We start from the raw sequence: 241,398 nt of genomic DNA, 5'->3' as shown, positions 1-241,398 counted from the left end.
GTAAGCACTTGGCAAATACTCCAATTATTATTATTATTCTTATCATGGAGCAGGGCAAGATCCCCAATCCCAGAGCACACTGAAATGCAGGCAGCTCAAAAGCACTGAACAGACACGCATCAACAGCTCTGACATAGGGTAGTCGGGACAGTTGGTCCAAAGAGCAGTTTTACTAACTCTGTCCACCTTAAAAGCATTTGTTTACTTTGAATTACCGTCCAGTGTCAGTCCCTTGTCTCCACACTATGGGCCTCGGAGATCTAGTGGGCCCCTATATCCCCCAAGAGGTGGCCCAAAGTAAAGTGGAAAAAAGTCGAGCAAGATCCCTGGGAAGCACAGGCTCCCCACTCTCCACGTGGCCGGCAAGGGCATCAGGAGAGCAGCGGGCTCTTCTCCGGGCTTGGGGGCTTCTCCCCGTGCTTTGACTCCTGACCAGGACTCGTGTCTGGGCAGAGGAGGATGCCAGGAGGGTCACTGGGTCAGTTTTGTGGGGGGGAGGAGGGAGAGGGAGGGGAATTCTCCAGTAATCTTTTCCCTTTGGTCCGTAGGTGAGCTAGAACGAGGGGTGGGCAGCTGGGGATCCTGACCTCTGGACCTCACAATAGAGAGGGAGGGAAGTACTCTATTCCCCGCTTCCGCCCCTCGTAGGGTCTCCCCCCGTACTTTTCTCCCCTTGGAAAAAATTCGGTAGCCATTTGTCTCAGAAAAGACCACAGAACTGAATCACTTATATTCTCGTATCAGACTCTAAGGAAGAAGTCTTCCTCTCCAGGTTCCTGTGGAGACAACAAACCTCAAATACATCTGGCCCAATTCAAAGTGTCTGGAAAAATATGGTTCTCAGCCTACATTCCTGCCCTCTCTCTTAACTGTGAGCGTCTATCATCATCATCATCACTGGTATTTATTGGGCACTTCCTTTGGCCTGAGCTTCTGCGGGCAGGGACTTTGTTCATTCGCTTCTCTTGGTACAAAGCCTTGTCCGTCACCCCATGCAGATGGTGCATTTAATCCAAATTCGTATTTGCCCGGGCCACACCTAACCTATGGCTTTTACTTTCCACCCGTTGAAAGTGCAGACTCGAGGAGGCGGGGGTGAGGTTCGGGACCGGTCTCGCTACGGAGCCTCGGGCTGCAGATGCCCGGAGCACACTGCCCGTGCTGTGGCAGCACAGCGGTATTCTGCATAAAATTGTTCTGGTTCTCAAGCCCCACACGACGAGACTGTTGGATCATCTGCCAAGTGGTCACTACAGCCTCTCACTTCTGCATCCCAGTTGACAGTTTTGATCTTCAACTCAGCACCTCATCAGCCACCCTAGGATGAAGGCCTACACTAGATTTCATAATTTCCAGATGGTGCCCCTCTCCTGATGTCACCGGTTCCAGCTGCTCTCTGAACCCATCTCTGCTTAACACCCTGAAATCTGGATTAGATGATGGTATTTTTAAGCGCTCACTATGTGCCAAGCACTGTTCTAAGTGCTGCGATAGATGCAGGGTAATGAGGATGTCCCACGTGGGGCTCACAGTCTTGACCCCCATTTTACAGATGAGGTAGCTGAGGCCCAGAGAAGTGAAGTGATTTACCCAACGTCACACAGCAGACAAGTAACAGAGCCAAGATTAGAACCCAAGCCCGTGCTCTTTCCACTAAGCCACACTGCTTCTCTTCCCCCTGTTGATCCAAAATTTCCTCCAGATTCGACTCTGCCCTAATCCTCTTGACCCTTTGAGTGGGAAAGGGGCTGAGGGGGAGGGAGAGGGATGGCTGGGCCTGGGCCGAAGCTGGGGGGTTTCCCCTTGCCCGTGCCAGATGGCAGAAGGAGCTGGGGCTGCCCTCTCCCTCCCTGACAGCCAGTGCCCACGCGAGCCACGGCACCAGCGATCTGGAACCAGATCTGCTAGGCTGGGCAGGGCAGGGGAAAGCTCACCATCCCCAGAAACTGGGGGCAAGAGCAACCCCTGTGCTGGACTCCGGGGGTGGGTGTCGCCATCTGCTTGGGGCAGCTGCGGGATGCCCGCCGAGCAGGGCAGGCCAGGCCAGGGTAGGGGCTGGGAGCAGCCCTCGTGGCTCAATCTCATCGCTGGAGAAAAAAGACGCATCCCGACCCCAGCCGGGGCCAGAGTAGCAAAGGCGGGTCGGAGGTGGCAGTTTAGACAACTCTAGTACCCATCCTCCTCTCCCCAAATGTAAACAGAAACACACACGAGTTCATTCCTTCTCTCTCTTTCTCCTCCCCTTCCCTGCCTCACCCTCTATTTACATTGCACAACCATGGCTTCGTTTTGTGTAGGGAAAGGTTGTCCATCTGTCCACTCTACTGATTTATCTCCAGGAACACGTTTGCTCACATGGTTTCGCCCACGGCATCGTTGCTCCTGACTCCCAAAGTTGTACCTCCAGCCCTCATAATTCATATGTGAACTGTATGCATATTTATAATTTGTAATCTCTTATCTCCCCATCCTGTCTCGAGTCATCACCACCTGGGTGACCTGCTTGACACACCTTCAACTCAAAATGTCAAAAAAACCCAAATTCCTCACCAACACTCCTAAATTGCTCCTCCTAACTTCTGACTCACTACTCATGCTTTTCCCGTCTGCATGAAACGTCCCTCCCACCTCAAGTTGCGATCAATTGATGGTATCTGTTGAGTGCTTACTGTGTACGGAACACTGTATTAAGCATGTGGGAGAGGACGATATAACAGAGTTGGAAGATACGTTCCCTGCCCACGACAAGCTTAGAGTCTAGAGGGGGAAACAGGCATTTATATAAATACAGAAATTACAGATTCGTGCTTAAGTGCTGTGGGACTGAGGAGGGGGTGAATAAAGGATGCAAATCCAAGCGTGAGGGTAATGCAGACAGGAGTGGGAGAAGAAGAAATGAGGGCCTAGTCAAGGAAGGCCTCTTGGAGGAGATGTGCCTTCAACAGGCTTTGAAGATAGGGAGAGTAAATGTCAGAAATGAAGAGAGAAGGTATTCCAGGCCAGAGGCAGCACATGGGTGAGAGGTCAGCGGCGAGACAGACGAGATCGAGGTACCATGGGTAATTTGGCATTAGAGGAGCGAAGGGAGCGGGCTGGGTTGTGGCAGGAAAGAAGCAAGATAAGGTAGGAGGGGGCAGAGTGATTGAGGACTTTAAAGCTCCCTGCCTCTCGGAAGGCCTTCTGAACAGCCACCTCCTTAAGAGGTTTCCCTCGCTTAATCGCCCCCCTAATCCTGGCCAGGCCACCAACAACATCAGTGGCTCTAGCATCACTCAGTACATCAGTTTCTCTTCTTTACCATTTGCATCTACTTACTCTTTCCCTAATTTTCTCTTCAGCGATTTGTGTTCACTCGATTCATCCGTTAGATTGGAAACGCCTCGAGGGCCGGGTTCACGTTTCTTGTTTCCACTGTATTCTCCCAAGAGCCAAACACCGTGCTTGGCACACACTGTAGGAGCTCAAGAAATGCTGTCAAAGATAGGACTTGGTGAACTGGACTTTCTTGGAGCAATCATTCATTCAGTTGCACTTATCGAGTGCTTACTGTGTGCAGAGCACTGTGCTGAGCATTTGGGAGAGAACAGTACAACAATAAAGAGAAAGACTCCCTGCCCACAATCAGGCCACATGACAACGATTGGATATTTAATGCTTGGAACATTTCCTTGTGAGATCTCTATGAACCTCAGCTTCAGGTGGGCCAGCTTCTGGATGAATCATATTTGACTTTCTTATCTCTTTCTGAAGAAATTCAGAAACCCAGAGGTCCAAGAGTCCACCCCAAGCTCTTGGGGTTCAGGTGATACCAGGGCCCGGGGAAGGCTGACCAAACCAGCACAGAGTCCAATTCCTCTACATTCTTGCGCCTGGAAATGATTTCTCCAAAATACCCAGTCCAGATCATTCTTCTTCCAGCTTTCCTAAGTAGAATGATCACGTTTGTTTTTAAGGCCAAGGGCATTTGATGATCGCAAAATGGTCAGAAGAAAGCCTAAGAAGTGACCAGTTGAATTTATTTACCCAATTGATTTTTAGTTTCTCATGCTAGTCTTAGAGAACACAGAGAAGTGTTTTGTATCATCAGATCCCCACTGAGCCTCTGGGACTGTGACTGGCTAAAAAACTGACCCGCCAGACAGTCTGTCAGAGGGGCCAACTTGCGGCAGGCCAGGATTCATCCAGCACATGGACATTCCTGGCACTGGGGAAGGCGCTGCCAACCTCCACACAAATGCCAGTTGTTTAATGCCTGTTTCCTGCTTTGGACCCTCATTAAACCAGGCTCCTTGTAAAAATATTGGAAAAAAACCCCTAACCACTATGAGCAAGAACTGTATTTAATTGAAATACACATTATTAGCAGTCTTCACCCTGGCTTGACTAACCCAAATTTGCTTTATTCCTAAATAGCGAGTGAAAAGATTTAAGGCAAAATGATGAGAGCAAGTGTAAATTGAAGTCCTTAAAACGAGGAGGCTATTTGGAATAAACCTTTCAGTTTGCAAATTGGATGGGGGACTGCTTTTATTAATTCCCACACACAGTGTTCTCATCAGTGCCAATGGGGTGGAAATCACAGCCATCACCGTGAAACTTGTTTAGTCAAACCTGAAAATAAACAAGGCAAAGGAACCCAGTGGGGCAGTGGCCTGTTCCAGGGAGAAAGAGAGAAACAGAGGGAGAGAGTGTGTGAAAGAGATGAGAGGGGAGCGGGGGGAAAGATATGGAATCACTATCAGGAGCCCCAAACTAACTCGTTTTGGGGATTATTTATGATGTTTGTGAACTCCCTCTCCCTTCATATCTGACAGACCATCACCATCTTCAAAGCCCTATTAAAATCACATCTCCTCCAAGTGGCCTTCCCTGACTAAAACCTCATTTCTTTCCCAACTCCCTTCCGCATCACCCTTGGATTTGCACTCTTGATTCACCCCACCCTCAGCCCCAAAGCGCGTTCGTGTACATATCTATCGTCTATTGATATCAATGACTGTCTCCCTCTCCGGACTGTAAGCTCCTTATGGGAAGGGGATGTGTTTACTAATTCTGTGAAAGTGTGCTGTTCCCAAGCACTTAGTATGGTGGTCTGTGTACAGTACACCCTCAAAAGATAGGACTGATGGATTGATAACTCCTTACATTATGCAAAGCACTCTACTAAGCAGGGGGAAAAGATACAAAGATTTTATAACAGACATGATCCTGAGGGGCTCACAACTGAAAGAGAAGAAAGACCTGGAAAGACACTTTACAACCAGGGGAAAATATACCAGATCAACGGAGCGAAGACAATAAGCCAACAGCGAAAACTAAAGCCATAGAATGTGTTTGTGCCCCAACCGTTCCATGGACTCTGTGCCGGGAACCACTTCAACTGCGCGATAATCCACGGCCTAAGGAGCGTCCCGGCACGGCTTGCAGCGGCCACACTGTTTGGGCTCCGCCACCCTGTCCCCTCTTGGGGAAACGGCTGAGATGCCCCTTGCGTGAAGACGCCTCGGGGTCATTTTGCCATCCTCCCTGCGGGTCGTCTACCACTTTCCCACTCTCCCCGGCCGCCCGACCCTGGACCTGGGACAACGCAGCCGGTCTCGGGACTTCCCTGCTGTACTAAGTGCTGCGGTACAGACATGTGCTAATCAGGTTAGACCATCTTAAGTCCCATTTTACAGAGGAGGGAGCTGAGGCCCAGAGAAGTGAAGCGGCTGGCCCTAGGTCACACAGCAAAGAAGTGGCGGAGTTAGAACCCAGATCCTCTGACTCCCAGGCCCATGCTCTATCCACTAGGCCAAGCTGCTTCTCGTAGATGACTTGCCCAAGATCGCACAGCAGGCAAGTGGCAGCATATCCAGAATTTTTTTTTAGAGGACCTGTGGATCGGAGGCGTTAAGCCCATCTGGGTCCCAGGGCTTCGCCTGGGGGTTGAGAGAAACTGAAAGGATGGGATCCACAGGACCTGCCCCCTCTCCCAGGGTGGGACCCAGGGCCCAGGCTGACCTCCCAGTTCAGGGGCCGGCCCAGTCTCCAGGGAGAGTCCGTCGGTGAGGGAGAGGATCTCTCTTTGTAAAGAAAACGGAGACATTTTGAAATTGACTTTGCCAGCTTTGACAAGTTTCCTAAGGTCCGTACCGGAGAGGCTCGTTGTAAAGCCCGTACACAGCTACCGACTTCGTTGTGCTGCGCTTTCCCAAGGTCTTAGTACAGGCCCTGCATACGGTAAGCGCTCAATAGATACCCTTGATGGACTGAATGATAGGATCTGGGTTCCAAGCCCGGCACTGTCATTTGCCAGCCAGGTGACGTGGGGCAAGTCATTTGACTTCTCTCGGCCTCAATTTTCTCATCTGTAAAACAGAGGTTCAATTCCTGTTCTCTCTCCCCTATAAACTGTGAATCCCTGGTGGGACTGTGACCCATCTGATTCTGTTGTCCTTTGCACAAAGTAATCATTTAACAAATGCCACTATTGCTATTATTATAATTATTATTTTAATTACTCTTAAGGCCCAGAGGCCCGGGTTCTCTAGCTCGGAGGCTGATCCCACATGGCATTTTACTTTGCGGCCCTCTCTAGCTACCACCCCACAGGGACTCAGTTAAGAGGTATGACTTTTATTTTCGCATTCCCTAAATAGGAATTTTTTATTAGGTCTTTTATCTTGAGACACAGCATCCCCCCTAGGGATGTTTGTCCAAGGCAGCTCATAGCTTGGATCAAAGGTCAACTGAGAAATGCCATTCCCTGCTAGCTTGAACTGTCGCCAAAAACAACCTCTCCTCCTCTCCCTCTCACCCTCATTCCACCTCTGCAAGTGTAGTTCCGACAGATCGAGGGGCACAGACCGAGGGAAAAGCCAGCTTCCTCTCCCCTGCTGGTCCCCTAGTCGAGACAATCCTATACCCGATTCCATTCTGAGGCTCACCAGAGGCTGCACGGTATTTTGGGGACAGACGCTCCCTCCGTCTCCCTGTAAGTCTGGAAGCCACCACTCTCCCGTGCCTCCCGCCTGCCTCTGAACGACGAGGGGTCTCGGCTTGCCCCGTCCCGCCCCGCTGAGCTCCCGCGGCATTTAGGGTCCCACGGAATCCATCGTGGCGGCCTCAGTAACAGTACGGGATGCCCTCTGTGTCACAGCCGTCTGCGGCTCCACTGCTCCAATGCGAGCTCTAGGGAGTTACGCGTACACCAGGTTGCCCACTCCCATCCACCAGCATTCGAATGATACTTCCCCACAAAGCTAAGAGGCTGGAGAGTGGTTTAGACTCCCCGTGCCTTATTGCAGCAGTTTACAAGAGATGTTTGGGTCAAACTTGGGCGTTCTGACTCAAAAGGTCACTTTGAGGCCTTTTGCTTGCTTATTTTTAAAGAACGCTTTGAAACACCATCTCGACTTCTTCTGGACTGTAAGTTAGATGTGTTTGAGATCAGCGCTGATTCTGCACGCTCCCCTACTTCAGATACCCCGTGGGATGGGACACGCGAGGAGAACGCTGAAATGGAGACCACGGAAAGGCTGGGCCGAAGAAGTGCTCTGAAGACGCAATGAAGCCGACCTCCCCCTCCCCGGCCCACCCCCGCCATGCACGGTGGGCTGGTGGTGGGTGGCTTTCTGGCCTGAGATGAGGTCTGACGCAGCAGGGCCACAACAAGCTGCCTCTACACACATACACACACATGTACTCATGTACACACACATGTACACATATGTACACATGAGAAGCAGCGTGGCTCAGTGGAAAGAGCACGGGCTTTGGAGTCAGGGCTCATGAGTTCGAATCCCAGCTCTGCCACTTGTCGGCTGTGTGACTGTGGGCGAGTCACTTAACTTCTCTGTGCCTCAGTTCCCTCATCTGTAAAATGGGGATTAAGACTGTGAGCCCCACGTGGGACAACCTTATTCCCCTATGTCTACCCCAGCGCTTAGAACAGTGCTCAGCACATAGTAAGCGCTTAACAAATACCAACATTATTATTATGTACTCATGGGCACACATACAGATTTATGCGTAGGAGTTGTCGGTCACACTGCATGGCCTCCAGCCATGATCTCTCCATCGGACTCATATCCAGGTTAAAGGGATTGAACCAGCCTCCTTGGTTGGGGTCTCATCTGTGCATTCTCCTATTATTATTATTGCAATAGTATTATAATAATAATAACTGTATTTCTTAAGAGCTTACTATGTGCCAAGCACTTTTCTAAGCACTCGATGAGGAAACAGAGGCACAGAAAAGATAAGTGATTTTCCCAAAGTAAGCAGAAGGGTTGGGATTAGAACCCAAGTCCTCTGACTCCCAGGCCTGTGCTGTTTCCACGAGGCCATGCTGCTTCTCACTAATGATAGTAATGATACTCATAATAATAATTGTATTCGATGAGCACACAAATGACTAACTTAGGTACTTGAAGATGCTGTTGTAAAAGTCGGCCATTTTAATGCAGTCACATTCAAGTCCCAGTCAGGTTAGACTCCCTTTTCCTATTGTTCATCATCATTTTTAAAAACTGGGCTATTCATTGAGCACTTACAATGTGCCGGGCACACAGCTAAGCACTGGGCTAGATACGATAGAGTCGAATTGGACTCAGTCCCTGCCCGATATGACACTCACAGCCTTAAAAGGGGAGGGAGAACAGGACTCTTACCCCCAGTTTACAGCGAGGAAACTGAGACTCAGTGAAGTTAAGTGACTTGTCCAAGGCCCCACAGAAACAAGTTGGCAGAGCCAGGGTTAGAACCTAGGTTTCCTGACTCCCGGTTCTGTGTTCTTTCCACTAGACCACACCGCTCCCCTGGATAGGAGAGGTTCATTTTACCATATTTTTGTTATAAGCCCCCACACGCGCTTAGCTCTCGATTTGTGCCGAGGGCATGATTTATTCTCTGGACACTGAAAACAACAATTTTCAGTTTGTGATACTAGAATTGATTAGCAACTAAAAAAATGCACATGGAATGCTCACCGCCCACCTCTTGAAGCAGCTCGAACACAGACTCGATCGATCAATTAAGCGCCACCGGGGCAGGGGTTGAGTCTACGAACGCTACTCTACTTTCCCGAGAGCTTAGCAGAGTGCTCTGGCCAGGGAAGGTGCTCAGTAAATACTATGGGTTGATAGTCATTGAGCACCTACTGTCTGCACAGCACAGGGCTAAGAGGTTGGAATGGTACAACAGAAACAAATGGTACAAACGAAACAAACCTAATGACCTCTGCCCTCAAGGAGTTTTCAATCAAGCGGGGAAAACAGCCCCTCCGGTCAGGTACAGATAGGAAGAATTAATAGAAGATATAATCCCAAAGCAGTCTGGAATTGTTCAGTGTTTTGGGAGGCGTTATCACAACTTTTAGGGTTGCTCAGTTTACAGTCAGGAGGAGAACCTTCCCCCTCAGCTCCTTGGCCACGCACACCTTCCCGAGGCATTCCAATTCATACCCTTAAGTTTGGGATGACAGTCAGGTTGGCAACAATCTGAAACAAAGGCTGGAGGACCGGCTCTCCACAGGCTACATCTCTTATACCGCACTCCTTAGTCACGCCGGGAGGTTTAGTCGCTGGCTGTTATGAGAGGCGCCTGCACCGCTTCCTCTCAATGGAATACTGACCCTATCCATGGGTCAAAACTTCTTTGCGCACTTGGACAATCCTCTTCCCTGCAGCATCCTCACGGGTGGAAACAAACCCACAGTCCACTATTTCTGCAGCTTGTGCCGAGACGGCTCTTTCTCCCTCAACTTTGAAAATTGTCTCGGTTCGGGGAGACGTGATTTGGAACAATCTAATTCTTTTTTCTATCTCTCTTCTTTCCCTGTCACTTTTCCAAGAATGCTAATTCGGACGGTACTATAGGCCTGCATATACAAATAGTGATAATGCTATCTTTATTTGTACATTATTCAACAAAGCTGGATCATCTATGGACTGTCCCTTCTTTCATAACCTAAAAACCCAATACCACAAGGGAGAGAAAACCCCAATAAAACCGGAATATGGACAAGAAAGAAAGTAATAATCTTATCCTGATGTGTTGACCAGAGCGCACACATCTATGAAAATGTCACTATTTGACTCACTGAAGATAAAATGGAAAGTTTTCCTCTAAAGCTCTCCAGTCATGCTATTCTTCATCTGGAAATAGGGTTCACTTCTAGTCCTTCGATTTCAGAAACTTCCCACTTCCAAGGGACCCTTTGGAAGTCTCCCCGATGACCCTGAATATTACAAACACAGACTCTCAGCCATGAGCCTGTTTGCCCTGACCAAGCAATATGTATTTCCCAGGTTGGATTTACATACATTCCAGCTTATAAAGAAGCTGGAAATACACGCCTCCCCCCCCCCCAGAAATCAAAAGTGGTGGGACAACCGATTCCCTAATAAAGGAGGAGGATGAGAAGAAAATGGATTGCTATTACTGGGATAAAAAAATCCAAGTGGGAATTCAGCTTTCCAAGAAGCTCAACTTGGGCTGGATTTCACCAAATACTGAAACGGGAGCAATTCAGTGCACTGGGGCTCCTACATCAAGTCCAAATCGAGCTGTTTGTGTGTTGTCTGCTATACAAAGCTGAAAGCACCGGTGAGAATCCGGGACAAGCCCGACTCCCTTCTGGAAGCCTACGTTCTGATTGCAACCCTCTCTTCAAAGAGGGATTTTGCTAAAATGTTTGGCACTCCCCTTCCCTTGGCAGTAAATAAATTCACTGGGGAGAAGGGGTGGGAAAGACATTCTACTCCATCGGCTCATCCCTGGAAATGTACCTGACTCTCCAGAGTGTCACTCAGGAAGTCGGAGTCTGTACCTGAATGAATGCCTTCTCCCTTTCAATAAGTTCCAGAAACATTAGCAACTTTCCTAGCGTTAAGGGCCCGAAAAATCAAGTAAACCCCCCGGCCTCTCATGGAATCATTCTCCATTAAAGATCCCTGTCTGATTGACACTCAGTTGAGCTCAAGAGGAAGAGGGTCCTGAGGTGCACAGGTCTACGGAGAAGGTATTTGATTTCCGGCGGGATACTCACCGATCTGCGGAGAGAGCCGTGAGCGTGAAGACTGACACGCCGACCGAAGTGAGTTGTATAAAGGGAATAAGTTTACACCCGATCCTGCCAAACAGCCACTCGTCAGCCAGATACCTGCTAGCATCCACAGGGGCACAGGTCACGAGGAGAAGCAAGTCTCCCAGGGCCAAGCTGGAGATGAACAGGTTGGGCACGTTTCTCATAGATTTCACGGTGCAGAAGATCTTGATCAGGGTGATGTTGCCAATGAGTCCCACCAAAATGATGAGTCCATAAATAGTTGGGATGGCGTACAGAAATCCTGGGAGGGGGAGATTTGTGCTTTGATTGACAGATACGTTGCAAAGAATAAAGCTGTCCACCTCCGAGTCCAAAAAAAAGCACTCTGCTGGAGCCATTGTTCGGTTCTTGCCTCCCGATGAGCTCATTAGAGTCCTTAAAAATACAGAGATCCCTAGAGTTCAAAATGTTGTCGCGGTTTGTCGCCGGGTGACTTGCTACAGCTGGCTGGGAGGACCAAGTTTCAGGGCCGGGCACCTTTCTTCTTTGGCAAGGCGGTCACCGGTCAGGCACAGTTCCATAAATGTGAACACTGCACGGTGCGTGTCTCTACGGTTTTGAGCCCGAAGCCGCTCTATTTGTGATTCATTGCCCGGGTAACCCACCTCCCGACTGGGCAAGCTAATCACCCTGGGCGGAGAGGGATGCGACCCCACTCACCAGAAACATCTTTCCGGGGGCAGGTGAGTTTTCCTCCCACCTCCGTCAGCTAGCCCGGCTCGGAGCCTTAGCCCGGCTCTGCCGGCTGGCAGTGTGTCAGAACTTTGGGCCGTTCTTGTCATGCTGCACTCACCGCTCTCTTCCTGCACTCGGGACCCGCAGGTGGAAAGTGAGAAAGAAACTGCTCTCTCGAAGACTTCGATCCTATAGGCAGGCTCCTCTGCGCGTCATCCTTCCCTGCCTCTCAAGCTGCTAGCCGGGCTGCTGTCTGCTCGGCTGAGCGGCCCTGTGAGGGAGCGAGCCTGTCTGCCTGCCTGTTGACGGGGAACGCCAGCCCCCCACTGGACGGTTTCATCACTGCCTGAGCCCTGACTCTCCCCTCGCCTCCCCACCCCAGCCTGAGAGAGGGCACACCCCATCTGCTCTCTTCCTATCTGGTCCGGGGGTAAGAACGAAAAGCCAAATGCCACGATAGAGTAAATGCACTTCCTTCCAACCTCTGCATCGCAAACCACTCTGCAGGGGCCAAGATACCATACTTACTTCGAAGGAAAGCTGGAGGTGGGGGTGAGTTCTCGGGGGGCACTCAAATCTACCCCGGCACCGTGAAGAATGAAACTTCAAGACAACTACGGAGCGCCGTCCGGGTCGCGGTCAGCGGGAAAGTCGCATCTGTTTCGGGCTTATCGCTTTCAACTTTGCCAACCACGGCTTTTCTGGTGCTGCTTTTTGTCCTTCCAGTCTAGCCCTTGTAGGCGAGTCGATGTAGAGCGCTACCAAAGTTTAACGGCTCAACCGCTTCCATTCACAAAAACTGGGGAATGATCCAGGTCAGGTCAAATTCCCCAGGAGGCCTTTTCCGGAGAATCACCGTGTAATCACGCCCGTTCCTTTAAAACGGAATTAGGGACAAGGTGTCCTCTTAACTGCCTGGAATCTTGTATTCTCGGAAGAAAAATGGACCCAATCTAGTCTCACCTGACACATCTGAAACGCCAAGCGACGCTGTCAATTGGTTGACGTGCCAGAAACTCATGGGCGGGGTACACTCTTGCCCAAATCAGCATGTCAAATAGTGGCGACAGCCCCCCTTAGCACTGATACAGTTTACTCCCACATTCAGCACATAGGTACGTGAACACAAACACTTGGAGAATGTGCTATCGATTCAGCTGACATTTGAACTGCTAACTCGTATGTCCTTGTTCTTCCTCCCGCTTCTGCTGCATGCAAATATTTTTTGTCCACCCATCCCATTAGATTCCCATTAGATATATATTCCACCGATAATTAAAAGACATGGAATAACTAAGTGGAATAAAAGTACGATGCTGCACATTGAAAGACATCTGTCTTTATTCATCCATCAAGTGGAAAAGTATTTCCTGGGTAATGACCTCTCTGTATTCCCCCCTTCCCCGCCCGGGAATTCTTTTTCCACCCCCTCCCCTAAACGTTCCTGCTCCCCTCTCCCCCACAAAGAACTTCATCAATTCTAGGCCCCAAAGAACCAAGGTGCCTCTCTGACAAGAACACACCCGTTTCCTGCCCTAGACAGAGCTCGTGATCTAACTGAAGAGAGGTGTTCTGGAAGGCCAGGGTAAAGGGAACGTCAAGGAGTTGTCGAGTCAAGGGGGCCGCCTGGGGAAAGTGGAAATTCTCATCTGAGCCGAACCCTGCAGCACTTACGTACCTATCTATAATTTATTTATTTCTATTAATGTCTGTCTCCCCCTCTAGACTGTAAGCTCGTAGTGGGCAGAGAATGTGCCATCTATAGCATTTACATCCATACCCTGCTACTTCAGCACCCTTAAGCACCCGCCTCCACATCCCCTTACCTTCTTCCACGTCTCTGCAAATTATTTTCGGGTCTGTCTCTCCCGACGGGGATATTGTCCACTACCTCTTCTGTACGCTCCCAAGTGCTTAGCATAGTGCTTTGCCCAAAGTAGGTGCTCCACAAATCCAATTGCCTGACTGATGGATAGGAAATGACCTTAGACCCAAGGCTAGTACACAGAAGGAGCCATGCTCCCCTGGCCAAAAGGGGATCAAGGACTCAACCACAATATCACGAAACGAAGTCTACCGAAAGTCCTTCCTATTCATCTTTAGCTGGATGGAGGAGGGGACTGGACGCGCTTGTGGAGAGCCTGGTTGGGGTGTGTGGGTGTGTGCGGAAGGACAGAGGGAAAGGAAGATGAACATATTTATGGGTCCCAAAGGTCTCTCTGTTCTGCACACAGTAAACGCTCAATAAATACAACCGACTGAAGAGCAGGAAGGGGAGGGAAGGCAGTGGGTGGGATCATTTCTTTCCTTCTATTAGTATCTGTCTCCCCACTTAGACTGTCAGCTCGTTGTGGGGAGGGAATGTGTCTACCAACTTGTGCTCTCCCAAGCACTTAGTACAGTGTTCTACATGCAGGAGGCACCAATAAATACCATTGATTGATTGACTCTGAGGTCTAGAGAGGGAAAGCTTCTTTCGCTCAAGATAGGAGAAGATGAAGGGGCTCAGGTGGAGAGCTGAGGAGTAATTAATGCCGGGAAAAAAGCCAAGAGATGGGGTTAGCCGAGGGAGGTGACCACGGAGGGGGTGTCCCTCTGCTACGCCTTCTGACTCCTCGCCCGGGGAGCCCGGCGAGATGCTCTGTTTCCCTCTCGTGTTTCCAGCCACGAACACGTCTTTAATAAAAAATTAATTTGAATTGGAAGAACGGGAGCAGATCGCCATCGGTTCCCAATGGCAACAGGGCACGGACCTGGTTTCCCTTTCCTCATTAACTGGGAGAGACAAACCTCAAAAAGCCTCACAGAGATTTCAAAGAACTTGGAGCAAATGATGCAGCTTGCCCTTTGTTGCTGAAAATATTGATGGGTTTCAGGTTGCCTACTTCCTGGCAACAGCGAACGTGTTCCTCTTCACACTCCCCTGCTGATCTTGTGCGGGGGAAGGTGGCAGAGCAACGTGTGCCGATATACCGGAGCTTGTCTTATTTTTCCCCTTCGCTCCCTCTAACCCCCCCATTACATCCTCCACTTCACTGCTTCCCTTCAATGAGTCTGCTAAGTTATTCTTTTGTGCTCAGGAATATTTCTTCCTTTTCTTCCAAAGATATCCAGGCCTCCCCCTTCCCTTCTCAACTCTTCTGCTATTAATTAAGAGCTGTTCCTACAAGATCTTTGCCCTTAAAGTTTCATCACTGAAGGGTGGCTTTATCAACGGCTACTCCCAGCATTTTCCATTCATCCATTGAGCTGGCTGAGTGGGGAAGCTGCCTGTCTGGGAAGAGAAGGAAGGGCCATCAAGGACCCAGCCTGCGCAAGGGACGTTCACCAATTTTTGTGCCGTTTTCAGGGTCCTGAACTGGGATCGGTACAGATATGGAACCATATTCCTTTATGTCCAACAATTGTAATTATTCCTATCATGCATAATTATTACCTATCACCTACAAATCGCCACGTACTTTGCAAAGTATGGGGCAGATACAACCATTTGGACACAGTCTCTGTCTCACAAGGGACTCGCAGACTAAGTAGGAGGGAGAAGAGGCACTGTATCCCCATTTTCCAGATGAAGAAACTGAGAAACGGAGAAGTTACGTGACTTGCCCAAGGTCACAGCAGGCAAGTGACAGAGCCGGGACTACAGGACAGATCTCTTGACTTCCGGGCCCGTGTTCCTTCCAGAAGAGCCCAGTCTCCTTCTTTGCCACAGCTCCTCCCACCGAGCCCTGTGACTTGGAGAGGTGCCTTGGAGGGGAATGCAATAGCTCTGGAATGAATGTGTGTGCGGGGGGGTGGGGGTGAGTGCGGTTGTCAGCCGCCCACCCAGAGAATTATTTTAAATTCATTCGGACCTAGCCAAAATTGTGCAAAATACTGCCTACGACGTCATTAACTTGAAACTCTGCACCGAGCACAATGGCTGCGAGGCCTCGTCTATGTCCGTGGCTAGTATCCGTGAGGGCCGGTAGTGGTCACCCGCCCCAGGTCGGGCTGGGGGAGAGGCTGACAGATGCAAAACGAAGGGCTAAACTGGAGAAATACCGAGTAAAAAAGCAAGCAAGCCGGGAGCAGGAACCACATCACATGAATAGTCAGACGCGACGCGGTCAATAGGGCACGTATCAGTGAAGCACTAACAAGCCCTCCCCAAAATGGATGAATCAAAGATGGAACCACTTTGCTGCTGCTTAAGATTTCTTTTTGTTTTTGGTTTTTTTTATTGGTATTCGTTAAGCACATACTATGTGCCAGGCACTGTAATAATAATAATGATGTTGGTATTTGTTAAGCGCTTACTATGTGCAGAGTACTGTTCTAAGCGCTGGGTAATAATAATGTTAGTATTTGTTAAGCGCTTACTATGTGCAGAGCATTGTTCTAAGCGCTGGGTAGATACAGGGTAATCAGGTTATCCCATGTGGGGCTCACAGTCTTCATCCCCATTTTACAGATGAGGTAACTGAGGCCCAGAGAAGTTAAGTGACTTGCCCACAGTCACACAGCTGAAAAGTGGCAGAGCCAGGATTCGAATTCATGACCTCCGACTCCCAAGCCCGGGCTCTTTCCACTGAGCCACGCTGTACTACGCTCTAGGTTATATACAAGCTCATCAGGTGGGCACAGTCCATGTCCCACATGGGACTCACAGTCTTAATCCCCATTTTACCGAAGAGGTAACTGAGGCATAGAGAAGTGAAGTGACTTGCTCAAGGAGTCCTAGCAGACAAGTGGCAGAGCTGGAATTAGAACCAAGCAGCGTGGCTCAGTGGAAAGAGCACAGGCTTAGGAGTCAGGGGTGACGGGTTCTAATTCCGGCTCCGCCACCTGTCAGCTGTGTGACTTTGGGCAAGTCACTTCACTTCTCTGGGCCTCAGTGACCTCATCTGTAAAATGGGGATGAAGACTGTGAGCCTCACCTGGGACAACCTGATTACCCTGTATCTACCCCAGCGCTTAGAAGAGTGCTCTGCACATAGTAAGCGCTTAATAAATACCAACATTATTTCTTACTCCCTGGCCTGTGCTCTATCCAGTAGACCGTGCTGCTTCTTGGGGGTTTGTTAACTATTCAGAGGAAATGGATTCAAACAGCGTGGCTTAGTGGAAAGACCACGGGCTTGGGAGTCAGAGGTCGTGGGTTCTAATCCCAGCTCTGCCACTTATCAGCTGTGTGACTTTGGCCAAGTCACTTAGCTTCTCTGTGCCTCAGTTTCCTCATGTGTAAAATGGGGATTAAGACTGTGAGCCCCACGTGGGACAACCTGCTGACCTTGTATCTAGCCCAGCGCTTAGAACAGTGCTTGGCACATATTAAGTCCTTAACAAATACCATCAGCATTATGATTATTATTCCTGTTCCCTTTGCTTAAGCTACCTGGGGCTTGGAGAATAAGACAGTGGCACCCACCCAACCCCCACCCACTCCGAGGGGCTCCCCAGACTAGACCGTGTAGGCCTGGGGGTGAAAGCAATCCAACCAGCAGAGATCTGGCTAACTTGGAGTCTTTCTTGAAGGATGGGAATCATCCTCCTTCCTTTCAAATCTCACTGCTCTTGCAAGCTGGGGTCTCAGCTGCTCCACCATAGAGCGCTGGGTCATCCCATGACCTCCAGTCCGAGTTGTCCTGGGTCACCCTTTTTTTTTTTCTTCCTTTACAGAACATTTCTCAGAGCGGCCTCTTTGGAGAATTTAACTGATAACATTTAGGTTTCTGGGAAAAAGCTATCTGGAACAAATCATGGGAAGTTGAGGGTTGGAAAAGAAATGCTGTTTACTTGAAGCTAGAGGGAAAAAATAAATACCCAAACACCCCAAACCTTTAGGCTTGTGCTCAGATTGTCTCCAGACATGATATCTGGCCTTCAAGATGATGGCCAGTCTCCTCTCAAATCCCGATTAAGATTTCTCCAAAAGAAAGACGGGGAATAAGTAGAATGGGGGTGGTTAAAAGAGGACTTATGTCCTCTTCCTGTGCCTCTCTAGCTCCCTGCCTCCCTGTCCTCCACCAGCCATATCCCAAACCTGACAACCCCATCCACTCTGAGGTGGGCAGAAATCAGTAAAAATGGAATTTAAATTCCTAATTTAGACTTAAACTTTCTTTGTCCTCAGAGTCGATTAGACAGACAAAATCTTCAAAGAACTATAGAGGTGCATGACAAAAATGTGACTAAAAGGCAACCCCGGATTCCTAAAATACTCTTTATTTGGTCTAGTCAGGATTAAAAACGAGAAGAAAATTACTGTTTTGGATCCACTTGTTGGTAGGAAAACATCAGGTACGTGAAGATTCTAAACTCATGTTCAGTAGAATGGATCTCGCTGGCAATTTTCCAATTCACCTCATGGTTATTTTGTAACTCTGAACAGTTTTCCATAAATTAGGTTTTTAAATACCCTGCAACTTGCCCAAAAATGTGCAATTTTAGAAAGGAAAATATGATTATAAAACAAATCTCTGGAAGTCAGCACCTCACCATTAATCTTCCTTTCTCTACTGAAGAACCTGAATCGCTTCTCTGTTAAATCCTTAAGTTTGACATATTTTTGGTGATGGGCTCCAATTACAAATGCCTGGGTCTGGGAATAGGAAACCATAGAGAAAAACACTCTAGGGGAGGAATAAGCAAGATGGGGACAAATTGGCTTCTTAGACCAAGATAGAAAAACCATTCCCGTGATTTGTGGATGGCTGATATAAAGTTGTTTACCGTGGACACGGTAAACAAGAATAAGAAATGGTTGCTAAAGACACTGCCACCAGGCCCAAAGCAATGTGTCATCCAGATGTAATACATTACAGCCCTTACGGATGCGGGAAATATTGTGCGAGAAGCTCGGGTGAGGCACCACTACAGACATTTCCCCATTCATCTGGCCTGGCACATACCCGCTTCATTTTATTCTCTCCCACTCAAAAGACAAACATTGGCAATTAAAAGAGAAATCATCGTGACTGATAAGTGAAGATCCCTCTCTTGCTCGACCCTAGTTTGGCTATTAACATGACTCAGAAGAGTGGTGAGTGCACTTCTGTTTCAAGTGGGGATGGAGAGGGAATATGTGGGCTTCCCAACGCTTGGGCAAATGGAAATGGAAGGAGCAATGAGTGCCAGGACTGCTCCCTTGGGGCGAATTGAGCACCTGTTTGCTTATTCGTTACTGATTGACCTGAGTTTGTAGTTCATCTAGAGTCTCCTGCTCTTTTATCAACTGTATTTTTCTCCGTTTTGGTCTCCTTTCTTTCCCCATTAGATTGTCTGCTTCTGGAGGGCAGAGACGACATTTTACCTATCTTCTGAATTTTCCAAGTGGCTGCGAGCCTGCCAGCAGACACCTAGATGCTATTGATGCTGCAAACACTTGAGAACACACTTTACTCGCTCCTGCAGGGCAATCCAACATGCCTGACTTCATTTTTTTTTCTTCCTTTTTATGGCATTTGTCAAGTGCTTGCTATGTGCCAGACACTACATTAAGCGCTGGGGCAGATACGAGCTAAGCAGGTGGGGACTAGTCTATATCCTACATGGGGCTCACGGTCTTCCTCCTCATTTTAAAGATGAGGTAACAGAAGCCCAGATAAGTGAAGTGACTTGCCCAAGGTCACTTAGACAAGCGGTGGAGCTAGGTCTAGAACCCAGGTCTTTCTGACTCGCAGGCCCGATCTCTATCCACTAGACCACGCTGCCCAATCCTTTTATGATGGCCCTTTTAAGTTATGAGAAAGAGGCAAACACCTGTCCCCCCTCCTCATTAGACTGTGAGTCCAATGTGAGACGGTGTCCAACCCGATTAACTTAATAGTAATTAATTATGATATTTGATAAGAGGATAACTATGTGCCAGGCAATGTACTAGGCGCTGGGATGGTTACAAGTAAATTGCGATGGACAGAGTCCGTCCCCTGTGGGGCTCACAGTGTCAATCCCGATTTTACAGATGAGGTAACTGAGGCCCAGAGAAGTGACTTGCCCAGGGTCACACAGGAGACAAATAGAAGAGGCGGGATTAGAACCCATGACCTTCTGATTCTCAGGTCCATGCTCTATCCACTACCCCATGCTGCTTCTCTTAACTTGTACTTACTCCAGCAGTTCAAATAGTGCTTGACACATAGTAAGTAATTGATATATAAAATAATAATGTTGATGAAGATAGCGATAATGATAATAATAATAAGTAGTACTATAAATGGGGATGGGAATTAAGACTGTGAGCCTCACAGGGGAACAGGGACTGTATCGAACCTGATTAACTTGTATTTACCCTAGTGCTCAGAACAGTGCTAGGCACATAATAAGCACTTAACAAGTACCCCAATTATTATTATTGAATGTATTAAATCCTGGGACAGTTGGAGTTCTGTCTTAGACTATTTCGGGACAAAAAAACTCTAGCCGGGTTCCAGAGCTGGACTGTCTTGCAAGGCTCTTCTTCCTGCCTGCTTACAGCACAGAACACCCCTGAAATTGCACCCCCTCAAACACATATACACACACACAATCTCCCCCAAAACACACACACCACCTCCAGAGGTCCGGGAGGAGAGCCTAAGCACATCTCTGAGGTGGGACAGCAAGGGGAGGCCCCCTTAGCCGGGGTCCTGAGGCTCCACCCCCAAAATCCCCAGTGTTGATCAGGTACCGGTAATAGACACAAAGAGGGACCAAGCTCCATTCAGGTTGGAGGTTGAGAAAAAGCTATGTGGTGTCTGTCTGACTTTCCATTTGTCTGAGAGATCTGGCCCTACTACAGAAAATGCATCCCTCATGAGCCAGATCAACATCAGAGGATGGTGCTGGGTTACCGACGATGCGGTCCTGGGAATCCAGGCAGCTCAGGAGCGTAACAAAAGGCCCACGGGGACACACAGCTGCCCTTTGAGTTGACTGCTGAATAATGAACTCTAAGTTGAACACCAGCGAGCCAGGAAGGCAGAAGAGATGATTTCGAGAGAGTGAAGCGCCGTCTCAAACAGTGCGACAAAGCAGTGGAGGGCTGGTAGAGCCAGGCCACAGGCGGACCAGGCTGGCAGGCAGCCATCTAGAGAAGGGGAATCTCCCATCTAGCAGATGCCTGGCCAAGATCAGAAAAAAGAGCCAGGACCTGTAAGGGGCAAGTACATACATAAAAATACAAGTCTGAGACCTCACGCTTTGATAGAGTTATATCTCCTGGCCTTCTATCCTCTTCACTATCACATTCTCATTCTCATATTCTCTTTCTCTCTCTCTCTTTCTCTCTCTCTCTCTCTCTCCCCTCCTCTTCTTCCCCCCAACCCCTCTTCTCTCCATTTCCTTCACTAAGCCACAGCCCAGTCAAAACAAGCTTCCTTTGCAGACCCCAAGCAATATTGTCAAAAGCTTGTCCTTACAAGGGAGCAGCCAGTTATTTCAACCCATTTTTGATTTTGAGCCAAAGCAGACCAAACACAATAATAATAATAATAATAATGGCATTTGTTAAGCTCTTACTATGTGCCAAGCACTGCTCTAAGTACTGGGGTAGATACAAGGTAATCAGGTTGTCCCACATGAGGCTCACAGTCTTAATCCCCATTTTACAGATGAGGTAACTGAGGCACAGAGAAGTGAAGTGACTTACCCATAGTCACACAGCTGACACGTTGCAGAGCCAGGATTTGAACCCATGACCTCTGACTCCCAAGCCCATGCTCTTTCCGTAGATACAAGGTAATCAGGTTGTCCCACGTGGGGCTCACAGTCTTATTCCCCATTTTACAGCTGAGGGCATGGAGGCACAGAGAAGTTAAGTGACTTGCCCAAAGTCACACAGCCAATAAGTGGCAGAGCCAGGATTAATAATAATAATAATGTTGGTATTTGTTAAGCGCTTACTATGTGCCGAGCACTGTTCTAAGCGCTGGGGTAGACACAGGGGAATCAGGTTGTCCCACGTGGGGCTCACAGTCTTAATCCCCATTTTACAGATGAGGTAACTGAGGCACCGAGAAGTTAAGTGACTTGCCCAAAGTCACACAGCTGACAAGTGGTAGAGCCGGGGTTCGAACCCACGACCTCTGACTCCCAAGTCCGTGATCTTTCCACCAAGCCACCCTGCTCCTCAAAATAATGAGGGGATAGTCAAATGAGCTATTGTTCGGGTCACTAGTGTATGGTGTTTTTACCCTGATTTTAGAAAAATTAGTTATTTATATTATTGATTTTTTAAATCAGAATAGTCCTTCTGGGAGTAATGAAGAGTTCTAGAATTCTGGTACGCAAAGTGATCAAAATAATTTTGCCACAGATGTCACTTTAAGAGTTCCAACATCACCACTTCACCTATCTGCAGAGCCTCCCGAACTCATTATCTTTAGGTGAATGGCAGAGGGGAATAGAAGAATTATACTATCGTAGAGTGGGCCACTGACTACCATTTAAGCCAAAATGTACTTTATTACGTGTACCACTGTACAATTTCCAGAAGAAATATTTACTTGGAAGTGAGAGGTCCAATTAGCCATGCGCCGTGCTTAAAATAATTGAATCTTCCAAAACTAACTTTTCACCTTTGGATGTGGGTTTCAGATCTCTTTGACTTGTCTGGTTTAAAGTGTTGGCAAAATAACGATACGAAGAGGGTGAGAAAATCACCGAGGCACTTTGCAGAATCATATGAAAACTAGTGTTCCGCAGCCTGGCCTAGAAGAAAGAGCATGAGCTTTGGAGTCAAAGGAGCTGGGTTCTACTCCCAGCTCTACCACTTGCCTGCTGGGTGACCTCGGACCTCAGTTACCTCATCTGTGAAATGAGGATTAAGAGTGGGAGCCTCATGTGGGACGGGGACTGGGTCCAACCTGTTAAAATTGTATCTACCCCAGCACTTAGAACACTGCTTGGCTAGGAGTAAGTGCTTAACAAGTACCAAAATTATTGTTGTTCTTATTATTACTGTTAATAATAATAATTATAGCAAGTGCTTAACAAATACCCTTTTAAGAAATGAGAGTGTGAGCCTGATGAGGGACAGGTCCTGTGCCCACCTGATGATCTTGTATCTGTCCGAAGGCTTAGTAAGGTGCTTGACACATAGTTGGAGCTTAACCAACACCACTTTTGTGATTATTCCCAAGGGCCTTGAGCAGTCCGGAATGCTTGGGCTAAAAGAAGGCCTGGCGCCCTGTTTCAGGATCAAGAGGAATTCCAGTTACTCCAGTTACACGCATTTTCTGAGAGGTTGGAGAGGGAGGATGAACTCGAAACGACCTCGTCCCTTGGAGGCTGCCGCTCTGAGAAAAGGGTTTCCAGCGGTCCAGTTGGTGATGGAGAGGGGGCCTTTGGGCACAACTGATCTTTGGTGTACGTCCAAGGGGAGCGCCATCGCTCACGCTTTCAGCCACTTATGAGTTTGGCCCTCACACGGTTTACCCTGCAGCTACTCTAGTAGCTTGTCTATAGGTTGCCGCCAGGTCATTACTTGGGGAGATTTTGGCCTTTTCGGCTCATTCGCCGGTGACTTCTCTAAAGAGCCACTGACCCAGGACTGTGGGCTGACTATTTTGAGAAGCAGCAGAGCCTAGTGGAAGGATTACAAGACAGGGATTCAGGCAGGGGACTTGGGATCTATGTCCATATCCGTCTCTTGCCCGCTCTGTGATCCGAGGCAAGTCGCGCAGAGAACCTCGATTTCCGCAACTGCAGAATGAGGATTCAGTGCCTGTTCTCCTTCCTCCTCAGTCCGAGCCCCGTGTGGGACAGGGATCGTGCCTGCTCTGATTATCTGTTATCCACCGCAGCTCTTAGGACCGGTCTTACCGAGGCACGTGGGAAGCACTTAATTCACAAATACCGCAATTATTATCATTACTGGGGGAAACCCAGACAGGCCCAGAGGGGACTGAGTCCTGCAGAGGTGAGTGGAAAGTGAGGAACAGTGTTTCCTGTGGTAGAAATCAAGCAGGGGATGGAATGACTAGCCCTGACCAGACTTTCTCTAAGCCTGAGCAGCCCCTCAGTAGGCCTGGGGAGCACCTTCTCAACATGCTCACTTAAGCAGCTCTGAAAATAGGTTGCTCTGACTAACAAGAAACCCTCAGAGAAGTCACTTAAATTTGCTTGACAGACTCGTCTCTCATAAATGTTCTGCAAATACCCATCAGATCTGTACAGGAGTTCCTTCTCCAACAGAAGACATACCACTAGGGCGTGCGTGGCCCAAGATGGGGGCAGTTATCCTGCTTGCCTGCGGTGGTAATGTGCGATAACTTGCTCTTCAGGCATCACACTTAACCTTACCAGGACCGGAGACACGGTTTGGGTCGGACACAAGTACCTGCCTAAGGTTGGGCTGTGTTACAATCCAAGTTAAATGCCAACCGGTGCCGTGCATGCGGAGGGAGTTTTTGGCAGATGCGAGGCTGCCCCTAGAAGGGCAAATCTTTGCCATTCTCAGTTCTCAGTGAGACATGCAGAAGCTTGATCCGCTCCAAACTTGGAGCGTTCCTGCAGGAGGAAACCCTTGATTCATACCCTCTTGCTCCAGAAATGGAAGAACTAGAGCTCAGAGATTTGCACTTAATGCCACTAATAACTTCCAAAAGTATATTCTGCCTTTTTTCCAGCTGTAGTTGAGATCTGTGGATTATGAATTTCCTGGGGGGGCAGGGATTGTATCTTTTACTTTTGTTATTACTGTCCAAGCAATTAATATTGTACTTTGCACACACCAAGTGCTCAAGAAATACTATCGCTTGAATGATTAGAGAGATTCACAAATGCTAAGAACTGTGAGCTGCCAAAAAAGCCTGACAGAAAAAGGTGGAAACTTTTGTAGTCCAATGATGGGGTTAGGATTCATTTCAGAGGGAAACCAAACTGAGCTGAGGCTTGCAAACCAAACTCAAGGACACTGAACAACTGAAAAACAATGCAGTAAATTGCTTAATTAGACAACCTTATCCAAAATGCCATTAAGTGCCAACAACCAAACAAAACACGGAAATCGGTCTTAGTTAGAACATTTAAATGGGAATAGATAAGCCGGCAATCAAATCCACAGTAAGATCACTTCATTGATTTACAGATGGAGAAATGAGCTGCTTTACCACCCCCTAGCCTTTACAGAGTGCTCGGAAAGTCTTTTCCCTTAGAGCGCGGTCCATTCCAGCACACTGGGCCTCCTCTCTGCTCTCTTCTACCCTGGCTGCAGCAGGAGGTGGGGGTCAGCTATCCGATGGTCCTCAGGCTCCGCTTTAGGTTTTCCCAGGGATTCGCTTGCACCGAGCTAAATTTAGATGGCCCGGTTCGGGAGCATATCGACAAATTGGTCCAACTCAGATCACTTCCATCTTCCCTTCTGGAAAAGGAGATTACCGCTCGCTCCTTGTTTGCTACCAATCCATCGTATTTACTGAACACTTATTGTGTGTAGGAGACTATATTAAGTGCTTGGAAGACTAGAAACTCAACAATATAACAGGCGCATTCCCTGTCCACAACGAGCTTATAGTCAAGAGGGGAGAGACAGACACTGAGGCTTGCAAACCAAACTCAAGGACACTGAACAACTGAAAAACAATGCAGTAAATTGCTTAATTAGACAACCTTATCCAAAATGCCATTAAGTGCCAACAACCAAACAAAACACGGAAATCCTTGAATGCCTAGAATTCCTTAACTCCCATTCTCTCCTAGACCCCCTCCAATCTGGCTTCCGTCCCCTCCACTCTACCGAGACTGCTCTCTCTAAGGTCACCCATGACCTCCTTCTTGCCAAATCCAATGGCTCCTACTCCATTCTGATCCTCCTTGACCTCTCTGCTGCCTTTGACACTGTTGACCATCCCCTCCTCCTCCATACCTTATCTCACCTTGGCTTCACGGACTCTGTCCTCTCCTGGTTCTCCTCTTACCTCTCTGGCCGATCATTCTCGGTCTCCTACGCTGGAGCCTCCTCCCCCTCCCATCCTTTAACTGTTGGAGTTCCTCGAGGGTCAGTTCTTGGCCCTCTTCTGTTCTCCATTTACACTCACTCCCTCGGTGAACTCATCCGCTCTCACGGCTTTGACTACCATCTCTACGCAGATGACACGCAGATCTACATCTCCGCCCCGTCCTCTCCCCCTCCCTTTGGGCTCGCATCTCCTCCTGCCTCCGGGACGTCTCCACCTGGATGTCGGCCCGCCACCTAAAACTCAACATGAGCAAGACTGAGCTCCTCATCTTCCCTCCCAAGCCCGGTCCGCTCCCAGACTTCTCCGTCACCGTGGATGGCACGACCATCCTTCCCGTCCCGCGGGCCCGCAATCTCGGTGTCATCCTTGACTCGTCCCTCTCGTTCACCCCACACATCCTATCCGTTACCAAGACCTGCCGGTTTCACCTCTACAATATCGCCAAGATCCGCCCTTTCCTCTCCACCCAAACGGCTACCTTACTATTACGGGCTCTCGTTATATCCCGGCTAGACTACTGTGTCAGCCTTCTCTCTGACCTCCCTTCCTCCTCTCTCGCCCCGCTCCGGTCTATTGTTCACTCCGCTGCCCGGCTCATCTTCCCGCAGAAACGATCTGGGCATGTCACTCCCCTTCTTAAACAACTCCAGTGGTTGCCTATCGACCTCCGCTCCAAACAAAAACTCCTCACTCTAGGCTTCAAGGCTCTCCATCACCTTGCCCCTTCCTACCTCTCCTCCCTTCTCTCTCTCTACCGCCCACCCCGCACGCTCCGCTCCTCTGCCGCCCACCTCCTCGCCGTCCCTCGGTCTCGCCTATCCCGCCGTCGACCCCTGGGTCGCGTCCTCCCGCGGTCCCGGAACGCCCTCCCTCCTCACCTCCGCCAAACTGATTCTCTTTCCCTCTTCAAAACCTTACTTAAAAATCACCTCCTCCAAGAGGCCTTCCCAGACTGAGCTCCTCTTCCCCCTCTACTCCCTCTGCCATCCCCCCTTTACCTCTCCGCAGCTAAAGCCTCATTTCCCCTTTTCCCTCTGCTCCTCCACCTCTCCCTTCCCATCCCCACAGCACTGTACTCGTCCGCTCAACTGTATATATTTTCGTTACCCTATTTATTTTGTTAATGAATTGTACATCGCCTTGATTCTATTTAGTTGCCATTGTTTTTACGAGATGTTCTTCCCCTTGACGCTGTTTAGTGCCATTGTTCTTGTCTGTCCGTCTCCCCCGATTAGACTGTAAGCCCGTCAAACGGCAGGGACTGTCTCTATCTGTTGCCGACTTGTTCATCCCAAGCGCTTAGTACAGTGCTCTGCACATAGTAAGCGCTCAATAAATACTATTGAATGAATGAATGAACACTGATATAAATAAATAAATTACGGGTATGGACAGAAGTGGTGTGGGGTTGGGAGGGGGGATGAATAGAAGGAACGAGTCAAGGCAGTGCAGAAGGAACTGGGAGAAGAGCAAAGGAGGGCTTAGTCAGGGATGTGCCTTCAGTGACCTCATCTGTAAAATGGGGATTAATAATAATAATTATGGTATTTGTTAAGCGCTTACTATGTGCAGAGCACTGTTCTAAGCGCTGGGGTAGATACAGGGTAATCAGGTTGTCCCACGCGGGGCTCACAGTCTTAATCCCCATTTTACAGATGAGGTAACTGAGGCAAAGAGAAGTTAAGTGACTTGCTCACAGTCACACAGCTGACAAGTGGCAGAGCTGGGATTCGAACCCATGACCTCTGACTCCCAAACCCGTGATTAAGACTGTGCGCCTCACATGGGACAACCTGATTAGCCGGTGTCTACCTCAGCGCTTAGAACAGTGCTCTGCACATAGTAAGCGCTTAACCAATACCAACATTATTATTATTATCATTAGGTTTTGAAGCAGGGCAGAGTAATCGTCTGCCGGCTATGAAGAGGGAGGTCATTCCAGGCCAGAAGCAGGACGTAGGCAAAAGGTCAGCGTTGAGATAGGCGAGATCGAGGTACAGTGAGAAGATGGGCATTAGAGGAATGAAATTTGCGGGAAGTGTGGTAGTAGGAGACTGCATTAAAGCTGATGGTAAAGAATTTCTGTTTGATGCAGAGGTGGATGGGCAACCGCTAGAGGTTCATGGGGAGTGGAGAAACATGGCCTGAACATTTCTGTAGAAAAATGGTCTGGGCAGCAGAGTGAAGTAATAATAATAATAATGTTGGTACTTGTTAAGCGCTTACTATGTGCAGAGCACTGTTCTAAGTGCTGGGGTAGATACAGAGTAATCAGGTTGTCCCACGTGAGGCTCACAGTTAATCCCCATTTTACAGATGAGGTAACCGAGGCACAGAGAAGTGAAGTGAGTCGCCCACAGTCACACAGCTGACAAGTGGCAGAGTCGGGAGTCGAGCCCATGACCTCTGACTCCGAAGCCCACGCTCTTTCCACTGAGCCATGCTGCTTCCCCAGTAATGTCGGTACTTGTTAAGCGCTTACTACGTGCAGAGCTCTGTTCTAAGCGCTGGGGTAGATACAGGGGAATGAGGGTGTTCCACGTGAGGCTCACAGTCCTTATCCCCATTTTCCAGATGAAGGAACTGAGGCACAGAGAAGTGAAGTGACTTGCCCACAGTCACAGAGCTGACAAGGGGCAGAGTCGGGATTGGAACCCATGACCTCTGACTCCCAAGCCCGGGCTCTTTCCAAGTAGGAGACAGGAGGCAAGGTGACTGTTACGGTAGGGTTGCTCCGTACTTGGATTAAGGTGGTAGCAGTTCGGATGGAGAGGAAAGGGCAGATTTTAGCAATTTCGTTTAGGCTGACCAGCCAGGATTTAGTGACAGATTAAATGAGTAGTTTGAATGAGAGAGGGGAGTCAAGGTTAATGTCAAAGTTATAGGCTTGGGCCACCTCCCTCCCTCCCTTCCTCCCTCTCTCCCTCCCAAGGGACACTTTGAAGATTAAGGATAAATTATAGTAACTTGCAATGTACAGACAAAAGCTAAAAATACTTCTCTCCAGGGCAGGCTGTGGCAATCTGTTTTCATTGCACAAATGCTAAACAGCCCCAGTAAGACTGTGCCCGCTTCACGTGCTCAGAGCTCTGGACAGAGACTTGCAGGCCCGTTATCAAAGCGCAGGACTTGTGTGAAAGAAAGGAAATAACCATTATGGCTCCCGAAACCGCGGTGCGGTTCTGATTGCCACGTAATCAAGCGGCGGGCTCATCCTAATCGTATTCTTGAAAAAACTGACAATCACTCCCTCAAATCAAGTCCTCGGCAGAAGCGCACTCTATCTGGTGACCCCAACAACTCTGAAGACTATACGGCCTTGGTATGGGCCTGAAGTGCAAATGAAACTGCCTAAGGACAGCCGAAATGGCCCAGGAAGATTTCTGAATGCAGCTGGCCTCCTGGGACTACCTGGGCTAGTCGTGTGCCAGGTTTCACCATGAGGCATAGGGTGACCTACGGAAGCGGCTGTAACTTCTGCTGGTGGGAGAGGAGGCAAGGCAGGGAGGAAACTGATGGGTAACAATAATAACAACTGTGATCATCGTTAAGAGCTTTCTAGGTGCCAAGCACCGTACTAAGCGCTTGGGTGGATGCAAGCCAAATGAGTTGGACACAGTCCCTGTCCCACATGGGGTTCACAGTCTTAATCCCTATTTTGCAGATGAGGGAACTGAGGCCCAGGGAAGTGAAGTGACTTGCCCAAGGTCACACAGCAGACAAGTGATTGAGGCAGGAAGAGAACCCAAATCCTTCTGACTCCCAGGCCCACGCTCTATCCACTAAGCCCAGCTGTTCTTTATACAATAAAACCACTAATTCATTGGTAATACAGAAAATAATATTTGGGATCACATATTTTCTGGGATTTAAAAATAATCTAGAAAGTACTGGACGGGAAGGTCCATGATTATAATTTCTCTTTTAGATCCGCTCTATCCTACTTTTATGCTCCTACGTATATTTTGGTACTGTTGCCAATTTAAAGAATTTAATGGGGATTGTGCTCTGAAGCTTGAAGGTAAGGGCACAATTTTTAAAACCTTATAAATAATACAGATGGCATTTCATACATTACAGAGGAGGTATGAAAAGCTAAAGAAAACAGAGCAGAGATATTTAACCACTGGGAATACTGAATAGTGAATGAACTTGGAAACTACAACTGACATAAATAGAAAAGGATAGAAGAAATGCCATTAGCTAGTCAGACTGATGATCCATCCAGCCCAGTATTCTGTCTTTGGAAGTGATAAGAGGATGCTGAGAGGAACTGTATGATGGCGGCCATCCTAACAGCCCCATTTCAAAAGGCAGTGTAGCCTAGTGGATAAAGCATGGCCCAGGAGTCAGAAGGACCTGGACTCTAATCCCAGCTCTGCCACTTTGTCTGTTGTGTGACTGCAGTCAAGTCACTTCACTTTTCTGGGCCTCAGTTACCTCATCTCTAAAACGGGTGATTATCCTAGATCTACCCCAATGCCTAGTACCATACCTGGCACATAGCAAGCACTTAATAAATACCATTACAAAAAAATTAAAACCCTCCTCTTGGGCAGGGGGCATGGCACTTCTTTGTTCTGTACTTCTCAAGCGTTTAGTTCGGCAAACTGAGGCAAGCAGGCACTCAATAAATACTTATAATGAAAATGTGTGCATCTTTCTCTGAGAAGTAGTGTTGCCTAGTGGATACAGCACAGGCCTGGGAGTCAGAAGGTCATGGGTTCTAATCTCGGCTCTTGCACTTGTCTGCTGTGTGACCCTGGGCAAGTCACTTCACTTCTCCGTGCCTCAGTTACTTTAACGGTAAAATAGGGATTAAGACTGTGAGCCCCCCATGGGACAGGGACTGTGTCCTACCCAATTTGCTTGTATCCACCCCAGCTCTTAGTCATTGCCTCGCACATAGTAAGTACTTTACAAATGCTACAATTATTACTATTATTATTAATATTTCAATCGAACCATCAAACATCTTACACTTGCTACTTCAGATCCATAACTTTCTCACAGTAATCCGCTGTGGATTTCGACTTTGACTCTAATTTATCTAAGCCTCTTTTGAACCTACTGGTATTTGCTGTTTGCACAACTTCTTGGGATAATGAACTCCATTGATTGGCCACCCTCTGGCCTTCCCTGTAAAATATTCATTTATTAATATTAACTGGTGGGGGCCCTTTGTGTTATTGGGGGTAGGATCTGAGGAGCAGCAATTCTGTGTCTGCCTTGTCCGCACCCTTCATCACTATGTCGATTTCAATCCCGTTTCCTCTCAACCTGTCTCATTGCAGACGGACCAGTTCTGATATTTTCAGTCTGTCCTCAGGCAGAAACTGCTCTGAAGCTCTTTGAGCTGCTCTGCACCTTCTCCAGCGCCATATTATGTCCTGCCCAGGAGGCATCAACCAAAACTCCACCAGCACACCAGGGCTGGGCAGACCATGGCTTTTACCTCTATTTTATGTGCCCAAATGCCTACTACATCCAGTAGGCACTCAATAAATGATGATCGCCAATCCAATTAAGCTTAATATGATCCCAGAAAAAGTCCACTCAATTCCAAAAGGAAGGTATTAGGCTGGGTCCACCTTCCCTGCCAAGTTGGAGAGGCGATAGTGAATGAAGGAGCTTGGAGACTATCTCCTGCCGATCGGCTGGAGACCCAAATCTTGTTTCCACTCTTCTTTTTCTGCTGTCCCAAGTGGAAAAATCATGAAAATAAAACGTATTGGCCGTGGTGGGTTTGACATTGCTCCATTGTCCACAAAGACATTGTCCACTGCGCAGCTCAACAGTGGAGCCGTGTTTGGCCCATAGTAAGCGCTTAACAAATACCATCATTATTGTTACTATTAGGAGGCAACAGGAGTGCTGGGCCCTCAGTAAGTACTTCACAAATCAAACTATGGCTTTTATTATTAATGATAATATCAAGCAGATCTTAACCAGCCCTCGGTGAGAGTTTTAGTAGGGGACAGCCCCTCGAAAAAAGCAGCTGGCTTCTCTTCCCTCACCAAAAGCATTTATTTGCCTGAGCGGTGGGATGCTGATGTGAAAGGGCTATTTCCAGATGACTTCAGAGCAAGGCTGTGGAAGTCTGAGGAGGTCTACCTGGGCAGGACTAAGCCATATCCCATTCCAACAGATGCAGACGCTGGCAATTTGGGTGTGGCGGCAGGCTTCTTGGCCCAAAGCCGAAGCACTGAATTTCATCTAGGAGGTCAGAGTGATCTTTTCCTGGAGGAAAAAATCAGGGTTCTAGGGGGACTGGGCCTCAATTCACGATACAAATAATTTCAACCCATGTGAACTATACCATTAAAATCGAACATTTCCGGTATTGAAACTGCACAAGCATTCGAAGCTGAAGGTTTGGATGTGTCTTAAGCCCACTTCATGGCACTCTATGCCCAGGCCAGTCACTCCCTAGGGGATGGGGATAATAATAGTAATAATGTTGGTATTTGTTAAGCGCTTATTATGTGCAGAGCACTGTTCTAAGCGCTGGGGTAGACACAGGGGAATCAGGTGGTCCCACGTGGGGCTCACAGTCTTAATCTCCATTTTCCAGATGAGGTAACTGAGGCACAGAGAAGTGAAGTGACTTGCCCACAGTCACACAGCTGACAAGTGGCAGAGCTGAGATTCGAACTCATGACCTCTGACTCCAAAGCCCGTGCTCTTTCCACTGAGCCACGCCGCTTCTCTAATAGTAATACAGATGGTATTTGTTTAGACTTTGCTATGTGCCAAGCACTGTTTTAAGCCCTGGGGTAGATACAAGGTCATCAGGTTGTCCCATGTGGGACTGAAAGTCTTAATCCCCATTTTACAGATGTGGTAACCAAGGCACAGAGAAGGTGTGACTTGCCTGAAGTCACATAGCTGATAAGTGGAGGAGCCAGGATCAGAACCCAGAACCTCTGACTCTGACTCCCAAGCCCGGGCTCTTTCCACTAAGCCATGCTGCCGGGGTGCTAGAGGCTATGTGTTCTCTGGCAGGAGCATCCTCATTCCACTGGGGAGACATCTCTCCTGGGTTCAGAATGGGGGTGACCTCTTTCACAAGCTCATCCTATGGTCTGCAGACCCACATCATGGCACCCCCAGAACATAGCAGGACAAGCATCTCTAAGGGGAGCCTGCAGGCATAAAAAGCCTAAAGGGACAGTGGAGAAGAGGCTGCTTGGCCTGATAGAAAGAGCACAGGATTGGGAATCAAGACACCAGGTTTCTAATCCCAGCTCTGCCACTTGCCTGTTGCGTGACCTTGGACAGTTAATTTAATTTTTCTGTGTCTTAGTTTCCTCATATGTAAAATAGGGATAAAATACCCAGGATCCCTCTCCCCCCTTTTTTAATGGTATTTGTTAAGTGCTTATTATGTGTCAGGCACTGTTCTAAGCACTGGGGTAGATATCAGCTCATCAGGTTGGACACAGTCCATGTCCCACATGGGTCTCACTGTCTTAATCCCCATTTTACAGATGAGGAAACTGAAGCATAGAGAAGTAAAGTGATTTGCCCAAGGTCACAGAGCAAGCAAATGGTGGAGCTGAGATTAGAACTCGGGTCCTCTGACTCCCAGGCCGTATCCTTTCCACTAGGCCTCGCTGCTTCTCTAGAAACCACTTCTCTTCTCCCTCTCTCCCTCTTAGACTGGGAGATCAATGTGAGACAAGGACTATGCCTCATCTTATATCCACCCAGGAATAACACAGAAATAGTAAGCTCTTAATAAATATCATTCCTGTCTATAGCTTCTATCAATCTATTAGCTATACTTGAAGAGTTAAATTTCCCAACACCCTGAACACTTCTTAGTGCAGCCTCCTTCTTAAACCACATCAAAATCGAGAAAGGACAAGAAGTCTTAAAAAACAAAAGATAGCTAAGCCTCTCTTAGCATAAACCTATCAGATTAAAAAAAACAGCTTTCCATATACAGTCGGTGAGATAAAATGATAAACTATCTTTCTGTTCAGGAATCAATCTTTGGCAAAACACCTAAACAATCATCAAATGATGCATCTAAAAGACATAAATTGCATACATTCTTTTTGGAAATCAACTGTGTGCCTGTCTATACTAAGAAAAGACATAGGTGGCCATGCCTAATAAAAGTGTAATTTGGCAAGTCAGTGAATCATATCATACAGTGCTCAAATTAATCACAATCTCTTTGGAAACCATCTGGCTGGTGAAAATCAATGCCAATTTGTGGAATGGGTGAGGCTTGTGCCATCTGATATGCGCTGTTACCCATTTCCCTACCTTCTGACCCTGGTTAATTACAAAGCTTTCCAAACTGCTAAATTAATGGAAATTGCATAGTCATTAGGCTCAATCTCAAGCACAAAGACATATATTTCACCAAACGGTTTTTAACTTTATCTCGTTATCCCAACTTTCATCTGGCTTGCCAAGTATTTTCTATTTTTGTTGTACTACTCCATGTGGCTCATGAGCTTTTTACGGATTGTTTTCTTCCCCCTCAGATTTCTGCCCTGCCTGTCAAAGCAGCTACTGATGTTCTTTGGTTTACTGAGTTTCTTATGCGTTTGACTTTTTTGGGATCCCGATCTTGATAGTTCTCAATATCTCTGACTCAAGATTTCGCTAAAGTTCATTAACCAACTTCCATCTTGTGGTGTTCTTGGATCAGCTCTATTTCTATGCTTTGAATGGCCTCTCACATACAGTAGAATGGAAAAGATTTTTGTTGTTGTTATTTTACATTTTCAGCTCTGTATCATTACTCCTTTCCTTGTGAAAGGTTGACCTTTTGCTGTCTCTGTCTGAATTATTCCTGGATCGTTCATTTTAAGACTCACTTAGATGCTAGCTTCCATTACCCTTGAACCTGAACCTTGCTTGGGTTAGGGGAAGTGTTTCCTCCCCCGAGGAGCGGACTTTAAAAGGCCACAAAAAAACTTGATAGAAATGTGAGCCGCTACTCGCCTAACTTCGGAAGGACAAGGTAACATCACGAAGGCTACTCGGAGAGTAGCGGAGTTTCTTGATGGGAAGTTTCACCCATGACCAAAACGGGAATCAGGCACAATGCCAGCCTCCTCTTGAGGTTTGGCAGAGCTGGGCCCCTGCCTCCTTCTTTGGGAGGTAGGCCCGACGAACACCAGAAGACTAATTTTTCCTTCCCGCTGCAGAAACAAATGGGTCCTGGTACCTAACTGGGTTTTTTTCTCTGCTTTCCTCTTGAAAACGCTAACTCTGTAAGATTAACCAGAGGGTTGTTGATCCTTAGCATTCTAATGTAAACCAAGAAGGGCTCAACAGAATCAGCCTGCAGTAAAGGTGACAGTTTTCCACAATTTGTTAACCTGAGTTGCCTAAGTTTGTAACAGTCCTGCTCCAGGCCCTAACGCTAGCACTCTCTCTGCACTTTATTCAACAGTTTACGTTAAAATGTAATTAATTTGGGGGCCAATTTATACAAGGTGTCGGGATATTTAAAGGTTACTTTCCAAATCTCTGAAACAAACCGAGAACGGATCCCTAAAGCCGGGTGTTTTAGGCAGAAAAATGAAATTGGTCTGGGAAATTTAAAGCCTCCAGAATTTTTTATCTTCACAGCATATGCACCCAAACAAGTAAACGCTGAATGATTCTGGCAGGGGGGCTTGATAGAAGCTCTCAAAGTTTCCTCCACCTATGATATCATCTGCTATATCTCCTGGTATAATTTCTGTAAATGAGTGGCTCATTTAGCCACAGATTTCTAGTGTGGATAACTTGGGAGCTGCAATACACTTCTCTTTCAAGAATACTCTAATGGCTTCTCGTTTTGATTACCATATACTAAACATGGCATTAGTATGCCAGTTACTCCTTAACATATGCTTCCAATGTCCCTTGGTTGCATATTCACTCAGAAAACTGAATCAAAGAGGTCCAGACTGATCTGCAGATTCCCCGAGGAGACATTACTACTCAACCTTCTAGATAACCATGAGTCTCCCTCCCAAACACTTATTACAGCACTCTCCACAGAGTAAGCGCTCAATACATACTATCGTTTGACTGATTTGGATGTAACGCAAAAGGGCAAATGTGGCTTATTGAGCAGCTCCATCATTGTCACATATAGGCTACACTCAACACATTAACCGACCGAAGCAGACTTAATGCGATCACGGGAAGTGACCGGTCCATTACAATTGACGTGATATCGGTCAGACGAGGTTGGAGAGGGGAGTCCTGGAAACTTTTGATTTCTCAGCTGCCGGGATCTCATTTCTACAGAACTGGGAAGTTTCGGGGCAATGATGAGGTCCTCTGAGGCACACAGATTTAGGAGCAAGCAGGGTTACTTGCTGGTTCCTCAGACCTTGATTGGAAGGAAGGAACTAGAGAGAGGAGGTACCATAAGATTCTCCTTACGGATCTCTAGCAGTGGCATTTATGGACCACTTCTGGGCAGAGCACTGTACTGAGCACTTGGGAGAAGAGAATACAGTTAGGAGAACAATCCTTGCCATCAAGGTTCCTACCTCCTGCTCAGGAAGGCAGACACAAAAGTAATTTACAGATAAGAGGAAGGAGGAAAGGTCAAGATTTCAGTCCAGTGAAATGGATTGGCGAGGGCCAGAGGAGGGTCTCTGAATGCAAGGAGGTGAGATGTTAGCTCTGTATTTCTAAAGCAGAGTTAGGTCTGGCCTTTAGCACCCTGATACAGACAGGTTAAGTCATTGGGGAGCTAAGGAGGCTTGGGCTCTTCACTGGGAATCTGAGGCAAACGGGCTGAAAATCCAAGGTCCAGGGTTGGGTGGGGCACTCACGTGAATAAGCGAATGATGTGAAGATGGCTGGGCTGTGGTTCAGGCCTAGGCTTGCTTTGCCATTGTGAACAAGGGTTAGGATCTTGTGGATCTTGTTGCCAGGCCCTGGGAGCCTCTCTGTCAGTCACAACTCTCTCAGTAACAACATAACTCTCACAGTCATTCTCATCCAGCTCTCCACCTTTCTCTTATCCCACTAAACATCAAGTTCTGTTCTGAAAATGGCAATTTAGGAAGGTTAACTCAGGAGGAGTGAGTGAAGAGTGTAAGCTGGCACTTTGAAAACACCACACAATCTTTCTAACGCTAAAAAACACAGCTACCCATGTCCCACTCTTTCAGAAGCTTTGGCCACTTTGAATCCAGATATCAACTGTCCTTAGGTTTCCCTTCTCCTCACCCCATTCTCTTAGATATGATTTTTCTATTGCTTTGTACATGTTAGTGCTCAATAAATACTATTCCACTGAATGATTGATTATTAATAACAATGATAATAACAAATGATGGCATTTGTTAAGTGTTTACTATGTGCCAAGCACTGTTCTAAGCACTGGGGTAGGTATAAGATAATCAGCTTGTCTCATGTGGGGCTCACAGTCCTAATCCCCATTTTACAGATGAGGTAACTGAGGCACAGAGAAGTGAAGTAGCTTGCCAAAGGTCACACAGCAGATAAGTGACAGAGCCTAGAATTAGAATCCACACCCTTTAACTCCCAAGCCCAGGATTTTCCCAATAAGCCATGCCCTTGAAGGCAGGGAATGTGTCTAACAACTCTACTGTATTGTACTGTCCTAACTGCTCTGCACACATTTAGCCCTTAATAAACTCCATTAATTGATGGATTTTTCCCCCTGGCATTTTTACCTTCAGTTTCCCACACTTCGGGAACCATATGCTACCTCTGCTTTTCTCTCCCAGGATCATTTTATTTGAATCAACAAACATTTCTAAGGTTTCACCCTCCCAAATAGTCCCAATATCTCTACACCTGATAAATTGCTTTACATGAAAGTCCTTAAACTAGAGATTAATTCTCCACTATTTCTAACATCCCCTCCACCCCTTCTCTTTCAGCAGCAAATCACTTTCCCATTTTTTAGAGGTTTTAAAACTCCGCCTCGCTCAAGAAATAAATCCCGGCTGACCATTCCCAACCTCTCGCCACATCCCATATCACAATCTCTCATTATAAGACATCAATTCCACCACACTGCCAAAGGGCATAAAAGGAAGTCTTAGCCACAACAACAACAAGAGGTGAAAAGAGTCATTCTTTTGAGAAAGAGACACGAAACATAGACATTCAAGCAAAATGAGAGCCTTGGTATGATGTTAAATCCTCCCTTAGCAATAAATTGATGGATTTTATTAAGCACCTTCTGTGTGTGGAGAACTCTACCAAGTGCTGGAGAGTGTACAATAAGCGGAAAGAGTTCTTTTTCTACCCGCAAGGACCTTACAGTCTAATATCACCTCAGGATAGGATCTTTCAGTCAGCAGGCAAGTCTTTGAGGGATTAGAGGACACTTAAGTTTTTCTCTATGGGCCTAAAACACATATCACAGACCAGAATGGAGACAGATTAATGAAGAGATGTGATGAAGAAAAAGAGTTAATCAGGTGAAAATTAGACACAGTGTGCAATGACAGTACTTCTTCATTGGCTGACCAAGAAAGGCTCTCAAAACAAAGCATTCAACCAACACTGACTGTTTCTAAGAAATTTTTCACTGTGCCAAAGACAGGAACCTTTTGCCTTTCTTGGTCCCATGGCTCCCTCTAAGAACAAAACTCACACAATTATCTTTCTTCCAGCTGTAGAACCTGAAGCTTAGTTGAGAATGATACTGGGAAGGCTAAAACATGGCTTCTTTATTGCCATGTGGTTGGTTGATTTAGACAACTCAGAACTAAGACTCATCATGTTTTTGACAGTTTTCTGGGGTTAACTTCCCGGATAAGGAACGTCTCAGTGACCCTTCCTCAGAGATACTACATGACATCTTAAAAACTGTGCCCTAAGTTGACCTGGGAAAGGAAGCCTCCCCCCAGCACTATTTAATTCTAGTGAACCATTCAAAGCAAAATAGGAAGTGCTTTTGGCAGAGAATGATGCTGGTACATATGGAGCTCGGGCTGGGGAGAGAGAGATCATGGGTTCAAATCCCGGCTCCGCCACTCATCAGCTGTGTGACTTAGGGCAAGTCACATAACTTCTCTGTGCCTCACTTACCTCTGCCACTCATCAGCTGTGTGACTTAGGGCAAGTCACATAACTTCTCTGTGCCTCACTTACCTCTGCCACTCATCAGCTGTGTGACTTAGGGCAAGTCACATAACTTCTCTGTGCCTCACAGGCATTAAGACTGTGAGCCCCACATGGGACAACCTGATCACCTTGTATCCTCCCCAGCACTGAGAACAGTGCTTTGCACATAGCAAGCACTTCACAAATGCCATCATAATTATTATTATTATTTATTGAGCACCCACTTGGTGAAGAGCACCGTACAAGGGGCTTGGGAACCAATCAACACTACGGATGGAACACTTACTTTATGGTAACCATTGTACTAAGCACTTGAAGAATGACTTATTACCTGCCCACGAGGAGCTTATACCCTAACAGGGAAGACAGAACTAAAAATACACACCAATAGAGTTGTCAAAACAAATAACTGAATGCACAAATGATTAAACATATATACCTATTTATAATAGGCCTATCACTCTTGGGCATCTTGAATTAACAAGCTTTTACTGTACCAAAAACAAACAAGGACATTTTATGTAAGGGTTTTTGTTGGTTTTTTAAACAAAAAAATTCTCATGTCCTTGAAGAGTTGATTTAAGTATTGAACTTTGACGGACTTTCACTATATTTGCTTAAAAGTCACGGCAGGGTTAGTGCTAAATTGGGAGCTGTACCAAAATGTGTCTGACAAATACAACTCTGAAGGCTCAGAAGTGCCTTCCGCTCTGGTGGGCAGTCACTTCGGAAAACGAAATCCAACAACACCTGAGTTCACTGCCAGAAAACAAAACTCGCATAATCTCAGACAGAGGCACTGCGTGACTTTGTGAAAAGCGGCATTATTTTTCTAGAGCAGTTTAACCCTCCGAGCCTTTTCACAAACCCAATGGCAAATGCTTGGGCCAAAAGCAAAAAAGAAAAGATCCGGAATATTAGAGTGAAACTGTGGGCTTCCAGATGATACTCTGCTTTAACTTTACCTTCCTTTTTTTTATCCCCAAGGGACTCTGCCGGGATAAAATACTATTTCAGAAAATCAGAATACCCTGAAGGAATCTTATTAATCAATCAATCAACACAGCACAGTACTAAGCATTGGTCACCTCTACACTTCAAACTCATACTGGGCAAGAAATAATGTCTACCAACTCCGTACTGTCCCAAGCACTTAGTACAGTGCTCTGCACACAGTAAGTGCTCAATAAATGATTGGTCGAAGGGACCAGCAACACGATATTTTAACAATGCTTGAACAACAAGGTGGGTTAGATAATGGACGATTGACAGCACAGTGTACTAATTGAAGCCACGATTTTAGTGATTTCCAAATGGCGATGGGTATGATGGAGAGGTGTTTCAACACCTGATGTTAATTTCAAAAAAAGCATTTATGCAAATATTTGCATGAAGACATCGCCAGGCCAACATTTAATACTGGATTAGTACAACGAGAAAAGTGCATCCCATTATCTTGACTAGAAAAGGAAGACTTTTGCACAGCTGTCCTGTAATTTTTCTCTGATTAAAACTAAGATAATCGGGGAAGACACTGAGTTGAAGATGCTGTTTTCCCCTTGGAAACCGAGCTGCTGTTTTACACAGGCCCCTAAGACTCTGTCCAGTTATGCTGCTAAACCTTACATTGCTTACATGGAGGAATGTGCCAAGGGGCCAACTGCTGTTTTGTAGGTCTAGCAGCTAAATTTAGTTCCTTCTACATTTAAAGTCACCTCAGGATCACCTCATGCAAAGCGCAAGAGATCACGAGTCAGGACACCGGGTTCTCATTCCAGCTCCGCTCTGCACCCGTGGCACGATCATGGCCTGCCACTAACTGCTTCCGCTTCCTTGTCTGAAAGATGGGGATAAGATAGCTGTCCTCCCTGACACTTATATCTCGAACGCTGGATGGAACAAAGATGATCTGATTTGATTAACTTGTATCCACTCCGGGGTTTGGCATATAACTATCACATTTATCAATTTCTTATTAACATAAAATGCCTGGAGAAAATATACACTATTTATCATGTTGATCTCAGAATAGGAGTTCTGGAGTGCATCAAGATAAGTGGGCCAGCAACAATATGTAGACTGAAAGATCCTCCCTTTATGTGGACTGTAAAGCTCCTTGTAGACAGGGATCATATCTACCAACTCTGTTCTACTGTATTTTCCTAAGCACTCTGCTTTAAAGGAAGTGTTCAATAAATACCACTGATTGATTGTTAATACCAAACTCAATTTTTCACAATCCTCTCATGCCTATTATTCATAATTTGAATGTACTTTTAAATTTAGAGAAGCAGCATGGCACTTGCCTGCTGTCTGAACTTGGGGAAGTCACTTCTCTGTGCCTCAGTTGCCTCATTTGAAAAATGGGGATTAAGACTGTGAGCCTCATGTGGGACAAGAACCGTGTCCAACCTGATTAGCTTGTATCTTCCCCAGCACTTAATGCAGTGACTGGCACACAGTAAGTGCTTAGGTACCATTAAAAAAAATTGTTCTGAAGCATACTGCTCTGTAGACACTGAGGCTACCCCGTGGGAGGCTCCATAAACGCCACCGATGGTAACTTTTAAACCTGCGTCTTCCACAGTTAGCTCAATTTGGCCATTTACACCAGCACCGTGTGCAAGTAATGCTGAAAATACAGTGTCTGGAAAAAAAACTGCAGTGAGCTCCTGAAACATACTCATTCTGCAGCAGTCACAACACAGTTTCACTGAGAGAGCTCCTTAGCCTTCCGGGCGGTCCCACTCTTCAGGATCCTGAGAGCGGCTAGTCCCCAATCTATCTACCACTCACTACCTGGGTAAAGCCTGTACCTGAGGTTGTGGGATGGGACAGACATGGGAACAGGGGTGCAGAACTGGGAAAAATGAACTCCCTTTAGTTTCTTCCCTCTTGCTCTCCCACCTGTTTTTTTTCCTCTTAAACATCATGATTTCCTGTGGACCAGGATCTTTTTCCATAGTGTCATCCTTGTATATTGCTCTGCACAAAGCATGTACTCAGCAAAGGAAATGCATAATGATAATCAAGACTTGACTTTCAATTTGGTTTTGGTTTGCTCTTCTAATCTGATCCTTTATTATTATTAATAATAATGATGATGGTATTTGTTAAGTGCTTACTATGTGACAGGCACTACACTAAGCGCTGGGGCGGATACAAGCAGGTCGAGTTGAACGCGGTCCCTGTCCCATGCGGGGCTCACAGTCTTAATCCCCATTTTACAGATGAGGTAACTGAGCCACAGAGAAGTGAAGTGACTTGCCCAAGGTCACAGGGCAGGTAAGTGGAAGAGTTGGGATTAGAACCCATGACCTTCTGACTCCCAGGCCTGTGCTCTATCCACTACACCATGCTGCTTTACTTCCTCCTCCTACTCACAGTTCTAATTCTATGTCTCTTTGTAGGTAAGTGACTTGTATTTGATTTATGTTGTACTTCCTCTGGTCCTTAGTGCCACTGCACTCAGGGAATGCTCAAAAGAATGACATTAATATTATTAGTACTTCTCCCTCAATAAGTGGTTTGATTAGATAATTTTATTTTTTGGAATAAATTTCCCAAACTGCATCCCCATCTCACTGCACAGTCAACATTACGGAAGAGGATTAACTAGAAGCTGCCCTCCTGAAGCAATAGCTTGGGCCACTTTCCTCCAATTCATTTCCTGGCTTGGAAAAGTTTCTTGGGGCTCAAAGCTAATATAGGATTTCCCAAGATGGAACTGGGAGCCTCTAAGTTTCTAAGGAGACTGACTCCAAGAGCATTTTGAGTCCTAAAACTAGTAAACAGAGTACTTAGCAGGGACAAGCCCACAGCAACAGCCCCAAGGCCACTCTGTTCTCCGCAGGGGTCTAAGTTTCAATCAGCATCCTCACAGAATGCGAACAATGGAGCTGAGCTTTTTGCAATCACTTTTCTTCCCTCACATTCAGCTCCTGTCTCAGGTTTATTTATTTTTTTTTTTATGGTATTTGCTAAACACTTACCACGTGCCAGGCACTTCACCATTTCCCTGTGAGGGACCAAGGAATGGGTGCTATATCTTCACTTTGGAGATGAGGAAATAGAGATATTTTTAGTTTGTACACCCCCACAAGGGATGGGGACTGTACCTAATTCCGACCTATGTATTCCTTCCCAAGGTCTAGGACAGTGGTCTGCACACAGAAAGCGTTTAATGCTATTACTTCTGAAAAACAGAACTCCTTTCACTTGCAGCTGAATTCGTACAATCAGCTACTTAACTAGCCTTCTCATTTGTAAGTGTAGTAATAAGGCAAAGCATTAGACAATCTTTGAGGAGCTAAACAATCAGCTAGTTAAGTAGCTGATTGTAGGAATTCAGCGGCAATCGAAAGAAGGCATGAAGGAGGTAAAATGTGCTGGGCCAAAGCTATATGTGTGTATTTGTTTAATTTACTCTGCACATGTCCTATTCTTTCTCACAGGGAAGAGGTAGGTAATACAGTACTTGAGTTTCAATGTCTCAAAACTATGAATCATAAGCCATTCTTAATATGTGCTTTCAGTAATGTCCGTTTGGGACCTACTGATCTCATGCCGTAACATATTAGTGATGAAATGGGTTCACAAAACTGGCCCAAAACTTAAGCGGGATGTTCTGACTTCTTCATGAAATATTTGGGGAGGACCCCTAACATTTCATAAAAAAAAATCCCCTAACTCCTTTACTGTTGGGGAGGAAGGATTCTCTGCTTAAGAAATCTCTCACAAGAATTCTGACTCAGGCGCTACAGACTGGTAGAATCTGCAGGGAGAAAAGATTGATTCGGAGGGGAAAATTTTCTGGGAAATGTCCTCTTGGGAGATATTTGCCCAGGGGGGAAAGAAAAAAATCATTCATTCATTCATTCTTTAAAATCTCACGAATGATTTTAGTTCAAGGTTTGGGAGAGAAAACCTGAGACAGAAATGCAGAGTGCCCCCTGCCCCAAGGACCACACCCATTCTATTGTCAATGCCCTGGCCCAGTCTTTAGGTGTGCCCATTTAGGGAGGAGGAAGATCATTTATTTGGGGGTCTTTTGGTCCTGTTTGGTCTTGTTTCCTGTTGCCCTGACCCTGGACCTTCCTTCCCCACTGCCCCCTCACCACCACACACACACCAAAAAAAATCAAACAACCGGTGGAGTCTTTACACTTCTTGTTTAAAGTTACTTCAAAGGATTTGCCCAGGTTCCTTCTCACATGTTCTGCTGGTTAAATTCCAGAGGATCTGGGGCTGGCTGCCCCAGAGAGACATCTGGGGCATTTAGTGTTGGCAAGTCCTCCAATTGCCAACTGGGGATTCATTTCTGCTGCATAGGCCAAAAAGACTCTGGTGGCAGCAACTGAGGAGTTTATTTTTTAAAACAATCAATGTATTTATTGAGCTCTTACTGTGTGCAGACCCCTGTACTAAGCATTTGAGTATACAGTACAGAGTTGGTAGGCACGTTCCCTGACCACACTGAGCTTACTAAGGACAAGCTTTCAGTCTAAAGATTGAAACTTTAGCCTGCAGACCTGGGAGTAGGCTTTTCCATCACTTTGTCCTTCCCTCCTCCTAGATGCTCCATCAGAAAGGGAAGAAGGAGAGAAGACTTAAAAGGTTTGGTAGTGCAGGCACCTGTGTTTTCTGCTGCCTTCTTTTAAAAGCTAAAAAAAATGCTAAATACATTCAGTGAGGGAAAAAAAACCACTAACAACATCGGGGGAACTTTGGGCAAATAAAGATAGGCAAGTTTTACGAATAACACCTTAAACTCAGCAGTGTAACCGATAGAACGCTGGAATGTGTCTAAAGAAGTAGGTTACGTAGGTCCGTGGCAAGGGGGGAGTATTCTTCCCTCAAAACTCTGTTCTGACCAAGCGTTTTGTAGAATACCACTAAAGACAGACAAGGAGGATGGGGAGGGCTCAGGGAAGAGCTAAAAAGAACCTTTAAAAGTCTGGTAAATGGAAATGACAAAGAGAGGTTAAAAGAAGATAAAATGGAGGGGCAACTTGGTAGCCTTGAATTTAATGAATTGTCACAGGGAGGAGAGTAATATATCTCATCTAAGTCTGCAGCAAAACAAAGGGGAATGTGTGGCTTGGGCAGTGGCAGGCTGCTACTTGCCTAGGGAGGGGGTAGAGCTCCCTGTCAAAAAGGAGCTCCTTTTGGGGCAGATATTTCAACTCAAAGATCAGACTTCTGACTGGGATGGTTTAAGAGAAATCAACTTTAAATATTGAGCTCTTACTATATGCAGAACAATATACTAAGTGCTTGGGAGAGTACAGTATAGTAGACTTGATAGACCCTGATCCCTGCCCACAAGATCTAACAGTCTAGCCACTCCTTATTCATGGACTAATCTCATCTGAAGGACCCCCAAAATCCCTCTAGCTCTAAAGCTCAGAGAACATACACAGAGAGTTGGGAGAAAACTACGAACTACAAGTTCAAACTGGAAAAGATTCTGCTGATATGTATTTGCTAGAGGAAGTGAAATGGCTTCCTACTCTATAGTGTAAAATCCCAGCCAGTTAAATATGGCTGGCCCAGCCCCACCAGAGTCTTTGCCATAAAAAAGAGAATGTAGAGTAGGAGCAGTCATATTTATGAAGCATCCACTTGGAGCAATACACTGTTATAAGCATACACAACAAAGCAGTGTCACAATCCCTGACCACAAGGAGTTTACACTAACCAAGAGCTTACATTTTCACAAACCATAATGTCCTCAAACTAAGCAGCTCATATGTTAAAAAAACCAAAACCAAACATGAAAAAAACTCACAAATATTTTATCGGCTTCTCTAGTGACCCTTTTCCACAACTTGGCTAGTTTCACAACATTGACCTACAAGCAGATTTTCTAACTCTGAAATGTTCTATTCCAGAGGCTTATCTTTTCCGATCGCTCCGAACCCCATTTCATTGGCCTTGGAAAAATTCTCCATAAAATTCTTCATTCAGCCACAGGGTTCTTTTCATTCCTTCAAGGTTCCCTCTTATGGATAATTTTTGTATTGAGTTAAAATGCCAGCCTAATTAAAATTTCCAGACTTCAAATCAATTTCACATCTAAGGGAAAAGAAATTACAAGTCTTAATTTAGTCTGGCAACAGAAACTGAGACAAGATCCAATTGACTTTGGCCTTACAAGATTGTGCCTAGCCCGAGAACGTGGGATGTAAAAATTCACTTACTAGGTCTGTGCTTCTCCCCACAATAACAGATGCTCAGTGATCTGCAGCTATTGCAACTCTATAACTGCCCTTTGGGTTCAAAGATCATGCTGAGGATGGTGAACTTCTCCATGCTCTTCACGTGTACTGCACTGTGAAATTGGGTTTGGAATAAGCATCGCTTCAGTGCTGGCAGGGTGGTTGTGGTCTGCTGCCGAATTGTATATTCCAAGTGCTTAGTACAGTGCTCTGCACATAGTGAGTGCTCAATAAATACTATTGAATGAATGAACTTTCCAAAAAACACAAAACACCTTCTACCACCAGGTTTCCTCTTGCTACATTGCATGGCTGCAAAGACTAGGTTAAATACAAGATAACCTATTAAACCTAACCCGCTTTACCAAAATTGTTGAATGAGAAAATGTTAAAAATGGCACTTTCAAGTTTAACATGAACAGCCATAACACAGCCAAGAGCCGTGGAATCCTAGTGAACTAAGGAGAATGGGCCAATTTGGGTACTAGTTGCCATGGTTGATTATTTGATGATAGTGTTAAAGATCAGTTAACATTGATGTAGAACAGAATTCATTGCCTTTAAAACACATCAGTGTAAGTCTGTAGGGCAATTTTGGGAGATGGCTAACCATGTTTTTCAGAAATCATTTCAGACTGAGTTGGATTTTGCCAAAAAAAATCAAGGGAAATCAGGAAAAACATTAGAAAAAAATGGCAAAAAAAATAACACTGTGGACCTTAGAAGGGCTCAAAAAACTTCAAAAGATGACCTAGTCCAGTGAAATCTCATTAAAATGCATTTGCAATTCTCAAACACAGCTTGCCTGAATGAATGTCTGTTGTAACCAGGGATAAATAGAGTCATCTATTACAATGGTGTCTTCAATACTTCTCACTAGCCTGTGGCTCTTCCTTAAAAGAAGGTACTAGAATTTTCAATGGTTCCAGATCAACGGAAATAAGCGTATCTATCAATTAAAGGTATTTATTGAGTGCTTACTGCGTGCGGAGCACTGTTCCAAGCTCTCGGGAGAGTACGACAAAGCAGACATTCCCTGCCCACAATGAGCATATAGTCTGTGGTGGCAGGGCAAGGTAAAGGAGGCCAACAACATCCTCTTTTTTTTTTTTAACTTTCTGGGCTTTTCAAGCTTGGCGTCAAGAGGTGGAGGTTCATACAATTGCTTTGGCCTTTCTGTCTCTCTCCACCCACCTCTGAAGCCAAAGAAGAAGTCATGGAGTTATTCAAGGGGCATGCCTAGACATTGCTGGGAACCCTCTTTACTTGAGATCTTGGGGATCGTTTGAGATCCCCAAGAAGTAGAGCTCTTCGCCATGGAAACTAGGCAAAAAGAAGGCAGAGGATCCATAAATAAGAAGTTCACTCTTGGCAACTGCCTCATTTCATTCATTCAATAGTGTTTATTGAGTGTTTACTATGTGCAGAGCACTGTACTAAGTGCTTGGAGAGCTGCCCCTTCTTTCTTAAACTATCTGCTAAAGAACGCGGGACTGAACATAAAGCCGCCACAATGGAGCTCTGTTTTTAAAGATTTTTCTCTCTCCAGAGTTTTTCTATGTACTGCATGCATTAGACTGCCCTTCATACGCTCATGGAATGTTAAAGAAAGACCCAGAAGTAGTTCCCATTCAGCAGCAACAAAATCCCTTCTAAAATTTCCAACAGCAGGCATCCCCTCAGGGAGCTATACTTTAGAATCAGGCCAGAAGGGATTAAGAAGAAAGAATTGACCATCTTGCCCGGAATACAATTTAATTAACTTCCCACAGGAAGGTCAGACAGCAGCAGTCAACAACTCTCTAAAGAAAGCAAGAAAATAACAACAACAAAAAAACAAACCAAAACAAGCCTGAAACAAACAAAAAAACCCCAACACCCTTAAATTCAGCCATAGCTATCCCTAACTTCATTCGCGCCAAAACCTTCAGCTGGGAACAATCTCAAATCAACTTTTATTAAGACAAATTTGAAAATGCTTAAGAGAAACCTGGAAAAAACTGCCGACGTTTTTGAGAAAGAACTCTCTTCCCCTCTTCTGTTTCACAAATGAACTTATTCCATTAAATATTTGAATCCTTGTTAAGATACAATTATAACATCACTAAAACAAACAATTGAGCCCCTACAGGAGGTAGTGCCCTGTGTATTCTGAAGTATACATAGTTCGGGTTCAGAAGCCTCTGCCCTCAAGGAGTTTATAATTTAAACAGGAGATAAAATGGAAGAGATCTGGACATGATATATAACATAGGGTCTTCCCATACATACAAAGAAATGAGACTTGTGCACTAGCTGCACGATCTGGGCTCAATTTTGATTTATAAAACCCTTAAACTGACAACGAATTTGAACTAGCAAAAACAACTATGGAAATGGAATCTAAATATTTTCCTAATGGCCAGAACAAAGTATTTTCCCCATGCACTTTGGAGATAAGTATTCAATGTACCACCAAGAGATTAAAAATGTTTTACATATAAGTAGAATATCTCATTGCACTGCAAGGGATAAATGGCCACTAGCAATTAGTCATCGAAGTAGAAAATTGAATTTGGACCAGTTTCTCATTAGGGTTTCCTACACTCGATTCCAATTTGGTCTTGTATAGGATGGAGCATACAAGATGCCAGTATCAGCAACAAAGTCAGTGAGAAGAGCAAACGAAAGTTTGTACTTTAAAAGCTTCAAGGATACCAATTAGAAAAGTACCATTTAAATGAGAATGGAATCACAGTCTCCCTTTCCTGAGATGCACGTATAGTCTTTTGATCTATGCTCATTTCATACATTCCACATGTCAATGCAAGGAGAGTCATTTCATCTTAATATTCAAACATGATCCAAAAAGCTTAATTCTACTGGAGATGCCCACCCAAATCTTAGGACCCTAGAGCAAGCTTTTCATTTTGGGGAATAGTTCCAGAGGACAAACATGAACCTAGTTACAGTGATCACACATGGCTAATGGATTTATAAGGGCTAGCTCTTAGAAGAGTTCAAGTCAAAAGGTTAACTGACACCTGTCCTGGTGGTGTGGTGATATGTGGCTTTTTCTACATGGGCCACAACTTATAAACAGGGGTCTGGCATCCCTCAGCCCAGCCCAGGTGAGGATTAGCCAGATACCTGCTGAATACCATCCCCTTTACATCGTTGGTCTTGAAATCTCTGGGGCGACTCCAAGACCGGTTCAGTTCAGGGTGGCCTAAAAGGTCCCACTCCAGTCTGAAGCGGTCACGAGAAGCCCTGTCTGAATCCTGGGTAAGAGGGCTCCTGGGTGGGCAGACTAGTTCCAGGGTTGCCCTGGAGCTCAACTCCACCTTGGGGAGAGTCAGAAAGCTAAAAATTCCCTCTCTGAGAGAATCTGGCGCTCGTCGAGGGATGTGGGGAGGAGGGGGCCTGGGACCACCTCACCGCCGGGCACCTGTTTTAATCTAAGGATCACATCTCTGGAGCTGACGCTAGCACACCTCAGAGCCCATCGGTTCCCCAGTACAAATATGCTGGGATGTACTGAAGCCCTTTCCCACATTACCAAAAGCATCCTATCCAAGTTCAGGTTTTGAGAAAGGCTATCATTCTTTCCACTCTCTTCCACATACCCTCGCTGTGCTGCAATTTCTGACCGTCAGACTCCCACATGGAGGAGAATTAAATCTCTGGGTGGGTGGCAATTGGTACAGTTCCAGCTGCCTTGCAGCCAATATCTCCAGTTGCAATAATTGAGCTTCAATATACTTAAAAGATCATAGAGAGGTCACCCTAGACATTTTTACTGAGGCATATGTAAAAATGCATTTGTCTCTTAATAGCCCCAAACCACCTAATGAGTACATTCTACACTCAAATTGATGGGGAGCAATGAGATACTGAGGATTATCGCCAAGCTCTAGGAAGTCAACTCTCTCCTCTCTCAAAAGGCTGACATGGATGGAGAAATTTGGCATCGCCTCAGATGTACAAGTGCAGCCTTTTGGTTGCCTGAACAAAACAAGTGTTAGAGAACTGTAGCGGGAGACTTGAAATTAGACTCACGATTTGCCCGACAGCTGGGATGTTCTCCTGGGATAAGGCTCAGTGCAAAGCAGGAGCGTTTGGATCTGTTGGAAGAAAAGAGGAGAGGAGTGATACATATTCTCAACTAATCCTCCTCCAGACTATAACCTCGTGGACAAGGAACGTGTCCACCAACTCTGGTGCACTGTACTCTCCCAAGCGCTTATAAACAGTGCTTTCAACATACACTAACGCTCAGTTAATACCACTGATTACTAATCACACAGTTCCCTCACTCCACCAACACTCTAAATATCTGTATTTGTCTGTTCACTTGCTTTCTGATTTCTCCACTTTATCATTTAACCATTATCATATTCTTTAACTACTGCATTTTCAGCAATTGGGCCTACTTGCCTATCCTGACTAGATCGTATCTTCCCCAGGAGCCTAGCACAGTGCCCTGCACATAGCAGGTACTCAAAAAGTACCTGACAGATTCAGGCAAGCTCATTTGGTCTTTTAGACAGATGGTCATTGTAGCAGCAGAAAACTTCAATATTACTACTGTATTGTCCCATTCTACGGGGACCCTGCTCTGATTTTTGCTCTAGTTCAGGCTTCCTCAACACAGAACCAGCAGGGAAGGATAGAAACCATTCACCGCAGAGCCTTCTAGACATTCCTGGGGGTGAAGAGGAAGACAGAGAAGTTATCTGGACCATTAAAAGCGTTTCCACAAGGATTTTTTTTTTGCAAGCTCCTCCACCAGACTAAGTTCTTTGAGGGCAGGGATCGTGTCTACCAACTATTGTACTCTCTAAGCACTTAGTACAGTGCTCTATATGTAGTAAATGCTCAAAGACTACTGACTGATTTTGTGCATGCTTATCCTCCTGGCAGGGTGTGGGGGGAAATGTTGAAAGGTCACCAATGGACTTGGGTCTGTACCCTGTAAGCAGTTTGATTTTGACCCCACCCTAAAGTACTTATGTACATATGTGTCAGTAATTTTTAGAAATAGCTCTCTTCTTGTCCAGTCTGTGTATTCCTTGGGGGCAGGGAACATGGTTACCTACTTGATTTTCCCCAAGAGGCTACCTATTCCAGATTGGGGTGCTGCTCCTTAAGGCTTAACTGGTGCCTTTACCTTTGGTTTACATTAGAACACAAACATTCTCAGATTGATTAGAAAACCTTCATTCATTCTATTATTGGATCTAATAAGAACATCATTTGATCGAATCACTTACCGCTATTTTCAGCCGGTAGTTCAGGCTCACCTTTTCTATGCTGACATTAGAAAAGCATATTGAGTGGACATGAGAAGAAAAAAAGGGATGACCATATGATCCACTATAGGACTAAATCACTATAGGACAGCACGATCATCTCTTCCAAGTATGAAAAAGAGGGTGTTTTTCTAAATTCTTCTAAAAGCAGTACAAGATGGAGCGCAAAGAGGCTTTGTTCAGCTACCTTCCTGGGGTCCAGCTTGGTTCAAGAGACTAATCCTATCTAAACCATGACAACTATTCAGAATACACACCAAGGTGACCGCACCCTGGGGAATGGAATCTTAATGAAGAAGGAGAGTGATGCTCTGATTCACAAGCATTAATAGGAAAGGGCATATTTCTATTTCAATAAATATGTAAAGATACTTACATATGCCCCGAATGATAATAGATGTGTTTACTAAAGCAAATGTCCTTCTGTTTCAAAATGAGGAGGTGATCAGATCAAGGCTGATTTAATGTGTGGCCCTCAAGGAAGCCAAATGAATCCATCAGCTGACCTGTTAATGGGCACAGGAGTGACCTAACCTTACTTATGCTTCCAGGGAAATGTTTCTGTGGATGCGGATGCTGACGTACCCAAGCTGCAGTGCCGACTATCGTCCTGGACCGCCTAACACCCCCTCCTGAGAGCCACAGCACCGTTAAGGGACCTCACTGCTTCTGGGGCTTCCAAGGTGTCTATTACAATGTAAGCTGAATTAGGCAGGAGAAGAGGAGTTTCTCAAACTCCCCTTGAGGACCCTCTCCCTAGAAATAATCCACCACAGACTCCCTTCCCTTCACCTTAGCCCATCCTGCTGCTTCAAGTCAGGCTTTGTGGGCCCCTCAGAGAACAATGTGGGGTGTGATAGCAGAGTCCAGACACATCCTTTTTGACTTCTGTTCGGAATAAGCATTTTCTTGAGTGTTTATCTTTTCCCTAAAACCTGTGTGCGTGAAGGTTTGGTTTTTTGGTATTCTATAACCTTAAGAGTCTTTCTCCTCTCTGAAACCATAGATTATTTCCAAGCAGAGGAAAAGGCTCATTTCATGGTCCTTCAAGGAAAGTTATTTTTGACTTCACAAATGTCAGAATCCTCCTGGTTCAGAGAGGAAGACCCAAAGGAAACCTCGCCGGCACGCAAAGGGGTCCCTGACTAGATGGTTCAGAAAACTGAACTGACAGCAGTTGGGCTAATGGAGACGGTTTCGAGGAAAGGTTCAGAGCCTTTACACTTGTGTCAGCAGTCTTCAGCCTGGACACAGATTGCAAGAGTACTGGGAGCTTTCAGGAAAGATGCTTGCCAGCTTAGGCAGCCTAATTGGAAAAACTCTCCGCAATCTTTTAGAGGCCAGAAAACAGGAGACAACAACATCACAGACAAAAATATTTCTTAGGTAAGAAAAAAAACCCACTACATCATTTCACCTGACTGCTAGTCCTCATCATTACTGCGAGACAGTAAAGAGCAATAGCCCACAAAGTTAATCAGTTTAAGAGTCTATTCAACACAGAATGTTGAACAAACAAATAAACCAAAAATATATGGCCTATCGAAGAGAGTAAGGTATGCTTGTGGAAAGAGCATGGGACTGGAATCAGGAAACTTGGGTTCGAATCCCAGTTGTACCCCTTGCCTGCTCTGTATCCATGAGCAAGTCACATAGTTTCTCTGTGATTGTTTCCTCATGTGGAAAATGGAGGTTAAATACCTGTTTTCTTTCCCCTTTATGATTGAGAGCTCTATGTGGGGCAGTGAATGTTTCTGATCTGATATATTGCATCTTTCATTCATTCATTCATTCATTCAATAGTATTTATTGAGCGCTTACTATGTGCAGAGCACTGTACTAAGCGCTTGGGATGAACAAGTCGGCAACAGATAGAGACAGTCCCTGCCGTTTGATGGGCTTACAGTCTAATCGGGGGAGACGGACAGACGAGAACAATGGCAATAAATAGAGTCAAGGGGAAAAACATCTCGTAAAAACAATGGCAACTAAATAGAATCAAGGCGATGTACAATTCATTAACAAAATAAATAGGGTAATGAAAATATATACAGTTGAGCGGACGAGTACAGTGCTGTGGGGATGGGAAGGGAGAGGTGGAGGGGACTGGAGGAAGAGTAAAAGGGGTGACTGCTCCCAGGTCCCATGGCACTAGGGATGGAGAAACTACCAGTGACAAGAATTCATCCTGCCCAAGACATGGAAGCTCTCTCTGGTCCCCATCGCTGGACTTAACACACCACTTCTGGCCCTCACATTTGAATCCCAATATCGTGGATCTCTCCAACAGCCCCTCCTTGGGTTCGTCCCACCCCAGAGCCAGCCCTGCTGACCCATCTGATTTTACCTTCAAAAATACTCCAATCACAGCCAAGCCATTTTCCTCCAATGCAGCATCTTCAAAACTTTCATATTTCACTGCATTCCAGTGCACTAAATGTAGCTAAAATATAATTAGGGGAGCATTAATGCGTGAAAGTGGGGAAAATAAACAAGATAATTAAAATGCCTTGATCCTTTTAGATGAGATTTGGGTCTTTGGCATATACTTTAGATAGCAGAGATTCCTTGCAGAGTATGTAGCTATGATTTACCTGTTACATATGTGTTTGATTTTCAATATTAGTCTAACAGACATATTTGGGAGGGGAGTGGGGGGAATCACTGTTCAAATCTATCTCATTCAGACTCACTTGGCTATTAGGAGCTCAGATATTAGTACATAGGTACTACACCTATGTGTAGTACACCTAGTGTAAAAGAACAATTTTTTAGAAGCATCCTTATGAAACCGTGATTTGAGAGTGATGAGACTCCACAGAGACATTCCTTTAATTTTTACCTTCAACCATTATAGCCTCGCCTCATCTGCTGCCTTCATTTGGCAAAGAGTTTCAAGACCTTGGATCGTTTGATGACCTTTCTTATTTCCACATCCCAAATTGCAGGCGTCACAGAAAAGAGCAACCAAGAAGCCTGACGGTTCATCGTGTCTGTTCCCTGAAGCTTTGTACGTCCCTTGTTAGTCTTAGAAACTCCAGGCAGAAGTCATTGCTACAAAAGCCTAGAAGTTCTTTGGACAGTTTATCAAACCTTAGCTGCATCAAGAAAAGACCACAAGGCCATAACGACCAGTCTATAACATCGGTCTAAACTGGGCAAAGTCAGCTGTTGTAGCGTGACCCAATCCTACCACAGGGCTGGCCAGTTCAAGCATCCTGAGCTTCTGGGGAGGAGTCAGGGCAGCACTAAGCCAAACCAAGTCTGGTCCAGGCCAGTTCTGATAATAACAATAATAATAACAACGATAATAATGATTGTGGTATTTGTTAAGCACTTACTATGTGCCGGGCACTGTACTAAGCACTGGAGTGGATACAAGTAAATCAGATTGGACACGGTCCCTGTCCCATGAGGGGCTCACAATCTCACTCCTCTCAGATGAGGCAACAGGCACAGAGGAAGTGCCTTGCCCAAGGTCACACAGCAGACAAGGTGTGAAGCTGGGATTAAAACCCAGGTCCTTCTAACTTCCAAGCACCAGTGCTCTATCCACTAGACCATGCTGCTTCTCTTTTCCCCCTGCTGCTGACACCCCACTGTAGTCTGGAACTCAACAGGGCTACCTCTAAAACAAAGCCCTCCAAGTGGGCAGTAAAACTTTCGACCAAGTTGTCACCTCTCCTCAACAATGCTATTCAGACCAGCATCCATCCAGCCCTAGAGTCCGTCCCTGAGGGTCATCGGCCGTCTCAGCTAAACTTCCCTCATCTCCCATAGGGCTTCTACTACATCCTCTGTTCTGCCCAGGCAAACCTATTTTTATGTTCTCTTTGACTTAGTTTTCATGGTCTTCATTCATCTATCGACTGAAAACCACGCCAGTCCCTTTTGGGGTCTACCGTGCTCCAGGACTGTTCACCGGGGCCTTCATTTGAATCATGCAACACATCGCTGAAGCAGAGTGTACTAAGGGCTTTATTAAAAAGGAAATATAGTTGTCTATTTTTCAGACATTAATTTTGTAGCTCAACCCAAAGGGCTGTGAAATTCACCTAGCAAAAGGTGCTGCAAAACCATGAATTTGCAGCTTGGAATTCTATTAACCTTTAGAAGCTAATAGTATGTTTATCTTATTTACTAGTCTAAAATCTGTGTGTCAGAAGGGTACAGTTAAGGTACAAATAGGTGGGAGAAAAAATAGAGTTTTGGGTTTGTTATTTATCATACCAAAGGCAAGGTAAGAAAAAGCATCAAGACCTGGACCAAGCGACAAAGTATGGCTTTGTGAGAGCTGAACAACTGGTGCTTAAGTTTCTGTGAGCCAAGAAAAATAATGCCAATAAATTGAATTATTCCATCTCTAATGGATGACCTTTAGGGAAATAGAGAAATAATATTTCAATAAGAGTATTTCCTAGTTTGAAGAGTGATTCAGTCAAGAAACCAATTTCAAATACACCCTTTTCTTAAAAAAAGCAATTTGTGATCTTTTCAGATTAGAGTGCATTGTCTGGTTTTTTTCTGCCAAGGCATCCTAAAAGTGGATGAACTTTACAAAATGCCTCTTTTCTGTAAATTTTTCCTTTCTCTCACCGGTGTGCCCTAGATGCCTGTTTTATATAGAACTCTCTCCAAAGCAACTGTCTTCCCCTTTGAGAAACTTCAGTGAAAGGCACATCAAATGTCCCACTCCAGTATCAAAAAAACAACTCGGACAAAGCAAAACAAGTTCAGATTTACTGATCAGAAACTGTTTCAGCTTGGAACTAAGTGCTCATTTTTGATAACTTTTGTAATTACAGATGAATAGCACATTTGAGAGATTATAACTGAAAGGGAAAAAATGGCTTGGATTATCTACAGATTAGATAAACCAACTTTGAATAATCAACAATTGTTACTTGCCAGACAAAATTTTATATTATGGTAGTGGCTGTTCAAGTCTTCCCACAGGTTCCTGGGATGTTAATCTACCTTGAACACCTGGGAAGAACAACCTTCACTCTCATATACATTTTGGTTTCACTGACACTTATTGGATCTTTCTTGGAAGTTGCTTTAGGAGCTTCACGCCAGAATTAAATGCAAAAGTTACATGAATCATTCTAATAATTTAGACTGTCAAGAATAGGAAATGGCCCAAAGAGGGAGTTGAAGATTCTACCTGGGTGCTAATTCCTTAGGAGGCATTATATTGTATCCTGGTACTCTCTTCTAGCAAGAGAACTTTGAAAGAATGACTTGACTTTGGAGAGAAGATTACTTTACTCCACAGGAAAGTCTCTCATCCAGGCAACAAATCCGTAATTTTACACTGCTGGAAAACCAGGCTTCCAGTAAGTTTCACTGTGTATTGAATTGAACAACATAAGTCAACTCAGTTTCAAAATAAAAAACTCAAAATGAAACAACCTCTACAGAATGCTAAAAATTTATTCAGGTTAGTCAATACTTTAGGTGGTGGTGGACTGGGAAATGTACTTTCCAGTCACTCAGCAGAATTATAATAATTAATAATTATAATGGTATTATACTGCTCCCAGGAGGAAAGTGGTCTCCAGGTTACATGGGGACTGCATTTTAAATTAGTGAATTTCCTGTAATCTCTCACAACTGCTGTGAGGATGGAGCACTACAGTTCTCTGTAGCACCTCATTGGAGTTTAACTTTCCATCAAGACAACTCTCACACAGTTCAGATGAAATAGGAAATAGAGGGTGCAATGATCAGAAATGGGTGTGTTTGTGTGATTGCTTTAAAGATACTAAATAGATTAGGGGAAATGGCTATGGAAATATTTGGCAAAGACATAAGACAGATGGCAAAGGGAGACGCATCCTGGTCTTGAGTGCAATAGCAGGACTTTTTTCACATGTAAAATTCTACAACTGGCCTAATACTAGTATTTCCTTAAGAATTCTATTGCCGATGGGGGGTTTGTTCAATTTACACCCACAAAGGGCTTATAAAACTATGCTTTTGAGCTATTCCTAAATTAGTGAGGGACTTTCTCAATTCAGTCCAATTTGTGATTAATAAGAGGCAGTGAATTACTCATTTTGGGAAGTTCAAGGTGCAGCCCCCAAAACCCCAATTCATGTGAAGGCCAGTGAAATCTTAAGCACTCTCATCTTTTAGAAAGCAGCCTTCCTTCACACTCTTTACAAATTGGATCGCAGGCGTTAACATACCTTTTGTCTTCTCTAGATTACCCCACAGCAATCTCCAGCTCCTTTGTCAAGCCATGGATCTCCCCAGGTCACTGCAAGAGGGGAGAACTTGAGTCATCAAGGGGTCAGATCAGAAACCTCTTTAACCAGTTCAAACCCTAAAAGGTCAGCTCCTTCCTCCCAGTCTGTGGAGTCATCCCTACTGCTCTGCTTTCCAGGGCCGTCCCCTCAAGTACAGATAAAAATCCTTACCCCTTTAGGGGTCTTGAGAAACCCTATTTAACTGCAGAAACAAACACAAACACCCGCTTTTGGCGGGTGACCCCAAATCTTCATTTTCCCCTGTCCAGTACATCTTTAGGGCCAGTACTTTTCTTTCACATGCCCTGCTTCCAACCCCCACGGTCACACAGCAGACAGGTGGCAGAGGTGGGATTAGAACCCACGACCCTCTGACTCCTAGACCCATGCTCTATCCCCTACACCATGCTGCTTCTCACTCTTCCACATTCTTAGATCGGTGAGCTGCATAGAGAACACACTACTGACTGATTGATGGATGCATGCAATAAATCACTTTTAGAATTTTTCAGATTCAACCTCAATTTTCATGGTAAATCTTTAATTTCCACCTTAAATATGCCCTAGTAAAATAAATGAACTAACAAAGGATTTATGTCCCTCGACAATATTTTAAAATTATTTTGAGAAAAAAAATCCTAAGTGCTCACTATGAGTCAAGCACTGTTCTAAGCACTAAGGTAAATGCAATTTAATCAGGTCAGACACAGTCCATGTCCCACATGGGGCTCACAGTGAAAGTAGGCAAAAGAACAGGTATTGAATCCTCATTTTACTTATAAGAAAACTGAGGTAAGGAAGTCACACACAGGCAAATGACAGAGCCATGATTAGAACCCAGGTCCCTAGAACCCAGGTCCTCTGACTCTCAGGCATGTACTCTTTCCACTAGGTCATGCTACTCCTTGGGGCTTAGATTTCAGGGCTTTCCATTTAGAGTGCTACATTCCCAATAGAAATGTTTCCTAGTTCTGTATTAAAAGCATCTGGATGATCTCAATTGAAGTTACATGCTCCATACTCTTCTTTAGATAATTTTTGATACTGTTATTAATCAATTCTTTTTAAACTACAATGCTCGATGTGAAATCCAAGAAACATTATGTTTGGTTGTCACTTCTTGAAAAATAAAGTTATTTTCCAACAGCACACATAATGATCGCATAGATTGCAATAGATTTTTTTCTCTTAAAAAATATTGCTCTTGTAAAACCCTTAGGACCAGAATTTAAAATCCAAGACAATGAGAAATTATGCTATTTGGAATTTAATAGTGAATCTGTTTCAAAGCATAGTAGGATGGAAAAAGGTTTTGGAAGCAATTATCCTTCCACATCAATAGGTGTGGTGGGGATGAAATCAAGGCAAAGGGCTTGCAGGCTGAGTTCTGAACAACGGTCACCTCTGTATGGGTATTCCTGGTCCCCAACATCCCTCCATTCCTAAACTCCTCCAGCCAACCCCAGGGGGAGGAGGAGAAACGGGAGGGGGACCAAAACAGTCAGTCGATCCATTGGTGGTATTTATGGAATGATAATACTGATAATAATAATGAGGAGGATGGAATTGGTTAAGTGCTTATTATATGCCAAGCACTGTTCGAAGCACTGGATAGATACAAGGTAATCAGGTTGTCCCACATGGGGCTCACAGTCCTAACCCCCATTTCACAGATGAGGTAACTGAGGCACAGAGAAGTGAAGTGACTTGCCCAAAGTCACACAGCTGACAAGTGGCAGAGGCGGAATTAGAACCCACAACCTCTGACTCCCAAGCTCGTTCTCGTTCCACTAAGCCACACTGTTTCAAGCTGCTTGAACATCTACACCATGCAGAGTACTGTATTAATCTCTTGGGAGAGTAAAACAGAAGCAGAAGGTACTTTTCACTGGCCTCAAGGAGCTAACAATCTAATAACTGGAGGGGGAAGTGGGGTCAAGAGCGGGTTTTTTTAGGAGATGTTCTTCCCCTTGACTCTATTTATTGCCATTGTTCTTGTCTGTCCGTCTCCCCCGATTAGACTGTAAGCCCGTCAAACGGCAGGGACTGTCTCTATCTGTTGCCAACTTGTTCATTCCAAGCGCTTAGTACAGTGCTCTGCACATAGTAAGCGCTCAATAAATACTATTGAATGAATGAATCTAATAGGAGAGGCAGGTGGGGCCTCCAGGAATGACCCATAGTCAGTTACAACAGACCAACCTGCTTAGTACCGGCTGTTAAATCCACCATATCCAGAACCATGGGAAGCATATCTCTCTGGACCATCTTCATTTTAGAATATTTGAATCACATTTTGTTCAAATCATCCCAGGATGGGAGGTTTCATGGTTCATGAAATACTTTCAAGGTCTTCTTATAATACGGATAACTATATATGCATATATAAACCTAGAAAATATATATACGGGAAGCAGCGTGGCCCTGTGGAAAGACCATGGGTCTGGGAATCGGAGGTCCTGAACTCGAATCTTGGCTCCACCACTCACCTGCTGTGTGACCTTGGCAAGTCACTTAACTTCTCTGAGCCTCAGTTCTCTCACCTGCAAAATGGGGATTCACTACCTGTGCTCCCTCCTAGTCAGACCGTGAGCCCTATATGGGACCAATCGATTAATCATATTTATTGAGTGCTTAATGATATTAATAATAATAATTGTGATTTTTGTTAAACGCTTACTATGTGCCAGGCACTGTACTAAGTGCTGGGGTGGGTACAAGCAAATCAGGTAAGAGCCAGTCCCAGTCCCACGTGGGGCTTCACAGTCTTAATCCCTGTTTTACAGACGAGTGAATTGTGGCATGGAGAAATGAAGTGATTTGCCCAAGGACACACAGCAGACAAGTGGTGGAGTTGGTATTAGAATCCATGACCTTCTGACTCCCAGGCCCTGGCTCTATCCACTAGGCCACACTTACTGTGTGCAGAGTACGAGCTTGGGAGGGTGATTATCTTGTACCTTACCAAACGCTTAGTACAGTGCTTGGCACACAGTAAGTGTTTTACAGATACCACCGTCATTATTATTGTGATCATTATATTCATTCAAGTGTATTTATTGAGCGCTTACTGAGTGCAGAATACTGTACTAAGCACTTGGGAGAGTCCAGTAGAACAATAAACAGACATATTCTCTGCCCACAACGAGCTTACAGTCTAGAAGACTGTACTGGTGCAGACACACAACTATATGTCTATATATCCTTTCAAGGACGTCACCGCTACACATTGCAAAAGCACCCACGTCCAGCACAAAAACCCACTTGTCCCTGGGCATCCGACCTTGGGCATTGCAGCTTCCCTTCCTCCACTCCGCCGCCCACATTCCCAAAATCCTTATCATGACTCCGGGGTCTGAGTGGTGAATGAGGACTGACAATCACCCTCCAATCTCAGCGTGCAAATCTCTTCTCAGTCCTGTCATCCTCAGCATTTCCTTCATAGAGTGCTAAACCCCTGAATTCTCTAGCAAGACCCTAAGTCGTCTATTGGCAGGAAAAAAAAACAAAATCCAGAAATAGACACCAACATTTGTGCACTAAATCGCATCTAAAATTGTGTGGAAAAACAGAGTCCTCCATTCTTAGAAATGCAGAAAAGCAGCTTCATAGAGAAGCAGTGTGGCTCAGTGGGAAGAGCCCAGGCTGGGGAGTCAGAGATCATGGGTTCAAATGCCGACTCTACCGCTTGTCAGCTGTGTGACTTTTGGCAAGACACTTAACTTCTCTGTGCCTCAGTTACCTCATCTGTAAAATGGGCATGAAGACTGTGAGCCCCATGGGGGACAACCTGATCACCTTGTATCTTCCCCAGGGTTTAGAACAGTGTAAGCCCGTCAATGGGCAGGGATTGTCTCTATCTGTTGCCCAATTGTACATTCCAAAGTGCTTAGTAAAGTGCTCTGCACATAGTAAGCGCTCAATAAATACTACTGAATGAATGAATGCTTTGCACATAGTAAGCACTTAACAAATGCTATTATTATTATTATTATTATCACTTGGGACCTTAGGTCTGGGCTGCACAACCAACATGAAGAAAAGGTTTGAAAAAGGGCTCAAGTTATATGCGGCCTTGAAGGCTTGGCCTTAGATCTGTATCCGCACTATTTTTGAGCTCTCTGTGGACCACTACGCTTGATGATGACGATGACGAGAAAGATATCTGTTAAGCACTTATTTTGTGCCAACTATTCTACTGAACGAAGGGACAGGTACCAGACAATCGAGTCGGACACAGTCCCTGACCTTGAGGAATTTACAATCTGATGGGAATGACATTAAGTAAAACTGACAAATACTACAGAGTTGAGAGAGTAGACAAAAATATTAGACATACGTGAATTAGTAAATGAGCAATAAACAAATACAAGAGTGATGTTTGGCAATGGGATGGTATAACTATGGAGGTGGGTGGAATGATTACATATTAGAATTCTTGGAAGTTTTGCAGAGAAATGCAAAACCTTTTTAACCTTCTCCCATTTTTTAAATTACCTCCCTTGGTTATCATATGCATGCCACTGGTAGAATAATAATCCATCATTCTTAGCTCCTGGACCATCATAACCAATTACCACAGCATACAGAAGTCCCAGACTGATTTGAATGTGACATTCATTTATCATTATTCATTTTGCTCAGTCTACTCACTCATTTCACCCCCAACCTCAAAACTCAATTACTGCTAAGCAAGTCACTAAATAATTACGTTTTCACTCTGGGAAGGGAAAAGACTCCTCAATTCATATTAGCAAGTCAAAAGAATCTCAGTCTCATTCAATGAGGGATAGTTGGTTAACTGTGAGCTGGGCTACTGTTGGACAAAATGTTCACTTCACTGTCAAGTCTTGCTTTCTTCATTCTAATGTTCGTGAGTGGGAACAGTCTCACCAACTGTGGGAAAGACTCACATATATTGCATCTTCTGAGATGACAAATGAAATGTGATTTAAACATTTGCATAAAAACCATATCTCTGACATGTTTCCGGAAAGGAAATCTACGATGGACATTAGAAACTGCTGTGAATGGCATTTCCTCCCTTTCAAAGCAACAGTGGTTGAACAAGTGTATGAAGACTGGAGACAGTATGGTCTAGTGGAAAAAGCACGGGACTGGAAGTCCGGAGATCTGAGTATTAATCCCAGTCCTGTTAGTGGCCTGTTGTGTGACCTTGGGCAAGTCACTTAATCTCCCTGTGCCTCAGTTTTTTTATCTGCAAAATGGGGAGAAAATGCTTGCTATCCTTACCACTTAGGGACTGAATTCTGATCTGAAATTCTTGGGTCTACCCCATGGCTTACGGTAGGGCGTGGCACATGATGTGTACTTAATAAATACCTTGACCAACAACCTGAGGCATTGAAAATTCTGTTTTCACAAAACCCTGCAGCTCCATCTGAAGGATCCAATGCAGTATTTCTTTACATTAAGGGGTGAAAGTTAAAAAAAAGAAAAAGGGTACTCAAAACATGTCTGATGGAGGTGCAGCCAGTTTTTGGGTCGGGGGGAGAAGGTCCCAGGATGGACAGTCCAGGACTTCTGGACAGGAAAGCTTGGGGGGGGGAGGTGGGCAGGGAGGGAGAGGGGAGTTGGGTGCTGTAGTCCCTCCCGGCACTGGGCCCACATGGGTAGGAATGTCAGTTCCCTCAGTAACCCGGCCTGTTCTGGGTAACTTCCAGCTCTGTTTCCATTACTCTTTTTTTTTTAGAAGAAACCCTTCAGGAGGCAGCACACAACCTCTTAACCTTTGCTCTTCACTCGCCTCTCCCTCCAAGTGCAAGACCCAAGAAATCCAGGAGGAATTTTAAAGGACTTGAAAGTGTCACCTAGACCATTTGTCTTCCCTTAGCAGGCCCAAGCCCAGATGATAATTCACCCTGCTGTTAAGAGGCTTTTGAAGGTGGAGTTTAGGAGAGAAGATCTCCTGGAGGAGATATAATTTCAGAAAGGCTTTGCAGAGGGGGAGAACTGGGTTCTGGCAGATATGAAAGGGCAGGGATTTCCATACAGGGAAAGGCATTTAGCAAGAAGTCAGAGGCCAGAGATATGGGAACAGGGCCCAGTGAATAGGTTACCTGGAGAGGAGTGAAGACTGTGAGCTGGGATGTAGTTGGAGAAAAGAGTGGTTAAGTAGAAAGAAGGAGCTGACTTAAAGTCAATGGTCAAATGGTCAAAATAATGGTCAGGAATTTCTGCCCGTTGTGGAGAGGTTTGCAATACGGCATTTTTGAAAAGTGATCCAAGATGTCAAGTATGGACTTAAGAGGGGAAAGATTAGGGGCAGGAAGATGAGAAAGGAGTTTTATGCAGGAGCCAAGTCAAAATATGACAAGTGCTGGGAGGGAGCTGAGTGCAAGGAATCAGAGGGAATCACATCTCCTGCTCTAGGAGGTTGTAAAGGAAGTGAAAGCAAGGACGAGGAGAGGAGTGGGAAGAGACAGAGAAGGTAAATGGTGGTTTCCTCCTGCGAATGGGCAAGACTTGGACCTATTGCAGAGCAGAACAGAGCAGGGCAGGAGCCACGAGAAACAACAAATGAGTAGGGGAATAGGGGTTCCTGACAATAATAATAATCATAATAGTATTTGTTAAGCACTTACTATGTGCCAAACACTGTTCTAAGCACTGGGGTAGATACAAGGAAATCAGGTTGCCCCGCCTACAACTCACAGTCAATCCCCATTTTACAAATAAGGTGAGTGAAGCACAGAGGAAGTTAAGTGACTTGCCCAAGGTCACACAGCAGACAAGTGGCGGAGCCGGGATTAGAACCCACATCCTCTGACTCCCAAGCCCGGGCTTTTTCCACTAAGCCACGCTGGTGCTCCCTTGCTCCCTTGCCAGATGGCTTCTCCTTTCTTCCAAGAAGCAGGGACACCCCGGGGTCATGAGGAGCAGGAGGTAATAAATGCAAGACCTCTTTTTCAGATGGAGAAGCAGTGGGCAAGAGCCAGGTCACCATATCAATTAGCAGAAGTGCTGACCTCCCTACTGGCCGTTTCATTTACCGCTCCCCACCTCCTAGTGATGTCTGGTCTCAGAGACAGTCTGTGCACTCTCTGACAGTCACAGACCAAGGGGTTGCACATCACACAATCGTTTGATCAGAGTAAAACAGAACAAGACTATTATGTACATCTGTGGCTATTTTCTCCATTCGTTCCTTGCCCTAAGTAGCCAAACACTGTAGTGCTCACAAAAGGACTATATAAACACAATTGTTTTTTTTTTCTTTTTGAGCCAGTCAAAAACTTTGATAAAGAGAATAAATGCTGTTGGTTGCTCTTCCATTAAAAATGATTCTGTTGGTACATCTGATACCATCTGGACTCCAGATAGAATGTTAACTATCAGTTAAGTGGATTTAAATAGCTGGCAAACAGTATATTGTGGTAGCTAATGGATCTAGGCACTTCGCATGATACCAAAAGGCCAGCTTTCATTATCTCAAAATTAGTACCGTAATGGTAAAGTAATACTTGGACTTAAAAACGTACTGCTCAGAATGTGTTGTAATAAACTGTTTGAATATTTTAGCCCTTCTTTCAGGGGGAGAGCATTTAATTAAGAGAGATTTGGAATTTTCAGTCCAGTAGAGTCAGACCACCAGATAGCAGAGGCAATACATGGATTTATCCTATTCCTCTAGTGAACCAACCCTCTTTGGAGGAGAAGTCCCCAGCTGGAAATAAAATATCACTTTGGAAAAATTTCCTTTTTATGGGCTTTTCATTCTTTTTCTGGAAAAAATCAATACAAAGATGCTGCAAGGGAATTTGTAGCACTGCAAGGAAAAAAAAAATTGGTATATGGCTGGGATTCCTGCTTTACAGACATTAGACAGGGCTCTTGAGATTTGCCTTAGGCAAGAATCTTCCCTCACCCAATCAGTTCATTGAAAGTTCCCAGAGGTGACTAGAGGGGCCCAGTCTGTGAGACCAATAGCCAGCCTGATTCCCTTAGGTGAGGGAGTCCAAAGTTTGAGGCTGTTCTCATCCAAAGATCAAGAAAGCAATACTGACTAGTGCGATCTTAGGGACCAATATACTTTGGAAAGTTTATTTCTATTTCTACTGTCAAGGATAACAGTTTCTGCACTCTTGGTTTGGGATTGGAGCTGCTTTACTTTTTCTTACATTGAATATGGAATTGAAATCCTTAACAAGCTCAAGATTAACATAGCTTGCTTTGGCATCAGCTCTTTGATAGTTTAGATGTTTACATTCTCCAAAGTAAACTTCAGCGAGGCAAGCTAGGGCACATGAGAAACTGCAACTCAATCAATGATATTTCCTGAGTGTTTACTGTAAGCAGAGCACTTGTACTAAGTGCTTAAGGCAGAGACTGCATTGGGTATCTGGTGAGCTACAGCTCTGCCTGGATGGCTTATCTCAGACCTGACCAGGGACTGCAGTGAATGAAAGTCCATGTCATCGAGCCCATCCCTCCCAATCCCCTCAGCTAGAGTTGTTTTTGTGAGTAATTGGGAGCACCAGCAAGTTCCAGAATTGGCTTGATTGCTCATGGCAGCACTATTTTATTTTTATTTCGATTAGACTGTAAGCCCGACAAACGGCAGGGACTGTATCTGTTGCCGACTTGTTCATTCCAAGCGCTTAGTACAGTGCTCTGCACATAGTAAGCGCTCAATAAATACTACTATTGAATATTTCATCGAGTTATTCTGGAGTTTAGAAATCATATCTTTGCCACTGCAATCTGTCTGTATTGCTTAGCGCTTTAAGGTTTGGCCATTTAACACCATCCTGTGGGGCCCCAAACCAGCTTCACGAGTTTGCTTAAAATAATTCTGCATTCCCCACTTGGAACTAAAAGTTGGAATGTGAAATGGCTCCCCAGCTTGCTGAATTTCTGCTACGGCACTGGGAAGATATTCAACTTGCAAATAAATGGCCCACATCCCTAATGCATGTTCTTGCTTTCAAATATGCAAATCGCTATGCTTCACAGTTCCAGTCATAAATATATGTAAATCCTGAACTGAAGGAAAGAAGTCTTCCTGCCCAGCCCTGGGTTAAGATTCTACGAGTGGGTTCTTTGAGGCATTAAACAGCCAAGACTAAAGTTTGCAAGAACGCTTGGAGGTTTGATTTTCCCTTGGGTTTCTGGTCCCTGAGGCCGAGGGTCACTTTCACTGGCTGTCGCTGGCAAGGGCGCCAGAAATCTCCCAGGCATTGCCAGCAACTGTCAGGGTAACTTTACCCTCTCTGCCTTTCCCCCACCCAAATCTTCCTTTAAAATTTGATTTTCCATTGTTCACTTGTCTTAGGTGCGCTGATCACCTATCCTATCATGTCTTGATTACTGTATAAGCCTCCTTGCTGACCTCTCAGCCTCGTGACACTCCCAACTCCAGTCCGTACTACAATCTGCTGCCCAGGTCATTTTTCTGCAAAAATGTTCAGGCCACGTCTCCTCACTCCTCAAGAACATCTAGTGGTTGCCCATCTACTTCCACATCAAACAGAAACTCCTCACCCATTGGCTTTGAAGCACTCAATCCCCTAGCCCCCTCCTACCTCATCTCTCTTCTGTCCTACTACAATCCAGCCCTCACACTTTGCTCCTCTAATGCTAACCTCTCACTGTACCTCCATCTCGTCTATCTCATCGCTGACCTCTCTCCCACATCCTGCCACTGGCCTGGAACGCCCTCCCTCCCCTTCTCGTATCTAACAGACAATTACTCTCTACCACCTTTAAAGCCTTATTGAAGGTACATCTTCTCCAAGAGGCCTTCCCTAAGCCCTCTTTTCCTTTTCTTCAACTCCCTTCGGTGTCACCCTGATCTGTTCCCTTTTTCATCCCCCCTCCCAGCCCCAAAGCACTTAAGTACATATCTGTACTGTATTTATTTATATTCATATCTATCTCCCCCTATAGAGTGTAAGCTCGTTATGGGCAGGGACTGTGCCTGTTATATTGTTATACTGTACTCTCCCAAGAGCTAGCATAGTGCTCTGCATTCACTCATTCATTCAATCGTATTTATTGAATGCTTACTATGTGCAAGCACTTGCAAAGTACAATTCAGCAATAAAGAGAGATAATCCCAGCCCACACCAGCCTTTCAGTCTAGAAGGGGGAAGACAGACATCAAAACAAGTAAACAGGCATTAATATAAATAATTAGAATTATAGATATAAAAATATGGAAGGCACCTCTGCACATAATAAGCCCTCAATAAATGCAATTGACTGACTGACTGATAGTTGGTCATTTTTCTCTAGCGCGGATACGGAGAGACAAAAGGGAGTGGGAGAAAAAAGAACAGAAAGACCTCGCCTTGCCCCGTCCTGCTCCACTCCACAGCCGGGTCACCTCTCGAGACTCCACCCACTCTGGGCTGGTTTCGGACAGTGACTTAGCCATACCATCCCCTCGGTCAACCCTAATCAATTAAAGGCATTGAATGAATGCTTACTATGTGCAGAGCCTATGAACTTATTTCTACCCTCCTTGGCACTGATGTCTATATGTTCACTCAATTATTTATTTTAACCATTCAAGTTGTAAATATTTTTAGGAGTGACCCCCCCATAGCATGTAAAAGTTCCTGGTGGGCAGTGAACAATCAATCAATAGTGGTTATTGAGTGGTGTCTGTGTGCACGGGACTGTACTCGGTGCTTGGGAAAGAACAAGACAACGGAGTTGATAGGCACATTCCCTGTCCACAGGGGAGAGACAAACATTTAAGTGGATAAGTGATGGGGGAAAAATAAGAGTATAAGAATATGGCATTTCTTCATTCGGCATTTTCCAAGTGCCCACCAAAGTGGCGCTCAATAAATGTTTCTACTATTAGTACTATACTACTTCTCTTACCGTGAACAAGAGAGGTAGCCACTTCTGGTATAACCTGACACTGAAACAATCTTCTATTCGGAATGTTGAGGAACAGCAATTTTTGAAATGCACTCACAAAATTAAAATTGTTAGTAGCTGGGATTTCTCATTTATTTTTACTATTACTACCACATTTGCTCACAAAGCTACTCCATTTTTTTGGCATAATTTTGGCAACTTCAAAACAGGGGAGGGTTATTAGGTGGGGTCGTAAAAAGAATCATATCTAGCAATAAGGAAAGCAGGAGGAAAAAAGGAAGGAAGATGGGGAGAAGGAAGAGAAAGGTTAGAGGGCACTTGAGACAGCGTCTTCTTACTTTTATTGCGCTTTCGGGAGTGCTGCATACCAATTTGGTGCCTCTGGGCACTGTCTCCTTTTCCTATTTTACACTCTGTTAAGAACCAAAGGGATACAGAAGCAGCATTCCAAGCATGTACTTACATATGTCACTGGCAGCTTATGGGGAAGAAATGTTTCCAATAGTTCGCTCTAAATATGCCATGCATTTGTAGTTTGGGTGGAAATTTTGAAAATCACTGACCCCTAGAGAGACAAGGAGATGGGGAAAAAAAAGCAGAAGAACTAAGAAAAGAGAGTCAAGATGAAAAACAAAAGAACATGAATCTAGCTTAAAAAGCACCAAAAAAGCGCTTGCTGTGAATTAAAGTTGAGTTCTTTGAGAAAATGAAACGGAGGCACACGCTTTTCTGAGTCATAGACCTCTTCTGGTAAATAAGCTAGACTTTAAGATTTCAGCTGAAAACAAAAAGAGGGAACATGGATTCCAGTTGTTTTGTTCTCTTAAAAAAGAAAACTAGAGAGAGGAAATCAGGAAATGGATAGCTTGGACAGCATTAGCTACTGTTATTTTTTTTAGATATTTGATAAGCACTTACTACGTGGCAGGGACTGTACTAAGCACTGGTGGAGATATAGGATATTCTTCATTCAGTCTACAGTGACAGGGACTGTACTAAGCACTGGTGGAGATATAGGATATTTAGTTGGGACACAGTCCCCATCCCATATTGGGATCACAGTTGAGGTTGTTGGTATTTGTTAAGCGCTTACTACATGCAGAGCACTCTTCTAAGCGCTGGGGTACATATAGGGTAAACAGGTTGTCCCACGTGAGGCTCAAAGTTAATCCCCATTTTACAGATGAGGGAACTGAGGCACAGAGAAGTGAAGTGACTTGCCCACAGTTACACAGCTGACAAGTGGCAGAGCCAGGATTCCAACCCATGAACTCTGATTCCCAAGCCCGGGCTCTTTCCACTGAGCCATGCTGCTTCTCTACAGTCTAAATAGAAGGGAGGGGATATAATTCCTTTTACAGATGGAGTAAATGAGGCACAGAGAAATTAAGTGACTTCTCCAAGGTCACCAGCAGACAAGTGGCTGAACTGGGATTAGAACTCAGGCCCTCTTACTCACAGGCCATGCTGCTTCTCAGGGTGATATTCTTTAACCCAGCTATAGTCTCTGCTGGGCTGGTAGGCTATATGTTGTCTAGAACAATCAGCTTCGGAGCTTGAGGAGATGGGCATTCTGAGAATTCTAGATGCCTCTGACTTGGCAATTCCTTGGCTGCAAAGTGATTTTGGATGATGTTACTGCTCCCTAGATCTTTAGGGCCAGAGACTCTGTCACTTCCCTTGGTGGTCCAGTAGAGTGTCAACAGTCTCCACTGGCAGAAAATTATTTCTCATATTAAACCCAAATACTGTCTGCTCTTGTCCTGGAGAGCACTTAAACAACACTCTTGGCAATAATTTCATTATATCAGTCAATCAATGGTATTTGAGCACCTGCTGTTTACACAGCGCTGTAGCTAAGTACTTGGAAAGTACAACCAAAGATTGATTCCATGCCTAATTCCCACCTGCATAATCTTTCCCAGTGCTTAATAAAAGTGTTCTGCCCACAGTAAACTCTTAACAAATACTATTAGTACTATAACACCAAAAGCAAAACTTCTGTTCCTTGCCCTCAAGGAGAATACATCCTCATCACAATCTCTCTTTATGATAATCTAACCTCTGTGTACTTCTACGTCCCCCTTGCAAAAGGATGTGTACCCTCTATTTACCCTACCCTGAGTCCCGAAGCACTTATGTACATATCTATAATTTATTTTAATATCTTTCTCCTCATGTAGATTGTAAGCTCCTGTGGGCAGGGAATGTATCTACCAACTCTGTTGTATGCTACCGAGAGCATAGTACAGTCTTTTGCACAGAGGAAGTGCTCAATAAATATTATTGATATCTATTACTAAATGACCTCCTCTTGCCCCTGGATAAGTGTTCCATCTCACTATATTGCCATCTAAAAGTAGCCCCACTGAAGGTTGTCCTCAAAAACAAAATATTGCTCACTAATTGTCAGAGACAATCCCAAGATGTGTCCCACTGCATCTCAAATCATATCCCAAGGAACACTTGGCATAGGGAAGCAGCATGACTTAGTGGAAAGAGACCGGGCTTGGGAGTCAGAGGCTGTGGGTTCTAATCCCAGTTCTGCCACTTACCAGCTGTGTGACTTTGGGCAAATCACTTAACTTCTCTGTGCCTCAGTTACCTCATCTGTGAAGTGGGGATTAGGTCTGTGAGTCCCACATGCGACAACCTGATTACCTTGTATCTACCCTAATGCTTACAACAGTGCTTGGCACATAGTAAGCACTTAACAAATACCATCATTATTATATCAAAAATGGGTTTCTACTTTCTCATGATAATTAATAGTTTACTATACATCACATGCTGGGTTAGGTACCGGGGTAGAAACAAGATAATCGGATTGGACTCATTTCCTGTCCCTCAGGACAGCACAAACTGAGAGGTAAGGAGAGCATGCCTCTTAGCCCATTTTACAGATGAGGAAACTGAGGCCCAGAGAAGTTAAGTGACTGCCCTTGTGCTTTCCCCTAGGCCATATCGCTTCCCTTAAATCTGGCAAAAGATTACACCCCCAGAAACCAATGGCCCACCTTGCCAATGCAACTTTTTATCAACAGACATAGAAAAACACATTAAAGGATTAGTCACCTAGGCAATACAGCTATGACATCTTTTTGAAGGTAGGCAGTTAGATATCCTTTTGCAGCCATTTACTCGCTTAAGCACTTAGTACAGTGTCCTGCACATGGATGCTATTGATTGATTGATTTTTTTAGGAATCCAGAAGCCCAGCAGGAGTGGAAAATGCCACCCTTCCAATAGTACCCAGTGCTTAGTACAGTGCTTGACACATAGTACATGCTTAACAAATGCCATAATAATAAAAATTATTATTACTGTCATGGCTCTGGTCCCTGTCAGAGGTTTTTCCACATTTCCTCATCTCCCACTCCCTTCTGTTCCCTTTGCTCTTCCCTCTCCCCCAGCCCCACAGCACTTATGTATATATCTGTCATTTTATTTATTTGGATTGATGCGTGTCTCCCTCCACCCCTAGATTGTGAGCTTGATGTGGGCGGGGAATGTCATTGTTTATTGTTGTATTGTACTTTTCCAAGCGCTTAGTACAGTGCTCTGCACACAGGGAGTGTTTAATAAATAAAACTGAATGAATGAACATGAGTTTCATAGAAGTTATTTTTCCTCAGAGTTCTTTAAGGGTTTATGACACTGCCTGTAATCCATAAGTGTCAGAAAATAAGAACAATGATAATGTTGCGATGATAGATATTGTTTAGCAGTAGGAAGTTTATTCACTAAAACCAAATGACTTAGCAGCTGACTATCTTAGGGTCGAAAATTCACTGAAATTCTCAGCTCTCCCCAACATCACGATAATACTTTTTTGTAGACAATTGCTCCAAATTAAATGGCTAAATGGGGGTAAGAATGACTCTTAAGTAATCCCACAGTTCAGCTTGGAGCAGTTTAATTACACACTGGGGTGAGAGTTTTAATTCATAATAAATACATATTTGGTCACAGCGCATTTACAGAGCTTTTTCGCTACATAATTCCTCTGGACTTCCTGAATGATGATAGTCCTAAACCACTCATCATGAGGCAGTTCAATCACAGCTATTCTTCTTCATTGGGCAGTTATGTGCTTTTCATTTCACTGCTCCCAGGAATTGACAGTGGGGTTCCATCTGAAGATGATATCTCCAGCCAGCTTAAATGCAGTCCAAGGAGGCGCCCTTAAAGCCTCAGGGATTACCAAGCTTGTAAACCCAAATCCTGGGCTCCCACTGCTGAATGATTTTCTCCGTAGCTCATTATCAAAGAACCTTCCGGCACCTGAGCTGCGGCACTCTCCCTCTCTCTTTGTTTAGAGACAAACAACTTTAGGCCTGGGGAAGTGAAGTCACTTGCCACCATTGCACACAAGAGCAAATGGCAGAATGGGCATTAGACGTCCTGGCCCCAGTTGGCCAGACAAAAAGTTATGCCTGAGGCATAACTAGATCAACCAGCCTCTCGATGAGACCGATGGCTCCAAAACTTTTCCAGTGATTTTTCTGGTCTTTAGGGAACCCCTTCCTTCCACAAAAGAAGCAGCTCTATAGAAGCAGACTAAGATGAATGGAATTAGAGATACTGACATCTGACAAAACAATGATGCGGATCTGTTAAAAGCCAGTGTAGAGTAGGTTGATATGCTGCCAGACATGTAACTAAGGCCCACACACTGATGCTGCTCTACCTCAAGTGCACTGGGATTGCCCGGGACTACCGCGGACAGGGGATTTTCCATGGGGTCTCATCGGGGTCATCAGAGGGACCCACCAATGTACTCTCTCCCCCATTATCACCTGGGAACTTCTCTCTGCTATGCCATCTGCCCTCTCATAGAAGCCCCAGAAGCACGGAGAGGGAAGAGTTTGTTCAGAGCTAAAAGTGGGCAAGAGGTACCTGAAGGCTACCTGCACTTCAAATGAAATGATTCCCCTTCAAATGGAAGGTCTTCAGTGGGATTTGCATCAGGTACAGCCTTTGGATTCACACATGTAACATGTGAAACATGTAAAGACCCTCTCTCACAAGGCCTTTAATAATAATAATAATAATAATAATGTTGGTATTTGTTAAGCGCTTACTATGTGCCGAGCACTGTTCTAAGCGCTGGGGTAGACATAGGGGAATCAGGTTGTCCCACGTGGGGCTCACAGTCTTAATCCCCATTTTACAGATGAGGGAACTGAGGCACAGAGAAGTTAAGTGACTTGCCCACAGTCACACAGCCGACAAGTGGCAGAGCTGGGATTCGAACTCATGAGCCCTGACTCCAAAGCCTGTGCTCTTTCCACTGAGCCACGCTACTTCTCCAGACTTTAGCAGACTTTAAAACAAAGTCTGCTTCGGTATCATGTTGCCAGGAAGGTGGTGGGGGAAGGGACGACTATTTAACCTGGGCTTCCCACCTCCACTACTTTCCACTGCCAAGACCCCACAAGAGCTTTAAATTGGTCCTGCTCCCACAGTACCATTCGGAGCACATTTATATTAGGAAGTAACACAGCCAATCACCCAAATAGACAACTATTTAAATCCCACACTATTCCAAACTGGCTTTTTTCAGTTACTTCAAATACCTTCTGGGTTTTGGCTAGAGCACGACGGAGCAGACATCGTCTCACCAGTTTATAGTTTTCCTATTTTAGGACCTTTTTATTATTTACTACGTGTGGTCCAGCAACACTAAACAACTTTTCATCAGAGAATCCCAAATCCCGCTGCATTTCCTTAACTATTTCTCCTTCTTTCATGTTTCCATCTTATCCCACACTTCCTTGCCCCTAAAATCTGCTTTTGCATTTTGGGGATTTGGATATTTAATGCCCCTAACAATCCCTCTGTTGCCCTGTGCCTCTTGCAATCTGAGCTTCTCAGGGGGAATATAGTTTTAACTTTTAATAGGAGTGGTACAAAATATATGCTTAGGATCTAGAAAAAAAGGTACCTTGATCCTCTGAGCCATTTTCCTACTAACCAGGACAACAGAGAGTTCATATCGCTGCTATTGGTCATAGCAAACCTGCTGCCTGTTCATCTCGGTTTAGTGTCCCTGAACCATCAACCTAAATGTTGAGGGGGTGCGGGGTCATTCTCCCAGCCACATTGTTTCACACTACTTTCACTCAACTCCACCCTCCAGCAGGTTTCTTGTCCCTTCACCTGAAGGTTAATCCATCCAGCAGATTTTTTAAATGGCATTTGTTAAGTGCTTACTAAGTGCCAAACACTGTATTAACTGCTGGGGTAGATAAAAGATAATCAGGTTGGACACAATCCCTGTCCCTCATGGGGCTCACAGTTCAAGTAGGAGGGAATAGGATTTAATCTCCATTTTACAGATGAGGTAACTGAGGCACAGAGAAGCTAAGTGACTGGCCCAAGACCACACAGCAGACAAGTAGCAGAGCAGATTCTAAAATCCAAGTCCTCTGACTCCCAGGCCCATGCTCATTCTACCAGACCACACTGCTTCCCTTGGCTTTTGAAAGATGATGCCTTTCAAAAGTCAGAGACCTCTCTAAGTCTAAATGGGGCATACAGGTACAAGCTTAACAAAATATCCTAACACATTTCCATCCTTTTCTCATTCTCTAATCATTTTCCTGTGCTTTCTTGTGTGTGTGTGTGGCTGGGGGGGCGGTGAGGAGAGGTGCACGCATGTTTAATTTTTGCATACTGTTTCTGGATGTATTCACCTTCCCACACTTGCCAGTAAATATTGGGGGAAGTGAGGAGATATACTTGACATATGATAGGAAAGAGTACAGAAGAATATCTAATAGTGACTTTCTGTTGATGAGAGGAAGGTCTATATTAGCGTGCCTGATTGAAAAGCCAGATACAGAGAGATAAAGAGAGTGAAAAAAATGATTCAAATGCATATTTTTCTCCATGAACTTGCAGCATGTTATACGTTCTTCTAGGCAGCCACTGCATTTGCTTTCAATATTCATTTTAATGTTTTGAAAGGATTTAACAAATCCAATGGTATCTTGAGAGAAGGACAGATGAACTCTGTCCAAACTAAGTTTAGATATTTGATTGAAAGTGACAAATTGCTTCAGAGATAAAGTCAGGTCTTTCTGTGGGAAAAAAGGAATAGCCATTTAGAAATATAGCTATCCAAAATAACCACTCCACAAATTCTGTGGAGTGTGAGGGGAGAGAAGCCAGACTCTGGGCCAGGAAAGGGAAAAAAGAGAATGTAGCCACTTACTGCAAACTCCATTTAAAATTGGTAACCACAACTAGAAGTTCAAAGGAAGAGAAGTCAGGTAACAGCTAAAGGCCTGTTTCCTTAACTGTAAAATGGGGGTCGATACCAGTTTTCCTTCCTACTTAGACTGTGAGCCCCACAGGGACAAGCATGCCTGTCCAACTTCTTGATACATAGTAAGGACCAACAAATATAATAATAATCATAATAATGAATACCTTAATAATAATAATAGCACCAATAGAGATCCATACAGTCTACTGGGTAAGGCTTCAGAATTTCCCTCCACTTTTTTAGCTCCTGATCATCTGGAAGCTCCAGGTCTTCAAATTCTACCAGGAGGCAGGGCTGCTGCCCTGGGACTGGGGAAGCAGGTATTGCCACGAGTAACCTCTGCTGGGCTGGAGTGGCCTGTCAATGTGATAGTGGCCAGAAGCCACCCGGGGCTCAAGGCAGGCACCGCTTCAGGGCAGGAACCCTGACCTAGAATGTGCCTGGAATTGCTAGCTGGGCAGCCCTGGAGCTGGAGGCGGTGTAGTTTCTCCAGGACAAAAGAGTGACAGAAAAGTTCCCTCTGAGATGGAGTTATGGGATAAAGAAGAAAAAGTATCTGTAAAAGTATTTTACGACAGGAGGATATGTAATATGGAAGGTATATTGCTAAAATAATAGGGCGTGCAGAAGATGTTACGTATGTGCTATGGGAGGTGATGAGTTCACAAGTGCTCAGGTGATGCTGAAGTGCTCCCCAAGAATCTGGGAAGAGGAGGTGTGATTTCAGTAATGCTTTGAAGGTGAAGGAAATCTGTCAGATTTGAAAGGGGAAAGAGTTCTAGGTAGGGACAAAGGTGTGAGCAAGGGGTCAATCGAGGGGAAGACGGAGTGCGGGAAGTCAGGGGAGGGAGAGAACAAGATGTGTGTTGTGTTAGCTCGGTAGGAGTGAAGAATGTGAGCTGGGTTGTAGTGGGAAGGAAAGCATTGTCTGAGTGCCTGAAAAGCAATGTGGAGAGGAGTCTATTTGATGTGGAGCGGAATGGATTAGCATCAGAGGCTTTTTGAGGAGTGGAGAGATATGGGCAAGAGGCATTATAGTAAAATAATCCAGGTGGAGTCATGGGTCTAATCCCAGCTCTGCCCCTTGTCTACTGTGTGACCTTGGGCAAATCACTTCCCATCTCTGTCCCTCAGTTACCTTATATGTAAAATGGGGATTGAGACTGGGAGCCCCATGTGGGACAGGGATTATATCCAACCCAATTTGCTTGTATCCACTCCAGTGCTGGTACACAATGTCTGGCACTTAACAAATAGTGAAAAAAAAACAAACAAACAAACAAAAAACAGAGAGGAGAGACAATGGAAGCAGGAATATCAGTAAGGAGGCTGATTCATTCTATCTTATTTACTGAATGCTTTCTGTTTGCAAAGCACTGTTCTAAGCACTCAGGCAGTGCAATATAACAATAAAGACACAACCCTGTCCACAAGGAACTTAGCCAAACCATGATATGCATAGGGAAATGAATAAATGAGAAAGAATCATCCTCAAGATAGCCAGTAAAAATTGGAGGAAAGATGACTGAAGTAACTCAACAAGAAGCAACTCTCATGTTCCGCCACTGTTTGAACGAGATGTTCTTCCCCTTGACGCTGTTTATTGCCATTGTTCTTGTCTGTCCGTCTCCCCCACTTAGACTGTAAGCCCGTCAAACGGCAGGGACTGTCTCTATCTGTTGCTGACTTGTTCATCCCAAGCGCTTAGTACAGTGCTCTGCACATAGTAAGCGCTCAATAAATACTATTGAATTAATGAATGAATGAATGAATGTTCCATAAAACAAAAATATGAAGTCTTTATTATTGGCCACCAAAACCTCTGCAACAGCAGGGCCAGAACACCTCCCCCAGACTCCCACACCCACACTGGACACATGCACAAACACACACACACACACACTCTTTAGAGAAGCAGCATGGCTCTCAACTGTAAAATGGGGATTAAAACTGTGAGCCCCTGGTAGGACAGGGACTATGTCCAACCTCATTAGCTTTTATCTGTCTCAGTGCTTAGAACAATGCCTGGCACACAATAAATTTTTAACAAATACCATCATCATTATTATTAATTTAATGCCATAGCCAACTTTCTAGAGAAGGTCTGCTGTTTTGCTACCCTGCACCTAAACAGCAGGACTTGCAAAATAATCTTTAAAAATTAAGAAGAATACGCTGGCAACAGAGGCAGATGTTCAATGAACTGAGGCACTGATGTTGAGTGCAGAAGCTTTTACAGATGTTCGACATAAAACTAGCAATATTCCAACTGAATGCTTTTTCTGTTTGCCGTGACACTTCTACTGAAATGTACAACATAACATTTACGACTTTAGAATTTGTTCAGAGAAGCAGATTCTATTTTAAACTTGAAGGAAATCTTTTGACTCTGGATTTACTTTCTTTCTGTCAGTTATTCGTTACTGTGCCCATCAGCAAGATAAAGAAAGCTGCATGGCTTACTGGAAATAGACTGTAGACTACCCACTGCACTGTAAATTAATTGTGGTAATGGAACATGTACTACCAAGCGCTTAGTACAGTGATCTGCACTTAGTAAGCACTCAGTATTTACCACTGATTGACTGGGAAGAACACAGGTTTGGAAATCAGAGGATTCTAATCCTGGCTCTACCTCCTGCCTCCTTTGTGACCTTGTGCAAATCACGTAACTTCTCTGTGCCTCAAGTTCCTCATCCATACCTTGTATCTACCCAGTGTTTAGAACAGTGCTTGGCACATAGTAAGCACTTAACAAATACCATCATCATCATCACCTATCAAACGGGGATTCAGTTCCTCCTCTCCCTCCCCATTAGACTGTGAGGTCCATGGGGGACAGGGACTGTGTCCAACCGGCTTATTTTGTATCTATCTCAGTGCTCAGTACTTAACAAATACCATAAGAAATTATTATTATTGTATTATGCAGGAAATTTCTGCTGGAGGAAGTGACTTTTAGGAGGATTCCAAAGAAAGGGAGATTGAGTTTTAATGTCTGTCTCTCACTCTAGACTGTAAGCTCACTGCTGGCAGGGAATGTGTCTGCTGATTCTGCTGTAGTGGATTCTCCCAAGCACTTAGTACAGTACTCTGCAAATAGTATGTGCTCCTAAATACCACTGATTGATTGACTTATTGATGTAATTTGGAGAAGATGTGAAGAGACACTTCTCAAGCAGTTGGGCAAGACAGTGGAGAACAAGGCCCAGTTAGGTTTGCTTGGGAGCAAGAGCACCAACTGTGGTGCTGTGAAAGAAGAGGGCGACTAGGTAAGAAGGAGGAAACTGATGTGGAGCCTTAAAGTCAATGGGAAGGAATTTCTGTGCTAAAGGAGTCATTGGTGTCTTTTGAGTGATGAGTGAGTAGTTACAACTACTACTATTATTTCTACTAAGCAAGGGTAATAATTGTGGTTATTCATAGGCTACTGCAATTTGTTGGCTAAGTATATGTAAGTTAGGCCACAGAGAGGAGAAGTTAGAGGGGGACAGAAATTCAGGAGGCTGTTCCAGCAGTTTGGGCAGGAGGTGATAAGAGTGTGAACTAGGCTAGTGTCTGTGAAGGTCAAAGAGGAAGGGGTGGGCCCATGAAATATCTCGGAGAAGAATGACAGCGAAGGATCAAAGATGACATCAGGTTGCCAGTCTTGAGACAGAAAGGATGATGGTCATGATGGGAGGTTAGAAAGAGGGGTGAGTTTCAGATGGAACATGAGGGGTTTAATTTTGTCCAATGCATCACCTAGATGGAGTTGTCTTCAAAGGAAGAGGTAAAATACGGCACTGAAGGGCAGGTCAAGACTGGAAAAGCACGTTCAGGAGAAGCAGCCGGAGAAGTTGGCTAAAAACTTACCCATGGATGAACGCCTCAAGGGGGTGAATGTGAAGTGAGAGCAGGGGATCTTACACCTAAGCTTGGTGACATAACTACACTTTAAAGGTGAAGAGAGCCGATTATTAAGACCCTATTTCTTAAAAAGGTTTAACTTGAGTGAATTTCTCTCTGCTCCACATTTATTTTAAAAGGACATGATCTTTACTTTCATGAATTTAGAATACTGCAAGAGTCCAATGCTCCCTAGAAATATGAATCTTAATTACAACTTCCCTGTAAATAAGAAATAAAAATCAGATGGTTTAATGTTCCCTTCTTTGCCTCTGGTTGCAATCAAGTCCTGGCTACTTAATTATCTAACATATCTCCAAGGAAATTCCAGGTTCTGCCTCATTAATACAACAGTATTACAATAAATATTCCCTAATATATGGAGTCTTAATAAGGTTTACAAACATAAAATGAATGGCTGACTAAGAGCACCACTCAGGGAATTGAGAGAAAGCGAAGGTAATCCAAGAGGAACGGACATTAATAGAAAACAGTGGGCACCAGAAATATACATGCATCCCACCAACTAGGAAGTTCAGGATTCAGGAATTTCAGGAATGGATCAGCGTAGTGTTTAACACGCATTTCACTTCACATACCCCTCTGAAAACAACAGTAAGGCTTAAGCTTGGCAGGGTCTTAGAGAATCTATTCATTCTAGATTCTGGACTGTATCCAGTGGATGCCTGGAGAAGGCTTTTCAAGATTCTGTTTCTAGTCATCATTTCCTAAAGCTCTTGAAGACGAACACTCCTGACAAAAACAACAGAGAAGTAGCATGGCCTAGTGGGAAGAGGCTGGGTCTGGGAGTCAGAGCCCTTGGGTCCTAATCCCACCTCCACCACTTGTCTGCTGAGTGACCTTGAACAAGGTACTTCACTTCTTCATGCCTCAGTTTCCTCATATGTAATAGAGGAATTAAATTACTCCCTCCTACTTAGAATGTGAATCCCATGTGGGACAGGAACTGTGTCCAACCTGGTTATCTTGTAACTACCGTGGCACTTAGTACAGTGCTCAGCACAAAGTAAGCACTTAAACGAGTACTAATAAAAAAAGAAAAAAGTGAACTGAGTATTTCTGAGCTTAAGTTAGGGTCTTCATATAGATTATTTGGACCTAAAAACACAGGCTACCTATTATAAGTGAGATGGAAATTATTTTGGGTCTCAGGTGGATAATTGCTAGCCTAGAACTGGCCTGGGGAGGGTATTTTATAATTGCCTTTTAGTTTTAATGAGACCAAATCAAATGATAGAGATTTCTGCAAGAGACAAGTACAGAACATTAAAGCACACAAAAACACGCTGCTTGACATAATGGCCAAAAGTGGTAAAACTGCCAAATTAATGTATCTCTGTCATCCATACGGAATAAGCCTCTAAAGGCACTAAAGAGTCAAAGCTAATAGAGTCGGTGCTCAGTAAGTACTACTGACTGATGGAATGATTAATACCCGCAAATTTCAACCCACTTTCGAATGCCCCAAATCAGTTTTAGTTAAGGTGGGAGTAATGTTACCTGTAATGTAATGTGCACTGTAAGCTCCTTGTGGGCAGGGCACGTGTCTACCACCTGTTTTATACTGTACTCTCCCAAGGACTTAGCACAGTGCTCTGCACACAGTAAGCACCCAATAAGTATCACGGATTGATGAGGACATTTTGGGGGTATTGCTCTCTCCTTTTCTCCTACTTAGCTCTCTTCACCCTTCTTCCTAGTGTCCCTGATAACACCATCGGAAAGGAATCTTTTTTAAAATGTGAACAAATAAAACCATTCTTAATGTGCAGATAACCTGTAGACGTGTACTCAGGGCGGTGGGAGGGGGAGGTCAAGGGCTAGGGAGGGAGTTTAAAGAGCAGAACACCCTGCCAATGCAATAGTTACACCCTTAAATTGCTAATCAACCCAGAACCATCTCCTGGAGCCATTACTTTGCTCCTTGCTGGAGGAGGGGGTAGGGAGTATCTCTAAAGCCCTGGGCAATTACCCTCATCCTCCCTATCCTGCAAATACAACAATATGCTAGCCATTTACACTAACAATTATATGCAATTAGCCATATGTGAGGATACCATATGATAACACACAGATAAAACAATATTTAAGCAAAGACTAAACATGCTACACTATAAAGAGAAAGTGTGCAGAGTAGTTATTCAGACTATATATACAGATACTGGGATGGGTCCCACTTGTTAGGGATTGCCACACAACCCCCTCCATGGCCCTTTTCTGAAGGGAAGATGTTATGTGCAACAGGTGACTGAAGCACGCTCCCACTCAGAGAAGACAATCTGTTAAAATAGTTGAATCCTCTAGACTATAAACTAGGTAGGGCAGGGAATATGTCTGTTTATTGCTATATTGTACTCTCCCAAGCGCTTAGTACAATGCTCTGCACACAGTAAGTGCTCAATAAATACGACTGACTGAAAATAATTACTAATTGGCATCCGTGCAATGTGAAGGAAAGAAAATCCAGTCCAGCTGTATCAATGGGAGGATCCCTTCACCATTAAATTCAGGATATAAGCTCCTTGAGGGCAAGGATCATGCCTACTCTGTTGCTTTCTTCCACATGCTTATAGAACAATGTTCTGCATACAGTAAACAATTAATAAATACTACTGCTGGATAAGAGTGTGGAAGGGACCAGCACATGAAGAAATGAACTCAAGAAACTGCTATCAGTGTCAATAGAGAAACCAGAAGATTCTGTACTGGAATGATAATATTTGAGACAAATGCAGTCTTAGTTGGATGGACTGTTACCAGAGGCTGCACGGGTGAAATTAGGCAAATTATTTTTGGAAGGAAAATAATATCAGTAACAACAATAACTGTGGTATTTGTTAAGCGCCTACTATGTGCCAGGCACTCTACTGAATGCTGGTGTAGATACAGGGTAATTGGGATGGACACAGGGATGGACACATAGGACTCACACTCTTATTCCCCATTTTACAGATGAGGTTACTTAGGCACAGAGAAGAACAGTGACTTGCCCAAGATCACCCAGCAGACAAGTGTGGAGCTGGAATTAGAACCCAGGACCTTCTGACTCCCAGGCCCATGCTCTATTCACTAGGCCACACTGCTCACCATTATGGAAATATCAGTAAGGATGAGAAATCTTTTCAAACAATTTGTTTTTTCCCTACTCGGCAATCCTCATTTTAATGAAATTCACATGATTTTTCATAATATGGGCAGTTTAGAGTAAGGGCTCTGAAAACCAGATCTTCCACTCACAACAAGGACAATCAAAGGAGGAAGGAGAGACGAGGCGAAAGGTGGTGTGGCCAGGTGGAAAGAGCCTAGGAATAGGCTTTATTTGTCCTGGGTTCTAATCCCGGCTCTGTCTGCTTCATGACTTTAGACAGCTACTTAATGTCTGCATGCTTCAGTTTCCTCCTCGGTAAAATGTGGATAAAATACCTGTCCTCCTTCCCTCTTAGATTGTGAGTCCCATGTGGTTCCGGGACTGTGTCCAATCTATCTTGAATCTACCTCGGTGCCAAAATTGTTACTGTAAAGAACAAGAATGTCACCTTCTCTCTGATGAAAAAGTTGGAAATTACTTATACTCTACGACTACAATGATCGATGAAGGCCGGGGTCCTTGTTGCTTTCTTTTTTATGGCATTTGTTACGCACTTAGTATGTGCCAGGCACTGTACTAAATGCCTGGGTAGACACAAGATAATTGGGCTAGACACAGTCCCCATTCCACATGGGGTTTGCAATATTAACCCCCATTTTCCAGATGAGGTAACTGTGTCATAGAAAAGTTAAGTGACTTGGCCAAGGTCACAGAGCAGGGAAATGGTGGAACCGGGACTGGAACCCAGATTATCTGACTCCTAGGCCCGTGCTCTTTCCAGTAGACCACACTGCTTCTAAAATCGACCGTAGAAAGATGCATCTGGGCTATGATTTTTTGTTTCAAAAAGGTTCAGGATCTGGGTAAAAAGAAGAGCGTCTGAGTTCTAAGGATTAGAAAGGGAATGAATGCTTGGCTCAATGTTTTCAATTATTTGCCATGATGAGTGGATGACTCTATGTACTCAACTTTTGAATAGCACTCAGCTTTTCGGACAGTCCCTTATATTCAGAAGGCACTTGATAAATACTGTTACTATTGCTGCTGCTACTGTACATAGTGTGGTGCTAAGTGATGCCACGGTCTAGCAGTTCTAGAATGAAACTGGGCCTTGCAGACTCCGGTCATACTTCAGACCATCCTCGGCCCTCTTTCTGATGTTTGGATGTGGCCATCCTGACACTCTAGTCCACACTTAAGTCCCATTCTCCTAAAGGCCACAGACCCATTTCTGGAAGGAAAAGAAACACTACAAAGGAAGTTGTTGAGAAACCTATGTGAGCTTGGCTTAATATACCCCTCACCTCCGAGAGGGTCTTTTAAAAAATATGAAAAGCTTTCCAAATGGGAAATTCAGAGAGGGGCCTGAATTCTGTAACTTCAAAAAGGTTGCCGAGGAACCGTCAACTCTCACCAAATACTCCCGGGAATTTCTGAAATTGCCCAAGGAAAGGTCAGTGAGACTTTTCGAAAGCATCTATTGGAAATCAGAAGGTGCTGATGACAGAAGCCGTCCAAATGTTAACCTGATGATTTGGAGGGCTGGTCACGAAGCAATTTAGAATCTGGGGAAGCGGATACAACCTAAATCAAGGTCCCTGCTGAACCAATTTCATCTGCAGGTTGTAATTTGACATTTTTATGCTACCTACGCATTTATCTTGCTTACACATTTGCTCTTTGTATTCTGCTTGCTTTGAAATTTGATATTGTTGTTCTTTGAATGTATTTTTGCAATTTGCCAGGGGTTTCAGCAATCCAAAACATGTTTGAACCTCTTCAAGTCCATTTCCGTATCCCTCACCAGATCCCCTTTCTCACCTCTAGGCAGACTGATGTCTCAAACCTCCCGACCGAACTCAGGAGCACGAGCTGGCTTCAGAAGGCCCAGCCAAAGAAACCCAGCTTTTTAAATACTTTCTTTTACATCCAGCTCCCAATTCTGGAGGCCAGGAAAGAGGAAAGCTGGATGCATTGGATTAGTTGGGAGGAGGGAGAGGTCACGCTAAATCTTGTTTGAGGCAGCAAAGGTGAATAAAAAAATACCGATCTGACTCTGAGTGCTGATGATATCCATCCGGCTGCAGGTGGCCTAAGGTTGGGTTAGAAGTGGGACCTGAAGCCATCAGTAAAGGGATTAGACCTGGGGCAAGGCACTCAATCAGTTCTCCCTCCCCTTACTTATTCTTGCCCCTCTCCCACTATTCATTCATTCATTCAATAGTATTTATTGAGCGCTTACTATGTGCAGAGCACTGTACTAAGCGCTTGGGATGAACAAGTCGGCAACAGATAGAGACAGTCCCTGCCGTTTGACGGGCTTACGGTCTAATCGGGGGAGACGGACAGACGAGAACAATGGCAATAAACAGAGTCAAGGGGAAGAACATCTCGTAAAAACAATGGCAACTAAATAGAATCGAGGCGATGTACAATTCATTAACAAAAAACACTACAACCCAGACTACATACTTTGTTGCTTTAATACCAAGCTACTCACTCTGCTGTGACTTTCTCAGTCAAACTCTTGCTCCTGCCCTTCCTCCAGTCTGGAACGCCAACCTGTCCTCCTTCCTATATGACAAACCACCGGTATACCCATATTCAGAGCCCAACTAGAATCACATCTCCTGCAATAAACCTTCCCTGACTAGCTGTAAGCTCATTAAAGGCAGGGAGTCTGTCTGCCAACTCTATTGTATTGTGCTTTACCAATCACTTAGTACAGTGCTTCGTACATAGTAAGTGCTCAAAAAATCCCATTGATTGACCACTCTCTCCCTACCCTATTCCTCTAACCTACTGCTTTACTAATACACATGAATCCATACCTGCCTAGCACTTAAGAGACTCATCCCAGCCCCACCATACTTATGTACCTAACTTTATACTCTGTTGTGTCTTCTGCCTAGTAGGTTATTTTATTGTCTGTCTTCCCGGCTAGATTATCAACTTGGGATGGGTAGAGAATTTACCAATTTTACTGTAGTCTTCCAAGAATCTAGAACAGTGTTGGGCACATGGTAAGCTCCCCAAAATGACCACTGATTAATCATTTGAAGAAGAAAGAGGAAAAGAGGCAAGCCAGGATGGGAGCCTTTAAAAATAGACAAAGCTTGGAAGGCACGGGCTGAAGCTGGGGCCGTGGGCAAAAGTGTCGGGAGATGCTGCCAGGCCCCCTGCTAGCATGGGGGTTCAAGTCCAAGAGAGGAAAGTGTAATGTCCTTGAGGACAGGAACTTTGTCTACCGACCTTACTATACCCTTCCAAGCTCTCTGACCACAGTTCTGCATAGAGTAAGAGTTCATAAATATGATTGACTGATTGATTGATTGGATGAAAACCATTTGTTTTTGGATGTTTCAGCCCCTAGTGCAAGGATGAAAAAATGCAAACAAAACATGGGAGACTTTTTAAATAAATAGTAATATTTTCAAGTGACAGCTGCAAAATGCCCCCTTTCTTGTTTTGTGAGTAACTGTTTGCATAAAAAGACTAATGGGAATAAGGTGCTTAAGAAGAGGCATTAATTTAGACCAATGCTTTTTATTCTTTATAAAAAACGGTCCTGGAATTGTCTAGTTCTGAGCCTGAGTTTGGCTTTTAGGTTGGGGTGAAGGGGGTGAGATTTTTTTTTTAGTATTGTTGGATCCAGATACTGGAGATGGAGTCTAGGAGCAATTATGCGGCAAACAATCGTGCCCCTCTGCTTTTCCTTCCTTGATCTGGGTGTTTGCTTTGCCACATTGGCTGAAGGCTGGACTCTGCCATTAACATACGTAGCAGTGTATTTCTTAAGGGGAAAACGAAATAAAACCCCAAACACCCTGAGTTTAGAGCCATAAAAGGTGAGAGAAAATTAAAACAAAGGAACTGGCGCTATAAATTTTACAAGATCTGAGCATCTGCAGATTGCATTGATCTCACAAAACAGTCCCACTTTAAGGAACTTTGAAATTTCAAATATTTACTAGGAACAACGGCGACATCTTGTGTCCAATCGAGGCTTGGATTTTTCGTGGACTTTCCGGGGAATGTTCAAAGGAGCGGGGTGTCAGTTTATTTCTAGCATGAAATAATCCAACTGCCGATTAAATAATCCCCAAAGCAAGCAGCCCTTTCGGGCTTGGGGTGGGGAATATGATAGCCTCACCTTCTTCAACTAAAGTGACTTCTGAAATGTACAGGTTATATTTCGGAACCCAATTCTTTGGCCTTGACCTTGCTATCTAATGAGGGCGGACTTTGAATTTCATACGGACACATGACAGAGCCTTGCACACCTACAGTTCGCTCAATGAACGCTATTCTGATCAATCCGTAAGATTGGCCGTGTTCTCATTCGAACAGATCAAAACCTTTCATTGATAAGGTCATGGGAATTGAGTGGCATTCACCCAGCTCCAGCCAAACCATCGTGGACTTGAACCCTGACCCCTCCACTTTCCTGGAACCCGGCTCCAATCGCCCAAGCAATCAATGAATGAATGCTTTCTTCGAGTGCTTATTGTGTGCAAAGCACTGTACTAATCACCTGGAAAAATGCAATACAATAGAGTTGTCAGATGCTCCACCCAACCCTTAGCTTCACCTCTCAATATAGAAACCAATTAGTTGAGGCCGGGCCAGCCTCAGGCACCCCTGCAGAGCTCCTGACTCATCCCTGAACCGGAGGCCCAGAAACCTCCTCTCTCCTGGAAGTTTGAATCCCCTCGAGGCAGGAGGATGTTGGGATCGGTTGGGAAGGCCAGAGTTGGGCTTGGGGTAACTCACCCCGTACAAAGAGGGTTCCACTGGTTGGGAGGCAGGGTTTAAAGAAGAGAAGCAGCGTGGCCTAGTGACAAGAGCAGGGACTCGGGAGTCGGAGGTCATGGGTTCTAATTCCGTATCTGCTCTGTGACCTTAGGCAAGTCCCTTAACTTCTCTGTGCCTCAGTTACTTCATCTGTAAAATGGGGATTGAGACTGTGATCCCTATGAGGGACGGGGACTGTGTCCAACTGATGGCCTTATACCTACCCCAGGGCTTAGAACAGTGCTTGGCACACAGTAAATACTTAACAAATAATAATGTTGGTATTTGTTAAGCGCTTACTATGTGCAGAGCACTGTTCAAAGCGCTGAGGTAGATACAGGGTAATCAGGTTGTCCCACGTGGGGCTCACAGTTAATCCCCCTTTTACAGATGAGGTAACTGAGGCACAGAGAAGTGAAGTGACTCGCCCACAGTCACACAGCTGACAAGTGGCAGAGCCGGGAGTTGAACCCATGACCTCTGACTCCTAAGCCCAGGCTCTTACCACTGAGCCACGCTGCTTATTATTATATTGAACTTCACATCCCCAGCTCGGTCCAAACCACCACCCACTCCTCCTCCCCTCCCTTGCCAGCAGGACATGGGGCAGTCCTGGACCCCTCACTTCCTGTTGGGGGTACTCAGAGTGGATGGAGCACGGGCCCGGGAATCAGAGGAACTAGGTTCTAATCCCAGCCCTGCCACTTGCCTGCTGTGTGACCTTGGGTAAGTCACTTCACTTCTCTGGGCCTCAATGACCTTATCTGTAAAATGGGGGTTAAGACTGTGTGGGACAGGGAATGTGTCCAACACGATGATCTTGTATCTGATCTTGTATCTAACCCCGGTGATGAGTCCAGTGCCCGGCACTGGGAGGGGTGAGAACTAGCCTTGCTGGGGAGGCCGGGCCGTCCACCCAGTGCTCCCCTCAGGATGGGCTCCCTCTAGACTGTAAGCTCCTTGCGGGCACTGAACGTGTCTGTTTATTGTTATATTGTAATCTGCACACAATAAGTGCTCAATAGCCACCTAATGAACGATGAGGCACCAAGCTGTGGCAGAGTGGAATGGATCATTAACTCGGAGCTATGCATTTCCCCTACTGGAGGATGGTCAGGAGGTGGTGCTCAAGCATCTCCTCAATTCAGATTTTTTTTTTGTTTCAGTGAGAATAACAAGTTGTACAATGTTAAACCCTGGAGCCGGGCTGCAAGCATTTTATCCTACCTCAAATTAAACGGGTGGTGAATTAGAGCCGAAAGACATTACCTACGCAGGGGCCACAGAGTCAGCCCTTTCTTCTATGACAAGTTTACCATTTTCTCATTTTTTCTCTTCATATGGTCAATCATCCTAAGGCCCCTGTGATGCCATTATACCTGAAGCTATCCACTGTAGGTAACTTCACTAAGGAGTAATTAGGGAACATTTTTCTTGCAAAGGAGCTCAAATTACCCAAGCCTCAATTACTCAAGAGTTTAGCACCCAGGGGAAAAAATAATTCTGGAGCCATTAAGAGGAAAAATATGTGGGTGAATATTTCACATCTGAAAAGGCTCCTTCCAAAACTGATATCCAATTAATGGGGTCTTACAACTTCAGTGATTTACGTGATGCCCTTAATGTTAATTCCCAGCATAAACCTCAATCTTTCAAAAGGAGCTGAGCCTGCTCAGGACTGATGAATTCCATTCATTCTAGGCAGAGTCATAAGGAACTGACTGCACATTTCAGTTTCACTGTGCACATTCTTTAATGGCATTTGTTAAGCATTTACCATGTGCCAGGCACTGTACTAAGCGCTGGGGTAGGCACAAGCTAATTGGGTTGAACACAGTCCATGCCCCAAAGGGGGCTCAGTCTTAATCCCCATTTTCAGATGAGGTAACTGAGGCACGGAAAAGGGAAGTGACTTGCCCAAGATCACAGAGCAAACAGAGGATCCGAGATTAGAACCCAGGTCCTTCTGACTTGCAGGCTCTGCAATGGATTCTACCATAAGCTCTTGATTTAGACTCAAAGCTCCACATGGATATCATGACATCCCTTAAAACTGAATATGGTGAAAATCAAACTGCTCATCTTCTCTCCTAAGTCTCCTCCTCTTCCTATCTTTGCCATCACAGTCAATACCACCAACACCCTCATTGTCCCACCGTAGTGCAGGGGTCCTGGAGGTTCAGGGTGGGGAGGAAGGAGTGGTTACAGAACATTAATTCCACCCTAACCCTCCCTTGCCAGCTCAGACCAGTTTAGGGCAACCCCAGGCTCTGTGTCCTTGGGGTAGCCCCTCTTCCTAGCAAGGGACTCTAGAAAGTCACCACAGACATGAGATCTGAGCTTGCAGATCTTACTGGAGTTTATCACAGGGAGGAAAAACGTCTTTTTACAGCTATGCGTAATGGGATGCGTGTCAGAGAGTGGACATTCACAAGACAATCATTCTACTTCTTGAGCTCAACCCTGATTTTCTGCAGTGATTGTCTCATAGTTCAGGTCAGCATGTTCTTGTATGCTCAACACTTCCCTGACTAGATTAGATTTTTCCGAGGCTGCCAGAAGCAAAATTGGACTTGTTTTCTTAGCATTACCGTGAACGGTGCTTTGCTCATGTTGTTTTGCTAACTGATACAAGCTACACGGTCTTCCTTCTACTGGTAATTTTCATCCTGGAAGCAAGTCATTATCTTCATTTGCATCAAGATCTGGCGAGCATCTACTCTATGCAAAGCACTCTGCTACACCCTAGGGAGCATCTATCTAAGAAATGTAGGAAACATTGCTCCTGTCAGCCAGTCAATCGGATTTATTGAGCACTTACTGTGGGCAGAGCACTGTATTAAGCTCTTGGGAGAGTACAATAGAAAAATAAACAGACACACTCCCTGCCCAGGAGGAGATTACAGCCCTAGAGGGCCTTGCAATTTAATGGTGGAGTGAGGCAAAGACAGTATACTGTACACAAAATGGAAGCAAGAGGGAAAATGGAAACAACTGATACCGAATACATATGTGGAATATATGAGCCGGTTTATACAGTTCATAGGGGCTAAGGGTGATGGGATGGGATGAGCTGACCAGGGAGGTGTGGATTAGATGGGGAAGGCTTCCTGGAGAAGATGGCATTTTAAAAGGGCATGAGGAGGGGGTTAGCTGTTAGACCCAGTTTTTCACTTTATTTCCATCCTTTACTATCCTATTCTAGTAAAATATCAACCTGAGCTTCAAGGTCCAGTTGAAAAGAAACCCCTATTCTGTGAATTTCCACTGGTAGGGGTCATGGTATCTCATTACTACCTTGGGGTTTTCCCTCATGTACATGAGATTCACTCATTCAATTGTATTTACTGAGTGCTTACTGTGTGCACAGCACTGTACTCAGAGCTTGGAAAGTACAATTGGGTAACAGATAAGAGACAATCCCTACCCACCAACGGGGTCATTGCCTAGAAGGGGGAGACAGACAACAACAAAACAAAACATCACTACCATCAAAATAGATAAAGAGAACCATAGATAAATGCACATCCATTCTTTAGTGACCGTTCAACAGTTAGCCTGAGAGGTTTTAGTGGTTGCACTAAGGAGCATCTTGCAAAATGGTTCTTCTTGAAACATTGTGGCACAATTTCCTAATTGCAGGACCTGGTTTAAGTCCTGGCTACAGGCCACTCTTCCTGCATGCCCACCTACAAGCTGTGGGTGGCTGCATTTGTACCAGGTGATCCTCTGCTGTGAGTGTGGGAAAGGGGTTTCTGTCTGTACTTTGAGTTTTTTCAGGCTGTATTTTCTTCTGATTAGGGTATGGTCAGTCTTGTCAGGTGGATGGAACTCACTGGCATTGACATTTCAGCTATTCCGCTGATCAGGGAAGTTTTATCTCGGGGAACGTTCCCTTTCCTCCAACATCTTCATATTACAGAAACCCTGTCCCTTGTCAGAGAATCTCTGAAATTCCCCAAAGCACAGCTCTGACTCAGTGTCTTTAGGTCTGTGACACAGTGGTTCCCCCTTACCCCCACCCTGCAACTCCCCAAACCTTTCAAATGGTTGCCTCTTTTCCGGTGTAAAATTAGTCCTCAAGTTGGTCAGTATTTCCTCTCATTTCATGTTTTCCTTCTTCTGATTTAAAAAAGATTCTTGTCTTTCCTCCTGTGCTGCCTCCCTGTCGATATGCAGAAAAATGTAGGATTTTGCTTTCTCTTTCAATCTCCCAGGCTTTTTCCTGCAAAATACAACCTACAACAATACAAACCTCTCTCTGGTTTTCTGCAAGCCCGCCAGGGAACTGAATACGAGGTAGAGGTTGTAAAAAACGTCCAGTTACATTTTGGGTCTCTCCTGTACTCGGAGTTCTGTTTGAGGCAGGAAGACCTACTGAGGCTTTTTTTTCCTTTTTCTCTTATGTCTCCCTGGGCTTCACATTCACAGCATCCTCTGCCTTTCATATCTTTCCTACATACCACTTCTGAAGCTGTGTAATGATCTTGGGGCCCAGTAATTCCAGAGTCTCTCTGAATGAGGAAGGACAATAGGAAAGCAGACCCTGGCCTGGCAGGGTCCTTACCCTTCAAGATAAGGACCATTTGCTAAATGGAAAGCTGATAAAGACCCTATGGTAATTTCCATTCAACTCCCACTAACACAACTCTGCCCACTCTGGGCAAGACCCAACAGGAATGTGTCCCTCCGTCCCCCCGCATCCCCAACCTCTAAAAGAGGGACTTGAGGCCCCACACAAGTCTCGCTTTTGACCACGTGGCCAAGAGCGCAGCAGCAGAACCGGCAAGAAAAGCAAGAGCTGATTCTCATTGCTGCCACACTCTGTCCCCTTCCTGTATCTCTTTCTCTCTCTTTCTGTCTCTCCCCGACCTTCCCCCCACCCAACACTGGTCCCACCCAAGGAAGTCGGTCATAAATTCGGTTCCAGTGAAGGCAGTTCCTGTAAAGACAAACTTCACTGACCCTCCCAGCTGTTTCCTCACTACCCCAAAGCATAAGGACTGAAACTGGGGTTTCGCCTCCAGGGTTAACAGGTTTTCTGCACTTTTTTTCTACTATACACTCCCTTTTCTGCCATGTTAAATTGTGTATGACCAGATCAACCCAAGAGAGGATGGCAGGCCATACTGGTATACAGGGTGGGGTGCGGGAAGTGCAAGGAAAAACGCTCAAGGCTTTTTATTGGATTGCTTTTTTCCAGGTGGAAGGGGTGGAAAACGGAAGAAATGCTGTATGTTGCAAATAAACTGAAATGTAATGTTCCTTGCACTGCAGACTTGTAGCCACAGAACATTTTAGAAATGGGCCTTACAATCAGTGGCATTCAATGTATGCATAGCACTATATTAAGGACTTAGGAGAATTCAACAGAAACAAGACACATGTTCCCAGTTCTCAAAGAGCTTCAGTGAAATGGAGGGAGACAGACAAAAACTGCAGACAGATAGAGGGAGCAAGAGGAAAGACATGGATATTATATCTTATATAAAGAGATATATTTATATAAATATTATATAGATAGATAGCGATAGATAGATAGATAGATAGATAGATAGATAGATAGATAGATAGATAGATAGATAGATAGACATATATGCCAATCATCAGCACTAACATACAGGTAAGGATTTAAAATAATTCAGGAGAAAAAAACCTAATCAACAAGGGTTCTATTTTACTACCACTGTTATTATCATTATTAAACATTCCCTGAACATCAAATATAGGCAAAATCCTGTACAACACTGAGTTTGATCATGTCCTTGCCCAGGGTCTTGAAAGTATGCACGTGTATTCTCTCGGTCACAGCTAACGCTATTTTGGGAAACATCTAAATTGAATGTATCCCATATACTCTAAGAAGTAGCACCTCAGGAAGCCCCAGAATATTGACAGCAACAGCCGGGAGGCTGTAGAAACACTGACCACTTAAGCAAGGACTGTCCTATCCATGGAGGAGGAAGGTGCTGAGTTTGCTTAGCTTGCCTGGGGCTCTTCAGCAGAAGCTGCAACTCTGTTCCAAGGGATGGCCATTCCTTTCCTGGATGGCCATTCCATTCCTGGATGCCCATTCCTAAGTTTAGAGAAGCAGCGTGGCTCAGTGGAAAGAGCACGGGCTGGGGAGTCAGAGGTCATGAGTTTGAATCCCGGCTCTGCCACTCGTCAGCTGTGTAACTGTGGGCAAGTCACTTAACTCCTCTGTGCCTCAGTTACCTCATCTGTAAAATGGGGATTAACTGTGAGCCTCATGTGGGACAACCTGATTACCCCAGCGCTTAGAACAGTGCTCGGCACATAGTAAGCGCTTAACAAATACCAACATTATTATTATTATTATTCCTGCCACCTAACTGGGGAGCTGCTGGATGTCCACTTTGGGTGAGGGCTGATGGGACTGAATATGTTGGGGTGGGGGACGGGGCTTCTTAAGCCAACCTACTGCATTGACCGCCTCTGAACACCAGCCTTTCTGGCCCTTTCCACTATGTCTGCTCCTCCTGACAGATTTGTATTTAAGCCTCAGGCAATGAGGACTTGCACTAAGACTTAATGTCCTTGTCCCTGGCAGCATTGCTCTAGGGGTTTATCTCCCAGCTGTCTCCTGGGGTGTCACTCTCCTTGGAGCGGGATTGCGAGTTTCATGCTGTTTTTTTGGGTCCCATTCACATCTGAGGGTAAACTTGATTCATAGTAACTTGTAAAGCAATGGAGGGCCGTAGTTTATATAGTTAATATATATCTATATTATATACATGACACATTATATATATTATACATTGGCATACACGCTCTTCCAGATAATGCAACCAACTGCAGATAAAAGATGCTTGCTAACATTTCGAAGTAATGGCAAAGTGTCCTCATCTGCAAAATGAGGATAATTACAACAGTCTCTCTCTACCTCACAGAGGGATGTTGTGAGGATAAAATGAGATACTTAATGTGAAGCACAGCCTAAAAAATTAGAACAATATAACAGAACAAGGCATTATCCTCTGTGGGCTATGCATTTGGAATGATAGAGAGTGAAATGCAAATATAACTCACACTGGTGGGTAAGTTTAAGCAATATTTCAAGTTACCAGTTTTGCTGACAATTGCCAGAGCATTCTGAGACGAAAGATCAGATACTAATCCGACATCAGTTTACCATTTTCTCTCAAAGGTGCTGAAGCGTCGGAATTGCAGGGCAACGTGATTAAAACCACTAGGATGGAATGGGAGTGTTGTTTGTCTTAAAGGGTGGCATTCACTTTTCCCGGATGCACACAGTCACTTTGACAGGATCAGCCAGGCCCAGCCTGGCCAAAGTAGGACCAGACTTTTCTGCCTCCCCCAGCCACCCTCGCTTCTGTGCCACCTTTTGCCATTGACCTGCTGGGAGCCTTCAGAGATGTCACTGTACTCCCACCACCTACCTGCTGGGAGAAAACAAAATTGAAACGCAGAATGACTTTTGGAGCAACTCAGAGAAAGGCATCATGGGGCACATATAGCGCTATTATTATCGACACTAATAATACTCTTTGACCTGCGATAGGCTCAGCACCCCCCACCCCCGGGCTTTTTAGAGAGATGAAAGGGTGTGTGATAAGACCTCCCCCATAAACAGTTAGAGGTACTAGGCACACTCTCCTGAGGCCAGATGAGCCCACGGAAGAGGAATGAAAAAAGTGTGGGCGTTACAGCTGCCCTCAATATGCCTGGCTCCTCCTGGTGCTACCAGGCCTCACTTTTTCACAGCTCTAAATGCTCCTCTCTGTTCTCTTCCAAGGGTACAGCCATGCTCTGAAAAGTTAAAAATAAATGGTTTAAAAGCCTAAAGGAAACAGTACCTGCTCGGCACAGAATACTGCTGAACTTTCCTAAGACTTACTTCCACCCATAAAATTCCTAAAGGCAGAGAGGTTTTGGGGGTAGAATAGTAGACTTAATCAACACTTTTCCTCCCTGCTTTCCAAAGCCGCCTTTCCTGACCCTTTTGGCTGGGTCCGTCACAATTCCTTCTCCCTGCCGCACAGGTCACAGCTGAGAAGGAGGAAGCAGAGGAGGGACGCTCAGGCTTTGGCTGAAGCTTCAGCTGAAAAGGGCCAAGACTCTGGGAAGAAGGCCGAAAAGACCCCCAATTAGATCTTTCTGATCCATTTGCTCCCTGAAGACTGCCTGGTCCCTCCAGTCCCTCCAGTCCCTCCAGTGCTCAAATAGGAAAAGTCGGCCCGTGATGGAAGAACCCTAGCTGGCCTGAAAGAATCTGAGGTGCAGTGGAAGACCTCCCCCTTTTCGGGAAGTGAGGCTCTCAGCAACACCGTCCTTCGCTGCAAGTCAGTCTGCCAAAAAGCAGTTGAAAAACTCTGCCCTAAGGTGGTGGCCAGGCTGTCTTGGTCTCCCCAGATGGAAAATACCTTTGCAATACATAAATGCAAGTTAATGTGGAGGATGTGGCTTTTAGCTCGTGCCCCACCTCTCTTCTCTCCCCACCCGCAACCCAGAATAAAAATAACCTGCCAACTAGAGGGGAATTTGTCACTTGTGATTCTAGTTTAGAGACCTTGTGGGAGAAGGGGGCAACTTCTGACTGCAGGCTGGTGAACCAGAAATAATTGGAAAGGTAGCTTAGGGAGGAGAATTAAATGTTTACCAGATTTGAGCCTTTCATTAGATCAAAAGGCACTGTTTGTTATGCTGAAGTCTCCAAATATAAAACAAATTCTCCAGATTCAACATAAACTATGGAGACTGAAAACAAGCCAAATGGAAGCAGCTGTCACTAGATTAAAAAGTCATTTTCTCAGCCAACTCTGATTAAAAAAGAGCCATTTTATAAACATATTTCTTCAGCCCAAGCAGATTTTTATTGCAGTGTGTTTCAGCTGCATGTAAAAATAAAAACAGCATGACTGTTTGCCAGAAATTCAATTTCAGATAAACAGATGGGGCTAAACTAAAAAATATTAGGAAGTTCTTGCCTGCAAAATCCACATTTTCCTTATATGTATTTGGTGGATTTTTTTTTTTTAGCACGATCAAAAATTGTTAGTAGTCCGCATTTAGAGCCCTCTAATTTGGTCTAGTGGAGAGACTGCTGTGCTGGGAATCGGGAGACCTGGCCTCCAGTTGTTTGGTCTGCCCGACGACACCAGGGGAGCCACATGCAGCTCTCCTTCACTCGCTGAGCATCCCGGGGTGACAGTCTAGGTAACATATGCCTTGTGGCTTGATAAGGAGAAAATATACTGGAACCGTCTGGAAAGAAAATTGCTGGGAGGGCTGTTCCGTTAAGCAAATTATTCCATCACGGAGGCAGCAGGCTGCAGTGTGGTTGTGTCAGCTACCCTCCGGGTGGGGAAAGTGTCTCTGGCTTGCCCGCTCCTCCCCCGCTCGCTTGATCTGTGGCCCTTGGTCACATTACATTTTTGGTTTCCAGCTCTATGATTAACAAGACTAGGCCATCTCTAGGCCACACTGTCAGTGGTGAAGGTCTCTGACACAAGAACCAACTTGGGGCATTCTGCAAGACAGAGAGAGCCAGCGGGAAACCTGAGGAATAGCCGGTTAACACGGAGGAAAAGGCCAGGGTGGTTATCAAGGCAGTTGCCTGTTGGGTCATGGCGCTACGCTCAGCATGGGCACTCTGCGGCAGTCCCTTTGGCCTTAAATGGGTCTTTCGATTAGAAAAGAGCCCCCAAAATCTTTGTGTGCACTTCACCATGTGCTATACCGCTGCATGCCTATTGGTTTGCTGACTCCACTGACCCTGGGGGAGCCTGACAGGAAGGAGAGAGGCCAAGTGGTCCTGTACAAAACCACTAGCACTATAATCAATCTCTGCACACAGGACTGAGGCTCGCCCATCAACCTGACCAGAGACTGCGTTGTCCTCGTCATCGTCATCATCGGCTTGCATTTGCTATTCGATTTTACCGTTTTGGTGGCAGAAGTCCGAATGGACTAAGGTTCAGATTTGACAGAGTATCCCACGGCACATCATTAGGGTCCTTAGGTTGCCCAGTGTGACCCACATAAGGGCACATATGCCAGGGCGGCCACCCTAGGGAGAGGGTACCAAATCTGTCCCGCCTCAGCGTGGCCAAATGTTTGAAGCAGGCCCTGGTCCCGGCCCAGTCTGCGTTGGCACTGTCAGTCCTGGGACTGAGCTGGCCCTCTCTGGGAGCCCTGGGACCCGGCCTGGGGCCCCCAGCAGTGGAGCAGGCCCGAGCCTTACACGGATAGGCCAGACGGGGGCTAATATGAACTCTGCGGCGCTGGGTCAGAACAGAAACAGGCCACACCAGTCAGGCTCAGGAAGGGCTTGACCAGTCCTCAAATCCCCCGGTGCTGTGGGGAGAATTTCAGCCTTGGGAAGGACAGAGGCTACAGAATTTCACTCTGCAACTAAGCACATTGGGCACAGCATCCCATGCTACAGACTTCTTGCCTCGCTTGCTTCCAAGCAGGTAAGGCCACTTATTCCACTGCAGCTCCTTCTTCTCTTGCCTTCCCTCCGTTGGCTCTCGGAAACCTCCCCACAGCTTCCCTGAACCTCTCCCTCGGTCTCCCTTCCTCGTCCCCCCTGTGGCCTCGACTTCCCCCTCCTGTGGAGCTGCTGAGCTTCCCCCTGTTATGTTGCCTCACTGACGCCACCACCGCTCCCTGCTCCTCTCTGACTTCTGGGGCTCCCACCTCCCAGAGCCACCGCAGCTGCGGGGACTAAACAGAACAGAGATGGATGCCTGGGAAGGGACTCGCCCCCGCTCCGTGCTCTTCCAATCCTGGCTGGTTAACCTCCCTCTGACAGAGTACGGCGCCATGCCTAGCATCAGGAAGAGAAGCAAACTCACCACACTATTGTGCAAACGTATTGGCAACAGGCCTGGAATCTTGAAACACTGAAAGGCTGAACAGGGAGGAAGTGAGGAGAGGAGAAAGGGGTGAAAGGAGACACAGACGTGGGGACTCATGGGGACTAGACATTCCTTTTGGAAATTTTATTTTTGACCGAATTCCTGTCCCGGTGACAGGCGATGACCCCCTTTTAGGTAAGAGCATCCCTAGAGAGTTTGCAGCTGTGGAGTTCAATAGGGGATGCAACTGAGAGTCTTGAAATCTTAGGCATGTGCAGTTGTCCACTAGACGGGACAACTCTACAGAGCCCCGGGGGCAGCCTCACAGGTTGGGCTCTCACAACTGAGAGTGGACCCCTGACATCTGGCCTGGGAGCCCTCCCATTCCGGTTCGAGTTCTGGACGGCAAGGGCTTGACCCAGTACTGGGCTGGGCTCAGGCAGGGTTCGGGGCAGGCGGCAGCCCAGAATTCCGGGACTTGAACGAGAGGAACCCAGTCGGCCGAAGGCCCTGAGGCTTCCATCAAAAACAAACATAGAGAAAACTCCCTTTTGGAAATATCCCAGGCTCTAGGAAATTCCTTTGCCCTCTCTTCCATCAGCCAGTGTTTTCAAAAAATTGACACACAAATAAGGAGAAAAAGCAGGGAGGAGGGAGAAAAGAACAAGATGAAAAAGGACAAAAGGGAGGGAGAAAAAGGGATTGGGCACTTAAATAGAAAAGAAAACTAGGGCAGAAAAAGGGGAAAGAAACAGAAAAGAGGCAGCAAATAATTAAAACGGATCCCAAGGGGTAAAAAGTTAAACCAGAGGAAGATATGAGATCACTGGAAATTCTCGGCAGAACGGTACAAGGAAAAGGATGCTAAAACAGGAGTAAAAAGGAAAGGAAGAAAATGTCAGTGGCAGGGAAAGAAAGGATTAGAGGACCAAAAAACAGTGAGCAGAAAGTTGGGAAAGGATGACTGGGATAGGACAGTAGAATGGTGAGACGGAGACTCGAGGAAGGAATCAGTAGTGGGGAAAGAGGCAATGGAAGAGGGTGCAAAAGAGTAGGCCGAGATCACAACTGATGCAATTATAAGGCATTGGTGATGCTTGTTCTAGAAATTCTGGGGTTTATAGACTCCAAAACAATAAAGACCTAAGTTATTCCTGTCATGACCATATATCTTTCCCATTATCATTTCATCATTCATAAGGATCTGAATTTTTATGCTGTTACCTGAAGTCCCACTCTCTAGAAGACGACAACCCCCCCCCCCCCCCCATCTCGTTCTTGCAGAGTGAGCAACTGCTCGCTCAAAACAAAAAGTCAGAATCTATGTTGTCAACGATAGGGGGGAGACTTCATAAGCTTCGCAATATACTTCTTTTTTTTACGATCTCCACCATGACTGCTAAAAGCTGCTTCGCTAAGCACTAAGTTAAAAGCTGCTTCATGTGATGAGACAGAAGAAAATTGCGAAGATTCAAGATTTGACTGCAGACATACCATAATTTGTGGCCAACAAAAACAAACACAAACTTCTCCCTCAGGTTAACCTTTCTGATGATTACAAAATCATGCCCCTAAGTGATGATCTGTATTTTCCATGACACATGGAAGCCTGTAAATTGTTTCTGAGCAATATTTCCTTGATTTTTCCCTTTCCAGGCCACTGTGGACTTCTATGTTCATTTTTTTTCAACTCTTGAATATAGTGTAGAATTTTTAGGGTAAAGAGGCAGGATGAAACTCTTCCCCAATTATTCCCACACCCATTGCAGTGCAAGCTCATTGGATATTAAAGCAAAGAGTCGGCTCCATGTCTCTGGGAATGTCTGTTGGACTAGTCTGAGCACTTCCAGCCTGAGTTTACAGGTGCGGGAATTGGAGCCTGAAGAAGTTGAAGGTTTCACAGTAAGTCCATAAGCGGATTCAGGAATACAATCCTTTTCTCCTGAATCCAACTGGAAAATACAATTACTCCAACAGGTTTTTGTTGGAGGAAATCTCTCCACTCCAGACGATCAAGCCACCAATAGCAAAATGCATTTCCACCAGCAGACTTACTTTTTATTTTTCCTGGCTGGAGTCTTTGTCCTTCATTTCAAAGATTACCCTGTTGAAGGTATTATTTATTGCCCTGGGTCTTCCGTTAACTTAATTAATACTTGACTTGATTACAATGAAGATGGCTTAACATAATGGCCTGCAAGGTTTCTGGCCCATCCACCTTTGCCTGAGGCAACATGTAACCTGGACCTTTGGGGCAGGGGTTTGTTGCATAATGGAAGACTCAAGGTAAAGTTTGAAATCAACGTGATGCAGTATGTGCCTCCCTTATTTTTCGTTTGGAGGCGCAGTCCAAAGAACGGTCCCATGGACACCCCACAGTATCTTGAGGAAATGGGGAGGGAAAGGTAAGAGGGAGCTCAGAGATTTCTCAGTACCGAGGAGTGTATCGAGGCCCCCAATTTGGTTGCCCCCCCCCCCCCCGGCAAACTCTGAGCATGGAAGCTTGCCTGTCTATGTGAACAGAAACCACAGCATTCCTGGACATTTGGGGGTAAATGAGGGGGCTTCCCCAGTCACTCCAGTATCGGCATAGGTGTATTTTTGTGTTTAAAGACAGCACTGATGGCGAGACTGGATCCAAGTCTGTGTGTGTGTGTGTGTGTGTTTGTGGGTTATCTTCTACACTGTGAGCCTGTTTTGGGAAGGGATTGTCTCTATCTGTTGCCAAATTGCACTTTCCAAGCGCTTAGTACAGTGCTCTGCACACAGTAAGTGTTCAATAAATACAACCGAATGAATGAATGAACTGACGGTCTTCGGCACACATTCTGGTTGGCACCTCTCCTCCGCCCGTGCCATCTGGAGTGAGCGACGCTCCACCAGATGACCAGGCCTCTAGAGTTCTGCGGATCGGCACTGCGGCCTCCCCTTCGGCAGCCTAGATTTTAGTGGAGGGTGGGAAGGGCAGGAGAGGAAAGAAAATGCCTGTCCACTAGCAGGGAGGCTGCAAACGGCAAGGAGGGTTTACCCCGAGGGTCCCAGAAACTTGCCAATTTGCCAAGCAGCTGGCGAGGTTGGTTGGCGGCCACAGAACAGGAAGCTGGCTCTGTGAGACGCCAGGGGCAGACACCCTTAGGCCCTCGCACATTTCCACGGCCCTTGTGGAGTCCGGCCTTCAGGTTGGCTTTAGACAATGGCGTGGGGGAGGTGGGGTTTTCTTTTACATAAAGACCCACACGGTTTGAGAATCTGTTCCCTGACGGGAGCATAATTACAACCCCGCCCTCGTGGGTGGCAGTGGGTGAATACGTGAAAGCATTCCAACCTCCCCCCGCCTGAGTCAGAAGCAGCACCGAGTTTACGGGGATCCGGGAGGGAAGAGCAATGTTTGGAGCAAACGGGAGGCTGGTGGGCCACTGGGAGAAGCCCCTAGTTCGGGGTTATCTTTCACATCATCACGTAAACTGCATGCCCGGAGCATTCCAGGGTGATGTCACACGGAACGGGATGGGGAGCCCAATTTTTCCCCACCTCCCGTCTCCAGCTGGTCCTAACAGAAATCCAGGAGCCACTACTCCCATACCCCCAGAAGCACTCTCTGGTTGGATTAAGCCGATAGAAAACCATGTCTTTTCGGCTGGCCTGCTTCTATAAGAGCTTAGAGGACAGGGATCCTGTCTACCTACTTTATTAAATTCTCCGAAGCACGTAATACAGTGTAAGCACTTGATAAATACCTGCGATTCAAAGACTGAAAGGTTTACCAGGAATTCCACATGAATTTATGCCCAGCTGATTTGGTTATTCATTTTCAAACACAGTGATTACTCTATACAGGGACTGTGTCCCACCCATTTTGCTTATATCCACCCCAACTCTTAGCCTGGCACAAATAAGTGCTTAACAAATATGACAGTTATTGTTAATCGTAATTCGATCGATGGTGCATATTGTGCGCTTACTGTGTGCAGAGCACTGTACTGAGCACTTGGGAGAGTACAACAGAGAAAGTAGACATGATTCCTGCCCTCAAGGAGCTTACAGTGGAAAGAGCATGGGCTTGGGAGTCAGAGGTCGTGGATTCTAATCCCAGCTCCCTGTCAGCTGTGTGACTTTGGGCAAGTCACTTAGCTTCTCTGTGCCTGTTACTCCTCTGTAAAATGGGGATGAACACTGTGAGCCCCACGTGGGACAACCTGATTACCTTGTATCTCCCCCAGTGCTTAGAACAGTGTTTGGCACATAGTAAGCACTTAACAAATATCATCATTATTATTATTATTATTCGAAGAGAAATTCTTGGCTGCCTTTTAGAACAAAATATTTTTACCGGCTACGAATTTTAAGGTTGTAACTGGCCACGCATACTGTGTAAATTTTGGTCTATAAACCACCGATTTAAATGTCTGATTTTAATACTGTCTAAATATGGACAGTGGCCTGTTCTCTTTTAAGATTCTTCTTTTTCTTTCAGAGCCCCAGACAACCATGTCCTACCCTTGGGAATCGGTGTATGTCCGGATGTGTTTGTCCGGATATAGGGGGACTGCATACAGTCTGTCCTGGTGTGTCTGTTTCCGTTGTGTTTATGGGTAGATGTATGTCTGTGTTGTGTATTTCTCTATGCCTGTTTGTGCTTGTCCATGATTGTATCTTTGTAAATGTCTCAACATGTACTGGTCACTGTACATCTGTGTACATCTCTTCAGGTGTGTGGATGTGGATGGGCGTGGTGGGGCATGTGCATGCAGGCTGTGTATATAGGCGACAGCAACCAATATTACAAGCAGAAGAAAGAATGATTTTTCTCAGGCAATCTTTGATGAATATGGGTTTAACTAATGAAAACCATTCTTTTCCTCAGAGAGTCACAGTTCCTCCAAGAGTTTTCTGAAAGAACAGATGGGATGAGATCAGGCTGGTGTGTGAACCCGGGGGGATGATCAAGCCAATACCTTAAAAGATGTTAGCTAAAAAAGCAGTCTTGGGATCTGAGGGTAGTATTACCACTGTACTGTTATGAAACAAACAAATGAATAGCAAGAAAAAATGACTATCTAGATTGACAGTGCAATATAGCACAATGAAAACTGACTGGGAATTGAGGCATGGATGATGATACTTAGAGAACAGAGAACTCATACTCTGTCGTACTGTACTTTCCCAAGCTTCCAGTACCGTGCTTGGCACACAGTAAGTGCTCAATAAATACCGTTGATTAACTGATTTGTTTATATATAGGGGTATCTTGAAAAGATTTTAAAGGGAGTGACTAGTAAAACCTATTTGCTTTTAAAAATACAAAATATGAACTTATATCCCCAAATCCTATTTATTTAGTCCTCAAATTTCTCATTTTCAATTGTTGGTGGCTATTTTAAACCTCCCCGAAGCCCCAGCATAATAGAGATCATCAACTTAAAAAGTTGCAAAGAGCCACCAGTATTACCATTTATGGAGCGCCCACTGGATACAATCCCCTAAACTTAGCATTTGGGAAATACAAAACAAGGAAGGGACACATTCCCTGCCCACAAGAAGCTTCCAATATGAGTCTCCCGAAGGTCAGGGCCATGTCTAATTTCCACTCGTGTATTCTCCCACAGTGCTTGGTACAGGGCTTTGCATATGGTAAGAGCTTAATAAATTCCATTACTACTACTTACAGTCTACTGAGGGAGCTTGACCTAATAGGATTTACAAATGGTAATGTGTCTACCAACTCTCTTGAACTGTACTAGACCAAGCGCTCATTACAGTGCTCCACACACAATGAGCACTCAATAAATCCCCTTGCCAGAGATGATAATCAATATAGAGCTTTACAGCCGTCTTGCTGACTTCCCTGTGCTAGACCAACCTCTGGACATAGCAAGCAGGGGGCTGCTGCCACTTGCCTGCTATAGGCTTCCAGTACAGCACTGCAGTGTGATGGAAGCTAAGCCGGAAATCTCTAGGAAGTGGCTGGGAAGCAGAGGGAGCTGTATATCCTCTTCCTCCACTCCTCTGCTGGCCAGCCTATCGGTTGACTCCCCTCCCTCCTCTCAGCCAAAAGCAGGATCCTAATAGATCCAGCCAGGGGCTTTTCAAGGAGTGGAATGGGAAAATTCCTGACTGCTCCCCTTAAAGTCGGACGCTTGCTCGAATTAGACCAAAGGGTCACTGCGTACCATTTGGGAACCAATAATATCATCGGTCGCCTTTCTTAGCTACAGTATGGTACCGTGTTTTCTCCACTGCATGCAGCAAAGCTGTCTTCAATAGAGATAACGCCTTCTCAGATCATCCCAGAGGACAAACCGACTCAACTACGAGAATGCAGGATTAGATGTGTCTGCTCCGTCACACCTGTTAGGGTGATCCACAAACCACCATTAATCGGGAAACGTCCATTCAACAGCAAATGTCCAAAAGGGAATAGTCCTGCCTCTCTCATCCTGACTGCCCTAGGGAGTCCCTGGCTCTGAAGTCATTTTTCTTATCGTTCTGATGCTCCCGGCTTAGGGAGCAAAGGCTGGCTCGGGATGGGGATTGGCTTCCTTCGGCCGTTCCAGGATTCCAAGCTTGCAACTCCTCCCAGTCCCTCTTTGCTTCAGGAGAGCAGGATTGAGGAAGGTAGAGGTGGCAGATGGAAAGACAGGGAAGGGAAGAGTGTGATGGCTAGGAATAACAATGCAAGTGCCTCCTGAGGAAACTCAGAAGGTGACAAAAATATCTTTTCTTGAAAGGGGAAAGGTAATCAACAGAGCCTCTCTGAGCTGCTAGAGACCCTGAGGAAGGGATTAATTTCAGCACCTCAGAAATCATTCCTCTAAAATCTTGTAAGTCTCATGGAAATGAATCTTTGCCTGAAGGAGGGTTTTCTCACCTCCAAAAAGGTGGGTGAGCTGGTATCCCACTATGGACTCGAGGGGCTTCTCCTCTCTAGGTTAACATAAATAGGGAGACCTCTCAGGGATAGTCTGCTGTTTGCTGGAAGGAGGGGCACTATTTCCACTCTTCCTCACCCATCCTGGAGTTAAGGAATGGGAATGATGGTCCTGTTGATGGGAGGGTGGGAGAGGGAAAGGTATGTTCTACAAGTGAACTGGCGAATGCGGATCCCACTTTTTCCCTCCAATTCCCAATCCACTTACTTCAATCCAGTCCCATTTGCAGTCTGGCAGACCCACGCCTTTGCCGGGTTATAAATAACCGAGACCCCTGGGGTTTCAAAGCAGATGTGAGGCATCACTCATGCTGAGGAAGGGCACACTGATATTCTATCCCCAGTCAATGACCGCACATGCCTTCTAAGCAAATATGTTGTTGATCCCAAGGGAGCTGTGGCTCACTCACCAGCTCAGCCCTGCATTACCAAAAGAAAAGCCAATCAAGTGTGTGTCCTGCTGATGGCTGAGCAAACCAGACAGGGTTCGTAGGCAAATATATTGCTCGGCTGTTCAAGAGGCAGCACAGCTATTTGATTGCTTGGAGAAGCAGCTCCCGGCTCTGCCACTTGTCAGCTGTGTGACTGTGGGCAAGTCACTTTACTTCTCTGAGCCTCAGTTCCCTCATCTGCAAAATGGGGATGAAGACTGTGAGCCTCACGTGGGACTACCTTATTACTCTGTATCTACTCCGGCACTTAGAACAGTGCTCTGCACATAATAAGTGCTTAACAAATACCAACATTATTATTATTATTCTAGCATCTGGGAACGGTGCTCACTCAACATGGAGAACAGTTGCCTCAGCACAAGACCAGGACTGGTGGTCTTTAACCAATCAATCGAGGATAGTTATTGAGAGCTCTCTGTGTGCAGAGCCCATACTGAGCGGTTGGGAAAGCAAAATAGAGTAATCCCATGATTGAAAAAAAAAATCCAAAAGAAAGAAAATAATTGTGTCATAGGACATGGGGGAACTGTAATCACTCTGGAAAGAACATTGGTGCTTGTACTTGAATTAGCCAGATGTGGAACCGACATTGCACTGCTGAGAAGACTTCCTGATCGAGAACAGTTTATGGAGAGAGCTGCTGGCTGCATTTTCTTATACTTTTTGTCAGGAGAGGCCTTCTCTCCTCTGAGCAAACATTCTCCGGAGTCAACTTCTGAAATTTCTTTCTGATTACAACCCAGCCTGCACACTTCGCTCCTCTAATGTCAACTTACTCACTATATCTTGATCTCATCCATCTCGTCGCAGACCTCTCGCCCACATCCTGCCTCTGGCCTGGAACGCCCTCTCTCTTCATAATCCAACAGATGATCACTGCCCCCACCTTCGAAACCTTATTAAAAACCATCTCCTCCAAGAGGCCTTCCCAGACTAAACCCTCATTTCCTCTTCTCCCTCTCCCTTCTGCATCGGCCTTTCATTTGGAATTGCACCCTTTATTCACCCCTCCCTCGAGCCCCACAACACATATGCACGTATCTGTAATATACTTATTCATATTAATGTCTGTCTCCTCCTCTAGACTGTAACCTCACTGTGGGCAAGGAACGTGTCTACCAACTCTGTTATAGTATACTCTCCTGAGTGCTCAGTACAGTGCTCTGCACAAAGCAAGCACTCAATATATAGGGTTAATTGACTGACTGAAATCCTTTCTCAATTGTCCAGGCTTTCCGAAACTGTCCAAAGGAATTAGGGAGTGTGACGACCTGATCCCTATCTCTAGAACAGAAATGCTGCTCCCATCAATGCAGTGGTGAAGAGAACGAGTCACCCAGTAACTGATAATGAACCAACTTGTCTTTTTCTGAAACGGACACCGGCCAAGCTAATCTATATGCATGCGCCGAAACAAGAAGACCAATTCCAAAATAAATATTCACACAATCGTGTCGTAATAACGCAGATTAGTGGGAGGTTTCTTCGGGTTCTCATTTCAACCAGCTGTTGGCTCATTTTCATTCTCTCCCTAACTTGTGACAGTTTAACAGATTTGCCCTTCCCTCCTCCGTCTGTTCTCCCCGGCCCCTCCACCTCCAGAAGAGCGCTTCATTTCCCTGCCTGCCTCGAGTTTTAGGTAAAATTGTTCTCATGAGGAAAGGGAAGGCCTGAATCACACCCCCTACTTAGAAACTGGTTAAACTCCTCCACCTGAACCCCAAAGGCACAAATAACCATTAGTTGTAGAATTTGAGACAATAATTGAAAACCTAATTTTAGTGTCTCAGTGAGGGGTTACATTTTAATCAACACTGAGTGCTTAACGGTGGCATGTTGGGGTACGTATAAGCACAGAACAAAGCTGAACGGCCGTAATCCTGAATCCCACAAAACCCCCCAAAAACACTGATTACACTTCCCTTTTGCATTTCCGTCTGGTTTGGGGTGAGCTATTATGCCTTCTTTTTGTCCCATCTAGAGAGTAAAGATAAAACTTTCTATCTTCTACCTTCGGTGGGAGCTTCCGATCTTTCTTCAAATCTCCCCTTAATAATTACACCTTGCTTTTCTGGCTGGCTTCTATTCATAGTCTCTGTCGCTGAGAGTGTGGGTGGGAATGGCTGAGGGGCAGGAAGGTTGGAATGTGAGCATCCCAGCAGAGGAGTAGAGCATCAGCACTGATAACAGTGGGAGATCTTTAGAGTACTGATCATATTGCTATTCAGTGGGGGTCCGGACAATAAATCCATTGCTACTGCAGTCCTGAAACTAGATAGGAGTCATTTAGTACAGCAATCAAAAAGACACCAACTCGCTAACAAGGAGGTCTGGGGGACGCAGGTGCTATTTACCCTTACACCTTCCTTTTTCTCTTTTCCAGAGTTTTTATCTCCCTGAGATTTTGGTCATTAAAGTGGCAGGCGAAGCCTCTTCTCTGGAGGGCTTTGTTTTGCCACTGAAAATTTTAAAATATTTCATAACTTTACTGTTCCTCCCAAACACTGTGATTTCCTTCAGTTATAATTTTCCCCATTTATTGAACATTTACAACTGGGAAAATACCCTCAAATACTACGACGGATAGGCATAAGAAGTTAAATGCAGAAATAGTATTCCCAGGAACAGTGTTTAGTAATTAAGTACAAGGAAATTCACTTGCAATTTTAAGCAGATACCAAAACGATAGAAATCAAAAAGATTCTTGTTTGGGAGAAATTGATATTGATAATTCTGCTCCCCCCCTCAATTTATAAACATGAGGGAGATATCAAGACCAGGTTAGAATTTTCTAATACATTGTTCCCATTTTGCAACAAATTATTTTTATGATGTATTTTGCATTTTCTATTACTCATTCATAATTCATGAAATCATAAATATGGTAGGTAGTTAAGAACTTAATGGAATTGTGGGATTTATTTTTTCATGAATTTTTAAGGGCCATAATTATTTTCCAAGGTGGTGCTCTAATGATACTGAGGATGAAAAATGCGAAACACGTATTATGATTGATCATCGGTTTAAAAATTTATGGTGACACTGTTGACTCTAGCCAGGAAAATCCTGTCTTCTGCACGGTGAATGGGTGGTGTTTTTCTTTTTTATGACCCCAGCTGTTCTCCCTGCTATTGTTTATGAATGCTGTTGGAATATTATACCCTGAACTGTTCTGGGTAATGCAGGTAGTGGTATAGTTCGGATATAAACCAGGATGTTTGTTACACAACAGCTTTTAAGTTTGCTGATTTGCAGGAGACATATTGTTGAAATGTTCACAGCCATCTGTTCTCTGCCATTTGAAATAACTCTAAGCATTTTAAACAAGTTCTCTACTGTAGTGCATTCTCTCACAGGCCCAGAGGTTTTATTTAGGGTGTGGAGTTGTTTGGGTTGTGCTGACTGAAGGAAATGTAGGCATTTTTGGCAGAGATTTCTCCCTGCTGCTCTCCCTTACCCTTTGAGGGAAATACGGTGTTTCTGAATGAATCTTGAGGGATCATTGTGTAGTTTTCTCCTTCTGTCGTGAAAATGAACATGGCATTTCACTGGATTGTTTCCCCTTGCCAACTTGAATTTCAAAAGGCCTGGGCAGTTCCTGGTGGGATTTTAACTCTAAAATTTGGGGGTGGAACCAGTCCCCACGCCAACATAAAATGATTTAATCTGCCCTGGATTGTCTCGAATTTCTCTGAATAGTAAACGTAGTTTCAGTTATAAAATTTCTAAGTATTGTACATGACTTACCCATGCGATAAATGGGAAATGAAGACCCTCCCAAAAGGAATATAGCACTTTTCTAGGCCAAATCTAGAGGCGTGTTTATCAAGGTCTATTAATAAAACAAAACACAGGTGCATGTACCTTACGTGGTGTGTTGTTGTTTTCTAAGAGGACAAATCTGAAAGTACAAAAGATAAAGTTGATAAAATGCTTAACATCATTTACCAAAGATGATACTTTTTCATCTGCTGGAGATTCACAGCAAGCATCACCGTGCCATTTTACACAGACTGCTTATTATTCCCAGTTCCAGATGACTGCGATATTTAAGGAGGCTGCCAAGACAGATTAAAATCAATCTTGAATTCCGAATACAGGTCTTGGGTTCAACCGACTGAGCAACTGGCAAGGGAATACCCTTGTAGAGCAGTATACAAAGCTGCCTTGTTTCTAACCTTGTCTGGAGCTGTGCTGCGTGAGCTAAAACATTGGTATTTGTGCTCTGGAACAATAATTGAGTCTGTTCCTGTCTGTTCCCCTAATGATGTATTAACCCGGTCTAATGACACTCACCCATTTCTTCAAGTCAAACAGACGAGTGGTCTTGCTTCGCTGCTCTACGCCCTCTCCCTGCTCCACAGCACTTGGGTATATATATACATATCTATGATTCTTTTTATTTATATTGATGCCTGTTTACTTGTTTTGCGGTCTCCCCCCTTCTAGACTGTATAAGCCCGGTGTGGGCAGGGATTGTCTCTGTTTATTGCTGAAATGTACTTTCCAAGTGCTTAGTATAGTGCTCTCTGCACACAGTAAGCGCTCAGTAAATAGGATTGAATGAATGAATGAATAAATGAGTGAAAAAATTGGCTTCCTTCTTAATACAGTGTGGAAGATTGTCCTGGCCACATTGAGAAGGTCCCTGAGAGACATCCCAAGATCACAGTCAAGGAAGGAAGAATTCAAGTGCATAGGCTGGGCATGGAAGTTGTCCCTAAATCAGCAGAGGCCAGCTGAGGTGCGTCTAGGCTGGGATACGTGTGTGTGCCAAAGGACACTGACAGAGATAATATTGCATGTGTAAAGAAAAAGTGTAAGTAGGTTGAAATCTATCGGGAGGGGGAAGAAACGTTTTAACTCCATTAAGGGTAGAGAGCTACTTAGAGGGGGCTTAATTGACTAAATTAAATATGTTGGCATACCAACGTCACGAACTGAGTTTGAGCTGATGCCTCCACTCCAGTCTCACCTAGAATCAGGATGGGGCATGGTGGAGAAGACCAGTGAGGACAAATCCACTAAGTGCTGCCTCTGGCAGCAGCCAGAAGAGAAAAATGCCTTCCCTGGGAGGGATTTTTCACAAAACAAACAAAGGGAGCAGGAAAAAGTGAAAGAAAACAATTTGAAAAGGGTCACTTGGATGAAAAGGATTTCACAAAGATTGAAGGCAAGCACGGGGAGGTGAGGTTTCGGGAAATTTGAAAACCTATGATTTCCCTACACAAAAGCAAGGAGTCATTTCCACGAACACCAAAGTTGAAGAAAAAGGGTTTATTCATGAGAGAAGCCAATTCAAGGTCAAATCATGCATATGGATAAGGTGAGGAATAAATTCCAGTTTTGAAGGAAGAGGTTGGAGGCAAAAGTAATTGAACATGAAACACTGCCAATTTCTGGAAACATACCTCTCTGATGAGAGTTAGTACCTGCAAATTTGAGGCCAGCAAGAATGCTGAGCAGAATTTCCCAATTTTGTGAAACAAGGTAGCCAGTTGGGAAAAAAAAAAATCTGTGTTCTCTATTTACCGACTGCCATTTTGAATAATGAATTGTCCTGTGATGATCGGTCCTTTCAAATGATACTTCTCCTTAAACTGCTGAGGGCAATAATGCCAGTGAGCATTTCTGGAGGCGCCGAGGGTAAAATAAATGATTCAGCTATCAAGCTGAAAAATATTTGCCACATTAATAAATGCTATGGTAACCCTGGCTCAGTATTTGTTCTGACCTTCAATCTTAACTTCACAGCCCTTCCTGAGTGGATTAGGAAAGAGGCCCTAGAAATCGTTCCCATTCCCATTACTGATCAGTAAGTGGAATGACTTGTTGAAGGCAGATATTTTGTCTTTTGAAATTAAGTTTAATTTGGAACCCATTACAGTGTTTCCAGTTGTAGTAATTATCCATTAAATTTGAAAATGCATGCATTTCTGCTGGAAGCAGTTACAGGAAGTCAAAGTAATTGATTCAGGTCCTTGCATTTGAACAGTACTGCTTCTGGGCCTTGCCACAGAACTCTTCCATACCTTTTCTCTATCAATCAATCAATCAGTAGTATTTATTGAGCACTTTCAGTGTGCAGAACACTGTACTAAGCACATTATCAACCTCCGCACAAAACAATACAACAGAATTCTTCAGTTACCTCATCTGTAAAATGGGGATTAAGACTGTGAGCCCCATGTGAGAGAGGGGCTATGTCCAACTCGATTTGCTTATAACCACTCCAGGGCTTAGTACAGTGCCTGGCACATAGTAAGCGCTTAATAAATCTATTATTATTATTATTAACAAGCTTACAGTCTAGAGGGGGAGATTATAGCAGGAGATAGAAAGTTCCATTTTCACTTGCTTCACAAACACCTAGGAAGATTCATTGTTACATTTTCATAATCAAAGCTACTAGTGGCCAGGGAAAGAGCATTTTTTTCTTTTGTGGTATTTGTTAAGCATTTCGTTGTGTCAAGTACTGTTCTAAGTACTTAGATGTAGGTGACTGGATTTGGGGGTCGGTTTTTCTCATTTACTGTTTAGTCATTTCCTCTTTTCTTTAATCAGTAGGGAATCCTCAAACCATAACTTTAATGATAAGTAACAAGATCAACTGATGTGAGCTATATCTGCTATTCTTTCTTTTCAATAGTATCTGTTTGAGGTGCAAAAAACAGCAAAATGCCTGAAGGTAGGCAGGAGGAAGAGTATCCAGAAGCTAGATGATCATTCCTTGGAGTAATCAAAAAGTTAACCCTAGCAGTACTAGCATCCATAGGTCAAGGAACAAAAGACTTTGGTTTATGAGCTTATGGCATCTTATTACCCTCTTGAGATGATACAGTGAAATTATCCGGTCTAATTAATGGGAAGCCAGTCGCTTTTCCGAAAGGTAGAATTATTGTGGAACATATTCGCATAAAAAATTAGCATGCACGCTCATACACAAACACATACACACACATACACAAAAATCTCTGTGCCTGAGACAAGAATGTCCAAACATAAAGAATTTGAAACCGTAGTTTTGGGGGAAAAAATGCATCACTGACTTTTATCCAGCTCCTTGGCCCTCTTTAATATACGTAGTTTTCGTCTTCCCAGTCTCGGTAGGAATCAGTCTTCTTGAGCTACAGTCAACATCCTCTTTGAAACTCCGATTTTCCTACCTCAAGGTAGTTCCTGTCATACAATAGATCGATATCGTGCTACCAAGGTCTTTCTCCTAAGCAAGACAGATAACCCCAAAGTAGTGTCTGTGTGGGATGTGGGTACTGTATGTCCCTGCATGACTTGAAACGAGGACAGGGTTCAGTGGGACGTAAATCACGCACGGGCTCCACCCGCCACCGTGCCTCTCATCACCAAACTTGCACAATCACCAGACCAGAAGGGGCCACATTTTCCAGCCTTCCCTTCTCACCAACAAAGTCATTAGTAGCGAAGGAGTGTGGCTCAGTGGCAAGAGCGAGGGCTTGGGATTCAAAAGTCGTGGGTCCTAATGCCGGCTCTGTCACTTATCAGCTCCCCAACCCGACTTCCTTCTCAAGGTAATAGCATTCTCAAACTCCCAGGGACCCCTGGCTTCCTCTCATGGAGGGTGCTTTTCTCCCAGCTTTCCATTTGGACGCAAGGTGCTTCCTTGGCAGTACCATCCTCTATGGGCTGTGAGAAAAGGGAGGAATTTTAAAAGATGCATCCCTAACTCTGTAGCTGGATGACAAAAGGGGGACAAGCCTAGCTTGGCTCCTTCAAACCACTGTCAGGGTGTCCCTGTCAAGGACACGATCCTGGATTGGAAGGACCATTAGGCTGGGTTTTACCAGAAAGGGAAATGAACGCTTAATGAGACATGGTTTTCCAGAATTTGGGGGCTGGCAGAATCCTTCAGAGACCAACTAGGCAATTCCCTGAGGTCCAAGCAACACCCCCACCGGCATTCGCTGTTAATACGGTCATCGGTCATACGCTTATATAAGACCACTCTACCAGCTATGTTATGTTGCATTCTTCCGTTGGTTGGTTTGCATTTATTGAGCACTTGCTGTGTGCAGCGCACTGTACTAAGCGCTTGGGAGAGTAAAATAGAACAATAAACAGACACATTCCCTGCCCACAGTGAGCTTACTCGCCCAAGAGCTTACTACAGTGCTCTGCACAAAGTAAGCACTCGATAGACACGACTGTCTGATTGCCTAATTGGACATGCCACTGCAGAATTCCATTATTTCACATTTTTCCCTCCTGTCTACCTTTAATTCCCCAGCTCCTTGAGGGCAGGGATTGTGCCTACTTGCCACTGTACTCTCCCAAGTACTTAGTACCACGCTCAGCACACAACAGGTGTTCAATAAATGCCATTAAATAATTGATTTCCTGTAGCGCGCAGGTTATTGTCAGGCTAAATGTTAGTTTTTGAAATGCTATAGCACTAAATCCAAACCACCACTTGGTGAAAGAATGAGGCAGTTAGTATTCCAAAAATAACAAAAACAAATATTATGCACACTTTCTATGGCCCACACAGTTCAAAGGGGTAACAGTGTCATGACAAACGTTGGGATGCACGCCCTAAAAGCTCACTCTTCAGAATATTTGAAATCAAGGGTGCACTTAATTACTAGGAAAGCTGGTGCCACAGGGCTTGCTGACTTCATAGAGCCCACACAATTAACATTCAATACTGAAAAAAGGAGAGCGAAACACCATCTACTCGAGACCATCTGTTTCTGTAAATTTTGTTCTTGTGTTTTTGCCAGAAACGATGGGCAAAATGATACAGGGGCCCTGACCCCTAATTGCTGGGTTGCTTCTGGTGGTGTCACGACTTCAAAATGCAAGGAGCCAGTTTTGTAGAATTAATGAGTAGCTGAGGATGTGCAGTAGTTAAGCGATCTCCAATTTCTCTTTCCCTACAAACCCCCGAGTTCTTAGTCCTGGGAACTGACAGCTGGCGTGAAGACTTTCTGTGGAGGTGTCATTCCGTTTATCTACGTACCACATAAACAAATGCAGGTCTTCCTTTTCAGAGAACCTCAGCAACTCGCTGGCGGTGCAGGAAGTGATTTCTTGTTCAGCAGGCAGGCAGGCACTCCTCGGACATCTTTTGTAGGAAAAAAAAAAGGGATTGTTCAGAGAAATAGAGGGTAGCTTTTCATGCCCGCCAAACAGTCATTACCTATCCCCTAGCCAGGTTAAGAGTGAAGGTTTTTGGGGGTCTTTTTCTGGTGGGGAGGAATGTGTTTAGGAAGGACATGGGGGAGCTGGACAGGAGGGAGGGGAGACAAAGTTCACTTCTCGGGAGTAGGCAGGACACATATTTTTGCAGGAGAAGGCTAGTTCGGGGCTGGATAGTAAAGCGCTTAATAAATACCATAATAGGGAGGTCTGCTTAGGCTCCCCCTCTCTCCTCCAAAGTCCCCGGGGGTTGGCAGCCTATCATTCCTTGGCTGTTGAGATCTGTTTACCCCTCCACCCTGCAGCCTATTTCTAGGCCAGGCCAAGTGTGCGGACTATGCCCCGATCCAGTTACAGAGCATCGCCTAACCCCACTTTTAGAGGGCAATGTTACATTTTTTTCCCCTCTCTGCCCGGACGGTAAGATTCAACAAAAGAGAAACATTTAAATCCTCACCCTGCTCGGCGGAACAGTGCTCCTCACTGGGTAAGGGCTCAATCTCCCAACTGTTTACTAACACAATAAAGGCTCAATAACTACCACTGATTGAAAGACTATCGACTGATTCATCTGTGCTGTTTGGGAGCCTGGGATGGAAACACATCCATCTGAGAAAACAGATGGCACGCACGCTCGAGGTTGTGATGGTACTTTTCCATAACCTTGTCTCCTCCTCCTCTCCACTGCCCATCTTCCTTCCGGGAGAATAAAGGGCAACCGATTTTCCCCTTCCCCGTCAGACATCCGGAAATGTCGGTTTCTTTGGCCAAGGTTTTAAAAATTCCAAATGACATTTGGGAGTTTCCTAGTTCTTTTTCCCCCCGCCGTCACGTCCCCCAACCTGCTCCTTTCCTCTGCCGGGGTCCCTATCCTTCCCTCCTCCTCCTCCCTCCAATCAATCAGTCGATCAATGGCATCTACTGAATGCTTACTGTGTGCACAGCACAGTACTAGCTCTTGGGAGAGGGTAACCTAAGAGAATTGGCAAACACGTTCCCTGCCCTAAACGAGCTCCAGTCTCGAGGGGGAGACAGACATTAATACAAATTACGGATATGTGCGTAAGTGCTGTGGACTGGGGGGGGGTTATAAAGGGTGCAAATTCAAGTGCGAGGGCGACACCGAAGGGAGTGGGAGCTGGTGTTTGGACCCCTGATTTGGGTTGGGCCTCTGGGAGTTCTGCTTTCTTAGGTCTGGAGCTCAGGAGGTCTGGGAGCCGAGGAGGGTGCACGGATCCCGGTGCTGCAGGCTTTCATTCATTCATTCATTCAATAGTATTTATTGAGCGCTTACTATGTGCAGAGCATTCTAATCCCGACTCCCTCACATGTCAGCTGTGTGACTTTGGGCAAGCCACTTCACTTCTCTGGGCCTCAGTTCCCTCATCTGGAAAATGGGGATTAAGATTGTGAGCCCCGCGTGGGACCACCTGATGACCTTTTATCTCCCCCAGCGTTTAGAAGGGTGCTTGGCATAGAGTAAACGCTTAACATTATTATTATTACTACAGTGCTCTGCACACGGTAAGGGCTCAATAAATACGATGGAAAGAATGAACGGATGACCTTCTGACGCCCAGGCCCGGCCTCTGTGCACTCCGCCGTGCTCCTTTGGTGCTTAGTGCAGTGCCTGGCACCTTGTAAGGGCTTAACAAATCGGGCCATTAGTATTATTAGAGTTATTATTAGTGATGATAGAGTCCCTGAGGCAGCTGGCTGAGGGGTAAGCGCGGTGTCCCCCGCTCTGCAGTCTGGCTGGACCGGGGAAGTGGCGGGGGGAGCCGCCTGTGACCCGCCTTGTCCCTGCTGTCATTCATTCAATAGTATTTATTGAGCGCTTACTATAATAATAATGTTGGCATTTGTTAAGCTCTTACTATGTGCAGAGCACTGTTTTAAGCGCTGGGGTAGATACAGGATCATCAGGTTGTCCCACGTGTCTTCATCCCCATTTTACAGATGAGGGAACTGAGGAACAGAGAAGGTGACTTGCCCACAGTCACACAGCTGACAGGTGGCAGAGCCGGGATTCGAACCCATGACCTTCCAAGTCCGTGCTCTTTCCACTGAGCTACCCTGCGCAGAGCAGTGTAGTAAACGCTTGGAATGTGCAATTCGGCAACAGATAGAGACAGTCCCTGACCCTTGACGCGCTTACAGTCTAATCGGGGGAGACAGAGGGACAAAAAACAAGACAATTTAATGACGATAAAGGAGCGCTGGGCCGGGAGGAGGGGGGCGCCTGTGACCTGCCTTGTCCCTGCTGTCATTCATTCAATAGTATTTACTGAGCGCTTGCTATGTGCAGAGCACTGTACTAAGCACTTGGAATGTGCAATTCGGCAACAGATAGAGACAATCCCTGACCCTTGAGGGGCTTACAGTCTAATCGGGGGAGTCAGGCGGACAAAAAACAAGACAATTTAATGACGATAAGGGGGCACTGGGCCAGGGTGAGGTGGGGGGGGGGCGCGCGCCGGTGACCTGCCTTGTCCTTGCAGTCATTCATTCATTCATTCAATAGTCTGTTATTCATTCATTCAGTAGCATTTACTGAGCACTTACTATGTGCAGAGCACGGTACGAAGCACTTGGATTGTACAGTTCGGCAACAGATAGAGACAGTCCCTGCCCCTTGATGGGCTCACAGTCTAATCGGGGGAGTCAGAGAGACAAAAAACAAGACGATTTAATAATAATAATAATAATAATGTTGGTATTTGTTAAGCGCTTACTATGTGCCGAGCACTGTTCTAAGCGCTGGGGGGATACTGGGTAATCAGGTTGTCCCACCTGAGGCTCGCAGCTAATCCCCATTTTAATAATAATAATAATGTTGGTATTTGTTAAGCGCTTACTATGTGCAGAGCACTGTTCTAAGCGCTGGGGTAGACACAGGGGAATCAGGTTGTCCCACGTGGGGCTCACAGTCTTCATCCCCATTTTACAGATGAGGGAACTGAGGCACAGAGAAGTTAAGTGACTTGCCCACAGTCACACAGCCGACAAGCGGCAGAGCTGGGATTCGAACTCACAAGCCCTGACTCCAAAGCCCGTGCTCTTTCCACTGCGCCACGCTGCTTCTCTGACCTCATTTTACAGATGAGGTCACTGAGGCACAGAGAAGTGAAGTCACTTGCCCACCGTCACACAGCTGACAAGTGGCAGAGTTGGGAGTCGAACCCATGACCTCTGACTCCAAAGCCTGGGATCTTTCCACTGAGCCACGAATTTAATGACTATAAGGGGGCGCCGGGCCGGGGTGAGGTCGAGGGGTGCCTGTGACCTGCCTTGTCCCCGCCGTCCTCCAGGGGGCGCCGGGCCGGGGTGGGGTGGACCTGTGACCTGCCTTGCCCCCCCTTGTCCTCCAGGGGGCGCTGGACCGTGGTGGGGTAGAGGGGCGCCTGTGACCTGCCTTGCCCCTGCCGTCCTCCAGGGGGCGCTGGGCCGGGGTGGGGTAGGGGGGCGCCTGTGACCTGCCTTGCCCCTGCCGTCCTCCAGGGGGCGCTGGGCCGGGGTGGGGTAGGGGGGCGCCTGTGACCTGCCTTGCCCCTGCCGTCCTCCAGGGGGCGCCGGGCCGGGGTGGGGTAGGGGGGCGCCTGTGACCTGCCTTGCCCCTGCCGTCCTCCAGGGGCGCTGGGCCAGGGTGGGGTGGGGGGCGCCTGTGACCTGCCTTGCCCCCCCTTGTCCTCCAGGGGGCGCTGGGCCAGGGTGGGGTAAGGGGGCGCCTGTGACCTGCCTTGCCCCCCCTTGTCCTCCAGGGGGCGCTGGGCCAGGGTGGGGTGGGGGGCGCCTGTGACCTGCCTTGCCCCTGCCGTCCTCCAGGGGGCGCTAGGCCGGGGGGGGCGCCTGGGACCTGCCTTGTCCCTGCCATCCTCCAGGGGGCGCCGGGCCGGGGTGGGGTAGGGTAGGGGGGCGCCTGTGACCTGCCTTGTCCCTGCCGTCCTCCAGGGGGCGCCGGGCCGGGATGGGGTAGGGGGCGCCTGTGACCTGCCTTTCCCCTGTTGTCCTCCAGGGGGCGCTGGGCCGCGTCCCGCCTCCGACCGTCCTCCGGGGGGCGCTGGGGCGCCTGTGGCCTGCCTTGCCCCTGCCGTCCTCCAGGGGGCGCCGGGCCGGCTCCCTCCGGTCCTCCGGGGGGGTGCGCCGGGGCGCAGTGCTTAGCACAGGGTGAGTTTCAGGGCGTTGAGCGCCTCCCCCTCCCCCCTCCCAGCGCCGCCAGGGCGATTGGGGGGGGGGGGGCCGGGGCCGGGGAGGGGGGATGAGCGGGGCGGGCGGGTCCGCGCATGCGCCGGAGATGCGGGGCGGGGCGGGGCAGGACCGGCCGGGAGCGGAGCGTGGGAAAAGGCGGCGGGGCGGACGGAGGGAGGGTCTTCCCTTTCCCATCTCCATCCCCAGCCCGGCTGCGGGGGGGCGGGGAGGGGGGGGAAAAAAAAAAAAAAAAAAGGGAGGGAAGAGGAGGGAGCCCCGCCCCGTCCTGTCCCGCAGCCCCGCCTCCGGCCGGCCCCCCGGGCGGGGACTCCCGGCTCCTACCTGCCTTGCTCTCCTCCTCCTCCTCCTCTTCTTTTTCTTCTCCTCCGGACGGCCGAGCTCCCCGGGGCGGACACGGTAAGCGCGGGGCCGGGGCAAGCATCCCAGGCGCGCCCCCCCCCCCCTTTCCCCCCGCCGGGAGCGCGCGAGCGCGGCCCCGCGGCCCCTCTCCATTCACCCATCCCCTCCCTCCCTCCCTTCATTCATTCATTTCCCCCGTCTTTCATCATCCCATCGACAGGGATGTGGGCGCTCCCTAAGCGCCCTCTTTGTGCCGGGCACTGCTCTAAGCGCTGGGGTCCCTAGAAGGGAGTGGGGTGGCCCCGCTTTGGGTTCACGGGCTTTCCCCTTTACACAAGGACTGACCGACGCACAGAGCATAATAAAATAATAATAAGGTTGGTGTTAGTTCGGCGCTTACTATGTGCCAAGCACTGCTCTAAGCGCTGGGGCCCCTAGAAGGGAGTGGGGTGGCCCCGCTTTGGGTTCATGGGCTTCCCCTTCTCCTTTACAGAAGGACTGACCGATGCACAGAGCATAATAAAATAATAATAATGTTGGTGTTCAGCGTTTACTATGTGCCAAGCACTGCTCTAAGCGCTGGGGCCCCTAGAAGGGAGTGGGGTGGCCCCGCTTTGAGTTCATGGGCTTCCCCTTCTCCTTTACAGAAGGACTGACCGACGCACAGAGCATAATAAAATAATAATAATGTTGGTCTTAGTTCAGCGCTTACTATGTGCCAAGCACTGCTCTAAGCGCTGGGGCCCCTAGAAGGGAGTGGGGTGGCCCCGCTTTGGGTTCATGGGCTTCCCCTTCTCCTTTACAGAAGGACTGACCGATGCACAGAGCATAATAAAATAATAATAATGTTGGTGTTCAGCGTTTACTATGTGCCAAGCACTGCTCTAAGCGCTGGGGCCCCTAGAAGGGAGTGGGGTGGCCCCGCTTTGAGTTCATGGGCTTCCCCTTCTCCTTTACAGAAGGACTGACCGACGCACAGAGCATAATAAAATAATAATAATGTTGGTCTTAGTTCAGCGCTTACTATGTGCCAAGCACTGCTCTAAGCGCTGGGGCCCCTAGAAGGGAGTGGGGTGGCCCCGCTTTGGGTTCATGGGCTTCCCCTTCTCCTTTACAGAAGGACTGACCGATGCACAGAGCATAATAAAATAATAATAATGTTGGTGTTCAGCGTTTACTATGTGCCAAGCACTGCTCTAAGGGCTGGGGTCCCTAGAAGGGAGTGGGGTGGCCCCGCTTTGGGTTCACGGGCTTCCCCTTTACAGAAGGACTGACCGACGCACAGAGCATAATAAAATAATAATGTTGGTCTTAGTTCGGCGCTTACTATGTGCCAAGCACTGCTCTAAGCGCTGGGGCCCCTAGAAGGGAGTGGGGTGGCCCCGCTTTGGGTTCATGGGCTTCCCCTTCTCCTTTACAGAAGGACTGACCGATGCACAGAGCATAATAAAATAATAATAATGTTGGTCTTAGTTCAGCGCTTATTATGTGCCAAGCACTGCGCTAAGCGCTGGGGTCCGTAGAAGGGAGTGGGGTGGTGCCGCTTTGGGTTCACAGGCTTCATCTCTTTTACAGAGGGACTAACTGAAGCACAGAGAAAAATACTAACAATAATGTTGGTATTTGTTAAGCGCTTACTATGTGCCAAGCACTGTTCTAAGCACTGGGGTGGGTACAGGGTGATCAGGTTGTCCTACGTGGGGCTCCCAGTCTTTATCCCTATTTTACAGAGGGAGTAACTGAGAATAATAATAATAATAATGGAATATCTCAAGTGCTTACTATGTGCTAAGCGCTGGGGTGGATCCGAGGTCATCAGGTTGTCCCACGTCGGGCTCACTGTCTTCATCCCCATTTCACAGATGAGGGAACCGAGGCCCAGAGAAGTGAAGTGATGATGATGGTATTTGTTAAGCGCTTCCTAGTTGCCAAGCACTGTTCTAAGCGCTGGGGGAGATAAAAGGTCATCCCGTGGGGCTTTGCAGTCTCCATCCCCATTTTCCAGATGAGGTCACTGAGGGACAGAGAAGTGAAGTGACTGACCCAAGGTGTCACAGCAGACAAGTGGCAGGGTGGGGATTAGAACCCACGACCTCTGACTCCCCAGCCTGGGCTCTTTCCGCTGAGCCACGCTGCTTCTCATGAGCGTCTCGCTGCGTGCGCAGCACTGGACTAAGCGCTCGGGAAAGCCCAGCCAGAGGAAGCGGGCACATGGCTGCACCTGTCCAAACTTCTATTTCTGGACCATCCTTCCCTCCCCTCCCCCCGCATTGGGAACTTCTTGGGGGCAGGGACTGGGTCTGCGTTACTACTGTACTGGACTCCCCCCAAGTGCTTAGTCCAGTCCTCCACACACAGGAAGCGCTCAGTACATGCAACCATGGGTGACTGGATACAGTACAGCAGTGAAGAGGGACAGTTTGTATTGTGAGCTCGTGGTTGGACAGGGATCGTCTCTGCTGCCGAACTGTCCATTCCCCAGCGCTTAGGCCAATGCTCTGTACAGAGTAAGCGCTCAGTAAATACGACTGAATGAAGCCTGGCCCACAACGAGCTCGTGGTGGGGGGCGGGGGAGGGGAGACAGACATCAGTGCAAGTAGACATGATTATAAATAAATACATAAATAAATGAGTAAACCCCCTTCCTTGCCCCTCTCCCCGACTCCCGGGGTCCCCGAGGATGGGGATGATTTGCGGGGAGTCCCTTTGTATTTCCTCTACCTCCCCGCCCTGCCTCTGCCCCAGAGGAGCCCCCAAATACCATCCTGTTTTGGCCCTTTCCTCCCCAAACACAGTGCCCTTTAACAATAATAATCATGGTCTTTGTTAAGCGCTTACTGTGTGCAGGCACTGTCCTAAGCGCTGGGGTGGATACAGGTTAGGTTGGACACTGTCCCTGTCCCACTGAGGCTCACAGGCGCACTCCCCGTTTTGCAGATGAGGTGACTTGAGGCCCAGAGAAGTGAAGTAATAATAATAATAATGATGATGGTATTTGTTAAGCACTTACTATGTGCAGGCACTGTCCTAAGCGCTGGGGTGGATACAAGTTAGGTTGGACCCAGTCCCTGTCCCACATGAGGCTCCCAGTCTCACTCCCCGTTTTGCAGATGAGGTGACTGAGGCCCCGGGAAGTGAAGTGAGCTGGCCAAGGTCACAGAGCAGACGTGTGGCGGAGGTGGGATTAGAACCCACGACCTTCTCGCTGCCAGGCCCGGGCTCTTGCCGCTACCCCATGCTGCTGCACCTTGCACCCCCTCGCCCTCCGGATTTGGTGATTACGAGCAAAAAACCCAGCCTGAAAAGCAGTTTTTTTTTGTAGTCCTGCTATCTAAGTATGCCGGCGTTATTTGGGGACCCCCCATTCCCCTAACCCCCTATGAGAGGTCACCCGAATTCCGCCCCAACGACGACCCGCGATTTCATCCTCGACTACAAAACGGGGTTGGGGATTTGTAGCCCTCCATCCCACCCACCCCAGCGCTTAGTGCAGTGCCTAGCACAAAGTAAGCCGCTCAATAAATGCCGTAAATATTACGCTCCTCCACTTCTCCCTCTCCACCTCGGTCTACCCCTGTTCAATAAGTAGCGCCGGTATCCAGGAATATGGACTGGATCCTTTCCCGAACTTTACCCGGATTTACCTGGCATTGTGGCACTGACTTGGAAATGATGTTTCTCCACCGGGCACCTCATTTTCCTCCTCCTGGAAAATGCAGATAACTCCCGTGTGGTGGGCTGCTGTCACGATCATCCGGTAAAGTAGAATTAAAACCGTTATTCTGTGTGAGAAAAATATTTGAGGGGGAGGGGGATTTTGATCACTCGGGTAACTTCTGGTCATTTCTTTTACATCCCGGCAGTCTTCAGAATAACGAAAACCAGAACTGCTACCTAACGATGGTTAACCGTTGTTACTACTAGAGGGCTATAAAGCACATCAAGGAAAAAATCTAATGCTCCTTATAATTTATGCCCAAGTTGCCGTACACTGACCATTTGTAGTTTAGGTTTTTGTTTATGGGAAATTTCCCCGTAGTATTTGCCAGGTGTTTCTTTTTGATCAGTTAAAAAATATAATTTTTTCTTGTTAGTCTTAATTTACATATCCCAAATAAAGGAATTTTGAACTGGGGTTCTTAATGATCTAACATCTTCCATTTTGTCTATAGGTAGCATTTTATATTGCTTTTCTCCATCATTAAATGATTTTAATTTTAAAGGGTGTTTTGGGTTCCTAAATTCTCCATTTTTCTCCTTTTGAAGCTTAGGGTTAAATGAACTGTTCTTGCTTTGCTGTGTGTTTTTGTTTATAGGTGTTTTTTTTTTGTTGTCGTTGTTTCTTCAATGAAAGAGCAGAAACTGATTGGAAATCATTTGCCGTAGACAGCAAGTAGGGAGCCGGGCGAAGGAGGGAAGGGTGGTGGGTATTGATCGCGAATCCTCGTGGTGCTTAAATATTCTTGACATTTTAGATTTATGACTTCAGATAAAAGATGCCAGGTCAAAATGATGTCTTGCATAGCACACTCCAGAGCATAGTATCGTAGTCCTGACTGAATACAAATTTGAAATCCGCGGTCGTGAAATTGGGGGGACGTGGCATAGGAAGAGAAAGGAGCCCGTAAGGCACCCGTTTCAACCCAGCATAAAGCACCCACGCATTGCCAACCCACCCTTTCCCCTCTAAAGCTTACGGACTAAAGGTTGGTGGTACAGTGAACTGATTTGACACCCTTTTGTGCCCCTGCAAATCCCCTTTATTGTGGCGGCCTCAACTTAAATTCACGTCCTTGGTTCGTAACCATTCCTCTGTGGGATTTGGATCTGGTACCTTCTGAGAAAGTCAAGGGAAGAATTGGGGGGTGAGGGGAGGGAGCTGGAGGGAAGGCTAAAAGTTTATGGCCGGGGTTTCTGAAAAGGGCTACTCATTGCTGCCGCCTCCACTAAGCAAAGTGGACTTCATTTTGAACTGATGCAAATCGGTCAATGGTTTTGAGCGCTTACTCTGTGCGGGACACTGTATTAAGCACTTGGGAGAGTACAGTACAGCAGAGTTAGCAGACACACTACCTGCCCACACTCCTAAGCGCTTACCACATCATAGGGGAGAGATCTGTGAAGTACCTTGCTATTTCTGTCTCCACCCCCTGCCTCCCCTAACCACACACACGGATGTTTGTGGGCAAGCGGAAAGTTGCGGTGGACAACTGCAAAGCGCTTGCTGTAATCTGGTAGTGCAGTTGGCCAAATCTTGGTTACGGCTCCCTTTCTCAACAGCCTCCGCTAAGCACAACAGATAGGTGTGGGTGTGGAAGAGAGAGTGAGGTTGATATCTGAGGACCGTCTCCAAGTCCCGGTAAGGTGATCAAGCCAAGGGGAAGGAGATGGAAAATTCCAACTTGCTACTTCTGAACCACTGGTGTGAACGATGAAAAAGGCTGTGTTTATGTGGCCACGTCCACCAGCAGCCTCCTGAGCTGGAAGGGACTACAGCAGATGGGTGTAAGGAGACAATAAGCAGGGGAATTCTACCTGTCAATCAACCTATATTGATTGAGCGGTTACTGTGTGCAGAGGACTGGACAAGATGCTTGGGAGAGGAGAGTGAAATAGAGTTGGAGGATATGATCCCCACCCTCCTGGAGCTTGTTCTACTTGAGCAAATGCAATGGGGACGGTGGGAGGGGAGGAGTTGCAGGAAGGAACTTGAGCAGAAAGGTGACCACTACTTGACAGGCTCGCTGCCATGAACAAGGAATTAACCCAACTTTTTGCGCTAATAATTCAGCTCCAACTTCTGGAATGTGAGACCAGACTTGGTGACAAAGTGAAATGAGTTTAATTGAAATTCAGATGAAAAAACTGAGCCTTTTGTAGCCAGATGGGGTTTGATCAGAATTTGCTTTTTGAATTGAAAACAAAAGTTAAAATATTTAGGCTGTGAAGCTGCTGCAGGCCGAAGACTATACACGGAGCTCAGTGATGAAAAATCGTGCCCTAGTAATAATGGGCTCGCTAAATATTGTTTCTTCTTCAAATTGGGACAAGGCATTCTGATAAGACTTGTTTATCTTTGACAAGTTCCTCGTTTTTTAATTTCAGTTTGGAATGGGCACTCTTGGGAATTCTTTCAGCCCTAGAGAAAGCCAAGATGCTTTATAGGAAACGAATTCCCAAGTCTTCAAAATGAAGGCCTGAAGCTAATATTGATTTTATTTATCTTAACAGATGCAGTTTATGTTGCTTTTCAGTCGCCAGGGTAAGCTACGACTTCAGAAATGGTATGTCCCGTTGTCAGACAAAGAAAAGAAGAAAATCACAAGGGAACTTGTTCAGACCGTTTTAGCTCGGAAGCCTAAGATGTGCAGCTTTCTGGAGTGGCGAGATCTGAAGATTGTCTACAAAAGGTATAGCTTGTATTCATCCGAAAGTTGACGTAGCAGAGGGCAAGGCACAAATGTTGGGTCGCTTTCTGCACAAGAAAATGGTTCGTTGCGAAAGAGGGGTTATTTATGGACATTCATGCCCAGAGACTACTTCTGCCTTTAGAAATGCTTTGTAGATCTGAGGGTGAAACTGTCGAAACCTGGTCTTCCTCCGGTAGAAGCAATCAACACATGGAAACAGGTTGTTGAGCAACTGCTTATTTAAGGTTTCTTCTGTTATTATTTAGAAATGATTTGAAGTGGTTTTTAATGAATGTTAGCAGTTAGGATTATGTGCAAAAATCTTTACTTCCCAGCAAATCTTATGGTATGTGAGAATGTGGTTTTGTAACCAGAGGAAAAAGAGACATCTGTTTTGGGAGGTATCATCAATAAAACCCTTTTATAATGGGGAAGAAATTACAGTAATCCATTCTTCCTCTACAAGGCATAGTTCCCCCCCACCCACCCTACTTTTATTTAGGCAGTTGAATTTAGGGGACTATCACAAGTCTCAGAAAGAAATATTCCTGAATTTAAAAATCATTTGTTACTCAGAAAAAATAAAAATTTGCCTAATGTAGAATTATGAAGATGAGTAGAGAAAAGTGCATTGAAGGTTTCAAAATTTAGTACCAAAGAAAAATGACTTCATGGATCAGTAAATCGGTCACTTATATCTGTGCCCACTGTGTGCCAAGCATTGTACTAAGGGTTTAGAGAGCCGGGCGTGGTTGGGGCAGTGTATTATGAGTTCACCTCATCATGACTGAAATATCTTAAAGCAAGATGCTCGACAGTTGGATCCGGTGTGGGGAATTCTTTGCTCTGCAGTATAAGTGGGCAGGACACTAAACTAGAACTCAGAAGAATTGAGAATGTACGTTCCTGGAGGATTGGGAGTCTGCCTACCAACTCTGTTGGGGTGTATTCTCTCAAGTGGTGGGTATGGTGTTCTGCACACAGTAAGCATTCAGATACAAATAATGAGGCCCTGGGAGTCAGAGGACTGGGTTCTTTCTAATCCCTGCTCTGCCACGTTTCTGCTGTGACCTTGGACAAGTCACTTCACTTCTCTGCATCTCAGTTACCTCCTCTGTAAAATGGGGATTAAGACTGTGAGCCCCACATGGGACACGGACTGTGTCCAACCTTATTAGCTTGTATCTATCCCAAGGCTTAGAACAGAGCCTGGCACAGAGTAAACACTTAACAAATATCATTAAAAAAACCCCCACTATGATTAAATGGGGTTGGACAGTGCCACGAATGACTAGCTTTGTCACTGGGCAAGTGGTTGAGAGGTGCCCAGCCTCAGAACAGGGTCAATAATTCTTACTCTGGCTTATCTGAGCCGGGGAAGAGATCAGTTGTAGTTAAGAATATGTAAAATGCCTGACCTCCGTGAAAGAGGTTCCATATCAAATTTCTTTTTTGGCCTCAAGAATGTACACTTCACCCTTTTCAAGGAGGGTGAAGAAACCCTCCACACCATGGTGTATAGTCCTCTGAAAAAAGGTCCTTTTCAGAGATTTTCTCTTAACCCTTTATAGAAAGTGTCTCGCCGTAGATACTGTTAGGTAAAGGCTGTTCATAGGAACATTTGCTAAGTCTGTTCCGGATTGACCATTCCTAGCTAACTACTTTTGAAGGAGTAGTGCTTGCAACATTTGATTCACAGTTATTTTTAAGAAATCCAATTTTTTTTTCTTTCCAAGTAACTGTGAGGTAGGTAAAATGGAAAATCTGTGCTTCTAAAAAATTCTCAAATCTTAGCAAGTCAGTCATCTACTGACTCGCTGTGCTTTAACAGTAGTTCATGAAATACAGATTACCAGTGGGTATTTAAAGAGCAGTTCAGCAGTGGTTTAAAACCGTCAGCTGATATTTAGCTGACTTAGAAGAGTCATGTGCTTGGAATAGAAGAAGAGTCGCTTTCAGATTTGCCGGGTGTTCCAGCAGTTAAATGAAAATGTGCCAAAAACATGCGAGTAGACCTTTTTTCCTTACTAGTCTGAAAATTTACTTCTGCAAGTACCTTGAACTAACTTAATATAATGAACCCTTTACTGAAATTTTAAAAGCCATTAGGAAGAGATTTTTTAGATAAAGAAAACAACCTAAAACAAAAGTCTACCTTTTCCCAAATGTATCAATTTTTTGGTTCTTCGCCTCTCACTTCAGATTTTAAAAAATCATTTTGATTCTACTCTTAAATCTGGTTTAGTTCAGGAAGTCATGTTCCTGGGGCACCTCCTCTTCGCCATTTTCCATCATCCTCCCCTTTTGACACACAAACCTTCTCAAGGAAAACTCTTGGTCCCTTGGTATCTCAGACAAAATCATTAAAAACTTAGTTTTGCCATTCAGTTCCATACCTCCACATGCGCTACTGCGGACTGTTGGGCAAAGGTGTTGCATCTGTCCTGAAATTATATCACGGCAGCAGTGCTGGACATAAGCGGGAGCCCCCCGGATCTCAGCTGTGGTAGAAGAAATGGTCCCATAATGGCTGTTCTAAGGTGGCAGTGGCCCCATCCACATGGGATGCTTCTTCCGTCCTCTTGGTTCACCTCCAACCACAACCCAGCCTTCCCAATGTACCCTGCCCCGGGCCCGTATGCCTGATTTCTTCAGTGACTGGCTTGCGTCCCCCTCCCGCCGGCCCCTGAAAAAAGAGAACCATGTGTGCCTTGGTTGCTCCCAGATCAAATTAACCTCTTTCCCAGTAGTCCCCTGGAAAGCTTTGCATGAATTTTCAGCACCGGAGTAGAGTAGATGCAAGGTCAGACACAGTCCCTACCCCCAGTGGGACTCACATTCTCTTTTCCTATTTTACAGATGAGGAAACTGAAACTGAGAGAGAAAGTAACTTGCCCTAGATCATTCGGCAGGCCAGATGTGGAGCTGGGGATTTGAACCCCAATCTCCCGACTCCCAAATCCCAGCTCTTTCCAGTCGATTACACTGCTATTTTGTTCTGTCTGCTACTTAGACCGGGAGCCCTATGTAGGACAGGGACTGCATGACCTGACTCTCTTGTACGAACCCAAGTTCTTAGAATGGTGCTTGGCCCCTAGTAAACATTTAAAAAATACCAGTTACTGTCCTTGTGATTTTTATGGAAGAATGAGAGATGAACTGAACTGAGTCAAGTCCTGATGTTTTCCTCCAATACTGAGTGGGGGCTATTTCCTTTCTAGCCTTTTTTCCCATTCATTATTAAATTTCTCATTTCAACTTTTTGTCTGTAATGCCTCCCTACTCTACTGTATTGTACTCTCCCAAGCACTCTGCACACAGTAAGCGCTCATAAATGCCACTGACTGAAAAACCCCAACTAACTGCTGTCCCTTCAGCCCGTGTCTTGGAGAGGCTCCTCGGGTTCTCTCTGGAGCCACAGTTGGCTGATTTGAAGGTACTTCATTATTTTGGAGGAACACTGAAGGCCCCTTGCGGAATTGGCCCAACCCTGCCTCTTTTTCCTCACCTTCTCGAGGGCCTCACTCTGCTGGGGCCTGGGCCTCCGGAAACTCCCTGGGGTCTCCTCCTCTTCTAGTGCCTAATGACTTTGAAAGCAAGGCAGATCCTTCATTGAGTCCCATCTGCCACCAAATTGCGTTTTGGGATTCCTAAAGCCGGAGTCTCCCCGGATGTGCTGGCTGGCAGTCACGTGATGCCAGGGCCTTCGGTTCCTTTGTCCTCAGGTCGGATCTCGATCCCGGCACGAGAATCATCCTTTTCCAACACTCCCCAGTTTCATTATTCTAAATGCAAAATAAGCTGTGTTTGTCTTGATGCTATTTCTGGTGATGTGGTTTTTTTAGAATAGTTTTCCATTGTTTCCTTCTACACTCTACTTTTTTCCAGATATCAACTAGTTTTCTATTTTAATGAACTCTGGATGAGAGTTTGGGAAGAAGGATTACCATTAAAATTAAATTTCTGCTCTGTCTTCCCAAAACTTACCTACTCAAAATTCAGCTGCTAGATATTATTAGAAAGATGGAGTCTTTGCTTTTCCTTTATTTCCTTTTTCTTGGGAAAGAATGAATTGCTATGAAAATATAAATGGGCTTTTAAAATAATGGAAAGCGAGGAAAAAAAGATTAATTTTATGTTGAGTTGAACACTATAAGATTGCTTAGAAAATACAGTTATATAATCTGGAGAGTTTTGTGTGTGTGTTTTCTTGCAGGTATGCTAGCCTGTATTTCTGCTGTGCTATTGAAGATCAGGATAATGAACTCATTACCCTGGAAATAATTCATCGTTACGTCGAGCTACTTGATAAATATTTTGGCAGTGTGAGTAGTATTTAGTTTTTTAGAATTAAGAGTTCCAGACATCTTGGCATTTTACCCTTGCGCTGTTTTTATGGACTAAGACAGGCCTATTTCAGGAAGTCTTCAAACTGGAGGGGAAATAAAAAGAGGAAGGAATGAATCTTCGTTTTGTTTATGTCTCTAATATATGTGCATTTGCCAAACTTGCCTGTTCCCGTATGACTGCTCTTTTAATCACATTGATGGGAATTGGATTTAAAACTGTAATGGAAAAGAATCCGGGAGCAAACACATTAATTTTCTTGAGGCTTAGTATAGGATTTACATTTGTGTTAGCATGTGTAATCTTCCTATCTAGGGAATGTGTTGGCAAAAATCAATTTCTTTGTGTAAAACCCAAAAGTGTAATTTGTCAGTGCTGGGGAAGTTGGAAGAAACTGTAGCTGTAGGTCTCATAGCAGGATATCATAGTATTTGTGACAGGTAAGATGTGAAAACCAAGTTCCATTAATTTTGCTTGGTTAGCAAGACTTAGGGTTTTCAGAAAGCATAGGATCCGTTCACTACCACAAACCAGGCAGTTATTCCAGATGGTCTGCCTTTCCTGTTTTCGAAAGTTGCTGATGTTCCTGACACCGAAGCGTAAAAGAATCATTTTTTTGCATGCTGAAGCATTTCTCTGTATTGCTCCAGGTGTGTGAACTTGATATCATCTTTAATTTTGAGAAGGCTTATTTTATCCTGGATGAGTTCCTTTTGGGAGGGGAAGTTCAGGAAACATCCAAGAAAAATGTTCTTAAAGCCATTGAGCAGGCAGATCTGCTGCAGGAGGTAAGTTAGTTGTAATTCTCTCGTCTGAGTCTCAGCATGATGTGCTTTTGCTAGGAAGATACTGTCATCTTTCTCAATTGTCTTCTAAATTGCTTCTTCGCATGCTTAGCATGTGACCTCGAGTGTCTCATTGTTTATGTGTAATGTGTCTACTTCTATCGCATTTCATTCCAGATTGTTGCGATTTTCATCTCATGTGCAGAACCTGCATCATAAGCCTAGGAGTTTAAATTTTTCAAGAACACTTGGGGTAGTTCTATGTTAGAAAAACAGGTGCTTTCGCCCGCGTGTGGTTTATCCTAAGCTACTTACGAATTTTCATGAGGTTAGTAGTTTTTATAGAGTCTTCCCTTAAGGAAGTCATGCTGTTGGTCTAGTGGAAAGACCACTGCTCTGGGATTCAGGAGGCCTGGGTTCGAATTCCTCTTCTGCCTGAAGCTGGCTAACATGGGTGAAGGCTGCAGATGCACTTTACGATGGACCGCACTCCTTTCTTCCCGCTCCTTGTACATTGGGTCCCAGTGGGAGTGTGACTGGCAGATACAAGCACTTAGTACAGTGTTCTGCACAAAGTAAGGGCTCAATAAATACGATCGAATGAATGAATACAAGGGCTAGTGAGTGACGCTGCACAAGCCACTAGCATGCTAATCCGTTCCTCTGTGCGACTTCTCAATCCCCAAGTCTCAGCGTGAGGAGGGTCTTCTGTCGTTCCCAGTGGGGGACTCCTTCGCCTTCTCGGGACCAGACCCTTGAATGATAACCTGAGACTCGTGTGGTCGTAGGCACGGTCCGTGTGCAGCCTGTGCAGATAAAGGTGATCTTAACATTAATGTTCTGTAAAGTTCAGCTACTTTTGAGGAATGGAGCTGTGGCTTTTGTAGTTGTAGGAAACGGATAGGTTGAAACAAACAAAAAAGACTTAGGTTCAAAATGGAAGACTATTTTCAAGAGTGTTTTCCTTCACTGTAAGTTGTTAAGGGTAAAATCAAAGGTATGATTATGTTTTTTCTGGATAATAGGTTCATTTTTCAGAAGTGAAGTATTATTTATTTTGGAGATGAGAATGAACAGACTAAGTAATTTTCTCTTTTGAATTCTTGAATTCTTTTGAATTCTTGAAGGACCAGCATCTTCTCCAAGTGACTAGTTCATGTCACTTCATTTCAGATGGTTCTTTGTTTGCTAGGGAAGAGCATCTTTCTAAAATGTTTCCCTGCTATTTCAGTTTATGAATGAAAGATCTGGCTTTGAGGGGATGCTCTCTGAAATGGTAATGAGAATGCAGATTTTTTTTTCTCTTTTATCTGTAGCCTTTGTTCCTAACAAACTCTACTCCCATCCAAAATGAGAAGATAATGCTTTCACTGACAAGAATTGGGGTCATTCCTGTGTAGGTTACTGATTCAACACTGTTGTTGGAATCATTTGAATGAAAATGACATCATTTAAATCATTAAATGACATCATTTAAATGTCCAACTTATCTGAAAAGTACTAAGAATTTTACACATGTAAAATAAACTTTTATTTTCTATTCTTTTCCTAAGCCTGCCTTAGTAGTGGTATAGCCGTCTACTTGTGTTTTCCGACATTATAGTTTGGCTGAGTTTGAAGCCTGCTTCTTTTTTCCCCATCAATATCTACTCTAAGCTGTACGATTTTTCTTTATGCACTAAATGATACACTTAGAATGTGTATTCATTGATTGCTTCGAGTTAGGTAATCAATAGCTCCGCCATTCTTTGCAGAGGTCTAGATGTTTTGAAGGATCCCTATTTTTTCTGCTGCTTGCAGATTTCACTCAAATTCTATAGGAAATCCACTTGTTTTTGAAATATGGTGTGATTTAGTTTCCAGAATTTCTTGCATCTCACAGGAAACAAAGACGTTAGTACAACTAATATTCAATATAGTATCTCATTTTTCGTATCGATATGTAAAGTTGACAGGCAGCCTTGTTTTGGTGGTCATTTTGCAGCAATTTGTTCACTTTACCACCTCACTGAAATGATGTGTATCTACGTTTTGCTCTAAGTATCATTGGAGCGAAGCATATTAAGTTGCGTGGCACTGTATCGTCCCAAAGTTTATTCATCCTGCACTGTGTTGTCTTGGAATTTTAATTGCATTATTTTGTGCTTAGTTGGTCAGTCTGTGTGACACTGGGCAGACTACCTCTGTCTCCCAAATCTCACTCCTTAACGTATTTTCCATCGTCTCTTCTGTGACTCTCAAAATTCTGCTTTTGGTTGTCGTGTAGTACTTAAAATATTGTCCATTTTGGAGTGCCAAACACTGCTGTGTGTTTTCTTAACTCCAGCAATAGAAATTTTTGCCAAAATCTGACTAGGGTAACATTTGCTTTTCATGTATTGAAGCATGATCGGGTAAGACACGATTTCTTTTAACTTCCTTTTACCTAGCTTGCCCTTTAAAGTCACTATATTTTCAATTTGCATTTCCCATCCTACAGAGTTGGGGAAGTAAGGCTCAGGGTGGTTTCTCCTGAAAGTGAGCTTTTACCTACTCTGAAGACAACAGAAACTTACTTGGTAGTGAAATTTAACCCTTGTGAAAATGAGATTGTGAATTGAGCCTGATTCCTATTTAGTTCTGTACTCCTCTGCAAGGATGATTCTGTTCACACTCAGTCCGCTAACAGTATTTCTTGGGCACCTATTGTGTGCAGAGCATTGTACTAAGCACCTGGGAGAGTACAAAAGAATTAGCATGCAAGCAAGCACCCAGGCCCAGCTAATTTATCTGTGTGTTTTAGACTTTTTTGTTTAATCCAGTCTGAAAGGAAAACTCCTTAGTGTGGCACAGAGATCTTGGACAGAGGTTGTCCTAATGGTCTAAAGATAATCTAGTCTAGGAATTGGCAGAGTTGGGTGTCTGGGCTTGACCACTTCCCTCCTGCTTGACCTCAGGAGGATCTCTTGGATAAAATACCTTTTCTCCCTCAGACTGTAAACCCCATATGGGACAGGCCTCTGTGCAATCTGATTATCTTCTCTCTACCCCAGCGCTTAGCCCAGTGTTTGACACACACACAGTAACTGCTCTATAAATTCTATTATTACTATTAAGTGGGCAGGGCATGTGCTGCTACTCTTCAGTTGAGGTATAGTCCCAGCTTTGCCCATTTTGCTACTACCTACTCTGTTGTTCTGCCTCCCACATTGTGTCTCCACTCCTGGATCCTAGTGTCCTTGGCACAGGGAGCGGGAGGGGGAGAAGCAACGGAGGCTCAGGACAACTCTAGGGACTCAGAAGCAGCCGTGTGAATTCTTGGCATATGGGCTACCTGCTGCCAGTATTTGGCTGCCCTTTATATTCAGAAAGGGGGAAGGCCCCAGGTCCACTTAAGATCTCGCTATATAAACTGGTCCTAAAATATATAGGGGTAGATGGGGCTTGAGACTTTGTTTTAACTTCCTGGCTTCTTATTTTAGAGTTATTTTGACTGTTCAAGCCACCAGCATACTTTCTGAACAAATGCACAACTGGCTGAACTCTGGCATGTTTCCCAGGCATTTTTTTTTCCTTACAGAAAGTAACAAATCAGTACTAAAAAAAACCTGGCAATTTTTGGTACAACACTGTTCTTTTTTTAGAGTCCCAAACCCCAAGAATATCAAGCATACAGTGCCCAAACAGTTCCTTTTTCCTGGTATGTTTACACATCCTGCCCCCGTAAATGAGGCTTGAGTTGCTTAGTAGTTAGGCTGTGTAACAGAGAAAAACTTACCTTTGCCCAAAGTCTTCATCTGTGTGGAGCCGGCCCGGATCACCTAAGGACATTGAAACCAGATCTCACTTAAGCTGCAAAACTATTTTCTCCAAGGTTCTCCAGGAAATTACAATCATTATTAACTTTGTGAGCACGTAGGAAATAATTTGATATTCATTCCTGGAGACTAAGGTAGAGAACTCAACTGAATTTCTGTTTTCATGTACCAAAGACTGACATCCAAATCAGGGGTGCCTTTTCACTGTCTCTGCTCTCTTTGTGAGGACATGTTAAAATGTCTCTATGGTCTTAATGTATTTTGTGCTACAAAATTAGGGTTTTAAGACTGGATTTTTGGTTAAAGGGATCCTTATCTTTTTTTTATCTTTTCCTTTCTGAAAAAGTGCCCTCAAATTTTTCCTTCCAAACCTCTGTTCAGTTATGAAGGATTGCACCGGCCCCAGATATTGCAGGGAGGGCATGGGCTTCGTGGATTCTTTTTTGAAAGTAGAGGTGTGACTTGCTATAACACACACATCATTACTGCCCAGTGATAATCAATAGTGAGGGTCATTCAAATGTTGTATTTAAAGAATGAGTAGCCCCAGGTAACCACCAACCTTGATTACTTTTGGTTACATGGGTTATATTGGTTAAATCTATATTATTTTTATCATTAGGTGGGTGTTATGATAGATTACAGCATAACTGAAAGACTCAAATATGTTGATTTGCAAGTTCGGACTGGCGTTTTAAACTAAGATACAATTAGAAAATTATATAATTTTTTGACGATCTCTAGAAATTGGTTTGTAATTCTATTTTTAGTTTGTAACTGGGTTATTTTTGAAAATGATCAAACATGCCACTGGTATCAAGTTTTCAAACCCTTGGAAAAAAAATTCCATCCAGAAAAGTCTAACATGTGAAGATTTCAGATAACTCTAATCATTTTTATTGTTGTAACTGATAGACTCATTCTTTTACTTGTTATATTCTTCCCAAGAGCACACTACGTAGCTGATGTAGCAAATGTCTTTTTCTTGCACCGTTAAATTAATTTAGCTGAAAGTGAATTTTTTGTAAGTTAGTACAAAACATCCCCCCATCTCTCTCATGTATCATAGAATTAGCAGGCTGGCAGGGCCAGGACATATACCAGCATAGTGTAGTCGTAGACATAGTGAATATTTTTTATAAGACAGACACTTACTGATTTTTTTTTTCTCCCACTGCTGCTTGACTTTGTGTTTATAGAGCCAGAATGAAGACTGGGGAGGTCTGTCTGAGGATATCTTATGATTATGAGCAATCTAAGGCTTTATGCCCTTTGACCCCCAACTTAATTATTGGTAACTACTAAATTTACCATTTTGGTGGCATGGATCAATGGGGTGCTATGCACAGATTGTTGCACGTGAAATGAATTCCAGTCCTTGCTTGATAAGCGAAGATAAAAGCAGTAGATAACGGGTGTTGGGCTTTACCCCTCTGCAGCATTTGCATGATGAAATATTGGGACGGTGCTTTTTGGTGTGTTCACCTTTCCTTGTCGTACTAACAGCATCAGTTTGAAGTGCGTGGTGTTTCTTTTGATTTTGAGCTTTGCTTGATGTTGGTATTATTTCTCACCAAGCGGGGGACCGAAAACAAGCAGTGAGCTAATGAATTGGGTGCTCTGAGTTCAAGATGGGAAGGTGGTTGTTAATTTGCTACTTTAAGGAAGGCGGGACCTCTAGCAAATGCGTGCTGCTGAAATTTACTTGATTCAAACATGGTGCTGCCTAATAGAACTAAATGTACTTTAGTGCATTACAACATATGCTCATAGAGGAAGACTTGTGTGGCAGTGCCACTCAGAAAGGTAAGTCTTAAATACTTATTTCAAACAGTAAATGCTGTCTTTGTAGTCTTATAGATTTTAGCTGTTTGGAGAAATTTAGTTTTGCATGGGTCAGAATGTTTTTCATGCCTTTTAAATATTCCAAACATAGAAAAGCTCTGGGCAGAATAAAGCTTTTTCTTTTTTCAAGTAAGAGTTTTTCTTTGGATATAAAAAAAATATTAGCACTGGGACTGAAGAATTATTAAAACGTGTCAGAATAAAGAAAATTGCCATATGTTGATTTGTTTGCATGTGTTAATCTTTCGCATGATATAAGTTTTTTTCCTCAACTATAAAAACTCACTATTTGACGTGGACCTTACCTAATGACTTTTCTAACTCCTTGGTATCAGGTGACTCTGTTTCACTGAGTAAGAGGGTAGCCACAGCACATATGCTGCTTTGATTCTTTGGAATGTGAATGGATTTCTGAGCAGCCAAAGTAGGCAGACTGTAGATGTAGCTGTCCTCTTCTGAATTATGAACAGTTAGAATTAGCACTGGGTAGGACAGCCCGTGTTGGCTAAATTTGAAATTGTGACCCTGTGACTTGCATGCTGAATAATGGACTAGAAAGGAAACGAGAGAATATTCTCAAGAGAGAGCAACAAGGAATAGCCGTTATTTGGTGGGGGGAATAGAGGGCAAGAAATGGAAGCTATTTGAAGGCATCCGAGTATTTCTCCTTCCTTCTGCCACCTCTATAATTCATAACCCCAAGATAACAGAATCCTCATTCTATGAATCTTTGGCATTTTGGAGGGGTTTGGGATATCAAATATCTTTCTCCCCCTGGGTTTCTCCTGTATCTATATCATCTAAACAGGGTAGTTTCCTTAATTCTGCACACACTTATGATTTATGCCCTGCCCAATTCCTATAAATTGTTTTGTCTGAGCCCTGTTATCTCCTCTCTGCTTTACTGGCTGGGTGTTATGTCTTCCCCACCCGCTACTCTTGCTCCTGTCGTGGTTGCTTCCCCGACTACCACCTTCTCTACATTTCCATCTTCTGGGCTTCCATCCCTCTTCCCAGCTTATTTGCTCTGTTCTCTGCTGAGCAAGTGACTTGCTTGTCTCTTAGGTGCCGTTTCCTACTCTCTCTTGCCTCGTCTCTTCTCATTCTTGCCGCTCCCTAAGCTTCTTTCGGCCCGATTCCTTCTTACCTCTCCCAGAGCCCACTCTGCTTTTGCTCCTCTGCTCTTTCTCCCTCCTGCCCTTCCCATTTAGGAGACCACCTTCTCTCCACAGGAGCCTCTCCACTATCCATGCTGCTCTTCGACATCCCTTCGTGGCCTCCACAGACCTGCATGCCTGACCACGTGTGGGATTGGGAGGGAAAGCTGGGAGACTGAGGAGTTGGAGGGGGGCGGCTTCGCACCCGTTTTAATCCAGGCACCCCAGGGAGAAAGTCCAGGGCAGCGTTTATGTCACTGCTCTGACACTAGCTTTCCTTGGAAATCTCTGAGGCCCTGGAGCAGGAGTAAAGGGCCTAGGAGGGAAAAAAAAAAGGAGGGGAAGCAGACCCCTGCTCCTTCTTGAGGCAGGGTGGGCGTGGGGAGTCTGGGCTCCCAGCAGGCTGGCACACTGGCTTTCTCTGCACTCCCATATATGCTGTGGGCCATACTAATAAGACAATTATAATTTCTTATCTTGATATTTTTCTTATCTCTGTACTGTAAGCTCCTTGTAGTCAGGGAACATGTCTAGACTGTAAACCCGTCAAAGGGCAGGGACTGTCTCTATCTGTTACCGAGTTGTACATTCCAAGCGCTTAGTACATAGTAAGCGCTCAATAAATACTATTGAATGAATGCTGCACCCAGGGCAGCGGCTCATTCTCCCTCCGTCCTGGTTTCCCCCATGGCACCCACTCTGAAGTTTGTGCAAAGTGAAAGTTTATGTTCTCCAAGAACACAGAAGAAAAATACATTTCTCTGAAAATGACTCTGCCGAATGCATTGCTTGTAAGCACTGATTAAACAAGCAGCACAACTTTCTACTGCATTTGCTTAATGCCATTTCAAATACTCTTCCTTGTGAGCCAATTTTTGAGCTTAAAGAAATCCAAGAAATCTTCATGCCAACTCAGCAGTTAAAAAAGAACCAAAGATCAATAGTTGGTTTTAGAAAAGCAGCATTTTAGTCCTTATGCTTAATCTTCTAATCTGCATGGTTTTCTTTATTATACCTCCAAAGGAATCCTTAATACTTTGTTGCTGTTGGTTATTACCCTTGATTTTAACTGCTAGGAAAAAAAAAAAACCTCAACTAAGCAAAGCCCAGTATCCATAGCAATGAACAGTTCAGCATTTTTTTTCTTTCTAGCCTATAGGACTTAATTGGAATTTGGATTGTATCTGTGCCACTTGCACTAGCAATAATATCCTTTGGTTTGGGATATTTTGGAGTATATATTGTGGGTTTTTGTTGGTTTTTTTTTTTTGAGGCCACAAACTGCCCGGGAGTAGTCCTTTCTGTGGTTCCAACTCTTAAAGAGTTTTTGCTGCAACATTTTAAGTTGTTTTGAGATGTGGAAAAAATGCTTTCCACAGGTGAGGGCAGACTGAGGTCGCAGCTCTGGGCTGGTCTCTGCCCATTCATTCTTACTGAGGACTCAGCAAAAGGGAAGAGAGCCGATAGGGGCTGGCTTTTCCTTCCTCTGCTCACTGCCATTCTGCATTTTATGACCAACATTATCAAAGACCCATAGTGAGCAACACAGGTTACACACATAACTCAGAGAGAGGAAGCTAGTGAGCGAGCTTGAGTCAGAAGGACCTGGGTTGTAATAGTTCTGCCACTTGTCTGCCGTGTGACCTTGGGCAGGTTACTTAGCTTCTCTGTGCTTCAGTTATTTATCTTATCCGTAAAAAGGGGATTAAGCTTGTCCGTCCTTTATGGGATATGGACTGTGTCTAACCTTATTGGCTTGTATTTTAGCTTAGTACAGTGCCAGGCCCATAAAATCGCTTGATAAATATCATTAAAAAAATACAAATTTAAAAAAGAGGGTACCAGCTTTTCAATGGATCTAAATCTTCCTGCCATTCAGTCCCCAGCATCCCAACAAAAGTCCCAATTTACATGAGGCCTCAAAACTCCCACAGCAAGCTCAGAGACTTTTCTTTTTGCACAGTAAAATATATTCTACTCTGACTTTTGAAATCTTTGGATGTTAGAAGAAAAGATGCAGCTCAGTCTCATATATCTAATTCTGCAGATCCACTCTGATGTTTCCAGACTGTCCTCAATTCAGGGTACAGTAGGGCACTGCAATTGTGCTTGCATATTTTTTTAAAATGGTATTTGTTAAAGGCTTAATATGTGCCAGGCACTATAATAATAATAAGGATGGCACTTGTTAAGCACTTACTGTGTGCAAAGCACTGTCCTAAGCGCCGGGGTAGATATAAGGTAACAAGGGTGTCCCTCGTAGGACTCACAGGCTTCATTCCCCTTTTACAGATGAGGCAACTGAGGCCCAGAGAAGTCAAGTGGCTTGCCCAAAGTCACACAGCTGACAAGTGGCAGAAGTAGAATTAGAACCCAGGACCTCTGACTCCCAAGCCCGGGTTCTTTCCACTCAACCACTCTGCTTCTCCTAAGTATACTGTACTAAGTGCTCGGGGCAGATATAAGCTAATGAGTTGGGACACAGTCCATGTCCTGCAGGAGGCTCACAATATTAATCCCCATTTTACAGATGAGGCCACTGAGGCCCAGAGAAGCGAAGTGATTTGCCTAAGCTCACACAGAACACAAGTGGCAGAGCAGGGATGAGAACCCATCTGAATCCCAGACCCGCTCTCTATCCAATAGGCCACATTGCTTCCCAGCTTCCATCTTCCGGGGTTTGTGGCAAGGTGACTGGAAGTTACCAGGTGCCAGGACTGGATGGGGTTAGCCTCGGTTGCACCGCCCTGCATTAAAACCCAATTAAGCATCTCTCGCTGGACTATCCAGATATTCATCTGTGAATCATGCTGTATTCAATTGATCCTTATAAAGGAAGTTGCACTGTATCCATGGGCGTATCTACTTGTAAACTTGGTCAAGTTAAAAAAAAAAGATTTAAATTGTACTATTCCTTGTAAAAGTCTTAAACTTAAATTACAGTCCTGAACTAAAACATGAATTGAAACATACCACCGAATGGTAGATATGAAGGGTCGTTCCTTCAGGGAAGAAAAGGAGGCTCACTAGTGTCTAGGGCAGATTCATTGATTGGGTCTGATCCTCGGCCTGATGGAACATTTTTATTTAAGATGTGTGTGTCGGATGAAAGACTGCTCTCCCCATGAAGAACCTCAAATTGGGTTATGACTAATAACTGGGTAACTTTAATAAAATTCAAATGGTTTGCTTTTTAAAAGGGATGAAAGATCAGTAATTCAGTAGAGTGGTTGGGAATGACTGGGCAGCTTCAACAGAGGAAGTCGTGGTGTCAAGAGGATCATAGATTGCTTGTATTTTAGTGACGGTCAACAATATCATCAGTTTCGTTGAGCACCTGCTATGGGCAGACCAATATAATGATATGGTTTAATTTTTTATAAAAGCATCTCTCGGAGAGTCATTAGATGCAGAAATGATAACTGCAAAAATAAGTATTCTTTTTATTAGACTCTGCGGTTCTGCTCTCCATATTTTAAGATGCATCGGGGAAGAGAAAGGGTTGGAACTGTGAAGTTTGTTTATCCACATGAAAGAATAGATTCTGCGCTTGAAAGTGAGAAAAGGCACTGGGGAGGACCTAGCAAGGAAGATATTTGGGAATAGGATCTAGGTGTTGAAGGGGCTAGGTGTAATTATCTGTCTTGGATGGGTTGGGTGTAGATCTGCAGGGAAGCTGGCCTAGGTGACCTCAAAATATGAACGGTATTTTGCAGGTGAAATTTTAGTATGCTATTATGACTACTTATCTCTCTAGATACAAGTGTACAGAGTCATCAGTATTATCTCTCCCTCTGCCAAAGAATCCACTCTTCTTGTTTCTTTAAAAAAAGAAAAGGTTTTGGTGCCCATCCCTGACCCCAGCATGCACCCCTGAAACTTACCTGCTGCCTCTGGGCTGCTAGTCTGTAGCCCTCCTGACCTGGAAGTAAAGGGGAAGTGGCATTGTAAAGCTCTGAAGATCCAGCCCACTATCCTGGGCACCACTGAAAAGTTCCCTGCCTCTCTCATTGAAAGGGCGCAACAGATTCAAGTGTGGGGGGAAGTCAGGCCAAGGTTACAGAGAAGTCCAAGACAATTTACGGTACCTCTACTGACAACCAAAAATTAAGTCTTAATAGGTGTCACTATGGGGCTTTTTAGATGTAAAGATTCACTTTATGATCTGAAAATGTTTCCCTTAAACTAATGTGAATGTTCTGCCCCTAAGATTGCTAACCACTTGAAACAAGATTCCTCTATCAATGCAATAATCCCTTTGTGCCTAGACATGCCTTCCTCTCTAAGGGATTACCACTAAGTGATTCTAGTATTTAATACAGTTCCCTCACTTGAGGGTGGATATATCTACCAAGGGTTGGGTTTGGGGTGAGGCTATGTTCCCTTTCTATTTGACTGCAAAGAATCCTCAAAGCTGAGCAGAAAGTATCCAAAGACTGAAATGCTCAGGGCATTTCCTTTTGACTGGCATTCTGAATATAATTGAGTACTGGGTGTTTTAATTCTCTTCGATCTGTGGTGATCAGATAAACTACTTGAAAGTTCAGCATTTAAGTTAATAGAGTACTAGGACAAAAATCCTTTACAATTTATTATAATTAGTTTTAAGTGGCAAGTACTACCAGACCCATTTCTAGGATTAATGAACCTTTTTACTGTGTTTTCCAAATAGTGGGTAAAATTGCAGCCAGTTATTAATTAGCGTTTGGGATTAATAAATCAATGAATAAAAGGTGGGGAAGAAGCAGTGAGATACATAAATAATTTAAAGTCCATACATCCCCAAATCACATTCTCAAGAAAGTCAATAAAACCAGGTCCACGAAAAAGAAATTGCCAACTGGGTGAGTACTTTGTCTGGGAAGTTTTTCTCTCTCAATCGTAAAGGACTGTCACTATACCCTGAACCCTAGGATTTCAGTAAAGTCCCTTGGATTCTGTTACCAAAAAAAAAAAAGAATGGTTCTTCATAAGTGTAAGGAACAAGATTTTGTTCTTTAGAACTTCCTCTTGTCAGTAAAAGGAAAGTTTCCCTCAGGGAATTAGTATTGTGTATACATCCACTTGTGTACTGAATAAAAGAATATGCATTTCTTTTGTAGCCACGGCATGAATACTTTAATGTCCCTGTGTACTAAATGACTTCATCATGCACGCAGGATTTCAGAGGAAATGGAGAGCTGACTTACTCGTGCCTGAACCTTATCCTCTCCTTGATGAATCCAATCATCTCGAACATTTTGTTTATAGTCTTGCTGTCATACAAACCTAACCTGTTCCTGTGAACATCTGGTTTAGGTTTTTTTTCCCCTTTGACAACCCTTTTGTGTATTTGTAAATTTTTCATCTTCAAACATATTCATTTAATCTACTGAGCATAATTTACAGAAAATTTTCCAACTTGGTTAAAATAGGTTGCATAGAATAGGTTCAGAAACATTCCATGGAGTTGCTTGTTTTAGTGCTAATCTCAAATACCATGGTAGTGATCGTCTCTATTAAATGTACATGTATATTTGTGGTCTGGACAAAATATAAGTAAAATCCAACCCGTGATTGGGGTAGTGTTTAAGAGATTTAAACTGCACGAGTGGGATAATAGGAGGATTAGCTATGCATTTTTTAAACCAGATATTTAGCCCCCAGTGAATTAATACCAGATGTAATAGTCCTTTAAGTGAATTCAGAGAGCTAATGGCAGATGAGCTGAAAGGCAGAATTGAGAGGATTTTAGGTTAATGCACTGATTGCTAGTATTGCACAATTGTGGTTCTGTTAATGAGCTATAACTTGGAAGTTCATATGTTTCAGTGTTGCTATTTCTGAATATGTAGGGGACTTGAATGATTAACATTGTTGTGTTTGCCAATCTCGCCAATCAGTATTATGGGTTTTAAATGTACTATGTGTATTCCAATATGAGAACCACTATAAAGTATGTCTTAGGCAACTTTGAGAGCTCAAACTGATTTGTAGAAGTCATTCATCAACTTACCATTATGACTTATGTTCTGCACTACATTTGAAATGTGAAAATTGGGTCGTCCAACTGAATTGCCACACTGACAGTATTCTGGAAACTGGTCCGTGGGGTGGGCTTTACATTTGCAATTCTTTACACCTTTCTTTTCCTAAAAGTTTTTCTGAGTATATGTATGGTTGATGCTGCTTCTACCTGCATTCTCATGCATGTTTGCTTTAAATGCTACGCATGAAGCTGTACCAAAATGAAGTTTCCCTTGTTTTGTGTATAGAGCTGTTTGCTTTAAGTGACTAGACTCTGAAATAGCTTTAATGGCATGTCTAAAATAAAAGTACTGCATGCACTTCTGTCTCACGTGAATGGCTTTACCCCCTCCTCCATCCCATCTATCATGGAATAAAATGCATTTTCAACTACAATTTGCCCAGGTAATTCTGTGTGTGTTTCTATTATATGCATGAGAAATGTGTAATCTATGCAGTCTTATCAAACATGACCCCCTCACACCCCCCAAAAAAACCCAAAAAATAAGCCCAACCACCTAAGAAACACCATAGGAATTTTTCCAAACCTGCTTATGTCAAATTATTAGAGATTCATTCTGTGACCAGTGCCTAGTTGTCTGGATCCAGGCAACGCTGGGCATGTCTTAAATGAGAAGTACAACACTTGGGGGGTATTCTGGACAACCAAAAGGGGGCTGGCTATTTGATTTTGTGGGGGAAAAGGTTGATCAAGTTTTAAACTGCACAAAAAATGCTATCTTCTAAAATTATCTAGCCACCTAACTTACATATATTTAATCTGTCCAAAACTCAAAAAATAAGTGCTCCTTACTTTAAAAAGGAACAGAGAGCGGGGGAGATACTTCCTAGGCCTTTGAAACTGGAAGACGTCACGTGCTCCCATTTTCCTCCCAGGTATAATCCTGTAAGGCCCACAATTCTAATTATTCACTGCTTGAAGTATGTCAGTCATGTACAGTGCCCTTTAACGAGCACTGTCAAGCAACTTACATGGGACTAAGAAATTGATTTCTGTTGGATGGGATCTGGCTGTACTAATTTAGATGTTGCTCACAAAATGATGCTTTTGGTTCACGAGGGTAAATTCATCACCTCAAAATAATTTCGGGTCTTAACCTCTTATTAACCAAAATTAAACTTTACTAACGATTGGAAATAGATAATAGAAAAATGGGAGAAAATACCTGGGTACAATTCAATGCCTTTCTTCCCAGACTAGAAGGGGTTCTTTTATTTTTCAACTGAGTGGTAAATAAAAGCATCCGGCAGTTTCCTTAGTTATACTGCAGCAGTTTTAAGGGGGTCATTGCCTATATGGAGGGAAGGAAGTAATTTAATTCAGTCTGGGCACTGCACATCCAAGTATACATTACTAGCCTTTAAAAATAAAAAACAACTTTTTAGATAAATTTAACTAGTTTTTACCAATCTGTATTCTTCTGCTTATTTATGGCAATATATTAAATGTCAGCATAGTCTTAAAGCCTCTTCTTTTAAAAAAAATGAATAACACCCCCAAATATATTGATTTAAGATTCTGGTCATAAAACTTATTTTTATAATACTGGAGTACAGGAATATTCAGAACTTACTCATTTACAGTTATGTTGTTTAACAATCTCTCTTCCTTGCTTTTATGCCTTGCCGTGTTTTAGGATGCTAAAGTAAGTTTATTCATTTTTTGGTGCTAAAATAATGACATTGTTCACTTACCTAAGATACAGTATCCCATTTTTCTCAGTAAATCAATTTTTGATCTATTTAAAAGTCCTCCTTTCAGATCATGCAAAGTTAGCTAGTGTGAATTTTTCAAGCTATCTTTCTATTATGTAATATGTTATGCAACCAAGTTACTGCTTTGTGAATTTAACAAATTTTTCTGAACCTTCTTTTTACACATTTCCAGAGAGGCTTTGCTTCCTGTAGTACTCATTTAAATAATCCTGTCACAGCTACAGCTGAAACTATGTAAATTGTTGAAAACTTAATTTGAAATACATGATTTTCAATTTTATTTCTAAAATTTAAGAGATCTTAAGGAAAATGAGATTAAGTATACGGAGGAACCATAAACATGTAAAGGATACTGTTTCTGCTGCCTTCATAAGCAGGGCTCAATCATCACAAGTCTGCTCATCAACTTTGAATGAAAAAAAACAAGGTTGACGAGGTAATCCGTAGAATTTGCAAACCCAGCCACCAAACAAAGGGACATGATTGAAGACGTTCAATTAAAAAAACAAAAGAATGGTATTTTGAGACAGATGAAGTAAGCTGATAGCCCTGCTCATGAACCATTTTCATAACTCTTTACAAGTTTTTGTTTTAGATAGCTCATAACTAAGAACTTTTTTGGGTTTTTTTAAACTAATTTTTTTTCCCACCTAAGATATTTAATAGGAATGTCCATTTAGTTTTCATGCCTTCAAGCAGAAATGATTCACTGTTTGTATAACCTGTCATTTTCTTTGTACCTGTGCTTCTGGGTTCTTGCATAGTTTTGACTTATGCTCATTTACAGTCTTCTCTCTCTTGTACCTTTCTGTGTGAATTAACCACAGAAAATCTTGATATTTCAAGACCGTGGATCTGCTTACCAGCGTGTCAAATTTTCCCTCCACAGGAAGCGGAAACCCCACGTAGTGTTCTTGAAGAAATTGGACTGACATAAACCTCCACCCTTGATGGCATCTTGTGGTGTTTCACATACTGTAGATGTTCACTGCCTTCATATCACTGTTTAGCTAATGGTGTAAGATGCTGTTTGTCAGTATTACTGTTTTGCTAAGCTGCTTCATTCAGGCCTACATGAAATAGTCCAATTTGAAAAGGGAACAAAATACTAAAAGAAAATCAGAGGATAAAAAATAAAGGGAGTTTGATTAGTGGCATACAGTATTTAGATTCAATTATCACTTTCCCTGTCTTATTTTATTTGAATGTAAAAAGTATGCCTATAAAACCATGCACACTACTTTCCTACAGTACTCTATTTTATGGAAAAAACTTACAACTTAAAATTTCAGTATTGTGAATGTGGTTTTGTGCAACCAAAGACCAGTATAACGTTCAGTGTTTATATGACACCTGACTTGACTCTTGCTAATTTCATATAACAAAATGATTGAAAATTAACTCTTACTGAAGTATTTTTGCATTATACCAAAGACATCAATTTAGCACGTCAATTCTTAAAGTGGTATCTCAATTGACAGAACTGATGAAAGTCTTCAATACCAAGAATTACAACATATTCAGTGGGATACATATTAAAGGGAATGCAAATGATGTGAAATGACTTGGAAATTAAAACAATCATATTTTCATAACTATTTATCGACTTGAAGTAGCCTGACTATTGTGGGTTAAATGTTCCATACTCTACTCTTTGCATTCAAGTGAGCACATATTGTAAACCCCAAGAGGTTCAGGCACATCACTAGGTAATGAGGGATTTTTCGTTTTAAGCACGTACCTGCACAATTTACAGAGCTTATGGGGATGCCCAATGATTAAGCCTACACTGCCATATTTGTGTTTTTTGAGAAGGTGAGGAAGTATCTATTTACATTTACAGTGTGTTACAAAGGGATAGGCTAGGTTCACATATTTCACAGAAGCTTGCTCCATCTTCTGGGCCACGAATTTCAGCCTCCACCCCTACTCACTCCCCATCTTTATCAAGTGCCACTCATTCATGGTATTCCCTTCTCTTTTCAAACGTTTGAGGGACAATGAAAAATTTACAGTACATGAAAGCTTTCATGTAGCAATGCGCTAACTGATGGGGTAAATAGCATCAGTATGCCCTTTGGCTTTTTTTTTTCTTTTTTGATGTTGTTAGAATCATATTTTAAAGTTTCAATACTGCTTTTATATGTATTGAACTAACTGTCTCAAGTTTACACTTCCACATGTATGTGCTTGGCTGGATTAAGCTTTGTTGTGATTGTGACCAATATTTAGGCTGTGTGACCACTGTCCTATTACTACATCAATTTAGTTGTAATAAATGTCCACTCTTACACCACTGTAGTGTGTTTATCTCTATCAATCCAAAGGTTTGTTCAATTATGGAGAAGGGTGAGGGGAAGACCATTTTTAAAAAAAATTTGTAATAAGTTTTTTTGTAAAATGGAAATAAAGTCAAACGTCAAACTGAACGTGGTTATTTGTAGAAGTGAATACAGAAGAGTTTTTTCAAAATGCTATACATTTACGATGCTTTAGATTTAACTACTCTAAGTTTTCAGCCAGCAAATGCAATTATGTCAGAGAAACTGACAAGCATGAATGACAAATGAAGAGTTCTTATTCAAGTGTCAATGGTCTTTCTGGCTTTATTAAAAATACAACATGTAGAACTGACATCCCCAGCAACTCTTTACAACTTTACAAAATAAATATTAACTGTACACCCTAGTTTTCCACTCTGCAGCGGAAGAGTTTCACGTGTTGAGTGGGAGCAGGCCATCGGACATCATTCCATCAGATCCCCCCCAAAACCTACACTGTCCCTGATGCAGCCACTCAGGCCCTTGGGTGATCCACATTCACGATGGGACTTCAAAGGACTTGGCTACCGTACTGTCCGGAGAATTGCTTTCACTGGAGAGCGTGTGCCACCGCCTCAAAATATCTGATTTAATCGTCTCTTAAGCCCAAGCTCCTTTCATAGGAGTTTTAGACTTAAAAGCTGGCCCAGGGCAAGTGCAGTAGTAAATCCCAAGCCTGGGAGCACTGCCGATTTCCAGAATATTACACTTCATCTTAACAGCAAAATTATGTACTTCCAAAAGCCTCGCCTCTCAAAGTTATTTGCAACCATTTTCAAACTAACATAATGACATTCCACTATGAAAAGGGAAACTATTATACATGATTTCTGGGTCTCGCAATAGTTGGCCCTAGACTGATGACTCAAAACACTCTCGAAGAGTAATGGCGAGCAGTGGAATGTTTTTGCAATTACTTTCTATTCTGCACTCAAAATAATGGATATTAGTGATGGTATCTCTGATACTGTTGTTTGCCTCTGAATAGAAACAGCTCATGTCACCTGACCTCCGGCATCATTTTGTAAATACTTCCCCGTATTCAATCTACTGTGAGACCCCAAGGGGCTATTTCCCAGCCAGTGGAAGTTTACCAGAAGGATACAAGGCAGCCCCTGGTATGAGAATGCTCTTCCCTAAGCAGCCTTGCTTTTTCCCAGCCGGGAGCACTGATAGAACATCCTCCCAAGTATAACTGTAGGCTGCAGGGCAATCCTATCCTTCACCACGGTTCTCTCTCCTCTGCTCTAGTCAACTGTATGCTATCACCGCTCCTTCAAGGAGTATATTCAACAGCCAGTGAAATTGATACAATTTATTCCTTTAGCCCAAATGCAGAGTTACGACCCCACACGTGCCGCCTCGGCAAAGCCGGTGCCAAACAGACCTCTGTCGTTCGGATACTGTGAAATGCCACCCATCTTTGGGTCCATAATACCCTGAGGATTTTCACTATTCCGGTGGAATTTTGGCGGGGGCAGGGCGAGGGGAGATCTGACTACTAGGTTTGAGGTTTTTACTGTGTGGACGGTTAAGGCTTTTAGCAGCCCAGGATGATAAAAAGTGGTGACAAATAATTCTCTGCAAATACAAGAGGTTTTTACTTGGATTTGGGACTCTGCGGGTTCCTCTCTCTGCTGGCTGACCTCCTCCTGCCCCGACTCCTGGACCTGGATGGGCTCCTGCTCTGGCTCCTTCGGCTTCTGCTGCGGCTGCGATCCCTCTTTCTCCCTCTGCTGTGCGAACTTCTCTTGTCACTGCTTCTTGAGGAGCTCTTATGATACTTGCTACTCCTGTGGCTGCTTCGCTTCTTTCTCTCCGACTCCCCATTTCTTTTATAAGAATAATCGGGACTGGGGCTGCGTCGTCTCCTTGACCTTCCGTGATAGTCTTCGTAGTGGCTCGGCCGGTCCCTCCTCTCCGAGCTTCTGCCAAAGGATTGACTAGTCCGGTCCGGGGACATGTGGATGTCCCTATTAGCTTCCCAGAACTCGTTGTTGGGATTTCTGAACACATGAAGAAAGTTACAGTGCTTCCCCCTGGGGCACTTTTGCCTTTCAAATAAACCTATAAAAGAAACAATTTTTAAAAGTCAGTTATTCTGGACTACTTTCTTGATTTGGACATTTTCATCAGAAAAGATTGAAGTTACAGATCCGTTCAAGAGGGGCTAGATGAAATGCTAGAATGTTTCCATTACCAATGCAAGTGTGGGTCCTCAATACCCAGTTAACAAGCGATAATCACCTTTCAAATTTTGGGCATTCAAATAGTTAAAGTGATCTACAATTAAAAAACGTTTAAAGGTGATTCATATGATACATCAACTGCTTTTTCTAAATAAAAGTAAAAGTAAAATCTGGTCACTGATAGTCACGGAGAATTCTGGTATTTCATTTTTTTAAATTTTCTCTGGAGGTCACAGGTTAGTATCTGCAGTGATTGACTTTCATACCACAAATAGCCATTTTCCAGCGGGTGACGGGGCAGAATTCACACTGAAGCTGTCGTCCTGCATACCACCTCCCATTGAACAGAGAGAAGGCTTCCTGACACTCTTCTTCCCTTTAAATATAAATGAAAAGAAGGTAATTCACACAAAAGACTTTAGAGGTAATCCTCCCAAAATGGTATAGCCCTAATTTGGCAAGGTGACTTTTCAAAGCCACTACCTCTGTAGCAGATGACCTAAATTTCCACAGCAAAAACATTTCCTTTTTTTCAATTTGATCAATAAAACTTCAGAACTAATGGTTTGAAAACAGCTGAATTGGAGAATACTTACGACTGATATTGAACATACACATTGCCCCGCAGATGAGGCTCAAAGTTGCAGCTGACCTAAGGAAAAAGGCATCAAAACATATTAGCATCAAAACTTTAGGAAACCATAACAGTTATTAACGACCTCTTCCAATTTACTTCTCAACCTGATGTATCAAAATGCAGGATGCTTCTCCACACCTCAATTATGACGAACAAAAATAAATCCTCCCTGATTTCCTGCACCTGTCTTTGCAGAAATACTGTAGCATTGTTATAGGGCCAGTTTACAGTGCTGGGGTTTTCTACTTTATAATCTAGACACAACAACGCCAATATGTAAAAGGAATTTAGGTACAGTCTTCCTTAATATGACAAACTTAGGAATTAAGAAGCATTGATTTTTTTCCCCTGCTTGTCCCACCCAACCCTAAAAAGATCATTTTGGCATAGGACATCGTTAACAGTGCAAGGACCTAGTTTTTCCACCCAAAGTTGCCCTCTCACTCAGAGGCTGCCTTGGTCTGGACTTTCCCTCTCCTGTAGTCATCCTGCCAGGCCACCCCAAATCCTCATTTCCTAGATTCCTTCGGGCTCCGGCTCCTCTGGTCTCAAAGAGTATCCACAGGAAGAAGAGTTCTAGCAGAGAGAGCCACTGCGTGGAGGAGCAATCCGGGGCAAGGGTACTAAGGTAAGCAGGGATGGGAGAGCTGTAGTGTGAAGAGTCAAAAAGAGTAAGATTTACCAACGAGTGATCCCTTCACATTCGCCCCCTGAAACAGCTCCTTCTTTGAAAGACTGCTACGCTGGCACAGTAAGTGAACGTCAGGATCTAAAACAGGGTCCTAGCTTCTCTTTTCTCCACTGCTCCCCCAAGTTCATGGTCAGGGAGCAAAGACCCTCTCTGACCTGGAGACCAAGCTACCGAAGGTTAAGTGGCAAGCTAGGCCCTGCTCCATATCTTGGTGGGACCGAAGGGGTTGGGGGTTTCATCGGGTTTGTTTCCAAGAGGCAAAATACTTTTCCTCAGGGCACGCAAGGGAACACAAGGTCCTTTCCCTGATGGATCCACCTCACCCCTTGCACCTGCCCTCTGCCCTGAGGCTACCATCCTCACGCCCGACACCTACCTTGAACTGAATAACCTTTCCCACATTCTTGAATTCAGGAAGCACATCCTCATAGAAGTCTAAGAATTGTTGATACGTTTCTTCCTCACTGTACTCCAGACTTGCATCAGTGTCATAGTCATCCCTCCTGCACTGCTCCATTCCAAATGTTATAAACATACTTCTGATGAGGAGTGTTGGGCTCAGGGTTGGGTAGTTATGCTTACGGGAACACCTGAACACGAGGACAACATCATTCTTTAACCTAATAACCTTTAACACAGCGTCAGCTCATTACGGGCAGGGAACGTTATCTGCTAACTCTGTTGTGCTGTACTCTCGCAAGTGCTTAGTACAGTGCTCTGTACATGGTAAGCACTCGATAAATACCACTGATTATTTTGTTTAAACTACTCTCAAAGGACAGGGTTTCACCCCTCAATTCGCGGCTGGAACGGGAACATGAAATTTCACCGACAGTGGAAATTGCCCATTCTGTGCCGGGAGAGGCTATAAATAACCCAGCTGCCACATCAATAGCTGGCGGGGCGGCAGCCAAGAGGACGCTCGTCAATCAATCGCAAGTATTGATTGAGCACCTTCCTATTATGCATACTGGACAAGTGTATTAAAGACAGTCCCTGCCCTCAAGGAGCATAATAGGAGAGAGCAAAAGAGCAACATGGCTTAGCGGATAGAGCCTGGGCCTGGGAGTCAGAAGGACCTAGGTTCTAATCCCAGCTCTGCTACTTATCTGCTGTGTGACTAGGGCAAGTCACTTCACTTCCCTAGGCCTCAGTTACTGCATCTGTAAAATGGGGATTAAGACTATGAGCCCCATCTGAGACAGGGACCGATTAACTTGTATCTACCCCGGTTCATAGAATAGTGCTTGGCACGTGGTAAGTGCTTAAAAAGTACCAGTATTATGAATCATAGGCTATAAATCATAGGCCATTAGAGGAGGAGAAAGGTAGAAAGATGCAAAAATATACATGCTACAACTGCTGATATATAAATGGAAGGACAGAGAGCTGTAAGTTAATGTAAATCACATAGAGGAACTGCATGCATTGAATGGAATGGGAAGTAATGCAATAGCCTGGTGCACGGAGTATGGGATGGGGAGTCCAGAGACTTGGTACTAGAATCAAAAACGGTCCCTCTTCTGCCACTGGTGTGCTACATGGCCTTGGGCAGGTCACCTTACTGTTTTGGGCCTTTTGTTGCCACCTCTGTGAAACAAGGAGGCAGTGTGCTCTTCTTACCCCTTAGATTTTGAGTGCCGAGTGAGGAAAGGGATCCTATACAATCTGATTACTTTCTATTTACTCCATACTGCTTCACACATTGTTTGGCTCAAATGCCATACCATAGTGAATACCATAATTAAGAAACTCTATGAGAGTCTTATCTTTAAAAATATAATTGTAAGAATACTATGTCTGGAAACATTTCAACCCCTGACTGACGCCCCCCAAAAGTCACTACCAATTACCTGTCTCCAAATCTGCAAGATCCTGTTTTAATGTAGAATGGACAATTAGCTCGATCTTTCTCCGTTATCCGTACATCTGCTGGTGGTTCCGGATTATGCCACGTGACTCCGTTTTCCAGCTATGTAGAAACACCATTAAATAAGAGGAATATCTACTAAAATGCTTTGATTTGAAATGCCCACATTTTTTACCCGGGACAAAGTCAATGGATTTTAAAAATACATATTTGAGAATAACAGCATATCGCTGGCATTCTTCTGTGCTTTGTTAGTACAACAATAGGCAGTTTTCTATGAAGATGTTCACAGACACTTTTTTTTTCTCTCTGCGGTGACCAGACATTTCCCCAACTGCCCTAGTGATCACTTGTCACCAGTTTATTATTATTATTTTGATCGGAGTAGGTTCTCCTCACAGTATTGTGAAGAATTCATTTCCATTTTGCTTACCCCCTCAAAGACCTCGCTCATATAAATGAGACCAACCACAACGCTTAACTTCTTACTCCATCTCTGAACTGAGATTTACTTCACAATAATAAATTAAGTTATAAAACGGACAGAAAATGGTTGTCCTAAGGCAAGCTAACTATATTCAAAATATTAGCATTCAGTGAACAAAGACCCAGAAACCAGCTTTGTGGCTGGCTTTTTGACTTCGTATAAAGTAGCAGAGTTAATCCAAGTCACTGAAAATGATTAAAATCCCCCCTACAATCCAGTGATTCATTCATTCAATCAATCATATTTACTGAGCGCTTACTGTGTGCAGACCACTGTCCTAAGCACTTGGAAAGTACAATTCAGCAACAAATAGAGACTATCCCTACCCAACAATGGGCTCACAGTCTACTAGTAGTATAAGGCGATCATCAGGCATGTCCCATAAAACTATAGAATAATTTGCTTTGGCAATATAGATAATATGGCCGGTGGCACGTTATTCGGTGATGTTATTCAAGCACTAGCCACACTCTCTTTATAAATTATTTGCTATGATTGTTTGCCACACCAGACCAAAAGGGCAATTTCAGGAACAGAGAAAATGGGTTATTAAAGTTGTCTAAAAGGAAACATGAAGGGATTTCAAGTACTTCATCCAAAGGTTTGAATTTACCTGACTTTCAGCCTGATCCAGCATCTTCTGCACAGCTTCCTATAAATGGTGTAAACACAGGACTAGTGAAAACCCTGAAGTCAGGAAACGCATATCTGGTTTCTCCAGTTAAGAACCTCATTTGCAACATTTTCTGACCTTTCAGTCCAAAACCCCTTATTGGTTCTTAAAACCTTTTAAAATATTCACTCTTAACTACCGTACTATGTCCTGGGAAAGTATATCTCTGAGACAACTGATACTCAGGTAGCGGATACAAAGGGTTGTATTACTTTACATTTCAAAGACTATATTCACAAGAAATAATTTTCTTGATACTACTTCAGCTTTTATTTTGAACATCTGGCCAAACACACTACCTACCGGTCCTCTTAAAAGAGAAGAACTGTTCTTAATGAACACTAAAAGGACCTTGTTGGAATAAAAGAAAGCCCTGAGAACAATTGGGCTGTGATCCAAACATCAGTAATGCAGGTTAATTGTGCAAGAACTCTTGATTTTCATAACTAAGGTATATGAAGCTTCTCTCCGAATGCTACGAATCTCTATTACCCTGAGACACTTGAAACGGGTTTTTAATTAACTCAGGTCAGAGATCTCCAATACTTGCAGGTACTGCTGAAAATGATTTAATTAAAAACTGTAACTAATCTGGAGTGGAAAGCTGGTTCAAACTAAATTCTTAAAAACATTCCAACTAAATTGCTCACTTTTGCTTTTCCTACCTCTTCTTACTACAACTCTCCTTCACCCTATGCCATGCTTTGCTTTCCTTGTCCATCTTATTTTCATCAGTCCCTGTACAAACAACTATCTGACTTCATTTAAATCCACTCCTTCCCCTCTTGACCTTTCGTTTCAAAACAGAAGACTTTAAAAGATGTCCCAGTCTCCAAATGGCCCTGAATCAAGCACATATTTCTGTCACATAAAGGATGAATGCAATTTCCTAAAAAAAAAAAAATTAAAAAAAAAAAATGCCAGCACCCAAACTTCTAGCTTCCCACTAGTATAAGAAATAAAAAAACCTGAGCTGGTTCTGGGGGAAAAAAAGAAACAATTTCTTGTTTCCTCAAGGGAAGGTATCTGATTCTGTAGATACCAGGCTCTCATTACTAACAGTTTCCTTACTTATTTTGTCCTTCCCAACCCCCTTTGATTTCTTTTTTGTCTTAAAGCACCTCTGCATTCACTTCCACCCTCACCCAAGAGCAAGAGGATAAATGGACACAATTTTAAGAAATTCCACTCAGCTAATACTTCATGGGCTGACTGCAGAGGGGTCCAAGGACAATCGCCTATTGTCAGGGCCCAAATGAATCCTTCAAACGGACCATCAGTCTCTTTGCCTTCAGACTTTTAGAAGAGAAGATTAAATACTGTTCTATTTGCTAGTACTCTGCTTAAGCACACATACCTCAAGGAGATTTGAAAGTGTTAATTTCCCAAGATTGTACAATGAATTTAAAATCCACCATAAGGTCAGTCTTAATATTCAGTTGCACATCTAATAAACAGTATTGACAGCAACAGTGTGTCTCGGCTCCCTGTGTTTAAACTGTATTCTGTACTTCTACCGTATAATATACTGCTGGGTGCCCTCGTCGTGTTACACGTCGTTATTAATGATGAAAAAGGACACGATCCCAAATCAGAAATTACCTCACAAGATCTATGCTTTTAATTTGTACTCATTTTTATGATCTAATCAAAAACCTACTCGGTGACCAAAAAAATTCAAAATTCTCTGTCCTGTCCTAACCCTAGGATTAGCAATTTAATCTGACCACTTTAACTGCCACCGTGTACCACTTAAGCTTCCCTATGACACGGTGCTTACTAACTCTGAAAAGCAAAAGATTTTAGATATCCTTTTCCCTCACCCTCTAATAGCTGGCCAGCCCCGCCATCAAGTCTTCTGAATGCCATTATACATGCACAATCTATCAACCACTGTACATCATTCCCACCCAACAAGTTCCATAAAAAGATACATCCTGATGAACCAGTCAAGGAAAGGTGAGCCGTGACTTCTTTTGAATAAACACACTGTTAAGGAACAGCAGTAAATTATCCAAGTCAATGGGAAAAAAAAAATCCTGAACGATCACATCACGCACATTGAAAACTTTTTTCAAAGCAAATGCTCTCAGGAGACAACGAGAATAGCCCAGAAATACACTTAATTGTTAAGGCAGCTCGTGGTTTATAAGAAAATACTATCTGTGACTCAATGAAATCCAAATAATTTTAGATAAAACAGCACAAAACAAAGAGCTTCTCATGAGCTAAATATGTTGTAATTCTAGTCAAATTATTACCCCTAGGTACACTAATGCCCAGTATATGACCAGGACAAACTGGGGGTGAGGTGGTGGGGGAGAACTGTTAACTTCGAGGTTTAGAAGGATAACAAATCTGAATTTGACTTGGGAGATCCATGCTTGATGCCGATCACACAATACATCAGGCATTATTATAAGAGGATACGCAGCGCGTTTATCCTCCAAGGGCAGGAATCACCTCTCTGTCTCTCTTCTTCTGTAGTTTCTGTTCCTCTTCCTCTCTCTCTTTTCTTTGTTGTTCTTCCCATTCTTCCTTGATTCTTCTCTTTGAAACAAACAAACAAAAAAGATGGGACAAACATAAGCGTTTTTCAGAGCTATTTCCCCAGGTGGAACATTCATAAGAAAGTCGACAAATAAAAGGAAATCACATCATTTACATAAAATGAAAGGAGATGGAGATTATTCAGAGAAAATGTGCATCTTGTCAGAGGTCAAAAAGTTTTGATTTCAAAGGTTTTAAGCCCAAAGTATACTGAATTTTGATGTACAATTAGAAAACATAATTGGTAACGGATTAGTACTGCACCTCCTCTTCTTCTTGACGTCTTTTTGCTGCCTCCTCTTTCTCCTTCTTCAGTCTGAATTCCTCTTGAGCCTTTTGTTCCCTCAGCAACCACTCCTCATGTAATTTTTGCCTATCAAATAATCAGATACTCAGATAACCAACAGAAATAGCTGCTGTCCTTGAGATTTCTCACCTTCAAGATGTGCCAAAATATTTATTCCGTCTCCCCCATTAAATAATAAGCAACTTGAGGGCAGGGATCCTGTCGTTTCACTCTATTGTACAGTGCTTCCAAAGTGCTTAGCACCATGGTCTGCACATGCAGGTATACAATAAATACCATTGTTTGATTGTGTTTACATTATAAAAAAAGCACAATATAATTTCAGGCCTCGAGACCCTTTCCAGTGACTGAAATGAAGGCTGAATATTGCAAGCCAGGAGATCCTGGAGACCCTGCAGCCTGGGGAAAGGCAAATGACTTTCTTTTTGGCTGATAGGCTTCACCTTGCTCTTTGAGCTATGTACGAATGAGGAATCCTATATAAACCCAAATACAGACGTTCTCTAGAATCCAAAGTATTTAAGACTGCTTCCGATGTCTGAATATTTAGGAAAACTGAGAAGGAAGGAAGGCAGGAGAAACCAGGATCCTATTATTGCCCCTGAGGTGGAATACAGTCTCAGAGCAAGGGCAGACCAATTAGGCCGTAGCCCCTAGAAACCCCACTGCACAGTAAGAAACTTCAATATCACCTATCTACATGTTCAACTATCAGAAAAAACAACCACAACAAAAAAGGGCTGATAGTGACACATGCTGTGTTGTCCTTTATATATTGGTCGTAAAAAAATTCAAATTTAATAATCTGCTTCCGCTTACAAATACCAGAAGTATTTTGGTATCCGTGTCCTTTCTCAATGCACAAATAAAGTACTTAAAAGATTACAATCTGTAATTTCAAACAGTAGCTACTGAATGAAAAATATTTAAAACATTTTCCTCTTTTAAACACCCGTAAATTCTTGTTTTAGACAGTAAACTCACTGTGGGCAGAGACTCTGTCTACTCACTCTGTTTTATTGTACTCTCCCAACCGCTTAGTACAGTGCTTTGCACACAGTAAACACTCAATAAATATGATTAATTGAAATGGTTCATACTGGCTTTAAAATTTCAGAAGCATGCTGACCTTTCAGCTTCTAATTTTTTCTCTTCTTCCAGTTCTTCATCTTCAGCCACGGAATTTTCCTCATCTTTTTCTGCGAAGCCTGAGGAAGGTAGATCTGATTTATTCATGACTAACAATAGTATGTTTTTTTAATCCCCCTGAACTTTATATAGCAATTCAGAAAACAGGAGATATGGATTTATGAATTTTCATGAATAAGGCAACGGCAAAACTTTTAAAAATAACTTTTAACTGTATGCCCTGCTCCCAAACACTCAAATTTGATTTCTGAGTTACAAATGCACGATCATGCTTAATCTACTCACATTGAGCAAGATCTACTAAAGTGGTTCTCAAGAGAAAATGCTATTGCGGCTGCATCCTTTCAAAAATTACGCTAATAATGAAAAATTAGAAGAAACCTCATGAAACACTCGCAGAATTTTACAAGCACTCATTTGCCTCTGTTCTTATGGTTACATGGACATCTGCTTTAAGATTACCTTTCAGCACATGTCTTTTACTTTCACGGTACGCTCCCTAAATGTTTTGTACAGTGATCGACACAAAGTAGGGGCTTTATATATAACTATTGATTAGGATATTCAGATACTTTTAACCTCAGCAGGAAACTTTAGTTTTCTATTACTTATCTAAGAGTTTTTTTGTGAAACATTCCTGATGCTTTTACCTCCTCTGATCTTTCATATTTTTCCACTTCTTTTGTCCCAGTTGTTTCTCTCTCCATCTCTCTACTCGCTTCTTTCCTTTGGAGTTTCTACCTGTTCTTTCTCTGCCCCCTCACCTTTCCTTCCACATGTTCCACTGTCTTCTTCCCACTGATCGCTATATTTTTGTCCCTTACGTCATCTCAACTCCCTCTCTAACCTCTTCCCTCGCACCTCCTTACCCTGCCTGCAAAACTTCCAACTCTTTTGGATGCTGGTAAGGTTGTAACTGCGGGGCTCTGGACTGAAAAACAACCTGAAATAATGTACTGTAGCTCTTGGGGTCTCGATTTTCATCCCTTTTTCCTTGGTTTTGTTATTCTTATTGTTTCCATCCCGTGACACGTGTCTGTCACCAACCTCCTCTTCCTCATGGATCAAGTACGGGTCTACTCCACGGAGACGATGGCGTCTGTTTGTTTGTTGTGCTGGGCTCCCGGCCTAGCTCTTTCCCTCTTTGACGGGCCTGAGTGTTTCTGCTCAGGGCTGAAAAGACTCAAAGTGGCAGCTTTCTGGTCTATTTGTTCCTTGAAATTTGTCCTCCCCAGGATCCATTCCCACTAAAATCCTGCCCCTTCTTTTCTCCCATGCTCAGAACGAAGAGTTGCCACCAATGGAGCCAAAGCCCGTGTTTGCATTATCATCCTTATTCTTTTGCCCCAGTGCTTAATACAAAGCTTTATAAACACTACTCGTCCAATAAATACTCCTGAATGGATGAATCTAATAACAATATTAATAAAAACATAAGAAGAAGTTAATAATATTAACTAACAGTTCATAAACAGTGGTTTATCTATAGTATTTTGGCGTTATCTACATTCGGAAGCCCCAGTCGGAGGCCTGTCAGGAACACATGCCGCTCCAAATAGCCTGACCCTAATTCTTAAAAGACCTCCTGACTTTCTTCATATTTGTGTAACACTGAATAAAAGAACAGTATTCTGTCCCCTCCAAGGTGTTTTATGGGGCACTTAATTTGCTTGTACTCGTCACCTTGGAGGAAGCACCCTTGGGAGAAGCAGCGTGGCCTAGTGGCAAGGGTTTGGGCTTGAGAGTCAGAGGTCATGGGTTCTAATCACCACCTGTCTGCTGTGAGACTTTGGGCGAGTCACTTAACCTCTCTGTGCCTCAGTTACCTCACCTGTAAAAATGGGGATTAAGACTGTGAGCCTGATGTGGGACAGGGACTGTGTCCAACCTGACTGTCTTGTACGTACCCCGGCGCTTAGAACACTGCTTGGCACACAGTAAGCGCTTAACAAATACCTTGATTATTATTATTACCCCTTCTCCTCCTTCTCTTGACACACAGTTGATTGGCAGGCTTCCTGGGGCAATTCATTCATTCATTTAAAAGTATTTATTGAGCGCTGACTATGTGCAGGGCGCTTTACTAAGCGATTGGAATGTACAATTCGGCAACAGATAGAGACACCCCTGCCCCACGACGGGCTCACAGTCTAAACGGGGGAGACAGCAGAACAAAACAGGACGGGACAAAAACAAGACGACATTATCACGATAAACAGAATCACGGGGATGTACAATTCCATCCCTAATTACCTGAGTCCCTGAGCCTAGCGAGTTCCTGTCGCCGTTTCTTGCGCTTCTCCTTCTTCAGGGCGGCTCGGTACTGTCTGTGGCTGCAAGACAAACCGGGGTCACCGACCTTCAACCGATGATGAAAGCTAGTAAAGAGAATCAACGTGACTTAGTGGAAAGAGCCCGGGCTTGGGAGTCAGAGGTCATGGGTTCTAATCCCGGCTCCGCCACCTGTCAGCTGTGTGACCTTGGGCAAGTCACTTAACTTCTCTGTGCCTCAGTTCCCTCATTTGTAAAATGGGGATGAAATCTGTGAGCCCTACGTGGGACAACCTGATTGCCTAATATCTACCCCAGCGCTTACAACAGTGCTCGGCACACAGTAAGCGCTTAAAAAATACCAACATTATTACTATTATTATTACAAGCGGATGGGGATGGATGCAGTTCCTGTCCCACCTGGGGCTCAGGGTCTCAATACCCTCAATCTCAGGGTCTTTTTGCGCTGAGCCTCGCTGTGGTGCTGGTTGAGCGCTTAGGACAGTGCTCTGCACAAAGCCGGCACTCAATAAATACGCTTGAATAAATGAATGATTGAATGAGAGGGGTGGGATTAGAACCCACGACCCGGACCTCCCCAGCCCGGGCTGTTTCCGCTGAGCCTCGCTGTGGGGCTGGTGGAGCGCTTAGGATGGTGCTCTGCACATAGTCGGCGCTCAATAAATACGCTTGAATAAATGATCATAATAATAATAATAATGTTGGTATTTGTTAAGCACTTACTATATGCCGAGTGCTGTTCTAAGCGCTGGGGGAGATACAGGGTTATCAGGTTGTCCCACGGGGGCCTCACACTTAATCCCCATTTTCCAGATGAGGTCACTGAGGCCCAGAGAAGTGAAGTGACTTGCCCACAGTCACACAGCTGACAAGCGGCAGAGCAGGGATTCAAACCCATGACCTCTGACTCCCATGCCCGGGCTCTTTCCACTCAGCCACGTGGCTTCCAATGAATAAATGAAAGGGGGCGGAATTAGAACCCAAGACCCAGACCTCCCCAGCCCGGACTCTGCGCTGAGCCTCACTGTGGGGTTGGTTGAGCGTTTAGGACAGTGCTCTGCAACTAGTCAGTGCTCAATAAATATGCTTGAGTGAATGACAGTAATAATAATAATAATGTTGGTATTTGTTAAGCGCTTACTATGTGCACAGCACTGTTCTAAGCGCTGGGGGAGATCCAGGGTCATCAGGTTGTCCCACGTGAGGCTCACAGTCTTCCTCCCCATTTGACAGATGAGATCACTGAGGCCCAGAGAAGTGAAGTGACTTGCCCCCAATCACGCAGCTGACAAGTGGCAGAGCAGGGATTCGAACCCATGACCTCTGAGTCCCAAGCCCGGGCTCTTTCCACTGAGCCTAGCTGGGGGGCTGGTTGAGCGCTTAGGACAGTGCTCTGCACAGAGTCACCACTCAATAAATATGCTTGAGTGAACGAATGAAAGGGGCGGGATTAGAACCCACAACCCGGGCCTAGCCAGCCCGGGCTCTTTGGCTGAGCCTCGCTGGGGGGATGGCTGAGCGCTTGGGACAGTGCTCTGCACCTCGTCGGTGCTCAATAAATACGCTTGAGTCAATGAATGAATGAAAAGGGACCGGGCAGAATTAGAACCCATGACCTGGGCCTCCGCAGCCCGGGCTCTTTGCGCTGACCTCGCTGGGGGGCTGGCTGAGCGCTTAGGACAGTGCTCTGCACCTAATTGGCGTTCAATAAATACACGTGAGTGGATGAATGAATGAAAGGGGAGGGGGCGGGATTAGAACCCACAACTCGGGTCTCCTCAGGCCGGGCTCTTTGTGCTGAGCCTCGCTGGGGTCTTAGGACAATTGCTCTGCACCTCGCCAGCCCTCAATAAATAGGCTTGAGTGAATGAATGAATGAATGAATGAATGAGGAAAGAGGCAGCATTAGAACCCACGACCTGGGCCTCCTCAGCCCAGGCTCTTTGCGCTGAGCCTCGCTGGGGGGCTGTCTGAATGCTTAGGACAGTGCTCTGCACCTAGACGGCGCTCAATAAATACGCTTGAGTGAATGAATGAATGAAAGGGGAAAGGGGCGGAATTAGAACCCACGACCCGGGCCTCCTCAGCCCGGGCTCTTTGTGCTGAGCCTCGCTGGGGTCTTAGGACAGTGCTCTGCACCTCGTTGGCGCTCAATAAATACACTTGAGTGAATGAATGAATGAATGAAAGAGGAAATGGGTGGGATTAGAACCCACGACCCGGGCCTCCGCAGCCCGGGCTCTTTGCGTTGAGCCTCGCTGGGGTCTTAGGACAGTGCTCTGCACCTCGTCGGCGCTCAATAAATATACTTGAGTGAATTAATGAATGAATGAATGAAAGAAGAGGAAAGGGGTGGGGTTAGAATCCACAACCCGGGCCTCCCCAGCCCGGGCTCTTTGTGCTGAGCCTCGCTGGGGTCTTAGGACAATTGCCCTGCACCTCGTCAGCGCTCAATAAATACGCTTGAGTGAGTGAATGAATCAATGAATGAATGAATGAGGAAAGGGGAGGGATTAGAACCCACGACCCGGGCCTCCTCAGCTCCGGCTCTTTGTGCTGAGCCTCGCTGGGGTCTTAGGACAGTGCTCTGCACCTCGTCGGCGCTCAATAAATACGCTTGAGTGAGTGAGTGAATGAATGAATGAATAAAAGAGGAAAGGGTTTGGGATTAGAACCCACACCCCGGGCCCACTCAGCCCGGGCTCTTTGCGCTGAGCCTCGCTGGGGGGTTGGCTGAGCGCTTAGGACCGTGCTCTGCACTTCGTCGGCGCTCAATAAATACGCTTGAATGAATGAATGAATAAGTGAATGAATGAATGAGGGGGTAAGGGATGGAATTAGAACCCACGACCCGGGCCTCTGCAGCCCGGGCTCTTTGCGCTGAGCCTCGATAGGGGGTGGGCTGAGCGCTTAGGACAGTACTCTGCACTTCGTCGGCGCTCAATAAATACGCTTGAATGAATGAATGAATGTGTGAATGAATGAATGAGAGGGGAAAGAGGCGACATTAGAACCCACGACCCGGGCCTCCCCAGCCCGGGCTCTTTGCGCTGAGCCTCGCTGGGGGGTTGGCTGGGCGCTTAGGACAGCGCTCTGCACCTCGTCGGCGCTCAATAAGTACGCTTGAATGAATGAATAAGTGAACGAATGAATGAGGGGGAAAGGGGAGGGATTAGAACCCACGACCCGGGCCTCCCCAGCCCGGGCTCTTTGCGCTGAGCCTCGCTGGGGGGTTGGCTGAGCGCTTAGGACAGCGCTCTGCACCTCGTCGGCGCTCAATAAGTACGCTTGAATGAATGAATAAGTGAATGAATGAATGAGGGGGAAAGGGGAGGGATTAGAACCCACGACCCGGGCCTCCTCAGCCCCCGCTCTTTGCGCTGAGCCTCGCTGGGGGGTTGGCTGAGCGCTTAGGACCGTGCTCTGCACTTCGTCGGCGCTCAATAAATACGCTTGAATGAATGAATAAGTGAATGAATGAATGAGGGGGTAAGGGGTGGGATTAGAACCCACGACCCGGGCCTCTACAGCCCGGGCTCTTTGCGCTGAGCCTCGCTGGGGGGTTGGCTGGGCGTTTAGGACAGTGCTCTGCACCTCGTCGGCGCTCAATAAATACTCTTGAATGAATGAATAAATGAATGAATGAATGAGGGGGTAAGGGGCGGGATTAGAACCCACAACCCGGGCCTCCTCAGCCCCCGCTCTTTGCGCTGAGCCTCGCTGGGGGGTTGGCTGAGCGCTTAGGACCGTGCTCTGCACTTCGTCGGCGCTCAATAAATACGCTTGAATGAATGAATAAGTGAATGAATGAATGAGGGGGTAAGGGGTGGGATTAGAACCCACGACCCGGGCCTCCCCAGGCCGGGCTCTTTGCGCTGAGCCTCGCTGGGGGGTTGGCTGAGCGCTTAGGACCGCGCTCTGCACCTCGTCGGCGCTCAATAAGTACGCTTGAATGAATGAATAAGTGAATGAATGAATGAGGGGGAAAGGGGAGGGATTAGAACCCACGACCCGGGCCTCCTCAGCCCCCGCTCTTTGCGCTGAGCCTCGCTGGGGCCTGGCTGAGCGCTTAGCACAGTGCGGGGCACATAGTCGGCGCCCAAGAAGGCCTGTGGAAGGACGGGACGCTCCCCCTCCCCCCCCCCGGGGTGAGGAGATGCGGGGCGGGGAGGGGGAGGGGTGTGGGCGGACACGACACGAAGCCCGCGGCCCCCCCCGGGCCGCCCCCCGCCGCTTGCCTCAGTTTCCCCGCCAGGTCCCTCGCCGCGGGCGCCGCCATCTTGTGAGGCCCCGGCGGAGGAGCGGCGCCGGAAGCGGAGGGGCGGGGCTAAGCAAAGCCGGGCGCCCATTGGCTCCCGACCGGAAGTGCCGGGGGAGCCCAGGGGGAGGGGGAGGAGGAGGAGGAGCCGACCGTTGGCGCATGCGCGCAGCGGGGTCGCCGCGCAGTTAATGTTGGTAGTTGTGAGGCGGTTACTATGTGCAGAGCGCTGTTCTAAGCGCTGGGGGAGATCCAGGGTCATCAGGTTGTCCCACGTGAGGCTCACAGTTCATCCCCATTTTACAGATGAGGGAACTGAGGCACAGGGAGGTTAAGTGACTTGCCCACAGTCACCCAGCTAACAAGTGGCCGAGCTGGGATTCGAACTCATGACCTCTGACTGCCAAGCCCAGGCTCTTTCCCCTAAGCCACGCTGCAGTTCATGATCATTCATTCATTCAATAGTATTTATTGAGCGCTTACTATGGGCAGAGCACTGTTTTAAGCGCTGGGGGAGATCCAGGGTCATCAGGTTGTCCCACGTGAGGCTCACAGCTCATCCCCATTTTACAGATGAGGGAACTGAGGCCCAGAGAAGGGAAGTGACTTGCCCACAGTCACCCAGCTGATAAGTGGCCGAGCTGGGATTCGAACTCATGACCTCTGACTCCCAAGCCCAGGCTCTTTCCCCTAAGCCACGCTGCAGTTCATGATCATTCATTCATTCAATAGTATTTATTGAGCGCTTACTATGGGCAGAGCACTGTTTTAAGCGCTGGGGGAGATCCAGGGTCATCAGGTTGTCCCACGTGAGGCTCACAGCTCATCCCCATTTTACAGATGAGGGAACTGAGGCCCAGAGAAGGGAAGTGACTTGCCCACAGTCACCCAGCTGATAAGTGGCCGAGCTGGGATTCGAACTCATGACCTCTGACTCCCAAGCCCAGGCTCTTTCCCCTAAGCCACGCTGCAGTTCATGATCATTCATTCATTCACTCAATAGTATTTATTGAGCGCTTACTATGGGCAGAGCACTGTTCTAAGCACTGGGGTGGACACAAGGGAATCCAGTGGTCCCACGTGGGGCTCCCAGACTTCATCCCCATTTTCCAGATGAGGTCACTGAGGCCCGGAGAAGTGAAGTGACTTGCCCAAAGAGCGCTTACTATGTGCAAGGCACTGTACTAAGCGCTTGGAATGGACAAGTCTGCAACAGATAGAGACAGTCCCTGCCCTTTGACAGGGTCCCAGTCTCATCGGGGGAGACGGACAGACAAGAACAATAGCAATAAATAGAATCAAGGGGATGAACATCTCATTAAAACAATAGCAAATAAATAGAGTCGAGGGGAAGAACATCTCGTAAAAACAATGGCAACTAAATAGAATCAAGGCGATGTGCATTTCATTAACAAAATAAATAGGGTAATGATAGGGTAATAGGTGCAGAGCGCTGTTCTAAGCGCTGGGGGAGAGACGGGGTCATCAGGTGGTCCCACGTGGGGCTCCCAGTCTTCATCCCCATTTTACAGATGAGGGAACTGAGGTCCAGAGAATAATATAATAATGATGGCATGTGTTGAATGCTTACTATGTGCAGAGCGCTGTTCTAAGCGCTGGGGGAGATGCAGGGCCATCAGGTGGTCCCACGTGGGGCTCACAGTCTTCACCCCCATTTTACAGATGGGGTCACTGAGGTCCAGAGAATAATAAAATAATAACGATGGCATGTGTTGAACGCTTACTATGTGCAGAGCGCTGTTCTAAGCGCTGGGGGAGAGACAGGGTCATCAGGTGGTCCCACGTGGGGCTCACAGTCTTCACCCCCATTTGACAGATGAGGGAACTGAGGCCCAGAGAATAATGAATAATAATGATTGCATGTGTTGAACGCTTACTATGTGCAGAGCGCTGTTCTAAGCGCTGGGGGAGAGACAGGGTCATCAGGTGGTCCCACATGGGGCTCCCGGGCTTCATCCCCATTTTACAGATGAGGGAACGGAGGTCCAGAGAATAATAAAATAATGATAATGATGGCATGTGTTGAAAGCTTACTGTGTGCAGAGCACTGTTCTAAGCGCTGGGGGAGATACAGGGTAATAATAATGTTGGTGTTTGTTAAGCGCTTACTAGGTGCAGAGCGCTGTTCTAAGCGCTGGGGTAGACACAGGGTCATCAGGTGGTCCCACGTGAGGCTCACAGTCTTCATCCCCATTTTACAGATGAGATCACTGAGGCCCAGAGAAGTGAAGTGACTTACCCACAGTCACACAGCTGATAGGTGGTGGAGGCGGCATTTGAACCCATGACCTCTGACTCTCAAGCCTGGGCACTTTTTCCACTGAGCCACGCTGCTTCTCAGTTAGAGAAGCGGAGTCCTGTCTCCCATCAGGCATCAGGATCTAATAACAATGATAATAATAATAATAATAACAACAGTAATGATGGGACTTATTAAGCGCTTAACCTTAATTGAGCCCTTTTCCTCAGCTCCCCCCGCGACCTCGCCCCCTTTGCTCTACTCTAGAGAAGCAGCGTGGCTCAGTGGAAAGAGCCTGGGCTTCGGAGTCAGAGGCTATGGGTTCGAATGCCGACTCTGCCACTTGTCAGCTGGGTGGCTGTGGGCAAGTCACGTCACTTCTCTGGTCCTCAGTTACCCCATCTGTAAAATGGGAATGAAGACGTGGGCCAGCCTGATGACCCTGGATCTCCCCCAGCCCTTAGAACAGTGCTTTGCACATACTGAGCGCTTAACAAATGCCATCATTATTTTTTATTTACCCCAGCGCTTAGAATAGTGGTTGGCACATAGGAAGAGCTTAACAAATACCGTCATTATTATTACCCTCCCTCCCCGTTCCACGGCACTTGTGTATATATGTACAGAACTATGATTCTATTTATTTCATTCATTCATTCAGTCGCATTTATTGAGCGCTTACTCTGTGTAGAGCACTGTACTAAGCGCTTGGAATATGCAATTCGGCAACAGAGACAATCCCTGCCCAATAACAGGCTCACAGTCTAAACGGGGGCGACAGACTGCAAAACAGAACAAAACAAAACAAGTAGTTTGGCATAAATATCATCAAGATATTTATATTAATGCCTGTTTTACTTGTTCTGATGTGCTATATATATATATAGTATATATATATACATGTATATATAATTTGATTGATTTTAGTTAGTTTGATTATATGATCCGTAAAAGTCTGCTTCTTTTAAATAAGAACTTCCCCCATAATTAATGTTCAAATGTTCATAATTAAATGTTCAAATATTTTCTAGCTCTCTGCATAAATGTATTTTTAAGACTTAAAAACAATCTTGCTTACATTCACTCTCAAATGTTATTTTAAAGAATATCTGCTCTTTTCCATACATTTGCCAGAACCACAATCACCTTTTATGCTAATTTGGGGGATTCTTTATATATATAATTCTATTTATTTATATTGATGCCTGTTTACTTGTTTTAATGTCTTTCTCCCCCCTTCTAGATTGTGAGCCCACGGTGGGCGAGGACTGTCTCTCTTTGTTGCTGAATTGTTCTTTCCAAGCGCTTAGTACAGTGCTCTGCCCACAGTAAGCTCTCAATAAGTACGATTGAATGAATGAATAAATTACGTACACAGTGGATTTTTTTTGAGTGCTCAGGGTGCATGATGCTATACAGAGTCTTCTATTTAAAACACAGATTTAAATTAGTAAACATATTGCTGTTCCAGCTACAGAACATCTTTTTCACCAGAGGCCCCAAAGAATATTTTGTAAATGATGAGCATTATTAAGTGACCTCCAGACATTAAGAGAATTAACTGTAGAACGGACACAAATTCACCAACTATAATCACTTTTCTAAAGCATTTTATTAGAAGTAAATGAGTTTGATTATATGATCCGTAAAAGTCTGCTTCTTTTAAATAAGAATTTCCCCCATAATGAATGTTCAAATGTTCATAATTAAATGTTCAAATATTTTCTAGCTCTCTGCATAAATGTATTTTTAAGACTTAAAAACAATCTTGCTTACATTCACTCTCAAATGTTATTTTAAAGGATATCTGTTCTTTTCCATTCATTTGCCAGAACCACAATCACCTTTTATGCTAATTTGGGGGATTCTTTATTTTCTCCTCTCTTTGAACAGATGTTTTTTTAACATCTCTGAAATAGTTTCTAAAGCCCAAGCAAGCTAGCTTCCGAAGGTGCTTCTCTATACCATATCTTGAATGTTTTATGAAGTTCCCTATGAATACTGCCCATAAAATATGGAATGTATAGCAAGAAGTAACGGCGGGGATTTAAGACTCTACTTACCCTGTAAATATTTTCCCCTTAGAGATGAGGAACTCTAAAGAAAAACCCAAATCCTTTAAAAGTAATATTACCCACCTGCTCGGGTTGCTCTAAATGTTTTAAAAGGAAAGCTACAATAGTAAACTAGCTCTGAGATGAGCTACTGCTCCTGCGTGCCTGCCTTACGGAATAACTTGCTGTGTCTGTTCCTTGGTTCGTTTCTGAATATGCAAGATATAATCGTGCTGGAAGGAAGAGCGGACAGTTCGGTTCATGAGCGGCTGAAGCGGACGGAAGTTGTCGACCATCTTCTTTTCTTTCTCCCCGGCCGAAGTGAAGAGCAGCATCCGAAATTCCTCAAGCTGGGAATAAAAGCACGGGTAATGATTTCCAATACAACAGTCTTACCCAGTGGTCAACGGCTGTAACCGGGACTAGAACAGACGACGGTGCGACATTACTCCCGACCATGAGAGTGTGAGCTCCTCGGGGACAGGGAATGGGCCCCGTTTTGGTTTTGCACTTTTCAATCCTTTACTTAGTGCAGCATACTGCACCCACTGGGTGTTCAAAAAGTATTACTACTTTATTACTACCACCACCTCCACCACCTGCTTCTCACACATGCCAATTGCAGAAATCTTCAGTCCTTTGCTGCTTTCGCAGGCCCAGGGCTGTGGACAACATGCTCCTGAATCTGATGAATCAATAGGAACCTCCCTCCACCCATCTTTTGCGGTTTCTGCCCCCAATGCCCCATACGGAAAGCCTGAGGAGCAGAAAAGCACAACGATGGTTGTTCCATGGCAAAATCGCTGGGTTTTTGCACCTGCCAGCCCACTCGCAGCTCCCAGAGGCGCTGAGCCTCATTATGTGTCCAGTCAAGTAAGGACCAAGCATCCTGATGTTGGGAATTTATAAAGAGTTGCCCTCTGGTTCAAAGATGATGCTGGGGAGGGGACAACACAGTCCGTGGAGATTGGGCCAGAAATGTAACAGTGCCTTCAACGGACCTTTCTTAATTACAATCATGTCTAGAATCTTTGCAGTTGACTCCTGAAAAACATATTGGTAACGTTGGTGGGAGAGCTGGGGACGGCTGCAGTGGCCACTGAGACTACAGTAATGAGCTGGAAGTGGAGAAACTGAATCCTGAAGAATTGGAGCTGAAGTCTGAGCTCACATCTGATGAGGAGTCACTCTGGAACTGCTCTCTTGACCTCACAGGGACTCCGTAGCTCTGGTTCGGACACAGAGACAGCCGGGAAGAAGAGGTTGGGACACTGGGATTAAGCAAGGGGCAGCACCAACAAAGGCCCGGGGAGGGAGAGTCGTGAACAGAGGGCTCTGTGATAAGGAAATATTAATGCTAGAGAGGCTGAGGAGAAACCCGGTGAAGCTCAGGCGTGGTGCTGGGGATGGAAAAGGAGGCAGCCAAGCTCACCGTTTTGAGAGGGTAGGGAGGGAGCTGTAGGGTGGGAGGACAGGGATGTGGGAAGAAGATTTGGGAAGGGGACAGGGTAATTGTGAAACAGAAGCTACATAGATTTTTGGCCTAAGGAGTCACTGTTTTCCCCCTTTGGTTCTGGAAAGCTTGGAACACACCATTTCTTAAGGGAATAAAAAGTGAAAGGCCTACCTGGTTATGATCAACCTCTATGGGCTTTTTCTTAATGATCCAAGTGACAGATTCTGAAAGAGGGGGAGTGGTCAGCGATCCGGAGTAGGTCCAAAAATCTGGGCAGGATGGCATTAGGCAGGAAGGATCAAATTTGCCAAATTCAATGAGTGTGTCCTGATAAAAATAGTTAAACATCAAAAAAAAAAATCATCCTTAAAAAACAGAGGCACTTATAATTCAAAGGGAGCAAAATACTGCATTGTTTAATTTAACAGTCTTCCAAGGGGCTAAAATAAATAGAATGTCTTTATAGTGACAATGAGAAAACACACACAGAGTAAAAATCCATTATGAAGCACATGATGGGTGGGTGGGGAAAGGGCAGAAGCACTTCAACCCTGTGGGGAAAGGCTTGTGCCATGCTCTCAGCCTAAACCTGGGTGTCTCTAAGCATATCGGGGTGGGGGGATTGAGAAAAGGGCAGGGCAGATGGTCCTGACCAACCAGTGAAGCCTGCTCACCTTCCCTGGCTACCTCACCCACCCATTCTGGATCGTCTCTTCTGGCTGGTGGGAAAACTGAACTCATCTAAGCGGTTGGAGAGACTTGATGGTTCCTCTCAAGGCTCTTAGCCCTGACACAACTCAGGATACCCCTCTAGACTGTGAGCTCACTGTGGTCCGGCAATGTGTCTGTTTATTGCTATACTGTTATGCTTATTATAGTGCTCTCCACACTGTAAGCGAATGACGTCTCGAGGAAAGACTGTGGAACTGGGTGTCGGGAGGTCCTGGTTCTAATCTCCTCACGGATACTAACCTGCTGTGTGACCTCAGGTAAATCGCTTAACCCATCCGTGCCTCAGTTTCCTCATCTATAAAATGGGGATCATAATATATCTGCCTACCTCAGAGGGATGTTGTGAGGACAAAGTGAGATAAGTATTTTAAAACCATTTGGCAAATTCTCAATGTTTCAATGATGTGATGCATGACTTAATAGGACATTATGTTTAAAATGTGAAAATGAGATGTGCAAATGAGATGTGATCCCCCTGTACTTGAACCAAGTGGGAGAGTTTTTAGAATTCTTGAAAACAAAATCTACAGATCCTCAATGTCCTGTTCAGAAAGAAAAATACCGGTTAACCTGATGCCTTTAAAAACAAAGCAAGTGGAAATCCTAAAGAGAGATTTCGGTTTCAAAAACGAAGAAAACATAAATGGCTTTTGGGCATTAAAATAAATTGTATCATGTGTAATTTAAAAATTATCAATAATTAAAGTAGAAGAGCTGAGCCACTGGGAAGCTACAAGCCAATTGGATTATTGAAGTCAATAAAAGGGAGAACAGCTGTCAGATAAAAAGCCCACACATTACAACATGGAGCCAAGGAATTAAAGTTTAGATGACGGCATAATGTAGCATATTGCAGCTGCATCTATTACCAACCTTCCAGACTGGCTCATGAACATCAAGTGGGTGATGATCCATAAGACACCACAAAGAGACCTTCCTCCAATATATCAAGTCATTCAAATTAATACTCAAGGATAAACACACAAAAAGGCATAAAAACTATTAATTTTGCCCCCTCCTCCCCACCCAAAATGGCATTTGTTATACACTTACTTTGTGCCAAGCACTGAGCCACCTCCTGGGGTAGACACAAGATAATCAGGTCCCATATTGGGCTCACAATCTAAGTAGGAGGGAGAACAGGTATTGAATCCCCATTTTTCAGTTAAAGGAACTGAGGCACAGAAAAGTTAAGTCTCTTAACTTATGCATCAAGGTCACGCACCAAACAAATGGCAGAGCTGGGATTAGGACCCAGGTCTTGGGACTCCCAGGCCCGTGCTCTTTTCCACTAGGCCACGCTGCTTCACTGTCAACCAAGAAGCCTGTGGTTTCTTTCATGGGATTGGAGTAAGAAATGAGACCTGAATATGTAATGTGATACATCTTGGAGCAAAGGTATACCAAATCTTTTAGGAATAAAACTCTTGAGTTCTATCCCTCAGCTACTTCTTCCTTTTTAAAGTGGGTTCTCTTTGGCTCAGTCCAAAGGGATGAAAGACACCAGAATTCACAATAGAAAGGCCTTTTCCTCTGAACATTCATTCTAATCTATAATTAACTCATTCAAGTGAGGGAGTGGGCTTCTACTGGTTAACAATACCTTAAAAATACTGTTTCTGAAAGGCTAATTTTATTTTTGACATAATATTTAGCTCTTTTGTGGCAGTCTCAGAGAATCAAGCTCCTTTAAATGTGATTAATTTTAGAAACAGATTGCAAGCATTGCTCTATCACCTTGACCTTTGGGCAGATTACTATATAATTTAAAAAATTTCAAGTCTTTTTAGATGAAAATATTACCTTATGTTTAATGGCTGGCAATGCATCTACCAATTTCTGTAACTCCTTATGATGTGTTCCTAACTGGAGAGGAAGAAGAAGACATATTTTAAAAGTGTCAATAGGGAGACATTCCCTAAATAAACACTCAGTCATCCATTTGACAAAATCTAAGAAAAATCAAGATTTCCAAAGTACTCTAGCAACAAACCACGTGTGGAGCCAAACAGCTATTCATAATATACCAGGGAAGGTGAGCTTGAAAGACAATTGTATTCAGAGAGGGACAGGATAGGAAATGTCTCAGCTCTTTCCCCGGAGTTCAGTGGGAGAATATGGCCAACTCACAGGAAGAAGCGGAGCTTCCAAAGGTTTCCCCTGCATGTACAACACACACACACATAAGGCCCCAGGGAGCAAACAGTTCCATCAGGTAGAGACTATGACCACGTAGGAAGATGCACCATTTGTCAAATGAGTTCACACCAAAGAATGCACATCCTCTTGGCCATCATCCCCGCCATCCAGATAAACGGAGAGCCAGAAATAAGCAGATAGAAGGCCACTGCTTCCTGACGGAAGTCGGACCTCCAACTGGACCGACTGCAGAGGTGCCAGACCATTGAGAGTTAAGCCGGCTTCCATCTATGTTCACGGGGCCTCCATAGGCAGAAAAGACATCATGAGGGTGATCATCCCTAAATAAATCTGCTTGTGATATTGACTCTGTGTGTCCATGTCTCTATCACACCTGGATCCTCAAAACAGCCCATAACAGCTCATAATTTCAGACTAGTGGGACTGGAGGAAAAGTAAAAGGGGTCACTGCTCCCAGGTCCCATGGCACTAGGGATGGAGAAACTACCAGTGACAAGAATTCATCCTGCCCAAGACATGGAAGCTCTCTCTGGTCCCCCATCGCTGGACTTAACGCACCACTTCTGGCCCTCACATTTGAATCCCAATATCGTGGATCTCTCCAACAGCCCCTCCTTGGGTTCGTCCCACCCCAGAGCCAGCCCTGCTGACCCATCTGATTTTACCTTCAAAAATACTCCAATCACAGCCAAGCCATTTTCCTCCAATGCAGCATCTTCAAAACTTCCATATTTCGCTGCATTCCAGTGCACTAAATGTAGCTAAAATATAATTAGGGGAGCATTAATGCCTGAAAGTGGGGAAAATAAACAAGATAATTAAAATGTCTTGATCCTTTTAGATGAGATTTGGGTCTTTGGCATATACTTTAGATAGCAGAGATTCCTAAAATGAACACAACAGGAAAAGAGAACTTGAATAGGGTGATAGGTCAAATAAGAGAAAATTAGGAATCAAAATTTTTTGAAAGCATGGAGGATTTATAGGGGGGAAAAATGAAAAGAAAGAGCTATACAGTAGATCGCTTTAGCAAGCATTGCCTTGGTGGTGGTGAGGTGAGCTACACTTGTCAATTTTCCTTCTGTTACTCGGGGAGACCCCACTTCTTCGGTCCATATATGCTTGAGAAGTGTTTGATATGTGGAAATGGCAGAGTCGATTTAACTCGCAGAAAAAGACCTTCCAGGAGGAATAAGATGAGTATATAACATGTGGGCTATTCTCTGTGGAGTTACTTTGGTTTACAATTCAAAGCTCCTGGAGTCCACACTTTCCGCTCCCTTCCAAGTTGCTCAGGTTGCTCAGTCCTCACAGTGTTCGCACTAGCCAAAACAAAATTCCTGGTTTTTTCTTCTAAATGAAAAGTTCAGGGGCTTGGCAAGTCATTTAACTTTTCTGTGCCTCTGTTTCCTCTTCTGTAAAATGGGGATTCAATACCTGTGCTTCCCCATACTTAGAGTGTGAGCCCATTGGGGGTCAGGGACTGTCGTTTCACTCTATTGTACAGTGCTTCCAAATTGCTTAGCACAGTGGTCTGCACATGCAGGTACACAATAAATACCATTGATTGATTGTGTTTACATTATAATAAAAGCACAATATTATTTCAGGCCTCAGGACCCTTTCCAATGAATGAAGTGAAGGCTGAAACCTGGTTACCTTGTATCTACCCCAGTGGTTAGTACTGTACTTGGCAGAAAGTAAGGGTTTAACAAATACCGTGATTATTACTATGGTTATGATCTTGGGAAAAAAAATCTCCATGTTGGCTGCTTTGCCAAGCCACAGATTTTCTGCTTACTGCTGCTTCTATTCTCGTTTCCTCTCCCTTCAATCCCTGATTGCTCGAGTACGGCCCAGGGGAACAGAGAGGAAAAGTTACCTCTTGATTCGCCAGCTGGCTCTACCAGAGACATAATTTTATTACCTGTGGTGATGATGTCCCAGGAGGAGCAAGTCGTACCTAAAATTATACCAGGTCAGGACTGTGGGTTGTGGTGGGTGCCTCTAAGTCTCAGGGGATGCTGCGACCGAGATGAATGCAAGTGACTTCTGCTTATTTTCAATTTTGGTATGTTAGGCTCATCTGATGAAGAGCTACTCTTGCTCTCAAGCATGCCTGTACATATATATAGCAGAACGTAAGCTCCCTGTGGATAGGGTATATGTCTCAGGCTTCTTTGTGCTTGCCCACACGCTTAGATTAGCGCACTGACCCCAGTGGGCTGGCGATAACCATCATCACTACCGCTAGTGTGTGCACATGTATCCCTACCATTCCCGGCCATCTGATAGAATAAGTTTTGTTTCCCTGGAAATCTAAGCCAATATTTGTTGAGTGCTGCCTCTCTCTATCAAATGTGGGTCACATCCCTGAAGGCCTGTTCCAGGTTCTAATTTGTGGTTGGAGCAGTCGATCACAGCGGGACTCACTCTGGGGCACAGTTGTGATTCAGTTTTATGACCATCCTAACCAATCAATGTGTTTGGAATTCATGTGGCTACTGAATTTATTTAGAGTCTGAATTATCTCTACAAGTCCCCAGGATTGACTTTGGGGAGACATGTGGCTGGAGGTACAAGAAAGTAGGAGTCAGAATGAAAAATGGGCATAATTTTATTTAAAAAAGAAATCTTTTAAATTCTTCCTATTTGTGTTTTTACTTTACCCCTGCTCTATGAATCATCTTTAAAACGTGATTTTCTTTGCCCACAGGTTGAAAATTTAGGAAGAACTCATTTTTGCCTGTTTTTTCTGTGCTATTGGTCAGTTTACTTAGTCTGTTTCACCTACTATATCTCTAAAATAAGATACGCACATATATTTACATATATATGCCCATATCCTATAGTAATCCTATGAGGAAGAAATGCCTGGTTAACAATAATCACACTCATCATCTGGCTCTGCTAGATTTCAATTTTAGACTTTTTAAACATGATTGTATTCATGTATCTACATTTTTCATCTTATACAGTATTTCTGCATACCTCTGCTGGGTAACATTTACTGTCCACAGTGTGTTCTGAACCCCAGTCATTTATTGCTCCCCAGTGAAAGTGGAATTGCTTCAGTCTGTAGTTGCCTTCCAGAGGACCTCCAGTAATTACTGCAACAACAATAAAAACAATCTGTTATTCACTCATTCGGGAAAGTGGGGCTAGGATTTAAATTGATGGTGAGGTCTGTTTCAAAGCAGTCCCCATTTAAAGTTACGCTGCATTAAATAAAACTGCTTTCAAATGAATCACCCTTTTTTTAACCTCAATCTCTCTCTGAGCTAGCGATGCAACTGAGCTAACATACATTAAAGGCATCGCCTGACTTTTAGTTATTGGCTGAAATTAGCCACCATCAAAAGATAAAGAACCTTAGTCAAAGACACAAGTAACTCTTTTCCTCATATTTTCTAAAGCAAACCGGGTGGGGCAATGACAACTCTTGTGGATATCCAACACCCAGACACACGTATCGTCACACATGTTACATTGGACACGCCAATGAACATGTTGATATCATACATGCCATTTTGGGAAGTACACCTAGTTGGACCAAGAGTGTTTCTGTGGCGGGAAGGGCATAACCTCTCAACTCCGCCCACTCCCTGCCACCCTGGACTCCAGACGAATTGTATTCCTCTCCCGGGCAGTATGAATCCAGGTGGCACATCCAAGTCACAGAACACGATGGCAGGAGGGAGATGGTGCTGTACAATTACCGAAAGGGGACACCAGACTAGAAAACTGGATGATTGGCCATCCTACTTCCAACGTGGATATCGTTCACCATCGGTGGTATCATCATCGTTTAAGTGCATTTTCTTAGAGAGAAAATGAAACATTTTCTTCTCAATACTTGCTTTGAAATTTAATTCATTCATTCAATCATATTTACTGAGAGCTTACTATGTGCAGAGCACTGTACTAAGCACTTGGGAAGTACAATTCAGCAATAGAAACAATCCCTGCCCACAGTGGGCTCACAGTCTAGAAGATTAATTGAAATTTAATACGAAGTCTCCCTTCTTCCCTTAGAACAAAAGAAAAAAAATGTGGCAGCTCATAGACAGTCGTAGACAAAACTGTACTTCATCTCCAGTTACTTGGTAGCTTATGCTTAGGAAAGGTCTGGACCACCAAGAATGTTATAGGTTAGAACTGAGATGTTTCTGGAGAACTGCATAGTAAGTACCTAACAATATAGAACACTTTAGGTCTAGAGCAATGCCATTAATCACTGACTTTCATGTGCACTAAATTAATAGAGTTAAAGAGCTAGCTAATTAATTTCACAGAGCTTTTAAGAAAGGGGTCAGCCACATTTTAAAATGGATGAAAAAGAAATGCAGCGCAGAGTATAACTGGTAGACTTGACTGATTCAGATGGGAGGACATTCCCAGGATAAGAGAAAAATGATGCTTTTAATTTTTCCTTTTTATGTCTTTTTAGCCAAACCTTTCAGCCTCGACAGTAGCATGTTGAGTAGTGAGTAGCATAACCTAACACAAATGCCAACTCAAAGAATTTTTTTCTTCTCCATACTTACTTTCAAAAGGTAAACTAAGTGATTCACTTTTTCCAGAGGGGAAGGAAAGTGCTTCCATAGATTAAAAACTCTTCATTTTCTACTATACAAGATATGAGTCAGCTGTAATAGACAAATGGGGGGACCTAAATTTGCCCTCTACCAAGGCTAGCTGGTATTAATCTCCTTGAGTTACAGATAAGTAACATCTTTACGTGAGGAAAAGGACTGAATAAGAGTAGGCCCTATAAGGTTCTTAAATGTTAAAGACCCATTCAGTCAACTAACCATTAGCCATGCATGTGAAAAAGACATATGTTTAAAGTAAAGTTCAGCTGATTAGACAGTTCTTATGCTTTTTCTGCACAGCCCAGTTGAAATGGAAAAGCGAACAACCAACCAATAATTAGGATGAAATCATGTAACCAATCTGGATCATTCAAGCCAAAAACCTTCTTTTTCTCTTCATAGTTTTTCCCATATACTAGGTGTTTGTCTAAACATTCTGTTTCAGTTTGCTGAAGGAAGCATGTATTCCCAGACTCACAAAATGGATTTACATCTACAGGTGGGACAGGAGACCCGATGTTTGCTCTAGGCCATACGGAGGAGAAGTGCAGTAAAAGAACATTAACATTTCAATAGCATATTTGTCGACTTTATATAGGAAGTAGCATGGTTTAGAGGATAGAGCACGGGCCTGGGAGCCACGTGTCTGCTATGTGATCTTGGGTAAGCCGCTTAACTTCTCTGACTCAGTTGCTTCATTTGTAAAATGGGGATCAAGAGCCCCACATGGGTCAGGGACTGTGTCCAACCTGATCAACTGTTTCTATCTCAGTGTTTAGAAGGGTGCTTGGCACATAGCAATAATAATAATAATGATGGTATATGTAAAGCGCTTACTATGTGCCAAGCACTGTTCTAAGAGCTGGGGTAGAGACAAGGTAATCGGGTTGTCCCACGTGGGGCTCAAAGTCTTAATCCCCATTTTACAGATGAGGTAACTGAGGCACAGAGAAGTTAAATAAGCACTTAAGTATGATAACTGTTATTATCATTATGTGCATTTCATATGATTAGCACTCTGGGATCTATAGATGTTAAGGAAATTTGTTTGAAGAATTTCACCAAAATTCTAGGTTAATACATGGTTAGATTAAAAATATAATACACAGAATAAAATGAGAGGGACATGAATGAAATCTACAAAATCATGAGGAATCATTATTCACCAAAACCTACAGCATCAGGATTGGGGGCATTGAGTAAGGACTGCAGTTGATAGATTCAATAAAAAGGAAACAGAGGGCTGAAAGTATGAGGATTTCATTATCTTATGAAACTGTGCAGGTAGAAAATACCAATATGTTTAAGAATGGCTTGGAAGAATTCAGTGGCCCATAATGGGCTATCAGTAGGGAAAAGTTAAAGATGTTATAAAGTATGTCCCTAGCCAGGCAGTTGATCTCACTGCTTCTGAGGGCTTTCCGTTGCCACATTTGGAGAGAGAATACTGGACCGGAATGACCAGATGTTAGCTGGACTCAGTGAGGACTTAAGCAATGGTAAGGACATATAGACGAAAGCAATGAGTAACTATCAGGAACAGAGCATCTCTCCTTGAATCTAAGCTTTAACCAGAGCCAAGGAAGTCCGTGTGACAACAGCTTCAGGTGATGCAAGCAGTAGCTGAGCCACAAACCAATAATATTTACCTGTGAACACGTGGATAGGATTGCTTTTTACATATTGGTCTTTTCTGTTATATCTATAAATTCAGACATATAGCCTCCATATGATTCTATTATAATATGCATACAGAATTACATACCTTCCTCCAGCTCTTTTCTCGTGAGGTTTTTTTCCCCCAAGTTCCTGGTGGAAAAATAAACTGGGATACTTCCTAGTCTTCCAGTTTGTTGTTTTAGGGTATTTACGTTCCATTAGCTCCTTATATTCTGGGATGTTTAGCTTATTAAAAGTGTCCTTAATTTCTTCAAAAATATACCCATTTTCCAACTGTTGTATTTTATTTAGAGGCATTTCTTTCCTTCTAAATAGTCTTTTCTTTTACTGCTGCATGGCAAAAGCATGAAGAAAAGAAGAAATATTAACAGGAAGCAGAGGAGGTAAAAACTGATAAGTGGAAGAAGAGAAAGAAAAATTAGGCACTTTGAAGATTAGTTAAGGTATGACTTCCAAGGAGTGAAATCTTAGTAAACTTGGTAAGGACCATTAAAACAGGTCAGTCACATGCCAGTTAATGATGTTCTCTAATTATCTCATATGACTCTAGCCTAGAAATTAAAAGTGATTCACAGTTAAAAAAAATGAACAAATGACTTTGTTCTTTTAACACCTTATTATATTACTAATAATAAAGCTGTGAATTCAGAACTATCAAATTTAGAAGAATCATCGACAAACTCTGAATTCAAGAGCATTACAGGAAAGTTGTTGGAAAAGACTAACTACATTGAGATTGAGATTAGCTGAACTAAATGCTTGAGAGTACATTAAGAATTACTGCTAAAGATTTAGCAAAAAATAATTTAAACATTTTAAAAGGTGATTGAGCATGTCCACCCTTGGATAAGGCTGCAACTCAGAGTGATATAAATTATGTTCTATTAAAAAGGCACACCTAGAAAGGGCATTGGGAAAAAAAAAGAATTTCAGACTCTAGACTGTAGATTCCTTGTGGGCAGGGAATATGTCTACAACGCTGTTATACTGTACTCTTCCAGGCACTTAGTACAGTGCTCTGTACATAGTGCTAAATATATATGATTGATACAGAAGCCTAAGTTTACGTGTGAGAAATATCATAGTCTAACAACAAAAATCTAAAAAAATGACAGAACTTTACAGTCAAGCAGTTTTAAAAGAATTTGCTTGTAATGAGAAAGAAGGAAGGCAAGACTGCAAGAAAAAGCCAAATGACTGCTTTCTAATCCCTGAACTAGCCTTAATTCAGAAAGTGGAAGCACTTTAGTTTATCATTCATTCAATAGTACTTATTGAGTGCTTACTATGTGCAGAGCACTCTACTGAGCGCTTGGAATGTACAAATCTGCAACAGATAGAGACAGTCCCTGCCCACTGATGGGCTTACAGTCTAATCGGGGGAGACAGACAGACAAAAACAATAGCAATAAATAGAATCAAGGGGATGGACATCTCATTAACAAAATAAATAGGGTAATAAAAATATATACAAATGAGCGGACGAGGTTTTATTTGGGGGGAAAGGATGGATTCCAGAGATGTTGAGGAGGTAGAACTGACAGGGTTTCATAACAGCTGGAATGAGAGAGATGAGTGGAGAATAATGCCCAAGTTACAGATTTGTGAGACAGAGAAGATGGTGGCCTACAGTAATAGGAGAGTCGGGGAGAAGACAGGTCTTTGTTCCAGTAATTAAAGCAGCCTATAAGCTGCCATGCAGATCCTGCCAATGACTGGTCTCAGAGCCCAAGTGCAGAAAGGAATTAAGCAGTATCTTACCCAAGCAGTCAACGTAAATGGATTCAAGTTCTAGTTTGGAGCATGAATGATCCACTCAGGATAACAGGGTGGAGCAAATGAATTGGGTAACGATTTGAATGCTTTCAGTGTGTTCAAAACCTACCTTGGGGGTAGATATGAAGATATAGTCTCAACAAAGGAAAAATAGAAAGCAAATCTCTCATATCAGCCGTGCTCTTGCTCACTAAATTTTACACTTTGAGAGCGGATCGAGTGGCAGCACAAACAGGCGAGGTGGCAGAAGAGCCGCAGGGGATGACAGCTCCCCAGTACAGGCCTAGACCATTGCGTCGTCTGTGTGCCTGGACCAAGAGCGACTACCTGCATGTTGTGATCCATCACTCAGTGATCACTATAGTGTTGCTTAAGGAAGCAATGAGAAGGCACGGCTTGGCCCCTCCTCAAAACTGCTGGGAATGTATGGACAAGTTTACACTGCTACACTCTTCTTTGAGCCATTACTTTTTTCTGGCAAACTAACTTTGTTCCACAAATGTTCGTCATTCTAGGAACATCAACAGCCATGTGCTCTAATGAAGGAATGATGTGTTTGAAAGGAATTGCTGAATTCCAGAGTTGACCAAACCATCATTTCCTTTACCTCACATCTCTGCAGTCAGTGGGGCAGTGCTGAATTAGCTCAGAATTTAGGGACAAAAGCATGTTCTGTGGAGGGTAAGAGAAAATTAATTTTAGTTTGGCAGTCCCTACACCATAATACTGGGCTCACTAAAGCTTTAATCTTTCCCTTGGGCCAGAAGGAGATTACATAAATACGAAGCCTGCCATGGGTTTATTTCAGGCGTTGGAAATTTGGACTTCATGCATTTACATTTTGAGAGCAGCAACTAATTAGCAACTAATTGCATATGCTGGTTATCAACTCACTGTATAAGTGAAAAATTTGGGATGGAATTTTTAGGTTGTGATATTTCAAATTTAAACTTTGCTAAGCTTTTCAGAACAATTGCAAAACAATTTAGACTCATTTCACACCCAGGTAGGCTGGAGGGAAGAGAACAATTATAAAACACTGTAATGGATGAACCTGTAAGGTGTTCGAGTGATTTTTTTTTCAAATGACACCATTTTGCCTAATGATGCGATCAAATCACAAGTACCTAATTTCCCAATTTATTACCCAAATCTAACTAGCTATTAAAGAACAACCACCATGCGTAAAGGAAAAAGGCTTCTTCTTGATTTCCAGTGTTTTGAACTCACAGTTGCCAAGGACAATGTATTAGCAGTAACATATTTAACGCAAATAGTGAAGAACCCATTTAGTCTATAAAATCCCAATTTGATGAAATTCCCACAGGAATTACCATCACTTTAGTGTGACAGAACTTCATTAAAATTAAATCAGACTAGGTAAAATAAGCATTTTTTAAACTGCCTATGTTCTAAATGTTCTATGTTTTAAATTGCCTGGGTTCTAAGTGTCTTAATCAGGCCCATTACTAGGAGGAGCAGCATGGCCTAGTAGAAAGAGCATGGGGCTGGCAATCGGAGGACCTGGATTCTAATCCCGGCTCCATTACTTGTCTGCTGGGTGACCTCGGGAAAGTCACTTCAATTGTCTGTGCTTCACTACCTCATCTGTAAAATGGGGATTAAGACTGTGTACCCTATATGGGACAAGGACTGTGACAAACTGGATTAATTTGTATATAGCCCAGTGCTTAGCACAGTGCCTGACATGTAGTAGGCATTTACCAAAAAAAAAAAAAAGAAAGGTGCAAAATAAGAGACAAAGCACGTGGTGTAAGGGCATGGCTTCCAGGCTCACTCCCAGTTATGGGTGAAGAGAGGTGAGCTTTAAGGAATGGAACTTGTTCTGGGTGTAATAACTCATCCACAGAGCCTGCCTTGAGGGAATGTGATGTGACATCAAAAGAAATAGCTGTGTGCATCTGGCTTCTGGCAAGACGTGTTCTACGACGCAAGTTTTCCATAACACACGGTAGGCAGGGGTGTAGCCCCATGTTAACTGGAGAACTAACTGCTTACATTGTAACAGGATTTAAATATGTGCTGATTATATACGATATTGGTTATTTTATAATGTGACTTCTTCATGGCTGGACATAATTCTAGCCCCCAGCCCTATCTCTTACCTGATTTATCTGAGGAATCTTCAAATTCCACTAGGAAAGAATACCCATTATTCCAGATGTGAAGACATGTAGTTGGGTCATAACAGATTTGTAAGGGTTTCAGGCATGGATCATACACACTGTCTCTCCACTGGATATTAATCGGTGACTGTCGATCTCCTCCGGGAACCAGGTCTGGCCTCTCCCAGAGTGGATGAACTAAGAGAAAAGTGCACGTGTCATTAACTCTCAATTACCCATTAATCGAGCAGATGTTTTTAAACTCATCAGCTGCAAACCTGTCTTCCGCCTTGCTGCACTGTAGCATAAGCACTCTGCAGTGCTTGGACTAGTGAGTCCTGTTCAATTCTGTCTGCTTCAAAAGAGGCATTCCAAAACAACTAACTAAAGGATAGGCTGTTGTGTTCCTGTCTGTTGCAGTCTCCTTCTTTTCAGAGCTGAGATTTTGGTTCACTGGGTCCTTAAAATATATTTTCTGTCCTCCTTGTAAAGGCCACCCAACTTCAGCCTACTAGAGGGCAGCGGAATAGCCATCTAGCTGTTACCCAGTTTCCTCAGGTGTTATGTCCAGTGACCGCCTCTTGCTTTGAACCTGGAAGGCAGGTGAAATCACACAGGAAATTGAGATCATCTATTGGATCACCTCTTCGGCCAAAAATGATCTGTGCTTGGAAGATAAAAGTTTGGGGTTTTTTTTTCATTTTGTGCTGAAATTTTAAATAGATTTGATAGGTCAGGATTTTAAATAAAAAAGACCTTTTTATTTAAACTTCCTTAGAAGAGAGATCTTCTAAACTTACAAGGTACCAAAAAGTCCAACTTCCAGCCAAAAAATCCCTAGCAGCTCACCTAGGGTCAGCTTCAGGTGGTAAGCGAATGAGGGAGCAACTCTGACTGCAATGTCAAAGGCAGTGATGTCATAATAACAATGTTGGTATTTGTTAAGCGCTTACTATGTGCAGAGCACTGTTCTAAGCGCTGGGGTATACAGGGTAATCAGGTTGTCCCACATGAAGCTCACAGTCTTAATCCCCATTTTACAGATGAGATAACTGAGGCACAGAGAAGTGAAGTGACTTGCCCACAATCACACAGCTGACAAGTGGCAGAGCCAGGATTTGAATCCATGACCTCTGACTCCCAAGCCCGGGCTCTTTCCACTGAGCCATGCTGTCATGGCAGGAGAGAAGCAGGGATGCATCATGGGGGATAAAAATATGAAAACTCCCAGCCACCCTCTGCTCAAAGCAGAATCTGGCAGGAGAAGGCAATGTTTTTGGAGACAAAGGCAAAGGAGAATTGTAAGTTAGGAATTTGCCAGGAGAAATGCTCTACAGATAGATTTTTGAAAAGTGTTATATATGGTATCAGATCAGGCTGAATGTTTAAGCTCCCTGTGGTCAAGGATCGGGTTTACCAACTCTATTGTACTGTACTTTCTCAAGCACTTAGTTCAGTGCTCTGCACAAAATAAGAGTTCAATAAAGACCACCGATGGATAACATATTAATGTGAAACGAAAAAGGAGGGGCGGCAAAACTCTCCTGCCTCAAGGTGGGCAAATGTCTGAGCCCACCCACATTCTCCCCCTCGATATTCTCACCTCTTCTCCATCCCTCGTGGCCACTAACAGGGATCTTTTGGTCCACCTCTATCACCTCCAGTTACCCTTCACTTCTCGTATGTACCAATCCTTCCTTCCAGCCTCTTCCAGCCTGGCTATTCCACCGCTTACCAACCACTCATGAGCCTTCGAACCAAAACTAACTGAAACAAACTTTAGTCTTTATTTTCTCCTACCATTTTTACATTCACCCATTTAGATCCAGAAACATATAAAACACAACAGTGATTTAATATGGTAAATTTTTCTCTCCACTCTGTGTTGGTGGGGGGAAATTCTGAGTGAATTCAGGAGAATGTGTATTTTCCATTAATTCATTGCTTTGGGGAGTAGCCGGAGGAGACTGTAAACTGTTAAATCATTGTGGGCAAGCAAAGTGTCTATATACTTTATACTTCACTCTCTTGAGCGCTTAATACAGTGCTCTGCACACAGTACCACTCAATAAATGCCATTGATTGATTGATTCAGGGGATGTATTAATGGGTGGATACTCTGCAATTTTCAGGTGCCATAAAGAATTTTTCAAGAATACTGAATTGAGCCGAAAAAAATAATTCCTATTGGCCACTGATTCAGAAATGCTGTGTTTCTATGGGTTTCTATACAAAGCCAAACTTCAGCTGCTGGTAGTTGCTAAAGGTTGATTTTTAAAGTATTTCTACACTTGATTTACTTTTTTCTATTCCTTGAAACTGAGGATAGGTACACATTAAAAAAAAAATGCACCCTCAAATTCAAAGAACAGAAAGGAATTTAAGATAAGATGTCAAACAGACAGCAGTATCAAAGACCACAGCACCTTTTCACTGGTTAGAAGGACTCTTATCAGTCTATTGTTTCTGATGTTTATCTTGAGGTTCCCAAAACAAACAAACCTGAAAATACCAAGTCTATTTTGGGACTGCCGTAGTCCTTTTGGAAAACATTCCAGAACTAAACTCCTTGACACCGCAGTTCTCACTCTGTCCCCCGTTATTTGTTTGTTGAGATAAACAAAAGCAGTAGAGTTAAACAATTGCAGCAATTACTTCTAAACTACAACTCTAAAGTTTATCACTCAAGTTAGTGAGAGATCCTGACCCTGTTATTTACTCTGAATAGGGATGACTCGCTCCTCTTCCTAGAGCAGAGAGATCATTGAAATTTTAAAAAATAAACAAAAAACAGCACAGTGTAATAGTCCGGTTTTAAGTCGGTGTGTGTTTGTGATGAAGATTTGACATATGGCATTTGTGTAACTAATTTCTGTGTTCTTTTGCCTTGGTCCTTTTTACTTCTGGGCTGTAACTGTAAAAGATGGTAAACTTCTTGAGCTACTAATTCTGCTTTACTCTCCCAAGCCCTTAGTCCAGAGGTCTGCACAAAGAAGGCAATCAGTAAATACTATTGAATGATTGAGTGGTAAGTAGACTAAGTTTTATTATAATAATTTTGGTATTTGTTAAGCGCTTACTATGTGCAAAGCACTGTTCTAAGCGCTGGGGTAGATACAGGGTAATCAGGTTGTCCTACATGAGGCTCACAGTCTTAATCCCCATTTTACAGATGAGGTAACTGAGACACAGAGAAGTGAAGTGACTTGCCCACAGTCACACAGTTGACAAGTGGCAGAGCTGGGATACGAACCCATGACCTCTGACTCCCAAGCCCGGGCTCTTTCCACTGAGCCACGCTGCTTCTCTGAAGCAGATTATTATCTTCTCTGAAGCAGATTATTATTTGAGGGTCATCATGGTAAATTAAGAGCCTTCTTCAGCATGCAGGGGCTGTTGCAAGTTTTTTCTTCATAGCTACCCAGAGGCAGAAAGGCCAACATCCAATCACTCGTATTTGAGGGTTTATTGCGTGCAGAGCACTGCACTAAGCGCTTAAAGTGCTCTCCTAGCTCTGCACACCATCATAGGCCTTGGCAGACAACCAGGGCCACGCTGAGGTGGGTGCAGAGCAGCCTTTCACAATGGCTCTTCCTCTAGGATGGTCATTCAGCTGGCACCGGTCACCTTTTTGTCTGACACCGGTCACATCTGTCTGACGTAAGATTGTCGTGTTAAGGGAAGGTGCCTGCTAACTCTTGTACTCTCCCAAGCGTGCGCTCTGCATACAGTAAGTGCTCAATCATACCACTGATTGAAGCGCCGTCGTTACTCCAGCCACAGAGCACCTCATTTGATAAACCAAAAGCAAGATCTTCTTCCTTTTTTTCCCCCAGAGTAAAAAGGACCAAGGTCCAAGGTCAATCGGTTTCTTTCTTCCAGTTAAAAACTGAAGGAAAGTCTGTAGCAAATGATTCTTGATGTTCCCTTTTTTAAGGCTTAGACCACAGGGTGCATTTTCTAAAATAAACCATTGGGGATGGGATGTGGGCATGTCCAGCAGAGCCGCACCCTGCTAACGGAAATTTCTTTTGAGTCATACCAGGTTGCTTTTCCTAGCAACACTACTTTTTGGAGAAACAAATGAACAACAGAAAGTGACGCTTTAAGCAACTGAATTGAGCGCTACAAATGAATTCCAAACATTGCTCATTATGGGTGCTATAAGCATTCAATTTAGTGTTTGAATCGTACGGCAGAAACATGTGTGCCCTAATCATGTTTATAATGTCAAAGTTGAAAGGGCTTGGCATTTGTGACCCATAACTGACCAGAAGCTGAAAGAATGAAGAAAATCATTAGATCAAGTCAGGTTTAAAAACAGAATAGATTACATCATAAAATTCAAAGAGCAGGCCCCCACAAAGACCCATATAATTTGATCAATAGATTTGTTTTTAATATCACAGGGATCAGTTTCAAATAAAACATGATTCATAACCATCTGGTCAAGTAAATTATGTTATGGTACCTCTGATAAACATGAAAGACAAATAAAGAGATGGAACATGATTTTTTTCTGAGCTCCAAACCACTATTATTGCTATTTCCATCTCTCACACAAGTCAGCAATTAGATCTTAGCGAAAGAAAAATATACTCACGGGCCCGATTCCGGGTTTTATATGTGCAGGTATATAAACTGCATGGTCTCGTTGGCACAGACTGCTGTCTCTGTATATTTCTCCACAAGAGCTGGCAGGGAAGTGCCAGGCTGATGATCCTCTTCATCACTACCATTTTTTATATGATGCCTCTACCAGTCCAACAGCCAAAAAAGGTTTCAAGGATCTGAAAACCTAGAACTGCAAAAGGAAGGGAGAGGGGAAATGCTGTGAGAAGCAGAGATTTTTGATAAACAAGAAACATCTGACTAGTTAGTGCCAGGCTGCTGCTAGTGCATATTCCTTTCTTGGGGGAGACGAAAAGAGCACCCAAAAGAAAAGTTAATATTTAATCTAGCCCTGCTTTAAAATTTAATTTTTTAAAGCTGTCAGGAGGCGGGACTATCTGATTATGGCTTCTGTATATGCTTGGCCTCACTTTCTAGTAATGAAAACATTAAGGTTGCCGAGAAAAAAACTTTGTCACCTAAGCGGAAGTCTTTATTTTTTTCTTATATATTGCAGGCATTTAAAAATGTTTTTTTTCTTAATTTCTCTTTTAAAAACCCTAAAGCCCTGTACTAATGGACTAAATTTGGTGTTTGTTTAGAGGGATGGGCCTGGACTGACGCATAAATATAATGCTGCCCTGGGGATATTATTGGAAAAAATGTGTATGACATATTACAAGAAATGATTCTGCTGAGATACATTTATGAGTTCCACATACAGAAGGGTACTCTTGGTAATCGTGGTTTATACACGGAGAAATAGGCACTTGGATTGAAGGTAATGTGGCTCATGGTGAGATTGTATCCACAGGGATGTGTCACATTGACAATCTCTCGCTCGCTCATACAGTGTGCCCAGGAAAATGACACAGGGATCCTAAGGTGATAATGAGTATCTTCAGAAATCTGGACACTTCTGAATCAAATAATTCTATTAAATAGCCTATCATGTAGAAACTGAATTTTAGGATTTTTTCCCAGTATGGTGTTTCAATTTTTTTTTTAAATGTAAACCCATTATCCTTAACACAATTCTGCTTTTTACTACATTTCAGTTATTTTTCGATACAACAAAATAGATGGTGATATTTATAAAATACCATTAAATCCCTCCTCTAGTTTACTCAAGACATTCCATGTGGCTCTTATTTTTTCCTCAGTTCAAAACTTTTACCTCGTTGCCACTGAACAAACAGTTTTTACACTCAAAATACATTTATTATGCTTTTATCTCCAGCCCCGACCTCTCATCCTTATTCCAAGCCTGGCTTTTTTTTTTTTTGGTACTGCTCAGGGAAGCCCGTTGTGGGCAGGGATTATTTCCAAGTGCTTAATACAGTGCTCTGCACAAAGTAAGCGCTCAATAAATACGATTGAATGAACAAATCTCCATTTGGATATCCTGCTCTTAAATTAAACACAATAGTCAATCAGCACTATTTACTGAGCAGCTATAGTGTGTAGGGCACTGTATTTAGCACTCGCGATGGTGCTCATTGTTTGTTACCTTCCCAGTGTAAGGATCCCACTCCCCGACTTACTCGTCCTCAATAAAAGTAGAGAAGCAGCGTGGCTCAGTGGAAAGAGCACGGGCTTTGGAGTCAGAGGTCACGGGTTCGAATCCCTGCTCGGCCACTTGTCAGCTGTGTGACTTTGGGCAAGTCACTTAACTTCTCGGTGCCTCAGTTACCACATCTGTAAAATGGGGATTAAGATTGTGAGCCCCAAGTGGGACAACCTGATTCCCCTGTGTCTACCCCCGCGCTTAGAACAGTGCTCGGCACATAGTAAGCGCTTAACAAATACCAACATTATTATTAAAAGTACCATTTACCTGCCTTCTCTTGACACACTATGAAGTCCATTACAACCTAAAATGCATGCCACTTCTTTCAAAGTAGGCAGTTGTCAACATACATGCACATTTGTTTTACGTGCAATCTATATGTTAGAATGTATTCTTAAATATACAGGCATTTCTTTTTCTAAAGGAAAGCACCATATCTCTCTTAATGGGGGAAACGAGAAACAGAGTAAAGCACAGGAAACAGCAAGAAAATAATCTAGATTATGAAGATTTAAAGGGCTCCTGCCATGTTGACTACCAGCTCCTAGTGCCATGAACTTTCCACTAGGCCTCTCTGCCTCTGACCTTTCTTTCACTCTCTTCTGTGAACAAATAACATCCCTCTATCTTTGCATCCAGTAGGTTCCTCAACTCTTCAATGCTACAGTGACCACAGTTGCTTGATTCCAAGTGGGATGGGAGTTCTCAGTAGGCAGGGTCAATGATCTCCCGTTATTGGGCAGGGATCGTCTCTGTTGCCGAATTGTACACTCCAAGCGCTTAGTACAGTGCTCTGCACATAGTAAGCGCTCAATAAATACTATTGAATGAATGAATGATCTGAGCATGAAAGGGGAAAGGATCTGAAAAAGACAGGGAAGGGGGCAGTGTCAAACAGACACAATGAAAGATAAATAAAAATAAAGATAAATAATATTTTTTAAAAAGGTACACAAAAGGAGAGACAAAGATAGAAATATCCAAGAATGAGACAGGGATATAGAGACTGAAATACAAAAAAATCAATGGTGTTTACTGAGTGTTTCCTTGGGGCAGAGCATAATGTACTTGATAGATATGATCCCAGCCCTCAAAGAGTTTGTAGTCTAATACATCGCCTTGATTCTATTTATTTACTATTGTTTTAATGAGATGTTCATCCCCTTGATTCTATTTATTGCTATTGTTCTTGTCTGTCCGTCTCCCCCGATTAGATTGTGAGCCCGTCAAAGGTAAGGGACTGTCTCTGTTACCGATTTGTACATTCCAAGCGCTTAGTACAGTGCTCTGCACATAGTAAGCGCTCAATAAATACTACTGAATGAATAATGGGAGGAAATGGAGAGAAACAGAGATCCAGGATCACCCACACTCCATCACATTCATTCCCACTCTCACCTTTCCTTGGGTGAAGAAAGGGTAGGGAATGAAAACAGCAGGGACTATGCCACCATGGGATTGCTCAGTTACCACCTCAAAGTGTCAAGGGATTCTGTGCTGGATGGCAATCCTTAGGACTGGAGGAAACTGTTGGTCCACGCAACTTGGGATGGCTGCTGCAGTCATTTGCCTCCTCCTGCATCACCCCGAACTGGCTCCCCACTGTCACCCCGAGTACAGCTCAAAGTGAGACTACTGTAGGTTCCATGATTCTTCTGTTAGGTGGCAAGACCAGGAAGCAAAATCAGACAATGTGAGAACTCTGGTCAAGGTAATTAGGCTCTGCATTAAAGCCCAACTATGACACCTTTCTTCAACAAAGCAGCCTATGATGCTGAATTAAAATAACTCCACCACAAGCAGTCCAACTTTCACATACACTTGCTCACGTTGTCTCTGTCAAGGGTTTTTTTATAATGTCTTGTGAAGGCATCCAGTGAGAGTCATGTTAAAGTGTATTGAGCTTCACAATCCAGATGTTTGGGTGCTGGCTAGCCTGAAGGGGCCAGTCTCTCCCAGTTTCTCCCAGTCCGAAGAGCACCCAGGGTGCCAATTTGGTTTTAAGGACCTGTCGGGCCTACTTTGCTCAAAAGTCCTGCTTTCACTGGATTTTTATACTTCCCAAGATCTCCACACCCACACACACAAATCAATGTGTATTACTTTCCCAGGGATAGAAATGATTTATTTTGCCAGCCCTGATGATATTGTAGTAATTCTTATCAATGACATTTATGAAGTCCTTACTATGTCGGAGCACTGTACTAAGCGCTTGGGAGAGTATACGGCAACAAAGTTGGCAGGCACACACGGACATACGAACTCCAACACCCCATTCGCATTAGCGTGCAAGAAACGTGACCTTAGTAGTTGTCTTTCAGGAGCTACAAATGGGCAACATAACGTTAGGAATTATTTAGTTGTTCATCCCTTGAAAAATGGTGCATGGCCCTGTAGTCCTGCCTTTCCAGCTCTAGGATTCAAAAAGCACATCCTTGTCTCCTTCACACTTAATTGGGTCACCAGATACTCAAAATGGTGCCCCCAAAAGTTTGCCTCCCTCACCTACAAAATCATAGCCTCAAGTCCCTAGAGGGTGGGAACTTTTATATTCTCTCTGTCCTGTGCTCAAAAATGCATAAGGCTTTCCACTAGTCACTGGCAATAACATCATAGTCTACCTAAGAGATTTGAAGCGCAGCCAAGGACCACCACTTAAGACTGGAAATTTAGGCCAAACTAATGGCTAATGGGAGTGAACGGGGACTGAGGTCTCTTTCACAATCACTACCCATGGCTCACTGTTATTCCAATGTGTGAATTTTGGGCAGGAGCCCAAATCCTGGTTTTCAGCTCAAGATTAAACCAGTCTTTTCCACATATTCTTCCTTCTGCCACTGTGAAAGAAGAGTTATTATTACGCTACAGGCAACTGTCTTTTTGCTAATTGTTTTAGCCACTGCACCACAACGGATTCACATTTACGTCAAACTCAGACTGTGAGCCTTTTGAGGGGTAGGGACTGCATCTAACCTGATGATCTTGTATCTATTCCAGCACTTAAAAAAGTGCTTGACATACAGTAAGCTCTTAAAAATATGATAATTATTTAATTAAAATATTAAAATTAAATTGTTTTAATATGGGGTTGCTGATAGTAAAGGAAAATGATTAAACTCTTTGCATGAAGCTTAGCAATAAAATGCAAAAACCAAAAACTTTTCTTAGGAAAAAAAAGAGGATGGGAGGAGATAAAAGAAAATTCTGAGAATAAAAGCCTGTAATTTTCTAAGCCTGATACTCGTACTTTTTTTTGAAAAACATTAGAGCACTGTAAAAGGAAAAGAAATGAAGTCTTCAGGATCATTGGGGAGAAGGATAACAGTGAATGAGAGAGAAAAATGTCAATCTTGCCACTAATGTAAAAGTTATATCATGTTCGTTTTTCAATGACTTTAGGACTTTTTCTGAAAGATCTATTTGTATCTCACAGGTTCTCAGTCCCAAGCTCATCTATCATTCCTGGCAGGAGACTGTATCACCATCATCATCATTCTGATGCACAGTCATATAAAATATTTTAATTCCTTTAAATTACGTGAGTTATCTAATATTCCTCCTGCTTTAGAAGGGCACCAAAAATACAGTAAAAATAAACAATTTTGGGGGAAAAATTAAACTCATTCTTCCTCCTGATTCAGAAGATTGCATTTATTTTTCTTTTTAAGTGCTCCGATATGCTCCTCAGAGCATTAAATGCATTAAATTGGACACTGTCATTCAGTCCATCAATCATATTTATTGAGCGTTTACTGTGTGCAGAGCACTGTATTAAGCACTTGGAAAAGTACAATATAACAGACAGCATTCCCTGCCCAAGCTTACAGTCTAGAGTGCAACTCCTTAACCACCTATCTATTTGCAAGTGATCTGGACTTGATGATATCTGCAGGACGTAGGCCTAATTTTAAGCACCAATAATGCCATTATAGTCCAGACTTAAGTACACTGGCATAGTTATGCAAAACTACCTTGAAACACCCCCAGGTGTCTAGTTCAGTTTACGTATTAACATTTGCAAATCACATTATCTCCTTGAAACATAAGTAACTCAGAGTACTGTTATTCTGTTTCTATCTGTCAGTGAAGCACTGGTATTTATGGAGCACTTACTAAGTACAGCGCTTTATATCCACTGAAAGTTCTCAAATGATTCCTAGGAGCGTTAATGCTACTGCTTATCTCTCTAGTGAGCAACTTGTTACTAGGAGCTTGAGTTTGGCTCATTATTTTTATAGACACAATATGAAATTCAAGATGGTACCTCCTTGGGTCTGCCACTCTTAAACGCCTCAGTCATCAACTGTCCAACAATGACAATGTTGGAAACAGAGCAAACATAAAAGCATTATGTTTTCGAAAGTTTGATATCTCCAATTATGCTAGTTTTTCACTAGACTGTAAGCTCCTTGTGGTCAGGGAACGTGTCTACCAACCGTTACACTGTACTCTCCTATGTGCTTAGTACAGTGCCCTGCACTCGATAAATACTATTGATTTATCACTCTTTTGAAAAATAATGTCTGATAGTTCTTTTTTCATAATTTCAGATCCATTTTCTTATGGTAAACTAATTTTCCCAATTCCCTGACCTTACTTCACACAGAATCCTCTATCCAAAATACCCTTTAGTAATATTTCAGTTTGAAAAAAGAACCAAACATTTCTCCAAAAAAAAATAAAAAATCCCAACAGCCAAATTTCCTTTAACACAAACTTCCCTAGTTCTAAATATCCACAATCAAATCCTATTTAGAAATCAGGTCAAAATGGGTTTAGTGGCTTCAACGAAATACCACAAAACTTGGCATCAAATTGCACTATTGAAACTTTCTGTTCAGCAGAGTCACAGGACAGGATTAGGAGGGGTGTTGCAGAATGGAGTTGAAATACAATGGATACATTATGTAAGAATGTTTTCAGCAAAGCTGAGAACAAGAAGTTCACCCTTACTGCAAGAATTTTATTTCCAAGGGGGAGCCATAACACAGTAGACTGTGAGATTACTGTGGGCAGGGAATGTATCTATCAACTCTGTTTTATTATATTGTCCCAAGCCCTTACTACAGTGCTCTGCACTCAGTAAGGGTGAAATAAATAGGATTGATTGACTGAAATAATAGTGTTTATTAAGTGCTTACTGTGCGCAGAGCACTTTATTAAATGGCGGAAAGGGTACCTAGATGGGAGTTATGTACCCCGTCCCTAGAGAGTCTCATAATCTATGATGATAGGTTAATGCCGGGGTGGAGACCTGGAGAGAGTTACATAGGGAGCAGTGAAACACACACAGAGAATATGGGACAAGGAAGAAGACGCAATACAAAAACAAAAACACAAGTAAATAGGGACCTGAGGCTAGAGGAGCAAAACTTCTTCTTGCAATTTACAGTCCAGAGGACAAGGCTGTCTGACCGTATTATCTTGATCTACCCCAGCACTTATTTTGTTAAGTAAGGACTTAACAAAAACCACTGTTATTACTTCCAGTTCTTTAAATTTTGTGGACAAAACCTGATCTGATACCTACCCCAGTGCTTTGATGACAGTAGCACTTTAAAAACACCATTCTTAACATCCCCACAATTTTAGTTTATAATTCAATTTTGTTTTTTGAAGGAAGTAAAAATACATGCAACAGACAATTATGCAAAGGGAGATTCATCTGGCACTAATTTTTTAAAATGTCATTCACAAATATGGCCAAGTCTTGCTTTGATTTCATTTAGTAAATACACCAGTAGATTTCTAGATGACAGATGTGTTGGCATATAAAAACATTATGTCTACAAACCTTGTGATTGTGATACCCAGAATATGTGTGCTTGCATTTGTACTAGTTAAAGGTGCTTGTTGGTTGGGGGTTGGGTAAATTTAAAAAGGACATATTCTACAGTGTGAGTTGGCAGCTAATATTAAAAATAAAGGGGACATTTAAATACGAACATCGTCACAACAGCGACCAATGAAAGCTACTGTGGATAAAAGCAAATTTGAGTAAAGTGCAATCAATAGCTCTCAGCTTTGTGGTTTTTTTAAAAAATCATTATCTAATATAGCACTGTGAGTAATAGCTGTTCTCAGTGAACCTTTAGACACCACCTTTGTTATTCAAAAGCACATTTCATATTTCAAGCTAGATTGGATTTTCAAAATTTAATTGCTTCTTCTTGGAAGCCCAGCTCAATAGATTGACTACAAGGCAGCCGGTGTATCACCTCATAGACTGAGACTAGAAAAAAAGCAGCTGTGAGCAGATAACCCCAGCACTACCACCGGAGGAAATGTTATTTTGTTGCCTGTACAAAATTCAATTCTCCAAACATCTTTCTGGACAGCAGAAATCCAATCAGCCTCTGGGCAGATCCAGAAAGAAGAAGAGGGAAGAAAGCCTTAGCTTGCAAGCACTTTAAAGGAAAGGATCACACATTTTATTTCGAATGTCTGCTCCCCAATGCCCATTGGTCCCTTTCTTTCAACTGCTTTTAATCTCCTGCGTATTATATACCCTCCCAATAGATCTCTATCTTACTAGGAAAAATATGTACTTATTTTCTAGCAGATCAGGATAAAATGAATGTACAAGCTATGTTCCCTCTCCTTTATCCCTTCTAAAGAAGCATATTCAAAATACACAAATAAAAATACCCCAAAGCCTACATTTATTGCAGTTCTTGCTCAAGGTCCTTTATCAAGCCGGCCTGTTCATTTCACCTCCCCTGTTATGAAAGCAAGCTTCAGTCTCTTACACAATATTCTGAAGGGTTCATTTCGGGTCACCACACAATATTGTAAAGTTTCTCTAATCTATTCCAATTTGAGGAGAGCACGACGATATGAGGGACTGTCAGATCTTTTCATGGACTACATCTCTAATATAAAATGCACTACACACTTCATATTTAGTCCTTAGGCTTACTTCACCCTTCTATGAGTCTGGCATGATCCTCTCTTTAAGCCCAACACCCACTAGAAAGCTTCTGAGATCCAAATGAAAGGTGGATCCACACAATGAGTACAATGAATCCCTCTTCTAAGACAATAGTGATATTCTGTGTCTTGAATGCCCTTATTTGAAAGAGCCTCAAGTATTCTACAGAGCTCAGCCTGTGAATTGGGAGTCAAACTGCAAAAGTAGTAGACACAAAGGGGGTAAATCCTTCTCATAGCAGTAAATGAAATGAAGGTATAATACTAATGGTATTTTTTAAGCGCTTACTATGTGCCAAGCACTGTTCTAAGTACTGTGGAAGATATTACCCTATTTATTTTGTGAATGAGGTGTCCATGCCCTTGACTATTTATAGTGATTATGTTGTCTTGATTTTGTCCGTCTGTGTCCCCCGATTAGACTGTGAGCCCGTCATTGGGCAGGGATTGTCTCTATCTGTTGCCGAATTGTACATTCCAAGCGCTTAGTACAGTGCTCTGCACATAGTAAGCGCTCAATAAATGTCAGAGGTCATGGGTTCAAATCCCAGCTCTGCCATTTGTCAGCTGTGTGACTGTGGGCAAGTCACTTAACTTCTCTTTGCCTCAGTTACCTCATCTGTAAAATGGGGATTAAGCCTGTGAGCCCCACGTGGGACAACCTGATTCCCCTGTGTCTCCCCCAGCGCTTAGAACAGTGCTCTGCACATAGTAAGCGCTCAACAAATTCCAACATTATTAATAAATGCTACTGAATGAATGAATGAAGGTACTTGTTACGCGCTTACTATGGGCCAAGCACTGTTCTAAACGCTGGGTTAGGCACAAGCTAATCAGGTTGGACACATTCCCTATACCACACTGGACTCACACTCTTAATCCCCATTTTTTTACAGATGAGGTATCTGAGACGCAGATAAGTGACTTGCCCGAGGTTACACAGCAGACACATGACCTAGTTATAACAATAATGTTGGTATTTGTTAAGCGCTTACTATGTGGAGAGCACTGTTCTAAGCACTGGGGGAGATACGGGGGAATCAGGTTGTCCCACGTGAGGCTCACAGTTAATCCCCACTTTACAGATGAGGTAACTGAGGCACAGAGAAGATAAGTGACTCGCCCACAGTCACACAGCTGACAAGTGGCAGAGCCGGGAGTCAAACTCATGACCTCTGGCTCCGAAACCCAGGCTCTTTCCACTGAGCCACACTGCTTCCCCTAGTAGGAATTAGAACTCATGCCCTCTTGACTCTCAGGCCCGTGCTCTATCCACTAAGCCAAGCTGCTTCTCTATGAACAGCCCTGATAACCAAAAGAGGATCATAACCTGAGATATGGAAGCAGCATAGTTCGGTGGAAAGAGCTCGGGCTTGGGAGTCAGAGGTCATGGGTTCGAATCCCAGCTCTGCCACTTGGCAGCTGTGTGACTGTGGGCGAGTCACGTCACTTCTCTGGGCCTCAGTTCCCTCATCTGGAAAATGGGTATGAAGACTGTGAGCCTCACGTGGGACAACCTGATTCCCCCGTATCTCCCCCAGCACTTAGAACAGTCGTCTGCACATAGTAAGCGCTTAACAAATACCAACATTATTATTATAGCTGGAGAAGCAGCGTGGCTCAGTGGAAAGAGCACGGCCTTTGGAGTCAGGGCTCATGAGTTCGAATCCCAGCTCTGCCACTTGTCGGCTGTGTGACTGTGGGCAAGTCACTTAACTTCTCTGTGCCTCAGTTCCCTCATCTGTAAACTGGGGATTAAGACTGTGAGCCCCACGTGGGACAACCTGATTCCCCTGTGTCTACCCCAGCGCTTAGAACGGTGCTCGGCACATAGTCAGCGCTTAACAAATACCAACATTATTATTATTATATGGAGCAGAATTTAAATTTACTGTACCATCTAGGACAGAGAGGTTACCCTCAAAGATTCCTCATCTGCCCTACTGGATAGAGAGGAAGAAGACGGAGATGGCAGCTGGCCAGAGGGCCGGGCATGCAGCCCCCAGCCATGTTTTGGTGTCTATTTACACATGGAGCCATTGACATGATGGAAACTGGCTGGACGTGTGGACAGGGGAAAGAGAGAAGTGGAAATGAGAAAAAACTAGCTTCATTTCCCCTCCACTCCCAGATTACCTAATGCAATCTTCCCGGGGTTGGAGCCCCAGGCAGGGGCCCCTCCTTCTAGCAGGTAAGAACACTGATGTGACAGGCAAGAACCTTGTTTTCTATTTCCAGCCTCACCCTCTGGAAAGCTTGGACAATCCAACTTCTTTGTGCTCTAGACGGGGTTTCCCCAGCTGCACAGGGCCTTGCCCATTTCCTCGTCTTTTAAGGAGCTCAGCGAGAACAGGGATTCGGTTATGTAATGACACTGAGGCAAGGAGGTTGCTCTTTAATGACTCTAAAACATAATCGACTTCAAATGCAACCCCTGAGCTCGCTCAAAAACATGGAGTGTTTTCCTTTTCTGAGCAATATCAATTATAATTGTGGTATTGGTTAAGTGCTTAATATGTGCCAAACACTGGGATTAAAATATCTGTTCTCTCTCCCTCTTGGACAGTAAAACCCCTATGGGACAGGGACTTTGCCTGACTTGCTTATCCTGTATCCATCCCAGTGCTTAGTACAGTGCTTGTTATATAAGCTCTGAAAGAATACCACAGTCTATAATAATTATGGCATTTAAGTACTTACTCTGTGCTGAGCACCGTTCTATGCACTGGGGTAGTTACAGGGTAATCTGGTTGTCCCATGTGGGGCTCACACTTTTAATCCCCATTTTCCAGATGGGGTCACTGAGACACACCCAGAGAAGTGAAGTGACTTGCCCAAGGTCACAAAGCCGTCAAGAGGCAGGGCTGGGACTATTACTAAGCATTAAGGCGAATACAATACAATCAGATAATAATACTAATAATAATGGCATTTGTTAAGCACTTACTATGTGTCAAACACTGTTCTAAGCACTAGGGTAGATATAAGGTAATCAGGCTGCCCCAAATGGGGCTCACAGTCTTCGTCCCCATTTTCCAGATGAGGTAATAACAGTAAAGATGGCATTTATTAAGCACTTACTTTGTGCCAAGCACTGTTCTAAGCGCTGGGGTAGATATGAGATAATGAGGTTGTCCAAAGTGGGGCTCACAGTCTTCATCCCCATTTTCCACTTGGGGTAGCTGCGGCACAGAGAAGTTAAGTGACTGGCCCAGGGTCACACAGCAGACTAGTGGCGGAGCCGGGATTTGACACAGTCCCTGTCTCACATGGGGCTCTCAGTCTACAGGGAAGGGGCAGGAGGGATTTTATCCTTATTTTCGGATGTGGAAACTGAGGCCTGGATAAATAAAGGGGTTTGCCCAAGGTCCTGGAGCTCTGAGGGGGAGGAGCCTGCCAAAGACAGGGGCGGGGTTGCAGGGAGGCAGGTGACAGGGTGACCCCCAGCTCCCTTTGGGCCCCGAGCCCCACAGCAGCCGGGGGATGGAGCAGCATGGCCTACTGGCAAGAGCCCGGGCTTGGCAGTCAGAGGTTGTGGGTTCTAATCCCCGCTCTGCTCCTTGTCGCCTGTGTGACTTTGGACGAGTCACTTTGCTTCTCTGGGCCTCAGTGACCTCATCTGTAAAATGGGGATGAAGACTGCGAGCCCCAGATGGGACAACCTGATTAACCTTTTATCTACCCCAGCACTTAGAACAGTGCTCGGCACATAGTAAGCGCTTAACAAACACCAAAATTATTATTCTAATCCCGGCTCCGCCACTTGTCAGCTGGGTGACTTTGGACAAGTCACTGCTTCTCTGGGCCTCAGTTTCCTCATCTGGAAAATGGGGAATATGAGTGTGAGCTCCATGTGGGACAACCTGATTACCCTATATCTACCCGGTGCTTAGAACAGTGCTCGGCACATAGTAAGCGCTTAACAAATACCAAAATCATTGTTATTATTCTAATCCCCGCTCCGCCCCTTGTCAGCTGTGTGCCTTTGGACAAGTCACTTTGCTTTTCTGGGCCTCAGTTCCCTCAGTGTGGCTCAGTGGAAAGAGACCGGGCTTGGCAGCGGTCCTGGGTTTGAATTCCGGCTCTCGCACTTGTCAGCTGGGTGACTGTGGACAAGTCACTTCACTTCTTGATTCTATTTATTGCCTTGATTCTATTTATTGCTATTGTTCTTGTCTGTCCGTCTCCCCCGATTAGTCTGTGAGCCCGTCAGAGGGCAGGGACTGTCTCTATCTGTTACCGATTTGTCCATTCCAAGCGCTTAGTACAGGGCTCTGCACATAGTTAGCGCTCAATAAATACTATTGAATGAATGAATGAACTTCTCTGTGCCTCAGTGACCTCATCTGTCAAATGGGGATGAAGACTGTGAGCCCCACGTGGGACCACCTGATGCCCCTGTCTCTCCCCCAGCGCTTAGAACAGTGCTCTGCACATAGTCAGCGCTTCACAAATACCAACATTATTATTATATCTGCCGCTTGTCAGCTGGGTGACTGTGGGCCAGTCACTTCACTTCTCTGTGCCTCAGTGACCTCATCTGTCAAATGGGGATGAAGACTGTGAGCCTCATGTGGGACCACCTGAGGCCCCCGTCTCTCCCCCGGCGCTTACAACAGTGCTCTGCACATAGTCGACGCTTGGCTCCGTGAGAAGAGCATGGGCTTTGGAGTCAGAGGTCATGGGTTCGAATCCCAGCTCTGTCACGTGTCAGCTGTGTGATTGTGGGCAAGTCACTTCACTTCTCTGGGCCTCGGTTCCCCCATCTGTAAAATGGGGATTAAGACTGTGAGCCCCCCGTGGGACCATCTGATTCCCCTGTGTCTCCCCCAGCGCTTAGAACGGTGCTCGGCACATAGTAAGCGCTTAACAAATACCAACATTATTATTATTATTATTACAAATACCCACCTGATTATTATCAAAACGGGGAGGGACACCGGGAGCCCCACCTGGGACCGCGTGAGGACCCTGCGGTTGCCCCAGTTGTTTAAGTGAGCGCTTAAACGAGTCCCATCAGCATCACCGCGCTTCTTAGCGCCCCGGCCTCGTTGCCAAGCAACGGGGGGGGGGGCGGGCCTCGCCCTCCCTCCCGCGCGCGCCCCCGGCCCCCCGTGCGCGCCCCCCGGCGGCCCCGCTCACCTCCCGGGCCCGGCTGGTCCGGCCGCGCCTGCCGCCATGTTGGGCGGCGCCCCTTCCTCCCTCCCTCCCTCCTTCCCTCCTTCCCTCCTTCCCTCCTTCCCTCCCTCCTTGTCTCCCTCCCTCCTCCGCGAGCCCCGGCCGCCGTCACCGAGAAAACCCGGACGGCCCCCACACGCGACCGTCTCTGCCCCTGCACCCCTCTCTCCCTTTTTCTCTCCTTCCCTTTCCTTTTTTCTCTCTCCTCCCTCTCCCTCCCCTTCCCTTCTTCTCTCTCCTCCCTCTCCCTCCCTTTTTCTCACCTTCCCTTTCCCTTTTTCTCTCTCCTCCCTCTCCCTCCCTTTCCCTTTTTCTCTCTCCTCCCTCTCCCTCCCTTTTTCTCACCCTCCCTTTCTCCTCTCTCCTTTTCCCTCCCTCTATCTCGCTCCCCTCCCTCTCTTTCTCCCTCTCTCCTCTCTCCCTACCAGTTTCATTCTCCCCCCCCTTTTCCCTCCCTCTCTTTCCTTCTCTCTCCCTCTCATCCTTTTCCCTCCCTCTCTTTCCTTCTCTCCCCTCTCTCCCTCTCTTTCCTTCTCTCCCCTCTCTCCCTCCCTTTCCTTCTCTCCCCTGTCTCCCTCCTTTTCCCCCCTCTCTTTCCTTCTCTCCCCCCTCATCCTTTTCCCTCCCTCTCTTCTCTCCCCTCTCTCCCTCCCTTTCCTTCTCTCCCCTCTCTCCCTCCTTTTCTCTCCCTCTCTCTCCCTCCTTTTCTCTCCTCTCTCTCCCTCCTTTTCTCTCCCTCTCTCTCCTCTCTCCCTCCTTTTCCCTCCCTCTCTTACCTTCTCTCCCCTCTCTCCCACCTTTTCCCTCCCTCTCTCCTTCTCTCCCCTTTCCTCTCCTCTCTCGCTCCTTTTCCCTCCCCCTCTTTCTCCTTCTTTCTCCCTCCCCATCTCTCCCCCCCGCCCCCCCAGCTTCACCCATCATTTGCCCAAACTCTGTTTAACCTGTCTCCTCTCCAGCCCCAAGGGAGGGCAATGGGGAGGAGGTGGGGTAAGGAAGGGTTACCATCATTAACTGTGTATATCTGTATCTGTATATCGTTTACCCTGTGAGCCCAGTGTTGGGCAGGGATTGTCTCTGTTGCCGAATTGTACATTCCAAGCACTTAGTACAGTGCTCTGCACACAGTAAGCACCTAATAAATATGACTGAATGAATGAATGAACCATCAAATGCCATCATTATTTTAACCCCGGCATCCAAAGGTGTCGTTTGTCCACGAATCAGGCCTCAGTGGAGCAACGGGAGTCACTGGGGGATCTGACTTGACCCTTTCATCAGTGGCCATCCAGACTGCTGGCTGTCCTCGGGTCTATAGTGCCAAGTTATGGGGGTGAATTAGAGCAAAAACTATGTTTTTTGGTGAAATTTCAAGTGAAAGCATTGTACTCAGATGATTCTGGCCAAAACGCATTATTCCCCTCAATCACTCAGATGATTGGCTAGAAGAGATTTAGTCCTTTTTTCTTCTTACTCTTCAAGTAGTCTGTACCTCTAGAAAAACACTTTTTGACTCAAAGGAGAGCCTGGTTTTCATAATAGGAAGGCATCTCGCATAAAGCTTTTTAAAACCTTTTCTTCTAGCGCTATATACTCCAGAGTCATCTCACCACTTAGATGCCCAAGTAAATGACTTGGATGCCCAAGTAAATGCCAAGTAAATGAGAAGTAGCGTGGCTCACTGGAAAGAGCACGGGCTCTGGAGTCAGAGGTCATGGGTTCGAACCCCGGCTCTGCCGCTTGTCAGCTGTGTGACCTTGGGCAAGTCACTTAACTTCTCAGTGCCTCAGTTACCTCATCTGTAAAACGGGGATGAAGACTGTGAGCCCCACATGGGACAACCTGATTCCCCTGTGTCTACCCCAGCGCTTAGAACAGTGCTCGGCACATAGTAAGCGCTTAACAAATACCAACATTAAATGACTACTGGTGCTTAATGACAACTTCTGCTTAACAACCCCTCTTAAAAATTAGAAAATGTTCATTATAAGGACAACTGAATATCACATCCATTGTAAATAAGGACAGGCACGCAACACGAATAAACACACATCACTGCAAAAGCCTAAATACATACAGTATGCAGTTTACTCGCCCATACCACCAGGTGAGGAAATAATGGTGGATTATCTGCAGTTTCATTTTTCACCAGGCCCAGAATGGTGGGGTTCAACTGGGATCGCATTTAGTGGCAAGATTGGAACCTCTCCCAGCAGTCACTGTTCCTTAGTATGGAACTGGAAGTGAGAAAGGCGATGTACAGCTGCCAGTGCTTTCAAGGATTGCTCCAGCCCCACTTCCATGAAGGATGCAGAGCAGGATGAGAAATCAGCCTTGAAACTTTGCTCCGTTACATTTTTCTTCTACCTTTAGCAAGATTTCTGTGCCAGTGATGAAGATTCCACATTTACCCAAGAAATTCATTCGCTGATGTGCAAAATACTGGATGAAGGGATCTGATTACATGGATCGATTACTTTCGGAGTCAGGAATTTTACTCAACTGACACTGGCCCTGTAAAGTTTTTCTTGCTCATTCTAGGACAAGTTTTCAGCTCAACTCTGTTAACTTCGATAAGGAAATAAAAAGTAGCAAAATAGAAGAGGCAAAATCCATCCTGCCCAATGACTTGGACATATCTTGCAATATCATTTAAAAAATCTCAGAGGACTTGGGGTATTCCTGCATTTATTCTGGGATAGTTATCCTGTTTCATCGGTCTTTAAGCAAGATGTAGGGCATATATTTATCTATATATGAACATGCACACACATGATCTCTTGGGAATTCTTTCTTCCTTCAAATTTCTAGTTCTTTTCCACTAGTGTGAATGCTGGCAAAACTACTTTTGTGCATAGTCTGACATAGTTAATATTTAGTTTAAAATAGTAGTGATTAACCATCTCTGAAGAAAATGTTACCTTGGGAAAAATAAAAGTCAATGTTCATAAGGTGTAAGGCTATTAATTAACTTACATTTGATGACTGTCCTTGAATACACTAACAATAGACTTTCCCCTTCTCAAAAGAGGACGTAAGGTAAGGGAGGGGAGGCAAAGGTATTTAAATAGTAAGACTTTCTTTTTCACCACAGATGATCAGTGTTGTTTTTTTCTCTTATTGGAGAGAGCAATATAAGGTACTTAAGGAGGTACCTTATAAGCAGGCACCTTATAAGGAGGTAAAAGTTTTGACCTCCCAACCTTCTTAAGAGTCCAAAAAAGACTCATGCATTATTTGTGATTTAAATCAACAAAATGTATAATTTCACTGCAGAGTTTACCAACTCTGTTGTACTGTATTCTCCCAAGCACTTAATATAGTAATAATAATGTTGGTATTTGTTAAGCGCTTACTATGTGCAGACCACTGGGGTAGACACAGGGGAATCAGGATGTCCGACGTGGGGCTCACAGTCTTAATCCTCATTTTACAGATGAGGGAACTGAGGCACAGAGAAGTGAAGTGACTTGCCCACAGTCACACAGCTGACAAGTGGCAGATCTGGGATTCGAACCCATGACCTCGGACTCCAAAGCCCGTGCTCTTTCCACTGAGCCACGTATAGTACTCTGCATACAGTAAGTGCTCAATAAATATGATTGATTAAATATGTGTCTGAACAGACACATATGGAGGGATCACTCATTAGGAAAAATTAGCAGAAAGAAATAAAACAATTTAACCGATTAAAATAAATGGCAGAAGCAAACACTTGTAACTAAATGTTGTGGTGCCCAGGATTTTCACTAAGGGTTCAAATGGTCAGTTCTGCTACGGCTCATGTTTTCATTACATGAAATGGATAACAGTAAGTGCTCATAAGTAGTGATGATGATGATATTGGAAGAATTAAGGTACGTTCTTCCCAGTACATGAGTTTGTCCTGGATATACCACAATCTGCAAGTTGGAACAACTTTCCTATGGAAAAGGAAGGAGATTTGTTGTGGGCAGGGAATGTGTCCATTATATTGTACTCTCCCAAGCACTTAGTAAACTGCTCTGCACACAGTAAGTGCTCAATACATAAGACTGACGGATGCTACTCAGCTTTCTGGCTTCTACTTCAGCCCTCCTTTACTGAACAGTACAGTATTTGTGCTCATGTTTTTGCCACTTTAGAGGTTTGAATACTAGTAAGGGTGCAAAGCATTCTACTACTGATGGACACTGCAATAATATGGGCATATACATGGAAAACCTTCATTAACAGAGGTGTATTAGAACAATAAATTAGGAATTTGTATAAAAAAATTGAGTAACTCACATTGAATCAGTGATTACTCTAAGGTGATTGTTTCCTAACATAAAGTTCTTCAAGAACACATTTACCATGTTCTAGGAGAACTGGGCATATCTGGTAAAATAGGCCAGTTATTTAGGAGGGGGTAAAGTGAGCCGAAGAACAATGTATAGAAGTTTCCTTGGTTATCACATGATCGGTCTGAATAAGGCTACTGAACATCTTAGTACCTTCCCAATTTCCTCCAAATCTCAAGAAAAGATGGACATGTTAAAACTTCCAACCATGACAAGCAGACTGTACTAGTGGAAAGAGCAAAGGCCTTGGGAGTCAGTTTCCATTCATTTTTGATATCAGGATCCGTCCATCATGGCTCTTTAGCGCCTTTGAACCAAGCCTCTCCGAGCTATCTATGCATGCCTAGAACAGCAAGTAACTTTTGCATGGAGATAAATGACCTAACAGTGGATCAGAAGTACCTGAAAAGGTACAGTACAGTCATATCCAAGCATGCAGCTATCAGTGCCTTCAGGCATTGACTATCCCTGGATGATGTATCTGAGTCCTTTTTTAACTATTATAACTATGCTTTTCCTCCTACACTATCTATATGCAGACGATTTATGTCACCCTCTCCCCTACTTTAGAATCCTAGATCCTTGAAGGCATGGAACGTGCCTTTTAATTTTTATTGTACTCCCCCAAGTGCTTAGAAAAAAATGACAGAATAAATGAAATTTTAAAGATGTATATTTCAAGTTTATCTATTAAATTTAATTCATTCATTCAACAGTATTTATTGAGCCCTTACTGTGTGCAGAACACTGTAGTGAGAACTGGGGATTGCTAATAAAGGGAAAATACAAAAAAATCTATGATTTGTCCAAAGATCTCAGTATGTCCTGAAAATATACACACAGAGTGAAATCTCACATAGTAAACCTAATTTCCCATTGATTTCCATTCATCAGGTCCTAGGATTAGAACCCACTAATTCAAAATTGGCACTATGCTACCCTGCACTCTTAGCTACTCGGCCAGCCATCGGCCAAAGCTTCTGTTGTGATTTTGTGGATTCTCAGCAGTGAAAAAATCTAGGGTTTCTAATCCTGCCTTTAGGCTTTCAATCTGTCGTGTATTTAAGATGCTATTCTCAGCAGCTGTGAGACTACTTGGTCAGAGATGACATTATAATTTGACAATTCCAGACGTGTGAGTTCTCACCCCACCACCAACTTCTAGGGCTCTGCTCCAGGGAGATATCCCTAAACCACAGTCAGGAGAAGATTATCTATCTCCCTGAGGGCTGAGGAAGTGAGAGAATCCTCAAGAAATGGGAGGCAAAATCCCATATACGTGAATTAATGTATCCTCTGTCTCATTCATTTACTAAATTACAGCTCACAGGACGGCTAAATTATGTTTAGTACAATGCCCTGTGAAAAAGGGTAATCCATGTGAAAAGGTCAGGTGGATCAAGTGTTTCCAGATAAAATCATTTCTCCCGAATAAGTCATCAAATATATCAAATTATATGCATTTGCCTCTCTACACCACTTTCATTTATCTGGAGTTTAGGTTTCCCAAGATAATTTTAATGGGAAAAGGAGTTCCAGTTAATTATTCTCATCTTGGCTCAGAGCCTATGTTTGGCTTCCACTTCAACAACTGGGATTAGGTAGAAAATACCCCGGTTGACCTCTTATGTTTTTCCAGTCCATACTGCTGTGTAACTGCCCTTGTGACTTTGTTATACATTTCTTTCTAATGTGTGTTTACTTCTGAGAAAGGAGATCTTTCTGGCTCATGAACAGAAATCATTCTAAAATGGGGAAGAAAAAGTCGGTGTTTTCCTACAAAGCCTCTCACCGTGCATTTTTTTTTTTTTGGTGCTAGTAAATGTTTGTATGTATCTGGCTCTGTATATTCTTTGTGTCTGGTCATTTATAAAATTTAGAACCTGAATCTTAGAAACTCTGAAAAACAAAGTAAATACTATGACTAGATTATAGTAACTTTCTAATTACAAATAACTTCCTTTCTGGGGAACACAGATTATTTAAACGCCCCCCCCCCCCCAATAAATCTCCTAATAATAACTGAGGATCTCCATTTCACAGATGGGAAAGTGGAAGGTCAGGTAACTTACATAACGTCATGTAGTATGTCAATATCAGCGGTAGGTCTAGAAGTTCCTGCTACCAAACATTTATTGAAATATGGGCATCTCCTTCCTAACCTCATCTTTATGAATTTATTAGCAGGTAAATAAGGTCCTACTTTGAATATGATCTGATATGAATTTTGCAATTTTTATATGCCATTATATATTTTGATGTCAGCAGTAACATTCAACAGATCGAAGAGAGTCCTTGGTTAACATTTGTTTGCTACCAGCATTTTGCAAGATTTCCACTTTCTTAATGCGTTACTATCGCTAACTGAAACTCATTTTATGGGATCTGTTAAGTGCTTACTATGTGCCAGGCACTATACTAAGTGCTGAGATAGATACAAGCTCATCGGGTTAGACACAGTCCATGTTCCGCATGGGACTCACAGTTTTAATCTCTGTTTTACAGGTGAGGAACTGAGGCACAGAGCAGTTATGTGACTTGCCCAAGGCCGCGCAGCAAATCGGTAGATCTGGGATTAATTAGAACCCAGGTCCTTCTGACTTCAAGGCCTGTGTTCTATCCAGCAGGCCATACTGTCCCTTCTTTTCTTACTTTCACACTACTTTTCCCTTTACCTTCACATAGCTAAGCAAAAATCTTTCCCTCACAATCTTTTCGGCACAGCAAGTGGTAAGAATATTGAATTCATTACTACAGCAAATTGTGCAGGCAGAAAATATCAATAACTTCAAAAAGGGATTGGATAAATTAATGGATTGGAGGTCTGCAATGAGATGTAAGAGTGAAAGTAAGAAGTATTAGTAAAGAAGAAAAGTTAGGGGTGTTAGAGGACTTCAATAGAAACATCAATGATATGTCCTTGAAGGGCTATTAGAGGTGAGTGTTCGCTAACACATCCAAAATCATGAAGATGGATGTCAAGGAGGGGAACAATACACTCTTTCTAAGTATCCTTTGTTGCTTATATCAGAAACCGAATACTAGTCCAGATGAACTATTGATCTGGCCCAGAAAGGCATGACGATGATGATGGTACTTGCAGAGCACAAACTATGGGCCAAGCACTGCTCAAAGTGATAGGGTAGATAAGATAATCAGGTTGGACACTGTCCCTGTCCCACATGGGCTTCACAATCTTAATCCCCATTTTACAGATGAGGTGACTGAGGCACAGAGAAGTGAAGTGATTTGCCCAAGGTCACTCTCAAACTCTTTGATTCTTATCAGATAGCTGCCCCTGGGGGTTGGCGAAGCGAGTGCTTAGTACCGTGCTCTGCACACAGTAAGGGCTCAATAAATATAATTAACTGAACGAATGAATGAGTGAAGGATGAGCTGGAAACAGTAAACCAGATTTTCTTCGTCACAGGGAAAGAGGGATTGAATTGGGGCAAAAATTCAAATTCCCGGCTGACTGCAAAATATTTTAGCACTAAACCTGGTTCCTAAGTATGTTTCTAACAGGGCTCTTTTCCCCTCCAATACACGTGGCTATGACAATGACTGAATGGACCACAATAGGGACTCGGGTAAGCCTAGAGTTACCTAGAGTTTAGGAAGGGAAATTCCTCCTGTTTTCCATAGATAATTGAGTAAATAACTGACATAAGATGGTTGGAGTCCATTACTATATTAGTTAAAATAACGTGGGTTAATTATTAAACCTTTTAGTTGATGGCTCACTTGTTCTGCTGATGTTCTAATCCTAGGTCACAGAAAGTTTAAGACTGCTTTTCACCGGTGTTTTTTTCCGTTTTGCCTCGAGTTTGCACGCTGACAGGATGGCAGGGGGGTTGCTGCTTGCCTTCTCCCTGGCTACAGTTGCTTACGCTCAGCTTTGTCAGCCGGGTAAGTTGTTCTCTGTCTCTTTGCAAGCTGAATACTGGCTTTCAGAATGATTGAAATGCTGGTGAATGGAAGGAACTCTGATTTTTATAATTCTCCATAGAAGCTCAGCTCACACCTTTTGTGGTTTTGGAAATCATCTGATAGTGCCAGTCCAAAATGACAGTCGCTAAGCTCCCAGTGAAAATGGGTTGTGTTCCCAGCACAGTTCCACTAATAGCTCAATTTTTAACTGGTGTCTGTTGTGTTCTGTAGTATCTGGTTGTAGTCTAGCTTGTGAAAAGTAATTATTTTGGGAGCTTTATCACAAACTGTTGCTATTTCTTTCTCTCTGAGGCAGATGCAAAAAATGCTTTTAAAGTGCGATTTAGTATCAAAACTGCTTTGGGAGATAATGCGGTAAGTTGAGTATTACTATGAGTTCTTTCTTCCTTTTGCTTTCTGATCAAATTATACAGTAATTTAAATAATAATTATTGATCCACCTGAAAACAAATTAATCCTACCTAGATTATTTAACCATAATAAATTGTTCACCAGATTTTATTACCAGGGCAATAGGTATTGCTAAACTAAGAAGTGTTTACTCAAGGCTTGGAAATTAGTGTGTATATTCATATATTACAAGGCACACACTATTGCATTTTGGAAAGATGTCGTGTCGTATGTTCATCCCAAAAAAGTTCTAAAAAAGCTGTCTCTTTTGCTTCCCCATTAACTTCCTTGTATTAAACCAAAGCATGTTTTGGTGAATTTGGGATTTATAAAAGACCAACACCTCTAGGATTAGTAAATATCCCTTTTGTCATCAATCAATTAATAAATCGATCAATCATATCTGTTGAGTGCTTTCTAAGTGCAGAATTTTGTAATAAGTGCTTGGGGGAGTGCAGAATTACCTAGTCGGTTGTTATGTTCCCTGCCCACAAAGGGTTTATAGGCTAGAGGTATATCATTCGATTAAAGATGGTCACTTGAATTCTTTTATGGCTCAGTTCTGCTGCACAGAGAAATCAGTGTATTATGAAATTATTGTATAATGAAATCATTAACAGGAGCAAAGACTTAATATTGAATTGTCCAGGAGCTGGAGTTATCCATTTAATTGTCTTCAGTTTTTATTTCTGGGACCTATGATGAGTTTTTGTGATTTTGTTTTGGCATAATTCTCCCAAAGAGTTATGAAGACTGTGAATCTAATTAGCCACATGCAAATAGATATCTTTCAAATTAGCGAAGGCTAGAATTGTTATACAGATAATATTGAGAAAATGTTTTGAGTTTTAATGGACTTTTTACTAATTGAAGCTTTGTGCTTGAGTTTTTCAGTACTGCACATCCTTTTTTATATATCTTTATATATTTTCTGTTGCCTTATTTTATCTGAGATTCACTAACATCTGGTTTCCAAAATTTTTTTGATAGGTTTACTAATCAAAAGTTTATCTCAGTAATAATTAGATCTCATATTGTATTTATATTTGTAGTATATTCGACCCTTCCCTATTTTAAAGGGCTAAAGAAATCTGAATTTCAAGAGAAGGTACTGAATAAAGATTTATTTGAAAGTGCATCTTTTTTCTTGAAATGAACGTCTTATTACAGGGCCTCTATTTTCTGGCTATGACTATTGGCATCATTTCAAAATAATAATAGTTTTTTCTGGAATACTGCTTTGGTATATTTTTATATCAATGGAAAGGTAGCCATTAAAATTGCTGCGAGCTATCAGAATCAAAAAGATCTCACTAGGGAAATAGCGGGTGGTCTACAAATCTGTTGGTGCATGCTGGTGACAGAGAAAACTGGCTTTCAGAAGGAGGAAAGGACTTGAATTTTAAAGGACCAGATTGTGAGAGGCCTGGTACACATCACCAGGGCTAACCAATGCTGATACCATTAGGAATCCATGCGAGGAAGGCATTATTGTGTACAGTCAGTCAATCGTATTTATTGAGCGCTTACTGTATGCAGAGCACTGTACTAAGCACTTGGGAGAGTACACTGTAACAGACACATTCCCTGCCCCCGACGAGTTTACAGTCTAGAAGGCAAGCTGGTTAGAACATGGAATGAAAGGAGAGGAATCCTGCAGCCTACAGCCTTTTATGCATTGGGTAACTGTGGTAGAGGATTTAAGAATTTTTTTGTCTCTAGGTCACTGACCCGTACTTGAATTTTCACATAACTTTCTAACCCATGCAAAATTTCCTGGACCCTCTAAAGGCCAGGTGATTGGGGGATTTCATTTCCTTATGCTGTGCCTCAGTTTCTCGACTCTAAATTGTAAACAGTGAGGCCTGCCCCTGCCGGATTGTTGGAAGGATTAGAGATTACTGAAAGAAGGCTGCTGATGTCAGAGTGGTAGAATTGCAGGGGTGAAGGCGGCCTCGAAATTCACCTATTTCACAGTGCTTCCCAAGTAATCTCCTTGTGGGCAGGGACCTGTATACCAACTCTACTGTATTCTGCAGTGTGGCCCAGTGAAAAGAGTAGAAGCCTGGGGCCTTGGAGTTGGAGGAACTGAGTTCTAACCCCAGCTCCACCACTAGTCTGCTGTGTGACCTTGAGTATGTCACTTTACTTCTCTGTGTCTCAGTTCCCTCATCTGCAAAATTCAAAACCCGTTCTCCCTCCTACGTAGTATGTGAGCCTCTTGTGGGACCTGCTTAGCTTGTATCTACCAAAGTGCTTAGTAGACTGTTTGGCACAGAGTAGGCACTTAACAAATACCACAATTATTATTACAGCCCTCTTCTTCCTAAGGAGGAGTAGGGTGGCCATTCATCTGGTTTTATCCTGGACAGTCCATCACCGGTCGGATATACAGAGATGGCCCCGGGCATCTTTCTGTCCAGTGTTTTCATTTTAACCTGCCAGCCGTCCTCCTTCTTTGTTCAAGCTCCCAAACCCCACTGCCCTGAAATGGCATCCAGGATTATAGGACCCTGGGAGGGGAATGTAATGGTTTTGCAGCAAGGGTGTGGTCAGGGGTCCCTCAGTAGAAACAATGGAAACATTCTGCATAAGACATAATGCATTACATGCCTGGCTTACGCACATAACATCCAATAGCCACAGGTGCCATCCATGCAACCCTATGCATCTAACCCCCTTTACAAATAACTGTAACCTTAATCTTAAAAATATCCACAGAAGGAAATTCTTACTTTTCTTTGGTGATGTACTTGGTGATTTAGAACTCTCGTTTTCAAGAAATCATCTCTAATCTAAGGTCTCCCTGTTGTAATTTCAGTCCATATTCTCATTTTTTGTTTTGCCAAGGGTTGCCCTCCACCCTTGGCATGCTATCCTTCCACATATTTAAATGACGCTTTTCTAAAGAACTGAGAGTTCTTCAAAAGCAAAGGGCTTTTAACAACACACAAGATATTACTGTGTTATCATTTGAATACATAAATCTGGAAATACTGCGTCTCTATCCTTTTGTGGTATGCATTCATCCCATCTCTAAATGTTAATTCAAAGTTCTCCATGCATCATTAGTGTGTGTGTGCAATGTCCACAATCAGAAAATGTCCCTTGTACCTGTTTCATCCCAGTTTATTACAGCATATTAATCAGCCCAATGAACCATCTGTATAGCCATTTTCAACGGTTCTGAGTTGAATTTATTTTGCCAAGAGAAGCAGCCTGGCCTAGTGGATAGAGTGCGGGCCTTGGAGTCAGAAGGATCTGGGTTCTAATCCCGGCTCTGCCACTTGTCTGCTCTGTGACCTAGGACAAGTCACCTCACTTCTCTGGGCCGCAGTGACCTCATCTGGAAAATGGGGATTAAGACTGTGAGCCCTGTGTGGGACATGGACTGTGTCCAATCTGATTAGCTTGTATCTAACCCATGTTTAGAACACTGACTGGCACATAGTAAGCACTTAACAAATTCCATTTAAAAAAAAAGTACGAAAATTGTTCAAGAGAAGCAGCGTGGCTCAGTGGAAAGAGCCCGGGCTTGGGAGTTGGAGGTCATGGGTTCAAATCCCGGCTCTGCCACTTGTCAGCTGTGTGACTGTGGGCAAGCCACTTCACTTCTCTGTGCCTCAGTTACCTCATCTGTAAAATGGGAATTAATTGTGAGCCTCATGTGTGACAATCTGATTACCCTGTATCTACCCCAGCACTTAGAACAGTGCTCTGCACATAGTAAGCGTTTAACAAATACCAACATTACTATTATTATTCAAGGATTGTATTGACATGTTACGCTCAAGTGAAGTGTGTTTTAGCATTGACTAACAGTCCTGAAATGCATTAAATCAACCCAGGTTATTGGAGGAGTTGTACAGATATGTTTAAATCTCTTCCAAGCTATTGTTGCCATCAGGATGATTAAATAACATCAAGCCAAAGAAAATAGCGTAGGGAAGGCTTCCGCTGAGTTGACAGTCCCACCAAACTGGAATTCTTCCTAATGCCGGCTAGTTGCCATAATCCTCTTAATCCTATCTCAAGGCAGTTACTTATAGAAAAAGAAAATCCCTGAAATTCCGACCAATGTGCTACAAGTAAAAAATAATTCCTCAATTTCCCCCCCTTCCATCATGATTATAACATTACTTTCAACTTTGCTTATTATCAAGGTAAAAAATGGGGATAAATGCACAACAGTTCAGAAGATGTATGTATAGAACACATGACATCAACCAGACACATTTGTTAGAAGCAGTCTGGTTTGGGCTGTCCCGGGGGGCTGCTCCCCCGGAAGCAGACCTAAGGGATATAAACTTATCTATTCAGTCTCTCAACTCTCCAGATTCTGGGGAAATGGGGTTGGGGACACTGTATCCTTGGGTTTATGAGCAGTTTTTTTTAATATTCAGTTCAGCCTGGCCACCTTGTCAAAGGGGACTGACCCATCCTGAAGCACTAAATGTAGAGCAGCAGGACCAAGCCAGGAGTTAAATGGGAGATGGCATGGCCTCGTGGAAAGAGCATGGGCCTGGGACTTAGAGGAATTGGGTTCTGATCCCAGCTCTTCCCCTTATCTGATGTATGACCTTGGGCAAGTCCCTTAATCATTCAATCAATCGTGTTTATTGTGTGCTTACTGTGTGCAGAAACTTCTCTGTGCCTCAGTTTCCTCATCTGTAAAAGAGGGATTCATTATCAGTTCTCCCTCCCCGCTAGACAGAGCCCTAAGTGAGATGGCGACTGTGTCCAACTCGATTATCCAGGATCTACCCTATATTCGAATCATCCGTGTACATCTTTATCTCCGGTTGAGCTGGGAGCTGTCCTGTGAACTGTCTGCTGAGCCTTCTGTCTAGCTCGGACCTGCTCACGCAGCGAGAGATAGAAGAAGGGGAACCGATCGAGCCCGGCTTGGATCCAAATGGGTTCAGTCAATTAATATCATTAATTGCCTGTTTATTTTGCTCAGAGCACTATCCTAAACACTTCAGACGCTATAAGTTAGTATACGGGGTCCCTGCCATCAAGGAGAGCACAATCTAGTCGGGGTAGCCGCACCTGTCCGCCCCAGCCACCAAAGGCTTAGGTACCACAGAGTTAACCAAGCTCACGTAGAACTCAATCTCAAGAACGTACATATCATAGAGCGATCGAGGGGAGGGGAGTGTAGAGGAAGCTAGTATATAATCCTGGTGCCTGGCCACTGTCTGACTCTTTCGAGTTTGACGCATCCGTTGATATTTATTCCCTTCTGAAGCATTTAATAATTCTGATTCAGTGCTACATTTTCCACCCGTTCTCTAACTCCTCTGTGTTTTCTAACTGCTCATTTTTCTGTCTTGCTTTCTAGTATGCCTGGGATTCAAATGAAGAATACCTCTTCAAAGCAATGGTGGCTTTTTCTATGAGAAAATATCCCAACCGAGGAAAAACAGAGTAAGCTAACAATGAAATGTCTGAATCATGAATCTGGTTCATTTCATTCCAAATCTTTTAAATGAACTACATTTAAAGCCAACATAATTTAGTGGTTTGGTGACGGGAATTATGGAGGGTTATTCTGAAATCTTATTACTTTGCACACTTTAAGGAATGATCTCAGTAAGAAATATCATATTACTTTTTCAGAGTTTCTGGAATGGATCTTAATTTAGAGCATGTAGATCTACGGGAAAACATGCCCAGTGCTCCAACTATTCATGATGTAATCCACATTTTAAAGCAACCTAACATGGGTATATCAAGGGATATGCCTGTGTTCTGAAGTTTTCATCTAGCCCCCAATTTTTCAAGGCTTTCATCAATACCTAAACGTGTCTGTAATCGTGCACCCACAAAAAATCTCAGGATGATGAACTGCAATTAGATTCTATTGTTATCAACTAATGCTTTTGGTTCTGATGATTACCGAATAATTCTGAGTGACATTATATGACCCCTAATGGAAGACCCTTGACAGGCGGTCATGATAGTATTGATCATAAAAAATATTATTTAAAACAGACTAATTATGATAGCCTCATAGAAAAATTATCTTGCTCATTAAACATCATTTAAAATAATATTCTGAAAAGACTGTGGAATCACAGTGCCTTTAAAGGGAACTTTCCACTATGTGAGGGAGAGAACTACATACTGTTAGAAAAAGGAAATTACTGTATTTCTCATTTTAAATTGCAGCTTTGGATTGGCGTATTATAGTGTGAAAACAATTCCTTTGACAAACTGGGAGCTTTCTAAACAGTATATTGCCATAATCATCACACAGTCACAACTGTATATCTTTACTAAGTATGCGGGTGACACTATATAAGACAGATAATGTTACATCATACGGTGAAGCAATAGTCTCTGTCCCTACCAATAGTAATTATTTGTCTTTTTACTTTAGGAAGGAAAAACGTCGACACACATTCACCTAAAAATATTAAATACCTTCACTTTATCTTATTAACAATATCTTTCTCCCTCTCATTCTCTCTCTCTCTCTCTCTGTCCACACAAATCAATGTATTTGTTTGTTCACTGTGATGGAGAAAGATGAGTGGGTTGTGGTGGAGAATAAGATTTCATGAATGAGATAGGTTTTGAATAGGTGAGACCTGTGAAAATATTTGAAGGCTGGGGTAAGAGGTATCCAGGAAAATGCCCTGACCCCACCCTCAAGCAAAGAGAAAAGTGAAAACATCGAATTTTGGATGAGATCTTGGTTGAGATAGGGGAAACACCCAGAAACTCAGTGTGAGACCTCCCAACTGGGTCCAAACAATTTCCCAGGAATATAGTTAGGGTTAAGATTAAGGTTAGGAATATAATACTGAGAATTAAATCACGTTTCCAGTGTAAATCATTTCCAATCCCACCCTTTGACATAAATACCCACAAACCACTAATTTCTGATTTTCCTTATTAAAAACAAACCTTTTGTTGTTGCACTAATTATCCTAACTCCACTAATTTGTGACCCTCGTAATGTACATACTTTTTTTTCCACCCTTGGAGCCATTTATCTTTAGAAGAAAAGGCATTTTTTTCCTTATATGCACCATTTGATTTTAGGTCTCTTCTTTATAGTAGATAAACTGAATGAAGAACTCTACGTGCTAACAATTACAAACAGTAGTTTTTTTGTTGAACATTTATTGGACAATTTGCTTCTATCTCAAAAAGATATCCAAAGGATGTAGTAATAGTAAAGAGTGCACATAGTAAGCGCTTAACAAATGACATCATCATTATTATTAAAAGTAGTAATATTTAAGTGCTTGCTATGTACAGAGCAATGTTCTATTCACTGGGAAAGGATACACAGGTGGGAATCCCCTTTGGCCATCATTTGTAATGAAATTACATTATTTGGATACCATGAGACTCTTGTCTCATTTGTTTCAAATGGTGAATTGGGGTCTAGACTGAAGAAGTTGGGGAATTTTTCTAAAGTGATAAGGCACATCCAACCGGTGGTGAGATGGCATTGAATTTTGGATTACTATTTTACCACCCAAATTACCGTCAACTAAGCAGTTTGGAGTCAAATGTGTCAGTCTGAGAAGCGATGATGAGCCATTGAGAATAGAGCTGCTGCTGCAGGGAGTTAGTGAGGGAGACTGTTCCATTGCTGCAGCTCCCCGCAGCTGATCCTGCTACCGCCGTGACCCAAATGGTGATGGCAGTGGGCAGAGGGCACAGGCCTGCCACCCCTGCGAGTTTTCCCACCCCCGAGGAAGGGGCTTTTTAATGGCATCCTTGTATGTAAATTGGCAATTTCCAGGAATTTTAAAGTAACTTTCTTTCATGTTCTTCACTGTTTCGCCATTTCCCCCCCTTCACTGATTTGCATGCATCATTTCATTCCCATAGACAGTCCTGTAATTTAAGGAATCTTTTTTGTAAGAGCTGAAATTAAGGCAGTTTCCCAGTTTTTGCCAATTTCTTCGATGAAGTGTAAGTCAATAAGATGTGCTTGCCTGGTTTCTTAAAATATAGCTTGAAGATAGTTTCTGCTTTCTTGCAAGAGAGCTACCGGAAGATTGCCTAACATAGTATCCCGAATTGCACAGTCTAAGGATTTTAATGAATCTTCCTTTGTTTAATTACGCAGACATAAATTGGGTGATAGGGAAATAACTCAGTGTTATATCAAAACCAAGGGAATTAAAGAGCTTGTGCTTGTGGAACACATGCCCATCTCAGAGTTTTCCCCTCTGGATTTCTAGGAGCAATAGATTGATTCTCTTTTGCCTTGGACAGATTTAATACGGTCCAGCTCTAGTGATAAAAAGCCAGTGTGGAGCCAGGTTTCAGAATATCTTGACCTAAGTAGTACTTGCCACGTTAAAAGCAGCAGGTTAAGAGATATTAATTTTTAGTGGGTAGAACACAACAGTTCTGACTTGTTCAAAACAGCAATTTCCCACATCAAGTACACTGTGGCAAAAATGCTTTCAGACATTTTCATGTTGAATAGAGAGGTAAATGCCAAAACCCTACTGAGGCGGATTATGTTTTTAATTGTCCTGGTAACATAGGCTGTATAGGAATTAAATATTATGATATGTTAAAATGAATTAATGTTTTGTTTTCTATGTTATAAAATTAAAGATGAGAAGTACAGTGTTCCCTTAACATGTTTTTGCTATGCATTTCAGTTAGACTATTCCTTAATTCTGTCACTGTACTCTTCTTCAAGAAGCACGTAGCCTAACAGAAAGAGAAGCAGCATGATTTAGTAGATAGAGCACAGGCCTGGGAGTCAGAAGGACTTGGGTTCTAATTCCGGCTCCTCCACTTGTGTGCAGTGTGACCTTGATCAAGTCCCTTAACTTCTCTGTGCCTCAGTGACCTCATCTGTAAAATGGGGATTAATGTGGGTCATGAACTGTGCCCATCCTGATCAGCTTGTATCTATTTCAGTGCTTAGTCCAATGTCTGGCACATGGTAAGCACTTAACAAATACCATTTAAAAAAAAGCACAGGACTAAGAATTAGTGACCTGGGGGAAGGAACTTCTCTGTACCTCAGTTTCCTTATTTGAAAAATGGGGATTAAATAGCTGTTCTCTCTTCCCCCCACCAAACTGTGAGCTGCCTTATTTGGATCGAATCAGCAATCTGAAGGAAGCAGATTATTAAATAACATCAAATGTGAGTGATATACTTCAATATTTTAATACTTTGGTATTTATTTGTGACCTACCCAACCAAATCTTCTGTTACGAAAAATTCTCATTATTCCTCACAGTATCTGGAAGGGAAGACAGTCTTTGGAGATGGAAGGAGGCAGAGGATGTGGAGTGAATTCATAAGCAGCCGTTAGTTTTCATAATGAACAGGGCTCTTGACAATCAGAGTGCAGACAACAAAGTTGTTGTTCTTTGTTCAAAAGCACGGAAAAGGTCTTATACCATGCAAAGTAAAATTGAAGCTTATTAATGCAATGATGCAAGTCAGCACTAACTAATCACCTCAGTTAATATCATTCCTGAAGTTCATTTCACCCTGCTCAAGCTAGTCTGCCTGGTAATCCCATCTCAAAAACTCTGCATTTTTAATAAAAATGAATGAATGTTATCTGACAGCTGAGAAACCAAACTTTTAAAAAGTATGCTCCAAAATTATGAACAGCAAAGAAGAATATCAAATTAGTAGGAAAGAACAACAAAGAATGAAAAATAAATTACAGTCAAATATACCGTAAGCAAAATGATTTAGACACAAGCTTAGCCATTTTTCCGAAACATAAATTCAGCATTAAAAAGCACAGGGACTACTACCAAAACTATACAGTAGACCTAGTTCTGCCCTAATGTCTGTTTTCACTAGACATTTTGACTAAAATGCTGTTAGGGAGCAGCATTCCACGTGAGCCTGTTTGGCCTTGACATGATATTTTGTTGGAAGAAACAGCTTGGGCACATGCTGTTGGCATCAGAATGGGGAATACTAAAATCAAACGATCAATCAATAGTATTTATTGAGTGCTTACTGTGTGCAGAGCACTGTACGAAGCTTTTGAAGAGTATAAAACATGATTTCTTTAATACGCAAGAACCCAGTTTCACAAGAACACAACCCTCATTCTGAATATCAGTTATACACTATTGCAAGGTGCCACTCTGTTGGAAGAAAGTGTGGTAATAGCAGTAGTGATGTTTATTAAGGGTTTACTACGTGCCGAGTTCTGTACTAAGCTTAAGACAAAGTTCCCAGTTGAAAAGGCAAGGTTGGCAAGGTCTCTGGCCCTCAAGGGACTTATGAACGTGGAGAATAAGGGGAGAGGGGAAGGGTTAAGATTGGTGAATTGGCTAATGGTAATTTAGATTTGCTAATTCATACTACTTCCAAGTGACTTGGCAGAGATTTAAACTGAAAAGGATGAATTTGCCTGATCTGTAGAGCAATAGTGTCAACTTTCCATCTTGACCTGTGAGAGTGAATTTGGGACGGAGCCTCCAAGGGAGTCAGATTTCCAAGATGGGAGCAGCTTTCTGACACAATAGAGACAGGCAGACAGATAAGGAAACAGAAAGAAGAGGTGGAAAAAGAGGACAGAGAGAAGAAATGAAGTTGCAGAACCTGGTTGCAGGAGTCCTAGGTCCAGGCAGAAGAGGTTTAAGGCCTCATCCTATCTCTGAGACACAGAAGACAAGCACAGAGGACCTTGCTAGGCCCACAGTCACACCAGAAGGGATCTTCGTCATATCCGGAAGGGCCAGAAGGGATGAACCTGCTCCTGGCTGTGGGTGGCTTCAGGAGAGACCCCCCTCACAGCCATGGATGGGGGCTGGAAAGATTCCCTACCCCGGTGTAGAAAGGAGCAAGCTACAATCCAGGCCATTTGAGGAGCCATCATCTTGTGTCTCCATTTCTCGCTGGTTCTCAAGGGATGGGATGGTTTAGCTGTAGCTGCCTGCTCTGCCCCCAGAGTTACAGACGTCAATCCCCAAACCCCACTTAATGGAGGATTGTTCTCTTTGGACTGTTGGAATTGGTGATCCTGCTAAGGAGATTTAGGGAATCTAATTCATTTTAATGATTCTGTGTGCTCTCTGATTCTTCCTCGGAATGTTTTTGTTCATGTTTCTATTTGAAGCTTAGCTATTAAGTTCTAATACTGAAATGGTCTGTATGATTTATGCAATCGAACCAGAGACATTAATAATATATTGACTATACTTCATGTTTTAAACATAGAAATTCATTCACTGATTGATCTCTCTCATTTAACCCTAATACAGTTTTTTTTACATTTGCAATTATATTGAAGAATCAGAGTATTGCAAAGGAGGGAAGGGCTGGAATCCAGATTACTTTGAGGCGCACAAATCATAAGACAAACTTTATTTCATAGCATGCTCCTGGGTAGTTGATTAGGAGTTTAGAAGATCAATTCCTAAGTGTATTTCTGCAAAACCACATTGATAATGTGTAGCCAGAATGTGGCTGATTGCTACAGCGAAAGAAAAATAATCAAATAAATCTTTCACTTTCCTTGCGGGCAGGGAATGTCTACCAACTCTGTATATTGTACTCTCCCAAGTGATCAGAACAGTGCTCTGCACACAGTAAGTGTTCAATAAATATGATTGATTGAACTAGCTCCTGATTACCCAGAATCACCGTGGAAACTGAGGTGGGACTGGTGGGAAGTGAAAACTAAAGTCACCTGTGTGCATCCGCCTCCCCCCCCCCCCAAGTAGATAAATTAATGGAAAAATTCATTCAGAACATCCTTGTGTAATCATAATATTAATTAATAACAGTGTGGGCAGCTGGTGATAAACAGAATTCTCTCCAAGGCCTTGTCTATACCACCAAAGTGCTCTCCTTAAAATAAGAGCACTATGTGACTTGTAGATTCTTCTCATTTCACTGACCTATTTTTTTGTTAATATTTTAAATATGATAATGCTTCATACTGGCATGGATTTTTAGAGGAGAAGACCAAAATAAACACCATTACTGGGTTTGAAAAGTGGTCCATTGCTCAGTGTTCTAATAATAATGTTGGTATTTGTTAAGCACTTACTATGTGCAGAGCACTGTTCTAAGCGCTGGGGTAGATACAGGGTAATCAGCTTGTCCCACGTGAGGCTCACAGTTAATCCCCATTTTACAGATGAGGTAACTGAGGCACAGAGAAGTTAATTGACTTGCCCACAGTCACACAGCTGACAAGTGGCAGAGCCAGGAGTCGAACTCGTGACCTCTGACTCCAAAGCCCAGGCTCTTTTCCCCGAGCCACGCTGCTTCCCGTATCTATCTCCAACAGTGGCAACAGAAAGCTAAGAGTAACTATGTGATAGTTGCCTTCTTGGATATCCATTCTAATGGTTAGGAGAAGTATGGAGAGGGAAATCCAGGTGCCAGATAGGGCCAGATGTAGCCAAGGCAGGTTTCTAGAGGAATTTTTCCTTTTGTAATACCGTAACAACCTTTTCCTTTTGCCCAGGACACCTTGAAAAGCTACAAAAGTATCAAGCAAATAGCTGATCCTATTCTGATCTATTTTCCTTATAATGCATTTTTCCCCTCAATATCTACAGAGTTTCCAATGTGCTGCTTTGCAATATAACAGAGCGTGTGTCATTCTGGTTTGTGGTTACAGACCCTTCAAACAACCAGACTATTCCTGCAGGTGAGGTACAGGCAGCAATAAGGTAATTATTTTTTCCATTTTACTCTCTTCCAAATTTGTCGTGCCAATGTAGACGAGCCAACATGGGAATAATCAGTGACTGATTAGGCATGGTATAAACATACCTGAATAGCTACTTTTGCCGGAAATATTCTTTTTGGACCGGTAGCTACGCAGGGCCGGGCAAACCCCTGGGGACAAACTGAAGTTTGTCGGGATAAGGCCTTCTACAAAGATGTGACACCTGTGGAACCTCGGTTTCTCTATTCCCAACCCAGACCCCTCCAGGGAACATGGCCACCAGCAGTGCTATCCACCCTCCTGGTTGCCACTGTCAGACCGATGATACTACAGATGGGGGAAAAGTCTGCAAGAAAAGCTCATTTGTTTACAGCTTCATAGTGGATCTGCCTACTGAGAAAATTACTATATCTTGAGGAATGGAAATTATGTTCAAAGAAATAAAAGATCCAAGAATTTTAGGCCATCAGCAAGGTTATTACTGGATCAGACCAATGGTTAATTCAGTAAAGTAGGCCATCCCTGACAGAAAATGTTTAGAAGAACGGTGCAACGGTTGCCTTCCTTAGCATTCATCCTAATGGTTAGAGATGTTCCATTTAACATTCCTTAATTTTTCTCCTCCACATCCCTTTAGTAACACACTGTTTTCCTGCTCATCCATATATTTATACAGATCCCTTTTGAACTGGCTGATATTTTCAGCCTCATAGTTTCATGTGGTAATTTATTTATTGCTTGGTGGAGAAAGGTTTCCTTTTGTTTTAAATCTACCCTTTTAAGCTAAAAGGGTGTCCCTTCCTCCTGGTGTTGTGGATTGGTTGCGTGGCCTAGTGTATAGAGGCTGGGCCTCCCACTTCTGGCAAGTCACTTAACTTCTCTGGACCTCAGTTACCTCATCTGTAAAATGGGGTTTAATATTATCATCCCCATGTGGGACTGGACCTGTGTCCATGCTGATAAGCTTTTATCTGCCTCAGTGCTTAGTACAGTACCTGGCACATAGTAAGCACTTAACAAATACTATAAAAATGACAAAGAAATAATTTTTTTGTTTGTCCTATTCATATCCTTCATGATTTTGTAGACTTTAATCAAGTCCCATCTCAGCCTCTATCTTTACCTTTAGAAGAGTCCTCTTATAGCTATCTTTACATGGAAGTTTCTCTGCCTCCACAAACACCTTAATCACCCTTCCCTGGTGTTATTTCCTTTTTTATCTGCAGGGGCAACATCGTCGTCACTCATTGCACTAACAACCAAACCAGAAATGTCTCTGAGATTTAGGAATTTTTTTCCGCAAAAATCAGTTTTGCTTCCTGTAAAGATAACAACTTTACCCCCAGAGTGAAGAAGTTGGTTATCCTCTGCACTGTCAATAAACAAAGCTTTCAGGTTACCCCAAACCCATGAATCTAAAGGGCATGGATTCTATCTATTTGTTATAGCTTTTAGACCTGACTCATTAACATCCTAAGTCTGTGTTCCTATGTGCAAGGAGGGTCTACTTAATTCTATGCATTTAGGTGCTTGCTGACTTCATCAATGAGGACAAATCTTCTTAAAGTAAGCATGAGATTATTGAGAGGTAATAAAAATGTACAATAATCTCCTCAATCACAGTTTACTTTCTGGTGGCAGATTGCCCGACAGAATCCACAGTCCTCTGTGGCTTCAAAATGAAAGGTAGAAAATCCAGAGGACTTGCAAGATTGACACCCACAAATGGAATGATTTCTTCAATGCTCAATTAAAGTTTAATCTTTAAAATATATTATCTTTGGAATGAGAAATTCCTAGTATCTGGTAGGACACACATTCTTTCTAGAAAAGATTAACATTTAAGCTTCTGATTGTGCCAAGGAGTTACAGGAGTAAATGCACAAAGAGAAAATGTACATTCCGGTACTCTTATCTAGCCCTAGTGAACAAATAATCTCTTCCCCTCCCTTAAGCAAAAACATTGTTTGGAGAGTCTCTTGCCATCGGAAATAGCCTAATCTACTCAATTTTACAAACTGATTGGAACCAAGACTCATTCTGCAGTTTGCCAGAAAATGTGAATGCTATTATTGTCGATTACTTAGTAAATGTGAGTCATCGGGTATATTTAATGGGAAGAGAGATTTTTAAAACTTCCACTGGTCAATTAGAACATGACTTACCAATCAAAGAGTAATTAACGATTGAATAATTTATAAGATGCAACTTTAAAACTATCATCCAGTTCGGACCATCTGGCAGGCAGGGTCAGAGTGTCCGAGTATGGGGGTGGGAACAGGAGGAGGTTCTCTGGACCCCATGCTAAGTGATCTTTGCTGTCCTGATGGAGAAGAGCCTCCCTGCATCCCATATCTGCACTGCCGCCAGCTTCAAGTGACCTTATTTTCTCCAGCAGAGTGAGACTGCGGTGGGACTTCTTTCCTTTGCGTTTGTGCGAGGAGAGGAGGAAGTACTTGGCGTGGCAATTGAGGGGAGAAAAGACAGGGAAGACAGACCAAATAGAGGCAGTGATAGCAACCTCCTCACCTACAGACATATAGTCACGCCGACCGACACACAAGAGAGACAGGGCAGAGACAGAAGAAAGAGGGAGAGAAGATGTGTGGAGATATAAGAGCTAGAGGGACACAGGGACAGGGGCAACAGATAGTCATGCATACACCTATATGCACAGAGAAAGAAACAGAGAAACCCTCACCGTAGTCTCTGACACAGGGAGGCTGAGAGAACTGGAGAAGGAAAGGCAAGACTGCCCTGCCCAGCTATGGATGAGGAGCCCCGTCCCCACCCCGACCTCAGCCTGCTGCAGTTGCTATGGTCTGCTCCCCGGAGGAGTCTGAAGTGGCAGCTCTGACCCTGCAAGAACCCCGGGCGAGCAGCTGTAAAAGGAGCCGCAGGCGGATGGCCGTTCATCTGGTTATCATCTGGTCGACCCCCCTTTCAGTTCTGAAATGGCACCAGACCCCTTTATGCCCGGAAATTTTGTTCTAATCCCCCAGCCTCTCTCTGCCTTGGCTCCTGCCGGAGTCCCACGGATCGGAAACAGCATCCGGCATCTACGGGGACCCGGGAGGGCAGCATAATGGCTCTGGAGCAAGGGCAGCGGGCAGGTTTGGCTGCTCGGCTCCCCCGATGCCATGCCAGGGCTGCCCTTCGGCAGCGTGGAACAGCGTGTGCGAGTGTCAGCCCGGCACCAGACAGAGGGCCGGACTCTCCCTGCTCCCTCTCATGCCATCCCTGCCGTAGAACCTACCCTAGGCTCCAGCAAATATTAGCCATGAGATTTTTCTGCCCACTACCCACACTGATTTCATTTTTCAATTTGAATATATTTTCCCCCTCATTGCCAGGTCCTAAACTTTGTGAGCTTGGTATCGGCTTTCTGAATGCTCACTCCATGGAATTTCTGGTGACAGATTTCCCAAAGCATTTTGTCAACTCCAGTTGGATTCATTCCTTCATTCAGTAGTATTTACTGAATGCTTACTGTGTGCAGAGCACTGTACTAACTGGTTGGAATGGACAATTCAGCAACAGATAGAGACAATCCCTGCCCATTGACGGGCTTACAGTCTAATCGGGGGAGGCGGACAAAAACAATAGCAATAATGCATGGCTCACCTAAATTGCATGATTATGAAATACTCAAGTGCTCTACTCCTATAAAGTGAAATGAATTATTTATTTGTGAATTGAATGGAGAATAAAAAAACTATGCATAATGGGGGTGTTAGGGTAGGCAGATAAGTCAGATAGATGCAATTTATATAATTAACTGCTGAGTATGTCTGTTCTGTCAAAATAAAGCGGAGAGTAAAAGAGCCCAACTAATCCAGGCAAAAAGCAGAATTGGAAGCAGAATGGCCCAGAGGAAAGAGCCCGGGCTTGGAAGTCAAAGGTCCTGGTTCTAATACTGACTCCATCCCTTTCCCGCTGTGTGACCTTGGGCAAGTCACTTAACTTCTCTGTGCTCAGTTTCCTCAACAGTAAAATAGGGACTCAATATCTGTTCTCCCTTCTGTTTAGTCTGTGAACACTATGTGGGACAGGAACTCTGCCTGACCTGATTAACTTGTATCTACCCCAGCGCTTAGAACAGTGCTTGCCACATAGTAAGCGCTTAACAACTACCATTACGAACAAATATCATTATGAAGAATCACTGAATATGAAGAGAAGTTCTTCGGCTCATAATACTGGTGTCAGAGTTGCCCACGTCTGCCCTTCACTTTCCCTGAGTAAATTCAGCCTTAAACACATTTTAGGAATAGGTTAGTGTCGCCTCAGTTTCAGAAGAAGGACTCGATTTCACCAGGTCCCTACCGGCACCGAAATCGTGTGATCTCCTGTGTTACGCGAACCGTGTTCCAAAAGCCATTGGCAGTGAATGAATGTGAATTCACCCCATAGAGGGCAGTGCTACCCAGACACACCATTTCATCGAGTCAACCGGCTACAACCCGGATCTAAACACCTGGACTGTGCTTTTGTTTCGCCGGACCATCGAAGCCGTCGATGGCCAAGGGAATATTCACGGTGGAAGATGCTCTATAGAAATGAAGGTGTTGAGAAGCAGCGTGGCTCAGTGGAAAGAGCACAGGCTTGGGAGTCAGAGGTCATGGGTTCGAATCCCTGCTCTGCCACTTGTCAGCGGTGTGACTGGGGGCAAGTCACTTCACTTCTCTGTGCCTCAGTTACCTCACCTGTAAAATGATGAAGACTGTGAGCCTCACGTGGGACAACCTGATTACCCTGTATCTACCCCAGCACTTAGAACAGTGCTCTGCACATAGTAAGCGCTAAAATACCAACATTATTATTATTATTATTATTTAATCATTATGTTTGGGTTTTTTTCTGCCAGGATGAACAGAAATAGGATCAACAATGCCTTCTTTTTGAATGACCAAACTCTTGAGTTTTTAAAAATTCCCTCCACTCTCGCTCCACCGACTGAGCCCTCGGTGCCTGTCTGGATGATTGTATTTGGTGTGGTGTTCTGCCTTGTCATCATTGGAATTGCGTTACTCATTATGTCGGGCATCCAGCAACACAGAAGGTAAGTAACTCAAATTGTGTTTAGTTGTTTCCAAACCAAGGGAGGAGTGATATTTTTAATTTTGTGTGGTTTCTCCCAGGTTGAAGATAAAGTTTGCAATCTAGAACCCACTAATTTACATCACACTCAAAATTATCCAAATGGTGGCAGAGAGGGTGGCGCTGATTATTCAAATGAGCAGATTAAACGTCCAGTTTCCCAGTCGTCCATTCTCAAACTCTCTTCAGCCACCTGTAGCACGTACATATTTTTAAATGCCTTTCACCAAAATGTATAAATATATATCTAATTGACTGTACATTCAATTATTTATTCAGGTTACTCTATATTTTCATGGCTGTCACTCATAACAGAGTGCAAGCTCCTTGTAGGCAGGGAATGTGACTCATGTTTTTACTTTTCCAAGCAGTTAATACAGTGCATTGCGCCCAATGGGTGCTTAATAAAATACCTTTATTACTACTTTACTTCTACAACTTCTAACAGGAGAGGAAGCCAGCATAGCAAGAAACAGTCTTCCTGTGGGCACAGGGTGGTCAGGACTGTGGACACCGGCCTTTTTGTCAAATATGTACGTACCCATAGGTGAATTACATTATCAGGGATGTCTCCTTTGAGAATGAATGACCATTATGGATAGGAGAGAAGCTGGCAAGATGAGTGATGGAACCAATGCTGCAGGCTCTGAGCTAAGCGAAATCGCTCCTGCCCAGAAGACTTGAGCAGGGGTCAAGAGGGGAATGGAGATTGGGGCTGCAAGTGCCTCTACTTCTAAGACTGAGCGGTTGCAACCTTTAGCAACTGTCCTTCCCTGTTGATCTTGACCCGAACTATGCACAAAGCCTTTCTAAACATTTTGGGGCCGGAACTGCCACGTAAATCAGTGCAAGGATGGGAAGAGGTAGCTAGGTCTTCACTGCACATATTATCAGCACTGCTGAGACTCGAAGGCTTACAGGAACCAAGCTTTGACTGTCACAGTTGATTCCAAGCCATAGAAAGAGGACAAACAGAAGCACAAGATTTGTAAGAGTGCAGTGAATTTTGATTTTCTGTTGTGTCAGTCACAGAATCTATGGCTGTACCTCATTTTTCCCCATCTCGACTCCTCATACTCTTGAATGGTTAAGTGCTTCAGGCCAGGGATGAGCAGTGCCACTACCATTCCTCATCAACTTCATTATTTTTCATGCATTTCACAACTGATAAATGAAATGAATATGACATTTACCTCACAAAACAAATCTATTTTGGAAGCGTGTCTTGTATGACTGTGTATGGGTCTTTGGGTATGGGTGTGTCTATCTCTGTTTGTGTTTGCAGTTATATGAATGTTTGTCTTCCCCTCTGGACTGTAAGCTCCTTGTGGTCAGGGAATATCTCTACCAACTCTGCTGTGTCTCTTATATTGTACTCTCCCAAGTGCTTAATACAGTGCTCTGCACACAGTAAGGGCTCAATAAATATGATTGAATAAATAACTACAATTGACTGATTGCATTGTACTCTCCCAAGAGCTTAGTACAGTGCTCTTCGCACAGTAAGCTCTCAAAAAATACCACTGATTGTTTTATCGGTTGATTTAGGCTTGATTGCCTGGCTCTACCGGCAGGTAGAGCTCGAGGTAGTCCTCAGAGAACCTCTAGTTTATTTTATTCTCGGTGCTGAAAACTCCACTCCGTTACTTGAATGACTTTTCAAAATCTAATCCTTCCTTGGAAGGGTGTGAACTCTATAAAATCTCAAAATGAGATAATATTCTGCCTCATGTAGGCAGTTACTCATTAATCTGATCCTTCATCTAGATCATTTTGTGGTTGGGTATCAGTATAAGACTTAGATTTATGGATGGTGAAATTCCTCATTGGTCTACTCAGCACTTGTTGGACATACAAGGACTTTGAAGCGAGGAAAAAAAAAGATTAATTTTCTCTCCTGCCAATTTGCCATTCTTTCCCATGGCTGCTTTGAGGTAAAAGCATGTCTCTCCCAACAATTCAGACTCTTCTCTGGGTGAATTCTGCAGCATAAACATAATGCTCTGTTTGCTTCATTTGAGTCTGTTGCCAAGGAGAAGTGATTGTAGTGTCACAAATATAGCCCTGTGACCACTGAAGGATCAGACAGGAAAAAGCAGATGGGCAGTGAAAAGACAATCGTCTTGTTTAAACATGAATATTTTCAATAATTAGCAAATGTAGTAAGAAAAAATATGACAAGCCAGCAAAGACAAATGGATTTATGGTGCTTTGAATCTGGCATGTTTCATGGTCTCCTTAGGCAGAAAATCTGTGTAAAAAGACACAGTAAATAGCTGAATACAAAGAATGACACAAAGACTTTCTTGGGAAGGATGTGAGGGGTCCAAGAAGATGCTACACTTGTCATCTTTCCAAAAGAAGACAAAGACCTGGACATTATACAGTCCAATACAAATGGATAGATATTACTGTCCCACAGTGAAATAATTATAAGAATGGAAGAAACCACCCAGGTCATCTAAGCAAGTCCCCTGCCTTCTAACAAAACTATTTTAAGCATATTCTGCAATAATTATCCCTAGCACAGAACACTTTACAATCTTCTTTGGTAGCCTGATATTTGATAAGTACTTACTATGTTCAAAACACTACAGGAAGTGCTGGGGTAAATACAAGATAATCAGATCAGACAAGTTTCCTGTCCCATACAGACTCACAGTTTAAGGGGGAGGGAGAACAGGTATTTAATTCCCATTTTACAGATAAGGAAACTTAAGTATAGAGATAGTCAGTAATTACCTAAGGTCCCAAGCAGGCAAATGGCAGAAATGGGATTAGAACCTAGGTTTCCTGTCTCCCAGTCCCCTGCTCTTTCAACTAGGTCATGTTGCTTCATAAGTACTCACCAGACCCAGACCCATCTCCTTTACCAAATTGCCGACTGGCCCTTTCATCACTCGGCTTCTCAAAAAACCCGAAAAGCAACAGCCCATAATTCCAATTTGTTTAGCTTTTTCCTAAGCTCTACTTAGCTACATTTTGATGATTTTATTTAAATCTTCTAGACCCTCTCCAATTTTTCCTTATCCAGTCTTAAAATGCAAAACCCCAAACCGAATGCAGGACTCTACTAATAAGTGCATTACTGACGTTGATTTTGTTGAAAATATTGTTTCAGAGTTCTTGCGTGCGGTACATTCCTGTTTGAGGATAGTTTTTCAACAACATCTCACTAATTACTCAAAGGTTGGGACCTCCCAAGCGTCATCTTTGGGCCAAAGGGGAGAACATTACAATTGCCTGATGAATTTGGAACCAATGATATACAGTCAATCCAGATCATTCTGCCAAGGATTTTCCCCCTGAATCATCTTACAAGGGACAGGCAGCAGAGCCGAATTTTTTGATTAAATGCTTGACCCTACTCTTCGCTGAAACTCTGTATTTGGCGAAGCTGCCACATTTAGCTTTGCTAAAAACAGTAGTAATAATATTACGAATTAGGCACTTGTTTTGTGCAGAGCAGCTTACTGAGTGCGAGTAGAGAATACACAGGTAGGAATTATTCATTCATTCAATAGTATTTATTGAATGCTTACTATGTGCAGAGCACTGTACTAAGCGCTTGGAATATACAGTTCAGCAACAGATAGAGACAATCCTTGCCCATTGCCGGACTTATCTAATCGGGGGAGACAGACGGACAAAAACAAGACAACTTAATCATGATAAATAGAATCAAGGGGATGGTCACCTCATTAACAAAATAAATAGGGGAATAAAAATATATACAAATGAGCACAGTGCTGAGGGGAGGGGAAGGGAGAGGGGGAGGAGCAGGGGGAAAGGAGGCTTAGCTGAGGGGAGGTGAAGGGGGAGCTGAGAGGGAGCAGAGGGAAAAGGGGAAACTCAGTCTGGTTAGACATGGTCAATCTCTTTGGGGGGTGCTTACAATCTAAGACCTAATCCTTGCCCTAATCTGTCATTCTGGCCATGCATTGTGGGGATGTGGTGCCAGAGAAGCAGCGTGGCACAGTGGAAAGAGCACGGGCTTTGGAGTCAGGGCTCATGAGTTCGAATCCCAGCTCTGCCATTTGTCAGCTGTGTGACTGTGGGCAAGTCACTTAACTTCTCTGTGCCTCAGTTCCCTCATCTGTAAAATGGGGATTAAGACTGTGAGCCCCACGTGGGACAACCTGATTCCCCTGTGTCTACCCCAGCGCTTAGAACAGTGCTCTGCACATAGTAAGCGCTTAACAAATACCAACATTATTATTATTATTATTAAACAATGGTATTTATTGAGTGCCTACTAAGTGCAGAGCACTGTACTAAGTGCTTGGGAGAATACAATATGACAGAATTAGCAGCCACATTCCCAATTACAGGCCTAGTGGTCTCCATGGTCACTGGACCCAATTCTGCCTCAGAAGTCCTCAAGCAACTACCGGGGGAGGGCGGCGGGGGAGAGCTGTGTGCGTACAAGTACTTGTATGCACAGACCTGCTGGATGACCAGGCTTTCAGACTGGGTATAGTTATCGGAGTCAATGAGGCCACTGATCCTTTCCCTCCTCGGGAGTGCAGCCAGGGACCTTGACTTTCGGGCTTGAACTCATAGCTGTTGGGCACCTAGACATGGGAGTGCAGCCACTGAGTCCAAAGATCTCTACTGAGGGAAATGCCCTGCCTACCTCTCATCCCGCCCAGAGGTAATCGGGACACAGGGAGGGTCAATCCTCGCCTCTGCTGCTGAGGGGTCCCCGAGATCGACCCACTCCGCACTAAGGGGATAGGAATCCTTCAGCTCTCGCTTCAGATCCCATGACTTCACTTGGAGCAAATGCTTCTCTTCAACACTCCATGAATCTTTAGAACCTCTTGCTGGTTTTCCTTATCACCTGGGATTTCTCTAACTTTTCCGTTAGGGTCCGCCAAAGCAATAAAATCTTAAAATGCTGTTCCCCCATACGCTTCTTCACTTATGAGTCATTTAAGTAGGGTAAACCTCCTAAATTGTTGGGATTTGTCAACATAAGGCCCAGAGCATGGAGCTGCTCTGTGCCTGTGCGCAAATTTTGTGTGGAATTCAGGAAGCTGTAAAGGAAAATTTCCTGGGCTGAATGGGCAAACTGACTCACTTGAGTGGCATTTGGTTACACCTCTGGGTCTGGCACTTAGTTGTCTCTCTGGTGGCTATCAGAGTGTACTTTCAGCATTAAGGAAATGTGGGAGATGAGCAGGGTGGACAGTGGGTGGGGCCTACTGAGTCTCATATTACCTGCCCTCTTTCTGAAAGCCAGAAACAGGGCAAGAAACAGGACAGGCGAGATGAGACTCAGTAGAGGGCCAGAAGCCGGAGGCCTTGGGGAGCGGGGCGGGGGAGTGGCAGAATGCGGTGGGGGTAGGGTAGGACAGAGGAATGCCTGAAGTGGATCTGAATTACCGGCACTAGTGGGGCAGGTTCCCCACTGTTTATTACTTCCTTTTGCCTAGTTCCCTGCCACCTTCTTTCTGCTCACACAATGAGAACATGGTAGGAGACATGTAATTACTCTCCCCTCCATTCAAAGCCTTATTGAAGGCACATCTCCAAGAAGCCTTCCCTGACTAAGCCCTCTTTTCCTCTTCTCCCACTCCCTTCTGCGTCATCTACACTTGCTCCCTTTATTCATCCCCTCTCTCTGCCCTAGAACACTTATGTACATATCTGTAATTTATTTATTAGTATCAATGCCTGTCTCCCCCTCTAGACTGTAAGCTCATTGTGGGACAGGGAATGTGTCTGTTTATGGTGATATTTTACTCTCCCAAGTGTTTAGTACAGTGCTTTGCACATAGTAAGCACTCAATAAATAAGACTGAACGAATGAATGAACCTTAGAGATGTGGTCATGCATATTCAATCTTACTTATCACTTCATATCCCAGAGCTGTTAGACAGGAAGTGAGGAACACTCAGCTGTATTTTCAGAAGTCACTTTACCGTATCTGGAGCTGAACATTAAATGAGAATGTCCCAGATAGCAAAAGTTCATTATTCTTAATGATATCAGTACCATAAGCAAGTGTCTCAAGGTATTACACTATGTGCTATGACTTGTGGAGAAATAGCATCAGATAAACTTTGAGCTTTTTATCATCCCCACTAGCTTTCAAGTTGCTGATGCTGTAGGTTTCAGATGACATCAGTTTCTTAGTCCGGGAATTAACTCATCTCAAGGTCATATACAAATAAGGCAAGCAAAATTAAAATGTCAGTCAGCTGAATGCTGAAACTGTGACGAGTGGGATACATTTGTCGGATTGGAAATTTTTTTGGCTCTGCCAAGTGTCTGCTGTATGATCTTGGGCAAGTCACTTCACTTCTCTGTGCCTCAGTTCCCTCATCTGTAAAATGGGAATTACAACTGAGATCCCCATGTGGGACATGGACTGTGCCCAATCTTATTACTTTGTATCTACCCCAGCACTTAGAACAATGCCTGGCACATAGTAAGTGCTTAACAAATACCATTAAAAAGAACAGTGGGACCCATTTTGTTGGTTTGTAAAATTTTCCTCAGCAGCTGCCTAATCCTGGAATTGCTTTTGTTTGAAATGATAAGAATTGCTACTGCTATTTATATTTTATCCATTTTCTACTTGCCTTCTTTATTCTTAATTATTTTCCACTCCCATCTTGGTGCTCCACTCATTTTATTGCCCTATTTCTTCAATTACCTTCAGGAGTTGTCTGCCTCTATCTTGCCCCCTTCTTAGAGGGTGAAAGGCAGCAGAAGAGATTGCTAAATATTTTGAGATAGCCTCCTGTATCCCTCTTTCAATGTATAAAAATAACTCTTTTCACCTATCTCCTTTACCCTAGAAAACGATTCCCTTATCGCTTATATTGCAAGCATAAGCACTGTGCTGTTTTCCTAGATAGATAAAAAACATTTCTGTTCATGGGTAGGAAGACAAAAACCTCACTCAAATCTTTGAATGAGGTTAGCTGTTGTAAATTAGTTGTACTATTCTTTGATGTTGCCAAGGAAGAGATTAACCTCCCCAAGACCAGGATTCTTTCAGAATTGCCCTTTTTCAATTGAATAGGTTTGATCCAAGGTTTCTTGTTCCATTCTGTGCTTCCAAAAGACATGACTATGCTATCAGCGCACAAGGCACGGGGAAAACCAATCTCTCTCAGGCTCCATTTTGGCACCGAAAGGCCAAAGAACTAGCAAGAACACTAAAAATGAATGAAAAAGAGAACTGACTAGGCACTGATAGGAGCCCAAGGCACGAAACCACCTGCTGGCATAGAGAATACAGGGCAGAACCAGAGCACTTCTATTTCCCATTGAAAGAAACTGACCACTTTAGACAGAGCCTTAAAGGCCATGAATCTGTTACCAAGCCCTGGTTTCTCCATTCTGATCTCCACCGTCTAATTGGGCCTTCAAACCAAGCAGCCGTTGGTGAATTCATGGGGAGTTTTAATCAAGATGTGAGACTGGATATGTATAGGGAAAGTTATTATGCTGTGTGGACCAGAAGTTGAAGCCCCTCACATATCCACTATCTGAGACCGTGGAGCTATCCCAACACTGGTCTGGGGCTTTGAGGCTGATTCTATCACACGGCCGCGGTATGTAGCCTTTGCTGGTCCAGGCGTCATTACTGAGGTTCGTATCGTTGGGCATTATTCGCAAAAAAAAAAAAAAGCCCGAGAAATCTTTTTCACAAGTATTATATACTTAATACCTGAGAAGCAGCATGACACAGTGAATGGAGCATGGGCCCGGGAGTCAGAAGGTCATGGGTTCTAAACCCGGCTCCGCCACTTGTCTGCTGTGTGACCCTGGGCAAGTCACTTCACTTCTCTGGGCTTCAGTTACCTCATCTGAAAAATGGGGATTGAGACTGTGAGCCCCACATGGGACAGGGACTGTGTCAAACCCTATTTGCTTGTATCCATCCCAGCACTTAGTACAGTGCCTGGCACATAGTAAGCACTCAACAAATACCATAATTAGTATTATTATTATTTGCTGGAATTATTATTTCCAGTGGACATAATTGTTTTCTTGATTTGTTGGTGCTTTTAACTGCTGCTGTTTGCAACTGCTACTATCTTGTTTTATCCATCTCCCCCTTCCCAGACTGTGAACCCTTTGTGGGAGAGGGGCTTTTTGATCTGTTATATCTCTATCTAACTCAGTTTTTGGAACAGTGCTGGGCACACCTAACTAATTTAAAAATCAGCAGTGGTAATGGTATTTACTGATAGCTTACTGGGTACAATACATTATACTAAGTGCTTGGGAAGATGAAATATAGGCACAAGACACATTCCCTGCTTTCAAGGAATTTGCACTCTAGTGGAAAAGACAGATATACTTTCCCTGGGGAGCAGAGATACACTATGTCTCCTTATACTTACACTAGTCATCCACCTCATCCATTCATTCATTCATTCAACTGTCCATCTCCATTAAAACTCACCTGGAAACCCATTTCATTGACTTCACCCTCACAACACTTGTCTCCCTCTCCCTTCTTTCATTCTGTATTTGTTTGGAAAACACTGTTCAAACGAAGCACAATTTTAACTTCAAGTGATGCCTTCCATATGCTTTCAGGAAAAGCAAATCATCGCCAGAAATGGATGATGTGGAAGACAAATGTGAAACGACGGTGACGGTGGAAAATGGGATTCCCTGCGAAACGCTAGATCCCAGAGGGGGCCAGATTAATGGCGTCTTTGTAGCAGATGATGAAAGGTTTACACCGCTCTGAAATCCTTCGGCTTCTGTTCTGCTTCCCCGAGAGACTCATTGCCCATTTTGTTGCTACCACTGAGGGTCAGAGAGCGTTCAGGATAGGGAAATATTTTCTTTGGACTCTGTGACACTTGCCAAAACAAGTGGCAAGTAGAGGAAGGAGAAACCAGCAACATAAAGCAATCGATGTGGGCGGTTTGAATTCTAAGATATTTAATAGTGGATTTTTTGTAAAATATTTTCCCAGAAAGGCTGGGAAGAGTAATTAAGGCTACTTCATGTTAAATTTTTAGCTATAAACAATTTTAAAATGATGACTCTATTTTTTTTAATTTTTGCTATTTTCTAGAGATATTCATAAAACATTGTATTCTTATTTCTGCTTAGATGGCCAAACAATACTTTTGTTAGTACGAATTGTCTCAGAGTGGTGGAAGAAAGTCCTCTGAAGACTGAGTAGTTTAGCAATTTTTATGTCTTTAGTTTAAACATGAATCTGTGTGCTGTTTACTGTAGACAGGCCAGATAGGGAAAAATTATTAGTTATTTTATGGATTGATAAAAGTAGATGTGACACAGAGGGGAGGAATTTAATCTTGTCAATTAAGCAGCTTCTGATGAATATTTTGCTTCACTTAAAGGCACCGTTTCGTTAGGTGAGTATTCTTACAATCTGTACTAATAAAATATGAGTTGATCATTTCTGTTTGTCAGTGCGGCTCCAGGACAAACTGTTAGATTCGGGAACTGTTCTTCCCCAGCTTTTAGGGGTTTTGCTCCAGTACCTTCATATATAGAAATCTCTGCAATGGAATCAAGTAAGTGTCAGGTAAAGATGCTTTTGCATGAAGCCCACCTCACAAACACTCGTATAAACCAGTTAGAGATTAATCCTAGCATATTTTGGTTGAAAATGATCCAGTGACATACCCTTTACACACTAAGCCCTTTATCACTACATTAACTCCCCTCCACAATATATTTAAAATGTCCTTTTTTTTCTGTTTTATGCAATACTATGATGGTACTGAGTAGGTAATGTAATAATAAACTTTTCGACCGACTGGAGTTCTCAAGAATTGAAAAAAATAACATTAGCTATTGCCACTGCTTGCTCTTTTCACCTGCAATAATCTATTCATACTCTTTGGGGCTGCATGTTGAAGATTTCTAGCAAGGTTTAGAATTTTGTAGAAGTGTGACCATTCCTGACGACCAGGTGAAACCCTGGAACTAAAGAAAGTGAATTACAGAAACCAGTCTCCAAGGATAGGATATTTTTGGGAGACCAACTCCCTCAATCAGTCAATCAGTCAATCAATAGATGCTATTTATTGAGCACCTACCGTGTGCAGAGCACTGTACTAAGCGGTCGGTAGAGTACACTAGAGTTGGTAGACAGGATCCCTGCCCACGTGGAGGAGATATAATAATGATAAGCATTTGTTAAGCGCTTACTGTGTGTGCAGCACTGTTCTAATTAAAATAGATTATGGATGAGGGAAAGGCTGTGTAAATGCTGTGGTACTGAGGGTGTGGTGAATATCAAGGGCTTAAAGGGTGGAGTGAATATCAAGTGCTTAAGGATCTGTTTGCTTAAGTGATGCAGAGAGGAGGACAAAAATGAGGGCTTAGTCAGGGAAGGCCTCTTGGAGGAGATATTTTAGGAAGACCTTGAAGGTGGGGAGAGTGATAGTCTGTGATACAAAGAGGGGGGAGACTGCCAAGGCAGAAGGAAGATGTGGGCAAGGGGTCGACAGAGAGATGTGCAGTGAGGTGGGTGTTAGGCAAATTGTGAGGGCTGGGTTTGTAATAGGACATTGGTGTGGTAAGGTAGGAGAGGAGGAACTAATTGAGTGCCACGGGAGGAGTTTCTGTTTGGTGCAGAGGTGAATGGACAACCCCTGAAGCTCCTTGAAGAGGGGGCACATATGGACTAAACAGTTTTTTTAGAAAATGATCTGGGCAATAGAGTGAAGTAGAGACTGGAATGAGGAGAGACAGGAGGCAGGGCCGTCAGGGAGGAGGCTGATGCAGCAGTCAAGATGTGATAAGAACTGAACCTTCACAGTACAGAATCCACAAAGGAGGTAGTTCATTAATTTGCAGGAACAAGTGGGTTAATCGACGTTAGAGCTTCTCAAGATAGTAGCATGAATGTCTGCTTAGCTTGCTAGATTCTTAAGAAGTAATGGACCAGGAAGTTCTAGCTACTGACTAGCCAAACAGTATGCTAATCTCATCGGCATAGAGATTTTTCACCAGTAAGATTCAGAGGAAGAAAACTGCTAGTTTTAGAAGAGGATTTCTTGGAAATTCAAAATAGAACAGTGTGAATCTTTTGCTTTGACCAGTAATTTAAGAATCTTCAGCTAAGACCTTGTCCTCTTTTTGTCTTGCGTATCGCTATCAAAACCAGCCTTAGGGAAGTGCCTTAGAGAAGCAGTGTGGTTTAGGGGATAGGGCATGGGCCTGTGAGTCAGAAGATCGTGGGTTCTAATCTCTGCTTCACCACATGTCTGCTGTGTGCACCACAGCAGACAGAAAATGCATTTCATTGTGCTATTTACTGTAAATAAAATGACATAAAACGGGGATTCATCTCTGTCCATCCAATACTTAGAACTAGCTACAGGATGATACTGGGGGAATAGGAGTTGCTGAAAGCAAAATTTGAATGGACTAAATTAGGTGGGCTATCCTCTCTGGGTTCTCTGACAGCAGGAATGACTTTTACTTTTTTTTTTTTACAACTTTAACCATGTCAAAAAAATACGCTACAGCAGGAAAGGATTAGATGATAAATAAATAATGATTTCCCCATTGTGGTATTTCTTGTATTACTAATGCCTACTGGGAAAATTTTGATTTTCCTTTAGAAATAGCCCACCACTTGGCCAGCATTAACAGGTTAACTCTCCCAACACCAAAGTGAAGTACTCCTCCTTATCACTATTTTACTGATAAGAACACTAACGATAATGGAAGGCACAAGACTGGCACCATGTCAAGTAGCAAGTACCTGGTGAAATGAGGATTTAAAAAGTTCCTGGAGAAACTAGTGTGTCAGCAGTATCAAACAGCTCATGGCCTGGGGTAAAGTTGAGGAGAGGGTTATTCCACTTCACTCCTTCCACTCCTAAAACCAACACCTTCTTAGCGCAAACCAGGAAGCTTTGCCTCACAGGGCTACGTAGTTCTCAGCTCCATCCAGGAAGGGTCTGTTTAAGGAGCAAAGTGAGCAAAGCCACAAGTAGTTCCTCTCTATAACCCCCTGCTACCTCTCCCCCACCCCCTGAGCCCGGGCTACAAATTGCAAGCCAGCCCAAGGATCTCTAACGCTCTTGTCAGCTGGGATCAGAAGAGACTCCATCAGGGTCTCTTCCCCCGGGGAGGTCTCATCCCCACAGCCATTTCTGTAAGCAAAGAGTTGTAAGCCACAAAAGGACCTATGCCATCTCTCTCTACTCCATTAGATGTTGATTGTTCATTTCTCAACCATAAACTTGACACCGCCAATATTATTATTCATCTTCTTTGAGATTTTAGGTTACTCAGTTAATTATCTCTCAGCATGGATTCCATCCGCCTGCCATTTATTTTCAGCACTCTGATGAAAATAACAGTAGATTGTCAGGTTATTTACTTCTAGGAATCAAGCAATAGACAGTGGTTTGGGAGACAGAGAATGGGCACAGCCTGGACTGGTATGGAGTGACTGGGAGCTGGGATTAGCAACTCCTTTGTCCCACCATCGACATTGATGCTATGATATTGACTCCAATGTGATGCTGCTTAATGTACCATCATCAATGCCAACATCAATCCAGACCACGGTACTCTGCCCCTGATTTTCAGGACGAGCCCCACAGACGGAGCTTGTCATCAGTGTCCGGGGTGGACTGGAAATCATTCTTTTCTCCAGGGAGACTAGGGACAGGGTAAATATGGTTAAGCTTTTAAAAACCTTCTCTAGGGACTTTGTTGATACTGGGCTCAAATTAAATGCGGGGAAGAGGAAACTATCTTTCTCCCTACTGAACTAGAACCTAGCCACTGTGAGGACTTGACCAGAGCATAGGGAAGAGAGATCCCCAGTGTCAGCTCACTGTGGGAGGGGATTGAATGCACCTGCCAACTCTGTTGGTTTGAACTCTCCCAAGTGCTTAGTCCAGTGTTCTGCACGTAGTAAGTGCTCAATAAATACCATCTATGCATTCAGAATGCCTGAAGTAGGAATGGGAGAA

At 44.0% G+C, this 241,398-nt stretch overlaps 4 protein-coding genes and 2 long non-coding RNA genes across 13 annotated transcripts; 2 read left to right on the top strand and 4 right to left on the bottom strand.

The window, feature by feature from the left end:
* Window positions 1–50,020: 50,020 nt before the first annotated feature.
* On the bottom strand, window positions 50,021–115,626 carry LOC114817008. Of its 2 annotated transcripts, XR_003764844.2 has the most exons (5): window positions 114,669–115,626; window positions 68,849–68,950; window positions 57,472–57,542; window positions 53,625–53,720; window positions 50,021–50,089 (listed from the first exon to the last, which is right to left on the bottom strand). It is a non-coding gene; the product is annotated as an uncharacterized LOC114817008 (long non-coding RNA). The 2 variants fall into 2 exon arrangements; XR_003764843.2 differs by lacking the exon at window positions 68,849–68,950 and having other exon boundaries at window positions 114,669–115,614.
* A 3,699-nt stretch (window positions 115,627–119,325) lies between these two features.
* On the top strand, window positions 119,326–147,909 carry AP1S2 (adaptor related protein complex 1 subunit sigma 2). 5 transcript variants are annotated; one of them, XR_003764840.2, is made up of 7 exons: window positions 119,327–119,452; window positions 125,628–125,806; window positions 130,023–130,131; window positions 130,804–130,941; window positions 135,935–136,029; window positions 145,402–145,410; window positions 146,370–147,909. XR_003764840.2 is itself a non-coding variant. In XM_029079927.2 (6 exons), the coding sequence occupies exons 2-6, from the start codon at window positions 125,628–125,630 to the stop codon at window positions 146,415–146,417; spliced, it is 483 nt and encodes a 160-aa protein (XP_028935760.1). In that variant the 5' UTR covers window positions 119,327–119,452; the 3' UTR covers window positions 146,418–147,909. The 5 variants fall into 5 exon arrangements, 3 of the variants coding, with proteins under 3 accessions (XP_028935762.1, XP_028935760.1, XP_028935761.1); XR_003764841.2 differs by lacking the exon at window positions 145,402–145,410 and having other exon boundaries at window positions 119,326–119,452; XM_029079927.2 differs by lacking the exon at window positions 135,935–136,029.
* LOC120638863 lies at window positions 122,977–146,422 on the bottom strand. The gene is made up of 5 exons (XR_005660874.1): window positions 146,344–146,422; window positions 144,931–145,056; window positions 141,622–141,659; window positions 134,696–134,738; window positions 122,977–123,178 (listed from the first exon to the last, which is right to left on the bottom strand). It is a non-coding gene; the product is annotated as an uncharacterized LOC120638863 (long non-coding RNA).
* Window positions 147,910–148,068: 159 nt separating the features above from the next.
* On the bottom strand, window positions 148,069–164,959 carry ZRSR2 (zinc finger CCCH-type, RNA binding motif and serine/arginine rich 2). Its single transcript, XM_007670429.3, has 11 exons — window positions 164,885–164,959; window positions 160,608–160,687; window positions 158,335–158,413; window positions 157,163–157,271; window positions 156,812–156,898; window positions 154,289–154,327; window positions 153,172–153,290; window positions 151,695–151,908; window positions 150,587–150,642; window positions 150,257–150,366; window positions 148,069–149,868 (listed from the first exon to the last, which is right to left on the bottom strand). The coding sequence occupies exons 1-11, from the start codon at window positions 164,923–164,925 to the stop codon at window positions 149,402–149,404; spliced, it is 1,401 nt and encodes a 466-aa protein (XP_007668619.1). The 5' UTR covers window positions 164,926–164,959; the 3' UTR covers window positions 148,069–149,401.
* A 3,798-nt stretch (window positions 164,960–168,757) lies between these two features.
* On the bottom strand, window positions 168,758–202,014 carry CA5B (carbonic anhydrase 5B). 2 transcript variants are annotated; one of them, XM_029080069.2, is made up of 8 exons: window positions 201,997–202,014; window positions 188,347–188,547; window positions 183,744–183,941; window positions 176,558–176,676; window positions 174,232–174,327; window positions 173,210–173,272; window positions 170,846–171,001; window positions 168,758–169,568 (listed from the first exon to the last, which is right to left on the bottom strand). In XM_029080069.2, exons 2-8 carry the CDS (start codon window positions 188,480–188,482, stop codon window positions 169,389–169,391), a joined length of 948 nt encoding a protein of 315 aa, XP_028935902.1. In that variant the 5' UTR covers window positions 188,483–188,547; window positions 201,997–202,014; the 3' UTR covers window positions 168,758–169,388. The 2 variants fall into 2 exon arrangements, with proteins under 2 accessions (XP_028935902.1, XP_028935903.1); XM_029080070.2 differs by lacking the exon at window positions 201,997–202,014 and adding an exon at window positions 189,899–190,047.
* Window positions 202,015–210,153: 8,139 nt separating this feature from the next.
* Window positions 210,154–237,853, top strand: CLTRN (collectrin, amino acid transport regulator). Of its 2 annotated transcripts, XM_001515571.5 has the most exons (6): window positions 210,154–210,260; window positions 210,598–210,656; window positions 216,037–216,122; window positions 223,232–223,345; window positions 228,212–228,406; window positions 237,011–237,853. In XM_001515571.5, the coding sequence occupies exons 1-6, from the start codon at window positions 210,194–210,196 to the stop codon at window positions 237,165–237,167; spliced, it is 678 nt and encodes a 225-aa protein (XP_001515621.5). In that variant the 5' UTR covers window positions 210,154–210,193; the 3' UTR covers window positions 237,168–237,853. The 2 variants fall into 2 exon arrangements, with proteins under 2 accessions (XP_001515621.5, XP_007668617.3); XM_007670427.3 differs by lacking the exon at window positions 223,232–223,345.
* The last annotated feature ends 3,545 nt before the right edge of the window (window positions 237,854–241,398 follow it).

This window comes from Ornithorhynchus anatinus, chromosome 15 (genome assembly GCF_004115215.2).
Source record: "Ornithorhynchus anatinus isolate Pmale09 chromosome 15, mOrnAna1.pri.v4, whole genome shotgun sequence".
NCBI lineage: Eukaryota > Metazoa > Chordata > Mammalia > Monotremata > Ornithorhynchidae > Ornithorhynchus > Ornithorhynchus anatinus.
Note: the sequence above shows the minus strand (reverse complement) of the source record. Positions and strands in the feature narration are given on the sequence as shown.

Coding starts and splice junctions, on each gene's coding strand:
- AP1S2 (XM_029079927.2), top strand. CDS start 125,628: ATGCAGTTTATGTTGCTTTTCAGTCGCCAGGGTAAGCTACGACTTCAG. Junction 125,807..130,022: donor CTGAAGATTGTCTACAAAAG/GTATAGCTTGTA, acceptor GTTTTCTTGCAG/GTATGCTAGCCTGTATTTCT. Junction 130,132..130,803: donor TTGATAAATATTTTGGCAGT/GTGAGTAGTATT, acceptor GTATTGCTCCAG/GTGTGTGAACTTGATATCAT.
- ZRSR2 (XM_007670429.3), bottom strand. CDS start 164,925: ATGGCGGCGCCCGCGGCGAGGGACCTGGCGGGGAAACTGAG. Junction 160,688..164,884: donor GACCTGGCGGGGAAACTGAG/GCAAGCGGCGGG, acceptor TTTGTCTTGCAG/CCACAGACAGTACCGAGCCG. Junction 156,899..157,162: donor GACGTCAAGAAGAAGAGGAG/GTGCAGTACTAA, acceptor TTTGTTTCAAAG/AGAAGAATCAAGGAAGAATG.
- CA5B (XM_029080069.2), bottom strand. CDS start 188,482: ATGGTAGTGATGAAGAGGATCATCAGCCTGGCACTTCCCTGCCAGCTC. Junction 176,677..183,743: donor AGATTCCTCAGATAAATCAG/GTAAGAGATAGG, acceptor TTGTTGTTGCAG/TAATTACTGGAGGTCCTCTG. Junction 169,569..170,845: donor TAGAGGTTGATCATAACCAG/GTAGGCCTTTCA, acceptor TTTTATTCCCAG/CTTGAGGAATTTCGGATGCT.
- CLTRN (XM_001515571.5), top strand. CDS start 210,194: ATGGCAGGGGGGTTGCTGCTTGCCTTCTCCCTGGCTACAGTTGCTTAC. Junction 223,346..228,211: donor GAGGTACAGGCAGCAATAAG/GTAATTATTTTT, acceptor TTTTTCTGCCAG/GATGAACAGAAATAGGATCA. Junction 228,407..237,010: donor GGCATCCAGCAACACAGAAG/GTAAGTAACTCA, acceptor ATATGCTTTCAG/GAAAAGCAAATCATCGCCAG.